Raw genomic sequence first — 288,358 nt, 5'->3', positions numbered from 1 at the left:
GTTATAGATATCAGAGCTTCTATCAGAAAGATAACCTTCATGTTTATCAGGATTCGGTCCATGTTTTGTATTATTCAAGTTATAGTATATCAGAGCTTCTATCAGAAAGATAACCTTCATGTTTATCAGGATTCGGTCCATGTTTTGTATTATTCAAGTTATAGTATATCAGAGCTTCTATCAGAAAGATAACCTTCTTGTTTATCAGGATTCGGTCCATGTTTTGTATCATTCAAATTATAGGATATCAGAGCTTCTATCAGAAAGATAACCTTCATGTTTATCAGGATTCGGTCCATGTTTTGTATTATTCAAGTTATAGGATATCAGAGCTTCTATCAGAAAGATAACCTTCATGTTTATCAGAATTCGGCCCATGTTTTGTATTATTCAAGTTATAGTATATCAGAGCTTCTATCAGAAAGACAACCTTCATGTTTATCAGGATTCGGTCCATGTTTTGTATTATTCAAGTTATAGGATATCAGAGCTTCTATTAAAAAGATAACCTTCTTGTTTATCAGGATTCGGTCCATGTTGTGTATCATTTAAATTATAGGATATCAGAGCTTCTGTTGGAAAGATAACCTTCATGTTTATCAGGATTCGGCCCATGTTTTGGGCCAGGGAGGGTCACGATGAACCTTTCCTCCCTCTCTGAAATTGTTATTTTGTTTGTACTGTAACTGAATCCTGAGTAATAACCCTTGTTACGTTGTTGTTACATTATTTACAGCATGTTAAATTTTGTCCATTGCCCGCAGTTTAATTAATATACCCTATTCGAGCCACGTCCAGTTCATGAGGTAATATTAACTCCTATATTTGTTATTAGCTTCAACTATGTTTGATTGCAGGATTAGCCCGTGTTCATAATACAGTCCCACTTATCAGTGATATACACACATGATTCTATTTTTACATACAAAACCTTTTAAAGTAGAGCTATGTTCATGTTTATGACTCAGTAAACCTACCATTGTTTGTTCTGTAAGGTTCTTATTTATTATATTCAGAGGAGAGGTATTTAGGGCTAAGTTCATCGTGTATTATATACCCTCTAGTTTGCTCATCACTTTATTTTTATCAATATTTTTCTTATAATATTGAAGGGAGTTATCCAGGAGTCTGTCTGTTAGAGTTAGTAAGTTAAAACAGTTGTGTACAAATACCCAGTTTGTCGATCGTGGCTCAAGGTTTTGTTAAAATATAGTTCTGTATTTACTCTAGTTTGTTGATGTGTGTTTGATACATTTATTCATAGTATACAGGTGTGTTGATGTGTGTTTTGATGTATTTATCTATATTACACAGGCGTATTCTACGACTGGTCTTGTGTATATTCTGTAAATTTTAATATGTTTTCTAGTGAAACTCATTGTTTATTACCAGTCAGATTCCCAAATTCTGCTTCTTATGCTATTAATGTGTGGTATACAGTTTAATTTTGAGTCAAATGTAATACCTAAGAGTTTTCCTGACGTTGTTACCTGTGATACAACTAGATTTAACTGTGGTATTAATTTTGAAGAATTTATGGCTTGTGATTTGTGCATGTTAACCTTAATTCCACACTTAATACAGGACAATTCTAGTTTGTTTAGTAGTGGTTACATATTTTATGTTGTTGTTGTTGGGTTTGGGGCACTCTTCCAAACTGCAACATCAGCTGCAAACTGTGAGCAGAAAGCGTGGTTTGGGTCTTTGAGACGAATGTCGTTGACGTACACGATAAACAGTGTAGGGCTAAGTAGCTCTCCTCTAGGGGCATTGTCCTCCAGAGTGCAGCACTCGCAGTAGGTACCCTCAACGTTCATTTTGATGCTCCTATCGTCCAGAAAGTTAGAGATCCAGTGAATAATTCCTATGGACAGTCCCAGTTTGAATAGCTTATATTTGAATCCATTATGCTGAAGTCTATCGAATGATTTTTGAACATCTAGGAAGCGTGCGACTGTATGTTGTGTTTTTTATTAAAGCCGTGTGTTATTCCTTCCGTTAATCTTATGAGCTGATCCGTTATATGTCTTATTTTTCGAAACCCATTTTGTATTTCCAGGAGGTTTTATTTATATTCAGGGTAATTTAGGAGTCTAATATTTGTGATTTTTTTCAAGTAGGTTTCCTAGGTTGCTTGTTAGGGTTATATATCTGTAATTTTCAGGGTTATTCGTCGAAATTCCTTCTTTCTGGAACATAAGAACATCGGCCTATTTAAAAGCGGTTATTGTGTATCCTGTTTTTACAGGTAAGATGTATGAAGATGCAAGATGTTCTAATGATCAAAGAGGGACTTTCTTGAATTATATATTTTGAATTTTTTTTCCTGGTGCTTTATAAATATAAAGTTTTATGTTTTCTTGTACTTCTGTTAATATGTTTATGTTTTCTTGTATTTCTGTTAATCTGTTTATATTTTCTTATACTTCTGTTAATATGTTTATGTTTTCTTCTACTTCTGTTAATCTGTTTATGTTTTTCTTTACTTCTGTTAATCTGATAAATTGTTTTGTTGTATAGTTGTTTTTCGCTTCTGTTGTTGTTATTGACTCTACGGTTGAAAGGGCAAGCATGTTTAGTGGGATAGGGGTTCGAACCCGCGACCCACAATATTGGGAGTGGAACGCCCTCATCACCATTCCATGCCAGATCCTAATAAAAGTACATTTGGGTTAGGACTGGATTTTCAGTATAGGTTTTTGTGCCTCTTTTTTAACCCTTTTTCAGACGTCGATGATTTGGAACGAAATTTGAAAACGATGTTGCGATATATTTATTTTTGTAATTTCTACAAACTTCTATAATGCTAAACCGTGTCATGTTCTTACAACATTAGAATTTTAGGTTCCTTAACATATCTTTATACTGAGCTATCGGAGCTAGCTTGTTTGTTTTAGCGCAATGCCTCATAATGGGCTGTCTGCGCTATGGCTACCAGTGAGAATCGAACCCAGGATTTTAACGTTGTAAGTCCTTTAACGTACCACTGAATCACCTCTGGACTCGAAGTTAATAATAGTAATACCTAACTTGATGTGATATTAAAATACCATTACCTTACTGATAGTCTTAAGTAGTTCTTCATACTCATATACGATGTATATTAACAATCTTGTGGTAAGGAAATGGAAGTAATCTTCACTATCGTACACAAAACACTCTAACACTTAAGTTGAATGATTATCGTGGGAAGCTGACATGAAATAAACCCCTGCTTTTTCAAATCGAAAAGCAAAAATTAAAAGAGAAACGTACAAAAGATACCTTTGAACACTCATGTCATGGAGCTCGGCATGGCCAAGCGTGTTAAGGCTTGCGACTCGTAATCTGAGGGTCGCGGCGCGGCAAACATGCTCGCCCTCCCAGCCGTGGGGGCGTTATAAAGTGACGGTCAATCCCACTTTTTTGTTGGTAAAAGAGTAGCTCAAGAGTTGGCGGTGGGTGGTGATGACTAGCTGCCTTCCCTCTAGTCTTACACTGCTAAATTAGGGACGGCTAGCACAGATAGCCCTCGAGTAGCTTTGTGCGAAATTCTAAAACAAACCAAACCGATGTCATGAGATTTCATTAGTATCGTTTTAATTGTAAAAGTTAAATTTTAATTTACACCGTGGGTTTCAAATATCTTTAGAAAAAAAATTAGTTCAATCTATTTGCTTGAATCTATTTTAAAAGTTTCTTGGATGTGTAATGACTGGTTCAAGGTTATCTGAAAATGTGGTGAAAAGAAATGTTAGGCTAAACCTGATCGATTCGAAGTTAACTGCAGGTTTAATGATCTTAAATGTTATTACGAGCAAAATGTTTGTACCGTGAGTTTAAATTTGAAAGCGTAAAAACAACATAAATGTTGTTAGTTGGTAGCTTATCTTCATTTTTATGGACGTATCTCAAGATTTTTGTGCTTTGTGCGCGTTTTTACCGTTTATTGTCTCGATGGGAAGCGATGAAAACGTTTCGCAGTTTTTTACTTTAAGTTAGTGTTTGCTATTTTCATTTTTTATCAGAATATTCTGCACTGCATTAGATCTTCACCATTCTAGTGATTTCAAAGTTTGTCTGGATATTTTTGTGTTATAAATACATCGATATGTTCCAACAATAACTTAGTAGTAGTTAACTTCTAATTTGTGATCTCTCTACCCAACTTCCATCTAGTTTCCAACACAGTGGTGTGTCTACTGTGAGATATCGGGTTTCGATACACGTAGCAGGCAGAGCAGAGATAGCCCTTTGTGGAGATTTGTGATTTATATTTTGTTTAAACCTGCTTTTCCTTTGTTTATTTATCTCTGATAAATTAATGTTTATATATAATAAAAAACTTATCCCATTCTTTCCTACGTGACTTGGTAAAGGGTTTCTTTCTGTGCCATTTCAGTCCTAAAATTAGAGTCTTGGTACAGTTTTATTTTTATGTTTTCTTCTTCTGTTTTGACTTAGAAAGTCACAGAGTTTCGATGAAACGTTTGGAGATCACAGCCAGTCAGTCTATAAAAAGAAAGCCAAAGTAAACAAGTGAATCATTAGCATACACATAGATTTTGTGATTTCATACACAAAATAATATATTACCGAAATAGTGACAAACATTAAACAAAAAGAAATTCAAGTGTATACCGTTGCTGTTCTTTCGGTGGAATACGATACAAGGGGCCATCTTCACTCTGCCCACTCTTGAAATCGAACCCCGGGTTTTAACGATCTAACTCCATAAAGTCATCGCTGACCCGCCGGAGGATATGTCAACTTATTTTTATAGCCTCCCCAGTGGTACATCGGTATGTTTGCAGACTAACACTGCTATAAATCGGGTTTCGATATCCGTGGTGAGCAGGGCACAGATAGCCAATTGTGTAGCTTTGTGCTTAATAACAAACAAAGTGCTTTATATTCAGTAATTTTGTTATTGCGAGTTTTGTTTGTTTTTAGTCGCAAAGCTACCGAATGGGCTATCTGCGCTGTGCTCACTATTGGTATCAAACCCCAATTATCAGCGCTATAAATCTTCATGCTTATCAGTGAGCCATCGAAGATTCTTTTGCCAGTTGCAATATTTAATATAAAGAGCTATCTAGTAGAACTGAATGAAACCACTCACTTTCTATGTAAAATATGTATAGGTAACTTCAGCAATAATTGTTTGTTTGTTTGTTTTGAATTTCGCGCAAAGCTACTCGAGGGCTATCTGCGCTAGCCGTTCCTAATTTAGCAGTGTAAGGCTAGAGGGAAGGCAGCTAGTCATCACAACCCACCGCCAACTCTTGGGCTACTCTTTTTCCAACGAATAGTGGGATTGACCGTCACATTATAACGCACCCACGGCTGAAAGGGCGAACATGTTTATTCGTCATAATAACAATTTTATTTTGCTCTTTTACAGGATGGTAGAGAGGGGTAAAAGAGAGCCATGAAGTTTGCTGTTCCAAGAATTTGGCGTGAATCCACTGACCACTCAAGCAATTGCAACTTCTGCATGGTGGACCCTTCCAAACGTCGGGTTGGCAAGAATGCATCTGCTATCATGTATCCAGACCTTCCATCATCCATCGCTCCAGTGCCACACTGCCTGAGCTTCCTGTACCCACTCCGCCAGAGAGAAGTAGCCATTTTCAGAAGAGAGCAGCAAATCAGAAGAAGAGGTAAACGTTGAAGATCCAGATTACAATTTCAGAAGTGCAGCTGGTGAGAGAAACCCATACTACCCCAACCAAAGAGACCTTAATGACCTGGTCAGAGATCTTGGTATAACAAAGTCGAATGTCGAGACTATATTTGGGGGCTGATACGTGAAAGTGATTTACATTACAGTCGTAAATCTCGAAAAACTACTCACTTCTAAACATTTTTATATAACTTTAGTATAAATACATGTAAATCTTGATTCATATGTTGTTTTATTCAGATCTTATGTAAATAAAAATGTGCCAATTTGCCCGTTTTTACATAGAAGATAGGTTAATATCTAAATTTCATTATTCAGGTCACAAAAACAAAGTATAAAGGGAATAATGTCCGTTTTATGTACTTTTATTGGCTTTTTGATGGATTAAATGCATAAAATATTGAAAATTGTCTTATGAACAAAACCGTAATTTTCAACATCACTAGTTTATAAACACTTACTTAGTTTTGCTTCCATTTCGTTAACTTATTGTTTTAATTTTTTTGTTTAAACCATTTTCATTTATGGTTTTCACTGACTTAGAAAACACTGGTTGAAGTGCATTACCTGTAGTTAATTTTTAACTGTTGTTTAAACGTCACAGTTGAAACGGTATTTCTTGTTCGTTAGGGATACGAATACCAATATTACCCCATTGATGATTCTAGAGTAAAATGTGCTAGAGACAGTTATCGTTCAAAGTTAATTTGTACTGAAACTTGGAGTTCGTAACTTATCAATGGAGCTTTTTTTCACAATAATTAAAAGTATTTTTATAACTTTATCATGGAGGTCCTGTACAGACGACGTTCGGTGAATTTTTGACCTATACTACACAGGTTAAAAGTTACAATGTCAAATTAAACAATTAAACGGTCATGCTGCGTTGTGGGAACGAAATTTCTCAAACTGCTCCCAACGAACTCAGAAACGTGTGACAAAAATGTCTACATCCGAACAGGTATAAAATCACGCCCTCTAAGTAAATTGTATCATTCACCGGAAGACGTACTACGGGAGTTCACGTGGATAGTTACTTACTTTGACGTCCTGTTTCCTATTCCCAGAGGGTCAGTGTTCGACGTCGGCGACTTTGTAATATTGCTTCGTGCATTAAAAAAACCGTAAAATATTTAAAATTATTATTGTCTTAAACATTTATGTACAGAGGGCGCGGCATGTTTGATGAAGGATATGTGAAATGCATTTCGTTAAAACGAAATACCGTGCTCAGCTCGTATTTCCGCAAAATACGTCGGATCTGAAATTATTTCAAAGAGTTTAGGTTTTTAAACAGTTTACAAAAAAACAAAAAAATTCAGTTTAAATGTGAGTTTGTTAACGTTACACTGGGGCGAGACAATTATTTATGTTATATATTTCAAAAACACTGCTTGTACCAAAGAAGTAAAGCATGTGCGTTTGTGATTTTCTTATAGCAAAGCCACATTGGGCTATCTGCTGAGTCCACCGAGGGGAATCGAACTCCTGATTTTAGGATTATAAGTCCGTAGACCAACAGTTACTGAAAGTTGTTGTTTCAGTGGAATAGAATAACCAAGCACATGGGTAGTTTTTAATCGATCCAATGTTGTGTATAAAGAAACCGTTTTCGTGGTCAATTTTGACGTAATTAGTACAATATGTTTCTTTATTAACCCACCTTCAGGGGTATAAAGAAAAGTATATCAGTCTTTCAAGACTTTTCATGATAATGACTGTGCTTATCTGGATTAAGATAAAGTGTTAATAAAAGATAATTACTTGCGATACTTACACAGAATATTAATAGTGACAAAGAAAACAAAATTTACAAACATTATAAACTATAAAATGAACTATAATAAACTGGAAATCATTAAAAAGCAAACAAAATTATCATTTTAAATCTCTGTATAGTGAATAACCTCGTAAACCCTCACTTAACAAATGTTCAAAGTTGCGATAAATGTTTTTTCTACAAATAATGTAACTGTTTTGACGAAATACTCATTGATTGTGATGAAGTATCAGAGCGCTAAGACTGACCACAGTACCAACGGAGGAAAAAGTAGTGCACAGCAAAGATTAAAAGATTGAAAACGGACGTACAAACGACAGGATTAGTCTACCCACGTGACCTTCCTAGAACACTCTTGACCTTACTAAAACAATAAACAAAGAAACTACTTTTATCCTATAACTAGTTTCATATTGTTTTTATCAGTTTCTAATTGTTGTGTGTTGTATTGGATTAAATACAAGAAAATCGAAACTAATGTGCCCAAAGGCAATTCAATATGAAATCTATATAATAACCAGTTCTTTGTGTATAATAACCAGTGGAGAACTAGAACTGTAACTAACGCTGGCTATGAGAGGATACTCCTATGTAAACTTGTATTAACTAATGGTTTAGACTACAAGCACTCGGTATTCCATATAGTTGCCATATGCGCTTTATTCGGATAATTACTACTAAAAACGTTCATATAAAAAGTTACAGACTTGTGTACTGAATGCTGTAAAAACTGTAACAGTAGTAATGTTGTCCCCTCAGTGACACATAGGTATGTATGCAGACTTACAACGCTAAGAAATTGGGTTTTGATTACCATGGTGGGCAGAGCATAGATAGCCCATTGCGTAGCTTTGTGCTTAACTACAAACAAAAGTGTGTGTGTTTTCTTATGGCAAAGCCACATCGTGCTATCTGCAGAGTCCACCGAGGGGAATCGAACCCCTGATTTTAGCGTTGTAAATCCGTAGACTTACCGCTGTATAATCGGGGGACGTAACTACAAACAAATGAAGTAAAGATGTTTTTACCATTAATCCGTTACGTTTTTTCGGACCACGTAACGGCTGTCTAACGGTGAAACTTGATACTTATAACAAGTTTAGGGTTTAATCATCGCGGTGGGCTATTTGACTTTAGGTTAACAGATTTCTGAACGACTATTTTGAATGAACAGTTTCGAATATTTAGCTTTAAAGATTTATATCGTTTTAACTCGACATTGATAGTGTGTGTTTTATAGCAAAGCCACATATAGAGCTATCTCCTGTGTTCACCGAGGTAAATATAGGACTTGGAGCAAAATGTGGGAAGGATGGTATAATTAGAAACTGATTAAGTTTGTTAGAAGTGCAGAAGGTAATCTGAAACTAGAAAAGTTCAAAGACGCGATTTCTCCGGATGTTTATACAGTTAGTAAAAATGTGTGCCTATTTTGACGCATTGAGTAGACATATGGTGGAAACAATGGTAAAGCATAATCGAAGTTTAACGGCCAATCCACGTAACCTTGTATCTTTAAGTTCCCTTGGTCTTACGGTTTTTCCATGTTTATTTACAACTTGTATAATGTTTTAGAATATTCTTCATTTATAGTATGAGTCGTTATTTTAGACGAAAAACATAATTTGGATTGGGGAAATCGTATATTTATCGATATTGTAGGAGAATAGAAGGCTTTTCCTCCACTGGAGATGTGGTCTCTAGCGTCCTTGACCTCTACTGTTTTTGAGTAAGGGTGCATATGACAAAAGCTGTACTGATACACAAGAATGAAGACATCAGGATGCTATTCATCTATTTCATTATGTCTGTAATACTCATTAATTTCATTAAAAAAATAATTATTTTGTCCACTTTAGTGGTATAGCTTAACCTCTGGATAGTCGGTTTCTTTGATTTGTTATCAGCCCTTCCTATATAAATATTTCATAACAGTATGAGTGTTTTTGATGACTGGAAAATATTATCTGATGTTCTAATTATACGAATTCAATAATATGTTAGCAAATGTCTATATTATTCATAATCAAGTTTTAAAAAAAAAGTTATAAGTGTCAACTGTTTTGTGATAACTATGTATCCAGTTAACTTTTTGATAATATTTGCAATGTACGTATATAATATAACTCAGTGTCAAATACATTGTTTATAAACACGTTAATGCAAATCAGTCGCCCAGAAACAAAATAATCTAGAACATTTAGTTCATACCGGCTGATCTTTTGTCATTCATTGTTCATGCACTTTGTTCATTAGTACATAACAGCTTCAAACACACGAAGGACATCAGTTGTAATTAGTAGTGCAATAGAAGGTAGAGTATTTCTACATTCCGTTTTGGTATACAGTAAAACTAAAGGCGAGCACCAGCATAACCCTCACATAGTAAATGACACCAATTCTAGTTTTCTTGCATACAACTTTTTATAAAGTGTTTTTTGTCACACTTCAATGACAACAGTGATAAACACTTCGAGTATTTGTAACACTAGCTTCAATAATTCACTGGTTATGTAGAACGGCTTAATCACGAATCAATGTTTGTTACAATCAGTTTCGTTTTCCTTTATTGAAGGATTGTTATAACGCCATCTATACCGTATGTTAATTAAATGATTTTGTAAAATATATGAATTTTACAGCAGAACTAGTTTTGAGCGCAATTACGCTTTTAACCTAACAATTTTGGTTTTTAATTTTTGGCGCAAAGCTACTCGAGGGCTATCTGCGCTAGCCGTCCCTAACTTAGCAGTGTAAGATTAGACGCTTGGCCATTCCGGGCCCAACCCAACAAATTCACAACTATAATTATTAGTAATTGTTGTTCGCAACTGCCTGGCTGAAAGACTGGTTTGAACTATCAACAATATACGCATGTAACTGGCACATTAATTCTAAAATACAATAATATTAACGATAACTTACGATGACTCGATAGTACAGGTCGAAACATTGTAAACATTATTAAAATCAGAACTAGCCTAACATAACAGTTGCTGTTATTGCATTATAAAATTAATTAACTTTCACACTGTTTGAGAGTTTTAATGAAATGTGCCGTTTAAAACTTCAAGATGTTTTCGTCTCTAGTTGATACATAATTCCGAAATGAAATTTCTAATTCATATCACGATATCTGAAAACTAATTGATTGTCGTACGCTTAACTACAGGACAGTTATGGAGATGTCTCTAACTTTCTGTATCTGCTATTAGGGGTTTTAAACTTTAACGATTTTCAAATGAAACAACGGTGTGGCTTGTGTGAAAATACAAGTGTGAAACGGATGGAGCCCGTTAAGATGATTATATGTCCACAGTACAGATGGTAAGGCAGAGAGAAGTATCTGTTGCATGTATATCTTTGTTTTGACATTTCTAACACTGCGGGGGGTAGGATAAATTAATGGGCCAGAGAGATGTCTTTTTTTTTTTTTGGCACGTATAATACACAGTTGAATTTATCTGTTACCAAAAATTGTCAACTGTCACGTTACAGAATGTATCAATTTTAGTTTGATCTAATTCAATATGCAATAGCCTCATTCCTTATCTATATTATAAATGTACCAGCTTAGTTTTGCAGATCACCAAATTCCAAACAAGCGGACATAAAATATAGTAACGTTCACAACATCTGTCACATAATGAGTTTTTTATCGTTGTTTTTTTACAAAAAGATATAGTGGCTTGTATAAAGCTGTAAAAACACCTGCTGTTCTAAATGTACGTATTATTATTTTTTATTAAAAACATAGCGTTTCAATATAATTGGTTGACGACAACACAAACACACACGGCGAGGAAGAAAAGACATTATGTTCCACTGTATTATCTATTTCTCATAAAATTTCTGCCACTCCGGGAATCCTGGGATCATTACAATAGCAGCTGCACTTATGGAAAACGGAAAGTTTGTTGTTTTAGTAATGAGAAAAAATAAACAGCAACAAGAGCTCGTATTTATATTATATCGAAACAATTCAACTAAACGACAAATATTTTTAGCCGCGGCATATCGGCTCACGGAATGGTTATGAGCTGTTTTTCCTTTCTTTTTTGTCGAACTTTTAGCTCGCAGCTCCGTCATCACTCGACGGATTTGAGATCTAATTACAGTTTTGGTTTCAGAAGGTCAAACCCTTTCGACTGACGTATTTGACTACGCCCAAGATACCATAATTTGATGTACTCTAATTCTGTCTAAAATAATTTCAGCTTGAGAATGAGTTTGGTAGAATAGAATCGGGTGTTAGCGCGCCCACCGCTAGGTTGCTGACGCACAAAAATGTAGCTAATGAAAAGGAAAATAAAGGTCACACAGATTAATTTACTCTAAAAGGGTTTCATATGGCGAGGCTATTGAAAATTATCTCTTGTTTTTAATTTCACTTTATCCAAATGAAGAGTACACACCTTTGAGGGGTAGAAGCGCTCATTTTGTTTCATCTCTTAAAGACAAAAAAATAAAACAAAAACGTCGTTGTTTTTGCATAATAATAATAAATTGCTTCGTTTTTTAACAGTTTTTTAGTTCCGTAATCTAGCTTTGCGTGAAATTCAAAAACAAACAATTCCGTAATTTTTTAGTATAACCATTGTTAAAAGAAGTTGTTTATAATTGAGCACAAAGTTATGTCTGTGTTCTTATCACGAGTATCGAAACTCGGTTTCTAGCAGTCTACGTCCGCAGACATTCCGCTGTGTTATAAAATCACGTTCTTATATTCATTATTTCTTTTGTATTCCAATGTACACTGTCGAATGGAATCTGATTACGTGTTGGATTACTTACTAATGTTAAATATAAAACAGTTCAGTGATTTTAATACATTCCCTTACACATACACAGGTGAAAGTTATTTATATTTTTATAATTAATCAACATACACTTTATTAATGTTGTATTTGGTTTCTATTAGTTTTATTTATTATTAACATAAAATTATAATAACTTACGAAACGTTATCGGTCTGTATTAAAACATTAATGTATTGTTCCAAAAATAATTAAATAGCCTTATCTTTGTCAAGAGAAATGAACACAACGTGGCTTCTGCTATGTCATGGTTTATTAATTGATAAGAGCTACTTGGTGAAAATAAATAAGAGTGCATAATATCAACTACGTCACACCATTACTTATTTCTAATACAACCTTATAAGAAAACATGTCACTAGCACTTCATCACAGAATACTTCACAGAGCCTTTAAAGTACCCGACAGAAGAGTTAGAAATGCTTTACATGTATAGCTGTTGAGAACGTGGTATAAATCAAAATAATATAATAAAATCAGAAATACTAAATCTTTACTTCCATCTTGTGGGCCCCGGCATGGCCAGGTAGTTAAGACACTCGACTCGCAATCCGAGATCGAATTCCCGTCACACGAAACACCGTCACCGATTTTATATGTCATAGAGGACGCTATCTAACACCAATAGGGCTCTGTAGCAAATAAAAGAAATGGCACAATGTAGCCCACAATTGTCGGCCCGGAACAGCTAGGTGGTTAAGGCACTTCACTCGTAATCCGAATGGTCGCGGATTTGAATCCCTGTCGCACCAAATATACACGCTCTCTCAGCCGTGGGGGCGTTATAATGTGACGGTCAATCCCACTATTCGTTGGTAAAAGAGTAGCCCAAAAGTTATCGTTGGTTAGTGATGACTAGTTGCTTTCTCTCTAATCTTCCACTGCTAAATTAGCGCAGATAGCTTTCATGTACCTCTGCAAGGAATTCAAAACAAACCAAAAACAATCCTTCTTCTGGACTCAATACTGACTTTTATTGACTTTCTACTAATCATTGCTACTTCCTTTTCCAAACTTTCTACTCGCGACAAAGTTAAACTTCTCATCCACACGAAGAAACTAGTTGTTTTAGGAAAAGTGACATTATTACTAAGTTTAAAATGTTTGTGTTATTTATCAAATCATTTTGTTTACTTTTATAACGTCAACAAAAGTAAACTTCTCATCCCCATAAAGAAATCAGTTACTTTGGGACCAGTGGGCCCTTAGTCTAAACAAATCCATTATTGCACAACCATCAGGGAGTTTACAAACCCGTTAATTTTCTGTATATATACACAATCTATGGAAATTCAACCATGAAATGTACCGAGGATATAATCCAGTTTAGTAGGATTTGCTTTTTTAGTTCATTTCAAAATTTCCTTGCAACATTTTAATATGAACTATCATCTCTTCCTCCCCACACACAGACACACGCATACAAAACAAATATGAGCGATGACCGCTTGTATGCAAGTTAAAGTGGACTAAATTAATAAAATCGATCATTTATCGTAACATAATTGAAACAAAGTCGTTTTGTTTTATTATTTATTCGTAAATTTTTTTAACAGTTCAACTGTTAGATTGAGCTAGAATTGTCGTTCTATTCCATGAAACGGTGTTTTGTTATTTCTACATGTCCTGCGTTAACCGAATTTTCCAATTCATTATGCCTTACATAACCATTATGTTCTTGTAATCTGTGTTATAAGTTTATTTAGTAACACTACGGTTTTAAATAGGATTTAAGATAAAATAAAAATTCAACAATAATTATAGCTAAACGTAACAATTTATTTACTAAAAACGACTGTAACTCTTTAAAGGTAATATAAATGTGTATAAAGTGCAAAAATCTGTCTGTCCGTTATCTATGTATTCCTAGGACCCTGGGCCAATCACAACCAAACTTTCTGGGATAATAGTTTGGGACAAGGAACATATTAAGGGAGGCTCACAACTCCTCCATCTCATTATTGATGTTATTGAGTATTTATTTCCTTGACGTAAGTTAACACTAACTACACTCAAAGAGGCGCCGCATTCTTATACCAAACAAAAAAAAAACATTATTAAAACTTCTATAACAACATACGCACAAGGGGAGAGAGAGAGCACACAAACGTTTTGTATATTTCAAAGAGTACGCGGGGAATGCAATGAAAAAAAAAGGCCGCTAATATAGCATTATTACATAAACTCAGATGAAATTTCAACTAGAACAGTTACAATAACGCTGATATAAAGAGCCGTTTCTTGAGTTATACCCACTTTCTACCTTGACCAGTGAACTTAGAACATTATCCCATACAGCCAATGACTGTCAATTAATTAATTACGTGAAACACTGTGGAAGGATATTAATAATTGGGTGTTGAAAGAGTATAGCAAAAAGCACCCCTACGGCCACTATTTGTTCCGCTACCTCTACGTACAAAGTCACTTTGGTCAAGTTTTACGCGTATACATTTAAGTTCTTGAAGCTTATAGAAGACTTTGGGTGAGGTGATAATGAATACTGTAGTGACATGTTATGTTATAAATAAAATATGTGAAACATAGGATTTTTGTGTTATTTACCATAGTATTCAGCACCAAATTTTGTTTAAATTTATAATCTGAACAAAGGATGCATACCTTAGTTTGTAAAATATAAATTATAGTATGCAGTATTATAAAACAAAGATAAGTGTCCGGCTATTCTTTGGATTAATACATAATATAAGTAATGCAGAATGTAACGTCACATGACCAGTTATAAATATATGAATATTATACTTTTGTCTTTGATATTAATTGTTAGGAAGACGAGATATTGACGACGTTGTATGTTGTTACTGTTTTTAAATCAAGCACAAAGCTACACAATGGGCTATCTGTGCTCAGCTCACCACGGTCATCTAATCGCGTTTTTTTTAATGTCTTAAGTCTGCAGACATACCGCTGTGCCAGTGGTGGACGCGTATTGTCGAAATTGGAAAATGGATCAAGGCTTCCAGAAAGCAGCCAATAATCAGAACAACAAACATTAACTATAAATAAGTATTTGTTGCCACAACTGTGCTCGTATTAAGGAAGCAACGTGGTTACGCCATCAGTCTTTTTTTGTTGTTGCTGTTTTATTTTGGTAATTTTCTGTCATACTTTCTTTGATATAATACCATGCTGGCGAGCGCTCTAGCCAAGTTTACTATGGCAATAAACCGATAATACTTGACAGTCGATTCGTTGGTAAAAGAATAGCTCAAGAGTTGGCGGTGGGTGGTGGTGACTAGCTGCCTTTCCTCTAGTATTATACTGCTAAATTGGGAATGGTTAGCGCATATAGTCCTCGTATAGTTCTGCGCGAAATTCAAACCAAACACAAAATCCAGTTTTGAGAGTCTATGTAACCTCTATGAATATAAATAATTAAAAGCTTCTTGTCAAACTAACCAACCATTTACAACGCTAAAATCAGGTGTTCGATTCCCTCGGTGGACTCAGCAGATAACCCTATGTGGCTTTGCTATAATAAAATAAACAAACAAACGCAGACAAAACCAACCTATCAACGTAGATCAGAACTAAATTCAATCGAGTACACATTGTATCTTATTTAATATTCTGGTTTAACTAGAAGTATATAGAGTATTTTGTTTCAATTTCGCGCAATGATACTCGACTTTAACTTTTCCCCATTTTGAAGTGATAGACCACAGGAAAAGCAGCTAGTTATCACTACCTCCCGTGAACATTTTAGCTACTCTTTACCAATGAAAAGTAGAATTGGCGTCACATTATAACGCCCTCATGGCTGAAAAAGTGAGCATGTTCAGTGAAGAGTCGCGAACTCACGACCCACTGATTGTCCTATAATAAGACACCTTACTCTTATTTAGCAATTAAAAGGAAAAAGTTAATTGTGTGTTTGAAATTAAAGCCACACGATGGTCCGTCAGTGCTATGTCCCCTACGGGTATCGAAAGCTGGTTTCTAGAGTTATAAGTCCTTAGGCATGCCGCTGTGCCACTGGGGAACAAACGTTGTTGAGGTATTATCTTAGAAAACAAAGGTAACATTAAATACATTTTCAACAGAAACCCCCTCGAGATATGTACCTCTTAACTGAATAAACGTTTCCAAAGTATAGTGCGAATAGACAATTTTAACATTCACTACATTTCTAGAAAGTAAAAATTTAAAAGATTAATTTTGAAGTTTAGAATGTTCCAAGAGGCGTTATTTTTAGAACGGTCACAGCTTTCACGTTCTGTAAGTAGCGACACTGGTCGGACAGAGAACGAATAAACCGGTCTCGTGAGAAGCTAAATTTATTTATATAAGTTACCTCACGGATTCTCTGTGTACGCAGATAATTAATGACGTCACAGGCTAAGCGTCTCTTGACTAACCAATCAAATAAAACAGGCATAATGACTTAAGCTTTCGATTTAAGTTTCCTTTATTTATTTGTTGAATCTCAGTCGAAAGGTTAAAAATAAGGAATCAATACTGGGCCTAAAACTTTGCTTCTAAATCAAGAAAAACAGCAGAAATACACAGAAAACTCTATTCATACAGTCTAAACCCACATCACAAAATTAAAATTTTGAATTTCTTTTTTATACATGATGTTGCGTCACAGCTATACATTTAAGTTATGAATTTTAAAGCGCAAAGTGTTTGTTCAAAGCGTATAAAATTAAGTTTGGTCTCAACAGCTTGTAAGCCAAACAATTAATCCTTGATTAGCACACAGTAAGGCAAACAAACAACCTTTAACTATTGAACCGTATACTTTGTAATAAGCACACAGTAAGGCAAACAAACAACGTTTAACTGTTGAACAGTATACTTTGTAATAAGCATACAGTAAGGCAAACAAACAACCTTTAACTGTTGAACCGTATACTTTGTAATTAGCACACAGTAAGGCAAACAAACAACGTTTAACTGTTGAACAGTATACTTTGTAATAAGCATACAGTAAGGCAAACAAACAACCGTTAACTGTTGAACCGTATACTTTGTAATAAGCACACAATAAGGCAAACAAACAACGTTTAACTGTTGAACCGTATACTTTGTAATAAGCACACAGTAAGGCAAACAAACAACGTTTAACTGTTGAACCGTATACTTTGTAATAAGCAAACAGTAAGGCAAACAAACAACCTTTAACTGTTGAACCGTATACTTTGTAATAAGCACACAGTAAGGCAAACAAACAACCTTTAACTGTTGAACCGTATACTTTGTAATAAGCATACAGTAAGGCAAACAAACAACCTTTAACTGTTGAACTGACTTTGTGATAAGCATACAGTAAGGCAAACAAACAGCCTTTAACTGTTGAACCGTATACTTTGTAATAAGCATACAGTAAGGCAAACAAACAACCTTTAACTGTTGAACTGACTTTGTGATAAGCATACAGTAAGGCAAACAAACAGCCTTTAACTTTTGAATTTTATACTTTGTGATAAGCATACAGTAAGACAAACAAACAATATTTTGACTGAAGACATAGGTTATACACTTTGATTTGTGTACTCAGTAGAACAGATAATCAACTCTTAATGAAGTGTTTTCATAAAGACAGTTAAGTCAACAAAACAATAGTTTAAGAGAAAAAAAACTTAATACATTTTGTGAAAACACAAACATTTGATAACTCCAGATACATTATTACGACATGAATTCTAATATAGAATGAGCTACTGTCTAAAATAGTATTTTCTTAACTACGTAAGAGCCGAGAAAGAGTGGTGTTCCAGTAAAGAATAAGCGGAAGTAAAAGGAACGTTTAAAGAAATGTTAACAAAAACTAATGATCGGTGACAGGAGTGTGTTCATAAGTCGTATTCATTACAAACAGTGTTATAAATAATAATATTTTGCGAGTAAGAAAACGTTTACTTTCAACAATAATAAACAGGAAGTTTCTGTGCGGGGAGGGGGGCAGATGAGGATAAAAAATAAATATAATGGTTAAAGCTGCTGTTTCGAATAAAACAAAACACACCAAAAGCAAGCTTTACTAACATTGTCAAATAGTCACGAGCATAGGTTCACCAGGTAGGAAAATTTACGTTTTGAATAAATTACTACAAGAAAAGTTTTTAACACTTAATACTGGTCATATCTTTGTATTGTCTTCCAAAAGTTGTGTGAACTGCTCCGAAAACACAACTGTTCTTTATTAATTTACTCTTGACGGCCGATAAGTAAAAGACAATAAAATAACTTATTTTTTTTTTGCGTGTTTTTAACCATCATTATTATGAAGAGATAATGAAAAAAGATCAAGTTAGTTACTACTGGTTTAGAATAAGTAGATTGGCCTTTCTATATGTACGTAAGTGGGTTTATAAGTAATGTCAAAAGTAGGTGTAATTTCAGAAAACATTACATTTTTTTGAATCATCACATAAGTTCGTGGTTACGCGAGATATGAATCAGTTAGTAAAACATGCATATAAGGTGTGTATTCTGTAATTTGTAGTTTTATAAATGATTCACGGTACAAAAAAAAAACACACGCCACATTGAATGATATTAGCGATTTTGCTTTTCTCTTTAAGGAAATATTAAAGCGAAAGTTTGGGTGTGGTTTATTATTTCGGATACTAGTTCTTCTGATGTATTAAAGTTCTATGTTCTACGCTCATAATCGCATGTTTGTGGTAGTAAATGTCTTTTTCATCATTAGTTTTTGTGTTAACTGTGAACAAAATTAACAAAGCGTTCTTTAGGTTTTTAGGTGCATTTAAATAAACTGCAACATTGGTTCGGAATATTATATTTTTACATTATTAAATAGTTTATTATTTAAACAAATGATCTGCTAACTTTTCTTAATTATAAAGAAATAATGGCCCGGCATGGCCAGGTTGGTTAAGGCGTTCGAGTCGTAATTAGAGGGTCGCTGGTTCGAATCCCCGTCACACCAAACATGCTCGCCCTTTCAGCCGTGGGGGCGTTATAATGTAACTGTCAATCCCATTATTCGTTGGTAAAAGAGAAGCCCAAGAGTTGGCGGTAGGTGGTGATGACTAGCTGCCTTCCCTATTGAAGAAAATAAAGGATAAATCCAGTTTGAAAGATGAAATTCGAGAAACAGTTATTCAAGACAGAGGTACAAATCGTAATGCATTTAGAGATGAAATTTATTTTAGTTTTATGCACTAGTTAAAACTGTTAATCCATCTCTATCTCGGCATGGCCAGGTGGTTAGGGCGTTCTGAGAATCGCGGGTTCCAATCACTGTCACACCAAACATGCTGTGTAGTGCGTTATAACGTGACGGTCAATCCTACTATTTGTTGGTAAAAGAGTAGCCCAAGAGTTGTAGGTGGTGATGACTAGCTGCTTTCCCTCTAGTCTTACACTGCTAAATTAGGGACGGCTAGCACAGATAGCCCTCGAGTAGCTTTGCGCGAAATTCAAAATCAAACAAAAGCAGTTCAATCTCTTATTGCCCCCCCCCCTTACCAGTGGCACAGCGGCATGTCTGCGAACATACAATGCTAGAAACTGGATTTCGATACGCGTGGGCAGAGCACAGATAGCCCATTGTGTAGTTCTGTGCTTAACTCTGAGCAAACAAAAACCATCTCTTATTATTTATTGAGGTGAACTGAGTAAACATCACCAATTTTCACACTTCCAAACCTTACACATTTTCTTGAGCTTTGGTCTGCTGTCATCTGACGATAAACAGGGTATGCATTTGTATAAACCACAAGATCATATACAGCAACTGAATAATTTGTTCTATTCAACACAACAACAACAACAAAGATAAGTTCTGGTTTTAGCTGTAAAAATCTGAATAATATGTTTGAACAATTATAATTTTCTTCGAAACCTTTCCAACCTGAAATAACAGGTTATACACGAATGGGAGTTATAACGACATTACAAGTTTAGGAACTTCAACTTTGGTTACTTTATTGTACTATTTCCTATATGTTAAGTTAATTATGAGCGAAACAATTCAGTTTCTAATCTAAACAATACTATCTTCTGTGAAAACAGTCCATCAGTGGATTAGCAGTAAGTTTACAGACTTACAAAACTAAATTCCGGAATGAATATTATAGGGATATGATAGAGAGCCCAGTATGGCTTTACGTTGACACCTAAAGTATCTCTGTCATCTTTGCCAAGACAGGCTAGTTAAAACAAAATAAGATAATAAACAGATATTGATGTTAAACAGTTAAAATGTTTATCACAATGTAACACCCCCAAAACGAATGTAAAAGTCGATTTTTGCACAGAATGAAAATGATAGTAAGATCATATATACCATCTTATATTAGATTGTCATAAAACTTTTTTAATGTTTTTATCTAATGATGCAAAAATTTGCATCATATTATTGCGCCCATTATATATATATATATATATATATGCACACAAAACATTTGTCTCTGTTATTTAACTACACTTAAGTCGCTGGCCCAATCTCAACCAAACTTTGTTGGACGATAGTTTGGGACAATGGACATGTTAAGGGGGCTCATATTCCCTCGACACCGTTATTGAGAATTTATTATTGCTGTCGTAGGTTAACGTTAACTACATTCATAGATGGCGACACGTCCTTGCATCAAAACTAAAGAGAAAAAATGTTCTGTAACGCAATATACGCAGAGGGTAGGGAATATATATATCTTATATATCTCAGATAGTGCACTAGCACTCTCCATGGGGGAATGCAATGAAAAAAATGGCCGATACTGTAGCAATAACACATAAACTCAGCTGATATTTCTACTCCCTTTATTAAAATATACCTATTTCTTACTTTGACCCATGTCCTTTAAACTTCGACCCGTAATATACTTCTGCAGTAAAAGACCTTCAATTAAATAATCACATGAAACACCATGAAAGAACAATAAGAGTTAGGTGCCGAAATCGGGTAAGAGAAATCACCTCTACCGCCACTGTTTTTGCCGCTTCCTCTTCCCACGAAGCTGTCCTGATAATCGTACAATGTATAACGAGTTTCAATATACATAGTTTTTAAAGCTTATACCAAACTTTTGGTGAGATAATAATGAATACTGTAATAGTAATATCTTGTGCTATGAATAAATTGTGTAAACGTTAGGATTTTTTTTTTTGTATTATTTATCATAGCACCCCCCCCACACACACACACACACATGGCTCTGAGTTTTGTTTTTCCTCAATTACAAAAATTCAGCTGTTAGCCCTATCTCATGATTGATTTGAGATCTAGTTACAGCTTCGGTTATTGAGGGTTCTTTTTCGTATTAAGTTCATTACCTGGACAAAGGGCGTTTATGTCAGATTGCTATATATAATGTAGAAAAACATGTGTGGTTACGCAGTTTTCAGCCATTTACATGCAAAATTACTGCTTCACAAAATTCATCTGCACACTGAACTTGTAGAACTACACAAAAACTATCCGAGCTACACGTTAGAATAACCCCTGATTATATAAACATTTCTATCCTGTTCTATTCCTCTCAAACCGATTAATACTCGATGCGTCAGCTATTAAGAAGAAGAAAACGTTGAATGTGTAAATTCAACCTGAATGTTTATTGATATTAGTTAGATCAATATAAACATAGTTTGGAAGAAGCAGATTTGGTAAACCTTCTCTTCAAAATTATGATTTTGGCAACATATACAACCAAAGATCAAAAACACTTAAAAACCAACTCTCGTGACTTGAGTGTAGTTGAAATTACTCTTAAAATAGCCGGTACGCTTGTATAAAATACAAATAATAAAAATAACGCGGAATATTATTTCGGTGAACAGCTGTCGCCACAGACCGAAAATACTTAGATAAGTTCAATCTAAAACAAAAACAAAAACTTAAGAACGAAAATTAATTAGGCCTACACTTATACTCGTGTAATAAACACATCAGAAACTGTGATATATTGAACGCGAGTTTTTGTTGTATTATCACGTTTATTCCATTATTAAACATTATGTCCTTTTACTTACGGTGAACAATTGTCGCCGCAGACCGAAAATACGTAAATAGTTTAAAACATAAAAAAACTTAAAATCCAAAATTAAATAAGCCTAAACTTATATCCGTGTAATAAACACATTGGAAAGCGTGATATTACACACGAGTTTCTGTTCATTATCACATTTATTCAGTATTAACTATTATGTTCTCTTACTTACAAAAAATACAAAAAAAATTAAGTTTTTTTGACCTGGAGAAAACTAAATACGAATTTGTTTTGTTTGGGCTGACGAATGTTATTTATAATTCAGGTTAAGAGTCAATGTTGTTTTGTCGTTACTTCTGTTATAAAATGAACTTTTTTATCCCCATCAATCGAACGATAGTTTTTTCTTATTTCCATTATTTATGCTAACTTTTAAATGATCCTCCATATTTTGGCCCCCATACTTGAGAGTTTAAAATGTGCGACTTTTTCTTTTTCAGTGTCGATCAATTTAAATGGTCGGAAGATTTTTCTAAGTAATTTTATGAAGATGGGGGGAAGAAACATTTTGAAAGCAACCCGTCCAGAAAACCTTAACTCTTCTTACTGATGAGAAATTATAACAAAAGCAAGCCAGTCAATTTTGAAATAAACATATTTTTGTGTGGCCCGTCATGGCCACATGGTTAGGGACGCTCTCCTCGCAACTAAAGGTTGCAAGTTCGAATCCCCTACACACCAAACATGCTCGTGGAAACGTTTTAAGGCAACAGTAAATTCCACTATTCATTGGTAAAATAATTGACGGAGGGTGAAGATGACGTCTTTATAGTCTTATACTGTTAAACTAGGGACGGCTAGCACAGATAATCCTCGTAAAACATTTCGCAAAACTGAAAAAAAAAGAAGATACATATCTTGATGTGCAGGAGCTGTATTACATATCTTGATGTGCAGGAGCTGTATTACGCAGTAATTAACAATAACACTTCGTGGTTTCCAACATTACTGAAAGTGTTCTTTGTTCTAGTTTTTCCTCTCTACAAAACGTATTTACTTTCTCTAAAACAGTGGTTTTCCTCTGAGGTCCGGCAGGACCAGGATGTTAAGGTACTCGAATCGTAATCTGAGGTTCGCAGGTTCGAATCCCCGTCACACCAAACATGCTTGCCCTCTCAGCCTTGGGGGCGTTATAATGTGACGGTCAATCACACTATTCATTGGTAAAAGAATATCCCAAGAGTTAGCGGTGGGTGGTGATGATTAGCTGCCTTCCCTCTAGTCTTACACTGCTAAATTAGGGACGGCTAGCGCAGATAGCCCTTGAGTAGCTTTGCGCGAAATTAAAAAAAAACAACAACAAACTCAACCAAATAACTCCAATTCGAGCAGCAGGAGAATTAGCTGATTGGTCCAAAATGCAAAATGGGGTCGTCAGACAGAAATGTATTCCCCTCCACGCTCTTTTCATATCTGTTTAAATGTCTTATTGAAGATGTTGTGAATATATTTTCAGAGAGTTTTCCACTGAGAAACAATATTGTGAGGAATCTGTGATACGTTGCTAGCACATTCTAGTTATGAATAAAAACAAACGGGTGATCATTTACTGTTTTTTTCGATATAAAGCTATCCTAAGTAATAAAAGTTGAGAAACAACATATAATTTCCCAAATAATTGTAGATAAAATTCGGAAGATTAGATGCAAAAATTTATTCCTTAATAGAAGCGAGCTTCATACTCACCTGTGTAAGGATAATAATTTAGTGAGCTTCATTCTCACCTGTTTAAGGATAATAATTCAGTGAGCTTCATACTCACCTGTGTAAGGATAATAATTCAGTGAGCTTCGTACTCACCTGTGTAAGGATAACAGTTCAATGAGCTTCATACTCACCAGTGTAAGGTTAATAAATTAGTGAGCTTCATACTAACCTGTGTAAGGATAATAATTCAGTGAGCTTCATACTCACCTGTGTAACAAAAATAATTCAGTAAGCTTTAGAATCATCCGTATAAACTGAATAACTCAGTAAAATGTTCTTAATGCTCTGAGGTGGTTTTTTATAACATATGCATCTGATACATGGTACTAAATCAGATGAATTATCAGAGAATGACAGATTTTGAGACGTGATGTTAAACTCAGCTCAGAGAAACTTCATACAGGCTTTACAAGATTAATGAGTTGTTTGTTTAGTAATTTTAAATTTGACGTCATCTTCAAGCACAAGAAAAGACCAAGCATATTATAAAGGAAGAAAACAATAAAAACTAAAGTCGTTGACAGATATTTCTAGGTTTGTTCGTTTGTTTCAACGCAAAGCTTCGTGTTAGGTTTTCTGCACTCTGTCTGCTACTGGGAATCAAATCTCCGGAGTTTAGCATTGTGAGTTCATACAACTTACTGTTAACCCACTGGTGGATCTGTTTTTCTTCCAGTAAAGTAGCATTATCTCCCGATGATAAAAAAAATAGCAACAAGAGTTTGCTTTGTCTGGAAATTTTCGTGAAAGAGCTTAAGAAGTTCGTGAAAGAGCTTAAGAAGTTCGTGAAGGAGCTTAAGAAGTTCGTGAAAGAGCTTAAGAAGTTCGTGAAAGAGCTTAAGAAGTTCGTGAAGGAGCTTAAGAAGTTCGTGAAAGAGCTTAAGAAGTTCGTGAAGGAGCTTAAGAAGTTCGTGAAGGAGCTTAAGAAGTTCGTGAAAGAGCTTAAGAAGTTCGTGAAGGAGCTTAAGAAGTTCGTGAAAGAGCTTAAGAAGTTCGTGAAGGAGCTTAAGAAGCAGACCAATGATAAGAATACAGTATCTGATTACCGCTGAGCCACTGGGGTGAAGGGGAATATGAAAAATGAGAGAAAGTGGGGAAAATAACAGATTAATTAATGAGAGGATATGACACAGTGAAAAAAGGCACGTGTGGGGAAAAAGATAATTTATTATTGGGAGAATGTGCAGACTGGTTGTTAGACAGATTAACAGATGGATCAACAAATGCATGGATAACACGTGGTTGAGAAACAAAAGAAACTGACTGACAGACAGGATGACGAACAAACAGATGAATTTTTATAAGTGAGTAGAAGAACAGGAAATAAAAGCACTGGTGGACATACTGGGAGATAAGATATTATCAGACCAATTAAAGTAACTCGTGAAAGAAACATAAAATAGAAAACAGACAGTTGTATAGGCTCACAAAACATATCTCAGGTAATAATGAAAGAGAAGGATAGAGAACTATATTGTAATTGATAGTTAAAGAAATTTAAAAAAATATTCAAATTAACAGGCAACTGTCAAACGCATTTTATTTACTCTGATACATGTTTGTCTCTTGTGTTCGAGTCTACAATACTTTGCGCACAAGGTATATAGAGGTAAAACCCAAGCCTCGTTGAGTAAATGTTAGAATAAAAACAGTTAGCATTAATTTATATTATTTGTTCATATCAGAATTAATTCACTTTTTTATCAAACAGTTTATATTTACAGTTAAATAAAGAAAAAGAATATTGGCAAGTTCGTGTAACTTGTTTGATTTTAGCTTCATTTTATCGGATATTTTTGCTTAAATGTTTAATTTGCGAGAAGACTAATCCGCCCCCTAGAGGAAGGAGCAAGACTGTAAAAATAAGTGAGAGTTCTACTAATAAGACTTTTAACACCTAAGGTTGGTGGAGAAAGTTCTCTAAATATGAACATTTTTATATAGCTTGGTCCCCATAGGTTCTGTACATACCATACTACTACCAAAACCAAGTACAGCAGATGGATTGGCAGCTAAAAACAAGATGACTTGAGTCATAAGCTTGGGAAAAATGAGCTGATAAGGGGACGGAATGGGGAGGGAGAGGAACAGGGGGAAGACTGAGACAGATGAGGAGCAAGGGAGTATAAGGAAGAATGGAGATGACTCCACTCGAGACTCCAATGACCAAGAGATGCCTCCAAAATAGACTGATGCACAAATGGAGCCATATGTAAATGTATAAAATATCTTGTAGGCGAGAAGATTGAATTATGCCCAACAACACCAGAGCTAAGGAAAACAAATGGACTAATTTAAACAACAACAGTGAATGACCACCTTCCAAAAAAACAAACCCTCAAAGGAATCATTGGGAATGATTGGGAGGTAACATAGAAGGGAGATTAAAGGTAAGCAAAAATGTGAATACTGGGCATGTGTAGTACCTAGACTTAAACACAAACTGGGATTAAATAACCCAACTGTGGAGAATACAAAGACGAATCGTGAAAGTTTCGAATCTGTTATTCACAGGGTCCATTGCCTATGATTGGAAACAGTTTGATCAGTTAGTTTTCATTAATATTTTCATTAATATTCTATAACAGTTATTAAATGATTATTTATTAGCATATCAGTTGTTTCTTTCTTCGATTATTTGATAAAGAAAAGGTAAAATAAGTTCTCTTTAATGGTTGTTATCCGACGTGTGTTGATACTGGTATGAAATATTATCTTTATCATAGAGGCCGAGGCTTGGCCCTGTTATTTGTTTGTTTTGAACTTCGCGCAAAGCTGCACGAGGGCTATCTGTGCTAGCCGTCCCTAATTTAGCAGTTTAAAACTAGAGGGAAGGCAGCTAGTCATCACCACCCACCACCAGCTCTTGCGTTTCTCTTTTACCAACGAATAGCGGGACTGGCTTACATTATAACGCCCCCGCGGCTGAAAAGGCGAAGATGTTTGGTGTGACGGAGATTCGAACCCGCGACCCTCAACTTATGAGTCGAGTACCTTAACAACCTGGCCATGCCACTCTGGCCCTATGGTAGAACTATGTTCTTGTTTGTAGCTGTTGTAGAAAGGTTAGTAAGTCTGTCTACTATCTTTCTTTATTTTGAACTTTGACCGGAGGGTAAATAGACAGTCAGCGCCATCATAAAGTATAAGCAATAACTTGTGGCATCACACGTATTCGAACCGTGCTTGTCAGTTTCAAGTTGGAGAACTCTATCGTTGGAGAGCTAAGAAGTAAATCCAATATTGAAAAACGATACATACGTGTTAGAATTAGTCATCTGTTCAGGCAACTTAAAGCTGGGATTAGCCTAACATTTTTAAACACAATACATGCGTATTAGAGTTAGTCATTTGTTCATGAAACTCAAACTTGGGATTAGCCTAACATTTTTAAACACATTTTATGGTTCCAAATTATTTTGCCCATTGATTGTTTTGTTTGTTTGTTTTGGAATTTCGCACAAAGCTACTCGAGGGCTATCTGTGCTAGCCGTCCCTAATTTAGCTAGTCATCACCACCCACCGCCAACTCTTGGGCTACTCTTTTACCAACGAATAGTGGGATTGATCGTCACATTATAACGCTCCCACAGCTGGGAGGGCGAGCATGTTTGGCGCGACTCGGGCGCGAACCCGCGACCCTCAGATTACGAAGTGCACGCCTTAACGCGCTAGGCCATGCCGGGCCCTTGCCCATTGATCTACGACCTTCGAATACATTAAAAACAGCGGCAGGTATACATACAAATACTTTATTATCTAAGACGGTTACTCGTTTTGTCATTTAACTTTGTTTCTTGTAAAACCAAGACTTTCGGATGCTTTGAATTGCGATACAAAACTAGAAGCTTGTATTTGCGTTAAGGCAATCAGGTATATCTCTGGCAGGACTAAAAGGAATAAAACTCATTCATCACGCCAGTTTTACGTAAACACAGCAATACCGTGAAAGGTAAGTTTAAAATATTCATCGCTACGTAGTTACACCTTAAATACCTCGAACACTTGTGCATGTGAGGGGAATTCCCTGTAAATAACAGAATAAAGGAACCTCCTTTGAAAAAACATGCTGTTTGTGACCTTCAGAGAACCTGAAAGATTGCTTGAAAACCTAGTACAAGGATACAGGATATTAAAAATATCAACTGGCCTTTGTTTCATATACACAAAAATATGTCTTGTTTAGCAGTGTTGATAAGTTTTGTTTTTTTATAGATTTATTTCTCTGTCTAAATCTGTATTTCACAGAAATACTGTGCTCGTCCTCGTGGTGGCTTCGTGATAAATATGATAGTTTATAACGTTAAAAATTGAGTTTCGATACCCGTGTTGCTGCGTAACAGACAAAACAATTTGCTCAAATATATTGATTCTCTCCCCACCAAAAAAGATATATTTTAAGTGTGTGTGTATTTTCTTATAGCAAAGCCACATCGGGTTATCTGCTGAGCCCATCGAGAGGAATCGAACCCCTGATTTTAGTGTTCTAAATCCGTAGACTTAGCGCTGTACTAGCGGTGGGCTATATTTTAAGTATCTCTATGTGTATATTTATACCACTACAATAATATAGTACATATCAGTATTAAATGTAAAGCAGGAATTTAATCGCAAATTTGGGTATATTGTCTACAAAATATTGCGGTCAGTCTCAGTACATTTGTTGAGTAAGCTGCCGTATTTTAAGTGTTAGGCACAAACCTATATATTTTAATTTACTCACATATATACGAATGAAGATATATAACACAAGCTAAAGCGAAATATTTTTTACATTACATTCCTATTAAAGTAAAAAAAAAAAGTAACACAAGTAATAAGAAAGTAAAGCGTCCACCCTCCCAGTTATCTTCCTGTGGTGATTTTCGCGATTAAAGAAAGATGTACGAGACATAATATACGCCTTTATTCAAATTACCCTCCTGTGGCGTCTTTAGGAACTAAAAATTAGTATAACACCAATTAGAGGGAAGTGAACTTTTATAAAAATATTTTCATATGATGTATTCAGAGGAAAACAGAATTCGGTATGTAATACAAATTATGAATTTTAAAACTGCCCTATGTCATCCTATCATAAGTATGTGTGTATTTACACACCTTTGTTGTCAGAGGGAGAGTCTGATATCGTGTCGTTGACTCATAAAGTATCTTACTGACATTAATTTTCTTCGTAGGGCGTTCTATTAACGCTAAATTTACTGGTGCAGTTCCCAAACGTTATTCAAACATTTTTCGAAACCATTTATATAAATTAGCTGTACGCCTATGATGGCTTCTGTTACAAGGTCCATAATAGGATCCAAGTCAGCCAAAGAAATGTAGATGGCTTCTGTTACAAGGTCCATAATAGGATCCAAGTCAGCCAAAGAAATGTAAAAATGAAAAAAAAATCCATCAGCAAGTAATTAATTAAATCCAAATAATTACTTTTGAGACCTCATGTGTTTTACATAGAAAATGGGGGATTTCACCAAATTTTATAGTCAGTTCTTTACACACGTACGCCATTTTACAGACAATAACAAAAGTACTTTAAATGATGGAACATGTGGACCTCACCGGTAGTGAGGGGTATGCAAAAAAGTCCACAATTTAAGGATTAACCGACACTAGCGATACTTGTCAACCATAGTGCTTTGATTCTCATCAGGCAGACTCCACGATGGCTCAGCGATAAGTGAAAAGGATCATAGCCCTAAAAATCGAGTTTTGTTAGGGGGGGGGGTTGCAACTGAATGATCAGACAGCTTACAAGATGCTTGGATCCAATAACAAGTTATGTTTTGAAACTTCAACCTGTGATAATGCAGTTCAGTTAGCAATTTAAAGTTGAAGTATTATGACCAATCGGGTCAGGACCTGACTGCCCCTTTTTTAATAAAACTTCTGTAAGGTACAGAGGTAGTGCACTTGCTGTGTTGCAAGTTAAGCATGTTAAAGGCACTTGTACCTAGACATATATTTTTTTTCTTGACAAGTACTAGTGAATGTGCAATCAGCATAGCTTCATACAGAGCAACGCATGCGCGGTTACCTTAATGAGACTCCTGATCGTGGCAGCTCATGTCAACAGTAAATGGTCAGTGAGCTTAGCTATCTGACGTGCAACTGAGTTCGTCCATTGCCTGCTTGGCGTAAAACTGAAAGTAATATCTTGCACTGATTGCTGCACTTAAAAAACTATTTTAGATGCGATGAATGACCAAAGTTTTTAACTCTGAAGGCTTGTAGCACAACTTCAACCTGCCTTCTGATACATTTAAAGGTAATCTGAATAAATAACTATAACCGCATTTGACTTTAAAAATAAATTAAGAGTTAAATTAGTGTAGTTCACACAAAAATTTCATCAAAACACTACAACTAAATCTAGTTAACACCAAGTTCGTTATTTACAGTTTCCTTGTTTATAAAGAATATCTAGGTAAAATATTCAATAATAAAGTTTCATAAATTATTCGATCATACTGTTGTAATGTGTTCCGTTGTTGAGCTGATTCTTTTTGATTATTTGATTGTTTGTTTGTTTTTTGGAATTTCGCACAAAGCTACTCGAGGGCTATCTGTGCTAGCCGTCCCTAATTTAGCAGTGTAAGACTAGAGGGAAGGCAGCTAGTCATCACCACCCACCGCCAACTCTTGGGCTACTCTTTTACCAACGAATAGTGGGATTGACCGTAACATTATAACGCCCCCACGGCTGGGAGGGCGAACATGTTTGGCGCGACGCGGGCGCGAACCTGCGACCCTCGGATTACAAGTTGCACGCCTTACGCGCTTGGCCATGCCAGGCCAAGACTAGAGGGAAGGCAGCTAGTCATCACTACCCACCGCCAATTCTTGGGCTACTCTTACCAACAAATAGTGGATTCACCGTCAGATTATAACGCCCCCACGGCTGAAAGGGCGAGCATGTTTGGTGCGACAGGGATTCGAACCCGAGACCCTCTGATTACGAGACTAACGCCTTAACCCACCTGGCCATGCCGGGCGATTATTTGATAAAAAAAAGTTAAGTACAGTCAACGTAACGATAATAAATTTATTTATTTATTAATAAACGTTTGCTAAAACGACATTCATTTACAGTCCTAATTTCAAATGCAAAACTTTTCCTTGCTAACTTCAAAACGAATATAGGCGTAGTTTAAACATAAACGTACTTGTAGAATTCCATGATTAATCGACAGTAAAACGTGATAACTCTTCCCCTTAACACTGAACAAAGTTTATGACTCTGAACTAACTGCTCACTATTCAGCTTGCTAACTGACATTGAACACAGAACTAATTCAATGATATCTTATATTTATATAATACTCTTATCTATATATCATCAAGGCAGATTTTTGATTCGCCAATGTCATGTATTTTCTATATCATGACGCCACCATACTGATAAGTTATTTCTAACATACAACTAAATTAAAGCATTGAGAATATAGTTCATAATACTGACATTTTTTGTATTGTGAAGCTCCTTGAATAATCCTAATTCATAAACAAAACAGTAGAGTAAAATGTCCATTCACCAAGTGTAGTTTGTCGGTTTTTTTCCAAAGGTTCACCTTGGAGATGGGTTCGCTTCTTGCTCCTTATTGAACTGTACTGTTTTTACACTGGAAGAATCCTAAGTAGTTAGATTGTAGAACAAATTCACTGAAAACTCCTTGAAGATACTGTGGAAGACGTCCTGCAGGAACTCTGGGCTTTTCAGTGGATTGACTTCCCAAAAGCAAATTCTTCCATGAAATTACCTAGTTTGACATTCTTACATTGAAGTCTTCCAAAGAGGATCAAGACAGATGACCCTTTGTTTGGACTTGTTCTTCTAGATTATGTAAACTATATCTATTATTTTTATTTTCAGTGCAAAATATAATCCGTCCAAAAACTTGCTCAACTTTAAAGTTCGTCCTGTTTTGGAGTAGAAGTTTTATAGCCACCCAGTGTCAGCTTGGTAGAATCCAGTCTTATCAGTATCAACATCACAGTGGTCTTTCATTTCTATCAGTAGCTGGTTTAAGTCTTTCCAGGTTGAAGTCATCTACGACATCGATGGTGTTCCGTCGTCTCTATGCGCGTTCTAGTGAATGGTTGTCTTCTGAACGTTAGTACAGGAAGCTCAATGGAAAGTTAAGTTCTCATTGAAACGTCAGTAACGATGATATATTGGCTGTAGTTTATTTACATCTAGTCGATAATTCTTAAGTAGTGGGGAAAGAAACATCTTCGTCTCATATTTTCTGATGTTCATCCACATAAGCGGCTTCTTGGTCTAAAAGTTCATGGTTGTACCTCTCCACTATGCTATGAAAAGATAGATGAAGAGCTGTTATCTTGTTTTCTTTTATTACAAATATATAAAACACTTTCGGAAAGAAGGTTGATTCATAGTTCCGCCACTAGGTGAAATTCCATAAGCACTACAATTTTTGAGACGAATCCATTGATAAGTTTCCTTACTAAAGACTTCCTGGTTAGAAAAAGCGTATCCTTCTGGCCATTTGGTGAACCAGTCTGTTACAAACATGATGCATTTATTACCATTGTTTCTCTATTGCAGATGATAAAAGACATTGACAATAACTCTCTCATCTGTAGCTGTCCACATTGTTTAATTTATGGACATGTTTAATAACAGCATAGTTCCCATGGTTTGCACTAATTCTCCGGGTATCCCTGACGTACAACCCAATAGAAGCACTCTCTTACTCCTTTCAGTGTCTTCTTAATACATAAGTGCCCAGCTAATAAAAGGCTGTGGAAATGACGAAGTGCTTTGGAATGCAAAGACATCTTTCTATTTGATATCTTCAATGATATCTTTCTATTTTCTACATAATAAATCCTCTTGTAGACATAGTAAATCTCACTATATGACTAATACGTTTTTATTTCTTGGTTGTATGTAAGCACTGTTTTCCATGAGGGATTTTCTGCACAGTTCTTCATCCGTTGAATAATTGGTTTCAGTCTTGTATCTTTTGCCTGAGCCAGGTCATTCAATTAAATGTTGGAGCACGTTGGTTCTTTATCATGTATATCTCATCTTTGATTATGCTCTATTGTAATTTAGATTGGTCAATTTTACTTTCTCGTGATTTTTCATCTTCCACACTGTTTACATTCCTTATTAACACACGGTATTTGAATTAATGCATTAGTATTTCCATGGTTTTATCCAGGTTGATATTAAAGTCGTATTCCTGATGTTTTGAAGGCATCTTTCTATCTGACCTTCCAGATGATAAACATTTACAGTTCAATACTGCATGAACTGTAAAGTTTGTCCTTATAATTAATAATGGAAGTAATTCGAAGGTCGAATAAAACTTATTATCTCTTTTAGAGTGGTACAATACTTTCTTTTTACCACGTTCAGTTGCCTATAGTAGGCAATCAGGTGTTCCTTTTCATGTTATCTTCGAGATAATATTGCTCCCATTGAAAAACCACTTGCATCTGTATGTAAAATGAGTAGATCTTAAAAACGTTGGGTATGTAAGTGCAAGAGTAGTAGTCATTGATTTGTTCAGTTTGTTGAATGCGTGTTTATAGTCAGTTGCCCAATAAAACTTATTTGGTTTTTTAAGTAAAATTATTTTCTGATATAACTCGTTATGTAACAATGTCAAAACTGGGCAGATTTAATCTTAGATTGGTCTGAAGACTCTCCATCTCTGCTGACTATGTGCCCTAGGAAACTTATTTGTTTACACTTTCCTGGTTTAAGCTTAAAATTTTCTTATCTCATTTGATCCAAAACTTTCGTCCCCCCCAGTAAGCATAGTCAAAGGTGTTATATATACAATTATGTCATCTATTGAAATATAGCAGGTGCATTAATTAATCCAAATGTTAGCAAACAAAGTGACATAATCCATTTTCTGCAATAAAAGTATTATCCTCCAAATTTGCTTCGTCGACTTGTACTTGCCAATGTTCACTCTTGAGAATTAATTCTTCAAATGATTTTGATGTAGTTAGAGCTTTCAAAGTAGAGTCAAAACTTGGCAGTGAGTAAACATTCTTCTTTGTTACTTCATTCACCTTCTGGTAATCTAGAGTAAAATTCTTTCTTCTCTTTCTTCACTCCTTGTACTTTATCATTTCTGTTTCTTTGAAAGCCGCAGTATGTTTAGAAAGTGGAAGTCGTTTAGTTTTCTGACATACTAGAGCTACGTTTCCAATACTGATTCTATAAAATATTTTAATTGGTTAGCCTAAGTCGTTAGGTCGAGTGGAGAATGTATCTTAATATTCTGTGATCTAGTCATGTAATCTATAGCCTTGATCATCTGTAAGCCCTCTACAGATCTAGTTAAACAGCTCTTGTAACTGACGTTGTAAATTAACCTTATGTAGGATTTGACGTCAGACTTCTTATATCTTGCCTTAAGAGTAATTACTTTTAATGTTCTTTGATATAAATATATTTCCTGTATTTATAGAATGCACCCCAACCTAGAATTCTTTGCAAACACATTTGATGTTTCATAGAGACCATTCCAGTCAAATATTTTGAAATGTTCAGGCTGCTCAGTGCCACCATGACCATTCTATGCTTCTGACTACAAAATGTGAGCATTAGAAAACGTGTTACAGCAAACTGCATTTCATCTAGCTGCCTATCAACCTTTCAGTTCTGAGGATGAATCGATATTGAAGTCATAACTCTCATAATTGTAGGTGAAAGCTCTGAGTCACAGAAAGTGCTTTTTGTACTCCTTGTTACATTCTCAGATCGGGTCCTTACCTCAAGTACAACTTCCTCCTCTCAACGCCTGGTCTTAAAATTACCCTCCGGATCTAAACTTATTCTTACGACCTGAGCGTACGAATATTTCACAACGCAGAGGATTGTTACATACTTTTTCTAAAATCTATCAGTTTTCGGTGACATCAAATTACCTACACAATGCTAAGAAATATCAAAATGTAGTTCTGATATATGCCGTTCCACCAAGACTTTATATCGGCCATGTCTGTCAAGCAACTGAGCTGACTTGCATACTATAACATAACATACTAAACTTTCAGTATTACCTACAAACTGTAATTAGTGTGTTTGCCCTGTCTATTGCTATGCTGATTTTACGTTCCTATTGTATACATTTGTAAATGTATATGCCTTCATATTTATGTAAAAATATGTAAGATAAAATAAGTTACTGGTAGATATGAATATAGATTTATCAGTAAGAAGTCCACAGTTGGTATTAAATATGCTAAAACGTTTTAAGTACGTTTCCAATGACTTATTACACCTAACAATTGCATTTCAAACTAACTTTCTTTGAACCTACGTGAAGTTAACGATTTTTTTCTACATCTCTTTGAAATATGTTATGTGTCTTAGTGAAATAGGGCCCGGCATGGCCAGGTGGATTAAGGCGTTCGACTCGTAATCTCAGGGTCGCAGGTTCGATTCCCCGTCACACCAAACATGCTTGCCCTTTCAACCGTGGGAGCGTTATAATGTGACGGTCAATCCCACTAATCGTTGGTAAAAGATTTGGTGGTAGAGAGTGATGACTAGCTGCCTTCCCTCTAGTCTTACACTGCTAAATTAGGGACGGCTAGCGCAGATATCCCTCGTGTAGCTTAGCGCGAAATTCAAAAATAAAACAAACTTAGTGAAATATTAATTTTGCAATGCTTCTTTAAAAATAAAAAAAATGACTTGATGAAATGCTGAAATCTAAATTCTTTATTTTAGGTTTCAGTTTCATATTCTGTATCTTATGTGCAATTGAAACTCTAAGCTGATATTCCAAATTATGTGCTTTATATTTCAAACTGCTATTACATTTCGCTTAGCTGCACATATTTCGAGACGATCAGCATAAGTTGCCAACACCACCGTCGTTCTAAAAACAACTCGTTTAGTTAAACATTTTCAGAAACAGGTTTGTAGTTTTCTTTGTTTCTAAACGTAATGTAAATACGTAACATGATTTTTATGCTTTTTTTCTCTCTCAAACATACTACATTTATGCGCAAGCTTCCATTAACTTTTTTTAACCACAAGCTCCATTAAAAGTATTATTCGACAATATTAATTAGATTATATTGAAATATAGAGCTGACGATGCAACGCGTTCATCTTGACCTCAAGACTTTGGTTGGTCCGTTGAGAAATAAATTGGAATTATTTGATTTCAACAGAAATATCTAGAAAAACGTTTCGTATTTGAATATACACAATTTCGAAATGTGCACCACTGAGTTGGTGACCTATGCACGAGTGTTCGAAATATTTCTCTTTGTGACGTCATTTTATAGTTTAGAGACAAAGTTTTGAATAATAGAACCAACAAAAATATCGATCTGATAGCATCTAGTTTCTAACGAGTTTGAAGTCATATGGCAACGACCTCATGCGACTCAGCTATCAGTTTGAGGCTTATAACGCTAAAAATCGGGGCTCAATCTATGCGATAACACAGTAAATGCTATGTAGCTTTGTTATTATCGATAAAACAAACTTATATCCATCAGAACCATTTATAAGTGTATGTATTTATATAATAGAAGATCCCTTAAAAGATGATGTTATGTAACAAGGATAAAAAACATGCGTACTCTTCTATTACAAAGTCACTGCCAATAGTTTTATATACAACAACATAAAAATATCTTTAAAGGTTACAATTACGTGTTTTTTAAAGTCCAGTCATTTTTTATAAACATTTACGTTTTGTCTCCAATTTTAAATAATATATAGAAATAAAACGCATCAGTTACTAATGAAAAATTGTACCGACTGAATATCTTTATCACTATTATTAATCTGTATGTCTAATACCTCCAGAGAGGCCAATATTGTTACTAGGAAGAGCAACCTCCGTCACCTAAAATTATCAGTTTTAAGCTTTTACAATGTGTAGATCCAGTCCCAAGCTACGTATTATTGCAAAGAGCTCTTGGTGTGTTAATGGACCTTCAACCTTTATGTTAGTATGTCCACTCCATCCATCCTCCCTGAAGGTTTCTAACGATGTTGCTGCTGATATTAATTCGTGTATTACTTTTTCAGTTATTAATCACTAGCAGTACTACTCTTCAACTTTCAATCCGGCCCAGCATGGATAGGTGGTTAGTGAACTTGTGTCATAATTTGAGGGTCGCTAGTTCGCGCCCGCGTCGCGCTAAACGTGATCCCACCTCCCAGTCGTGGGGGTGTATAATGTGACGGTCGATCCCCCTATTCGTTGGTAAAAGAGTAGCCCAAGAGTTGGCGGTGGGTGGTGATGACTAGCTGCCTTCCCTCTAGTCTTACACTGCTAAATTAGGGACGGCTAGCACAGATAGCCCTCGAGTAGCTTTGTGCGAAATTCCAAAAAAAAACACACGATATTACTTTGTTTTTTAATTATTAATTGTATACCCCAAATTTTGTTTATGTTTTCTTTCTTTTCAACAAAAAAGATGTGAAATGGTGACTTTCAATGTTAAATAATTCCGAACCACAACTGCCCTCTTATCTTCCGCTCATAAAGTTTAATTTCATATCTGTTGCCTTATTTCGTGGGCATTAAGTATTTGTATATGAGTGATAAAATCCTACAAAATACGTAAATTGTGAGTAAAATCCCTTTATTTACGTTTCAATATGTTGGAATCGCTAATATATTTTCCTAATGAAATGCCTCAGATTCTTGACGTTGTAGTATTATAAATATTTTTACAGTTCAAGATGGCAGATAATGAGGTTATGTCCTGCAGCCATTATCCGGGATGATATTTAGTTAATGTTCTGATATCAGAAGTAAATAAACGTCATTAAAAGAACAGTATCTGACACCTTACTGGTAAGTTACTATAAAGAAAACTTGAGCAGCTATAAAACAAGTCTAACTTCAGTCTTCCTTGCCTTAAATTTTGAATTTTTTGTCATAACATATATTTCCAATGGGCTTTAATTCTAACAAAAATTAAATGCACAAAAGCTTTCGGATTTGTAAAACCGTTTGAGGCATAAATGTTAAAACTATGAAAGATTAGTAATATTAGGGTTTCCTTGGTGAAAGAGCTATTACACGACATCAGCTCTCATAAGCTTTGCTTTCATGAATATCACAATAATCAGCCATGCTGTTGTGGATGTCAAAACATGTCTTCAAAGAAACGAGTTAATTTCGTATCACTTTTGTTTATGGGTGAAACTGTAATATATTCTAATACAGAAATATTTCATTGTTTCAGTTTTTTTAGTGGCCTTATTTACTTAGTTTCTCAATTTTCGTACTATTAGAATCGTTTGCATAATTCTGGGTATATTTCTAAAATTTATTCAGCCAAAATATTATTTAAAAAATAAACCCAAAACATAGTGGAAACTCCTTCGTAAAAATACACGAAATTTTTATTGTCGAGATAATCATCATAATAATTTTTATTAATACGGGAAAAAACGTAATTAAAGATGATTAAGTGACGTAGTTTGTTGAACAACGTTGTCATAAATGAGTATATGATAAAAGATATCTGGTATAATTACAATTAAAAATACACGAAATTTTTATTGTCGAGATAATCATTATAATAATTTTTATTAATACGGGAAAAAACGTAATTAAAGATGATTAAGTGACGTAGTTTGTTGAACAACGTTGTCATAAATCAGTATATGATAAAAGATATCTGGTATAATTATAATTAATAGGGTAAAAACTGATAAGATAATACACACAAACAAAAGAAAATATATATAATGTAGAGTATATTCCGAGAATAGTACTTGTTCCTTTTAGTAGAGAACTCGTGGCCTAAAATAACAAACCGGAAGCTATATTATCGTCAGGGGGCGCTCTAATATGGCCCGGTTAGATAACATGAGCATTATTTTCTCTCAGATTCGGTAATCAAACTACTAACGAAGGAGTGAAGTGATAAATAAGTGTAAGAATTGAAAAACTGGATTTTAAATAAAGAATTAATTAGTAAATGTGTAACTTAAGCATTTGTAACTGTGAAAAGAAATCGAAAAATATGTTGAAATAACACAATGGCTAGAACGTTTATAGCTTTTACAGGTAATGAATGATCAAGGTTCACTGAAAATAAGTGGGTAAAGTATAGTTACTTCAGAAAAAAGTGGGCTAGGTTGAAACTTATGATATAACTCGAAACGATATAGTGTGTCTCAACTTATGTGAAAATAAGTTAAAGGCTCTTAAAATGAGTTTGTCTGCATAAAGTTGGTTTAGAAATGTTTAGATTTTTATATATATATGTGTGTGTCAATATCTGTGTGTGTGCTTAGTCACATGTTAATTTGTATGTATGTGCGATGCATATATATAAATCATACGTTCATGTATTACACATATATATATATATATTCTCAATACCTTTAGCTTATCCCCAAAGAAACCAGTTGACCTAGAATCTGACATGTTCTTTGTACACACTTTCTCTTCCTGTACGATAGCTAATGCCTTTACTATTTTAGACTTTGAGGTCAAGTAGCTATGTGAAAGGAAAAAAAAAAAGTGTATCCCTCCATGACGGACCGGAATGGACTTCAAACTCGCTGACCCACTTATGAGAAGTGAAAACCTTATTGGTGGAGGAACTTCAGGTTCTGCAGACGTCATTACTTCGGAGGTCTTGTACCGCTCGTGAGTTTCTCATGCTCAGCTCAGCTGCGTTGAACCAGTCCCAACAAACTCTGTTTTAATGTTGCTCTGTTCAATCGTTCAACATATCAGCATATTTAGCCCAAAAGGTATGTAACTGATGAAAGAAGTTTTTGTTGTTTTCCGACAAAATACAGCTAGTTAGAAGATAAACTTTTGTCTCCATCAAATGTAGTAAAATTTCAAAATTAACTAATCCCCTTAAGGCTTAAGAAGAGTACGTGAAAAAAAAAAACAGGCAGGCTATTTTTAAAGGGCCGGTGGGAACTCAACATTTTTTTTTTATAAAAAAGTACAACACTTTAGAAAACGAAATGGTTTCTCTTGGTGGCACAGAGTTACTTTACAAAACCACCAAAAAAGCCTTTCACTACAAATAATTAATGTAGAATGTATTCCACAGAACTGTTAAAAATAATTAAGTGAAGTCTCGAAGTATCTCGATTTATAACTTATTTGTTACTCCTTTCAGAGGTTATGACAATCCTACAGACATCTATGTAGCTCTGTAGACATACCCCCTCTCACCATGGTACAGCAGCGTGACATTAGAATAAACTGGTAAGAACTGACATCTTAAAGACACTTTCATGTAAGTAAAATAAAGTTGCCAGTTTAGATGCGCATGTGTATGTATTGTTGCATATATAATTTATATCTATAAATGTTAATTTTAAAAAAATGCAAGTTTCATCAGTAAATAAATCCATACTTATATGCACTGAGTTTTGAACACACACCACACATATATATATATATTAAGTTGTGTTGATAAGAATATTTGCATATCAGAAAGCATTCAAAACTTTCGATAGATCTCCTACAAAAACGTCGATTATAAGTTATTACCTCTCTCCCTGTCTGCCTGTCAGTGCTAATATGTCATAACAATGAGTTGTTTATCTATTCTAGAACAATGGTTTGGCAAGCAACGATTTATAAGCGTAAAGAAGAATTTTTTTTATGGTGGAACATAAACATGTTTCCACAGAACATAAGTCCGTCTTATTCAGGTATTATTAGTACTAAGCTATACAAGGTTTATATATATATATATATATCCACCGTCAGTAAAATTATTTCTTGTGCTTATAAATCGTTGTTTGTCAATCCATTATTTTCTTACATATATATTACGAACCATGGTGTTTGTCCGAGTGTCTGTCTCTCGTTTGAAAAGCTCTACACGTAGGTAAAGACAGGAGATCAGACAAGAATAATGTTGATGTCAAATTTGATTCTCAACCAGGATATTCTACACTAAATTGTCATGAATTAATCACCCTATCGTCCTCATTTCAAAATGTAGATTTATTGTACCTTATTATTGACTTACTCTTAACATGACTAAAACGCTCAACAATTATTTTTTGAAGTGTAAAACAATTAATCGTTTTTCAAAGTACGTTTCAACTGATAGATTAATTTAAACCTTTCACTTCGCTGAGAACGGGTACTTTTGCTTGTATTAGTATAATATGCTTCCTTACTCAAGTATTTGTTGTATACTTAGGATTGCGTGTATCTGCAAGTCTTTCAGATGGAACGTGTAACTTGTTTCGTTTTTTTCGAGTATGTATAATCAGTTATAACTTGAAATATGTATATATTACTTCTGATGGCCTGTAAACTTCTTTTTTAAGTTTGTTTTGTAGATTTCGGACTGAATCTAGTATTTATAAGGTTGTGTACATCTTTGTGTGTGTGTGTGTTTGTGTACATCTTGTGTGTGTGTGTGTGTGTGTGTGTGTGTGTAATACAGCCTTTTACCAACTTGGGAGAGTTAGTCTAAGCTGTTCTTGGAGTTTGTTTTTTAGGGGAGATTTCTAATAATATACATATTTTTAAATTGTAACAATTATTATAGAAATATAATTACGTTGGCAGCTAAATTCAAATAACATGATTTCTACAATTTCTTCACTCTCAATTGAAAGGTTTTTTTGAGCGAAAACAAATAAGAGTTTGGTTGTTTGAAGTTAAGAATGAAGTTACATCACGGGTATCGAAACCCTATTTCTAGCAGTGTAATTTTGTAAATAAACCGCTGTGCCATCTGAGGGCAACAAACAATATATCAACGAGGCTTAAGCAAAGGTATTTTTAACAAGGGAATTTTTTTACTATTGCCTGTTGTTTGTAAATAAACTGTACCTAGAACAAAATTTCATCACTTCTATTTAAGTCAGTTTGTAATATACACATTCATACATTTAAAAGACTTATTATGCATATGGCACCGTTTCGAGATAGTTTCGCGAACGTTAGTGTGCATTACTGTAGTTGACACTTGTTCAGGTGGTTTTTTTCTTTGAACTCTTCTTCCCTCGCCGAAATTAATGCACGAAAACGTGACACTGCTTTTGAGAGTATAAATTAGGGCATTAGGCTTAACTTTCGTCACAGTTCTCGATTGCACTCACCTGTAATTTTTTGAGTCTCTGTGATGCTTTAAAACCAGTTATCTAGTTTTTATGTAATAAGCTAGTGATTCATCATTAACGCCAATAATTTGAAGGTTTGTGTTGCGTTGAAAAAGGTGGCGTAGGATATTTCGTAGAATTAAATAATACTGAAAGGTCCAGTTCATTATCAACTGGAAACTTTGCTATAAGTCTGAATTATAACTTAGATTCAAAGGTAGATTTAACTGTTTTCCTCTCCAAAGAGAGAACTCTAAAACTCTAAACACAAAAACTAGTGAAAATTACAAGATTTTAATGATGTTATGAAAACACTTCTATTTAAAAAATTAAAAACCCTATTACCCGAGTGCTTGAGAACACACTCAGATTTATCTTGATGTAATATATTGCTCAAGTTCTCATACATGTATACAGTAATGCAGTCAAATATATAAACAGTGAAGAGTTCCACTCTATTGTTTGAACATGAATTGTATCAAACGGCAAAGAACGGTTGATAATTGTCTGTTATTGGCTTTCAACCAACCAATCGGACAATGCCACATCAGTATAATGCATATAAAAGTACCAGTAGTCGGACTATTAGAAGCAGTAGTGTGGTGATTACAGTAATACATTCCAGGATAAAAATGCTACACTAAAATCGTGCAAAAATCAAGGTTTTGGCTGGTGAAGGTTACTTCTTGATACAATTTGAGATAAAATTTTATGTTTTAATAAGAGCTGTATTGAAACTCTGAAGATTGTCTTGAAGACAGTTAATACTAGAAGAGGTCAAACACGGGCTGTACTTAGTAACTTAGGAAGGATACGCTCTTTAAGTAATAAACAATTTTCAAGACTTTACTGTAAGTAAATGGTAGCTCTGAGCAGCAATTACTGGTAAGAAGAGGTTTGAAAAGGAAAAAAAAACATTTAAAAAGTTTAAAACTGAAAATTTAACTCGACTGAGCTGCAAAAAATAGAGACTAAACACTGTGCAAGATAGAATAAAATAAATGTTTATTTAAAATCAGCAAGAAAAATATATACAGAGAATATTAATGTAATCTCTCTTAAAATATAGGTGCTACCAACATTACTGTTTATCTTAAGTGAGCCAGTTCTAAAGGTAAACACTACAGTGTTATCAGATAACCGAAAATGTACTCCCATCCACAGTGCCCATGAAAAACATCCAAATACATTTTCAGTGAGAGTATAGCAAAACACAACATATCATCATTGCATAACAAAGCTGTTTAACAACAATAAAAAACACTACAACAATGAAATTCAAATATAAATAAAATTATGTAAAGATACATATAACAATTGTTGAAAAAAACAAACAAAATTTCGAAATACCACGTAAAGAAAATCAAATTATAATAACCTCTTTATAACAACACAACTAACTTGAATGAAAAGAGTCATACTTTAAAGACAAAATTTTAATATGAATAAAAATACAGCATAGGAAAACAAAAAAGAAAACCTTATTGTAATGATAAAATAAAAAAAAACTGTTAAATATAAAACAACTCTTTAAAGGAACAAGATAAAATTGCACAAAAAGGAAAAAGATAGAATTACTACAAGAATTGTACCATGTCAAAATAATGCGTTATGTTATAAACACTAATAAACATATATATATACAAATGATTTTGTTTGTTTGTTTGGAATTAAGCACATAGCTACTCAGTGGGCTATCTGTGCTCTGCCCACCATGGTATCAAAACACGGTTTCTAGTAGTGTGAGTCCGCAGACATCCCACTGTGTCACTGGAGGGTCAAATTATTACTATCAGAGAAAGAAAAGCAAAGTATTGTATATATATGTAAATATGATGAAATTATTTACATAAGTTGAGGTATTACAATAAAACATATATGTGGTTAAACCCTTGAAAAACTAGCTATACATATATCTACAGTACTCAGCAGGCAGTACACTTAGAAAAACGAGGAAAGAAATACATTTAATACATATACATTATTCATATACTCTGTATAGAATAAGGAAAATACTATATATAGGTACATACAAATCATGATTACAGAATAGAAATAAAACAAATGAATTCTTTAAATTCTAAGCCTTGACAAAAATACACTTAGTAATTAAATATATTATAGGTAATCATGTTGCCATCTATTAATGCAGAAATGAAACATAAATAAAAGGAAACTTGTAAGCACGTAATAAAATCAAATAATTTCAAATACGTAAAATTTAAAATAATGACTTAAATAGCTGTAGAATCAAAGAATGTTTCATAAAAGTGAAACATTATACAGCAATACATAAATAAAAGAAAGTTTATATAGATACATACACTCAGTACTAACCCAGAATATTGTACGTCAGGAAGTAGTAGCCTGTCTGAAGCAGCAGTGAATTCTCGATGGATGTAGATTGTCCTATGAAGCATCACTTTCATTTTAACCAGGTATATTTGAAGCTGTCTAACTCTCAGTGAATATGATGGAGTACTTATGGCAAGTTAGAACAATCCCTTCTGCTCTGGACTTTTCATCAGTCCTCCTTTACTGATTTGGTTCTAAGTTGTATATTGAGCCTGGCAGTGGTGTTTCAATGATATATATATATAATATAGTGGAACTGACGTTAGCAAAACTAGTGGAAATTTTGGGTTTTGCTATTGTCCAGAAAATTAGTTGGAGAGCTTTTTGGAGATAGGTGGTATGATGGAAGATGTGGATATCTCACGTTGATGTTGAAAGTGAGGTGAGATAGAGAGACTTTTCCACTTTTTTTTTTTTGCAGAATAGAACAATATGTTAATGTCAGCTGTTCCTACTGAGATTAAATTCTCGTCACTTGGCACCACATTAGTAATATTAAGACTTGTCTTGATTACTTTGAGGCATTCATTCCTAAAATCGTCAAAGTGGTTGTATCCTTCAGTTGTAATCAAACAAAAAGGATACGCTTGAAGAACAAACGAAAATTAAACTTTTTTTTTTCCACTGCAAGAATTGCCTAGTCAGAAGGGCTAAGAATTTCATCTTAAATATAAAAAGTGAAATTTTTAATTTCTTGGTCAACCTGGTTTCTCATTGGTCAGAATGTGAACTTTCCATAGCTTTAATGGCTTTATTCCAGCAGAATTATGCTCCAAAAATAGAATTTCAAAAAGTTTGTAAAATTATTTCCTTGGCCAAGCAACATTTCTACAGGCATATATGTATTCACTTGTGGTTTTGTTTATAGAAAATACTCTCTCTTCTTCACCTGTGAATGTTTCAACCCACCAAGTTTCATTTGGTTATCTCACCCTAGATCTGGGTCCTTTAACTGCACTTATTAATGATGTCCATCAACCAGTGAAATAATTTTATGTTGTATCGTTCAACTTCACATCTGATCCAATTTTTTCATACTCACATGGTGTTCAAGATTTGAGCATTCCATAAATGGACAAACTCTCAGAATTCCACAAGTCAATCTGTTATAGGGTCAAAGAATGAAATAGAATAGATTCAAACTCTTTCAACATTATTATTCAGTGTACACTTCTGTATTTTTGAAGTTCACAAGTCATTTCAGTGACGTACGGTCTACACTAGTTGTGAACTCACCATTTAAGGAGTGTTGGTAGCTTTGGACAAATATTAAAACTAATAAAACAATTACTTGGCGTAATCAGTATCCAACAGGAATAGACAATCTCGTATTATGAATACTAAAACACCATTGCTTCCACTAAAGCTCATTTTAGAAACTGAAATGTACGCCCACAACTCAGTCCATCTACAATGCACTTCAACTTGAGTAAGAGCAGATAAATATGCTAAAAGTTCAGAGAAATTGGCGACAATTCGTTGATAATATGGCGTAAAACCTATGAAACCATGTAATATCGTTCACTATGGGCTAAGACTATTCTAGTGTGCACGTATTAAATAGTCCAAATGATATTATTTATTTCCTACAAGTTTAGCCAATCACCATCCATAAATCAGACAAACCATCTTAAGTACTTAGAACAGTTTTGGACTGGCTCACGTCATCCAGCTTGACTTAGCAAAATTTGGAGGACATGTTCAAAGTATTGAACCAACTTGTACCTCAGTTTATCAAGAATTTTATCTATCTGAAGTAGTTTAAGAGTGTCAGTGTGAGTCACTTGATTAACTTGTCTAAAGTAAACAAACAACTTTAACATGCCTTCTTTATTTCTGGAAAGCACCAATAGTTATTGTCTTTATGAATAATGTGTAATTACATTATTCTATCTTAACATTTATGTGTCCCTATTGTTCCATGGAAGACTGCACAGTAATTGCTTTAATGAATGCACGACAACTATATCTGTATGGTGGCAAGTTCAAATCTAGTTGAACATTTGGATCTATAAACACCTTTACATATTCAACCAGAATAACACTCGGTTCCTGTCCCCCGTTAGTACAGCGGTAAGTATTCGGATTTACAACGCTAAAATCAGAGATTCGATTCCCCTCGGTGAACTCAGCAGATAGCCCAATGTGGCTTTGCTATAAGAAAACACAAACACACTCAGTTATTATCACTTTGTTGAGCCTACACATGATATCATTATCATCAACAACCAATGACTTCTTCTGTTCTGGAAACCAAGAATCTGTTTACAGACATGGTGGACAGAAACAATCTCATTTGAGTAGCTAGTTCTGCCTCACTTACCATGCTGGTAATCATCACATTAATAGATATACTAAATAGCTATTTGTTCATAATTACAGAGAAACATCAAGACAGACAGCATCGCTTCTCAAACATATAATTGATATAGTAAGTGCAACCAGCTTACTGGACACAAAATGGCACATTTCATAGATTAATTCAATTATCTAAGAAAACATTGACAATACATTAGACTTGGTTTATAATACAGCATGAAACATAATTTGTAAGTTTGGAGATACTGTAACTCCTTATTTAAGAAGCATTATTGCAGTACACTGTTCTTAGGCCCAAGTTAGCTAGCACTGGATGAGCTTTGGTTTGATAATACAGCTAAAATATAACTCAGGCAAAACCGATTGATAGCTTCTACAGTATAACCATCCCTAAGGTTCCAATACCTGAATCAAAATCAGAGACAACCAAATTTGAACTCTGGGTCACATTACCTAGATATAATTGGAGACAAGTTTTTTCATTCATGTTTAGCCATTCACCATTTTGTGTCACATTGAAATTAGTATCAATTAGTTAGAATGTTGGATTGAGTTGGAGTACATGATACACAGCAATACTAATCAAGTTTCTAGCGGTTTTGTTATCAATCAGAAACTCGAGCTCGCTTGTGTATACCTTTATTGACAGATACGAAACACCATACATATTTTCTAGCGCGTTTTTAAATCAACTAATGTGCATTTTTCTTCATGTAAGATGAAAATAAGCAAAGTATTGTTTTTATAATATGACTTTTACAGAGAACTAGGTATGATATATTAAAGTATTTTTAATAGGCAACCAACAAAACACGTGACAACCACAACAGATATAATCACGGTGGAACAGCATACACCAAACTTAAACTTTGACACTATTTAAGATTAATTAGGTAGTGTGCTTTATCGGTTTTAGAAAAAGTGCGTAACGGTCCTTCCCGATGTAAAACATTCGTACATTCAAATCATAATAGTGTTCATATCGAAGCTTTATAATTTCCAAGATGGAGATATTCCTTGTACTTAATGGTATTGGAAAGTTTGTTTGTTTGTTTTTGAATTTCGCACAAAGCTACTCGAGGGCTATTTGTGCTAGCCGTCCCTAATTTAGCAGTGTAAGACTAGACGGAAGGCAGCTAGTCATCACCACCCACCACCAACTCTTGGGCTACTCTTTTACCAACGAATAGTGGGATTGATTGTAACATTATAACGCCCTCACGGCTGAAAGGGCGAGCATGTTTGGCGCGACGGGGATGAGAACCCGCGACCCTCAGATTACGAGTTGCACGCCTTAACACGCTTGGTCATGCCAGGCCGGTATTGGAAAGCAGAGAAATATGGATAAACTTGGGGCAACACAACTATTCAAAAACAAACATTTAACAAGTATCACAGCCATAGTTAAACAAAGAGGGGCATCTTGTAATGTCAATGGTAAAGGTCGTCCATGTGCCCCAAAAACTTTATCGAGCAGGACATCTACCTGTAAAACTGACACAAGTCAGGTAAGAATGAAACGTGTATCCATACTCTTACTATATCAGATAAGTTGCCAGATGCAGTGCCTATGATTTATATGCATTGTTTTCATATACTGGGTGGGTTATGGAAAGACGCAGGGAGGAGTGGTGTTCCTTGGGCATGACAGTAGTAAGACAGCCTTTTGCAATAAAGCCACACCACAGATCTATTGCAAAAATGTGCTGTTGTCAGACAAACCATGACCGGATTAGTGACATGTTGTAATGATTTAGTGAGAGTTCAAAATATTTTTAGTATAATGTATTCAACCACAGTATTTGAATTTAACTAACATATTGTTTTTTTCTTTTAGAAAAATGTAAAACGTTATGTGTTTTTTTGTGTGCGTGTATGTTTAACTTAACTTTCATAATTTTCAACAAAATTCTGCTACTTTAAAAATAGCTTGGTTTGTGTTGAAGAGAAAAAGAACAACGTACGAAATTTTTTCTTGTTACTAAGATACAAAGAGGTGGATTCTATTATTGCTCAGAGAAGAGATCAAGTGAAAATGCACTATTGCTTGTCAATGGCTCTTACTCGAAGTGGCCCAGCATGGCCAGATGGTTAAGGCACTCGACTCGTAATCTGGGGATCACGAGTTCGAATCTTTATCAAACCAAACATACTCGCTCTTTCAGTCGTGAGGGCGTTATAATTTGTACGGTCAATCCAACTATTCGTTGGTAAAAGAGTAGTCCAAGAGTTGGCGGTGGGTGGTGATGACTAGCTGCCTTTCCTCTAGTCTTACACTGCAAAATTAGGGACGGCTAGCGCAGATAGCACTCGTGTAGTTTTGCGCGAAATTCAAAACAAAACAAACTTACTCAAAGAAATCCAGCTTAAAACTACCCTTGAGCCAAGTGGGTTTACTTTTACCATTCCAAAAGAAATCAAACCATCTTGTTCACATTCAAATCAAACCATCTTGTTCACATTCAAATCAAATCATCTTGTTCACTTTCAAAACCATGCATTAATTCACCTTACTCGTTTGATAGAGCGTCGATCTCTGAAAGATTTCCGGAATTTATGATAAATATAGTAGTAATAAGTGTAAATATTACAAAAGTTAACTTGACTTCACAAATTTTATTTATATTTTTCGTATTAAATATTTTGTATTAATATGTTTGTACTTAAAAGAAGACTCGGACAAAAAGAAATACAAAGAATGTGTGTATAATTCAAATACGCGTTTTAAGATGTCATGTCAGTATAATTCAGTAATTTGTACGTACAAACATATTAGACGCGTATGGTGTTATTCTAACAATATTTTATCTTACACTTAAACTTTATCGTTGGGAGTTCATAATGTTTTACATCTATCTTGGATTGAAACGTTCATTGCTGTAAATTTAATACCTTTAGCCAGTAATCACACCTGTCAGTTTCAGTTCCCTTAATAGTTTTGTTGGTTTAAAGGTCCAGATGGAGAGCTTGGCATGGTGTGGTGGTTGAACCATTTGATTCGCAATCTCCGGGTCTCAAAACCAAATTCCTTAGCTGAATGTGCTCTTTCAGTCGTGGGAGCCCTATAACGGGGCAGTCACGCTTACTATTCGTAGATAAATAAGTAGACCAAAAGTTGGTGATGGGTGGAGTTGAATAGCTGTCTTCTCTCTGGTCTATCAGAAGTTCTAATAAACAAATAATCAGGTCTAGATGGTATTAAGTCTGGGCAGGTCGCTGCTGTGAATGTGATTATAGGAGAGGTCTGTCTTGTACATTAAAAAAATCACACTTGAGCTGGATTTAGAGTAAAAGTTTCGTAACCTTGTTGGGTTGAGCTTTTGGCTTTCCGTTCTCATCGAATACGAAAGTGTTAATTTCTTCTTGTAAGGAACCATTTAACAGAAGTTCCTCTGAAACATTTTGAAGTGTCGACTCGTGTGAAACATTGTTGTTTTTTTAAATTGTATTTATTTTAAGAATTGTTTTGCAATATCCGAGCGTCGTGTTAATTATGAATTTACTGCTAACTAGACAAATTTATTTCTAGTTTAATCTCGTATTGTCCATTTTAGGCGCACCAAACTCTCGTACCAGTTTTGAACTGCGAATGAACGCCCTACTAACAACATTTAACCAGTTCAAATATACCCGTTGAGCAAGCTACTTTCGAGTTTCGTTTTGTGTTTTGTAATTTTACACTGATTACCATTGCTTACAGTAATACAGACAACCATAACTATAAATAAACGTAATTTATTACTTTCAAACCCATTATAACTATTCGTATGGTCTCGGACATTCGGTCTTCATAAGTTACTTGAGCTCCAGGTTCCCGTGGTTTGGTTTATTATATTTCGTTACTGATTAACTCAGTAACTGAAGAATCTCACAGTAGAATATTTTTTCCTGATTTTAAACCAGTATCGATGTTAATTCTAAAAATATATTTTAATCTAATCTTTGACTCTATTGTTTAAAATATATCGTTACAGTATTTATTGTAGATTCTTCCAGAGATTAAAAGTGCTTACTCTTATGTGAAAACATGTTATGTGTATGATACTATACATTAAAAGTGCTTACTCTTGTGTAAAAAAAATTGTTATATGTATGATACTACACATTAATGCATATATATATACAAGCAGTTTTGTGTAATAAAGCTTCCCATCTTGCTGATAAATCCAACTTATAATTCATGTTACATATGAAAAGTTATCCAAGATGAAAAACAGTGATACTTTCTACACAAAATATGTTTGAAATAATCCCTGCCCTCTTGTGGGACAGTATTATATTTATGAAAATAAGATTTACATGGTTTATTGCCTGCAAGATGTACTAGAAGATAATCATTGGTTATTCAGTAACGATACAATTTTATAAAGTATTAGAAATACTTTATGAAATTGTTTGTGGCTAGCATATCGACTCATTTACATAAATACTATAAATAACTAGCCTAATCATATGATGATTTCTATTTGGTTGTTCTAAATTTAGAAACAAGGAAAAGGAAAACATGTATCTTCATTGAGTTCAGCCTCCAGAGCTCTTGCCTCATACATTCTAAGAAGGTGATTTGGGATACTGATGCAGCGTTATAAGCAAAATAATAACATACTTATATTCTCATGGAGATTAGAGTACAAATGTATAGATCTAAGGTCATAGTAGATCGTATAGAAAACCTTTGGAATATAATTATAGTTTGAGAAACAATTATAAAGCTGCGATTTGATTTAAACCACGTGTTTACGAATTGTGTCTATTGTTTGAGTTATAAATTCAAATACTGCAGTGTAGATGATGTGATAAGTCTCTGTAAAAGTGATTTTTTACCTTTTTTTTAGGGGGGTGATAGAGGTAAGTGGAATACGTATCATGATGATTAGTTCTATCTATGGCAGTCCATCGTTCAAATTTATGAAATATAATTTAAACCCAAACCTCGACTTTCGGTTACATCTTTATTATGTTGCTCCGTTCATTATGTTTGTATAACATGTGCATTATGCGGACCAGAAATTATGAAGAAATAACTCTTTTTAAGATTACGAATTTTTCACTATGTTGACATTTAACACATCACGCCAAGACTTTAGAAAAACGTGATCTCCGCATTTGGAAATAAGAATCATTAAAGGGTATACAGCTTACAAATTAGGTTTTGAATACTGTGTTTACTGTTCCAGTATACGTTATATTGTCAGCTGTCGTTACCTGATGCAGCTTCAACTGTAGTTATTAATACTGGCACTTTAAAACTGTTATTTATTGTATGAGACATCGCATTCTTTAAATTTAACTCTATTAATTGTATTGTATACTGAGCAATGTATCTTTAATGGTCATTATTTACGTGGACATTGTATACAATGTATTCCTAACTGTACATATATGTTAAGGTATGAACATATTACGTGATATATTTTAAACTATCTCCATTTCGAGTTAATAAGAACTCCGAAGGGATAAGTAAAGGTTATATAATAATATATGAACCTCACTCTAGTCGCTATATCCAGTTTCGACGAGATCTTTCGTCCGATACTAGAGCTTTTCCGGCCTCCTAGGATATGGAGTTCAAAGTAGTGGATAAAATGCTATTTATATTATCACATTGCTTGAAAAATAACTGTTCGTATGCGGATCGTATTAAGTTGGTGCAGTGTAATTTTTCATAAGTTTTATTCATGTCACAACATACGAATATTTGGGTAATGATTTTAACACTGGTTTTATTGCCAAACATTATTTATAATATTTTGTTATTGAATTTTATTTTCATACCATAAGGTGCATTTTTACCGTCGCTATCTCTGTACACACGTTACACAATGTGTAATAAGTAAGGTAATCGGAATGGATATAATATTTCTCAGAAAAGGGCCAAAGGCCGCCTGAAGTGGTCACCTGTTTTAACGTCTCGCACCACTATATAGAAGTGTCTTGTCTGTCTGTCAGTCAGTCTATAGGTACTTAAATGACGTCAGGTAAAGAACGCTTAATGTGCAAGTGGTCTTTTCATAACATCAGTAAAACGTACGTGCGCAGGCAATGAATCACTAGAAGAATTATGTTCTTTGTAAGCTTCAACACAACATATGAATTTCAAAAGCAAAAAATACAAATATTTGTTACTCTTAATTTTGGTTTTATTTACTCTTGAAACAAAACACTTTCGGCGACCCTGCGGAAGAACATTTAGTATTAGATGTGTTAACTGTCACGACTTATGTGACATGACAACAAAATTATTTCTGTACAGACAGTACAAGTTATCTTAAGAATCACATTGTTCTATAACTTGTACGAATGAAGATTATCTTTCACATGACTAGGCAGAAACCGAAATTTGTTAAAACAAATTTTGAATGAATGTATGGAACACAACAAAACAATAAATATATAGTTATTGAATTATTCACGCTTCGTGTTAACCACAGATACTTTTATAGTCTTATAATGGTAAAATTCGGGGCTCGATTACTCACGGGGTATAGAACATATGTAGGCCACTGTGTAGCTTTGCATTACAAATCAACGACAACAACGTACTAAGAATGGCTGAATGTGGGTGGCCCAGTGGTTGGTGTGCCGGACAGTGAGTTACAAGAGTGATGATAAATCACACATTAGATCAGAGTAGCCCACGAGTTGACGACGAGAGATGCTCATTTGTTGCCCTTCACGTAGACTATAATTTCATAATTAGGAAGGGCTATCGTAGACAGCTCTCGAGTAGCTTTGGCCTAATAATAAATAAAAAAAATCATATTAAAAACACGTCTTTCATACGTACAAGTGGATTACGACAGTAAGTCTTTCTATACCTTCTGGTTGATGTAACCAAACTTACACTGTCTTATGTTAAACCATGCAGTAAGTTTTATATGCTAATTTTAGTGGACAGCTGTAGTTTTTATCTGGATTATTCAGAATGAGTTATACTGATAAGTTATATTTATATTCAAGAGAACAATAGGCAACTGGTTAGATTTAAGTTTTATTTAAAAGTAAGTTGCTCATCACACCAACCATAACTCTGAGTTGTTTTCACATTTTTCCTGTCGTGATGCTCATGGCTTTTATTGACAAAAGTCTGAAGGAGTAATTGCAACATTACACTTAATAAGACATCAATGATAGGACTGCTTGGTCTTCACAGATTTGTCTAGCTTGACTACCTGTACCAAATCTCTTACATAGTTGTTACGTAAAGCTTGCGAACGTGAAAAGATAAGTTTGCAAATGGAGTAGTTCTGTATGTGTAGATCTGGTGAAGTGCAGCGCCGCCCGTGTTGTTAAAAATAAACAGGGAAGTTAGAAAAACACGATGCGCAAAATCCAGCATATAGAATTAGAAACTCCAAGAATTTCATCTCGTCCTTGTTCCCAGCCGAGACGCATGCAATTCTTATTGAGTCATAAGACACATAACGTCTTCGTACATGTCAGTCAAGAAGAAGCAACAGGCTTCTGCTGTATGTAAACGGATAGAAGTAAAGTACCGGACGTAATCCGGGTTGAGTCGTTCTCCAGTCGGTGGTGGAACGCAGCTTAATGCCAAGGGGCTGACGTTTGCTATAAATAACCGCTTGCTTCAAGGGAGGTGTCAAGTGGAATAAGTAACAAGTAGACAGACCTGTTCACTGTCAACACACACGCGCACTAGGCTGAGACCACTGAAAGCAAGAGTTCTATTGATCCCACAGGCTAAACAAATACTGGTATGTATGATTTTACTTTTATAAATTTTCAACTTACAGGAACCACTAAAATAATGTCGTTCAAAAAAGTTACATTATTAGTTGTGTATTCGCGCACCTATTGGTACGCAGTAAAGCCGGAAGTACCCAATCCAGTATTTTCTATCTATACGCGCAACTCGAAGCAAGATCACTTGAACTCTACGTCATGTATCGAACGAACTAAGCGTTAGAAGAATCGGTCATACTCTTATATGGAACACCGTAGGACAAGACTACTCCAATTGCTAGTATTTTTTTATTATTATTATTCCCCTTTACTTTGGCTATTAAAGATAACTTACGATGTCATCAGTAACTGAGTTAAACATGTTTCAGTGAAAACAGTAAAAAATAAATAAAAAAAAATCGACCTGTCTCACATGTCGGACTTCTAATAAATTATTTGATAATGCGTTTCTGTATGACACTAATATATCCATACACAGAGATGTCTAACTTTGCCATAAAGCAAGGAATGAAAGAAACTTTATTTTAGATTACGGTTACGTAGCCCTGACAAACGAAGTAAACTGGTGTTAACTGACAAAGAACAGCAAGTACTGTTCTGAAATGTAAATATAAACAGACAAGATAGGATTAATGGTTTTATTGGCTCTAGGCTTTTCAACTTATGGAGGCCTCCTCGAGGCAAAAACCTCTACATTCAATACGTTTATAGTTAGAGCTTGAAGCCCCCTACTTATTGTGAAGCCCTGGGCTTCAGCCCCGAAAGCTCATGCCTTAATCCGGGAAGTTAACATAATGTAACGTGTGAAAAGCTTTGGTATCATTTTATTACCTTGTAATTGAATTATCTAATTATGGACTTAGTCATTTTGTCATGGTAATGAGTTTGTAATAGTAGCTTATTTATACTAAATGAAAGTGTTGGGGAGGGGGATTAAATATATAGTTTCCTCACAGTGTAGAAAAATGGGGCAACATACTACATGTATTTCTGCTTGGCGTGTTAGCTGTGTTTGCTTATATGTATCCGTTCATTTATTATATCATTTCGGATTGGTTCCAGTGAAAATTTCTAAATGAACTGTAACTTAGAGATGTAGCGTAATGTAGCCACGTCAACTAACCTCGTGTAATAAAAATTATAATTCAGTTATTGCTTAAGTTGGTTAACTATTTTGATTTGAAATCATGTTATGATAGTGGATGAAAATTAAAACTGAAAACATTAAAAGTAACAACATTACGATATTTGTTTCTGATTTAATAGTTTTTTCTGTTCCGAGACGAAACAAAAAGACACTATGCCAACAAATCTTTGCTCATTTTTACACTTAAGTTATTAAATTCTAAATTAATACAACTATATTTTGTTTCATGCTAATATTTTAAATGCGTAATTAAATCGTTAAAATTAAAAGATTCGAAATGAATACGGCCTGGCATGGCCAAGCGTGTTAAGGCGTGCGACTCGAATTCTGAGGGGCACATGTTCGCATCCCCGTCGCGCCAAGCATGCTCGCCCTTTCAGCCGTGGGGGCGTTATAATTTGACGGTCAATTCCACTATTCGTTGGTAAAAGAGTAGCCCAAGAGTTGGCGGTGGGTGGTGATGACTAGCTGCCTTCCCTCTAGTCTTACACTGCTAAATTAGGGACGGCTAGCACAGATAGTCCTCGAGTAGCTTTGTGCGAAATTCAAAACAAACAAACAATCGAAATGAATTTTGTTTAACTTCAGAGAACGCGTTGTCCCTCAGTAAGTCAGTTGTACGTTTGAAGACTTACAATACTAAAATTTGTGGCTCCATTCTCTGTGTGGATGGAACATAGATAACCTATTGTGTGGCTCTGAGCTACAGACAAAACAAGATAAATGGGATTAAAAGTGAGAGTTAAAATTCACACACTACACCACAAGAAAATGTTTATATATCACACGTGGAGACAATAGTTTTTGTGGTTTGTTTTTCTGAGAATAAACAAAACTTGCCGTAACTTTTATTAAAATCTTCATAAAGCCCAGGGATAGTTTTACTTCCGTTACTGAGAAGATACAAGTACGTGTAGGCAATTGCTTTTGGTACAGAACTGTTACAGTTAGGCCTACTTTTAACATCACGCTATACTCTCGTTGCTTGCAATGTTGGGAAAAGTGTGTCGTACTTCCCGATAAGAGAGAGAAAGAACCTGGTAATTATAAAAAGTCGTGACTAGGCCTCAAATTAAATGTGGCCTGATTTGCTGTTATAAATACATACGATAATTCGAACCCAGGTCTGCTTTCACTGGGAAAAACGAAACAACCGATATGTAGAAGAAATAAACGAATGAACAAACGCTTTCACTGGGGAGAAAAAAATTGGGAACAAAAATATTGAAGCTGAAAAATGAAAGAGGAAAGTTTATTATGTATCTGTGCCATATAAAGCAGAACACAACATAACCAATTAGGGTTACATTTCATCTTTAATATTTTAGTTCGATCAAAGTTAATCAATTTTTACATGAATCTCAGCAGTTTTAAATTTTTCTGTCTAAAAATATTTCAACGGACTTCTACTTCGATGGGGAGGCGTCACTTTGGACTCAAAATATTTAATTTTTTTTGTTCAGTGACGATAACAACAACAGCAAAAAAAAAAAGGAAAGAAATCGATGAAAAGGCTTAATTATTTAACAGTTGTTTTTGCTTTGCTTAACAGTTCTTAAAACTAAACTTCCATTTCGATGTTAACAATTTATCTCTGATTATCAATTTATTAAACAAAGTGTGAATCTAGTGTTAAATATTTTTATTTGTATCTTTGTTATTTAACACAAGTAGCTACAAACTCCTGTTTCGACGTCTTTTCTATTCAAGACACTTATTTCAATATTTTAGTAAAATGGTTTAATTTATTACAGTGTAAATGGAATTCCATAACTGTGTAAAGCATCTAAAAACTTAATACTTTTATTTCATGGTCTGGCACGGCCAGATTGTTAAGGCACTCGACTTCTACGCTGAGAGTCACGGGTTCGAATACCCGTCGCACCAAACATGTTCACCCTTTCAGCTGTGGGGGCGTCATAATGTTTCGGTCAATCCCCCATTCGTTTGTAAAAGAGTAGCCCAAGAGTTGGCGGTGGGTGGGGATGACTAGCTGCCTTCCCTCTAGTCTTACACTGCTAAATTAGGGACGGCTAGCACAGATAGACCTCGAGTAGCTTTGCGCGAAATTCAAAAAACAAGCTAACTTATTTTTATCATATTTTCTGTCAAGTTCAATTGGTAAAGACATCTATTTTTTTTTATAAGGCTTTGAATATGAAAATTTCGTCCCTAAGACAAAATATTATGTTTTGAAGTTATGGTAAGCGAGTTGGAAGTAATACAAGCGTAAAAATAAACTTCATGACTAAACCAAATTCCAATCATATAGCTTGCTGAATCATTTAGAATTTATCGTGTAGAGGTAAGCAGGTAACGACCTTTATCTTCCTCGAAGTTACTCCAAACTCATTAGCGATGTTTGAGCTACAGTTATATAAATAAAGCGTTGTAGTAAGAAACTCCTATGTCCAGGTGGTTAAAGCACTCGACTCATAATCTGAGAGTTACGAATTCGAATCCCCGTCACACCAAATATGCTCGCCCTTTCAACCGTGGGAGCGTTATAATGTGACATTAAACCCCACTATCCGTTGGTAAAAGAGAAGTCCAACAATTGGCGGTGAGCGGTGATGACTAGCTGCCTTCTCACTCGTCTTAAATTAGGAACAGATAACGCAGAAGGCGCTAGCGTATATTTGCGCGAAAATAAAAAAACAAAGAAATAAGAAACTTCTCTTATTGTTTGAAATGATTTTTATAGAAAAGAATGAATTTACATAAGCATAATAAAATATTTACTATATGACAAAAGTATAAAGCTTATTTACTGACGAGAAGTATGGTGTCACTCGCAGCTCGTTTATTTTTAGACGAGGATGAGCGACTACTTGAACGGCTCTGGTGTTGTTGCTTGTTTGTTGTTTTCAGGTACAAACTGTTAGCTTACATTTCCGTCATATCTTGATTGATTTAAGATCTAATTACAGTTTTCCACTCATGAGAGTGGAAACCCTTCTGATTGATTATTTTACTACGCCAGTGTCTCGTAGATTAATTTATTCTAATCCTGGGTAAAATAATCTCAATTTGAGGGTAGGCTCGTAGAGACGTGATGAGTAATAAAATACACTTGGTATTGCTGGCAAACAAAAAATATATCTAATAAAAAGGCAAACGAAACTCTCATATATTAATTTAATTGTAATCCTGTCTGAAAGAAGTTTAAGTGCCGTGGCTATTGAGGACTCTCTTCTGTTTCTTTTTAAAAGTGAACTTTCTGTATTTCAATATTAATATCAAATAAATTTACTCAGATATTTTAATGTATTTGATATCTTTCCTCTATCCACAGATGTTATTGTTTCTATAGAATACCAATATTAATAAGGAAGCGTGAATTATTGGAATCAAAGAATTAGACACAAGTTCTCATTATTGCGTCCTCTTAGCTTAGTTGTTTAAAATATCTCCGGATTTACAACGCTAAAATCAGGGGTTCGATTCCCCTCGGTGGGTTCAGCAGATAGCCCCATGTGGCTTTGCTCTAAGAAAACACACACACGTTTAAAATATCTTTAAAATGGTTAACATTATGTCTATAGTCTACTTTAACTAATCTACATAACTAAGTTATTTTAATTCAACCCTCTATACTCACTGTCTTACTAACTCTACGTCTAAAGTTATATTCTGAATAATACGATCAACGCTTGAGACTTGATTGGTTTGTTTTTGAATTTGGTGCACAGTTACACGAGGGCTATCTGGCTAGCTGTCCCTAATTTTGCAGTGTAAGACTAGGGGTAAAGCAGCTAGTCATCACCCCCACCCACCAACTCTTGGACTACTCTTTTACCAACGAATAGTGGGATTGACGGTTACATTATAACGCCTCCACGGCTGAAAAGGCGAGCACGTTTGGTGTGACGGGGATTCCAACCCGCGACCCTCAGATTACGCATCCACTGTCTTAACCACCTGGCCATGCCGGGCCTTGAGAGTTGTAGTTGTAGCATAGAAATAACTTCGAATGATATGTCTATCTGTAACGGCCCCCTGCTAGTACAACGATAAGTCTACCGATTAACAGCGCTAAAATCAGGGGTTAGATTCCACTCTGTGGGCTCAGCAGATAGCCTATGTGACTTTGCTATAAGAAAAACACGCAAACATACACATTATTTGTAATGGAGCCAAACAATACAATACTTAGCATGACGACAAGGGTTACAATATTGTAAATATGAACATTATGGCCTGCTACACGACATTGGATAGGTTACCTATTGCCATTGGTGTTCTCGCATTTATTACTTAATGAACTATTTTATCATCAATAATATTCATTGCTTCCTCAACACTTCTTGGATAATTTTACATTACAAATGATACTCTAGTGATTGCCATGCAAAAGTGAAGGCAGTGCGTATGGTAAAAAAAATAATTTATGTTATTTGATGCAATTAAAAACGTGTTTATTATGCTTTTAAGCTTACTTTGCTTAAACTGAAAATTATCATATATTATACTTCCTTAATTATTAGTTTGTTTTAGAATTTCGCACAAAGCTACTCGAGGGCTATCTGTGCTAGCCGTCCCTAATTTAGCAGTGTAAGACTAGAAGGAAGGTAGCTAGTCATCACCACCCACCGCCAACTCTTGGGCTACTCTTTTACCAACGAATAGCGGGATTGACCGTCACATTATACACCCCCACGGCTGGGAGGGCGAGCATGTTTAGCGCGACGCGGGCGCGAACCCGCGACCCTCGGATTACGAGTCGGACGCCTTACGCGCTTGGCCATGCCAGGCCTTCTTAATTATTAGATAAGAATTTCTTTGTTTCAAAATTTCAAGCAAAGCAACACAAGTGCTATTATCTGCTCGTAGCTGTTCCTAATGTTGAACTGATAGACTAGAGTTGACTGTCTTCAGTATAACGTACCTAAGTTCCTAAATTGAAGAACACAATTTTGCAGCTGTGGTTGCTTGTTGAATTTTGCGCACAGCTAATCAGGGGTTCTCTTCACTTCTTGCCCTTAGTTTTAAAGTCATCTACTAGAAAGGGCATCTAGTCAACACCGCCCACCACCTACTTGTGTGCTACTCTTATGGAGCAGTGTGAATTGATCGTCACTCTTATAACGCATCTACAGCTCCAAAATGCGAAGCGCAATTTTATTTTTCCTCAGCAACTACAGAGCGTGAACATCAGAATCTTTTATTCACATTTTGGTACATTAATTACTGGGCTGCTATCACCGACTGGTGAAGTACCTATACATTTATAAGAAGAAAAGGGGGGGCTGTTTACTGCAAGGTAAAGCAGGCGAGATCAGTTACGTTGCAGTTTCTTTTATGCGTGTGTAAGAAAATATGTGGACGTGTGTGTGATAGGAGGAAACATGATGAGCAGAGCAGTACAGGCAATAACTTCCTCCTGCAATTTTTAACGTGCAATTTTTTTTAATGCTAAACAGTATCCATGTACTAAAACGCTCTTTTAGTAATTAGGAACCCTAATTACTATACATTTATTATCTGGTAATTAATTCTTCATCACATGGATTTGTTTAAAATGATTAGATAAATAAGTTGTTTCTTTGTGTATAAATATTTTTTGTTTGATTTTACTGACAAAGTTCTTGTTACGTTAAATTGAGTCCCCCAGGGGCTCAGTGGTAAGCAAGTATGAAGACTTCCAGCGCTAAAAACTAAATTTCGATATCCTTAGTGGTATAGCACGGGCAATCAACGCCCTCTTTAACCTTGTGTTTAACTACAACCAAGGAAAACATTAAAATAAAACTATTCTTCCCATATACTTTTTGATGTAGTTTCCTCTGTTTGATTTACACTTTTATAATAAATAATAAGCCATTATTATTGAAGACAATAGGGGAAGGGGGTCAACTGTTAATTTGCTGCTTTTAAAGACGGTTTCATGTATAGTCCTTCATGTAACTTTGTACGAAAATGTGGGCTCGACACGACCAGGTAGTTAGGGCGCTTGACCACAACCTAAGGATCGCGGGTTCTAATCCCCGTCACACCAAACATGTTCGTCCTTTCAGCCATGGGAGCATTATAATGTGACGTTTAATTTCACTTTTTGTTGGTAAAAGAGTAGCCCAAGAGTTGGCAGTGGGTGGTAATGACTAGCTGCATTCTCTCTAGTCTTACAGTATTAAATTAGGGACGACTAGCGCAGATAGCTTTCGTATAGATTCGTGCAAAATTCAAAACAAACAATTCTACGAAAATTCTGAAACAAGCAAACTAGAACAAACAATAACTAATGAAGTTTTATTCTTATTTTCTCTAGATTTAACCCTCAAGCTGTCATGAGTAGGGGCAGATCCAAGAGCTTTAGATAGGGCAGTCGATCTTAAAATAAGTTTCTCGTCTTTGTATGTATCATTTTGCATACTCAAACTTTAACTTATAATATCTGTGAGTTGAGCGCCCTAACCACTCGGCCATGCCAAATCTCAATAACTCACAATCGATAATTTCATGTTTATTCATCACTATGGCCAATATAGTTTGTCTTTAATTATCGGAAAAACGCCGCTTAGGTTGGGATGCACATAAAGAAAACAGAGACCAAAAAAACTGAAGAGCATATTAATCAAACGGAAATAAAAAGAACAACAAAAACATGTGGGAGAACAAACAAAACGGAAACCAAAGAAACAATAGTATACTTATTCAACAGAAAAATTAAGTAGATAAAACAGCGAAAAACAAACCAGCAAGACAGGAAACGTTCTTAAATATTGTGATTTAGGCTCAAAATAATAAGACGTACTGTTTGCAGACTTTAAATTTATTACTACTTTTGAAATTGCGAGAAATTGCGGTTATCACTTGATGGTAAGCCAGCTGAGTTGTACCACTGTCAACAGGCTGTTTAATGAACACGTGTATACCTTGTTGACGTATTTTAATTTTAAGTCGAAAAGGTTTGTGTAGGAAATCTGAACAAATATCAAACAATAATATGCGCAGCTTTTAATTTTTCAGGCATACAATAGTTTCGAATACAGATTTTCAGTCAACTTTTTGTTAAATATCTTAAAAAATCCATATAATGAGTTCCAATTGATAAGTCTTGATGAAACAAAGTTATGTGACATATCTATGTATCACAAGTTCATGGCGGGGCGTAATGAATTACTTCGTTCTTAGGATCCTAAAAATGTTGTCATGGTGAGATTATAGGTTAATTGAGATGGAAGAAGTGTTTGAAGAATTAATACCTAGCATATAGTTCAGATTATAGGAAAGCTGGATATTGCGTCATTCGTAACGAAGCGCAAATACTGAAAAATGATGACAGGAAATACTGAACTCTGTTTTTGTTTGCGGATCTTCTTTCTTTCCGCACTTGGTTGCTTGCTGAGTGAGACACTCCCTTTTTGCAACCGGAAGTTTAACCGTATTCTTTCTCCATTTTTTTATGTGAAAAGAGACAATAGACAACATAGAGAGTTCGAAATAAAAGTTGGGTGTAGTTCGAATTTTAACGCTGATATTATTCTTGTTTGTTTCAAGGGTAATAGTTCTTTTTTGGGGTTGTTCACCTTCCCAGTGTATTGATATAGATACAAAAAACTTAAGATGGAATCGCTTTTAATAACAAAATTTTACACATCATTTTGTAGTAAATGATCTTAGTGTCTCAGGTAATCATCTTAGTGAACGTACTACTTAAGCCGTTTTGAATAAGAACCATGGTTCTCGTTCCGTCGACAAATAATATTTGTTTGTTTGTTTGTTTTTGAATTTCGCACAAAGCTACTCGAGGGCTATCTGTGCTAGCCGTCCCTAATTTAGCAGTGTAAGACTAGAGGGAAGGCAGCTAGTCATCACCACCCACCGCCAACTCTTGGGCTACTCTTTTACCAACGAATAGTGGGATTGACCGTCACTTTATAACGCCCTCACGGCTGAAAGGGCAAGCATGTTTAGTGCGACGAGGATTCAAATTCGCGACCCTCAAATTACGAGTCGAACGCCTTAACTCACCTTGCAATGCTGGACCCGTGAATATTAAAGAGGTTTTTACTCGAAATAACGTGATACAGAAAGTAGTATAAATAAATTAAATGCCAGGCATAGATAGCCCAGTGGTTATCATGTTCTGACTAAATCCGATAGTTCATAATTCGCGGTCCTTGACGCAAAAATATATTCCTCGTTTGGGGGCTTTTGGTGCACTATAAGAGTGATGGTTGAATTACACTAGTGGTTGACACAAGATAACCGTGCAGTCTGTTACCTCAAAATTAGCTTTGTACGAATATTCTGAAACCGCTCATCCTTATTTACTGTAAAGATACCGTCCACGATTTTCTCAGCAGCAATTATCTGTTGTCTCAGCAACACCACGGAATATTTTGACACATAAGTTTATTTAAAATGAGTACTTATTAGTCCCAGGGAACTTTGTTAAGGTCGAAGTATAGATGTGAAACTCACTGCATTACTGCTAGCTACCTCAATTTCAATTCGCGTGAAAAATAAAATTTGCTTTTATCATAGCCAACAACGATTCCCTCGAGTAGTCATGCTTCTGGCTTTATTCGAGCTATAGACTTGTTTGTTTGCGAGTTTGTTGACCATTGATGTTGACCGGCACGAAAGACATGAAATAATGATGAACATATATATTGATTCTTATTTTAATACCTATGCATGTTTCTTCTTTCTTATTTGATGTCCCTCACAGTTTTTTGACAAAGCGGTACAAAATCTACAACAGAATGTAAATGAATAAAAAAATCGGAAAAAAGATGTGAAGGCACCTAATACAATGAGGTCAAGGTTGTTTTTTTAGGAGCCTCTCAGATTGTATACATCGAAATACTTGAAAACAATGATAAGACGTAAGGGAAGTTTGAAAATAATAATTTAACTTTAGAATAAAGAATTTCTAAAATTAATTCAGCTATAAAGTGGTCTAAGGGGTTTTGTGGAATTCTCAGGACTAGATCCTGAACACATAAGGATTCGTTCTAAGTAATCACCAACATTGATAATTTCACATTTGTTTATAATGGAGGTTTTACAAGACCTTAGTATTAGCTGAATTAACTTAATTTTAAGATGATATAAGCTTGTGAGTGGACTTTAAAAAGAGAACATTTTGTATAGTTACTGTTTCTCTTTCACAATTAATTTACTAAAACATGTTCACAATCACTAATTCGTACCATTAAAGATAATTTGATTGGAAGGAGGGAAAATCTGAAAAGAAATAAATCTTACACGTAATTTTTAGATCGAAGAATTTTCGTGTTGCTTACCATGTGCCTATCATGTGGGTTTTATCCAACTAAGAACTGCGTGGGTTTTCCATATCTAAATATGTTCACAGCGTAGTGTAAAGTGTAGTGAGTTTGTAAAAAACTGAAGAAAACAGCCAACATTTAGAGAGAGAATGGGATACGTCTCTGAGACTGCAGGTTATTTAATTAATTGCGGGAAGTCTAGTGTAATGTAATTTGTACAAATCACTTAAAGATTTCTCATATAAAATAATACAAAGAACAAATTAGGAATCTAATCTAGCACAATAATGAAACTATTTTCAATTACATTAATCATAACTCAATCCACAAACAAAAACAAGTAACTTCAATAGTAATTCAATCCACAAACAATACAGCTAATAAGAAACAAGTTAGTTTAACATTTTAATGATAACTCAATCCACAAACATTTCAGAAAATGGAAAACAACACATTTTAACGCTTTAATCATAACACAATTCAGAAACACTTTAACAAGCACTTGACAAGTAATTTTTATGCCCTTCTGGAAAGTTCTTATTTTAAGGGTCAGAAAGCTAAAAACATACCTGTTTCACTGATGTTTTTCAAGACAGTAAAACAATTAGGAGATAGGACCTTAGTATTATGGTGGTTAATTTATTTAAACTTTCTTCAAAAGATAGAAGGCATATTCATCATTTTAATCAATGAGACTTGTTGTGTTTTTTTTTAAATGTATATTAACTGATGACATAAGAAAAGATCTATTCGTTGTTCTAAGACCTTTTGGTGTAGTCGTTATTAGTGACTTATGCGAATATTTGTGGTTACATATGACCTTTTACATCGTATAACAAAAGTCGTGGTAAACATTCTAAATTTCAAAAAGCAGAGCTGACTGTATATTATGCAAGAATATATCTTTTATAAATACGAAACAGATTAATTCACAAAAAAGCTATTGATGTACGCTTTACCTAAGAGTCAGTTTCACTCCTTTACTTACTAATAAATGAGTTGCAGAGATCGAAATCAAGCTTTGAATATTTCTTGCATAATAAATAAAATATTGTGACATCACTTCTAAAATATATTTGAAAACAACCGACCGAAATCGCGACGTTGAAACAATTGTTTCAATATACAGAGACTGACTTTTGTAAAAAAAATCTTTATTTGATAAATTCCAGTTTTGTACTGTAGACATACGTGTAGTCCTGCTACAGTTTTTGTTTTGTGCTGGCCTGGCATGGCCTAGCGCGTAAGGCGTGCGACTCGTAATCCAAGGGTCGCGGGTTCGCGCCCGCGTCGCGCCAAACATGCTCACTCTCCCAGCCGTGGGGGCGTTATAATGTTACGGTCAATCCCACTATTCGTTGGTAAAAGAGTAGCCCAAGAGTTGGCGGTGGGTGGTGATGACTAGCTGCCTTCCCTCTAGTCTTACACTGCTAAATTAGGGACGGCTAGCACAGATAGCCCTCGAGTAGCTTTGTGCGAAATTCCAAAACTAACTAACTAACTAACTGTTTTGTGCTTAGCAGAGTCAGGCATTCAATGAAATCATAAGCTTCTTAGTACACTGGTCATCGTTTTTGTTTTGTAAGAAGTTTCTATAAATGCCATCATCTGAGAATGTATGATGTATAAGGACCAACACAAGGTGATTTTATTCTCTGACATCATCGTCCATTCATGGTACGGCATCTTATGGTATCATGATTATTTGGCACGATTCCATTAAGTGTATAGTTTCAACAGAGTGTCAGGTTTATGGCCCACTTAGTTGGACAGAAAGGCCTGCTAGGCCCTGCGTTTACTCTCGTTTTTGTGCTTAGCGATTAATGGAAACTGTATCATTTTTGATAGTTTACATACAGCTTTTCATGAAGATTTAGAGCGCAGAGAGTAAGTCACTGTAAACTAAAAGTTAGAATTTATTACAATTTTATATAAGAAACAAATTAAGTCAAGATCAATGAGGAAAATAATTTGAAAGACATAAAATGTGTTTAAAGGATGTTAAGATAATCCTAGCTTTGAGTTTCATGAAGAGATGAATTTCTCTAATATGATTACATGTTTTTTCAGTATAGGATTTGTTTGATTTGTTGTGTGTTACACCCCTAGACACACTCGATATTTCGGAGCTTGTGAATCGGCTTAGAATTTGCGCGATATCACAGAATGTTTCTTACACCTAAATATGCGTCACAAAAGTATTTCTGACCAGCTAACTTCGCTGGTTTGCTTTGAATTTCGCGCAATATGCGCTATCCGTCCCTAATTTAGCAGTGTAAGAGTGGAGCGAAGGCAGCTAGTCATCACTACCCACCACCGACTCTTGGGCTACTCTTTTACCAACGAATAGTAGGATTGACCGTCACATTATAACGCCCTCGCGGCTAAAAGAGCGAGTAAGTTTGGTGTAAAAGAAATTCGAACCCGCGACCCTCGGATTACGAGTCGAACGCCTTAACCCACCTGGCCATGCAGGGCTCTAGGAAGTTTGTGTTTTCTTATAGCAAAGCCACATCGGACTATTTGCTGAGCCCACGGAGGGGAACCGAACCCCTGGTTTTAGCTTTGTAAATCCGTAGACGTACCGCTGTACTAGCGGGGGGCTAACTTCCCTGATTACTATTTCAAATACAAGGACGTTGGCAGATAGCCTCAGAAACTTTGTCATAAAATGTACAAAACAAATGTAATTTGTTTGTTTTAGCGTGTTGTATAATTGGTTATGAGCGTTTTGTCCACCCTTGGAACTAAACCACGAATTTTAATTTTATAAGCCTCCAATTTACCACTAAGTCACATGTGAAAAATATATCAAGTTAAGCATTAAGACAGTTATCTATGGCTGAAAAGAGCGTCATTTACATTGAAAACTTTGGCAGGAAACTTCGTCGAAATGTCTTCTGTAAATTGTAATATTAAACCAAAAGTAAGTAACTGGGTTTAGGATTACAATAGCGATTACTCTCACATTATGAACGCGTTTGGAGAAAGGGTTAATGTTTGAGTAGACCAATCTGTATGTTTAAGTATAAAGGTAAAATTTATGATTGGTGAATTTGATTGCAAGTAGAAAAGAGTCATGTCTGACACATGCTTATATATTTTAGAGGATAAATAGTGTTTTGTGGAAAAAAAATTATAAATGGGAAAAGTGTTTAGATATTTGGAATCAGAAATCAACTGAAGAAGATCAAATTATATGTTGGAATCAGAAATCAACTGAACAAGATCGAATTATATGTTCATTCTGTTTCTTCAGAGTTATCGAAGCACTTTGTTGAGATAAAAAACAAAACTGTAATGTTTTTAGTTCAATCAAGAGTTTTCCTCGAACGCGTAAAATTGTTCATTAAGTTTTGGACAACATCACATTGCATCCTAGTCATGTCAATTACAAAGAGTATGGTAATAAATCTTCTTAACGCAATCGTGCGTCGTACGTAAGTGTTATAATGCTTATTAGTAACGTAGTCGTGCCAAGAAGTAAAGTACTATAGTAATACAGTCATCCCAAGTACTTTAAGTATTTTGACAGCTATTAACAATGCAATCATGCTAAGCACATCAGTTACTGCAGAAACAAAGTCATGCCAAATACATGAAGTGTCATAGTAACTCTCAGTAACACAGTCACATCAAGTGCTTTAATGTTATAGCATTGTTACTAAGACGGTAAAATCAAGTGCTCTAGTGTTATGACACTGTTACTAACACAGTCGCATCAAGTGATGTAGCGTTATGACATTGTTACTAACACAATCACATCAAGTGCTTTAGGATTATGATATTTTTACTAACACAGTCACATCAAGTGCTTTAGCGTTATGACATTGTTATTGACACAGTCACATCAAGACTTCAAGGACTCTAATACTTCATCACACTAACGTATTTTCGTTTTAATCGAATAACATCTGGAACTCTTAATTAAAGTTAAAAACTGACAGGAAAGTGCCAGTCTAGGAATTGTTGCATTGTCTTTGTGTCATATGTGAGTTTTTAAATCAGAATTACTGTTGTTATCATACTAAAAACATGTCGACAAGACTTAACTGATCGTATGGCACTAAACTAATCGCGTGTAGTAACATAACATATCAGAAATCTGTGACACCGTTCGATGATTAGAAAACAAAACACATAGTTAAGATAACAGTATTCTAATAAACAATTCCATATATGGCAAGACTTCTATACAGTATTAGTTAAATACGTACTTACAGTTCTAATAATTATGTAACTGCTTAAAGATCTTTCCTTCTATATAGATTTTTAAGAACTAGCTGCAGCTCTTTCAACATATTTTTGGAATGAGTCCAATATATGTATATATGTATAATGAATAAGTCTCAAATACGTACATATGCAAACCGCCAAGGAGAGCAGTTTCGTATGTAAACAAATGACAAGGAGTTATTTATTTCAAGGGTATATTATTTAGTGCAGATGTGGTAAACGTTTGGCTTCAATGAGCTATTCCTGCCTCAATACATAAAAGCCGAAACGTCGTCCGTTTCTAGAGACATACAGGAGCAATTCATTAAATTCACAAATCCTATAATGATTTTTTTTAGCTTCATTACACTTATGCTGCTTGTATATTCTGTTATGCTTTTCAAGTAATAACAATCGGAAAATGTGGTTTTTACTTTTTACAATGAAGATACGACACTTTGAGTATACATGTAAGGTTAAAAAAAAAACTCCTAAAATCGAATTTTTTTTTTCTAAATGGAGAGAAACTTATTAATTAAGCCACCTACTGAATCTAAAAAAAAACTACACCTGGACTTTGTATGATGTGAAGACAAATAGACTCAACTTGCACAATGCACCATAAACATCTCAAAAAATGTCAAGTTTGGATCACACGCAGCTGTTGTTCATACATATTAACATAAGTTAGATTAGCTAACAGTATAAGACATACGTATTATCTTTGAAATAGTTACAAAGGACCTACAGCATACGTATTTATTATTGTCATTTTCACAACTAGAAATCTATAAATTAGGGTGGAAGCTCAGAATGAATCCATTCTGGACGTGGAGCACCTGTTAGGTGGTAATTTAGTGGTGTTTTCTTTGTTTGTTTTCTATTAATTATTTTAAGCGTTGTTGGTCGTTTTACATTAATTTTTTGTATGGTTCCTGTTTATCGTTTATTTGTTATTGTTTTTTTTAATAATACGTATGTATGTTTTCTTTTAGCAAAGCCACATCAGACTATCTGCTGAGCCCACCGAGGGGAAGGGGAATTGAACCCCTGATTTTAGCGTTGTAAATCCGTAGACTTACCGCTGTACTAGCGGGGGGGGGCTTTTATAATGCACTAAGTTAAGAAAACTGGAGAATTTTAGTCGGCGTCCAATCCTGAGCTAGAACGTCTAATTAGGGGTGAGTAACGTAATAAGAGATGATGTGTAGTGTGTTCAAAGTTCAAACAAACTAATTGTTGGTGAGAAACGTAAACAGATATAATATAGTCGTAACGTATCGTTTTCTCTTAATCATCACCAAATATTTGTTCAACAAAAATAAATACAATCTCTGCAGTATTACAGGAATCGTTGCGGGTTCGAATCCCGGTCGCACCAAACATGCTCGCCCTTTCAGCTGTGGGGCGTTATATGTGACGGTCAATCCCACTATTCGTTGGTAAAAGAGTAGACCAAGAGTTGGCGGTGGATGGTGGTGACTAGCTGCCTTCCCTCTAGTCTTACACTGCTAAATTAGGGATGGCTAGCACAGATAGCCCTCGAGTAGCTTTGCGCGAAATTAAAAAAAAAAAATACTAGAATCAGCAAAACTTTGATACAGATGATTTAGAAAGTTCACTCGTCCGAAACTAACATATCAGATATCTTTTTAAACTCAAGTCAGTTAAATGAAGAAACTGTATCTGTAAGAGACACCGAGTTACTTTACAGGTTCATTGTTTATACAATACGCTGAAAACAGCGAGCGTTGCAAGTCATTTTCCAGATCTTTTGCTACCAGTTTCTTGGCGAGCAGCTGTACAGCAATTAAATAAACATTTAGGTATTTCATAGATGCTCATATTTGTCCTGATTAGTTGCGTGAAATCTTCGAATTTGTTTTTTTAGCGCTGACGTTCTACTTACAAGAGGCGTGCCTTGAAAATCGTCATCCCTTCTCTGCTTCGCTACCCGGATCCGAGGAAGGAGAACAATATTCTACGCAGGCGTAAAATTGTTCTTGAAATATACGCCATGGTTCTTGGGTGGGATTTTGTCAGTTAGCTCTGTAATTAGTAACGCACACAATGTTATCTTTCTGTGTGGGAAAGTAATAACCCACCTTTGTGTAGAGATAATCTTGTATTTCTATGTTATTTTACTTCTGTGTATATCCTTTGTGAAAGTCTTCTGTCAAACGTTATGTGCAGAACCCTCCACGCACTTACGGTACATTTCAAGTATACATACATATAAATATATATGTTTGTATGAAATTCCCTGGTAGGACCACGGTAAGTCGTGGATTTACAATGCTACAATCAGGGTTTCAATTCCCCTTAGTGGGATAAATAGGTAGTCCAATGTGGCTTTGGTATATGAAAACACATACACACGCATTCAATTGTATTGCAAGTGCAAGTTTTATACTATATATAAATCAAAGATGGTTATCCATTGTGTTTAAAAACTACCGGATTTTTAATCACTGATACCTCAGTTACAAGTAGTTAACATACATCATTGTTTCTACGCGACAAAACCAGAAAAGTTTTGCCATTTTTACTATTTCGTGAATATTTCTGACAATCTTGTAACTCATTTTTTTTAAAATTATTTTCTCAGCCTTGGCTTTGAAACACAACACAGATAGTAATTAATTCGACTACTTAAAACTCACAGGATATCAGGCTCACTGTTCTGAAGCTTCTCTTGATGTGTCAGTCATTTGGTATCTGTTACACAAAAAACTAATGATATCAAACTAGGTGTTTAATATATTTATAAGTTTTTTGTTGCTGGTTAGCACGTACGAATTTCTAACGGCTCATGATTCAAAAATATTTAAAAATAAATATTAAATACATATGAATAGCGTATTTAGTCATTCTGGATGGATAGTTTGACGGATTTACTCTGATATATTTAACATCGACATATGTTAAGTTACATTTATGTTTAGAAATATATATAACTTTTAAATATGTATTGCGAAATTCCCGCCTATTCACTAGATATGCAGAAGATTCTCGAGTGTAAGAATCAACAATACATGCGTGTACGTAAACACCAGTGTATCATCAGTATTGTTGTGCAGGCTTAAATTTCTATAAGCTTTTCTCACGCCAGTTAATGTAACTAACTCGACACCAAGAAACAGTACATATTATTATTTTGCTATAGATAGTATAGTAGAAACTTCGGAACTTATATCTGATTAACGCTTATTAATCAGGAACTCAGATATTTAAAAAGGAACGTTTATAGATCCTGAAGATTACAAATTGTTTAACTTTAGTGGACGTACACCGGACATTAGTGTTTTTACGAATACATTATATAACTTTGGCGGTAAAAAAAAAAATTCGACGTGTGAACAGCAAAGAACGCAGGGCTAGCTAGCTTCCTCTTAAGTTAATTGTACAAACACGAACTCGAAATTAACTCGCTGATTGTGAACCCTCAATAAGACGTCAAAGAAATTCCAGACTAGAAAGAAAACTTGATATTATTTGTAAGTTTGTAAAACTTTTGTACATAGAAGACTACTTGTAGTAGTCGTTATTGTAAATTATATTAATGTTTGTTTACCAAAATATATTTGTATCAAAAATCAAAACCACGTGTATCAATCTTGTTGGTAAGTATCTTAACTTGATACATATCAACATTTATTTAGCTTCTAAATCTAAATTACAGTTTAACTCAGTTTTAGATATTTGAAATTGTAATACGAAATAATAGAGGCAGATAAATGAACAAACAGATACAGATAAACGGAAACGGATAAAGAATAGGCCTAGACAAAGAAATGGAAAAGACAAATTCGACAACTAAGCTGGGTGACAGAAAGCAAACAATCATGTCTTTTGAGTTTTTGCAAAAGTTTGTGTGAGTTCATTTTAATAAAGATATACTGTAAAAAAAACACAAAAAAACAACAATTAAAATTTATATAAATCTAATTATATCACATCAATGCAATGTTTATATTAGGAAAATTATTCAGAAATGGAGAAATATAAAAAAATAATTGTTAGTGACGTAGTAGGCCTATCCTATGACAGTATCAAAAATGTAAATTACAAAGGTGTAGAAAATAACAAATAAAACATTACTAAAATTGTTACATAACAATCAGAATAAAAGGAACAGATGCAAATGAAGTAAACATGTTAATGGCTATACGAAATGATAGAGAAAGACCATTAACTATGTTCAAAGTGCTGCCGAAATGTGACATATGACAGTATGACAAGTTGATAAATTACTTCATTAATGGTGGTTGTTCTTGGTTTGTCCTTACAGCATCGAAGTATTAATGGATTCATAGTACGCAGCCGCTAAAACGTTTTTTCATATCATTTCATGCAAAGAAACCGTTCAGCACATAATGTGGCAGTAACCTGGGTACATTGGTAACATAATCCATGAAGTACTATTCTTCAACTTAATGGTACAACAATACTTAGATGATGCTGAAACAGCTCCTTTATAATATGTATTATAAATACATATATAGTAACTAACTGTTTGGAATTACGCACAAAGCTACACAATGAATCATCTGTGCTTTACCCACCACGAGTATCGAAACTCGATTTCTAGCGATTTGAGTCCGCAGTTGTACTGCTGTGCCACAGGGCTGCTACATATATATTCACACACACACACACACACACACACACATATATATATATACACATTATAGTACTGTTATTTTCACGTATTAATTGTTTATTGGTGGAATATATAAATAATTTTTTTTAATATTAGATATTCTAGTTGATAATTATCGTTTGTTTCTCAGTTAGTCTGAGGGCTTATAACGCTAAAATTTGGGTGTCGAAAACAACAGTAAGCAAAGCCCGGATAGCCCACTGTATATCTTTGTACATAACAAACATTGTTTGTTAAAGACTTTGGACTTTTATATTTAATAGATGCTATACGATAGAGACGTCGCTAAATCGTGCCTTGAATCTTTAGCGACGCTTCTGTTGCAAGAAACACTAATTTTGATTTGTTCAGATGAGGTTCGGAGAAAATAAATACTAGAGAAAGGTCTATTTCCGCCAGTGTTTCAATTTAAAAGTTTTTTTTTTATTACGCTGAAATATCTTAGAATATTAATTACCAATATATATTTTCCTTTCCTTTTTTTCCGTAACAGTTTTGCCATTTGTATTCACCAAACATATTTATATTGTCTGTTTTTCCTCACCACTTTCCACAAAAGGTTTTTTTTTAATTCACATTGGCTAAGTTTCAGTTATTATAACTACATAAGTCTCCATGATGTGAATCTGTCATATCTGCTTCACATATTCTACTTTTCTTTTTTTAGAACTAATATTGCACGTGAAAGATACGTGGTGCGTATTTATATTTGAGAGTTGTATTAAATACGTCTGTAACTGACTAAATGTTGAAAACTTCCGTATAAAATTTTGTATCACAGTTTTACGTCCTATCCAATATTCTGTAAATGTAAATTGCTTAAAAAATAACAACTGCTTTTATTGCCAATTAATTACATTATCTCCCACCTACTCGTGCAAAAAAAAAACAAAAAAAAACTGGTGCTCAGGTCACGTCATTTTGTTAGGGCTGAGAACAGTTATTGACCAGTATGTTCACTGTGTATCTAAAATCTGTTTCCCTTGTATCAGTTAAGGCTGCTGATTGGTCGCCCTGACTCATAAGCTAAACACAAGCATCATAATAAGACTCATTCTCTACCAAAATGTTAGATGAACTTACGGAAATGTATTATATCAAAATGATAAACTTGTGATACGGTTAATGTTCTTTTATGGGGAGGTTTTTCAGTCGTGCAATAGCCTGTGAAGAGGTAAATGGATCACTGAGAAACTTGAAGAAAGCTTCACTCTACATTTTATGTAAAAGGCCCTCAACAGCGGCCTGACATGAATACTTGATGAAAACAAGCTGGAGAAACAGGTTTTTACACGCCTTGTACTTTCTAGAAATATTTTTGTGCTTCGTTGGGATTACTGTCTGTGGCCTTGAAATTAAATACTTTATTCCAGTTTATGATAATAAAGAAAGACTATCTATGCAGAAAAGTTAAGAAAGAAATTAGCTCGGGGCCTGATGTGGTTGTAAGAATTTGAAACTTGATCGGTATTTTTGTTTTTTATTTACTGTTAAAGTCATGCATTTTTGAAAGAATATGGAACTCGCGTGCCAGCTTTACTAATAATATGGATATATACATATATATATACATTTTAAGTTCTCATTCGCACGTAACGTATTTTCATAGGCACAACACGCGGCCCTGATTGTGAGCTTAGTCTAAGAAATATTGTCGATCGTACTACAACATCTGTTTGGTTTTCGTAAATCCGTCATATCAGTGCTTTGTATTATTACGTAGAAATTGTTATAACCATTGTTTATTTCTTGGTATTGTTTCTAATCAGTGAACTCCAACTGATCACGTACTGTGGTTATGCATCTATTGCTTGGCGTTCCAATTTATCCAACAGTTGTTAAGACACTGTCCTCTTTCTCGTCATGGTATGTCCCTTAAACTTCCCTTTGTAGTCACGGCACATTCTCTAATTCTCTTCTGTCGTCATGGTACAACCCAAACCAGAGCCAGGACCAAATCAAAGCGCGTGATACATATACGTTGTAGTTATCACGTGGTCATGGTGATGTCACAATCGGCAGGTGTCAAATCGTGTCGAATAGCATTGTTGAGATAAAACGCCAGTATAATCGAACAGAAGAGCACTTACAGCTCACAGCTGGTTCTATGACATTGGTGACAGTGCTCGTCTCTTCTGTTTCGTAATTTTCTCCTTTTTGTATTTTGGATATTGTGTGAATTATGTAAAAATAAGAAAATCGCCGTTTTGTTTGCAACTTCCGGTCTTCCTAAACCTGCCTTCTAGGAAAGTTAAGCTTGCGGTAAGTAACATGACATTTAAAATACAATATGTATTTAATTACTCAGATTTAATAATGGTTGTGTGACGTAAGCCATTGATTGTTTTTTTTTTATTTCAGTATGCGTCTTGTGTCGTACTGAGTTAAAGATTTATATATAATATTTAGTTTGGTTTTTGCCTTTTGTTTTTGTTATACTTGAGTACAATCAAGGTGTTAACAAGTTACGATATCTTTACAATGATGCAACTACCATCATGATATTTCAACGTGTTGGAGATTTGTGTAGCGGTTAAATTGATATTTTAATAATTCCACAACAATACAGCTACTGACAGTACGTCTTTCAACATCACAACTGAGTTTTAGGAATTTTTGTCAGTTATGTACATGCTAGTTGTATGCAATGCCAGACTTTTTTTTTATTAATCTGGCATGTCACCCAGAGTGAGCTGATTCGATTGCCATAATTTTTAATATGGTAACTAGAAACTGTCCGACGATGCACCTGGACTATTTAGGGTTTATAATTTTTGTTCTAGAAGGAGAGATAAAAACATAAAAAATACAAGTTAAATAAGTCAGTTATTATCTTCCACAAAGCAGGATCGCAATTAGCATCTAATGATGTGATTAAAGACCCAATAACAAAAGGAAGAGAACCATTGTCTAATATTGTTGTTTGTATAATTGCTGTTTTGTTTACGGGTACCCTCAACTAGTTTATATGAACGATATTTGATCATTTTGATATATCTTCATTTCACACCTCGTCCAATGTTATTTAAGAAGAATTTTGTTTGGTTTTCATCAAATGTTTTTGTATTTTTAAACAACAGGCACAAAATATGAGGGGTCTTTCTTAATTCAAAGAACATAATCTCTGTATATTTGAGTCGTTTGCTTTATTGGAACGTTCGCTCTATTTGACTAAGGATTGTTCAATGATTGCTTATCACACATATTAACCTCATCTGAGGTTTACAGTTTGTTTTGATGAACAGTTGGTTGAAATATTTCATGTTCTACCTCAGAGATAACCATGTAAAAGTTAAAAAGTTCATCACACATTTAACAGGGTATAATTATAGTTCTTTAGGATTAAGTAATCTTTTTCACAAATCTTCAAGTCTTAAGTAAACACTAGAAATAACAATGGCTAAGTTAATTGTTTAACACACCTTGTAACTCAATTAATTTTATAACTTCCATTGGTTCTGTAACTGTTTAACACATTTTAACTTTAGACAAGCCCTGTATCTGCTAATTTTTGTTCAAGTAACCTTTTAATTCGCAGCAACAATAATTCGATCTACTGAGCATATTAGATCGTAAATGGCTTAGCTGTTGATGAATGGTTTACTCTAGAATCTAAGTGAATAAGTAGAGAGCAGGTGACAAGAGTGTACAGAACATATGTATTGTTATAGGTGGCTCTACCTGTCAGAGTTTTAATGTGGACTCCCACCTTTAGCAGTGGTTGTGTACAGTCTAAGTAAAACTGTGTAAAGTGACTTTATTAAGAATCAACATCAGTGACTTTTCAGGAAACGTTCTGAGAAGGTATATCACAAACTACAGAGTAAAATGTAAAAGAAAACTTTACCTAAGTTATGCTAGAGTTTTACTGCATGCTAGAGTTTTACTGCAATTTCAATAAACTTCTCAGTAAAAGATACATATCAGTTGATTTATAACATTTCAATATTAAGAAAAAGAAAATTAAGACACAAAAGTTTTAATGTAATTTTCAAATTGTACTGAATCTAAGTAGGTTCATGAAAATAAGTTATAAGAATCGAATTATTGTAATGGTTTCTACTGTTAGGCGATTTCGTCTGAATTAGTCGGTAAAAAAGGATAATCATTGTATTAGTTTGAATACGAGCTTTATTAAGTTATATCAACTAACGATCACTGATATATTACGTTAACCGTAAACTCCAGAATGATGATTTTATAAAGTTGGTAATTTCACTCGTTTTGAAGAACGTATGACGTATTCCTTATTACTTTTTCAATAATAACTTCTTCCTATCACAAACTGAACAAATAAACGTAATGATGTAATAAGTTTCTTCTTCAAATTCAGTGTTAACTTATTAATATATCCAACCATCGGTAATTGTCTCAAGTCTAAATCGCGTTTTACACTGTTCAAACTAGTCCATGAAAGTTTTGAAACGGCTTGATTCAGAAATGGAAAAAAAAACTTTCTTATAACTGTACGACGTTCGACAAGATTTTTGTCATCGTCATCCAGAGTTTTGGATAAAATTTCAAACAACCCTTCCCTTGGTCGACCAGTAATATGAACTGTAGGGACTGTCTAGATTAAAAACATATACTATAACAATATTTTAGGGCCCGGCATAGCCAGATGAGTTAAGGCGTTCTACTCGTAATCTGAGGGTCGCGGGTTCGAATCCCCGTCGCACCAAACATGTTCGCCCTTTCAGCCGTGGGGGCGTTATAATGTAACGGTCAATCCCACTATTCGTTGGTAAAAAAAAGTAGACCAAGAAGTGGCGGTGGTAGGTGATGACTACTTGCCTTTCCTGTAGTCTTACACTGCTAAATTAGGGATGGCTTGTGCAGATAGTTCTCGAGTAGATTTGTGCGAAATTCAAAAACAAACCTAACAAACAATATTTTAGATAAGAAAAGGATATTAAATTGATATACGAATACAATTAAATATCTATCTTCTACTTTCTTTATAAAACGAAACACTGGGTATGTATCTCTAATAAATTATTAATAATAAAAAAACATTGGTTTCTCTTTTACAAGTTTAAATAATAGCCTCTATAAGATGAACCTCATCGGAAATTTTAGGGTTAACTCTACCTACATATTCATACTGTTTTAGAGTTAATATGTTTAGTCCTGTGTAACTTTTCAAAAGCCGTGTTCACCATAAAGTCTTGTTTCCTGACCTTAAACTTTGAAGTTATTGCTCATTCAGTGTATTAGTGTAAACTTTTTGATGACACCTTCTGGTGAAAATAAATACCAGAGTTCGGTTGGTTCATACTGAGTGACGTACTCAGTAAAACTTCATGCATGTGTTCCTAATAGCAAACCCTATATACGTATGTGAAACGAACAAAATCTCATTGATTTGTACTTAGCACGAACAATTCTCTTGTAAGTGTTACATACAGACACGCACCAAGGTGGCTTAGTAGCGTTAAAATTCAGGGTACGATCCCCCGTGATGTTATATGTCAAAGAGCCTATTGTGCAGTTAACCAAACATATGTGCTGATGTGTACAATAAATTTTGTATAAGATAGAGTTTCAGAGGATATCCCTGATACTCAGCTTTGCAATACAGTAAAAATATTTATCACGTAAAACGTGATAATTTTAAAGTAAATAATCGTGTAAACAGATTTCATGGGCAGAGTTTATATTATTCTTTCTTGTTTTGTAAGTCTTAGGAACATTTCGCTTTAACTAAAGGTTTATCATTTTGAGACATGTTTGTATGTATGTAGGCACAAAGCTACATAGTGGGCTATCTGTACTCTGTCCACCACAATTATCAAAACCAGGTTTCTAGCGTTACAATTCCTCAGACATACCGCTGTGTCCTTGGTAGCTTATCATTGTGAAATTATTTTTTGGGTGACTGTAGAAATATATAGGCTTAGCACGTGACTCTAATAATTTCCTATAGTTTGCATAGGAAAGTCTCGTGCGGCAGGTCACTATCGTTAAAATTAGTAAGTAGAGAATAAAATACCTTAAGGCTCTCTATAATTTTTCTCAGGATAATATCAATTAAAATACAAAACAGGTTACTATGGCCGCATTTGCTGATTATATAGCCGACTGACTATCTAAGAGAATGGGCTTTAAGGTGACCTAAATCTTAAAACTTGCACTGTGAATAGTTAATATATCCCGTGATTTTTATGATGTGGACAATAATTATTGTTGATATCTCTACATATAAGTCAAGAAACAAAGTGGTTTTCTTTGATGGTCATGGAAATAAATAAATATGAAGATAAGAACGAAAAGGTGCACTATCATAGAAATATCTTCTGAGAGATATTCTGCGGTAAAACGTGATTTACCTGCTAGACATGAAAAGCTTTTGCAACCTTTCGAAAACACGTGAATCGTGTTCATACAATAATTTTTCTAAGTGTTCTTTTGTTTACATTTTAAAATAGATTTTGGTTTGTTTGTTTCTTTCAGTACAACGTTACGAAACAGGCTATCTACGCTCTGTCAACTACGGGAAATCGAACTCCGGATTATAGCGTTGTAAGTCAGTAAACTTACCGCTGAACCTCTGCGGGGGTTAACACAATGAACGTTTATAACAATCAGTGATTATATATATTTTATGTTTTTATAACGTTATTTAATCCCTGAAGAGCGACTCGTTCTGAGTATTGTATTACATAGATCAGTGGTTCCTAAACTGTGGGCCACAGAAATGTATTGTGTAGGGGAAGAGGCGTAGCAACTACACGGTAATGTTAAGGTTATCGGTATGTAAGCATTAGATAGGCGAGGAGCATCAGTCAGAACACGGAATGTTCTGGAGGCACTAAGAAAAATTGGGAACCTCTAACAAAGGCCACATAAGACACATTGAACTGTTAGATATTTACATACTTTTTACTTGTTTCTTTCCAGACACATATGGAGAGAGAGGAGAGAAAAAAATATTAATACTAAACAATTGAGTGAAACAAAATCAAAAGGAAGGACTTAGTTAAAAAGAGTAAATCTAAATCTCTGACTATTTATAATTTGTTATTAAAAAAACAAGCCCAACATATATATATATATATGTTTGTGTTCAAAAGTGTTAATAGTAGAAAATCTATAAAGGAAAATGTTTCTGTGCTTTATATTTTATCATTTTGAAACAATCCAAATCTTTAGTTGGTAATAATGTTTGGATTCAGGTACTTTATATATAGTTTATAGGCCAGGTGGTCAGGGCGCTCGACTCGTAATCCGAGCATCGCGAGTTCGAGTCCACGTCATATCAAACGTGCTCGCCCTTTCAGCCCTGGAGCATTATAATGCGACAGTGAATCCCATTATTCGTTGGTAAAAGAGTAGCCCAAGAGTTGTCGGTGGGTGGTGATGACTAGCTGCCTTCTCTCTAGTCATACACTACAAAATCAGGGACGGCTAACGCAGATAGCCCTCGTGTAGCTTTGCGAAATTCAAACCAAACCAAATCAATCTTTATAAGTAAATGTACTTTTAAATCTGTTGAAAATTGTTTAACATTGTTAATAGTTTGTACGCATGGTCGATCTTCAATAATGTCCACAAAGTATTTTAACATACGTGTGAATGTTTTGTGCTCTTCCTTTTTCTACCTGTGATTCATGTTGTAAATCTTTACTCTTCTGAAATGTAACGACGTTATAGCTTGGAGCTGGCTTAAAGAAACCAAGTTAGTGTATGGAGGTTAAGTTGCAGGTTGAAACTTAATACTGTCATTGAAGAAATCATTTCTTTATATTACGAGGTGTTCGAAACGCCTGGAACCATAGCCACTTTAACGAATTTTAAAGAACGTGTTTCGCGGGTTGTCCTTGTAATTCGAAACAAGTACGGATCAACAGCAGGATTAACTCCACTTTACCATGCTTAAGCAGCGCCATAATCAGTTACGTATCTGAACTTAAGAAAACTTGTAAATCACCTATGGTTCCGGACTTTTCGGACACCACATATATTGGCATTTTACCTAGACTTTAAAATTTTCAAAGTTCAGAGTTTTGGGAAAGTTTCTTTATCTCAGTATTCAAAATTTGTCCACAGAGACAGCCTCGTTAGATATTGTACCAAACACACTTAGTTTTTTATGAACTTGCTTAAAATCTTTGTTGTAACGAGACGTTACTATATTGCAGTACTGGCCAGTGAGGTAATACTTTGAAGTTTCAATATCTTATATTATCAACAAAATTTCGTTTACAAAAGAAAGAAATAGTTTAAGATTGTGAAATGTAAATGAACCTGTGTTGTATTCAGGCCCGCTATTCAAGATTGTGAAATATCTATGAATTTGTGTTGTATTCAGGCCTGCTGATATCTAGCAGTAAGCTCCTGCACAACACACATGCAGGACTGTTAAATGAAGAAGAAATAAAACACGGACAGGAAACAAAAAGAAGCAAAACAAAAGTTTAGATTGAAACAATAAAAAAAATTATTTAAAAACTGTGATGCTTCTGTATCACGTGACTGTTGAGTTGAGGGGAATTGGCAGCCAGCTATAAGAGACAAAAATCAGGAGACAGAACTTTTTATTTCCTTGGCAGTATTTAGGCTCAGATAACTAAATGAAGGGTGATCAGAGGTCGATCGATTCTTTTTTCCCACTCGTTGTGTGGGTCAACATCGCGTCAAAGAAAAACTATAAAAATTACAAAACTCAATATTCACAAGTGTCACGTTCAACAGATTCCCGTTTATTACTCATTTATGTTGACATACAAAAGCTTTATGACAAACTTCCGAACAGATCGTAGTACATTTATTTCCAGAAAAAGCTACGTAAAAATGAGTAACCGCGCATACTGGATCGCTATATTATACATAATGGAAATGTGCGCAAATACCTCTCATATTTAAATATGTTTTATAAGTATAGCATTCAGCCACCTACAGCTAGACTTACCTACTATTTATGTAATAGATACATTATGTATTAAAGAGAACATATATATATTAATACATATAAAATATGCTATAAAATAAACTACACTCGAGTATATGGAACTAATACAACAAAGTGTATATCAATGCAAATAATGAACGTCGAACATGAATGGAGATGTCCCCGAAAAGGGTGTGTAGAATATTTAGTAACGTTTAAATGGTATCAACATGTGTGATGTTCACTATTTCATGAGTGCAACAAAACATCCGTTCAGATACGGATGAAGTCGCCATCGCTCAAGACGTCCATACAGACACATATAGTGTGCTCGCTACTTTGGGACTTAAGAACAAGTGTTACAGCATGTAATATTTGCTCCTGTTTACGACAGTTATACTTTCGGTTAACAAGAATGTTATATCGACACAGCTTTTTCTATAAACTTTTATTTTCGTGGATTCTCACCTGTCACAAAACGTTGCACTTTGGGTTACGAGCTTGTTGTAGGTCTTTTTCTGAACGGTCCTGGTTCCCAGTTGATTCATTTTCGTTAGTTTTTTAATACCATTAAGAATAAGGTATATCCTCGTTTTGGAAATTTTAAATCTCATATTTGAACACATTTTTATTATCTGAGTGCATGCATATCTTGCCTCGAAAGGCATTATAGTACTTACAACACACAAAAAATGTCAAAATGTAGTTATGATACATACTATATCGTCGCAATTTTATACCATGAGTGGCTGTCATGCGACATGCTGGAGTGTATATTCAAATGCAATTGCTCTCAACCATCTGTATTAATCTTGCTGTTTAATTTTCTTATTATTTGAGTAATTATTAAACTTGCTACGACAAATTTTGTTTTGTTTAACGGATCATGTTATTATTATGAAATAAGGTCAAACTACACTTTTAACTTTTCCAAATTATATATATATATATATCCTATCCACGATGAAAATTTTAATTTTTTTGTATCTTTCTTCTGTGTTAATGAAAGTAGAACTTTTGCACGTTTTTCACACAATATTGTTTTTGTATCACACATTGCAGCTTCTCGGTTTTGTCTCAGTAGTAAACAGCCCCGGCATGGCCGGGTGGTCAGGTCACTCGACTCGTAATCCGAGGGTCGCGGGTTCGAGTCCCCGTCACATTAAATATGGTCGCCCTTTCAGCCATGGCGGCGTTATACTGCGACAGTGAATCCCATTATCCGTTGGTAAAAGAGTAGCCCAAAAGTTGGCGATGGGTGGTGATGACTAGCTGCCTTCCCTCTTGTCTTACACTGCTAAATTAGAGACGGCTAGCGAAGATAGCCCTCATGTACCTTTGTGCGAAATTAAAAAACAAACAAGTAAGACTTAACACATAGACACCAAGTGACAAACCCCATAGACTAAAGTAAACAGATTTGGGAATTGGCCTTGCTCTTGATTTTATAGGAGGGCCTGGCATGGCCTAGCGCGTTAGGGCGTGCGTTTCGTAATCTGAGGGTCGCGGGTTCGCGCCCGAGTCGCACCCTCCAAGCCGTGGAGGCGTTATAATGTGACGGTCAATCCCACTATTCGTTGGTAAAAGAGTAGCCCAAGAGTTGGCGGTGGGTGGTGATGACTAGCTGCCTTCCCTCTAGTCTTACACTGCTAAATTAGGGACGGCTAGCACAGATAGCCCTCGAGTTGCTTTGTGCGAAATTAAAAAACAAACAAGTAAGACTTAACACATAGACACCAAGTGACAAACCCCATAGACTAAAGTAAACAGATTTGGGAATTGGCCTTGCTCTTGATTTTATAGGAGGGCCTGGCATGGCCTAGCGCGTTAGGGCGTGCGTTTCGTAATCTGAGGGTCGCGGGTTCGCGCCCGAGTCGCGCCAAACATGCTTGCCCTCCAAGCCGTGGAGGCGTTATAATGTGACGGTCAATCCCACTATTCGTTGGTAAAAGAGTAGCCCAAGAGTTGGCGGTGGGTGGTGATGACTAGCTGCCTTCCCTCTAGTCTTACACTGCTAAATTAGGGACGGCTAGCACAGATAGCCCTCGAGTTGCTTTGTGCGAAATTCCAAAACAAACAAACAAATTTTATAGGAGTTAATGGTAAAAAAACAAACAAACCAAAGTTAGGGGTTTTGACCTACTATTCTGCACTTAGACTAATCCAGGTAAGACTTTACAGAAAATAGAGTATAATGTATCAGCTTTCATAAACTGAAAAATATATAATTAAGTATGATACATTTCTTTTTATTTTAACAGGGCCAAAGTTAAAAATAATTTGTAATGTATGTAACAAGGAGCTCTGGACATAGAGACATTATTTACTTAGATAAACTTCACAATGGTTTGTTCGTTTTGATTTTCGTAAGATATGAAGTTCCATTTACTGTGTCAAAAAATAGATTTTCTGTGACTATAAAATTACTTTCAAAGTTTTTGTAACTGGGAATACATGTATTCGCGTATAAACTATCATATGTATCAAAAGGTTAGAATTTAGTACGCTCTAATACAACTTTCTCACAAAGAAGTCTCAAGTTGATACTGTGTTAAGTGACTGTACATCAGGAATACATGTGTTGCAGTTAAGACCCCCCCCCCCAACTGCCTGGAAGACAATTCTCTGTTGAATTCTACTGTATTTTTAGGATTTTTTTATCAAATGAAGTGGATAAGGGAGGGTGATATAATGCATGCCCTTTCAAATATTAGCCTTTCTATTTTAACTTGTATTTTATAGCCTCGTTCCAATAGTGGAATTAATCTTCAGTGTTAATCTTATTGTATAAAAGAGATAGGTTTTATTATTATGTAATAGCTTATATTTTGTCAGTCACTGTGGATTAATTTTTGCTCTCTATTGACAAAAAATGCTTATTTTTTCAACAGAAGGGTAACGTTTTTGGTTTTTTTCACGAAAAAATAAATTTGGTATTCTAAGTTCTCCTTACTTATCAGATACCCTTCATATTAAGTTTAGAATTCTGACATGCATTGTTTTGGCACTTTCGAAAATAACACCAAACTAACTCAAACGTGTGAAGCCATTTTCCGCCTTCTACCTCAATCTTTAAGCTCCTTTAAAGGTATGAACATTTTAAAATCCAACGAGTCTCGTAATCTGATTGCAATGGCGTTTTCCTCAGCTCCATATTTCTATCGGATTAAGGGTTACAAAAATGAACATTGTCAGTAGGCTGCGAAGCGGACCTGAATGTCAAGTTTCATTTCTTTGTTTTTTTTTTTGTGTGTGTTTACGAATTTTACTCGATAGAAATAAAAAAAATTATACATGAGAAAGTTTTACAAATCGAAAGTATTTCGAGATAAATCTCATTTCATAATTTTATGGATACCGTCCAAATTCCGCCCACGTCTAAATAAAACTTCGTTCCATTTCTACGTAGATTTCAAGATTGAAAGTTTCCCAATACTTATTCAAACATACGTACACCCAGCGATTGTAATGCACTTTAACCTACCTACGTAGATGTGATAACTATATAGGTACTTACGAGCAAGTAAGTACAAGTGTATGACTGTGTACTTAGTTATTTAACTATGTCAACATACTCTATACAGTGACCTCAAATAACTGGTGTGTAAGGTACAAACCATAATATAGTATTTATATCAGTCCTGTTTTATTATTATTCTATACTTCAGTTTTTAATACATTTGACATGGATGGCTACTTTTTTGATTTGTGACTTTAATAGTGCAACAATTCTCTGTGCTATTGCGAATGTTTTACTTCAACATTTTCAAATCGAATTTAACAAATTAGCGTGCAAATTATGACTCTTTTCGAATTTAAAAACTGTGGGTAATACCCAGCGAATGGGTGTTAATGTCTGATGCTTAAAAACACTTCCAATCAAACCTAGCCGTGATCCAAACAAATAATCTTAGTTGTTTAGCTGATTGTTATGTTTGTTATTTATTATCTTAGTAAAAAAAAACAGTTAAAATATAAATAAAAAAAAACGTTTTCGCATTTTATGAAACGACATCTAAACAATTTTCATATATTTTGTTGGAATCTGGTGTTTTTAATTTTTTTCGAATACGTAACAGTCACACAAAAACACGACTGAATGTTAAATTATTGCGTTGCTCAACGCAAAAGAAAAAAGAGTGTTCACACATGTGAAATAAAGAAATATTTATAAGATATTATGAATAACGATCGTTGTGGTTAAGGCTGCTTTATCAAATATTTTGACAGAAGACAAGTTACGTTCTTTTACAAGTATCTGTATAAATAATAATGGTGGACAATTTTGCAATTGTATGTATATAACTGTACTCAACAGGAAAACCACGGGTACACCTGAGTGATAACTAAGTTTTAGCTACGGCTGGGTCTTCCGGTGGAAACAGAAGAAACGGATACACACATCGGGTTAATTATAACTGTTATCCTTATTCAACGGTTATGTCGTGATAGGGGTTAACGTATAGGTTACATTGCATAATTTTGTGAATGTCTGAGACTTAAGTGTTTCACTGATTTGACGCTTAGTATTTACAGCGTTTCTTTTTTTTTTTTAAATGTATTTAATAGCGGATTTCAAAGGAAATATTCATCAGCTTCTTGTTTACGATAAGAACCTAACAGTTCCAATAATAGAGTCATTTTGGCACTGTTCTGAAAATTCAGATGTCTGATTTGCTTAATGCAATTCATTATTTTACATTTATCTTTATTTGAAAATCTGACAGAACAATGACCAATTTTCCCATTTATATATGTAATTATGGTGTCCTGAATCACTTTGATTTTTGTAATTGAGGTTTTCCTTGTATATTTTGACGAAAACAAGTTTTTGTTCCTCTTTAAGGGGCATTTTTAATAGCTGTTTTTTTCCTCCATTACAATCGTGTTATTTAAAAAATACTGAATGCAGCGTAGAGTCGTTGTTTTAAAATAATGTTTACACGCCACTCTAACTTTCCGGTGTTATGTCGTATGAAAGCAGTGCTTTTCCTACGTTATAATGCAGAATTCTACCATATTCTGCCAAGGAAAAAAATACATTCAATCGCATATGTTAAACAACCGATAAGAAACATGGATTTCTTTGTTTTTGTAGCATAACTACTCTAGGGCTATCTGCGCTAGGCGTTCCTAATTTAACAGTGTAAGACTGGAGGGATGGTTTTGAATTTCACACAAAACTACTCCAGGGCTATCTGCGCTAGCCATCCCTAATTTAGCAGTGTAAAACTAGAGGAAAGGCAGCTAGCTATTCATCACCACCCACCGCCAACTCTTGGGCTACTCTTTTACCAACGAATAGTGGGATTGATTGTAGCATTATAATGACTCTACGGCTGAAAGGGCGAGCATGTTTGGTGTGACGGGGATTTGAACCCGCGACCCTCGGATTACGAGTGGAGTGCCTTAACCACCTGGGCATACCGGGCCTGAGAAACATGGAATACGCGGTCAAGGTAAGGAATACTTCCGGTTGGACACAGTAAAACGTTGGTAAGAGTATGTTTAAAATAATATCACTGCTTATGATTACGTGCAACGGTTTTTTATAGTTATGAATCAGTTGCACTTCATATTATGCTCATTTCAACATAAGTTATTTAAAGTAAGAAACTTCAATTTCATGAAAGTCGTCGATACATCAGGAAGAAGTAATAGCAGTTTGTTTTACCTTTTAAACACATGTGTATAAATAAATTTGAATAATAAATAACCTGACAAGGAAATAAAGGGATGAATTATGTAACAGATTAACTTGGAATTCTGAAAAGCAAAAAAGTAATTTCTTATAATTTTTTTACACTACGGGTAATTATAATTTATTAATATTGTCTTATTGATGGCTTTAAAGTGGTTTTTCCCAAATTCTCAGGTGTGACAAACCAAATAGTTGCAGAAGTGAACTAAAAATAATAAAAGTTAATATATGTCCATTTTGTTGTTCTTAATTAGTTATATTACTTCTCATGTAAGCCTGTCATGGCCAAGTGGTTAAGGAACCTGACTCGAAGTCTGAGGATCGCTGGTTCGAATTCCTGTTACACCAAACAAACTCCACACTTTCAGTCAGGGGATTATATGTCATGGTCAATCCCACTATTCGTTTGATAAAAAAGTAGTCCAAGAGTTGGCGGTAATTAATGATGATTAGCTGCCTTCCCTCTAGTCTTATATTGCTAAATTAGGGACGACTAGAGCAGATAGCCCCCGTGTAGCGTTGTGTGAAATTAAACAAACATAAACAAACTTCGCAAGAAATGTTTTTAGTAAAGTTTTTATGTTTTTTTTTTTTTGGATTTCGCGCAAAGCTACACGAGGGCTATCTGCGCTAGTCGTCCCTAATTTAGCAGTGTAAGACTAGAGGGAAGGGAGCTAGTCATCACCACTCACCGCCAACTCTTGGGCTGCTCTATTACTAACGAATAGGGGGATTGACCGTCACATTATAACGCCCCCACGGCTGAAAGGGCGGGCATGTTTGGTGCGACGGGGATTCGAACTTGCGACCCTCAGAGTGTTTATTTAGATACAGTAGTGGAGTGGTTTATTTAGATATAGTAGTGGGTGGTTTTAGATAAATAGTGGAGTGGTTTATTTAGATACAGTAGTGGAGTGTTTTATTTAGATACAATAGTGGGTAGTTTTAGATACAATAGTGGAGCGTTTTATTTAGATACAGTAGTGGGTGGTTTTAGATACAATAGTGAAGTGATTTATTTAGATACAGTAGTGGGTGGTTTTAGATACAATAGTGGAGCGTTTTATTTAGATACAGTAGTGGGTGGTTTTAGATACAATAGTGGAGTGATTTATTTAGATACAGTAGTGGGTGGTTTTAGATAAATAGTGGAGTGGTTTATTTAGATATTGTAGTGGGTGGTTTTAGATAAATAGTGGAGTGGTATATTTAGATACAGTAGTGGAGTGTTTTATTTAGATACAATAGTGGAGCGTTTTATTTAGATACAGTAGTGGGTGGTTTTAGATACAGTAGTGGGTGGTTTTAGATACAATAGTGGAGTGGTTTTTTTTAGATACAATAGTGGAGCGTTTTGTTTAGATACAGTAGTGGGTGGTTTTAGATACAATAGTGGAGTGGTTTATTTAGATATAGTAGTGGAGTGTTTTATTTAGATACAGTATTTCACATGTGAACTCTATATTCTCATTTCTGGACCTTGCACTCTCGACTTCCCGCTTTTTCCCTTATTTTGTAACTAAGTCTGACGACTTTAGCCTCTGAAGCCACGTGGCAGCATATGGTACCAAAGTTTTACTAAATTTTTGGGAGCCAACGCACCAACCACAGCGTTGTAACCGATGATGTTATAATGTATGTGTTGAGTGTTTATGTTCTACTTCTCACGTTATAACGTATTGCAGAGTTTCGAGAAAAGTTAGCTCTTCTTTTATATTACGTTGAATCTTTCGTCTTGTTAACGTTTACGAACATTTTGATGCGCATGTTCAAAGCTTGTATCACGGTCGAGTACGCGTTTTTCTTGCTGTTTTCGCGTGTTTTAACAATAAAATCACACAACACTAGCGCAAAACAGTGCAAAGTAGCGATGAAAAAAGACAAAATTGGATGAAACCGGTGTTTGCTGTGGTGTAAATATTTTATTAACGACTTTTTAAAAAGCCTCTATGGTCGAAGCCTTTTTTTTGTCGTTTTTGTAATTTGCTCGTTTGCTATGGCTCACGTGACACATTAGAGATTTCTTAGTTCGTTTGCTATGGCTCACGTGACACTTTAGAGATTTCTTAGTTCGTTTGCTATGGCTCACGTGACACTTTAGAGATTTCTTAGTTCGTTTGCTATGGCTCACGTGACACTTTACAGATTTCTTTCTGTGTTGTATTTAATTTTATCGTCTGTCTCAATTTTCTTTGAAAAATAATTTGTGAAAGTTCTATTTGAGTCCTTTAAAACGAAAAAGCGAATCATCAAAAGCCCTTTTTATATTTTTAATAGAAAACGAAGTCCACTTTTTATACCAGGAAATGGTTACGCCCGATATTTCCCGTGTTATGCGTATCCCGGGCGAAGGTGTAATGAGGAAATATTGATGTATATAAAGATTGTTGCCTAATGTTAAGCGTCTTTTTTTATTTACTTATTTATTAAGGATAGCATGGAGCTTCGTCACTTAGTTCTAAAAGTAAAATTCAGCAGAGCACATTTGACGTATTTCCTTTTCCGGTCCAAGAACTGTAAAACAATAAGAATAATAATGAAATAAAATACAACTTGGTATAGGTTGTGGGTTACGCGTTTTTGGCTCTGTTTGTTCTAAAGCGTAATTTAGTTTGACCTAGCTCGATACGTTGGTTAAAAAAAACAAACGCTCATAACACTATGTAACACAAATTTTGCTCCTGGATAGTATGTGTTATTTGTTAATTGCTTATGTTGTAAAAGTACAGAAAATGGCCATTATTCCCTTCAAAGTTTGCTTTTGTGACCTGGATAATGAAATTTAGAAATTAACCTATTTTCTATGTAAAAACGGGCAAATTTGCATATTTTCATTTACATAAGGTCTGAATAAAACAACATATGAATCAAGGTTTACATGTATTTATACTAAAGTTATACAAAAATGAACATAAATGTTTAGAAGTCAGTAGTTTTCCGAGATTTGCGACTGTAACGTAAAACACTTTCACGTATCAGGCCCCAAATATAGTCTCCCATCATGTTTTCGTTATACGCTCCCAGGTCACAAAAGCAAAGTTTGAAGAGAAAAATGGATCTTTTCCATTTACTTTAGGCATAAGCAATTGGTAAATAACACTTTCTGCCCAGGAACAAGAAAAAGTAAACATTTTGTTACACAGTGTAATGGTTCACGTTTTCATTCAGGTGTCAAAGCAATTTTCTGTTGAATCGTTATATAACGTGGTGGATGTCATTCAAAATGTTAATACATTAGAACCTAAGGAAAGCATATTTGTGATCACGACGCTTACAGAAATTACCAGTTGTGGAAGAACATTGATACAGATAGAATGATTGTAAGCGGTTTCGAGCCGGCTGCTGTAAAAGTGGTTAACAAAACTCCTGTATTTGGTTACACAAGAATTAGCAATAAGCAATGTTTAATAGCTAGCAAACTTCCCCTGTAGTCTACCAGTTCAGATTTACAGGTAACGAGTTTTGGTTGAAAAATGTAAAACAAACACAAACGTTTCTACCACGTTTACGTTCAAGTACGAATCCACGTGTAATTGTAACTGTTAAAACTCATTTAATTACATAAACGAACAGTGACGTAGTCTTCTGTTCTGTAATGATGAAACGTAACGCCTAAACAACAAAACGTTCTGAGAAGCAGTGAATCAGTAAGTTTTCTTCCATTGCCAGTGCAAATATAACCATCAAAATCATATCAGCTCTGTTAACTATAATATTCTGCAACAAGCGATTTCACTTTAGAGTACATGTTTGGTTGTTTTCTTTTTAGTATCAAAACACTGACAGAAAAATATTATATCGATTAATCCTAAAAGAGGGTAGAGGTTCTACGGTATTACCCCTTTTTAACACGTTTGGTTTAAATTTCGCGCAAAGCTACACGAGGACACATATTAAGATTTTTCCTTCAATGTTTTTAAATAAAGTGTTGGGCTTGATTTGTTTTGTTTTGAATTTCACGAAAGCTGCTCGAGGACTGTCTGCGCTAGCCGTCCCTAATTTAGTAGTGTAAGACTAGAGGGAAGGCAACTAGTCATCACCACCCACCGCCAACACTTGTTCTACTCTTTTACCAGCGAACAGTGGGATTGGCCGCCACATTATAACGCCCCCACGGCTGAGGGGGCAAGCATGTTTGGTGTGACGGGAATTCGAACCCGCGACCCTCAGATTACGAGTCGAACACCTTAACCCACCTGACCATGCCGGGCGCTTCTTAATACGTGAAGCAGAAGTAAGCCTAATATGTACGTTATAAGTACGAATACAATATAATCATTAATTGTACTCATTCACTTCTTCGTGTTATTAAAAAATAAGAATATAAATAAATGCACTTGAAAAGAAACTGAGAAGTCAAAGAGAGGAGGGGAAGAAAAATGAATGGATAAATAGTTTTTCTCGTTAAAAAAACAAACCACACCGCACAATATGTAAATAATAAAGATGGTGGCTGCACATTGTTTTTATTTGTTTGTTTTTGTTGAATTCCGTGCAAAGTTACTCGAGGGCTATCGACACTAGCTCCTCCTAACTTTGAAGTGATAAACTAGAAGGAATGCGTCCAGTTTACACCAATCTTTCTCTTAACCAACAAATCAATTGACCATCAAGTTGTGACCTGCTAAAAGGGATGAGCTTCTTTAGGATACTATCAACACATTTTGTGTTCATCAAATGTGAAAGGAATAAAGCATAACGTTTTGACTAGGGCACAAACCCGAGATCTCCAAATGTACCTTTCCTTCCTCATTTGTTCTTCTGGTATCTACTCAAAAGTTTCAAAGGATATGTAAAGATTAGGAAGTAATATAATGAAACACTTTAACACTTTAATGCGATAAAACACTTTAACCCACGGTAAAAATTTCAAGGTCAAACAGTTTTTCTAACATCCATAACAACTGTAAATAAAAACAACAATTTAAAGTAAATATAAAAAGTAAAACAAAACTTGTAGATTATAACCATAATACCTGGTATTCATCATTCAGCAGACGATGATAAACAGTCTTGTTTTTACCTCTGTAGAAGAATACTGTAGCCTCATTTTTCTTTGCTTCATGTCGGGACGAGCAGATAGTTCTTATGTAGCTTCGCTCAAGATTTGAAACCTACCACACTTCGTTATGCTATACTCCCGAAACTCTTATAAATATTTTACGCGCAAAAGTATTTTTAAAGTATGACTGTTTTTGTTGTTGTTGTTGTTTTTTTGTAAAGTTGTGCCTTCCGCCAGAGAAGTTATCAAAAACAAAGAGCGTTTGCTAGTTGTCTCAGTTAGTTAAAATGCATCTCAGAAAGGCTGGTATGGGTATTAAAACTTTTATTAATAAAGCAGAGAACAACGTTTCAACCTTCTTAGGTCATCTTCAGGTTAAGAAAGAGAGAATTTGCGAACCGGCATACCAGACGTCCTGATATACATTTTTACTTCAAATTGGTTTCTCTTCATCACGAGTTAGTTAAAACATTTTCATAATGCTTATAAAATATATTTATGTAAATAATTTGTGTGAAACTGTTAGTTTGTGATAATTCTGCAAAACTCTGTTTTTAAATATTCGATAGAAATGAGTTGTTGGTCAGAAAACTTCCTAAAGAATGGCGAAAAATATTTTCCACCTCCCATAGTTAGTGAACTATATTAAAGCAACCAAGTTTCAAGGACTTTCAGATATAAGTAAACTCTTGTGTCTTGTGACGTTGCTGCACGTTCTTACTTCGCGCTCTCCCGGTAGTTAAAAAAACAACAACACACACACAAAAAAAAAAAACACGTTGTACAGGGACTGCTGGCCTAGTGCTGTTACAACAGTTGTCGGAGAAAGTCGGTGGTGCAGACTTCATGTAAGATTGCTTCTGTGGAATGGCTTTTCCGAGCTGTCAAAAAGAATAAGACGTTTCATTACATTCTTTTGCAGTCTACATCTATCTATCTATCACGCGCGCGCGCACGCACACCTCCTGCAAGTCTTCAAGAAAATTTCTTCTTTAAATTCTGTCTGTAACAACTGCTTACAGTAAATTGAAACAGAATTATTAAAGATGGAATTATACCATTAAAAAAGTGGAGAACACTAAAGTTGGTATTGAAACTGACAGAAATATATGTTTTTCTTTTGTCCATGAGATGTCAGAAGTCGCTGTTTCACTTTAATTTCTGCCATATATACTTTTTCACATATTTTGATATTAGTTTCTGATGGCAAATATTTCACGACTGTCTTACAGCATTTTGCAGTGAAATTAATTCTCCGAAACATGGTCTGATTCGAACGTTATTACAGACGCAAAAACAAAATGAAACGTTGAGTGTTTCCTTTAGGGATTTATTCAATAAAAAATCCATTAAAATTATGCCTGATTACATCCAAAACTGTCTCGTTTAAAATATAAAATATATCAAAAACTAACTTTGACATACATCTATTTGTCTATGTAATTAACTGTTTACAAAAAATATTTTCATCACCACATGAAGATACTTTGTTATATTTATATAGTAGAGTAACAGCTAATTAAAGTATCATGATACGGTTAACAGTTCATAGAAGGCTCAACGTTTAAAGTTATACCACCGATTCTAAATATAATTTAGATGTGTTTTCAGAGAATGGTAATTACTTTTAAGCTGTATATTTTTACATTATTTAAAAGTATACACTTTACAAAAGGCTTGGAAAAAAGCCTAAAGTACGAAAAACTTTAACGACGCCACATGTCAAAAACTATCGAATAATATACTGAGAATTCCCCCCTCTAAAAAAAACATATCTAAGCAATTATAGAGACCATGGTAGGTGAACCGTTTCTACTCTAAGGGTCCCCCGCTTGTAAAGCAGTAAAACTACGGATTTACAACACTAAAAGTATGGGCTCGATTCCCCTCAGCAGACTCAGCAGATAGCACCATGTGGCTTTGCTATGATAAAACACACACACACACACTTTTCTAAGGAAAATGGTAATACAAAGTCGACAAAACGTCCGTAGTTTCTCACTTGAACTGGAAACTGTTGTATTCGGTCAATTCTCGCTATATAACTGGGTTAGTCATTTGACAAGTAAATGGTAGTGTTAGTACAAGGTAATAAATCATAGTTTCTAGACAATTGCTACTCGTCGCTCGAGCACGCTTGATAATACGAATGAATTAGGAACGTGAATGTTAATAGCTGTATTAAAAACAACAGGCCAACTACTGGTATGTCAGTTAGTGTGGTATAAGTTCAAACTGGTGTAATAGAAGTGACATTTATTTCCTTAAAAAAGAAAAAAAAGTGATTTATTTTACGCCAGTTTATTTTGTTTAAGGACAAAGCTGTACAATGGTTTGCCTACTTCGTGCCACGTGCTGCACAGATCGAATCTTGGATTTTAGCTTACAAACCCGCAAGTTTAGCGCTATACTTTAAGGAGAGCCTTTTATTTATGCACAGATTTGTAAAACTGTACTTACTACTTGTGAACAACCGTTAAAAAAAATCCTAAAATATGACTTACAGATATTAGTTATTTGGTTTTAAGATTTTTTTTCCATTTGTTTCCAGGTGGGTTTGGTTTGTTTTGAATTTCGCGCAAAGCTACACGAGGGCTATCTGCGTTAAGCCGTCCCTAATTTTGTTGTGTTAGACTGGAGGGAACGCGGCTAGTCATCACCACCGACCGCTAACTCTTAGGCTACTCTTTTACCAACGAATAGTGGGGTTGACTGTCTCATATAACGCTCCCACGGCTGAATGGCGATCATGTTTTATATAATAGGGATTCGAACTCACGACCCTCGGATTAGGAGTCGAGTGCTTTAACCACCTGGTTATGTCGGACTGAACAAATAGTGGAATTTATCTTTTGCTCTTACCCATTGTCCGATAGCAATCTTTTATTTTCCATTTATCGTTGTTTTGGGACGCTCTTTCTTTGCTACATATGTAACACCCGTTCAACGTAGTCTCGGCTACGTTCATGTGTTTTTTTAACATGACTGTCGTCACATACTTAAACATTTCAGTATCGACTTTTCACATATGACTGACCCTGATACAGGGTGTCCAAGGTGTCTGTAACCTTAGGTGATTTAGTTTTTTTAACTTCTGAACTTGGTTGAATGACACTTTCCTAGGACCATTAGACAGGCAGACGTGTTTCTCACGAATGGTCCTCAAGACTTCACTATGATTGATTTAATTTTCTGGGGTCTGCTCAAGGTACGTGCGTACACAGAGAAGATTAAAAGACACCGAGCATCTGAAACAATTAATTTGCTACTAGTGTAGTACTAGTGACATGAATATGCTTTGCAGTGTTCAAAGATAATTTAAATAGAGTCTCCAAACTTGTTTTGAATTAGAAGAACAGCATGTGGAACACATTCTGTAAAATTAGATAAAGTGCCTATGGTTCCACACTTTCCTTTCACCTTTAGGTTGGAACTTGTGTGGTAATCCAACTTTTGCGTTTCTCGTGGCTGGATTAAATCCTGGACCTTTTGTACCCCAGACAAGGATAGTACCAAGTGAGCTAAAGGGTGACCCATAGCTATCGTTTTTAGGACTTTTCAAGAACTCGAACAGCCACACAGTCATTCGGGAGTGGGCTTTTAATATACACCAGGTTTTACTGCAAACGCCATATATTAGTTTTCAATTATTCATTCAGTATTTCCACACTTGTTGCTATATGTTGTGTTAAATCATTATACTGTGTATTGAACATATCTTCATAGCTATAAGTCACTCAACGTTTGAAATGAAGCCCATCCTGTTGTTAGAGTTGCATTACTAGTTGTTGATTAAAGCTAATTACAGCGAGTTTTATCAGCCCTACACGTTAAGTTATTGAAAAATGTTACAAAGGTTATATACATTCAGTTTGAACATAAAAAAGAAAAACAAAAACTACTGACTAATTATTATAATACTTGTATGCTATGGATTAACCCAAATAATAAAAAAAAAGTTATATGTTTTGTTAATTAAATATCCAACCTGATAGACATTCTGCAAACCAAGTGGTGCTTGCTTTTATAGGGATAGAGCATTTATATAAAATAGTTTATGATATTTTGATTGTAAAGTTTAGCATCATGACCAAGCGTAAGATCTAACGTTTAGTAATAAACAGTTGCTAATCTGTGTTTCATTACATCAAAATCTAAAAATAACACTAAAAATTCAGGCAAAGCTAATTTATAAAGTAAGTTGAATGTTTTAAGAAAGGCAAGTCAGTGTTCAGAGGTCTTTCAAAGTTTAGGTTTCATTTCGCCGAAATCTCTTCATCTACAGAAGACCTTTAAATCAACATATTTATAATTTTTGTTCTTAAAAAACAACAACAAATTGTTTAAAAACAAATGCTTTAGTTTGTTTGTTTTTAATTTGGTTCCAGGAATAGTACAAATGTTATTGAATAAAAGTGTCGCCTTCGTTACGACTCATTGTTTGTTTTTTTTTCATTTCCATAGGGTTGCTTTTGAATGCATAGGTTTGCCAGTGGAGAGATAAAAAGTTGCAGTCATGGTAACTACTCGTTTTGCATTTGGAAAGGTGTTAGAAGTGTGTAACTCTACCTAGCGCATTCCACTTCTTGCTCTCCGCAGAATATCCGTTCAGTGACAACCTTGAAAAGTTCGCTGGCAGGACAAAAAAAAAAAAAAAAAAGAAATTGTTAATCGCTTCAGGTTTCAAGTTCAATAAAATAACTCGAGGTAAGGCGGGAATCTCTACGATTTGTGCATTTTGGTGAAACAAAACAAACAACAAATCATGTGCCTGTTATACCATCACTAACTTAGTCAGATTTATAAAAATCTGGAAAAACTATCGAAGCTGTAATAATATTATTTCTGTTTTTCGTTTAAAATGCTTGAGAGTTCTCCCAAACAACATAGCAGACGTGAAACAGGGTCTCTTTTAACCACAACAACAAGCGTTGAACATGTAGCAAAAGAAAAACTGTTGGAAAATGATGCACCCATTGATCTTAGTAAGAAGTCCGCTTCTCCTACATGGAAGAACAAAGACACGCAAGGATCTTCAGAAAAAACCAACTGCCAAAAAAGTATTGAAAATGACTGGATCGAAAAATGGCAGAAAATTGCAGGTGGTGTGATTCCTCCGATGTTTTCCTCCTATCTTCGTTTTGCCGAAGATTCACCAAGAACCCACTGTACAACATTAAATAATTCTGATAAATTATCCCATGATTCTAGAAGTGCTTCATTTCTTTTTCCCGTGGGGACACTAAATTCCTGTCCCTTGGTTTGTGATCCTTTTGGAAATACTTTTGTTTTGGCAGTTCATCCAGATGAAGAACATATTGTTCCTGTGCCCATTGGTAGTCCTTTAAGTAATGGAATAAAACTTCCTCAAACCAATCTCAGTGATGCAATACCTGTAAGTGACAAAGTTTTGTCAAAATACTTAGAAAATACTTCTGATGAAAAGGTTGATCAAAGCAGCAAGAGGAGTAAACTTAAAAGGTTTTCCAGATCATCTAATGATGATGATGATGATGAATCAGAACAGGAAGAAAACACATGTCCTGAGAAAAATGACCAAAGAGAGAAACTAAAAGGTAAAGACATTCAATTGGGATGTAACGAATCTAAGGATAAGAGTTTTTTATATTCTAAAGAGAAGTGTTATGCAACGAGAGAAGTGTCTCAAGAATGCTGTGATGTGGTCGAAGATTTACGAGTGTCTAAGGATACGAACCGTCTCGAATACCTTGCAGGAGTAAAACCGCAGTTAAAAAATTCTCATTTCTTTGGGAATTTGAAGAATTCTGTCAGCTGCTCTGTTCTCTCTGAGAAAAGTCCTGGAGTTGATCATTTTTGGCGTGAACGCTCCAGAACCAACTCTGAAAGTACTGCATTTCGTAAGCATCCTTTCAGAAGTGTTGTTGAAGATGTAGAAGACAAGAATGTAAATAGTAACCAAACGTTAAAAAGAAAAGCATCTAAATCGGAAAGCGAGTTTGATCACTTAAATCTAAAGAGGCATAAAATAACCCTAAAAAAATCCAAATCGGTGGATATGAATTCAATAGACTCAAAGAGAAATGATCAAAATTTGTTTGCAATAGACTTAGAACATTACAAATCAAAAGCTTATTTTCCACTAATGCGTTCATTTTCTTCCGCTCAAAGCTTGGCTACTGTTAGTATTGACGCGTCTGAATCTCGAAACCAAGAGAAAACGTTCTTTCAGCAACTTCGTCACATTTATCCTCTCTCTTTTCCATGGAACATCTATGAGTACTATAGTAAACTCATACAAACGTGTCAAGACTCGGATGTATTTACACAGCTGGCAGCTAGAAATATCAGAACGTCAGATGTCGCTGTTAAGACACCTTCCCCTAAATCCTCTCCAAGCTTTGACAAAACTGCTTCTCATGAAAACAACAGAATCGTAAATGACAGCCAAAGCGACACTTTGAGTGTAAATGTAAAAAAGCGAGTACCTCGAACACTAACTGGTAAGCACGTGCGATATGGAACTGGTGCAAGTCTTTCCACCTTACAAACTCTCCGTGAAAAAATCCATGAGCGACAAAAAGCCAAAGAACATACGGTGCTGAATGAGAAATTGTTTTCCTCTGAAAGTAACAAGAAGAAATCAAACACCAAGCAGCCAATAAAGAGTGACCGTAGTTCTAAAACTAAGACCAAAAAACTGGAAAATATGAACCTTATATAAGTTTTTTTAATATTTTGATACCCCTTTGCATTCCATTTCAACATCAAACTAACGAACAATTTCTAAAGGGCTGGACAAAAAAATGTGTCGATTTTCCGTTTTTTACAAGTAGTGTGTCATAGATTTTATATAATTATAAGGAATTTTATAGATTGTTAGTATTGTGTCACCTAACGTCTATAACGTAATAGATATTTTTTATAGATGTGTTATTTCTACTCTAAATATAAACACTGGGCTTCCGTGATGGCGTTATCTAATGGGTATTTCATATGATGCTTCTGTAAAATAAGCTTTATTATTGGTTTACAGATAACACATGAAATTCTACCAACTTATATAAGCTATCCACAGTCTCAAGTTCCGAGTTAAAGTAATATGTAATGTTAACAGCTTTTGATAAATATTTATATAACTTGTCTAAGATTTCAGTAGTGTAACCATTGGACTTTAACTCGTTTTTGCGAATAAATCAAAATTACTCCAATGTTAAGGTAGAATCACCCAACGTTTGTGGGTAGGTAATAGTCACCCAATTTTGAGATTGTTCGACTCAATGGTGAATAGAGGCAAAAAGATGCCCCATGTTGAGATGAATCACCCAGTGATGAGGTTAATCAACCCTACGTTTGAGTGGAGCTAGCATTCACCCAGTGATAAGGTTAATCAACCCTACGTTTGGGTGAAGTTAGCACTCACCAAGTGATGAGGTTAATCAACCCTACGTTTGAGTGGAGCTAGCACTCACCCAATGATAAGGTTAATCAACCCTACGTTTGGGTGAAGTTAGCACTCACCGAGTGATGAGGTTAATCAACCCTACGTTTGAGTGGAGCTAGCATTCACCCAATGATGAGGTTAATCAACCCTACGTTTGAGTGGAGCTAGCACTCGCCCAGTGATGAGGTTAATTACTCTAACGTCAACAACAACACCCGAGTGACTTCCGTATAAATTTACTTTTAGAATTAATATACATATATATATATAATATACGCATCACAGTAATTATTTTTAAGAGTGTCAATTGTTCAAACTTTGGTAGGTCTTTAGAAAACTTATTACATTTATAAAGTTTAGTTCATTTTATAAACTGTATTATTTGTAGCCAGTGGTTAAGTTGTGGTCTTAAGGTAGAACTACTTTTTTTGATCCACTTTGACATTCCAAACAGAAGACTAGAAACGCTATTGGCTTGAATCCTCAAAAACGAAAAATTCCGTTCTGACCCGTACCGACTTAATTTAACGTGTTTAATACGTAATTGTTTTGTTCTTGTTGTTGTTTTTTTCCGGTAGGGGGAAACTTAAAAACTACGATGAAAGCTGAAATTTTGATGCGCTTGGACTCTTCAAACAAAGAGTGACAATAATTCATGCAAATTATAAGATTACGTCAATAATGGATTGTTTTATTATAATTTATCTCTGGATAAACGTTAGTTTTAGTCCTAACTTATTAATAGAAAAATTATGTGAAATACATTCATACTTTTTGGCTTTTAAATAAAATACGTCAAATGTTTTAACGGTGCTCAAGATAATTAGAGAATTATAATTTTTTAAACGAATTATCGTTTTCTACAGGTTGTAACAAATTCCTTTTCTTCACTGTTTACTTTATTTAAAATATAAATGTGAAAAAAAATCAGTTTTTAGTCTATCAGGATAACTTTTCATCGTGTTTTACTTTCCACTATTTCTTTCCGAGGTTTATTGCATTTCAATATCAGTAAATCACTTTGAATGAATATCCTGGTCTGTATTCATTTAATGAACTTCACTGTATTTATACTGTTGCTGATTAAGCACGTTATCATAAATTACTAACTCATCCGAAACATTCCAAGACGGGACTCGAACCTATGATTTAACAGCACCACTTTACGAACACGGATCTGAGCTACACTTTATGGGTTTAAGCATGTGGGGTTTCTTGCCTTATTTTATGGTTCGTGTTTTCGTTTTATGTTGTTTTACACGAGTCCCCTCATGTTGTTGTTTTCTTCTACGCAAACTAATTTTCATTGTATACTGTAAGTGGAAATGTCTCAGCAACATAATTTTCCACAAGGTATTTTTTACTAGCTGAATATTTCTGATTTCCAGACGCATAGATTATTTCAAAATTCTTGATTTGGGTTCTAACTTTCTTCACCGATTTCTGAAATTAATGAAATGAAAAGATTTTGTTTGTTGTTAAGCACAAAGCTACACAATGGGTATCGAACCTTCGTTTTTAGCCTTAGACTTAACCCTGAGAAGACTTAAGGGTGGGTTAACTTTAACATTGTCCTATTATTGAATATCAACAGGCACTACATATTACATAGGTACATGTGTTTGTTTGTTTATTTTTTATTTGTCCAAGAAATACCTTAAATATCGTTATTGTCACTTTGGGTGAAATTGTTTAAGGACAAGCTAGGAGCGCAATCTGAGGGTCGCAAGTTCGAATCCCCGTCGCATCCCTTTAAACCGTGGGAGAGTTATAATGTGATAGTCCATCCCACTATTCGTTGGTAAAAGAGTAGACCAAAAGTTGGCATTGGGTGCTGACGAGTAGCTGCTTTTCCTCTTGTTTTTCACTGCTAAATTAGGGACGTTTAGCGCAGATAGCCTTTGTGTAGCTTTGCGCAAAATTCAGAACAAACTTTTTATTTTAAAGTCTGTTTTAATTCGTCATATTAGTCACGAAAGTTCCCTTAAGAGATATTAAAATTATATTGATTTAAGAACTGCTGATGTAAAGTGGTAGTTTTAACTTTCTGTACGTGTTTTCCTTCTTTTTTTTTGGGGGGGGTATTTTTGCGATTTTTCAGTGTGTATTTCTTTTTAAAGGTATCTGCCATTGTCATCGTAACGTATTTAAAATTCCATTTCATTTATTCGTTATTTTTAATACTTAAATTGTATTTAAGGTTTTTACCTTTTGGTCATTCCACCTGTATTTGAATGTACATCGAATCATGTTAAGGATACTTTGCCTTGACCTTATGGTTTTGTTTATATATACAAACATACATGCCTTGTGTCATTTATACTTGAATAAAAATTACAGAGTTATTCGGTAACCAATGTGTTTAACTCGCTTATTTTTCATTATTATATTTATGTTGTAATTTTTCTTACCTGTGGGAACCACAGATGAAAATATAATATACAACCTTAACCGCCAAGACCAGCTTGTTGGTTTTCCAGTCCTGAATGATGGCTAAGAATAATCTAAGTGAAAATAAATAATAATGGTAATAATAAATAATATTGTTCCATTTTTCTTTATCTTAATTATGACTTTCTAATGAATCGTGTATACATTGCTAAAAATTATATTTCGCTAACTTAATCTAGTTCACACCATAACAATTGTTTTTGTGCATTTTTATGGTATAAATAGTATCTGAACCATAACTACCTACCTAGTAACGCAGCTAACTTACAATCCTTTCTTGTTGGTAGATGTGATAAAACTGATATATAATTATCACTTTTCATACTTGTTTCAAATTATCAGAAGTTACAAACTTCCCTCCTACAACTAACAAAAGCATATATTCTTAGCACCGAATATTATAAAACATCCAACACTTTACTAACATAACTAGTGAAAAATTAAAGACATCTTATAATAGAGCGAATAAGCATTGCTTATCAATAGCAGTTCAGTAACTGCGTTGTTAAAGACATTGCACAAAGAGGGAGAAAAAAGAAAAGAAAACATGATTGGTTGGTTCTAAACAAGCGAAAGTTAATATATCAGCATTAATAGAAATAAGTGATAACATACTAAGCATACCTTTACGTATCAGATTTTTATTGAGTATTATTTTACATTGCTATTTTTAAGTTTAGGGCATGGACAAAATATTATATCATCTCTCTGTTGTTTTTTTTTACGTGCCAACTAATGACCTATATGTTGCCTCTTCTATATTGATATCATAAAGAAACATCTTATTTCATAACCTATATCTTTCACCTTCAAAACACTTTTTCCATTAGAAATTATTCGATGGTGATCCATATTGGCTTACAAGTTTAGTAAGAACAAATATTTATCACCAAAGAATGACACGTTTCCACTGTATAGCTTACACGTTTCAAAGCAATTATAACTTGTAAACTAAGCTTAATTGTAACGAAAGTATTAGTTCACAATTAATAGCTTGTACCAACATGCTCGTTAACGTTTGAGACATTGGCCGAGGAACATGTTTTAAGTAAGGAGTGCTCACACTGATCCTCTGAAAGTTTTAAACGCAAAGCTGAACAATGGAATGTTCGAGCTGTGTCCTCCGCAGGGATCGAACACCGAATTTAAGTAATATAAGCTCGAAAGGTTTTACTGTGGCTAAGAAAATTTTATGAAGTTTAAATTCGCAGGCTTGTGTAGTCTGAGAAAAACCAAAAAACAATATTTATACCGTTGTGAATGTTAGTCCTGGATACAGTGAGGCCAGTAGTTAACCATTTACAGTAATTGTGTGAAGCGTTACGAATATTTCGGCTTATTAGTCATTTTCACACATTTATTGTTGTTGTTATAAAAATAAATATGAAACCAAATTTATTGTCTTTGTTTTATTTATTTATTACGTCACAATAGTCACGCTTCTTGTTGTTGTTTTGAATTAAGCACAAAGCTACACTATGGGTTATCTGTGCTCTGCCCACCACGGGTATCGAAACACGGTTTTTAGGGTTGTAAGTCCGTAGACTTATTGCCTGGTTCTAAACATCCATCATCACGTTTATAAAAGTTAAATCAGAGATCTGATGTTTTGTCTTTGTTTACTAAATCTTGTCTGTAAAATGTGATTTTTCAAAGTTAACTCAGGTGACTTAATATCATTCAGGCTATGTTTATTTATTTAACATTCAAATCGTAACTCAGATAAAGTTGTCTGAACGAGTGCTACTATGAGAATACTTGTAAGTTCCTCAGTATGAGATAAAGCTGTCTGAGCGAGTGCTACTATGAAAATACTTGTAAGTTCCTCAGTATGAGATAAAGCTGTCTGAGCGAGTGCTACTATGAGAATACTTGTCAGTTCCTCAGTATGAGATAAAGCTGTCTGAGCGAGTGCTACTATGAGAATACTTGTAAGTTCCTCAGTATGAGATAAAGCTGTCTGAGCGAGTGCTACTATGAGAATACTTGTCAGTTCCTCAGTATGAGATGTATCTAATTTCTCTCAGTATGAGATAAAGCTAATACTACTGCTACTATGAGAATACTTGTCAGTCCTCATATCTTCTGGGTCGAACGTCAGTTCCCCAATGTGAGATGTATCTAATTTCTCTCTTTTTCTAATACTACTGTAGTAACCTATTCTTCTGGGTCGAACGTGGCCTTACGGTCAGCGTTCGGGAAGTGAATCCGAGTTTCTGTGGTTTAAGTCCCGTTACCGCCAAGAAAATGATCTCGCTATGAGTGTGTTATAAGAGTGACGGTTAAATCTCGCTATTCGAACAGAGTAGCCCACGAGTTGGCAATGGTCGGTATTGACTGGCTGTCTACCCTTTAATTTGTCAATTCAAAATCAGGAAGCAACAATTATTTCTGTGTAAGAACGTTTGGCTGTCTGTAAACTTATTGAGTTAAGTCTGTTACAAATGCTTAGTTTGTGCTTCTTTGAATGTTATATTAATTTTGAATCGAGTATCGTCCAATGGCGATAACTTGAAGACGTTTCCAATCCCTGGTGCAAATATTCATCAGGCGCGTGAAGACCTGCGTTAGAAAAACAGTGGATGAGCCTTGTTGCGTTCTCCAAAATGAAATGTTTTTGATAATGTTTGTTAACCCTGAAATAGGAGGAAGTGATATTATATTTTTCCAGTAACGTCTCTCTGTAAAAATGATTTTACCGACTGAAGATCAATCCCCGAGAGTTGTCACATTTAAGGTAGATCAAACATCACGTCACACTAGATCGTATCCGTTATCCTCGATAAGAAAAACACGTTGAAATATTTCTTTATAAGCCTAAGATATCCCACTGCTTATCATTATTATCAACATTTCAGCACTCTCCACCTGCTGCACGAGACAGCCCAGCATCTTTTAGTACTGATGTACAATAGTTGATGTCGTCACAGGAACCGAACGATCAACGAATAAAACATAGTTTTTTATTAATAAGGCTTAGCGCGTGTCTTAAAGCTAATATAACGAATTACTTACGCCTCTGCAAATGTGTCGATTTCTCATCGAGATCGAATCAAATTTCTGATGGCATACAATACACTTGTTACTGTCTGAGCTATTGAGTCTGTTGGTGTTTGATTGGTTTCAACGTTTTCTTGTTTATCCATTCTTTCTTTTTCCTTACTGGGTTTAATGTTCAAGTGACTGCTACAGAAACTACAGTGTGTACTTTTTCCAATAATTTATCCGTTCGCACCTGTAGATGTGATTAAATAACCGTCATTGGTCTCATCCAATACGACGTTGTCTGATTCGTCCATTTCATCATCGGAACCAACATCTTCTTCACCATTGCTGTTACTTTCTTCCTCATACCTTTTGTATTCCTCACGACGGACATAAGCAGTAGGATCTTTGTTAATATCAGTTGGGCTAAAATCTAGTATATTGTAGTTGATACATTTGTTGGCGGATGAAGTCTGAGAGTGAATAGTAAAGCCACGGCTTTGTAAACATCTTTACAGTTGTTTTCGTGGCTCTGTTGTTTACAATCCAGAATAAGTTTAAATTTGAATTTGTTCATCCTGAAAATTAACTTCATTGTACCTTGATATTTGTCGAAAAAAAAAAAGACGAATAAAACCTGATGAGAACTTTTTTTTTCATACTTTCTCCATTGAACATGAAAAGAGTCACCACGTTGTTGTTGAAGCCATCGTTCGATCAAAGTGCTACAATAATCTCTTTGGAAGCGATCCATTTGAATAGCATTTAGCATTGTCTTACTGCTCATGAACAATTGTAACTGATGAAAGTTCCAGTTTCGCCCGTAACAACAAGTATTAAAACTGCTATCCGATCTTGTTTTGGGTCCCTCGATGAAATGTGATTACAATATGTTCTGTTTAGAGCATCATTTGAATGGTTATCTCCGCTGTTTTGTTTGTTACCGATAGCTCGTGCGTATATCACAGCACACCCTTCTCTTTCCATAGTGTACAGTCGGTTTCTCTCTAATATATATCTAGGGCCAAACTCCATTTTATAGCTCATGACAACGAAAGCTTCGAACTATCGTGTATTTCTTGTCGTAGTTGATGATCCATAAATTATACGAGTTTCTGTTTACATCGTTTGTTTGTTTTGAGTTTCGCACAAAGCTACTCGAGGGCTATCTGTGCTAGCCGTCCCTAATTTTGCAGTGTAAGACTAGAGGGAAGGCAACTAGTCATCACCACTCACCGCCAACTCTTGGGCTACTCTTTTACCAACGAATAGTGGGATTGACCGTTACATTATAACGCCCCCACGGCTGAAAGGGCGAGCATGTTTGGCGCGACGGGGATGCGAACCCGCGACCCTCAGATTACGAGTCGCAAGCCTTAACACGCTTGGCCATGCCGGGCCCTATTCTGTTTACAATCATTCCGCAGAGGCCTGGCATGGCCAGGTGGTTAAGGCGCTGAACTTGTAATCTGAGGGTCACTGGTCCGAATCCTTGTCACGCCAAACATGCTCGCCCTTTCAGCCGTGTGGGCGTTATAATGTAACGGTCAATCCTTCTTCGTTAGTAAAAGAGTAGCCCAAAAGTTGGTGGTGGGTGGTGATGACTAGCACTGTTAATTAGGGATGCAGATAGCTTTGCGCGAAATTTAAAACAAACAAACAACATCATCATGCAGGAGAATAATGAAACAATTACTTTGTTGGAACAGAAGATGACATTGTAAGTATTGTATGTTGTAACATGCTAGAGTTCACAAATTACATAAGAGTTATGCTTCTTCTTCGGGAAATCTTCGATGTTCCCTATATGTTTTGTGTATTGTCTTACTGTAATCTCAACTGGGAAAGATGATACAATTCTTTAACCATAGACACATTATCGAACATGAATACAGAAGATACATAGCCCACTGCTTTTGTAGCTTTCAAACAATCTCAAACTCTAAACATGCTCATGACGAACATGGCATAACGTTATCAAAGGTTTTTTTTTAGATTTTTACACATTTCGCACAAAGCTACAAATAACTCCCTACACATCTGTAATTTTAAACTGATACACTAAGTCTAAAGAATTAATAGATAATCAATAGTATCCACATCTAATTCCTGAAGTAATTTTGACTGATTGAATAATGAAACAGAGTTTTCACTCTTATAGTACAACCACGGTATCAGAGATGGACGTTCAAACGGAATAATGAAACAGAATTTTCACTCTTATAGTACAACCACGGTATCAGAGATGGAAGTTCAAACGGAATAATGAAACAGAATTTTCACTCTTATAGTACAACCACGGTATCAGAGATGGAAGTTCAAACGGAATAATGAAACAGAGTTTTCACTCTTATAGTACAACCACGGTATCAGAGATGGAAGTTCAAACGGAACCTTTGGGTTCACAGTCCGACACAATGGATACTAAGCCACGCTAGCTGAAAATAAAATATCTGGAAGTCAGTTACGCAAACATTTTGTTTGTGTGCAAATGCAAAGCTATCTGCGCTGTGCCCACCACGGATATCGAACACCGTTTTTTTTATTGTATAAGTGTTTGCCATCAAGGTTCTAGGAACGTTACTCTTACTGCTTGTTAACTAACCTTAGTGAGCTTTTCACCTTCAACTTAGTAGTGAATCATAACGAAAAATATTTTTAACTTCCTTCAGGACAGATCTAACAAATAAACCAGAATACTGAAACTGATATCACTAATCTTTACGTGCACATAACCTTAACCTAAATAAATCCTTTTTCATTACAATTCATTATTTTCACACAACTAAGTTTAAACATATTTCATCGCCAAACATAGCGTAAAATAAACAACTTTCCTTTGCCAGCTAATTTGTTTCAGAGAAGTAATTACGAAATATTAAAGTCCAATATAAAAATGTTAAGCAACTTCGTCCAAAGTTCAAGGAAAAAAAAATCCAAACACGTTTTAGAAGTTCACAAGCATAAGCTTATTTTATTTCTAAGGTAAACAGATTAAAGTTTAACGTACTGCGGAAAACAACTCTTACAAGATTTCTTACAAAATAAAATCATAAAAATGTTTTTTCTTTACTAGCGACATCTGTACACACAAATGTGTATTAATAATGGAAAGTCAAGGTTCTACAAATTGGTTCGAAAAACAATATTATGTCTGTCATGAGCTATGTAATTAGCCTGAATTTCAAACTGGCTTTTCTTTTACATTATAATGATATAACTCTACATCCCATCACAAAACCTTGATTCTTAACCAATGATTAGAATACTATAAAAAAAAATATTCTTCGTTCTAATGGTCTGCTTGCTTATGAGGAACTGGTTATGTTAGTTAATCAGCGTTAATTAATGTTTGATACATTTGCTTTATGTTTAAACGTGAACAGTGAAAATATTCAAGATTTATATAGCATCAATTTGATCAATAAATCCAGTGTTTTATGTTTAAAACAAAATATGAAACCGTTTTTACTTTTTTAAAGCTACAGAAACCTTAAAATTAATCACTTGTATCACGAATTTATTGTTTGCCTACTGACAGTAATCACTATGATAATTTACGTGTATTATTGAAAAATACGTCGTTTCACAAACACCATTATCTATTTAAAGAAACAAGAACCAGAAAAAAATAAAATTACAAAGTTTCAACAATATCTTCTTCAGTTTTGATTACAAAACCTGCTTATTTATTTGAGACTTGTCTTGAAGTACAAAACACGCTCTAATACTTACTGCAAGCAAGCCCGGCATGGCCAGGTGAGATAAGGGTCGCGGGTTCGAATTCCCCCTTTCAGCCGTGGGAACGTTATAAAGTGACGGTCAATCCCACTAGTGGTTGGTAAAAGAGTAGCCCGACAGTTAGCGATGGGTGGTGATCACTAGCTGCCTTCCCTCTAGTCTTACATGCTAAATTAGGGACGGCTAGCGAAGATAGCCTTCGTGTAGCTTTACGCGAAATTCAAAAACAAACAAACAAACAAACAGCTAGTGTAGATAGTCCTTGTGTTGCTTTGCGTGAGATTCAAACAAACAATTTACTGCAAATTGTAATGCGTAAAATACATGGAAAAAATAATTACTAGGTGTTTTTTCTTTATAAAAAAAAAGTGGTTTGATTATCTAAAAACTAATTTATTTAAATCTGTTTCTTGGTGCCAAAAGTGCGTTTGGGAGTTCCAAAACAACCACTGAAGTGTCTTATTTTACTGATATTTATGCTTGCTTTACATGTTTTTACAACCTAAGATATCTTATATCAACCAAATATGAATTTGCTGAGAAAAATAATTTATTCTTTGTAATTTTAAATCGCTTTTGTTTAAAAGCAAAGCTTCACCACAGGGATTGAATTTCAAATTTTAAATTTGTGAACTCACAAGCTTACTTGTGAGCCGCCAGGAGGCCAAACAGTAACAAACCTTAGGGATGATTAACAAAAATCAATTGAAAAAAAAATCAGTTATTATTTGTAGTAACAGAGCAATTTTATGAGTACAGTAAAAGTTGTTTTTAGCATGTAAATAAGAGTGAGCCGAACATGATCTAATGATCAGTGTTTGAACTGAGGACCCAAGAAATTCGGATTCCAGAGATGATAGTTTCAATCGCACTTTGTATTGAAGGTAGTTAGTGTCAGTCAGTCCAGGTTTTCGATTAAGAGAAATAGGTACTGCAGTCTGGTTGCCTTTTTTTTTTGATTCACAGTTCATACTTAAGACAACTGTGTTTGAATTATATGAGTATCAGACCTCAATTTACAAAAAATCCTCCACTCTCACCAACGAATATTTGTCATTTAATTATAGTATTAGACAATAGATGGCACAACCATCGGAAGCATGTGATCGTTTTCACAGTCAATTTCTTCTTTGAAATTTTTACAGACAAAACTCACTTTGTATTTTTATTTGGAATGTTTCTGTCTTAAAACGAAAATTATTGGTGATGCTGCTAAATAGAATCTGCATTTTCAGTTGTGAGTGCGTTTTAAAAGTGGTAGTCAATACTATTATTCTGACACCAGGAGCCAAGCAAAGCGCTGGTGGCGGCGGTACTGCTGGCCGCTTGCCATCAGCAGTTACAGGATGGGTGTACTTTTACCCGAACGTTTTAGCTTACATACGCATCAAGTGCTATCCAGATCGAAAATTCGAGTTCGTATATTGTAGGAACATATTTATATTGGAATGGAGTTTGCAGCACAGCATAAGATACCTTAAAAAGTTTCAAAAAATAAAAGTTTCAGACAAATATTTATATATTTCTTAGTACTTGTGTACTTAAAAACGTCTAAGACTAAAATAGTGCTGGTCACGTGTCTTATAAGTGTTTTATGGTCTGAGCAGAATTTTTGCAACTTTTGTAAGAATTGTTCTTCATTTTTAACATACTCAAATCCAGTAGGAATACATTACATTGAGCACAATCAATTTTAATTATTGTCCAGTTCCCTTAATTGCTTGTCTGTGAGCACATAGCTGTTTCACGAATATACTTTCGTTTTGGTAACCGGCCCAGTGGTTAAGGCATTCTACTCATAATCCGAGGGTTGTGGGTTCGAAACCCTGTCACACCAAATATGCTCACCATTTCAGACGTGGGGGCGTTATAATGTGACATTCAATCCCACTATTCGTTGGTAAAAGAGTAGCCCAGGAGTTGGCGGTGGGTGGTGATGACTAGCTGCCTTCCCTCTAGTCTTACACTGCTAAATTAGGAACGGCTAGCCCTCGTGTAGCTTTGCGCGAATTTAAAAACAAACAAACCTTTTGGTACTCCGTGAAGTGTAAGTTGTTTCCACACACTAGTGTAGAAGTGACCCAGTAAGCTAGAAGAAATTAATTGGAATCTGGCTTATCAAAAAAGTTACACTTTCAAACCCGTTAAACCAGATCAAACACAAATAACTCTTTATTCAACAAAACATGACTTAAAAATTTATTAGCAACCAGTCCTTGACTCTATTTACAAGAAATGAAAAACTCACGATCCTCAAACATTAATTTAAACATTATTTTTGAAAAATAAGTCAAAATGAAGTATTTGAATATTTAGTTATTATCTAATTTTATGAAACAAATAAAATTATGAACTGTTATATGAGCTCATACTCCATTTAAAAAAAAAGAAACAAAAATCATTCTCTTGTTCGACTATCTTCAAATAATTATACGAACTTACAGTAAAACAATCTATCCAATTTCAAGATATTTTAAAACCGTCTATGAATTTTAAATAGTGAGATGTTTTTTTATGAAAATCAGTTACTGGATATTTTGTTTGTTTGTTTGTTTTGGAATTTCGCACAAAGATACTCGAGGGCTATCTGTGCTATCTGTCCCTAATTTAGCGGTGTAAGACTAGAGGGAAGGCAGCTAGTCATCACCACCCACCGCCAACTCTTGGGCTACTCCTTTACTAACGAAAAGTGGGATTGACCGTCACATTATAACGCCCCCACGGCTTAAAGGGCGAGCATGTTTAGCACGACGCGGGCGCGAACCCGCGACCCTCGGATTACGCGCTTGGCCATGCCAGGCCCTACTGGATATTAAAAACAAATAAAACAATCTATTATAAGGAACTCGAGCTTAAAGTTATAATAAGACTCGAAGAACAGAATTAAAAATGAAAAGTTATATTCCAACCAAAACATGTTGGGCTTATGTAAAGGATAAAATCAAGGGTTCGATTCCCCTCGGTGGGCTCAGCGGATAGCCCGACGTGACTTTGCTATAAGAAAACACGCACACTTTTTCATCAGGAATAAATGAAATAAACCAATATTTCCTGCAAACTGAAATTTTTGTTGCCAGTGTTGAAGAAATATTTGAGGACAAGATCTCCATTTGTCCTCCAAGCTCCTCTATTATAATTTTTGTAAGATATATTGATACGTTATAAGTAGGAATTTAGTTTCGTAGTCAGAGACTCAAAAATAAACGTCTCGGATGTACAAAGAATGTCATGTTTTCCCCTCTTCACTATCGAGAAGAAGAAATTAAGAACAGGAAGACTGAAAAGAGAAACAGGATCCCTAAAGAAAGGACCCTGAGATGATAGAAAACACAACAACTCTTAAGATTAGGTTTCGAGTGTTGATGCCAGTGGAAACCTTAAATTATCCAAGACTGAAAGCATGATGTGTTCTTATGAGTCGCATTTAATCACTTTGTGACAAACACAGAGTTATTTGATTAAATTATAAGCACGACTAATACACAAGGCATGTTTCAGCGATTTTGCTGTTTCCACCACTGTTTCCCTACTGGCAAAGACTCGATTAAGACAATAACACCTCGAGCCATTGGGCTTATTAAGTTCGAAAAGTTACTTCAGTTGAAACCATAAGAATAACCAAATGTCATTCTCATGTTATCTACATAAAAGACCTCGGTTTTCTCTCTCCATCCATCAGACATCTGCCAAGTTGTTCTGTCAAAAAATACCAACAATCTCTAAAATTACTACCAATTCCCCGATCTTATAAAACATTTAACATCTACACGAACAAAACAAAGGGGATGATATATTCCTGAATAACAAGATATATCCCTGAACAACAACCTAGAGATGAATGTGCAAGTGGGATTTTCTAATTTTATTACAATGTCAAAACCTGTGAATCACTTGCAAGTCATGCTCTTCAACTAGGCTGTAATCGAACAAGACACCTTTTAGCATCTTATAGTCTCAGGAATACATATCTTCAACTAGGCTTTAATCGAACAAGACACCTTTTAGCATCTTATAGTCTCAGGAATACATATCTTCAACTAGGCTTTAATCGAACAAGACACCTTTTAGCATCTTATAGTCTCAGGAATACATATCTTCAACTAGGCTGTAATCGAACAAGACACCTTTTAGCATCTTATAGTCTCAGGAATACATATCTTCAACTAGGCTGTAATCGAACAAGACACCTTTTAGCATCTTATAGTCTCAGGAATACATATCTTCAACTAGGCTGTAATCGAACAAGACACCTTTTAGCATCTTATAGTCTCAGGAATACATATCTTCAACTAGGCTGTAATCGAACAAGACACCTTTTAGCATCTTATAGTCTCAGGAATACATATCTTCAACTAGGCTGTAATCGAACAAGACACCTTTTAGCATCTTATAGTCTCAGGAATACATATCTTCAACTAGGCTGTAATCGAACAAGACACCTTTTAGCATCTTATAGTCTCAGGAATACATATCTTCAACTAGGCTATAATCGAACAAGACACCTTTTAGCATCTTATAGTCTCAGGAATACATATCTTCCTGGAATTTTTTTTCCTGGTTGTTCTAGAATAAACTACAAGTACCTGTTTCATAAAATAATCAGATTATGCAAGAAACATTCATCTTTTTTTTTTATATGCAAAAACGGCTCGTTTGGGCTGAAAAATATTTTACATAGAAGAGCGAACAAGTGGGTTTCTCGACATCACTGATTCACCTTTTTTAAATAAAATTATAAATGAAAATAAATATAATAAAAAAACACTTTGTAATTACGAAAGAACTGTTATAAGAAAATTATCCTACCAATGAAACTTCAATTTCTTGCTCACATAACGTTCTAGTGGTTCTACGTACCATGTGTATAGAACAGAATAGAAGGTCACCAATCAGATAAAGTTACTCCATCAGTGAGTAAAGTCCATTGCAAGCTGTAGGCAAACACTTTCCATATTGTTCTAGCACTTGAATCCATTTAACAAAATATTATCTTGATGACGAGATATCCACTTGAAATACAAATGTATCTCAGAACGACTGGTATGGGTATTAACACTTTTATTGAAGATGACCTAGGAAGGTCGAAACGTTGTTCTTTACTTATGAATAAAAGTGTTAATACCCGTACCAGCAGTCCTGAGATACAGAATATTATCTTGCTGTACTACCAGGGCCACCTGCGATTCGAATCCCTCTTCAAATCTGGTGGGTGGTGATTTCGAGTGTCAGTTGTCTTCCAGTAACGTTCTTTTTCAGGTCTTCTCGTTGTACTTTTGGTTTTGTCACAACTATCAACTACATCTGCAGTATCCTGGTAGAACAACCCAGGTTTAGTGGCCTTGAGTTATTGCTAATTATTGGCGGGTACTACGTTACTGTTTCTGGCGTCAATCTCACTAAAGGAGATTTTCTATCATACTCTTAACATCATACAGTAAATAATGTCTTTCTTAACTTAATAGTTCGCCACTTGATTTGAATGAACGCTGAAGTTAATTCAAGTAAAAATAAATAATAGTCATTAACAATGGGTATTAAAGTAAACAACTAGCATTGTGTCATCAACCCTAAACTAATTCTAGTTTGTATATATAAATAATGTTTCACCCACTGTATCTGTATTCCGTATCTTAGACGTGTTGATGTGCTCTGGTATTAGACGAAAATCCTCGTCAGGCACTGGATATAACAGATATAATGTGGTTGACATATCACTAAATATTCTTCTTTACTTTCACTCATAAGTTCTTTGGAATTAACTATCACTTTAAACTTTGTAGTCTTCATTCTACAATGCGCAAATTAGGGTTAACTTGCTAGCACTAAAAAATCTGTCAGTAAAAGTCCAGATTAACTAAATGAGTTACTGCAGTTACTTTTTACACGTTAAATTTTGATATCGCGTATTATTTGACCGATAATAAAAACATTATAGTAATGAAATTACAAGTGAGTTAAATCATAATCTGCTGTTTATTTCTCTTTGACAGATTTTCACTCGGGCTCTCGTCTTATTAATTAATCTAAACCGCAATTTCAATTATGTTGTCTCTTAAACAAGTTCAAATACCGTATTCACACAAGTGTTTTATTTCACCAGTTGTTTCTGATCGCTGTTTTTACATGTTTACGATTAAAATGCTGTAACATGTTACTCTTCCTTTCATAATATTTCAAAACGGTTTTCAACACTAATTTGAAATGAAATATCTATAAGCCCGGCATGGCCAGGTGGGTTAAGGCGTTCGATTCGTAATCTGACGGTCGCGGGTTCGAATCCCCGTTGCACCAAAGATGCTCGCCCTTTCAGCCGTGAGAGTCGTTATAATGTTCAGTCAATCCCACTATTCGTTGGTAAAAGAGTAGCCCAAGAGTTGGCGGTGGGTGGTGATGATTAGTCACCTTCCCTCTAGTCTTACACTACTAAATTAGGGACAAATTAGGGACAGCTAGCACAGATATCCCTCGTGTAGCTTTGCACGAATGTCCAAAAAGAAACAAATCCTCAACATTTATTCACCTTTCTTCTTAAACGTTTCTCATATCCCCACGTATTACAACTATATTCTAATAAAACATTTCTGTTAATCTAGGTCCTCTATGGAAGAGCAGTAATTTTATAAACTTAAAATATTATTATCCAAATGGCTTAATCGGGCTTTGTCCTAAAACAAATAACCTTTAAACTGAAAATAACCTGAAGTGAACGTTTTTCAGCACTAGAAGCAAAACATTTGTTATAAAGAGAAACCTTTAACACGATATTCCGTATTTTTAAGGGTGTTCTAACCTCTTTCTCTTATTTAAGATTAAACAGACTTGATTGGACTAACCAACATTTCCATTTTATCTGAACACATCTCTGAAAACGAAATTTAGGTCAAATGTAAAAGTTTCTTATTTCATTTAGATAGTTTTATAAATATATAAATACATGTTGTTTGTTTATGAAAATAAACATTTCTTCCTTATTTCATATATATATTAAATAAGCTAAGACGTGACATTCCGTTTCATGTTATGGAGACAATTTTTAAGCTAATTATATATCATTGGTAAACATTGCCTTGTTTGTTAAGTCACCTGACAGCTCTGACCAGCAGTCAAGTGTCATGTCTCGACCTATTTCATTGGTTGACTTAACTAGTTTTAGGCCGACTCACTAAAGGTACTTTTTTTCCACAACATTCACGTTATATTGTACAACTCGAGTATCATCGTGGATGGTTTAAAACATGTATTTGTGGCTGCTGTTTTACGTAACACTCCACCTACGTGCTGTTTTAGGCGCTTTCGCATTTAACCGAAGAGATATGAGAAATTGATATAAGTGACATACAACCAATGCTGCGACTCTATCGGTTGTCAAATTGTTTTCCTTGCGTCTCAAGAAGTTGACCATATTTCTTTAAGTTTTTATCTCTGATCAACTTAATATAACTGATGAGTGCACATCACATATCGATTAAGCATCAGTGATGTACCTGATTCTTTTTAAGTCTGCTTCATTTCAACACTATACTGTACCAATTGTTCAATACTTTCCTTAGTTCAACGGCCCGGTATGGCTAGGTGGTTAAGGCACTCGAGTCGTAATCCGAAGATAGCGAGTTCGAATCCCCGTCACACTAAACATGCTCGCCCTTTCAGCTGTGGAGGCGTTATAATGTGACGGTCCATTCCACTATTCGTTTATAAAAGAGTAGCCCAAGAGTTGGCTGTGGGTGGTGATTACTAGCTACCTTCCTTCTAGTCATACACTGCTAAATTAGGGACAGCTAGTGCAGATAGCCCTCGTGCAGCTTTGAACGAAATTCAAAAACAAACAAACAATCCTCAGTTCAGACCTTCGAAACGTTTTCCCACATCACCTGAGACTGACTGTGCATCGTTAGCTGCTCCACGAGCTTCCAAAGGTGTGTTCTTATAAGCCAATCCATCTTGGTTGTTGTAACTATTTTTAACTTCAGGAAAGTACTACAATTCAGGTTCTAAGTTAAGGATGTAACCGTATGTTTGCACACGAATAACATCCGTTCCGAACTTCCAAAGTGAACGATGAAATAGGCTAAAGGCTATTTCGGTCAAGATATTCCTGCTTTGGATGCAAAACAGTTATCTTAGTAGGGTTAGCCACGTTTTGGCCGTATTCTAAGCACAATATCAACACCTCATCAACAACTATCATACCCAGCAGTCATTCCACTGGTTATGATGGAAGTTGGGCATTCATACGTAAAATTGAGAAAGTCCTTTATCAACAAGGAGCCTTGGGGTGAACAACCATTTTTCTCATCTTCACTTCTTATTCAGTATTGTTATCGTTATTTTATTGATAATACTGTCTCTACTACTCTACTTCAACCTCTTCTGCATAACTGAGAACTTGTCTACCACTCGTCTCCACTTTCTATTTCAATATTGGCGCTTTATTTACCACCCAACGTTCTTTCCTTTTCACAACTGAGAATGTTTTTACCTCTGGTCTCCACCCTCTTCTTCAATACTGAAAATGTCTCTACTGCTTAACTTCATCTCTTCTTCAATACAGAAAATGTCTCTACTGTTTATCTTCATCTCTTCTTCAATACTGAAAATGTCTCTACTACTTATCTTCATCCCTTCTTCAATACTGAAAATATCTCTACTACTTATCTTCATCCCTTCTTCAATACTGAAAATGTCTCTACTACTTATCTTCATCTCTTCTTCAATACTGAAAATGTCTATACTACTTATCTTCATCCCTTCTTTAATACTGAAAATGTCTATACTACTTATCTTCATCCCTTATTCAATACTGAAAATGTCTCTACTACTTATCTTCATCCCTTCTTCAATACTGAAAATATCTCTACTACTTATCTTCATCCCTTCTTCAATACTGAAAATGTCTCTACTTATCTTCATCTCTTTCTTCATCTTGTCTCTACTACTTATCTTCATCCCTTCTTAATACTGAAAATGTCTCTACTACTTATCTTCATCCCTTCTTTAATACTGAAAATGTCTCTACTACTTATCTTCATCTCTTTCTTCAATACTGAAAATGTCTCTACTACTTATCTTCATCCCTTCTTCAATACTGAAAATGTCTCTACTACTTATCTTCATCCCTTATTCAATACTGAAAATGTCTCTACTACTTATCTTCATCCCTTCTTCAATACTGAAAATGTCTCTACTGCTTATCTTCATCCCTTCTTTAATACTGAAAATATCTCTACTACTTATCTTCATCCCTTCTTCAATACAGAAAATGTCTCTACTACTTATCTTCATCCCTTCTTCAATACTGAAAATGTCTCTACTACTTATCTTCATCCCTTCTTTAATACTGAAAATGTCTCTACTACTTATCTTCATCCCTTCTTCAATACAGAAATGTCTCTACTGCTTATCTCTTCATCCCTTCTTCAATACTGAAAATATCTCTACTGCTTATCTTCATCTCTTCTTTAATACTGAAAATATCTCTACTACTTATCTTCATCCCTTCTTCAATACTGAAAATGTCTCTACTACTTATCTTCATCCCTTCTTTAATACTGAAAATATCTATACCACTTATCTTCATCCCTTCTTCAATACTGAAAATGTCTCTACTACTTATCTTCATCCCTTCTTTAATACTGAAAATGTCTCTACTACTTATCTTCATCCCTTCTTTAATACTGAAAATATCTATACCATTTATCTTCATCCCTTCTTCAATACTGAAAAAGTCTCTACTACTTATCTTCATCCCTTCTTTAATACTGAAAATATCTCTACCACTTATCTTCATCCCTTCTTCAATACTGAAAATATCTCTACTACTTATCTTCATCCCTTCTTTAATACTGAAAATATCTCTACTACTTATCTTCATACCTTCTTCAATACTGAAAATGTCTCTACTACATATCTTCATCTCTTCTTCAATACAGAAAATGTCTCTACTACTTATCTTCATCCCTTCTTTAATACTGAAAATATCTATACCACTTATCTTCATCCCTTCTTCAATACTGAAAATGTCTCTACTACTTATCTTCATCCCTTCTTTAATACTGAAAATGTCTCTACTACTTATCTTCATCCTTTCTTTAATACTGAAAATATCTATACCACTTATCTTCATCCCTTCTTCAATACTGAAAATGTCTCTACTACTTATCTTCATCCTTTCTTTAATACTGAAAATATCTATACCACTTATCTTCATCCCTTCTTCAATACTGAAAATATCTCTACTACTTATCTTCATCCCTTTTTTAATACTGAAAATATCTCTACTACTTATCTTCATCCTTTCTTCAATACTGAAAATATCTCTACTACTTATCTTCATCCCTTTTTTAATACTGAAAATATCTCTACTACTTATCTTCATCCTTTCTTCAATACTGAAAATGTCTCTACTACTTATCTTCATCTCTTCTTCAATACAGAAAATGTCTCTACTACTTATCTTCATCCCTTCTTCAATACTGAAAATGTCTCTACTGCTTATCTTCATCACTTCTTCAATACTGAAAATATCTCTACTACTTATCTTCATCCCTTCTTTAATACTGAAAATATCTCTACTACTTATCTTCATCCCTTCTTTAATACTGAAAATATCTCTACTACTTATCTTCATCCCTTCTTCAATACTGAAAATGTCTCTACTACTTATCTTCATCTCTTCTTCAATACAAAATGTCTCTACTACTTATCTTCATCCCTTCTTTAATACTGAAAATGTCTCTACTACTTATCTTCATCCCTTCTTCAATACTGAAAATGTCTCTACTACTTATCTTCATCCCTTCTTCAATACAGAAAATGTCTCTACTGCTTATCTTCATCCCTTCTTCAATACTGAAAATATCTCTACTACTTATCTTCATCCCTTCTTCAATACTGAAAATGTCTCTAGTGTTTATCTTCATCCCCTCTTCAATACTGAAAATGTCTCTACTACTTATCTTCATCTCTTCTTCAATACAGAAAATGTCTCTACTACTTATCTTCATCCCTTCTTTAATACTGAAAATATCTCTACTACTTATCTTCATCCCTTCTTCAATACTGAAAATGTCTCTACTACTTATCTTCATCCCTTCTTCAATACAGAAAATGTCTCTACTGCTTATCTTCATCCCTTCTTTAATACTGAAAATGTCTCTACTACTTATCTTCATTCCTTCTTCAATCCTGAAAATGTCTCTACTGTTTATCTTCATCCCTTCTTCAATACTGAAAATGTCTCTACTACTTATCTTCATTCCTTCTTCAATCCTGAAAATGTCTCTACTACTTATCTTCATTCCTTCTTCAATCCTGAAAATGTCTCTACTACTTATCTTCATTCCTTCTTCAATCCTGAAAATGTCTCTACCATTTCTCGTTTTTGTTTTTGCTATTATGTGGTCCCCGATGTATCAGGGGTAAGTTTACGGACACATAACGTTACAATCTGGGTTTTGAGTCCCCCTAATAGCTCACTGCATAGCTTTGCACTGAATATAAATGAACAAACAAAGGTTTTCCAGGATACAACATTAATTAGTATAGTTTAAATTAATCTCTTTTTTAAACAAGTTATTTGCACATTTTATGTCCTATTAAGTATTTAAATCTTTTGTTTGCTTTTTGAATTTTGCGCATAGCTACACGAGTGTTATCTGCGCTAACCGTTTCCAAAACAGTAGTGGAAGACTAGAAGGAAGGAAGCTAGTCCTCTCCACTTACCGCCAACTCTTGGGCTACTCTTTTATCAACGAATAGGAATTGATTGTCACATTATAACGCTCCCACGGCTGATAGGTAAACAAACCTAGATACACGTGTGACAGAGATTCGAACCTGCGACACTCAGATTACGAGTCGAAAGCCCTAACCACCTGGCCATGCCGCGGCTATTTAAATGTTTTAATAATTATTAAGATACATTCACTGCCCATAACCGTCATGAGAAAGTTCTGTAGGCTTGCACTATATATTAATAATTAAAGACAAGATACTGATTTTAAAAGGTGTTTACAAGACGTATAAAACGTTGTTTGTCTTATCTTTACCTTTTCATGTAGGTTCAGGAAACTCAAAGAGTTTCTGAATAATGCACGCACCAAATTAGAGTTGGTTTTGGTTTCTATTAAGTTCTATGAGCGATTGTTAAGTACTTATTATAATAACACAGAATTCAAAATCAATTTGGCATTTCATGTATTTTAGGCACCATGAATTGTCATATAAAAATTGTAGGCTACGGTAGGGTATAATATTTTCTGTATAACAACCATGCATACATGTAATTGAAGATAGGTTCCACTACATACTATGTTGTGCACCTTTATTTAAGGACTATAAGCTCTATTGTCATTAGGCCAACTTGTTTCTTTTCGGATTTCCATTATTTTCCACCTAATATACATGCTATATGAACAAAGTTTAGCTTCCAGTTCTGGGTTATATATACAGGGAATTATGGGAATTTTCTCTTCTTGCTTACTCGATTCGAACTCTAATCCCTACAATAACGATCACACTGAGCTTAGATGGAAAATGTATTAGTTACCATAGTATTGTGTGACTTAACTAACTGCTTCATCCATCTATCCTGTTGGGATAAGAGAACTTTATTTTTATTATCATCACGTGATTTTTTTCTCTTGATGACGAGAAACGCACTTGAAATAAAAATGTATCTCAGAAAGGCTGGTATGGGTATTAACACTTTTATTGATAAGGAGAGAACAACGTTTCGACCTTCCTAGGTCATCTTCAGATTAACAAAGAGAGTTTGCAAGTGACCTTTGCCCGACATGTCTTAGATTTTTTTATTTATTTTTAGCAGAACAAGAAGTTGTTTACTGACTTCGTTGTAAGCGAGGGAACAACTGTCTTGTCTCTACTAGTGGGTCCTCTGCTAGTACAGCGATAAGTCTACGGATTTACTACGCTAAAAATCAGGGGTTCGATTCCTCTCGGTGGACTCAGCAGATAGCCTGAGGTTGGTTTGCTAAATGAAAACACACACGCACTCTATCAGTGGTGTCACTGACAGAAAAAAAAAAGATATTTTATTTTTTGTCTTTGAGTGGTATTGATTCTAGCTAATTTGAACAAATAATATGTTAAGATGTACCGGTTTTTATCTTAATATACAGGCGGAAAATGTAAAAGAGTATTTATTGTTCCTCATACAAAGAAGGACAGACGTCTATAAGAAACTGGTATTTGAAGTACCAATATGCTTTTGACACTGCGGGAAGATACTGGTATTTGAAGTACCAATGTGCTTTTGACACTGCGGGAAGATACTGGTATTTGAAGTACCAATGTGCTTTTGACACTGCGGGAAGATACTGGTATTTGAAGTACCAATGTGCTTTTGACACTGCGGGAAGGTTTTCTGTGTTGAAAGGAAATGTAAGATTCACACGTTGACCAATATAGTATTTTTAATTAAAAATTAATTTTCATTCAAAAAAAGGTTAACAAACTAAGATACAGGTGTGCCAATAAGAACAGGATTTCGAACCTGATAACAAACTGCGGGTTTAATTAACTTGTGGGTTGGATAAAAGCACAAAAAGAAATGTTCTTAACGTTTAGAAAGTAGATCTTTAAGCACTGAAGGCATCAGTAATTACTGATACGAGTTCTTTACATTAAACATGGGATCATGTGATTATTATGGTAAGACACACATGTTAGAAGGTTGGCACAAATTAAACACAACTGCCATCCGTGCCACAGTGGTAATCTTTACAACTTATATGGATAAAGGTCTGTGTTCGATCCCTGTGGTGGGCACAGTTTTGCGCTTAAAAAACGAAACTGTTTATTTATACTATAATATTTTCGATGGGAATAAAGTTGTCATGGCCACCACGAGAGACCACTTTGTTTATGCGATATATTTTGATGCAAGCTGTGGTTTATTTTCATACCTTTTAGTAGCCCTGATAGGGTTTTTCGTTTATTAGATGAAAAAGTTCTATAGCTATTTTCTTAGACAATATAGTTTGTAATTGTTCTTTGCTATAAAATTCATATTTAGTCTTACTTCAATATAGCGAGGCGTTACGACATCAAAAATGAAATTGAAAAACATTTATTAGAAACAAATACAATCGTCAAAGGTTACACGGCATACTCGTGGATTACAACAACAGTCTTCGAAATGTTTCTCAGACATTAGCAATAACATAAACAATTATTTCGTGAAATATCACTGGATACTATAAAAGTGCTTATAAAATTAAATGTCGCAATACTTCCGATATCACAGGAAACTTTGTAAACACTACGTGTGGTGCAAAAAAATATACAGTAGAATGTTACTGAATCCTTGAACCTTATTCAAAAATATTCATCTTTAAAATATCAACACTTTGCCAGTGTTAATGTTGCAATATTCAAGTATGCCTCGAATTCTTACCAAGCGATCCTGGCTTCAATAAAAATTACAAGAATTTAAATGTATCCTTATTCATAACCTAAACCAGATAAAAACAATAATTATAATATTTCTTGCTTGAAATGTTTCCCATTTCTTAATAATAATTGATGATTGATCTCCAACATTGAAAGTTTTAGATTTTAGAAACAATATATAATCAGTCTATTTCATACAGTCAAAAATAGATACAGATAAGTCGAATTTATTCTTATCCTTAGAGCGTTGCAACTCTGATTACAATTTTACTGCTTGGATTATTAGTTTTGCATCATTTAATAATTTACCAGAGGCCTGGCATAGCCTTCGGCGTTAAGGCGTGCGCTTCGTAATCTTAGGGTCGCGGGTTTGCGCCCGAATCGCGCCAAACATGCTCGCCCTCCCAGCCGTGGGGCGTTATAATGTGACGGTCAATCCCACTTTTCGTTGGTAAAAGAGTAGCCCAAGAGTTGGCGGTGGGTGGTGATGACTAGCTGCCTTCCCTCTAGTCTTACACTGCTAAATTAGGGACGACTAGCACAGATAGCCCTCGAGCAGCTTTGTGCGAAATTCCAAAACAAACAAACAATAATAATTTACTATACGACTATTGTTTCGCTCGAACCTGTTAGAAAATCGAGAAAGAATTGCATTATATTGAAGACATGTTTAATCGTTATTATTTATAAAACATATTATACAATTTGAAATTACTCTGTTTGATAACTGTGTAAATCTATTAATTTTTAGTTATTTATTATTAATTGGTCATTACTCGTTATCAAAATAAAGCATTCGTCTTAATCGCTCAATAGCATGTGCGCCCGAGGATATGTTTTATTCAGGAGTGGTGCTGCCATCTAGTGGTTAAACTATCATTAATAATAGTAACAGTAATAGTTGTGGTAGGGTTTTGTGATAGTAGAACAAACATGCTTAGAAATTAAATAATTTCCCTTTGCCTTGCTTGTGATATATAAAGTACACAAAGTCGCGAAAAATGTTGGGGCTGTTAAATATAATACGAAATAAAACCTCCAATTTGATTGGCCGAACACTTGAAATTCTACCCGACAGTATTAAAAATGTGAAACCTAAACTGGAAGAGAAACAACCTGATCAGAACTTATATTTATTTTATTTGTGGATTTTCGTGCAAAGCTACACAAAAGATATCACTTGGTATTGCCCGCAGTAACACAGCGGCATGTCTACGGACTCTAAGCCGCTAGAAACTGAGTTTCGATACCCGTGGTGGGCAGAGCACAGATAGCCCATTGTGTAGCTTTGTGCTTAATTCGAAATAGACAATCAGTTGATAGTTCCATTAACAGTGGTGATTCTTTTTGAAGGCCTTCCTTAAGCTGACGATCTTAAAATTCATTTCTTCTTCTTACAATGTGTTAAAATTAAAGCTCCATGAACACATAGATTAGGAATGTTCTTGTTACATAGAAAAGAAAGAATTATTTACTTAGTTACTCTTACACATTCATGAGACGAAAAATTCAAGCTCTTCTTTTTCTAACAACAACTTATTTTACACTGCTACCAAACTGAATTCATTATCAATCACTTAATGATGTTCAGAATGACTTCGTAGTTTTTACAATAACTACATGTGGAGGAAAGCTTATTTTACATTCGAAAGACCTTTGGCTGAAGTCCTCAAAGATATCTTATTAATTTACCAAGTAAAGCTATATGTTGTTGACATTATCCTGTGTACCAATTAATTTTATAAGCTGATGAAAGTAAAATGTATATATATGAAAACCCCTTAAGTCAAAACTAACTTGATAAATGTATCACGAGAAAGCGGACTAAAACTAAGTAAAGACGGTATTTCAAGGAAGGATGGAACAAAAAACAAATCAAGGAAAAGATACAACTAATGAGACAGTCAATGTATGAAAATAATAAAAAAGTGCTCAATTGTTCTTCTCAGTTTAAAGTTATTTGTATTGTACAACGATAAATATGCAGGACAGTTTACGCACAGAATTTCCTCGCAATTTCCAAAAATAAAATATTTTGTTTTTTAATTTCGAGCAAAGCTACACGAGCGAGGGCTATTTGTGCTAGCTATTCCTAATTTAGCAGTGTAAGACTAGAGGGAAGGCAGCTAGTTATCACTACCCACTGCCAACTCCTGGGCTACTCTTTTTTTACAACGGATAGTGGGATTGACCATCACTTTATAATGCTCCAACGACTGAAAAGGCGAGCATGTTTGATGAGACGGGTATCCACATCCGCAACCCCCAGATTGCGAATCAAACACATTAACCACCTGGCCATGTGGTCCAGTAAATAAAATATTATACGAAATGAAATACTTATATCGATATTCTGTGTGGAAGGCTGTATTTCAAGGAATTTTAACGTTCACTCTGCCAAAAATAGCCCCTCCCCATCTCCGAATATTCTATTCAGTTTATAAAACACCATATCTTATAAACTAACGTGAATAGTATCCTTTGGTGTAAACAATAGAAAAAAGAATTTCAAAATGTTTACCTTAAAATTACTTAAATTAACCTCGTGTAGTCAATATGCTGTGTCTTGTAGATAATTGATGACACGTTTTTGGTTTGTTTCACTTTTTAGAGTTCCATTTTCACAACTGATACGGTTACAATTTTTATTAGAGAATTTCTCAGAGTATCCATATGTATATGTCCGTAACCTTGACATCTAGTAAAGAATGTCCTTTAAAGAGATGTACATAAGAATCCCAGAAAATAACATGAACCTTCCTAGAAACGAGAGATTCACCAGAATGCCTTCAGGTATGTTGTATGATGTTTTCTCTACATGAACAACTTTCTTCTATCTTCTCCACATGCCGAAGATTCAAATGACAAAGAGCGCTACTGTTTGAGACCACTTAACTTTATCATGCTAGTAACAGAAGACAACTGTCTGTAAGAATAACTGATACTTTAACGTTTTCTATTTCAAGCAAGATGCTAAAGGTTTGGTCCACTTGTCTTCAAAACCCTATAATTCCAGAGGAACTCGTTGAAACAAAAGTTGTAGCTCTTTTTCTTTCTCACAAGAACTTGGCCAAAAATCGTGATTAAAACACCTACTGTAAAACAAGTATACGTATTTGATGATGCCTGTGGGAAGCACATAAACTTTTCATGAATAACCTTAGGTAAGTAAAATTAGCTGACAACAACTTATATAAGCAACTCAAATACAACTAACCTCTAGGAAAAGCCTACGATTCTTGTCAATATATCTTATATACAATTTTTAATCACAGCAAAAAAAAAAAGACAGAGGGCCACATATCACAAGCGACGTAATATACATTTCACATTACACCTTTGCCAAACTAAGGTAGAGGACATCCAAAGTTTTATACGTGTGTGTATTCTTTGATATTCTTATAAGTTTGGAAACTTCACAGTGCTATATAAATTCTTTTGTGTGTAGCGCAGAAGTAAAAATACAATGCTAATATCTTAAAACGTCCAATAGATGACAACACGATCAGCAGTTATGCAATCTATTAAAGAAGAGAGAAAGAGATGATATTTAATTGGTCTCTTTGTTAGATGTCAACATTCTTCATCTTATTCTGGTTAAACAACTTAAGGCTCGACATCTCCGTCTGTAGTACTCTTCATGTTAAAAGATGAACTAATGATGTTAATCGCTGTAATAACACCCACAGCTGCTGTTATAATATTGTTTAATATATTTGCTTTTTCTTGACTCTTTTCTTCATTCACGTTCAATCGGGCTATAATTATGAACAAAACTCCAACAAAGACCTGAAATAGAAAATGAAATAAAAACCAACAATAGCGTTTAGTGCTGAATTATAATTTTCGATTCACTTATGAATTATTCACAGAACAAAAAATAATATTTCACATATTAACACATGAATACCACTAGGCCCGGCATGGCCAAGCGTGTTAAGGCGTTCTACTCGTCATCCGAGGGTCGCGGGTTAGAATCTCCGTCGCACCAAACATACTCTCCCTTTCAGCCGTGACGGTCAATCCCACTATTACGCCGGTAAAAGAGTAGCCCTAAGAGTTGGCGGTGGGTGGTGATGACTAGCTGCCTTCTCTCTATAGTCTTACACTGCTACATTAGGGACGGCTAGCGCAGATAGCCCTCGAATAGCTTTACGCGAAGTTAAAAAAAAAAAGAACTGGTTTTAAAATTGTACTAATTTCTGTAAAAGGTCATTTTTCATTTCACTGATGGTTCGTTATGATTCGCTGCTTTGCATTATCGGATTTTGGATAATTTGTCCATTTGATTTATCATACATTTCCTGTGTTCGGTTTAACAAAAGGGAAATCAGACCGGGAATGACCAATTAACTTAAAACGGTAAAGTGAAACACACTTTGTGTTGGGCTACTCTTCTGCCAACGAATAGTGGAATTGACCGTCAAATTATAACGCTCCCACGGCTGAAAGGGCGAGAATATTAGGTATTCGAACTCGCGATCCTTATACGAGAAGTCGAGGGCCTTAACCACCTGCCGGGCCACCCGTTTTATTAGAATTTACTAACTTCCGTAACTAGTTGTATACAGTCAATCGTATTTTGAGATTTGTTTTTAGTTTGTAAATCATGTTTATTAGTTTATCATACGTGCGGCTTGCCAATAGAAAATAGATCTGATTCAATGCATTTCTTGACGTTGTGCGGGTCCCACATACATAGATACCTTTATTAACAAGATTATATTTGCTTTTCACCTATTTGTTGGTAATTAAATATATACAATGCATACGACTTAACATAGTTATGTTGATATGTCCTTCTACACCAAACCATTTTGTTAGAAGACAATGAGATTGTTAGCAATGCGTTTTAGTTAATATCACGCTCTAATTAGTTCACCAATAACTAATTTATTTAAGAACGAGTTTTATCATGTATATGTTGTCTATTCATGTCTTGGTCTCTAAACAAAGTTACTCAAAAGAGAATTACTAGAATTGTCCGAACTAAATCATATTATGTTCTTTCGTACAGCTGGTTATTTATTACGTACTTAAAACATGAAAAATATTTTAGTTTATTAAGAACAAACAAGAGTTAACGATTTAAGTAGAATAACAAGAAGTTGGGTTTGAATTTCACGGAATGCTACACGAAGGCTATCTGCACCCGAATTCAGCAGTGTAAGAAGGCAGCTAGTCATCACCACCCATCAGCTAATCTTTTTTACCAACGAATAGTGGGATTGACCGTCACATTATAACTCCCCAGGGCTGATAAGGCGAACATGTTTGGTGTGACGGGGATTCGAACCCGAGACCCTCACATTACGAGTCGAGTGACTTAACCACCTGGTCATGCCGGACCCCTATCGTGTAGATCTGCGCTTAGAAACAAAACAACAACAACAACCAAAGCAACAGCAGGTTATGAAAGCTACCATAACTGGGAACCTGTAAAAGGTAATGTATTTTTATTTACAATCTTGCACTTTGAACTCAAATTGTTGACATATTTTCGTCCTGTACCCTCTTTCTGGGATAAATATAAAAAGTTGGCTCAAACAGATTTGGATGAAATCAGTTATTGATTACAATATTAATAGTATTTTCGATTAACTTACATGTGTGTAACTCATATGTTAAAGTAATAGGAAAAATTTATCTATGAATAATATAGCTATGCAGGGCTGGCTAATTAACTTGGAAAAGGAACCAAACAAGAAGGGGGCATAAACAGTAAAAGATAGTAAATACTGTTTTTCTCTATTAAATGAAACTAAAATTATAGTTACTGCTAGAAACAGGTTGGCACTGGTTTTGATGAAGAAAGATGATGATTAAATGAAAATAACAATGGTCAGTTTTGGCTGTTCGCCGATTTTCGAGTTTTGGACGATCTAGATAGCTGAAAAGCGGCATATACACCGGCGATAGAATGACTATGCCAGGTAGCTCTTCATACCCAGCTTCGGATGACATACAGAGAAGAAAATATAGATAACTTTTTGTATTGCTTTAATATGGGCGTACGTGCCATCCCCATATAGAGTCCTAACGCACTTTCCGATTAGAGACTCTGTAACCAACGCTAAAACTAGTACTTAAACCTGAGGCTGGAGCCTACCATAGCCAAGTGATTAGAGTGCTCGAGAAGCAATTTGTAAGTTATGGGTTCGAATCCCATACCCCCAAAGATGTTTGCCCTTTCAGTAAGAGCTTTATAATGTTACGGTCAATTCCACTATTCGTTGGTAAAAAGAGCATTTCACGAGTTGGCAGTGGGTGGTAATGACTAGTTGCCTTCCCTCTAGTACTTTACTGCTAAATTCGGGACAGCTAGCGCAGATAACCCTCACGTAGCCTTGCGCGAAATTCATTGAAACGTTAAAACTCTCTTGAACTTCTCATATCTGTCTCTGGCATATTCATTGGTAAAAACATAGCCTAATTGAGTTGAGATAGTGGGTGGTATTGACTAGCTGCCTTCTCTCTATTGTATCATTGTTTAATTATAGACAGCTAATTATAGTAGCTCTCATAGGTTTGCGCGAAATTCCAAACAAGCCAAATAAAAACAAAACACGTGCTAGTGCACGATATCTTTTTGTTTAAAAAGCATTTGGAAAAAAATATTATATATACAGCATCGAACAAAATATTTGTTATTAATAGTTGAAAAATACGAAATGACGAGTCTTACCTGAAGTAAAATTGAAACGCTCACCAAAGTTATCAGTAGGTAATAGAACTCGTGTCGTTTCCCAACTTGGAGCAAATACTTCAGCTGTGACACATTAGTGGTCAGTAGAGCTATGTCAAGCATTCCCTGACCCACTGTTTTTTTCGTGGCATAAGCATTGTGATCCAACAACCGTCTGGACTTTTGACTTTCAACCTAAAGGTATAAATTTTTATTAATGTACTTGTATTACAAAATGCTCGTACTGTTACTGGCATATGTTATCTCTGGAATACACTTAACTCCTAAAACATTAATGTTGATGTCAGTACTTTAATTTTAGTTTGTTAGTTTCTTTTGTTTTTAAGCGCAAATCCACTTAGCCACTGTGTTCAATGCGAGAAATCGATGAGTTTGGTTTGTTTTGAATTTCGCACAAAACTACACGAGGGTTATCTGCGCTAGCCGTCCATAATTTAGCAATGTCAAACCAGAGGGAAGGCAGCTAGTCATCACCACCCATCACCAACTCTTGAGCTACTCTTTTACCAACGAATAGTGTGATTAAATGTGACATTATAACGCCCCCACGGCTAAAAGGGCGAGCATGTTTGGTGTGGTGTGACAGTGATTCGAACCCGAGACCCTCAGATGACGAGTCGAGTGCCTTGACCTTCTGGCCATGCCGGACCACGCGAGAAATCGAACCCTGATTTTTAACATTTGAAGCCTTTAAGCCTACCGATGTGCCATTGAGGGAGCAGAATTTTAGAGTTAAACATTTTTGGAACAAATTTAATTTCATACATTCGTTTGCCTTTCGTACAGTTAAGTGTTTTGATTGATACAATAATAAGACAAGAATTTTGAGAAAAATATTTTTTGTAAAGTGTATTTTTACGGGTTTATATTCCAAAATTATATGACGTAGCAGAGTTTTCACCGCCATGTTAATACTCATTCGTATCTGTGCATTCATCCCTTTACACATCGAATATCATCAGAAAATTAAAACTACCACACACAACAAGTGGGTGAGTGTCCGTTGAAGTCACAACAGGAATTGGTTCGAGAGGTGTTGTACATACTGATTCTTTACAAAAGCTAGCAATGATCTAAGTTCTAGCCTTTAGTTTTTTTTTATATCCATTGTATACGTATAGAACGTAACTTAAAAACTTTATACCATTAAAAAGAATTATACCTAGCTGAATGTGGTATTTTACACTCAGTTAACCAAGCATTTGAAACATGTAGCCACAAGATTTTCCTGCAGTATAGATATTAGGATAATTTACGAAATGTCTAAAGTTATCTTAAACTACAAACAAGTAAGATAGCATGTCACGTTGAAAATCAGCTAATCACGTCACAGCTGACCAGGCACGGCCAGCTGGTTAAGGCACTCGACTCGTAATTCAATGGTGGCGGGTTCGAATCCCCGTCACACCAAACATACTCGCTCCTTTCAGCCATGGGGGTGTTATAATATGACGGTCAATCCCATTATTCGTTGGTAAAAGAGTAGCCCAAGAGTTGGCGGTGGGCGGCAATGACTAGCTGCCTTCCCTCTAGTCTTACACTGCTAAATTTCACAACCATAAATTTTCTATTAACACCAAAAACGATCTCCCTGTTGCTCAACACTTTCATCAACCTGGTCATGTCATTAACAATGTCACTCTCATCAGCATTGATTTGTATTGTATTAAGCACAAAGCTACACAATGGGCTACCTGTGCTCTGCCCACCATGATTATTGAAACCCGGTTTTTAGTGGCATAAGTTTTCATATATACCACTGTGCCAGTGGGGGGACATTAGCATTGAAATAAGATTCAAAACTAAAGTGGCCTGGTGGTTAAGGTGCTTAACTCGTAACCTTAGGGTTGTGGGTTCAAATACCCGTCACGCCAAACGTGCTCGCCCTTTCAGCCATGGGACGTTATAATGTAACGGTCAATCCCACTATTCGTTGGTAAAATAGTAGCTCAAGAGTTGGCGGTAGGTAGTGATGACTAGTTGCCTTCCCTCTAGTCTTACGCTGCTAAATTAGGGACGGCTAGCGGAGATAGTCCTCGTGTAGTTTTGCGCGAAATTCAAAACAAACCAAACCACGTGAGAGCCACGGTAAATATAGAATCGTGGTGAGATGGAATTTACCAGAACTACATTTTGACATTGTTTGGGATGTCGTAGGTAATTCGATGCAACCAAAAAATGCACCTTTTGGAGGAAATTTCTGTGACAGCTCTTTCCGACGCAAAATATTCATACACTGAGATCATATAAATGTATTCAGGTCAGACATTTAGATATTATACGAAGGATATATCCTTGTAACTAATGGCATAGGAAAACAAAGGAATATGAATCAACACAGGACACCAGAACTCTCCAGAAAGAAACCCGCAACAAATCGTACCCACCGTGGCAAACAAAACGCAGTGTCTTGTAATAGGTGAAAATTCATGAACGCAAAGATCAGTAGCCAAAGCCGTTTACCTGTCCCAGGCAACAGAATTCAATATAGTAAAAAATGATCTTTGTCTGAAAACAAACCCAACAAGGTATGAGCTCACCAAAATAATTTCCCGGTCATACCTCCAGCTCAAGTGTTGTATACCTAAAGTAACTGAAAAATTAAATGGGTATTCACGCTACTCCATATAAAGACATACTGGTCAAGTGGTCAGATACAGTTTATATAGATTTTTGTGGGATCAGTTTACTCAAAAAACTGATATTAAATCATCATTTTCATACACTAAAAGGGTTATGGTCAAATAAGTCTTTTACAACGAGAAATATGCTGCAAGATTACTATCAAGTTACATCGCCATCAGATAGGAGAATGACTGGACGTAATAACGTTGTTAGTTTTAAATGACCGTACATAATTTCTGTATTGTAAGTGAAAACATAATAAATAAACTCGGCTCACGAGTTTAGCCAGTATATATAAAAAAAAAGTTTATTCTCGTTTCAGAAAATAATGTTCATCCTACATAAAATCTTTACGTTAGAATTACACAATAATTCTTTTAAAATTATTGTTAACAATGTTTAAAACAAGAAGAATTAGGTGCTATGGTAACTATGGTAACTCTCGAGTTACTTTTCTCAAAACTTAACATACACTTGTCTCTAGGTGAGCCTCACCATCACATCTGATCCAGTTCATCGTATATATTTTTCGAAACCGTGAATGCTGTAAGAACGATAGATGAAACCACACCATTACGTGTGGTCAGCTCCATAAGTACTACAAGTTGTGTGGAATACAACAGAAATATATCACAGTCACAACTTACACACGAACAGTAAATATATCGGATGGAATTGGAAGTTCATGTTCGACATTAACTAAATTTTGAATCTAAAGGCGTTTGATTGCAGAATATAGAGCTGAAATCACTAAAATTTCGAATATGATTTAAGAACAAACTGTTCATAATAACCCAACATTGGCTTTTCCTTGTGTTCACATACACTTGGTTTAAAAAGTACTTCAGATATAATTTGTTGTTGTTTTTTTCAAAGTATAACGAGTTATGTATTTCATACTTTTTTTATTAATCTATCCTTGATTTTGTTCGTTGGTTCCGTTCGCTTTTTTATCTCTAGCTCATTGTATGGATAAAATATAATGGGGTTAGTACCGTAGAGCAGTCATATGACCTCAATATAAGCAAGCTTCAAATGGCTGGCCGCCATTAAAAACAAACTTCAATCATTGAGATTTTTGGATAGAATATATAGATTATTATAACAAAAAAATAAACGTAGTTTTCTAAGAAATAACTTTCCAGTTCTAAATATATATGTCTGTGTGTTTAGTTGATTATATCCTGCGCATGTGAACAGCAAAGTTGATTGCCTTGGCTTTTGTGGGCAAGTTTTATTTATTTGTTTGCTGACTGGCCCAGTTTACTAAATAACGTTACCTTTACAATACAAAATAAAATTTTGTTAAAAATTTTCAGTGCGTTCTAATTCTCAAGGACTTCGAGAACTTATAGATACGAGAAACTTGGTCACCTTATGATAGGTAGTGAGTTAACTAGAGTTAACTTTAAGTAATAGAAACAGAGCAGATGAACTCTTTCAAATGTTGACTGCAACAACCAACATGGCGTCAAACCTAATTATTAACACAGTGAAACTATTCCGTGAACGTAGCTTAACCTCTTTAATTACAGATCCGTATTTGTTTGTTTATGAACAAGACTTCATTCAGTAGAAGGCAGATAATTACTAATACCTTTCTACAAGCGTAAAAGCTTTGTACTTAGAGCGAAACTAAAAATTAACATAGCCATCAGTATAGTTAAGTAAATACATTTTTCTTGCGTATCTATTACACAGATTAGAATGTATTGTCATCGGTTGAATTCCTTCGATGTTAACGACAATGGTTAACGTAAACTATAGTTTCTCACACAGTTCGGGCAACTTAAGGTGATTTAGATTAGTCCCAAAAACAGATTCTAACCTAACAATGATAGGTGTAAAAAGCAAACAAATAGCAGTGCATAACAAGCTTTCGTCAATGAAAATTCCTCTTTTTTTGCGTTATGACATATATATATATAAATAGAAACAAAAAAAAACTCGTAAGGTTATAAACTTTATATTTCTAAGTTGAATTAAATACCTTTATAACCGAATGTGTTCAGAACTAACCACACTCCCATGACTAAAAAAATTCGTCTATGTTTGATTGACTTTGGTGTATTTAAAGCGGATAGTGTTCTTCTGAGGATGTTTACATCCATTATTAATTTGTGAAAAAAATGTATATACATATATTTGCCAGGCATATGGTTTCTTTTGCCCTGAGTTCCATTCAGTTACGCCTGATGCAGGCTTAAGACCGAAACGTAACATACGTTTTTTTTTTTTTTCTTGCTTTTTTTGGTGTGACGTGTTTCAAGAGACAGAATTTCGCGCAAAGTTACACGAGGGCTATCTGCGCTAGTCGTCCCTAATTTAGCAATGTAAGACTAGAGGGAAGGCGGCTAGTCATCACCACCCATCACCAACTCTTGGGCTACTCTTTTACCAACCAATAGTGGAATTCACCGTTACATTATAACGCCCTCACGGCTGAAAGGGTGAGAATGTTTGGTGCGACGGGGATTCGAACCCGCGACCTTCGGATTTCGAGTGAAGTGCCTTAACCACCTGGCTGTGCCGGGCCGACAGTTGTGGGCTACATTGTGTCATTTCTTTTATTCGCTACAGAGCCCTATTGGTGTCAGATAGCGTCCTCTATGACATATAAAATCGGTGCTTCCCAAAAAATCTTATTATTCTAAATATTTATAATACGTTATATAAACTATTATAATAATTACAAAGTATAATTTCGAAAAGAAAAAAAATGCATACACCAGTTTCACTGTTCAGCACAGTTTGAATTTTGAATTTAACCAACCAGTGAATTTCATTTAATAAGCTAAAGCTTAATAGTTAACTGGTTGCGAGCACACATCTGCAAGACCTGCTCTAAATACGTTCAAGCAGGCGGTAAATTGATTGCTTGGTTAGTCAATCAGGTAATCGGCGCCCCCTATGAGTTGTTACTTTGTACAAACTACCCCAGTACGAAACCTGCTCTACTACGTGTTTGTGTGATAGGCAAATGGAAAACAATTATGCTACTAACTTAACTATTATTCTTCCTATACGTAATGGCAAAAACAAATATTATATATTTTTGTATTACTATTGATGGTGTAGTTTTACAGTTACAGCAATAGATATAGTGCAACACCAGAAGTGACAATAAATATAATCTGAACGAAATTTCTGGGTCGTGATTTTAGTCGGTTTCAGTAGCTGAAATGTTCTACCTAATTTATAGAGCTCTTCCTATCTATACCAAACAAGCTCGCCCTTTCAGCCGTGGGGGCGTTATAATGTGACGGTCAATCCAACTATTCGTTGGTAAAAAGAGTAGCTCAAGAGTTGGCGATGGGTGGTGATAGCGTAGATAAACCTCGTGTAGCTTTGAGCGAAATTCAAAAAACAAACAAAGAGATCTTCCTCCCTACCAGAGAGTTGATATACAACTATAATTGTATTATTTTGTTTTCACTGATTAACGAGATTCCCACTGTCCCTATCTACTATCTAGCGACACCACAGCCAAGGGAACGGGCTTGGAGAAATCAGCCGGTGGGTGGTAATGACTAGCTGCATTCCCTCTAATCGTACACTGCTAAATTAGGTACGGCTAGCACAGATAGCCCTCAAGTAGCTTTGTGCGAAATTAAAAAACAAACTTGTAATCTTCCTAAATAAATCGCTTCAACACTACCAGAAAAATATGGGTAAAATGTATTGATAAGCAACTATATCTACACCATAAATTTAGTCCTAAGTACTTCTCTTCTAAATAACATTACGAGGTCTGTTCAAAAAATACGCGGACTGTTTGAATTGCGCGGCTCCAGTTGGTTCCAGGGGAATCCGCTTGGCGTCGCTAGGTTCGCACAGATCAGCTGATTACGACGCCATTTCCCAATTGCAGATATCTTCATTTGTGTATTAGCTACGCGGTTTTAAGTGAAGTGCGATTTTTTCGTTTGGCGGATTTCAGAATGAATGATCTGAAGGAGCAACGACTTGCTGTGAAATTTTGTGTTAAACTTGGAAAATTTGCGACTGAAACTTTTGCTATGCTTAACACGGCTTACGGTGATGTTGCTATAAAGCGTACGGCATGTTTCAAGTGGCATGAACGTTTTAAGGATGGTCGACAGTCCATTGAAGATGATGAGCGTCCTGGACGTCCTTCCACGTCAACTGACGACCCACACGTCGACAAAATCAACACCCTGGTGCGGGCAAATCGACGTCTGACTGTCAGGGAGCTTGCTGAAGAGTGTGGGATATCAGTTGGATCTTGTTACGGGATTTTGACCGAAAAATTGAAGATGCACGGCGTTGCTGCGAAATTTGTGCCTCAGAACTCGTGAGTTTTTGGCCAAACACTCGATCACTGTTCTTCCCCCCCCCTACTCACTTGACCTTGCTCCTTGCGATTTTTTCTTATTCCCCAAACTCAAAAGACCCTTGAAAGGAAGATGTGAGACGATTCCCGAGATTAAGGCAAATGCGACGAAGGAGCTGGAGGACATTACAAATGAAGCGTACCAGGACTGTTTCAACAAGTGGAAACACCGTTGGGATAAGTGTGTGCGTTGGGGAGGAGAGTACTTTGAAGGGGTCCCAGACCTGTAACTTCTAAATAAAGTACATTTTGTTTTATGACGTCAGTCCGCGTATTTTTTGAACAGCCCTCGTAATAAGATACTTAACGAGCCACACGGTGCTAGGCAAACCGATTCTTAAATAGAGACAGAATTTTATTTTAAAAGTGTTTTCTTGTTAATAATAAAACAGAATTATATGTGTGTATGTGAATGCTGGCACACTGTGGGACTGTATTAGTATTAGTGCACACAAGACTGACAGTGTAATCATACATAAGAGAAGCTTAATGAAAATATATAAGTTAATATTACCCCACGAAATTTACGTGACCTGAAAATGGGTATATCACACTAAATTAATTACGACAGTCGTCAATATATTAATACACCGTGAGTAATGCAACAAAGTAAAGAGATGCTACCTAACAGCGTTGAATTCAGGGGCGTACGTGGCGAATTCCCTCTGTACAAACAAATACCCCATATTTGGACATTATTGGTCGTAATGTACAATCTGGTTTATGAGGTTTGGGGATGCCGTTTTACATATATATTTCTCTACAAGTGGGTTTTCTCGACATCAATGAAATACCCCATTTTGTCCAATTTTAATTCACTACCCCAGCTTCACATCTTCGGAGACCACGATGAAAAGGTTTGGATACAACTTTTCTAACTAATTTCACACAAAGTTGCTCGAGGGCTATCTGTGCTAGTCAATAAGTGATAGACTATAAACAGCGCAGCTTGTCAACTCCATCCCCTGGAAACTCTTGGATAACATTTTATCAACTGAAAGTGGTATTGTCAAATTCTAACGCTCTGCGACTCAAAGAACGATCATGTTCAAAGACAGGATTCGAACCCGCGGCCCAGTAATATACAGGGAATATTGAAAAGGCAGTGGCTCGTTTGCCAACGGGAAATTTTTTAAGCATTTTATGGTAAGAGTTTTATTTTGTGTACGTTGGGGTGGAAGTGGTGGGTGATAAGTGAGGAAAAGTGGGGACTGTAAGTACACGTATAATAAAAACTATAAAAGCATACAAATACTTCGTTTTATAAACATTTTTACGATTTAAAGTTAAACAGGCCTATTAACATCTAACAGCGTATCAGAATTATTTTTTACTATAAACACCTGCAAGTCTCTGTGTATTTTAGTGCTGAAACAGTTTTGGTTTAATAACTCGCAACCAACGAGGTATGAAATCAGGTGCATTGTTCACAAGTTTTATGACAGAAAATGGCGCTTTTGGGGTATAAGGCCAAGAAGGTAGAGGTTTAAACCCGCACAACCACCCCCTGTAGACGTCACTCCCACGACCCCCAAACTGCGAGTAGTACTTCCCTGACATGTATAAAGTGTATAAATAGTGTAATGTTTTGTTTTCAGACGTTTGTGTTTGTTTAGATGAAGTTTCTGACGTCGCATGAAGATATCAGTGACTATTTTTCATAAAAAGATTAGGATTCTTAACAAATATTAAAGATTATTGAGACAGCTCGTTACCGTAAACGTTGAATTTGTGTTTTCAGTAAACAACTAGAGACATAAAAAGTAGTGGCCCGACATGGCCAAGCGTGTTAAGGCGTGCGACTCGTAATCTGAGGGTCGCAGGTTCGCATCCCCGTCGCGCCAAACATGCTCGCCCTTTCAGCTGTGCAGGCGTTATAATGTGACGGTCAATCCCACTATTCGTTGATAAAAGAGTAAGCCCAAGAGTTGGCGGTGGGTGGTGATGACTAGCTGCATTCCCTCTAGTCTTACACTGCTAAATTAGGTACGGCTAGCACAGATAGCCCTCGAGTAGCTTTGTGCGAAATTCAAAAACAAACAAACAAACAAAAAAAAAACACAATAAGTATCGCACGTACGAGAAAATTAGCAACTGGAATTTATAGCAAGACGTTATCTACTTATAAAAGTTAGACCTATCATCAGTCGTGAAACATGCTAATTTTGTTACAAGTTGTAGAACTTCTAATAGAAGAATAAAAACGCTGTTTGACTTAAATTACACTTTATTTTTCTTGCGTTCAACGTTCGCTAGGCACCAGCGCTCATCTGTCCCAATTGTTTAAAACATACAATATCTCAGCTGAATTGTACTTGTATCAGTGATTACAAGATACGCCGCTTAAGGCGCTTAATGCTCTAGTCTAGTTTGTTTGTTTGGAATTTTGCGCAAAGCTACTTGAGGACTATCTGCGCTAGCCGTCCCTAATTTAGCAGTGTAAGACTAGAGGGAAGGCAGCTAATCATCACCACCCACCGCCAACTCTTGGGCTACTCTTTTATCAACGAATAGTGGGATTGACAGTTACATTATAACGCCCCCACGGCTGAAAGGGCGAGCATGTTTGGTGCGACCGGGATTCGAACCCGCGACCCTCGGATTACGAGTCGAACGCCTTAACCATTTGGCCATGCCGGGGCCCTGATTGTCTAGTGCGATGTTTCCTAAAGTGCAAAGCACTCTTGGAATTACTAAAAGTACAAAAGACAAATGGCGGGAAACCACTAATAACAATATTCACAGGAATAGAGCCACACAACAAGCGCCCTAAAGGCAAAATATTGTAAATAAAATTAACTACGGTTACATTTTCAATCAGTCATCACTTTAAAGTTTATTTGCTTTTTTAAACAGCTATAGAAAATTGAAATATTTTGTGGCACGCTCTCCCGTCATTTTACTTGCAATGCACGAGTATGTGCCGCGTTGCGCCTTTTAGGAAATATAGGCTTAACGGTTAATGAGTGCTGAAACGGCACAATAAGACGAATAAGGACTTCGTTGCATTTGTCCCTCACTGAACCTACACGAATTTTCATGGATCTGTTTGTTTTTGAATTTCGCGTGAAGCTACATGAGGGTTATCTTCGCAAGCCGTCTGTAATTTAGCACTTTAAAGCTTGTGGGAAGGCAACTAGTCATCACCAACCATCGTCAACTCTTGGGCTACTCTTTTGCCAATGAATAGTGGAATTCACCGTAACATTATAACGTCCCCACGGCTGAAAGGGCCAGCATGTTTGGTGCGACGGGGATTCGAACCCTCGACCTTCAGGTTACGAGTCGAGTGCCTTAACCACCTGGCCATGCTGGGCCCAAAGTTCTATTTCGCCATCTTAGATATCAGACACGTTAAGAATGACGAAACGACGGTGATCATCTTACGATATATTATTTTACTTCTAGTTATCAGGCTCGTGTGAAAAAACACAAAACGAAACTTTCTTGAGATTTAAAGAAAGGCTTATTTCAAATCTAATCAACAATCCCTGCTTCAATGCTGTAGTCTATGAATCTCCTTTACGATTTCTCTTCTACACCGTTTAAAGCCAGCAGAAATTACACGTGCATACATTTCGTATATCTAAAAAAAAAAACTATAAATTATTTTTCAAAAATGTGCAAGCTTCTCAGCCTAGAAAAGTCGGTACATACGTTTTTTTACCAGTTTCACTAATTACTTTTTAATTTTATTAGTTTTAGATATTTACCTGGACTTTATTTCCATTATCTTCAGTCGCTTCAGGATCACTATTAGAAGAAAACGCCTCCTTTGGACCTTCTGCAGGAGGGTTATTTGAATTCTGTCGTCCAGCATAGCTTACGTGTACCTCATCTAATGGAATATCCATCATTTCATTAGTGTAGGCCATTTGATTGGTGTCACCTGTTTTCATCAAAGGACGGAATCTAATATTGTGCTCAGAGGTTTCACGTTAGGCCTAACACTCAGTGCGATGAATTCAAGACGTCAGTTTTGAAACGTAAACACAACTTAAAATGGAAAGTTAGCAAACAGAAAGGAAACTTTGTTTCCAGAAAGTAGATGATTTCGTTTATCATCAGTGCTAAAACTAGACGAAACGCTCTTCAACAGCAACAGAAACGTACCTATTAACGGAGCATTTCAAATAACAAACACTTGAATTTAACAGTATTCTACATTAGGTTGTAGCGAGTGAAACCTCCTCAAGTGTATTAAGTTCCAAAGCTTTACAACTAAAGCTTTTTAGAAAATCAACAAACCATCGTTGTGTTCACATTCTGTACCAATTAGCATTGCGCGTTTGCTTATGACTCAGAGATATTCGCTGATAACTGGAAGATTGGGTCTTCTGAATAACATAATCCTATTGTGCTTCAGTGAGTTAGAATCAGCGACACGTACGGATAGTAACAACTCTCTATGCTACTAAGTCATTGTGTCATTAGTTTCAATTATTGTTTCAAGCTGTTGCAAGATTTGGTGTGAAAAAACGAGTTTCGCTAATAAGAACCCATCGAGCTTGCAAAGCTACAGGTGTCTGCAACCAATCAGGAGCCGATTTAGGTCAAACTCCACCAGCATGACGCTGTCGCAAACTGTTAAATTACTTCTACATTTTTGCTTGCCAGCTGTTTGAAGTACTGACAATATAACTCCATTTTCTACCAATGCATGTATATATTGAAACTTTTTTACATATATGAAAATCTATATTAATGCCACTTTTGCACGATATCTTATCTTTAAAATGTTCATTATTTTTTTCTAATTAATACTAAGTCCTGAAAAAAATCAGTCGAAAACGCTCCATTAAAAAGAGTGTATGTTTTCTTATACCAAGGCCACATCAGGATATTTGCTTAGTCCACCGAAGGGAATCGAACCCCTGATTTTAGCGTTGTAAATCCGTAGACTTATCGCTGTACCAGCAGGGGACCGACTAGGAAGAAAAGCTCGGAAAGAAAACCTGAAGTTTCAAATGATATCCTGGTACGGTTTGTCTATTAAAAATATATATATTATGTACATATTTCTTATATCGAACAGTATCGATATTCATCAAAAAGTTTTTGAAAGTTAATGAATATTTAATAAATATGCTGTAAAAAATGGACCAAAAAATTAAATCGCTGTTAGATCTGACCTTGCCACAGCAACACACATCGGGAAGTCAAAGTCGTGCTCGCAAACAATAAACACCAACATAATACGCATGATATTTGTAAGAAAACGAGCGTGGTCTAGTTTTATCAGGTGCAGTTAGAGGCCTGTTTTAAGTCTTTTTCAGGGACAATTGGTATTCGACGCATGTGAAAAAAAAATAAGTAAAACAAAGAGCTAGATTTAAATGATCATCAACCCATTTCCACATATCACATAAAAACAAACTCAGGTTAAATACTGAACTATCCAAATGCACGGGTTCGAGATCTCATCAAACCAAACATGCTCGCCCTCTCAGCCATGGGGACGTTATAATGTTACGATCAATCCCACTATTCGTTGGTAAAAGAGTAGCCTAAGAGTTCACGGTGGGTGGTGATGACTATCTGCCTTCCCTCTAGTCTTACACTGCTAAATAAGGAACGGCTAGCGCAGATAGCCCTCGTGTAGCTTTGCGCGAAATTTAAAAACAAACAAAAAATACATCACCAAGCGTACTTACACAGCACATCTATGAAAATGTGTTGGTTATATCGCTATTCATCTTACAAAACATCTTCATGTGTGATGAGATTTTCATATTCACACATTCTGCCCTTCGGAAATGGTTCTAGAACATCCCAGGGTCTTGTCTATGGGTATCAAATCTAAGCTATGAGTTAGCAGAAATAGATTATAAACATTATTTGTTTCAAATCACTCTTTGATGAAATATGCAGGATGCGACTGTACATTATGATGGGAAAGAGACTTATGGACTTCTATCACTCCAAGCAGAGCAGGTCAAGATCGTCACACTAAGACAAAACATTCATGGTTCCAAGGATCAAAACAGAAAAAACACCATGATATTAATGATATTATATTTGCCACTCTCCGTGGTTGAATTTACATAATTATAGCAAAAGCATTTTGTAAAATTCCGTTAAAATGAGACGTGTCCACCCAAAGCAAGCAACAAATAGCAAAATTCATTTCTTCGTGTAATAATTTTGATACTTAACGCAAAATCAGATCTGATTCCTTGAATCAAAAGCTTGGATGAGTGACTAATAAAGGTTTTACACATATTGGTTGTGCTAACATTCAATCCTACTTTCATATTCAAGCTCTAGGCAATGATTTTCATGTCATATGTAAGATTTAGTTGTACAACATATTCCAAAATTTCGAACTAGAATAACTGATTTAGGCTGATATGTCCATATTTTCATATTAACGTTTACAGGGAAATCTCGAACACGGACACCACTAAATATTTATCTAATAGTCAGTCTTCTATGAATGCTTGTGAGCTTCCTGTCTTGTGGTATCTTAGTTTCAGCTAGTTGCCTGTTGAAGTATCTAAACGTTAATAATATATAAGTAGCAATGTATCATAGAACCAGCGTGCAAATTGAGGTGGACTTATCCATTACTAGATAGAGATAGTTTGTTGCAGTAGTTTTGGTAACATAGTGTATTTATGAATACATGAGGTTTGGGTTTCTTTTTCGATGATAGTGGTTCATAATAGGGATCGCAAGAGACTGCACAAAACCTTAATAGAACGTTATTTTAAACAGCAAAGATTCAGTTCAAACAACACTTTAAAACATTTACTTTTGGCTGTTAACACTGTACACGTATAAAAATGCACAAAGAAGCATGCATATTAGACTTACAAGGAAAACAAAATTCGCTCAAAATGGTCCATTTGTAATTCTTATTGTTATTTTCTTGCTTGCATACACGAACGGCTTGGTATATTGCACCCAAACCTTTTGAGGAATACTAAATAAGGTACTTCAAAAATCGTAGGGATATTAAAAATATATTTGTTTGTTCTATATTTTACACGAGCTAAAAGTCGAAATTCTACTATACACGATGTTATCATTACCCTTTGAAGCTAGCTCTTGAAAATATATTTGGGTTTCCTTTAAAAAGCTTAAATACAGTATGAAACAGAAGTTATTAGTAATAGATGAACATTAAATGACTGTAACATATAGAAATTCAATGCTTTGTGAACTATACAATCAGTGTCTTTAGAGAGCCAACCCTTTTATTATGTATGAAGTGAATTAGTAAAAAAAAAATCAATACACATAATATTAAATTTTATTACATACATTCGTAGAATAACTGCTTTAAAAGACACAAATGTTTACTTAAAGCGATGTTTTAGATGCATATGTTTTATTTGAAAAGTCTACTTTTCTACTGGTAATATTTTATACGTGCTTACTGGGTGCCGTGCCTTGGTCTAGGCATATATTTGTTCATTGCTATGCATTATACATAAATAACTTAGTTACACAGAAACTATAATTACTCACTATATTCTCAAACAAAACTCCATGACAATCTTCAGCTACAGCTTAACATTTACATCTCAAACTAATGCGATCAAATCGTCAATAGCTACATTAAATCATCATGAACCGTTCAGCTAGCTACTAGTTATGTTTATTATCATTCCAATGTATAAAGTTAGCTACCATATCGAGTAATCCTTTGCTTATAGTTGAGCCAGAAAACAAGATAAGTAAAAAAATTAGGAATTTAAAAACTCGCAAATAGGGGCAGTAAAAAGATTACGTAAACAAGTCTGAAGATACTGTAGACGTTATTTACTCAACATAAAAATCCTGTAAAATGTGAGTTTAGGTAACTGCATAGAACCAAAATAGGAGTTTCTAGTTTGAATAAATAATATTTACAGTATCGCCAGCCTTGTGTGTATGTGTGTGTATTTTGCTTATAGCAAAGCCACATCGGGCTATCTGCTGAGTTCGTCGAGGGAAATCAAACCCTTGCTTTTAGTTTTGTAAATCCGTATATACCGCTGTACTAACGGGATCTCGTTTCTTTACTGTTTATGATCTATATTTTCAAGTTCATAAATTTCCAACTTTTTCATTTATTATTGTATTATTATGTATTATTAACTTGTTCCATTCATTTCAAACCTGATCAATGAATTAAGTTATACACAGCGCTATCAAAAATATCTTAGAAATACAAACATTGGCAAGAATTAGCTCTGTTTGGTCTGCGTGTAAAATGTTTTAGCATATTTCTTGTTTATTTACATAAGATGTATCTTTTAGTCATAAATATATTCGTCATTAAACAGTTTTGTATCAAAACCTTCTTTGCAAGTTGGAACAGTCATAAACAAACATATTTGACGATAGGATGATTTGGACAATACTGAACACAAAGTAACCTGCTATTATATGGTTTTGTATACAAAGATTAGCATTTTTTATGTGCTCATCTAATATGGTTCTGAAGGTCGTGGGTTCGAATCCCTGTCGTACCAAATATGCTCGCCCTTTCAGCCGTGGGAGCATTATAAAGTGACGATGAATCTCACTATTTTTGGTAAAAAAGTAGCCCAAGAATTGGCTGTGGGTGGTTTAGTAGCTGACTTCCCTCTGGTCTTACACTACTAAATTAGGGACGGCTAGCGCAGATAGCCCTCGTGTAGCTTTGCGCGAAATTCAAAAACAAACAAACATATACATCTTATATGGTACCTTTCCTGTCTTAAAATTAGTAGGCATTGTTCTATTGAACAACTTAGTTTTTGAATATTCTGAAAATAAACATTGATCACATGTTATGAAAAGCTGTCTTTAATTAATATGTACGGAGCATATAAACTAAAATGTGGTAATGTTACAGCGTTTGTAGTTTCACCTATTAACTTACAAATTTGTAAAATACTACTGTTATTTGCATATTCAAAATGGACTGATCATGAGCCGTGGTAATATTAAGATTAAACTTCATGATATTTGCAGAACAACGATTAAAAGCTAGGTTCTCTATGACTTTTAGAGCTGGTTAAGGCACTTGACCCGCTAATCTGCCGGTTCGAATCCCCATCCAATCGTAATGCTCACTCTTTCAGCCGTGGGGGCGTTATAATGTGACGCTCAATCCCACTATTCGTTGGTAAACAAGTAGCCCAAGAGCTGGCAGTGGGTGATGCTGACTACCTGCCTTCTCTCTTGTCTTTCACTGCTAAATTAGGGACCGCTAACGCAGATAGCCTTCTTGTAGATTTTCATTAACTACCAAACTATTTCACTTTTAAGGGCAAATCTTTGTTTGTTTGTTTTGTATTTAAGCAAAAACTACACAAAGGGCTATCTCTGCTCTGCCCATCACGGATACCGAAAACAGGTTTCTAACGTTGTATGTTCGCAGACATTCCGCTAAGCCACTGGGGGGCTAAAGACGAATGATAATGGGTGTCGTGTCACAAGAAAATCGTTATCGAACACTGCTTCTTTGACTAGATGTTCAGATGCATCTGTTATAAGATTATATTTGTATTAGGAATCGCTGTAAATTTGATCTAAGTAAGAAATTTTTAATTCTCGATTTATATAAAAGAATCTTTACGTGGTAGCAAAAAATGAATCATATTTTCGGAATCTTCGTAGCTGAATTATGGAAAATCCATTATTAAAACCAAGACAACTTTTATGAAGTTTAAATTCGCAGGCCTGTGTGATTTCTGAAAGATGTGCGTGTGTTTTCTTATAGCAAAGCCACATCGGGCTATCTGCTGAGTTCACCGATGGGAATCGAACTCCTGATTTTGGTGTTGCAAGTCCGTAAACTTAGCACTATACCAGCGAGGGACTTTTGAAAGATGAATGGCCACCACAAGGGGAAAAGTGTTTTGGAAAAACCAGAGAAAATGTAGATTCACAATTATATATACATATATGAAAATTAAGAAATGCAATAATATAGTTAGTACTTTAACACACAAATGGTTAGGACTTATAAGTAAAAGTAGAGAAAATATATAAGAAATTGGAGTTAACAGGGTTTAATATACCATTCATTGTGCCAATAATAACATATATTGTAGATATGTATGTATGGTTGTATAACTTGGAAGAATTATTGATGTTATATCGTTGCCGAGCAACCACATGAGACACTCCTCATGAGAGCACAAAATACTAATACGAAATCCTGTTATAAAAGTTTTTGTTTTTATTTTCAAGGTATTTAGAAAATAGTATTTTGTAGAGTAATATAGTGGCGCAACCTAGCTAACAAACCACCTCTTACATACCGAACGCAATACGACAGTAATACTCAAAGCCATAAAAACACCTGTTCTTGGGCAAGGCCATAAATTTTCAAACACAGAACTGACTAGTCTTAGTGTCATGGCGACGTGTATGTTATCTCTAACACTCTCTAATGGAGAACGAGATATAACTGTTCAGGTTTCTCCAGAGGTCCACGAAAAAATCTTAAATGGTGAGGTTTAGGTTTTAATGCTTTATATTACATTAATTTGTGGTATAATTGTTAATGTGATAAAACATAAACTATAAATTGTATATAATTGATGAAAATATGGAACTTATAACTACAATAGTAGAAGTTATAAAAACTTGCGTTTTTGCTGTACTTTGTACCTGTACTTAGTGTTACATAAGTTTAAATTATTACTTGTGTTGAACTCATTTAAAGTCAGCGAAATCAATGCTATTTGTTTATTTTAGTATAAAGCTACACAATGGGCTGTCTGTGCTCCGCTTTCCATGAGGAATCATACTTTTGAGTTTTAATCAGTGTTGTAATTTGAAACCCTGTAATTTTAGTAAATTTTCTGCCAACGCAATAGTGAAACCTTGGTCTAGCTCTCAGAAAGTCAAACCTGATTGGATTTAACTCTAAACGACAGAAAATCAAAAATTTAGTTTGAATATTAATGTATGAACTTCAGAATGTTAAATGCTACAAACATTTGAAACTTCCAATACATTTCCTTATTTAACAGATTACAAGAGTGCTTATTAGAAAAGGCAAAATCATGCCCCCATCAAGTTGAAGTCACCTGAAAGTCTTAAAAGTGTAAAAATGATTGTTTTCATAAGTTAATATAATCTAGCTGGACAAACCTTTGCTCATTTGGGGATGTGTAATAAGCCGTATCATTCATTTTCTATGTGAAACGTAAATGCATCACATTTACAAAATTAATTTCACTTGATTGTGATCTTTCTAGTTCTTTTAAATCTTATATCATAGTGTTGTTGAGAGCTGTACACTATCAGCAAAACAGTTTTGTATATTAATTCTGCAATTTGAGTAATATGAAACATTCACAAATGGTGGGATTATTTAGGTGATATTCTGGGGGTTAAGAAAACACAGAGTGAACTGTCTGGTGTTTCGTGTATGAAGTATGACACAACTGAAGATTTAAGATGATTCAGTGGCAATGTTGGGAAGTATAGAGATTATAGAAGTAGTAGACTTGCCTAATACATGGAACAGGAAAGGTTGGACTTGCTAATAGTTTATTTATGTTTATTGGTTAAGGTTGTGAAATAGGGATATTAACTTGTCAAATATTATGGAAATTTATTTATTTGTAACTATGTATCACAAATGTCAATATAGGATCATAAATTTATAAATTTAGAAAAAAGTATTATCTGTTTAAGTATTGTAGAGGTTGCTAGATCAAAGTAATTTTTTTGTAATTCTGAGATTTAAGTATTGTAATGCTGAGATCAATTTGAACAAGTAAATGAGATCAGTTTGAGTTTATTGTTTGAGATCAGAATTATTGTCAGTGTTTAGTAATCACTATTGGGAAAGTTTGAACTGTAATGCTGAGATTTTATACAAAGTTTGAAAAGGTAATGCTGAGATCAGTTTGAACAAGAAATTATTGTAATGCTGAGATCAGTTTGAACAAGTAATTATTGTTGCTGAGATAACTTATTGAATGCTGAGATCAGCAGTTGTAACAGGTCAAACTTGAATATACACATGTATATGTGTATTAGTACTTTGATCAGATATTACAGTCCTCTATATTGTAGAGGATATGTTTTCAAGAGCATTGTCTATGTAGCATTACACTGTGATATTCTATGAAATTAATAACATTGTATATCAAAATATAGTCTTAACAAAAACCACTAGTCAGCAGCAGTGTCATAATTACTCTAAGATCAAAGAATGAAAAAACATAACTACGTGTTGTGGGTTGTTACATTATTACATTGAAGACTGGTAAAATATCTTATCAGTCTGGATACCACTATCACAAATAGTACATTTTGTTGAATTGAACAAACATTACAAATATACAATAAAGATTCATAGCATCACATTTCTGGTGTATGCTGTGCACTTCAGTTATTCCTTAAAAATATTAAACTCATATTAATGGACAGATTTCTTGTTCCATATGAAAATAGAAACAGGCATTTTCCTATTATCCATTGAAAATTGAATGTTTATTTCTTATGTCAAAAGAAATCATGTTTCTTTGATATAAGTGTTTGTTGATTAAACCACATGTAGCCTTTCTTATCATCTTCTACATAAACAAATGACAAAACTGAACAAAAATGAGTTTATTTATTAGTTAGTTTTAAAGCTTTGTTATTTCACAATTTTTTCTAGAATAAGAAGTGCCAAAGCCACTTCAAAGTCTGGCTTTAAGACTTTAAGAATGTCTTATGCTGATTTGGTGAGACTAACATCTTGATAACTGGGCTTGTCGGGCATGTAGCTAAAGGTTATATCATGTTCGCCAAACCAATATGCAATGTTTCTTGCTATGTTATTAGGTGAAGTGCACCGTTACCAATAATAAAATAACAAAATTATTCTCGTGATTTGCTGTTATAAATTATTATTTTGCTATTCAAAGCAACATTTCAAGCTCATACCAACGAAGTACAAAGCATTCCATAATAAGACTGTTAATATTAACTTCTGATTAGAGCAAGTTTTGTACTTAAAGTGTATTAAAAATTAACTTGTTGATCAGTATGGCTACTTAAATATACATTTTGTATGTTTCTGCTTATAAAGATTGGAATGCATTGTTTTATCAGTTGGGTATCCTTGCTTTTTTAATAGTATTTTTAGCAATAATCTCAAGAGTATCTTGTGAGGTTTATCATGCTTAGGAGATTAAAGTTAGTCCTAAATACATGTATATAGCCAACAAGGCAATAATTTCTGTAATAAAATTGTAATAATAACCAATAAACCAAAATAAAAAATTTATATGCCCTTTACTGTTGGCTTTACATTTAATAGGTAAAGAGTGAATGTTGGCTCATTTAAGGAAATAACCATTTTCTATTGTACATGTCCATTGCTTTTAATTATATAAATTACATCTTTGTATTTTCAGAGGTGTTTCTTTTGGGAGTTATGAGTAATTTGTATAGCTTCTGTAATGGTATTTTAGTTTTCTCTTGTGATGATTGGTAACATCAAATGTTGAACTGTCATAGTGTTTCTAATAATTTTATGTTTCTGTTTTCTTTCACAACCTAAGTGTTGCAGTCATGAGTTATGATCCACCTACCAGTCTCTGTATTTGACATTTTTACCAACCACATTTCATGTTTGCATGTGTTACTGTTTGGTCTATATAATGCTGTGTTATCAAAGTGCTTCTTTCAAACTCTTGTTAGATTCTTCTTGGAAAATATAGTGTCTGGATCTGCAGTATAGGAATAATTATCCTTTATATACAGACCTCTTAAAGAGCAACAGAGTTGCTGGTTTAATTCAGAAGGATGTTTGTATGCCTGTTGAAGTTAAATGGTGTGTCCATTTCCATTTTTTTTACAATCTAACCCTTGCATTTGTTTTAAAATCTTACTTTTAAATTTACTAATCTGTGTTCTTCACCTTTTTATGTTTCACTCAAAAACAGATGTAGCACAAATTTCACAATATGAAATTAACATATTTAAAATATCTTTGATATTTTACTACAGTAGATTGTTTGTTCATGCAGTTAATACTGATAATAAAATTTACTTTTTAACTATACAGGTTGTAATTTCTGTTATAATTTATTAAAATCTGAACAAATATTGTTGTAATAAATTTTTGACATATTCAGTGAGGTTCCAGGACTTCAGTCAGTATATGTGTAAGTTTATATCTCAAATGTGTACATTAATAACAGAAAATCTACACTAAAGATATGCAGTTTTCTTTTTTCCACAGTAAAATCTATAAATGTGTTCACAATTTTTTATTGGTTGATAGTAAAGTTAATTCAAATGATAATAATAAACTATGATGAATAAAATAAATAATGCTGTTTTAATAATTCTTACCCTAAATGTCTTACTTATGAATAATAATGACCACAATTTACTTACTTAACCTGTGATCCACAACATCAAAGCTATCTCGACCCTGATCTGCCCTATAAGTACTTCTAAAACAAAATTTTGCTACAGAGCACTACACTTTATATCCTATCAGTTTTGCACATTTTTTAACATGCTGATCATATGACTACTTCCCATTAATCATACTGGCATACCTAGCTCCCTCTACTATTTTAGAACAATATTCACTTTCTTGATTAGCATTCTAGTGTGTAGATGTATGTTTTAACTTACTCTCCATGTGACTACAAAACTTTGATTGTGCTTGATCACAAATTTGTATCAGTTTCAGCTTTTTGTATTTGATTTCCATTGTTTCTACTTGTTTACTGAGATGTTATGTGACTCATACTACCTCGTTTCATGTTATTGTTCCCATTTATTTATTCTAAGAATTCCCTTTGTGTCTCATGGACTGTCCCTTATTGCACTCACTGGTTAGGTTTGTCTACTTTTATGACTGATGTATCCTGACTCGTCCATGGAAGATTGCTGTCTCACAATGTTTCTTCATAATCTATGTCTTTAACTGCTTTTCTTTGCCAGCTTTTCAAGGAAATTGTTCAGGCTGGAATGTGGATAACTCCCAATATATTCATTGCATATTATGTGTACAATATGGCTGTCTTCCTTGGGCAGGTACTGTCTTCCTCCTGTGGCAATTCTATACATCTGTCTGCTTTGAATTAAGTTGATACATATCATTTTGTAGGATATCTGATGGCAGGTGTTGCCTAGTCAGGTATGCCTCTTATTATTTTCAATAAATAATAATAATAAATATATCCATGACTGTTGAAATGGGATGTTTCTGCAGCACCACTAGCAGATTCTCCAGTGGGGTCTGTATACTCATGGACCTCCTGAGTAAAGTAGATGGAGATTTCTACCCATCGTTACAGACTTGTGAATCCTACAGTCAGGATCTATCTACTTTTCAAAATAGGGAATCACAGACACCCTTGCACTGTTTCTGGTTCGTCATCCCCTGAACTCCCCAATGAGTATCCCCACTTCTCTCCTAGTGGAGCACATTAGTCTTTACCACTTCTGGTTCCCAGTCACTAGAAAATTAGACCATGAAGGTTTCTTCTTTAGTACACATGGCCTATTCAAATATATTTCATGGGCCTTACACCCTAGCTACATACTGTTATTTTTTTTTTCTTTATAGTTCATTTACTAGCAAAATACAGTGACTAACTATGGCTTGTTACAACAGGAATGTGGACAGAGGGCTAGTTACGATGACTCTCACAGTTGCACTCACAACAGTAATTTATATCTTTCATAATCCATTGTATTCAAGGTGCTTCCACTGGATGTTTTTGCATAGGTGGACCACATTTGTTGATTAATGTATCTTATACAGTGTTTCCACTGAGGTGCTAGTGTTTATGGTTTGTGCCTGCCAATTCTTTATAGTGAGGATTGTTCTAGAATAGTAGAGGGAACTAGCCACATCAGTATAGATGGTGTAATATAATTGGTGGAGAGCTGACACATGATCAGCACATTTTCTAAAATGCTGCAAAACTAGTGGGGTATAAAGACTGGTTCACTGTAGTGAAATTTTTTTTTAGCAATACTTAGAAAGTATACCAGGATTGAGATAGCTTTTGGTGAGAGTTGAAGTACCTATTGGAAATAAATTTTCAGGGCAGTAAAATGTAAACTTTATTTTAAAAAAGTTATTCTCTTCTTGAAAGGGTGTGAGGGACATGTTGCCCATAAACCCCTAAAAACTATACCTGAACTGTTACTATAATTACACTTACTTTGTATGACAATGAAGTATTTCAGTATGTCTGGAGAGGGTATGGTATACATTTTAGATGAGTCAAAGAAAGTTTTGGTTAGTTATATTGAAAGGAAAAGTTAGTTGTAATGGTGGATGGAAGTCAAAATAATAAATACAATACTTGTTCTAATTGAAAGATTATTATAGTAACAATCTTTTAGTTTAATATTTATAAGTTATACTCCTTAACAAAATTATTAAGAGATGCTTTAGTTGTTTTATGTCACAAACTGACTGGAAGAATGCATGTAGCTTATGGTGTGTTTGTGTATTTTATGACCAAGTTATGTGTTTTAATAAATACATAAAAAAAACTTGAAAAAAGCTCAGTCAGGAGTAAGTCTACGAGCAAAACATATCAAAGCCATTAAATTTTAATATGGCAATATGTGGTAAATGGTAATATCAACACATGTTTGCATGCTATTATAGTATATATTGTAAATGTACAAATTTCTTAAATTTGTAGTATTAGTTACATGGTAGGAAGTTTAATAATATGTGGGTGTGACTGTAAAATTTGGAAATCCCTCGGAAACTTAGGAAACAATTTGAGTTATACAAGTGAGCCAGGCTATAATTAGTTATTGTAGAGTAAGTGATTGAGTTGATGAGTCTGTTATTCTTTTAATGAATAGTCAGTGTATTAGGTAGTAATTTATATTTTTTTCAACCAGATATTCAGTTAGTTTGGTTAGTGTTGTGAATATTGAGTTTGTATTTCAACAAAGAAATACAAGACATAAAATTAGCAAGTGGTACTGGTGTTAGATATAGTTTATGTGAAATTTGATCTGTTGGTAACCATTGGATATGCTAATCTTGGAATTTGAAGTTGAAGAAAGAATTTTTGCTATTGTTAAGTAGGTTGAACTTTCCATTATTTTACCAATTAATCTAAAAGAAGTGGCCAGCAATATAAATTATTACCACAGTACTATGGCATACAAAGCATTAGAATCAAAACTAAATTTAGTCCTTTGCATGTATATACTTATCCAACTTTGTTCTTTTAATTTAAGCAGCATTCATTATGTTAACTTGTAAGCTTTTCCACAAGCTTGCCACAAATGCTTGCAAAGAAGTATATGCAACATAATACTTCTATACCATTCATTTACAAGTTCAATTCTATTTGGCCATAAAGTCTCTGTATAAACTTGCATTTACTTGAACTGTGTCTTCCACTATACATTTGTATCACAGAAGCAGATCACATCTTTTGATGATGCTAACATTTTGAGAAGGTTATTACTGTTAACTGTTCCTTTTTTGGAAGTTCAGTTATCCAATAAACACCTATTTTAGTTTGATCTTGACAACAGTAATTCTTTGTATTTAAGCCTGTGAGCAAATACTGAATTTTCTGGTCATCCAGAAATGGAGTGGCTAAATGATTAATACATTGTTCCTCAAACCACGGTATGTACAACAAAAAGGTTGGTGACAGGTTTTATAGTTTACCATGTGTAGGTTTGTGCTGAACAACAAACATCACAGTAATAATCAGAAATCCTAATTTCAATCATCAATTGATTATTTTCATGACAGTAATTGAGGTAACTGATTGTCTAAATTAATTAGCATTCTCCAGAAACCTGTTATTTACCTTCATAGTTAATGATGTTGTTATAGTTTGAAATGACCCGTACTTGCAGTTGTAAACAAACTTTTTCTTTTGGAGGCAGAAGGATTGTTTGTCTTGGGCATAAAATATGACTTTTCATCCTATGAACAGTTGTGTGAAAGATCAGTTTAAGAAAAATGAATTCATGAAATTATTATTCTTCAGTTACAATTTTACTGTGATATGATTTGTTTAAAATGTGTATGTAATTAAAAATATTTTTCTAGATTCAAGTTATGCTGAAGAAGTTTTTAATGCTTATGAAAGACTGAAAGCCAGAAGCAAAACATGTACTAATTCAGGTGCAACAATGTGTCTACAGTATTCTCACTTGTTTCCTATGAAATCAGTAGACTCTCTGGAAATTCCCTCTAACTTTGGCTCTGAAGAGGAAGGTAGGTTCAGTTTTAGTTATCACAAGATTATCAACAGAACTAGCTCCAGATTGGATCTGTCTGAAGGAGTGAGCACAAGCTTGAGAAAAGTACTGTTCAACTTTGACATTATAGAATGTTTTTAATCTATTATTTGGATGTACTGGATTACATCTTATTCTTATGATAAATGTTCATTTTTGGAGTGAAAGGTGATAATTACCTGCTGTATGAGATTATAATAATAGGACTTTTGAACTCTATTTTCAAGAACCTTGTCTTTAGATTGAGAGAAAGTTTTTCACCAGCCGTAAAATCCACCAATGACTCATCAACTGGTTGTTAAAATCTTGAAAATATGGTTTCATTTGCAACTTTATTTTGTTAACAGAAAACATAACTGTAAACTTTTAGTTCTGGATACTGTAGCAATGAGAAGTTATTGATTCTTTGTGGTGATTAGGTTTCCTAGTGTTATGTATAGGTCTTGGGTATTTACAGCTCATTGTCTTACACCTCTGTCCAGTATGCTACATAGTAACCTTGGATTCAAGTCCTAAAAAGAGCAAGTTCTTTGTTTGACTGTGTTGTAGCACCCAGCTTATAAACGTGTTACCAACTTAGTGAATGTCATAATTCATAAGTATTTTAACACAGCATATTAGACCGATATGATATTAGTGTTAGATAACTTTATAAATTGACACTGACTTGGCAAAAGAAGTGTTCCTTTAAAATAACTGCTAAGTAGCACAGCAGTATGTATACAGATAGATATATAATGTTAGAAACTCAGTGATGACGAGAAACCCACTTGTTGAGAAATTTATATGCAAAAACGGCTCGTTTGGGCTGAGAAAACACTTTACATAGAAGAGCGAACAACGTTTCGACCTTCTTCGGTCATCGTCAGGTTCACAAAGTGTTTTTATACCCATAGTGAACAGAGCAAAGTAAACTCTTTGTGTAGTTTTGTGCTTAGTAACGAACAACAACTATTAAAACAATTGTGTGACTTGTTATTTTATTATGGAACAAGAAAATGATGAAAGAATTAAATGACTGTCCTGCAGAAAATAGCCAGTATTAAGATTCCAGTTGGGTCTAGTTTGAAAGTGCTGAATTATTGTTGATGCTGTTGCTATTTTAAAGTGTTGTTTAGTGAAGGTTCTGGAAATTGCAAATCTTTTTTATTTTAGTTGTTACAGAATGATGTCATGGAGTATGAAAAAGACTTTGGTTTGAACATTTCTATGATATTATAGCTTCCTGCTGAATCTTTTTCTGTGTTAGAAATAAAAAGCCAACAACATAGTGGATGCATATATAGAAATTTTTATGTTAAGAGTGAAAATCTGATTACTCATGTGTATTAGGCCCAGCATGGCCAGGTGGGTTAAGGCGTTTGACTTGTAATCTGAGGGTCGTGGGTTCGAATTACCGTTGCACCAAACACACTCGTCCTTTCAGCCATGGGGGCATTATATGTGACAGTCAATCCCACTATTCATTGGTAAACGAGTAGCCCAAGAGTTGGCAGTGGGTGGTGATGACTAGCTGCCTTCCCTCTAGTCTTATATTACTAAATTATGGATGGCTAGTGTAAGTAGCCCTAGAGTAGCTTTGGACAAAATAAAAAAAAAAAAAATCATTTGTATTCAACCACTGATTGAGAGAGTTTAAAAGGGGGCTTATTTAAAATTGTTCTTGGCTGAAAAGAAAATCAGTTGATGCATTTGAAGTTACTCCTTTAAAACATGTGGAGATAATTGAGATGGCTATGGGTTGGACAGTACTTGTATTTATAGCCTCTTTGATTGTCATAATCGTACAATATTTGTAGGCCTAAATGCAAACTTTTTCAACAGATTTCTTTCTTTTTTTTGTTGATTTATGTAATCATTTATTAGAAAAAAAAATTAAATCAGTACATTTAATCTTTAGTGTGCAAGCTTGTAACTTGGTTATATTATATGTAAGTCTTAACACTTTTTGACTGAGTGATGGGTCAGTTGACCTTTTGTCATCCAACCATTTCAGGATTTTGTGTTAACACACGTTAACTCCAATTGTGATAATTTTTATGTATGAGATAATTTTATTAATTTTTTCCCACTAGTAAATAAACTTGATACACTATATGGATAACTGAAATTTAACCTGACAAAATGTACAATAAATAGGAACAACTTATATTGGGAATGTAAGTTTTAGGAAATGTTTCAAATGATAAAACCAGATTATTCCCTAATAAACTGTAGCTGTTATCCTAATACTGTTTCTCATAGCTGTATATTTTGGCAAGTATAAAGATGGTTAGTGATGAAATACTTTTGGATTTTATAGCTAAATAATGAAGATAAATAAGTAGTTCATATTCTGCAGTAAGTGTTGCATTATGAAGGGAAGTTATGTGAAAATATACTTCAAGTAACTGCTGAACATGAAATACACTTAATTTAGATCTCTTATAGTTAAAGAAACATCTACTGTTGCTTTGAGGGCATTAAGATTTTTTTTTGACACATAATTGGTCTTTTTTTTAACCTGCCAATTTAATATATTTACATAGTCTGAGAATGTTAATCAGTATCTATTTTTTACTGCTCAGATGGAAATTGTTTTCTAATTGAACAACAACAAAAATATTACTTATGGATGAGTACATTATATTAAAACAATATTGGATCCTCACTGCATCATTATAGTCCATATTTCTATGAACAGTCATACTCTGCATGATGAATGTGCATCCTGACAATAGCCCTACAGTGTAGTTTCCATAAAAATTGCTAAGTAATAAAGAGATCATATCCAAAGCATACCAATAATTTATGCAGCTTTTCATAAACAGCCCAGTGTTTGAATATAATAGATTTCCAGAACCCATTTTAGTAGTTTAAATGCACAGAAATCCATTGGTGCTACATCAGGTGTCTTGACCAGCATGTCTTTGTATAGCACAGCATGAATATCTATTTCATTTTCTAGCTGCTTGAAACCATATCCTGTTAATCTTGTTTACATACAAATCTAGCATTTTTTGTGTGGAATAAAGGGTTCAGAACATTTGTCTGATGGTAAGAAGTTAACCTTGTTACAGTATCCAGCAATCATCATGAATCCCTTTGTGAAATTTTTTCCAACATGCTATATAAACTTTAGAAATTTTTATTCTCTGTTGACTAACAGAGGATGGTATTTTGCTAGCAAGGTGCTGTTTATACAGTTTTGGTCTTTCTTGAATATGTCATAGAAGCAACTTGTATACATGACTTGTCATTTTCCAAAAAAAAAAAAACTTTTTCGGTATTATGTTGCCTGAGGTATTTGTATGGCCTTTGTTACTGACTTTTGTATCTTACCTAAGATGCCAAATATCCCAATGTTGAAAATTATAATTTTACAATTTGAACATGTATTCAACCCGAGCTTATGAATATTTTGTTTTTGAAAGGGCTCTTACTTACCCTTCCCAGAATTAATAATCTTTGGTTTTTATCATACTACCTACAAAATGTCAAAGATTGTAAAAAATGTGGTTCTGATACATTCTGTTCTACTGTGAACTTATATCAACTTAAATGTAAATGTCTTGTGACTTGATGATTTGCTTGTTTAATTGCTTTTTAACATAACCTATTCAGTTTTTCCTATTCTCAAACAACTAAGAATTTTGTAAATTATCTTTATATTTTTGCTGCAAAAACATTTGTCTATTTGCATGCTTTAAATGCTATGCTAAATATATTTAAATTCCATGATGGTGCTCATTTTGTCACCCAGAGCTATCTTGATCCTGGTCTGTCCTTTAAACATTGTTAAAAACATTTAGTACAGTAGTCCTTATGTCCCATCAGTTTTGCACCATTTTAGAATGTGGTGATCATGTGAATATCCACCAGTTATATTGCTCCATTTATACTAGTGAAGATAGCTCCCTCTACTGTTTTAAAACAATTCTCACTTTCTCGATTGGCATTATGTTGTTTTAATGTGTTTTAACTTACTCTTCATATTACAAAGTTTTGAATATTCTTGATCACAAATTTATATTGTTTCAACTTCACGTTTCTCCTTGTGTTTGATTTCCATTGTTTCTACATGTTTGTTTTAGAAATTTTTTTCTTCTGAATTCTGATCTGTTTAAATGAATTTGAGGTTTATTATAGTGGATGATGAAATTTCTGTGATGGTTGACAATGGTTATGATATGAATCCCCCAGGTCTAGGGATTGGGTGTGTGTTTTACATTTGACCAACTATTTATTCCTTTCACATTATGATTTTTTCTGAGGAAGGAACTAACTACTTGGTGAAAATTTCTTTCTCCAGTACCTTTCATCCACAGCGTGCTAGTTTAATTTATAAATGACTGTCACTTGTGGAACTTGTGTGCAAAGCAGATGGGGATTTTACATATCCTTACTGATTTCTGATTCCTACAATCAGGGTCTATCTTCTTTTCAAAACAGGGAATCACAGACACCCATTAGTACGTCTGCTTTGTTGTTCCTCCCAACTCCCCAGTGACTTCTGAGTGAGTTTTGAAAATCAAATAAACCTCTTCAGCCCATGTGTAGCCACTTGATGAGAATATAGCTACAGTTTTTACAATTATTACAGTGCTAAATAGTGAACTATATAATAACATTTAGTATCCAAGGGGCTTCTCCCACATTTTTGCCCAGACAGACTGCACTTGTTTATCATATATTTGTTGTGCAAGGTACTTCCACTGAATGTTTTGTTTTTTGCCCAGATGAACTGCACTTGGTATGATCTGACATAATCCATGGTGTTTCTCCTGGATTATTTTTGTCCAGGAAGACTGCATTTGGCATAATTCTATGAATCCAAAGTGCTTCCCTTGGATTGTTTTTCCCTCGGTGGATCATTCTTGTTGATTTCAAATTCTTATGTTTCGTGCATCTCCAGTTTGTTTTTTGCTTGGACCAGACTTGGTCTATTCAACTAAATTTCATAGTTTTTATGACCTAGCTGTATATTGTTTTCATTTTTCTCTCTAGTTCCTTTACTTGCACCTTACTCTGGCTCACTATCATTATGTTTGGTATTATGTCTTGTTTCATACAATGGCTCATTCTAACATCAATTTGGATAGAGGGCTCATTATGATGACCCTCAGGAGCACACTCGTAACAGTATTTCATATCTTTCATAATCCTACACATCCAAGGTGCTTTCCATAAATGTTTGCCTCATTGGACCACACTTGTTGATATCTGTGTGTTATACAATGCATTTCCATTGATTGTTTTGCCCAGATGGGACCACTCTTGGTATAATCTAGTGTAACCCATGAACTTCTGTTGGAACAAACATACAGATGAAGGAAAGTGGTTGCAGGTGCCTTTCCATATGAATCAACACCATACTGATTTATGTCATAGTTATCCAGCACTTCCTACACTGATTCAGTGCTGTGCATCTATTTATTGACCAATGGTACCTGTCAATTCAGTTCCACCTCAGTTGTATTACTGTACTGATTGCTAGGTGGAGAAGTGTTATATCCCACTTTTCATATTCTAGCACATTCATTCTTTCAGTGTGGTCTCTTTCCACTTGACTTAAGATTCATGAGCCTTCACCAGATCCTACACCTTGGCAGTTTGGGATTCTAGCTTTGGATAAGTGGAGGTAGTACCATTTCTTAAGTTAACATTTTCTTCCTCAGAAAATGTATTTCTAATAGTGTCAATGTTTTGGTACAAGTGGGCTGGGATTCTTTTACAGAAAGTGCCTGCAACTTGTTGGTGATGAATTCGAACAAGAAACAGACAGCACTCAATCCACATGTTATAAAATAATATATTCAAAGCAAGTTGCACGTATATACAAAAAATTCTTTACACTATAAAATATCAAAGTTGTATGTAAAATTCTAAATAATTCTCTTCTTGTTAAGTCCACACAGACTAATTTAGTTACTTTAGAATCAAACTGACAAAACAAATTTATGTTTCTTACTATACAATCTGAGATAAGTTCACTTACATTACCCTGTGGGTTGCCACAGTTGTATCCAAAGCTTTAAATAATTATCTCATTTTTGTCAAAGTCCACACAGGCACTTTGAGAATACATATAACTCTCCTTATCTCTGTTAAACTGTGAAACTCATTTTAAAATATTTCCCATTACAGCTAAATAAATAATCATGCAGTCTGACTTCACTTCCACTAACTTGATTTTTACATCACTAAACTTGGTTACTGCAGTTGTATTGAGAGCTTTAAATAATTATCTATTTTTTCATCACAAGCCCACACAAGTTAGTTTGGTTAATTTAGAACCCAACTGACAAGACAAATTATTACTTTTTTATCTCTGTTGTTGAAATATAGCTGTGAAACACACTATAGAAATTACCTCTTAAAGCTAATCACATGCACACACGCTTCTAACTTTACATTTTCTTTCACTAACTAACTTTTTCTATCTTTTTAACTTACCGTATCTGCATGTATTTATAACATGTGACAAAAGAATTCAGAACTAACACCAATAAAATTATACAGAACTAGAAAAACTTGGAAGCTTCAAGTAAGATGCTGTCAACAATATTACTTAAACCTAGTATAACAATCAAACTATATATGACTCGCACAGAGTTATACAACAAACTTGTCATAACTATTACTTTTAAAAGAATCAACTTTTAACACTTGTTATGAAAACTAAATCATTAAATAACTATTAACCTGAACAGTCTCGCATATCCGACAGAAAGGAATTTATCTTCTCATACCAACTTTCCACCCTTCCTCCCCACCGAGATGCTGGTGTTTATGGTTTGTGCCTGCCAATTCTTGATAGTGAGGTTTGTTCTAGGATAGTGGAGGGAGTTAGCTACACCAGTATTGGTGGCACAGTACAGTCGGTGTAGAGTGATCATATGATCAGCATATTTTCTTGAATGGCCCAAAACTAATGGGGTATAAAGATTATTTGTACTGTACAAAAATTTGTTTTAGCAATACATATAAGGCAGACTGGAATTGAGATAGCTTCAGGTGAGAGGAAGTAACTACCTATTGGAAATGCATTTTTTAGAGTAAGAAAATTTTAACATACTGTTGTTTGGCTAAGTCAAATTTAATGATAGTAAAGAGGTCTTCATAAACTTGTGTTTATGTATGTTCTTTCATTGTGCAAATAACATTTGTGTGTAGTATTAAAAATTCTTTCATGTTGAAATTATATTTTCTAGAAGTATACAATGAATATGAAAAACTAAAGAGTGCAACTGAGGCAATTGCTGACTTTTGTGAAGTACCAATATGTACAACACCCTTAGAAACAGCTCCTATTGTGACCCTAACAGAGACCTCTGTTTCTACATCTGGAGAAATGGTGTGTGCAAAACCTTTCACAACAATTCCCTTCATGCCCACAACATGTGAAATACCTAACAGTAGCTCTGAAGAGATGATTTTCAAAACAGCTTTGCCTTCAGCTCCCCTGATAATAACAACAGTTGAAACAATTGCTTCTTCTGAAAAGCTAAACTATACAAGATGTTTACCATCAAATACAGCAGAGGGAGTTTCTAATCCATCAAGAGATCCAGCACAAGTACAAACTAAATATTCATCTGCATCTCCATTGAAGTTACAGGATATATCCTCAAACTCTCTTCGATATGAGGATGAAGGTAATCTCTTAATCATTAATGCTAACATATTTTATGGTTTGTTTTCTACCTACTTATAATAAAGATCAATTTTGTATCTATGAAAATTTCAATTAGAATCTTATAATTCTTATATATTATTATGTACAACAAGACTCACTTAAGTTTGTAATTATTTCTTCAGATGGTCGTAATTAACACTTCAACCTCTTACCTTTCTTTTGTTTTAGGCTTAACAAATTGATTTTAAATTCTAATGCTACTCAGTTTTTATCAAAGTAATTGTTATTAAAACGTATAAGTATATTTTATTTCTAGTATAATAAAAGAAATATTATAGCAAGAGTTAATCAATGGTGCTATATAATCATAAATTTGTATTATAAACATATTTACCTTGTATACTTCAGTACACAAACAATAATAACATGTTAACAATAACTTAAAATTTTCTTTTCATGAATGATGACAGTTTAATTTTATTATGTTCAACTAGCTCTCAATCTCTCTTAATTTAAGACTTTAAAATTTTAAATAATTTTTATTTTGAAATGAGAATTAAGTAACTTGGGAAATAAGGGAAAAATAGATTCTTGTTTTACTATTAAGTATTTAAATCTTCCCCATGTATAGAGTATTAAATCTAGAATTTGATATAACTGAATGTAAACATGTTGTTGATACTTATGAATCAGGCCCGGCATGGCCAAGCGTGTTAAGGCGTGTGACTCGTAATCTGAGGGTCGCGGGTTCACATCCCCGTTGCGCCAAACATGCTTGCCTTTTCAGCCGTGGGGGCATTATAATGTGATGATCAATCCCACTATTCATTGGTAAAAGAGTAGCCCAAGAGTTGGTGGTGGGTGGTGATGACTAGCTACCTTCCTTCTAGTCTTACACTGCTAAATTAGGGAAGGCTAGCATGGATAGCCCTCGAGTAGCCTTGTGCGAAATTCAAAAAACAAACAAACAAACTTATGAATCAAGAATTTATTTCAGATGCATTTTATGGATAACTGTTGTTTTCTTACATGAATATAAAGTTTGTATTTTACTAAAAATCTTAATTAATGAAACTGTATATAGTTTTTTTGTATTTATGTGCTTAAACCAAAGTATAACATTTTAACAACTGTTATATGGGCAAATTGGGTCACATTTTTCCTAAAGTTAGGGTAAATGGAAATCAATTTTAAAATTTCATTGTGGAAATTATACTGAATGAAAGTATTGATGATGAGGATTTAATTCTTTCAGAGCAAAATATCAAGTATAGATGAGGGTGTTGCCACATATATGTCAAGTGTAGATGAGGGTGTTGCCACATAGCTAATACCCATTAATACGTCAAACTCTATGTATTAGGAATATCAGACATCTAGCAAGCAGTGTATTTCTTAACAGCTTTATTTGAAATGTGTTTATAAGTTATTGTATTTAGCTAAAACTTTCAGTAGTTTTGGGTATCAATGTCAATTTTACACGAATAGAAAATTTTGTGATATTGTAGTGAAGAACACAATGGAGCTAATAAAACCCTTCCCTAGATAGAATGCAACAGGAGTTTTGAATGTACTTTAATAATAATATTTAACTTGTGACAGGATATGAGTTCTTTGGTTACTTTGTTATCATTTACAATTTATTTTCCTATGTTAAGCAATAACTGGTATGTATCGTTGTGTAAGTAACGGAATACATTTTCTTTAGTACTGAAATACTGAATATAATTATAACTTACTTTATCAATATAATTAAAGGATTCACTTTCACAGAATCTTTGACTTGATAAATTTCTTGTCAAAATCTTTTCTCATATCATATATATTTCTGCATTCTTTCATCACTTATTCATCTTTGTCATAATCATTTCAACTTCACTTCCCCCACTTAAGGTGAAAATGTCATTATCCTTAACATCCATACAACCATTTTCATCATGTACAACTTCATTAATATTCACAATATTCTCATGGTTGTTTTCTTGTAACATTTGTTGCATTTTTAGTACTTCCCAGTACACTTTTTGGCTGACTTCCCCCATGTCATCAACTCAACAGAAATTGATGATCCATTACATTCACAACTGCAAAGAGAGCATTTTGAACATCTAGAGTTTTTACGTTCACAATACAATAGTTCCATTTTGAACTAAAATTGCAATTCTTTGACAATCATTGAAAGATTTGTTAGCAATTTTGACACATCAATTTGGAGAAGCTGCTGGTCCACTGAAGCTAAATGTGAGATAAATTGTTGTCTTTTTTTTGTCCAATTATAGTGCTCAAAAAAAAGGAAACAAAAAAACAAACCTATTTCCACAGTGGGTTGTTTTCTGTAGTCAATATTAGCTTATGTAATTTGCAAATACTGGCAACCTTAAAATTCAGTGTTTACCAATAAATGTTCTGTTCAGTTCTTAAATGATAGGTGGTTTGGATTTTACGTTATGAGGGTGTAAATGTACGTTAGCTTATACTTTATTATGTCATAATAATAACTACAATTGATTTTACTTTCAGAAAGGTTTACTTGGACATATGCGACAACCCTTTTGTTAATTAACGAGTACAGACGACGCCAGCAAAGGTTTGAAGATAAAACAACTTTGAAAAAGAGTGTTTGGAAGGAAGTTGTGGCAGTTTTCAAAAAACATGGTTATGCAATTTCTGTGAAGCTTTTGAGGAAAAAATGGTCTAATATGATCAGCACCTACAAAAAAATCAAAGATCGCACCATAGGGACAGGTGAAGGAGTCACTGGAAATATTTTTGTGTATGTAATACCCATTCTTAAAACTAAAATTACAGTCATTCTACTGAAATGGATCACAAGTGGTAGTACATAACAAAAATACATACAGTTACCAAACACTGTGAAGTATGTCTTAGAGATGCACCACACAACATAACTGCTAATTGTTTCTAGGACTTAATTAGCCCCAGAAGAATCCTAGCATTAAGAATTCTATAATATCTTTTGAAACTATCTGATCATAAGACCACTTATAATAGGGTTTCAACTAAAAATTCTATTTTCAAGACCCCAATCAGTTTCGAATTCAAGTAAACATAAAATATGTTCAAGTTTCTCCAAATTTAGCCATTTATTTTAACTAGCATAAAAGTATTTCATTCCACTGTAATTTTCAAAGCCACTCATTTCTGATCCTACTGGAGCAGTCAAGTTCTTCAATTAAACCCACTTTCTTCTGAAGTTACCTTAAGTGAGTGGGGAATACTTAAAAAAAAAAAAAAAATCCATTACAATATCTACCAGTGACATTTGAGTACAGTTTAGTCCTGCTAGCTTCTGATTTGAGGGTATGGAGACAATTTTTACAAATGGTGTCCAGGAACACAAAATTTGATGCTTTAATTGAGTTCTGCAAGCCTATCATACCAGATTGACCTTCAAGGTGTGTTTTAATTCCCATTGGAAAAAGAAGGTTTAACTTATAACTTATTGATGCTAGCTTGCTACAGTTTGATTTGTTTTCAGTTTACAGATTCAAGGTTGCTACCATCAAGTTCATGTCAACCAGCTAAGGGAATTAATGTATTGCACTCATAGCTTAGGTAGAAAGCTAGTTAAGTTGTGATAGTCACAAAACATTGTGTGTTATGTTATCATATTGTGTTTTAATCTGAACATTTGAAATGAATAAATATTTAGTACACTAACAACAACTGTAGGAAAAGTTAAGACTAACTCTTATTGACATTTCTAGTCTTCAACCACAGTAAAGTACAAGATCTATAATGTAAATATGAGAAAAATAATTATATAAAAAACATAGGCAAAAATTAAATAAAAAAATAATTTATTTGTGACATATGATTTAAATAAAAATGCCATGAAGACATACATGCAAGAAGCCTGTGCATTCTGTAATTCAAAATTTTTTTTTAAATTCAAGAGGTTCTGGAGGTTAGCTTGTTACATTATGAAGATAAACTTACTACATTATAAGTTTATAGGATTTCATAGTTATATGGTAGTTACAATATTGATCAAAATGACCATGCCAGTGTAGTGAGGGTTAAACATTTTGTGCAATAGATGATTTCGTGTGATAGCTTGGTTATTCTGTGGGTTATTTTCTTAACCTACTATGCATTTAAATTAAAGTCCAAATGATGGTACATTGTTCTGATAAGCTTGTGTAATATTAAATAATACTTTGCCATGTTGTGAACTTTAAAAATAACTTTTGGTAAACCACAGTAAAAAAATGTATAATTGCAGTAGACTAAGGTTACTAGTTTTGGATGTGTTTACTGTAAGTTAAATCTATGTTTTTACAAAACATTCAGGTGAATTCAATTCATCATCTATTACAGAAATGAAAAAAGTAAGTTTATTGTGTCATTTAGTTGGCCTGTTATATAACTAATACCTGTTTTTATCGGAACACACATCCATTCAGTTTTTAATTAAGAACTAATACCTGAAAGATACTAAAGATGAATTGATAGATGAATGGTTACATGGATATATTGACAGGTGGATTGATGGATAAATATAGGAAAAGCAAATTTATGATGATTTGATTGTACCAGGATTTACCTATTTTTGCAATGTAAGTAAAATATAGTAATATGGTAAAGTACAAGTTTGTAGAAACATGAAACTCAAGTACGTCATAATAAATAGAATGTGTATTACAAAATGAATAATCCATAGGTTTTACATGTGTATTTTGTACAAATAGTAGTTTCTTCATGTTAATATTTTAATTTTGTAATAATAATAACTTAACTCTTGTATTGAATTTTAGTGTTTCAATATTATCTCAGATGCTGGATTTTCTAATTTGCTTTTTTTTTTTTTTCACAGATGTTAAATGAACTTTTTGATAAGAACACATCTGATCCACAAATAACTCGCCTGCAACTTCCACTCAGTTCTGAGGCCCCTTCGCTCGATGCATCTACTAGCATTCCACTAGATACCACTCTGCAGTCACCTCCTCAGTCAACAACACTCCCCTCGCAGTCCTGCTCCCCACTAAGAAAAAGACGAAAACGACGGCGTGATGAACAGACACCAAGATGGTTTGTTGAGTTTAGAAAAAAGTGGCGAGAACATGGAAAAAGAACTCTCATGGTTCAGGAAGCCCAACATAAAGAACGAATGAAAAAATTATCGATGCTTACTCAGTCTATAGAAGAATTGTGCAGAGTCATAAAGGAGAAAAAATACTCCATGTAAAAATTTATAGCACTGAAATCAAAGCTAAATATCATGTTATTGAAACTGTATATGTTTATTTTCGTATATTGTTAGTCATAAAATATATATTTCAATTAAAAGGTATGCTCCACCTTTTTACCTTTTTTTTAAATTATTTTTCCAAAGAGAAGAATCACCATCAAATGAATATACATATTGTTAACCCTGAAAATTGCAATTGTTAGCTCAATTTACAAAAAAAAAAAAATTTTTCAAAGTTTATCTAAAAAAGCTATTAATATTTTAAACCTGAATCTTTAGGCTATTTTGAACATGTAAATTAATATTTTTGTTTAAACTCTGGAAATAACCACAAACTTGTGAACCCATCCACAAACTTTCAAGCATTCTCTGAAAAGAAGTTTAGTATTTAAATGGTACTTTATTCTCTGCTATGAATTTCAAAACAAAATTACATCAGTTGTTGAGCAAGTTTTTAATTCTCAGAACACAAATGATTCACATTACACTATGTAACATAAATTTTGTTCCTGGAGAGTATGTGTTATTTCTTAATTACTTGTGTTGTAAAAGTACAGAAAATGGCCATTATTCCCTTCAAACTCTGTTTTTGTGACCTGGGTAATGCAATTTAGATATTAACCTATTTTCTGTGTAAAAACAGGCAAATTTGCACATTTTCATTTACATAAGGTCTGAATAAAACAACATATGAATCAAGATGTACATGTATTTATACTAAAGCTATATAAAAGTATTTAGAAGTGAATAGTTTTTCGAGATTTGCGACTGTAATGTAAATCACTTTCACGTATCAGCCCCCAAATATAGTCTCCCATCATGTTTTTGTTATGTGCCCCCAGGTCACAAAAGGAAAGTCTGAAGAGAAAAATAGGTCTTTTTCCATTTATGTTAGGCATAAGCAATTGGAAAAATAACATTTTCTGTCCAGGACAAGAAGTAAAAATTTTGTTACATAGTGGTATAGAGAAGAATGGTAAAGTTTATCCAGGGGTTTCTGAATATATGATGAGGGTAAAGTAATTTTTGGTTGTTTTTCACTTCTAATTATTATTATAATTATCACAATTGTAAATTCTACTTGGTAATGCTTATGTATCATGAAGTACAAAGTCTGCAATTTAGAAACTGGTGAAAAATTATAATGACATCTGAAGGGTAATTGTCACTAGGGTGGCTACGTCATATATGGTAAGTTTGAAAGCTTATAATGCTAAAACCATTTTTGTTGATGGTCATATTTAAGAGCTGAGAAAGAATTTCTCTTATTGTATACATTTTTTGTGAAAGTTTAGAAAGTTTCTTGCTGGTACAGCTACATAATCTAATCAGTTTCCTCAGCAATAATTATGACCATTTTGTTCTACAAAATTTGAGGAATAAATTGTGCAGTCACAAAAGTCAAAACTATTAATTTTTTATCAACATCATGTGTTTATTCATTTCATTCTTTTTTTAAATTTGGAATCAAGCTCAGTTTTGGTGATGATGGGCTGAGCATGACCTAGTAGTAAGAATACCTGCCATGTGGCCTATTGTCTCAAACTCTCTACACTTCAAGGATGTGGATGCATTATAAGAGTAGCGATGAAAGTCCATTACTAAATCAGACAAAAGTTGTCCAAGAGTTTTTTTTTAAAAAAAAAAAAGAACATATTACAAAATTGGATGTAGTATTATTTGTAATGTTTTGTGATTAATTTTGACAAACTGTTTGCAATCTTTCGAACAACAGCCAAGCAGGGATGACAACTCTATTTTTAACAGGTCATAGTAATTACTATAAGTGTTAATAGAATTTATTCCAGGTGGAAACAAGCCAGTGCAGAGTGCAGACCATTTCCTTTGAAGTTTGAATATGGTGCTCTGGTTCATTGTGGCTTATTTATGTAAAGTTAATTTTGTCACTTATATTTAAGTAGTATCTCTTTCTACTTCTTCCTTGGACAGGGATACTTGTTATATTTTCTGCCAAGAAATGTAACTACAGGAAGTAGAACATATTCGTAAGAATAATTATTGAATTTGTAAATGTACTGGCAGAGCAATCTCTTCAGAGAATTTATGATTACCAAAGAGAATGTAAGATGTCATAAAAACATTAAGTAACTAAATCTATGTCATTACCTGTTGAGAAGGGTAAAACTATCATAACTAGACAAAAAAAAAAGTGCTTGTATATACAGTTTCCACCCACATCACATCTCTGAAACCTTCGTTATCTGGCTAAGGAATGTGATGACCTTAATGATATTTGATTGATACTTATTGATGGGATGTCAATCATTTCTAAACTTGATTTTTCCTTTTTCCAGTGCAAGAAAATTTTCGTATGCCTTCAGAAACAATACCAAACTTCAAATTGAAATGTTTCTTTCAAATTACAATGTCAAGTGTTAGCTCCAACTGAAGTTCTCACATTAATTATTATTTTAGGGACAGATTTCACCATTTAGCAGGTTACTTAATACCTTGAACTGTATCAAGACAAGAACTCAGAATGTTTATTCCTTCTTTTTCTCAAAGAATGGAATACAATGCCAGAATCAGAAGGCATCACATTGCTTTATCCACCAGTGATGCCAGACTACGAACATCTGAAGTTCGTGCCTTATTACTGCAAAACAAACAACAAAACTCGTTCCACACTTTGGGGTAATGGATGAATTATGACATAAGAGTAACTGTCAAATCCTATCATTTGGTCTGACAATACTTGGAAGTTGACTATTAAATAGCTGCCTTTTCTGTAATCTACCACTTCAAAATTAGAGATGATTAGTGCTGGTATAACCCTTGAATAGCTTTATGCAAAACTCAACAATTAAACAAACGTTGGAAGTCCGAGAAAATGTTTTCAAAATAGGTAATAGCACGTGTATATATATATTAGATGCACAGTAGAAACTATGCAGATGGGCAAGATTTTTTAGGTTCACCTTATTGTTCTTATAGAAATCTGTATTTCATGATGACCCTTATCGTGTTAGTTATTTTAGTTTCGAAAATGTTCATGTGTTACCGTTACATAAATGTGCTGTTACTGCATGCTATAAGCTTTTTAATATTCAATAATTAGGTTTTGTGGTTACCAGGAAAAAAACGTGATACGTACTATGCTCTTTTCCTGCTTAGCTGGAAATAGTAATTTTAACCCAATAAATGTTGGGTGAATCGACCTTTCCTCTGTGGTGGCATTATAAAGTAACAGTCAATCCAACTGGTCATTGGGAAAAAAGTTGGCAATGGGTGGTGTTGGCTAGCTGCTTTCCCTCTTGTCTATCACTGCTAAATTAGGACCGACTAGTATAGATAGCCCTTGACTAGCTTTGAGCAAAGATCAAAACAAACTAATGTACTCTTCTTATACGTGGCAGCTGAAATGTAGGAATTTTCCTGTTTACCGAACTGAAAATATAGTCACAATGATACTGTGAATCTAATACAAAAAATTAATACAGGATATTACTTTTGAAATGCATTATTAATCAGCAATTATGTGTCGGTTACATGTGTTATGATGTTGCTGTCATCTTCAATGACCAGGTTATTAATAACTAGAAATGATTTCAGAACCATTTATCTTATACAAATGCAATCACTAATATGTAGGACATACACAAACAACTCTTAGAGAACATTTCACAACCATAAATTTTCTATTAACACCAAAAATGATCTCCCTGTTGCTCAACACTTTCATCAACCTGGTCATGTCATTAACAATGTCACTCTCATCAGCATTGATTTGTATTGTATTAAGCACAAAGCTACACAATGGGCTACCTGTGCTCTGCCCACCATGATTATTGAAACCCGGTTTTTAGTGGCATAAGTTTTCATATATACCACTGTGCCAGTGGGGGGACATCAGCATTGAAATAAGATTCAAAACTAAAGTGGCCTGGTGGTTAAGGTGCTTAACTCGTAACCTTAGGGTTGTGGGTTCGAATACCCGTCACGCCAAACGTGCTCGCCCTTTCAGCCATGGGACGTTATAATGTAACGGTCAATCCCACTATTCGTTGCTAAAATAGTAGCTCAAGAGTTGGCGGTGGGTAGTGATGACTAGTTGCCTTCCCTCTAGTCTTACACTGCTAAATTAGGGATGGCTAGCGCAGATAGTGCTCGAGTAGCTTTGCGCGAAATTCTAAAACAAACAAACTAAAGCAGATAAAAGAAATTAATTGGATTGCTTATCTAAATACTGTTCAACCTTTCAGAATTAATCAATATCCTATAATCAGTGATCTCCATTTATTATTTTCATTCCTATCAGAAAAATAACTTTTATTCTTTGCTAATTTTTCATGAAATGTAAAAACTGAGTTTCCCAACACTTACTATTTGTTTAGGATAATTTCTCATACCTGTTTTATACATTTATTAGCATAACGCACCTTTTTCAATCAGTCTCTAGGTGTCACCTTTATTTTACTGAAACATTTAAGTACAGTTTTAAATGTATATATATATTTATCCATTTCTGAAGTAAAATGTCCCTAACACCCTTTCAAATACACTTTTACCATCAGCTACATTGTATTGGAAATGAGACGTTTACAACATATCCTGGAAAACCGAATGACCATGATGTCACTAGACTCTCTTCATATGTTAGCACGCTTTCGGTCACATCACTATTTCTAGTTTGCCCCTGAATTATGTTTTCGTTTGTTTTGGAATTTCGCACAAAGTTACTCGAGGGCTATCTGTGCTAGCCGTCCTTAATTTAGCAGTGTAAGACTAGAGGGAAGGCAGCTAGTCATCACCACCCACCGCCAACTCTTGGGCTACTCTTTTACCAACGAATAGTGGGATTGACCGTCACATTATAACGCTCCCACGGCTGAAAGGGCGAGCATGTTTGGCGCGACTCGGGCGCGAACCTGCGACCCTCAGATTACGAAGCGCACGCCTTAACACGCTAGGCCATGCCAGGCCCTTGCCCCTGAAGAAGAAACGTTCACCTTTCGAAAGCGCTTGGGTTATTGGGCTTTTCATTTAATTTCATCATGATTTTTCGAACCAACGTGTTTTTCTAACATCATGAATACAAAGGATTTCAGAAGTTTTATTTACTACTATGTTTAGGTTACAAAAAGTGTGTGCGAGGAACAACTACAAAATATTGTGTTGTTTTTTTTATGGACAAATGTAAAACCTGATAATTCGCCAAAGAAACTCTAAAATTAGCTGATTTATGTCATGTGTCAGATAAATAATCCGGTAGTGTTGTGAGTTGAAGAGATGATTATAATAACAGTTAATTGTTATTGTTTTAACTAAATAACATTCACAAAACACGCATTATCCCCATGAGGTATATAACACAAGCAAAAGGAATAGATCAAAATAAGTTGGTTGATAAACTGTTTATCGTAAATTCTATTTGTGCTTAGGTTGTTGCCTGAATTTAGGGTATTATTCAAAAGTCAATGGTTTGTTTAGAATTGCCAAGTGTGAATACAAAATGACTCCCTATGGAACAGCGATAAAATTACGAAATTACAACGTTAAAATTCGAGCATCGATTACCCGCGATGGACGCAGTCAATAGCTTATGGTTTGTTATAAAATAAAGAAAGAAACGTAATAGTAAGTCATATTTAAAATTTAGTCATAAGTTGAATATTTAGCTGTTTAATATGGGGTAACGAATTTTTCGCCAGGTGCGGCCCAATGTGCCACACTGAGAATTTGAGTTTCGGCGGTTAGTGACTCGTTTCCACCAAAAACTGAAGAGAAATCACGCTCCACACTTGGGTCATGAAGGTCAACTCCCAATATTCGTTACTGTAACCCACGAGTTTGCGGTGAATGATATTGATTAGTTGCCTTCCCTCTATTCCCTTACTTTAAAATAAGGTATGGCTAGATTAGAGTTGTGAAATTAGACAAACAAACACAATTTCGTCAGATGGCTGCACTTTTAATCATATTTACGGCAATTAATAATACTTTCCTTCTTATACAAATTTCATTTTCTTCGATTGTTTGTTCCACAACCTTTAATGCGTCTTACATTTTGTCATCCTTAATATCTACTACTTACATCCTTAGCCACAACCACGAAAGATTAATCGTTTAAGACACATGAGTAAATTGTCTGTGAGTTACTAAGTAACCTTGGCAACCAAAACAAAACATCGACGTCATAAATCAATAAAAACTTTGAAACATTCTTACTCTATTATTGAGTGTAAAATGTCAAACAAAGTTCATTGTGAGAAAAATAATATAAATATTACAAACATCTGAAGTAAACACATACAGGTGTCAAAAAGTAAAATGAACATTTTTTTATGGAACTTCTTTTCACTTTTATTTCACCCATTGTTAGCATCCAACAAGACAATGATATTGAACACATAAACATAGAGAAATTTTCAATGCCTAACTCAGTGAAGATTAATTTTCTAATGGCATAGCTTAATGGCTAGTAAATGTTTAGGCACAGCGGTGATAAGAACTCTATACATTAGTAAAAGTACGTGAATCATTGTTCTCACGCGTACACATTAACTGGGAATCAAAATTAGACATTTTACTTGAAGCTTACCTGACGACGCTACGCCAACTCGGTGAATAGTCTGCAGGCTTTCCACACTAAAAATCCAGTTGCGATACCCATGATGGGCAAAGCACAGTTAGATCATTGTGTAGCTTTGTGCATAATAAAATCAAACTTACCTGGTTGATTACCTGTAGTTTTTCTTCCTGTCCTGATGATAGAGTTTTAATTGATCTTTGCTCTACACATATTTCTTCATATTTAGAAGCGACTGGTTCAACCTCAGGCATTTTCAACTTTTCCGTTTTTGTTTTTTATGGTTCACTTGTAAAAGTATTTGTTGTGAGCGATTCTTCTGTATTACCGCCTAACTATGACTATTTAGTTTCAAACGTATATGGTAAGTTTGCCTTCTCTTCTTTTGTAACTCACATGCACCGTTATTTAGTTTACAGAGAAGCCGACACAAGAAATGTTAGGCCCTCTATGGATTATTTTTGGCTAATATATTACAGGCGTCATATTTATTTTGTGTTTATTAATTAAATAAGTAAATTAAAATTTTACAAAGAGTTATAACATGCTATTTGTTTTATTTATGTCTCAGAATTTCCATCGCATTTTTGTAGTAACACTGAAAACACTGTTTTCAACATTAATCGTATCTGTAAGCCTTATTAACCATTTAACAACTACAAGTTTTTCTTGATGTCTTATAAACAGCTACGATGAAGAGTTTTTCAATTAAATCTTTGTAAGCTACAATTCAGCTAACCTGATGAAGTCTAGTATTGAGTGAAACACCTAGTCAGCAGTGGCTTGTTTGTTTGTTTTGAATTTAGCGCAAAGCCACTCGAGGGCTATTTGCTCTAGTCGTCTCTAATTTAGCAGTGTAAGACTAGAGGGAAGGCAGCTAGTCATCACCACCCACCGCCAACTCTTGGGCTACTCTTTTACCAACTAATATTGGGGTTGACCGTAGCATTATAACGACCCCACGTCTTAACCCACCTGACCATGACGGGCCCAGCAGTGGCGTATGAAAAACTAAATATAATTAATATACCAGCATACATTGTTCTTACTATAAATCTGTATTGGATTAAAGAAAATGTGAATGCAATACGACTCGTTATCAGTTTTACTATGGTGTAATATTACACATTTTACCAGTTTACTCACTCATGGTAAGTATCTTTTGTAACAACATTGCTTGCTCTTCACTTTTATTTCACCATAAAAAGATATACCGCAGTGTTGTATTGTTTGTAAGAAAACCATACCTTTTTTCTCCTTTAGCTTAGAAAAGTGAGGAGATTTAGTTCACAAAATGTTTTGCGCTTATACAAGTTTGAACGCATGTGCCGTATTCGAGATGCAGTTATATCAACTATGAACAAACTATGGGATGTCTTGACTTTATTCTTGCGCAAGTCATAAATTGTTAAAGATCATTTATTTCCTTGTAGCGTTAGCGAATTTTCCCTCGTTAGGAGTCACTGTAAAATTTGCTTATTTTATATATGTTTTCTTGAGGAATCAACAGTGAACAGTTTAAGCAACAGCTAAAGGTTATATCTTTCCCAATTTTTGCTTAGCTACTCCAGAAAGCATATAGCTATTAGTTCTTTCAATTTTGATCGTGATTTGATACAGTATTTATCTCGATGTTCTGCAAGAGAGTGCTGCTGTAAGTTTACCTATGCATTTACGTATAATTTGTGTTAGATTGTTCATAGGTAAAAAGTGGTTACACTTTACTGCCAAATATAGAACTTTCACTTCCATATTTCGTGTATAATAACTCTAGCATCAACTTGCACATAAATAAGAAAAAACATATTTTACACAATTTGTTTATAGACTGTTTATTTCTCAAACTCTATCGTTTTAGAAACTCTTATTTAGTTCTGTAAAATAACGTTTACCCTATCTTTAGTTGTTGCGATTTAATTCTTACAAGTAAGGAATCAATGCAGTACTACAGTAAGGCTATTTATACTTTTAAACACTTTGTTTTTTACTGACCTAGTGTTAATTTTTTGCAAACAAAAACATCACAAGCATTTCAATACAATTTGCGCGTTAAATTGTTACACAGTAAGTTGTTGTTGTTTTGAATTAAGCACGAATCTACTCAATGGGCTATCTGCGTTCTGCCCACCACGGGTATCGAAACCCGCTTTTTAGCGTTGTAGTCCCCAGACATACCGCTGAGCCACTGGGGGGCTACACAGTAAGACTATATTTAATGGTTGTTTGCTAATTCTTCTGGTTGTCTGTTTTGAAGATTCTCGACATTTAGTATTTTAAGGGGTATAATATCAAAATCGTCCTTTTATTTTACTTTGGTCTTTTAATTCCGGCCCGGCATGGCCAGGTGGTTAAGCCATTCGACTCATAAGCTGAGGGTTGCGTGTTCGAATCCCCGTCATGCCAAACGTGCTCGCCCTATCAGCCGTGGGGCATTATGATGTTACGGTCAATCCCACTATTCGTTGGTAAAAGAGTAGTCCAAGAGTTGGCGGTGGGTGGTGATAACTAGCTGTCTTCCCTCTAGCCTTACGCTGCTAAATTAGGGACTGCTAGCGCAGACAGCCGTTGTGTAGCTTTGCGCGAAATTAAAAAAAACAAACAAACTGAATCGTAACTTCAAACATCTCACTTTTCGAACAAAGTGAACGCAACAACTTCTAAAAAGGAACACCCTGTACTTGTAGAACAGAGATACTGATAAAGATTGGAAAGCAAATAATTAAGCCCGGGCTGATTTTTTGCAGTATGGTAAATTGTTGGATGTAATAGAGCATGTGCTCACTTTACAGGCGATTGGCTTTAAAGGAATAAAACAAGAAATGGGGTAAAAACGGATGAAGACCAACTCCATAATCAGTTAATTCTGTCACATTTATTGGCTTATAGTTGGCACAGATATTGAAAACATAGTAATTACAGTCGTTTGAATCGAAGACATTTGTATGACGATACATTAACCCATTTGACACCAGTGGCATGCAAGAGAGGACCAAACTATAGCAACTTCCTACCCACGCTGGAACTATGTACAGATATGGAAACCATTTCTGGAAGGTTACAAAAGTCAGTCTTGTGAAATTAGTGTTAAAGTGTTAGTTTCAATTGATAATGGGTAATATATTTAAAATATTAACTAATTCTTTTATCAAGTATGTATTTAACTCAATTAAATCATCATATCACAAAACACCATTTGCAAGGTCCCGGGAAACGCTTGCCTATCAGACTGAATCACTGCCCTTATCATCATTAGGTGTTTATTGCAGTGGAAGAGAAGCCTGGATCAACTTCGCTGAATTTGCAGTTAACAGATGGAAATCATTTTAAGTTGTCCAGAACACCTGGGCAGTAATTTTAGATCTGGAAGATGTTTTCAACAGAGTCCAGTTGTCCATTCTTGCTGACAAAATGTTCAGAATAGGCATCTGTGAACCACTATGTGTAAGAGGAGTTGCAGCTGCATTAACTACCAGTTGATGTATTATTTATGGAATCTGACAATCAGACTATTGTCAGACCTCTTCAAGATTTACACCATGGATCTAGCAGCTTTGACAGTCCAAACAAATAATGTGTGCTTACCTTTGTTGAGAACATTCTGTTATATGGCAGTAGCTTTAGCAAAAACTGGAAGAAGGAACAACAAACTATTAGGAGTTTTATTTGATTGTTGGATCTTGTCTTAAGATCTGCGACGTTTATCTGTTTTAGACGCTTTGAAGTGATAAATTAAAGGGAAGGCAGCTAGTCAACACCACCAACCTCGAATTGCTGGACTATTTTTCTCAGTGAAAGTACTGGAACTTGACCACCACTCTCATAATGTACCCCCCTGCCCAAGAGTATGTAATGTAATTGTTAATGGTAATGGGACACGAACCACAGAATCTCAACTCAGTATTCCAGTATTTTTTGGCCTTATGTTAACAGGATAAGTAAATGGTGCAATGACACAAAATAATAATCAATTCTTACCAAAGTCATGTTTCGTGCACTCAAAAATAGATATTCTAATGAGGACAAATCTTTACCTTTTTTTTGTGGATACAGCTATTCCTACAAAATAAATATTGAGGTATTTGGGGTAATCTGTCATAGGCAACACAACTTCACCAACATATTAACACCATTATAATAAGAGCTATCAAGAGATATTAGTGCATTGAAAGCTATAACAGAAAATAAAGTTGAAGAACATCAAAAACATTATTTGCTCCATCCTGGATTATACACTACTACTGATCAGTATGAGTGCTATGCAGCTAGGTAAAACTAAAAAACATATACAGGGTGTTCGGAAAGTCACTGTGCAGTTTTGTTTGTTAATAAATATATTAGTGACACAGTGCACAGTGACTTTCCGAATACCCTGTACAAAACACGTCTTTAATAGTGATCAAAGGATGTATTTTAGCCACCCTATCAAGGTCCTATTAACCTGCGGTAGGATATCTACTTTTTTTGCAACATGAAGGGAAAAGGAGTAAACATGTAAGATTTTTATTAAAATCACGAAAAAAACGAGATTGTTGGAAAACGCATACTTATGGTGTAACTAGGAAATCAAATAATGGAGAATCATTAGAATAGTATAAAGCTAATAACAACAGTAAAGAAATATTCTTATATTTCCTATAAGTCTTCCAACCAGTCTCCACAGTGAGTTAACTTCTTGCTGAAACATTCTCTGTCACTGTCACCTATATTAATATCAGTTCAGTCTAGTTATTGCGCTAATGACCTTTATTAGAATGAAGATGTTTCTCACATGAATATGGTGCCGCTTCATATCCACTGGCAGTCTTTCTATAAAATTGTCAATGAGAAAATCTTTGAAACTTGTCAGTATGATAATGGAATGCGCCTTCCCATGTATATAGCTCATATTGTCGATATAAATGGTCAAGTTCTTTGTGGGATCATTTTTGAACCTTGAACTCAACCTGATGAATAGATCAGTTGTCCATCATGTTGAAGTGTAAGTATAATTTTTCCATCATTTTATCCCAGTCATTAAGTAACTCCGTGATAAAATGAATGATTGAATTAAGCAACAACTCATCCATATTCAATGTCTATGCAGTTACCTGTTTGAGAACCTTCAAGAAACAGTCTGTTTCGTGTTTTCTTTACTGCACCCTTGAAAATCAGGGATCTGTGATGGTGAAAGCATTCTATCACTTGCAAAGCCTCAGCCAATATCAGGTTGAGATTTTTTATCTATTTGGAGTAGAGGTATTGAGTGGCCTGTGTGCTTAAATTAACTTTTATTTTTGGTTCCTGAGCAGAAGAACTGAAAAACAGTCAACCCGTGTACTCTGTTAATTATTTTGTGATTCGTGGTTCCACTGGCACAAACCTCCTATTATATAGAGATTTATAACTATACCATGGGTCATTATCTTTAGTAGCATTCATCAATATATCTGCTGTTATACCAGTCAGTGAAACAGATCTGGCTATTAGACATAATCTACCATTATCAACCATATTCTATTTTGAATGGTTTTAGGTTATATTCCACATAGTTATTTTGGGTCCTCTCGTTGAAAACAGCTAGAAATCTAATAGAGATCTCCTCGCTTGGTTTCAGACTCAACAAATCAAAAGTCACCACATCATTCCCCAGTCAATGATGCTTCAAATGCATTAAGTTTAATTATTAGGGAAAGAACTAGATTAGGAGGTCTTAATCTGTGGTTCCCGATCCTGAGTCTGTAGAAACAATAGGATCTTTGGCATAGACCTTCACAACATCAATAAAAAAATCGAATATCCAGAAAAGGACTTTTTTGATAACTGACTTTTCTCTCAGTCAGATATTTACCCTAGTGATTAGCTCTTTCTCTTTGTTACTTTTTAAATGTGAAATCCAGTTTCTTTCACATGGAATATTTGAATTTAAGTTTCACAAAAATTAAAATACCACAATAAAATGTATTTTTTGAGAAAAACAGAAAATTCTATAATAAAAACCCTTGTGGTCACAACAACAAACTTTTTTCTTGCTACTTAACGACAATTAACTTGAGATTCAACAGAAAATGTTATGCAGAAATAAATTAATTTTTTTAAATCTGACTGCGTTTTAAGCAAGAAGGATAGTAAACATAATTTAAGCAGAATAAAGATCAATCTTTTGGTTTGTTTTGAATTCCGCACAAAGCTACACGAGGGTTATCTGCTTTAGTCGTCCCTAATTTAGCAGTGTAAGACCAGAGGGAAGGCAGCTAGTAATCATTACCCACCGCCAACTCTTGGGCTACTCTCTTTATCAACGAATAGTAGGATTGATCGTCACATTATAATGCCCTCACGACTGAAAGGTCGAGCTTGTTTTGTGCGACGGGGAATCAAACCCGCAACCCTCAGATTACGACACGAACGCCTTAATCCCCCCTGGTCATGACGGGTATAAGATCACTACCAACCTTCTACATAGTGTATTTCTGTGCAGGTAACCACAGTTATCTTTCTCACTTAAAAAGCTCAGAAGAAACAATAGAGAATTATTTAAGAACAATAGGTAACTAGAGCTAAAGTGGTTCGTGTTGCGTGGAAAAAACTACACACACGGCTAGAAATACGTATATAGAATGCATTTCAGAACTATTGGAGAAACGTGAACTGAACATGGTTATAGAAAAAAAAAACATAAACATGAAATTCTGATTGCCCATTACATACTATAATATCAACTGTAAAAATCTTAATTTAGAAAATAAATATAATGTATAAGCTTCAAAACAGTTAGAAAATTGTCATTATTTATTTATTTGGTTTAGCTAGTCTAGGGAAAACATACTTTCAAGCATTACCAGTACAACATAAACGTTACTGGTAATAAACTACATTTATTTGTCTTGATATTTTCTTTGTGAATGCGCATAGAATAATTTTAGATAGTGATTTATTCTCCAAATCTTTCATATTAAACTATTCCAGAAAAATAAATACTTTAATAAAGATAGAGGAAATAGTATAATTATAACTATAAGTAGTTACTTCTTGATCGATATTGTAAAGAACGGATGCGATCATCATCACTGCTGATGAAAGTTATGTTTTACTTTTAAATCTATGTGTAGTTGCAGTAGGTTTAATATTTACTTGGGTGTAAGATTTAGGATATGCGGTTTTATTTCCCTCCAGCACCACAATGGGTTAGCGTTAAGCTAAAAATTAGGTTTTCCCTATCCGTTGTAGGCCCAATTTAGATAGCCCATTGTGTGTCTTTGCACTTAAAAGTAATTAAAAACATACTTCCTCTTACATTACATGTCCCACACTGGAACAGCGGTAAGTCTTCGATTCCTTTCGGAGGACACAGCAGATAGCCTGATGTGGCTTTGCTATAAGAAAACGCGCAAACACACACATACGTTATATATATTTACACTAATTTGTTTTTTTATTGTGCAGTACTTCGATACGAGATGGCGCTAAATCGTAGTTTTCAATTATCCAATAGCTCTAAACCGCATACGTAAGGCGCGAAATTGTTATTTGTGGCCAGTTGATATCAGATTTATACGGAAAGTAAAACGTGGATAAAAGTTCAGGTTTCAAAGGTTACGCTTGAAATTGGGCATTAAAGCGAAAGCTTATTGTTTGCGTGTTTACGTTGTAGGTAATTATTACTATATATACGTTTTGATGTTTAAAGTAATAAAATATTCTACAATTACTAAATAGTTTTACTTTTATCAGGTAATGACTGCCAGAAGCTAACTCTGGTCAGGTTAACGTATTATAATTACTTGAGTATAGAACTTTGTGGTCTTTAGTTGTATAACTTAATTACAAGAATATTAATTCTGTAAAGTAATGAATTTCAGCTTTTTACATGCATATTATCTTTGCTTTCACTTTTCACATGATGTATTTTATAAAATATATAATTATTAATACTAGTACCACATTACTAGTAGTTTTCTTTTTGAAGTAATAATTTTTTTTCTTTGCTCATTAGGCATATAGCATATAGTTTCAGATTATGTTCAGAAAAAGTCCTTCTTGTAGAAAGTAACTGCTTTAATTATAATAAATAAAATAGATTAATATGTATTTATACTTACAAAGCTGGCTCCAAACAACAACAATGCCTAGTATACAGACCACGGTGAATTTCCCAGTTCGGAAGACAAGATCTGTAACAAAGAATGCTGCTGCTGTTAAGAACCAAGATCATCATGTAATTTCTAAACATTCTGTATCAACTAAAAAAAATTACTTAAGAAAATTTGACAGAGAGTGCAAGGTAGATGGAGATGAAAATAGGGAAAATAGAGGAGAACAAAATTCTGAATTAAATAAATTTACAGCTGGCAAAAGAAATAGTCCACGAGCTTTTTGTACTCCTAGAACACCAAAGAAAAGCCCAAGTATTGGTAAGTTTCTTTATAATTTATGTAGCTTTCTTTTTGATAACAAAACTGTTTGTGGCAAATGTAGCATTAGAAGTAATGGACCTGTTACAGTAAAAAATCATCAAAATTAGAAAATTATTCCAAGGTAGAGGAGGAAATTCTAAAGTTTAATCCAATACCCTTAGGTGAGCCATAGTAGGTGCACATTGCATTCCATTGCTTGGCACAGTTAAATAAACATTTTGTCTCCCCACTTTTTAATTTGCCTCCTATACCTCTGGGTAACATGTTTATTCTTTAAATATTACGAAGTATATGTTCTATTATGTTTATCGTGAGGGTTGAGTATAGCATTGACTTTTACAATTTTCTATTCTATATATGGTTTTTCTTACCTTTTGTGACTTTTTAGTATGAGTGTTGATGGTTGAAAACCTAAAATTAAATTGAGACATAAGATAATAAAGTATAAGTAACCTTCAAAATATTGGTTATGATTAATTAATAGAATTTTAATGTTTAAAATAATTTTAACAAATATTTGTTTATTTTTGTTATAAAGGGGGTAAAATGTTTCACAGTTTCTTGTGGTTTGTATGAGGACTATATATTTAGTTTGAATTTATTTTATTTAAAAATAATTTGCATTTCATACTTTTTATAATTTTTTTTCCAAAAAATACTAGAATTACAGTGAAGATTTTAAGCAAGAGAAAATTTAATTTTTAATTTCCATATCTTAACACATTTAAAACATTTGCCACAAGAAACTTAATATTTTTATTGGAAGAAACTGAGTTTTTACTTTTTGTGTTTAGAATACACTTTATTTTAGATGTATTGTAAAATGTTTGAAACTTCAATTAATTTATTGTGGAGCACAAACTTTTGATATAAGCATTTTGCAGTGGTTAAGGTTTAATGAATGTACCTTCATTGAAGTTCTAATATTCTATTGTGTTAGTATTATATTTGAGAATATATTCATTTGATTGTAACAATTAACTCAATACTCTTGAAAACTAATTAATTTTTTCCTAGTTTGGGAATGGAAATGCACAGTTTTTCCTGGGAGTAAAAGTACAACTTAATGGGATTAACCAAAGGTTTGATAAAATGGCTGCAATAAAAATTTGTAAGAAATACAAATAAAACCATCTTAATGTGCATATTATTCCCTTGCTATTATGAGACAGTAAGATGGTCAGTATTATGTAATTGAAAACATACACTGTCTTTGCTACAGGGTCATCTTGATTGTGAGGGTCCAGATGGAGAAATTGTACAACTTTGTATACCAAAACATTAAGACTATAAAAAAGATTCTGATAAACATAATAGCCAGTTAAAATAATTAACATTTATACTCTATAAATTTATAGTTACTTCAGATCTTTTACTTTTTTTAGTTGCACTTTTGATAAGTATTTTCTTTAACCTTTCCTTGTTCTTCTAAATTACAACAATGTACAAACAGGTTAATATTAACTAAGTATTGAAGAAAGGCATAAATAGTTGTAAATTTTTGTCTGGATACTGTGTAGCATCATTTGTTGCTTGCTTAACTATAAATGCAAGTTTCTTACTGTTTATAATTTTAAGTAAAAGACTCAAGTTAATATTTACAGTTCATTTTAGTTGAGTTTACTCTTGCTCAAGGTACTTGCTCTTGAGTTCTGATTTGATGCTATATTGTAACCTTTTGGCACTACTTGAAAAACTGAGAGCATTTCAGTTGAGTTTTTCTTTTACTTTACCCTCTAAAATTAATTATTAATGTTGGATTTTACTGTCATTTTTCCAAACATTTTGTGATCTATCAGTCAATTTTTGCTATCTTTTTTACCTGTCTGACCCTAATACAAAAACGTATAAAGTTTGTAGAATGGTTTGCATGAGTGGTGTTTATTATTTTAAAATTGTTTTCTTAGAAATAAAGATGTAAATGTAAAAGGTTGCATTTAGCTTGGATGTTGTGATTGGAAAGGTGATCTGAATGACCCAAATCATCTCTTGTCAACTTGATCATTCTTAAATTTATATATATATTTATATAATTGTTTTCTACATTTTTCAAGATACTCATCTTGGGGAATTTTGTTCACCATCAAAACGTGCAAAAGAAGGTTCTGAGGATTATGCACCAAATATTCTTCAAACTCCAGAAACAGGCTAGTCTTTTTAGTTGTATATTTTTCATAGCTGTAGAGGAAAAAATGATTATTGTTAAAACTAGTTCCATATGCAAATCAAACTGTTAACTTAACCCACATAATGCTTACAAATGGGATTTTTAGTAGATTAATTTTGTTGAAGGTTTATAAGATGGACTTTTAAAAGAAGTGATGGCAGTTTTGTTAAGGGATTGAGCCTAGGACTAGTGTGGTTGTAATAGCCATTTAGTTTGGAACATATGAAAAAATTAAATTTATGACAATACTGTACAATTTCTGTTTTATTTCTCTATCTTATTTTTCCTTTTTTAAAGTTAAAATCAAAGTTAATTAGATCTGGAATTATCATGATGTTTAAAAATGTATATTTTTGGGAAAATGTTTCAGAGATTGAAAGTTAAAATGTAATCTGTTTGGGAAATGGGTTGAGTACAAGTATATAATGAAACTGAATTTAATATGTTTATAGACATTTTTATTTACTGTACCTTATTCTGTTAATAGGAAAGATATCTCCTTTAAGGACAAAGAACATATCTCAGAGTGAACCAGCTTGTGCACCAGTGCAGAAATATATTTGGATCTAAGTCATTTGCCAAAGTTCAGCTTTCTAAACGTGATGGTATGTTTGGATTGGTTAAAGAAAGGGAGTTTTTATACAATTATCGGTCTAATGTGGATTTTACCACTTTGGACACAAAAGTGTTAATTATAAATAGTAGCGTGTGACATTATTAAGAAAGACACTCGTAAGATCCTTTCCACAGAATCAGTCAGTCTGATTTGAGTAATATCTTTTATTTATGTATTGAAATGTTCACACAAAACCTATAGAATTGCTAAGATCACAACATTTTTAGTTATGACTTAAAGTCTCAAGCACAACATTCACATCCATTTTGGCTGTTTTAAGTGTTGTACAGATTAGTTGACAAATATTTTAATATATTTACTTAATATCCATAAAATGGTTTATATTATTGTGTGTATTATGTCTAAGAATTGAAATGTTAAACTAAACTTTTGTTTCTAGTTTCCTGCTACCAGTATGCTCGTCAAGTCCTACACACATCAGTTCCTTCTAGGATTCTTTGTCGTGAGAAAGAAATATTGGAAATAGCAGATTTTTTAGACAGCCATTTAGCTCATTGCACATCTGGTTCAATGTACATTTCAGGAGCTCCTGGTACAGGAAAAACTTGTTGTTTGACTCAAATCTTAGAAGCAAAGAAGGTAAAGTTTCTATGCTATAGTTGAGTAGTTCTTAGACTATTTTTAAATGATTTTATGAGTTATTGATATGCAGTTAAAAGTAATTAAATTAATTGAAATTAAAATCTTTCTCTTTAGATTGTGTTATATTGCTTCTTATTGATAATTTATCTTGGGTAATAAAATAATTCATAAAACAGCCAAGTACTGTTAATTATTTGGCATTGATCTGATAAATTGGAGAAATGTGGTTTGTGGTTTTATGTAAATACAAATGATATTGGTGGGTCTGACCTATTAAATAATGACAACATGCAACCAAACTGTTTTTGTTTATATATGCTCATGGTGAGGAAAGTTTTTCTTGTACTTCCATAATTGATCAGGATCTATAATTATAGCTAATTTGTTTTTTGGATTATATATATATAGTATAAATTCTCTGAATATACTTGTATACTGCTGTGAAGTTTCAAGTTCAAGAAAATAATGTAATTTTCTGCAGTTAAAACAAAATTTCAAGTCCATCTTTGTCAACTGCATGAGTTTTAGAAGTTCTACAGCCATCTACAACAAGATTTCTTCCGAGTTAGGTTGTATGCCAAATTCTAGTTCCCAGCGAGATGTCTTGAAAAGCATTGAAAAGAAATTGACAGATGCAGGAAGTATGGTGTAAGTCAATGTTAACTAATGTTCTTTGTTTTGTTTTTAATTATATATCTCTCTACGTTAATTTCCAAAAATAGAAATAAAAAAATCAGTAATAACTTAGATGTCTCAAACAGTTTGTATTATTAGTATCATGATAAAAATTAAAATTAATTTATTTTAGTTTTATTATTATAACCTAAATTAATGGACCAAACTAATTCTTTCCCATTTTAAGTTGCTTTAACATATACCAGAATACAATATTTAAAGCAGTTGGATTAACTTTAAACACTTATTTAATATATATATTTGAAACTACAAAACTTGCTTTCTCAGTTTTTATTCATGAATGTGCATTTACCCTAAACATGTATTTTTTTAAAAAAAAGTAATAGATTAAATTGTTTTGCAGTGTCCTGGTACTGGATGAAATAGATAATCTAGACAGTAAAAACCAGGAAGTTCTTTACACACTATTTGACTGGCCAAGACAGAAGAATTCCAGGCTTCTTTTAATAGGTATTTGACAAGACTTAATTCAAGTTATAATGTTTGAAGCAGATAATGCAGGATTCATTCATTGATAATATAAAGTATTTAATGGATATTTAATGCTGAAAGGTTTTGATTTAGGAATATGTTTGTTATTTTTAAGAGAAAACAGTTTGTTAGATGTTTGGTTGATTTGTTTTTAGTGTTTTTGTGTGATACAAGCCTTTACCAACAACCTGGAAATTAGATAAGCCAGACTAGTTTTAGTTTAGATAATGTCAGTTATACGTCAGCTTAAACCATCTTTCTTTTCTTAGGAATAGCTAATGCCTTGGACCTAACAGAGCGTGTTCTTCCACGACTTCAGGCTTTGGGTTGCCAACCACCAGTTCTTCACTTTAAACCTTACACTAGACAACAGATTGTTACCATTCTTGATGATAGACTTAAAGAGGTACTAGTGATTGTCTCTGCTAAACTGAGATTTAGAGAACTAGTTTTGTATATGTACATATATACAAGTTAATGACATTGGTAATATGGTTTATTATGTGAACCTAAGAGTGAACATAGTGTACAAATATTCAAATTCATTGATAGCTTATTGTGGTTAGTTGGAAAATGTTTACATATTAAAAGATAAAACATTTCAACCACTGGTGTAACCATTTTCAAATACAAATGCAAAACAAATTACACTGGAATAATATTAAGACACCTGTAAGAGAGAATAAAATTAAAAATTAAAAATGATATTTTAAATGATTTGAGAAACAGTATATATTAAGATGATAATAGTAAACTTAATGCAGAGAATGTAGTTATTTATATAAAAATGTGTATAAGTTCTTAGTCTCATAGCTTACAAAAGTAATAAAAGATAAAGGTGTTTATTAATATTGGAATTAGGTATTTTAATTGGTAATGTTCTGTTTTTTTTTCCTTTTGTATATATTAGTTCCATGTTTTAATATGAAAAATTGTGTTCTGAAAATATGTGGTGATTGGGACTACATGTGATAATTTGAGTAAAGGTTGTTTTGTTTTTGTTAGTGTTATAATGAAATTCGAATTTTATTTCTCCTGTCTTTGTACTTGAATATGACCACACTAGTGTTCAAAATGTTGTACATTTTCAAATATAAAATAATTTTCCAACTGCTTACTGTGAGCTATCAAATTTGAATATTACTCTTTGATGGTGGAAAAATTCATTCTTGTATGGAGTATAGATGTTTATTAAGAGTTAAATTAAAAATGAATGACTTTAACTTGGTACCTGTAATAGTTTAAATAACATGACCTATTTCAATTTTAGGTATTTCATAAATGTTCAAATTTTAGTCATTTTGAAACAAGCTTTGGCTACCATGGGACTCGTTTATTGTGATACTGTTAAGACAAATTTTTGGAAATGACTTAATTTTGAATAGTCATTAATACTCTTTTCCTTCCTAATTCAAAGCATATTTTATATTTATCACAGAATGGTATGTATTTTTCTAGTTACAACTAATGTTTTGTCCTACATACTTTAACACTGGTAGTGAGTGTAGCTCAAAATTCCAATAACAATCTATTTAAAAACAGATCCAGAGTACTGGTACCCATGTGATCCACCCTATGGCTCTGCAGCTTTGTGCTAGGAAAGTTGCAGCTTGTGCTGGAGATATTAGGAAAGCTTTGGATGTTTGCAGGTAAGGAAAACAAGTGAAAATGGATATTTGATTTTTGTACTCTAAAATTTAAGGTAATATTTGGAACAGAAATTCCTAAAAATAGTGCAGAAAATCTGTGTGTAGCATAATTTATTGATTTCCTTCTAAATTTGTAAACCCGGTAGTTATTTCGAAAAGCATATTTCATTCATTTTCAAGATAATACTTTCTCATTTTCTATTTCTAAAATAACTGCAGGTTTGTTAATAATTTAACCCAAATACTTTTGTTTAGCTAAATAGCAAAATTTTCAACTAATTTGTTTACGTTATTAAACTGTTTTATATTTAAACTATACTTTTATCACAATGGTAGTGCTGTGTTTAAAACGTGTTCACGTGAGACAGTAGTAAATCTGTTGACTTACAATGCTAAAATCTGATGTATGATTCCCCATGGTGGGCACAGCAGATAGCTCAGTGTGGCTTTGTTTTAACACTGTTTTATAGGAAAGAAAGAAAAAAAGGTTAAAGATACAAATTGCTCAGTGACAATGGGCTGTATTTCATGTAAAAATCTAAATTACTGTTAATACACAATTCTCAATATACACATTTTATGTGATTGATATCAGAACTTTATAAAATAGTGTAGTGTTTTGTCTATATGTTTGTTTTTTTCATTTTTTGCCCCAGGAGATCTGTAGAAATGGTAGAGAATCATGTGAAACACCAACAGATCTTAAAGCCTACTGCAGATGATGGTACTCTATTTTTGTTCTTTAAACTGTATTTCTTTACATAGTATATATATTGTATGGAAGTGGTTTAATTTTATACAAATTAATTTTTCAAATTTCAGTGGTGTTATATCAAAAACTGAATACTTTAAATATTGAATAAACTTTAGATGTTAAATATTTTTCTGAGCTCTGATTTATTAAAAGACTGTGAATTATTCATATCTTTAGTTGTTATGAAGTTTGCATTATGCCCATATTTAGAGCATTTTTACTTATGAAGCAGTTTATTTATGTACATTCATTTTCTCTAAGTAGGAGAGACAACAGTACAAAAATTACTAAAACTTTTTAGAATTGATTTTGCATCAATGTCATCAATGTAAAATAATGGTCAGTATAAGTATCTTCATACAGACCAATACCATATTTCACATTGTTTTAAATTTCTATGCAATGGAATTATTTCAAATTATAAATTGTTTTAAACTAGTATTTTAGCTTCCCCATAACTGCTTTAGAATCATTGTACTTTAAAATTGAGCTACAGAACTTGTATTATTGCAGGGTTTAAAACTACTCATGTCATTATATCAAGTTTAATGCATTCATTTTATGATATATTGAGATAATGAGTCATTTGATAGGGATGTTAATTTACTTAAGTAATATTTTTAACTTGTCAGGTTGCAATCCTGGAAGTCCAAGAAAATCTTTAACTAGTTCATCTTTCCCAGTTACACCAGTTAGCATGCAACACATTTCAACAGTTCTTCATGAAGTTTATGGTTCTCGTGTCCTATCTTCAGGTTCTGATAATAGTGCTGGATTTTCTGCAATGCCATTGCAACATAAAATTTTATTGTGTTCTTTACTTTTGGTATTGAGAAATGTCAAAGTTAAAGAAGTTCCAGTAGGAAAGGTATGTAGTCATGTGAGATATAGTTTTATGTGCAAATTGTGTGATTATCACAAATTAATAATTTACATTGTAATTTCTTTATCTGCTTCTTATCAAATTTATCTTGCTAGTCTGTCACTAGTAAGTACTAATGGCAGCAAAAGAAATACTTATTTTATTAAACTTCATTAAGGAAGATTTTTTAATAATCACTAATTCAAATTGGACTTTTCATTCCAAATGTTTAATGTAACTGTTGTAGTAACATAATACCAAAGTAAACAAACTTATAAAACAGCTATATATAGTGGTTTTTAAAGTGAGCCAGTCATAAAGCAGTCGAAGTATTGGTGATTAGATATAGTGAGCAATCAAGAGATTTGTTTATAGAGGGTTTTTAATTTTTTATCACTTCTAAACTTATATTTCAAGTGTAATTCTTTAATTTGTATATTACACCTGATAATGGCAAGTAAACTTGTAAAAATGTAATTTGTCTTTTTCTTTCTTTTTTTTAAGCAGGTGGTTATAGTTGATCCATGATACATTACTTCTTTGTTCATTATTTTTTTGATTCACATTGAGTAGCAGACTGTTTCTTTTGTTTTGAATTTCAGTATCAGTTGTTTGAAAAGGAAATGTTGACATGAGAAATAAGTAGCAGAATAGTGAACTTGAATATAATACACCAAGAATTGGTTACACTCACCTACTTAACCTGAATAACAATAATAATAATAATATTAATGCAGAAACTGAAACCAACCTATATTTTTGTTATTTTTAATCTTTCCATACAGCCACTTTATAATTTTTATTTGCACACTAATTTTGAATTTTTTATTTGATTTATCAGAAGGCATTTTGAAAGCATTTCAGTATAATTTTTCTCACTTTTAAAGTTTAATAGTTTTTTTTTAATATTTACTGGAAGTATGAAATATTGAATCAAAAAATAGTTTGACTAATTGTCAATCAAATTTCATAACAGTAGAAATAGTGTGCAAATGGGAAAACAAAAACAAAAATCACTTAAGTATTTTCATAAAATTCATGAAAGTGCTGAAACATTGGTATACATTTTATTGTGGCACCATAAACTTGAGATAAAAAGCCAAAATTTTGTAGAACTTAAAAAGTTCAGAATGAGATTAGTTTAGAAGTTTGTGAATGAATTAATGTATCCCTAGTGCTATTTTGTGGTATATTAAATTACTTAAGATTTTTATTTAAAGAACAGAATATTAATATGAATTTTTTTTTCAGGAAAGGTATTTTAGTTATGTTTTACTAAAACTGGATGTATGATTTTTCTCATCCTGTTGTTAATATTTATGTCAGCATGTAGAAAAATCATGTTATTCTTTTGTGTTTTGATATCAGCTGCAAGAAATTTGGACAAGACTGTGCAAAAAACATCACGTTAGTGAATTTGACCAATCTGAGTTTATGGGTATTTGTACCCTGGTGGAATCTCAGGGTATTATTGGTCTAAAGAAGCACAAAGAATCAAGATTGACCAAGGTATATTACTGGAGTATATAGATAAATAAAAAAATGCACATTAACAAATTTGTCTAAAAACTGTTAGGTTTACATGCTTATTTTTAGCAAATTTGAATTTCATAATATCTAGAAGCTTGGTTTAAGAAATCCCATTCATTTAATAAAGTTAGAACATTTAGAGTTCAAAGCTTTATTGATTAAGATGATTTTTTACGAACGTTTCAATTCGTATGTTACGTGTTTTATTTTTAATTTTTTAGATCACTTTGAAGATAGATGAAAAAGAAGTTGAATATGTAATCCAAGATAAAATGTTGTTAGCTTCAGTGCTAAGTGACAAAACAGTCCTGAAAAAATGAAGCTAACTGGACCAGTTTTAAAATATGTAGTTTTAAGAATAATGTAAATAGTAAAAGGTTGTTTTTAAAATACTGAAAAGTTTTAAACTTTCTTTCACTGATTTTAGTAGTTTTGGTATAAATATTTAGATAAACTTGATAGAAAAATATACAGTAGGACAAAACCTTTTTTTATTTATTTAAACTTGCAAATTTGAATAGTTTTAGAGTGTGTTCATGAATAAACAATATAATTATGAGATTGTTTTGATCTATTATAAAAAGTTGTGTGTTGGAATATTGTGTTTAATTGAAGCTACTATTGAAGAATGTAATTTGGATTGTGTATTTCAATTATTTATAGTTCAATGACGAAAATAATATTTAAATGTGAAAGTATGAGGTGTAAACGTTTTTCTAATATTGTGGTTTTGCCATTCAATGGCTGGAATATTCTAGCTGTGTGTGTTTTTTGGTTTCATGTAATTGAACTTTACCCCAAATTTTGTTTTCTAAGTTGTTAAAAAAAAACTTTTGGATATAAGCAAGTTACAGGTCTTTTACGTGCTATTTTAAATTGCATTTTCAATGTTCAATTGGAACAAATTGAATTTGTTGTGTATTGGTTTTAGTTTCATCTTAAAAAGCCTGTAATGTAGTTTTAGATTGACAGAGATACTAAAGTGGTAACTTGTTTCACAGATAATTTGTCTTCTAACTGTTGTAAATCATTAAATAGAAGCATTTTTACAACTCCTATTTACAGTAGAAATTTCATTAATTTTTTTAAATTATTTGTCTTTTTTTAAAACTTGTTAAAATCATCATTTAAATTTCTTAAACAATCATTTACCTATTTTCCTTCAGATAAAGTTAAAAAAGGACAGAAAAGAGAGATTTAATGTTCATATTTTACTTTAAATATTGTAAGACTAAATTTTGAGATAAACTTTTTCGTTCATTGAATTGTGTTCAGTAGTTGTTAAATATCCATCTCGTCAATTAATACTTAAAATTATAAATTACTAATTAGTAGTTGATATGATGTATATTTTTATCCAAAATGTGCCTTGTAAATGACAAAATGTAGACGTGTTTTTAAATAAAATTGTTTTCTTCAATGTATTAATTTTTTTCCATTAGTGTAGATGGTTATGAGCACTGTCATAAATCAATACCTGAAAAAAAAAAAAAAAGCATATGATTCCTTGTTTCTTGTTATGAAAGAGAGAAACTTGAACTGGAGTTCTCCAGCTAAAAAACATTTTTACTAAATCAAATGTCTTTCAGTGGAATAGTAAAGACAACCCATTATACATCTTTGTACATAAGAGCTAATAAATCTCAGGCTGATGATATCTTCATATAATACATAATGGTTATCTCTGTATATTTTTAATGATTAAATATGATCTGGGTAAGAACGTTTGGCATCCTTCTCCCCTTAATACTGGAAAAAACAGAGTATGTATTTTTCACTGTTTCACTTGTGCATGTACGCGCACGCACGCACGCACAGTACCACTTTACTTCCACCCATTATTATCAAACTATTTTCTTAAGAATAGTTTCTTGCCTTCAAATAGTTATATTTGGCAAGTAATTATTCATTTATAAACTAAGATTTAATCTATGAAATGCAACAAAAGTAAATAGTACAAAACCAGAAAATGATATTACTGTGCCCTTTCTACTTGTAAAAACTATTATAATCTAGCAGAACTTGAAATAAATATTTGTATGTCTCTATGATTATATGCAAAGTGTAAATATTTTCATCTGTTTTATTTTATCAAAGCTTTATGTTGTCATTGGTTAGTAATATGAAAGTTGCCATTAAAAGTTCATCATTAAATATATTTTCCTTTCCATAATTTTAATAAACATCTATAAAGCAGGAACGTCACTAAGTTTCCATTTTCATGACGTAAAATATTTTCAAACCATAATAAATACTTTTGACAAATACAATTAGTATTTTAAAGGTTTATTTAAAGTCACAAGAGGGCTACATTTTCTTTTTTTTACAGCAAAATCGAATCAGTGCAAACAGTTTCATCACAATACTTTTATCTTACAGAATACATCTTTAACCTTAAACGTAGTTTACATAAATATTTATTGCACAAAAATATACTCAAATCTTTTCTACAATACCAGTATGTTAAAAGAACTTTCACAGTCATTTATCTTCTAGCATTCTGTTTTTAAATTCATCTACTTAAACTGCCCATACTTTTATCTAACACATCAGTGAACCAAGGTATTTCTTTAATAAACTGCAAAAATATTTTGTAAAGTACGGTTTCTTGATCCTAGTGTACAATACTCTATTTGTGAAGTGTATTTAAATATTTATTTTGAGTTTTAACAACTGTATTTTACCTTCATTTTATCTGGAAGAAAATTTAAATACCAGTATGTATACATGAATTAACGACAAGCAAAAGAAAATAAGGTTGTTGCTATGACAGTTTTGGATATGTGTTAAATGTTTATACAGATATTTGATGAATATACGTTGATGTGGAAAGGTCTGATATGTCAGGTAGCGTATCGACTTATACCTAAACGATTTAACAATATTTTGCTATACATGTATTTTGTTACAATGTAACCTACTTTTACGTAACTGCTGAACAGGTTTAAAATAAATGATGGGGTAAAATATGAAGACAAGTTTTTATCAATATCAAGTAGTTTATGTTAAGCGGGTTACTTTAACTAGGCCTACTGTGCGTAATATACTATAAACTACTAAGGCACAACTCTTGAGAGAATAAACTATATCCAAGAATTTAAGCAGTGTATATTTATTGAACCTGAATAATAGAATCCTAAATTAATTATGTTAAATTTGATTTAATTTTGCTGGTTTCACTTCAGCATGCTAGCTTCAGGAAAACGCCTATCAAAATATATATTTAAGTGTTAGTGATTAAAAGCAACAAGTGCAAAAATACCAACACACTTAATGGTACAAGTGCTCGTATTCGAAAGCTGTCATAAATACTTTAGAAACGTAAAAGTGAAACGTGTTTGTCAAACACACTCTTTTGTCTAAAAAAACAAGGTTTTCCCATTAAATTACAAAAAAAAACTTATTTGGTTCTGGAAATAGTTGAGAAAAATAAGCTAATAAATTAGAGTTTTACTATTAAAGAAATAATTTTGTTTGGTTTGATGACACTTTACCCTGACAATAACATTCCTTCTTCGATTATCCGTACCAACCACGTAGTATTTCAAACAGTGAAGTGACACGTCTTCGGTATCAGGATAGTAATGGGAATTTATAATATTATGAATAGTTTTCTATGATCAACAGTGTAGATTTTAGATAATTTTAAACGCAACAATTTATATACAAACACGCAGACAAACACAACAGTCTCTGTACAAACATGATGACAAGCGCTGTTGCTGTAACTTTTTAAATAACAGTAAAAATATTTATCTAAATCGAATTATCGAGATCATAGCATTGTTTCAATGAATAACCTCGGCAAACGAACTTTTCCTCAAAATGATTAGTTTTCTAATTAAAAACAGTAATTCTTATATATATATATATATATACACGCATACATAGATACATTTATTTAAAGCTTTAGATTTATAGCAAAGATAACTCTGAAGATCTTGTAAATAGACGTTAAGCCTTACACGTTGAAATCATTTATTTGGTGTTTCAGTTCTATTGAAGCTACGTTTATGATAAACTTACAAAATATTTTAACATTTTGCGTCACGGTGTTAGATATTCTTCAACCATAACATTGAAAAAAAGATAAAGTAGAAGCGACAGATAGTTGGAGAAAAGTGTTAGAGCATAACCTGTTCAGATGAAAACAGAATTATGTAGAAATTACGATTTTATGTATTAAAACAAGGTTCACTTGTTTAATATTTAAAATAAGACAATCTTTACCGCTATTGAGAAGTTCGATCAACTGTATATTTCGTTTTATTACACCAGTGTAGCCTAGCCCACATTCTTCTGTTTCTATGCTTTGAATTTTGTATTCTGCCACGTCCCATCACTTCAAAAATCAATAGGCTCCATTTCTACTCAATTTATAAATCTTAATCTTGGTCAAGCTAAATGTAGAAAGGAGAGATTAATAAGAGAGTAAAATTTGTCTTCTAAATAGGAATATACTTGATAACAGTAAAATTTGTGTTCATGATATACAAGCTGATTATCACATTTAAAAGCTTATTGTACATTTAAGAATTGGCCTAATTATCAGACATTATAAAGTTACCGTCTTCTAGCTTTAAACAAATGCCTCAAAAATCTCAGGAGTCTACTTTTAACGAATTTCACCAAAACAGTTTAAACGACTGTAACGAACGGCACGTTTGGAACGAGATAGTTGTCAGCATCAAGCAGTTCCTGATCCGGTTGAGGATCTAAGGAGGCTCCAGGTTGATGATCCGGGCATTTGTCTACCAGGTGTTGAAATATTTCTTCGAAGCTCAAGCGATCTCGTGGTTCTGTTTTCCAACAGCCAGCCATGATGCTGTAAATGAATGAAGGACAGTCTTCTGGTGGACTCAACAAGATTCCCTGGAGAATGAGCTTAACCACCTATAAGTGAAAATTGTGAACTTGGCTTCACTGTCTCACTCTTAACAATTATTACAAAAGAAAGAATAGACTGTACTATAACATAAATATACACAATGTAAAGATTTCCAGCGTTTTCTACACTAACAGTAATTATTAATCACTAGTAATGTTATTATTTAGCATAATATGAGGCTTGTTTAAAAATGCGGAAAGATTTATGATATTTTCAAAGAAACTGCTACGAGCTTAAAAATAAACTGAAAAGCTCTCACCTTATTTTGCTTAAATTCTTCCCTAATGTTTAGCCTTAAGCTAGCTTCTACTAGATTTACACTGACCACATATTTTATTGTGACCCCTACCTTAGATATATATTTTGAATAGCTTATTTATTTGCATAAACATATTAAAAATTATGTGAGCGTTCAGATGATTGCTTCAACTTTATAAGTGCAAAAAATAATCAGATCACGTTTAGTCTACAAAACAACGTTTAAGACTAGCGAGCCTTCACTTTCAGAATTGCGTAGTAAATCATGTATTATAAATTTAAAAAAATATTAATGTGATCGAGGTTAAGTGCTAATTAAACACTAGGTGTTACTTTCCATAGATTAGTTAATCAAGAAAAATATCCACTTTATTGCCTTGCGTGATTGGCGAGCTACTGGGAGAGCGTGAATTGTGAAAACAGTTTTGGCCCATTCAATAGCCTCTTTACAACAGAGCACACTGCGATGTCTTTCTTGTCATTACTAAAAGAATGTTTTATATAAAAGTCATTGGGTGTTTTATTTTATTTTCGAAAAAAACACGTGTCAGGCGCTAAAGAAGGTAATGCTATCAACATATAAGTTTATTTGGAAAGATGGACATTTTTAGCACTTATTGGTGTAAATTGTTTTCGACGAGTAGAAGAAGGATATCAATGGTTAAATTTAAAGGTTTATTTGAAGTTTGACTTTCTAATTCTACTTGATCTTCAACTTTAGGTACGCTGTTATATGGTAGAATGCAGATAACCAAACGTTAGCATTTTGGATGTACTAGCGTGAACGGCTGATACTTTTCACATGGGGTTCTTCAGTGATATACGACCTTAATTATCTTTTGAATTTACGTATTCAATATAACAAAGATATGTATAGATACACATAAGTAACGTCACAATTTCTCTAGTTTCAAATATGAAGCAAGTAAAAGATCAGTTGATACTAAGAACTAAACAAAGTTGCAGTTGCTTTTCCATATTTAAACGGCAGTAACTTATAATCTCTGATACTACATCTCTTCGGGATTCAGGTTCATGAAACTGACTAAATTTGTGATAGATTCATAACTTGTTTTAGAGAGTTAACAATTGAAAAAACTCGGTAAAACTAAATGATTAGCTCAGAACTACTTTTTATTCCGCTTATGTGAGTGTTGTATGTCTAGGTGTGTTGTTGTTTTTTTAAACAAAAAATACAGGCCTGCGATGTTTTTATTGTCTTGAAGTTTTATATGTTCTATGGTAATTCCTATACACTGAATCCAAAAACGATATCTATTTTATTCCATTACGTACAGATTTTTTTCGCAAAACGTACTTTTACCTAAGTGAATCGTTTTCACTGAAATCGGATCATATTTTTTATGCTTAAAATATTTATAAAAAATCCTTACGTGATAGAAAAAAATGAATATTATTTTCTAAATCTGCGTTATTGATTTATGGAAAATATGTTATTAAAATCAAAACAACTTTTATAAAGTTTCATTTCACAGACCTGTGTGATTTTTTGGAAGACGAATGGTCATACGAGAAAAAGTGTCTTAAAAAAAACAGAGAAAATGTATATTCGCGATTTAAAAAGAAGAGAGAATACATATATTAAGGATTTGTGTGAAATTTTAATAGTTTTGTGAGTAATAGAACTAAGATCCTTTTTTAATGTTAAGTTTAGGTTACAATGGAAATTAAAACTTTTAATTGTACAGGTGCGGCTATTTTGATATGTTTTTATATGTATCGACTGTAACCAGTTTTTCCCTTTGAATTCTCGTTTCAAGCATCATCTTAAAGAATCATGATAAAGTGGGCATAATAAATAAGTTTATTATACCCAGTATTTAATTAAACTCGCAGTCTAGATTCAAGAGGTAAGAAAGAAGTCAGGTAGTAATATGTTTTTATATCGTTAATTCAAAAAATTAAATATTTTGCATACATTCTTGGAGGTTTTACCTCCTAACCTACAGATGGCACTGCAATGCGAAGATAGCAAAGACGCTACAACTGGAAAGCTATATTTAATCGAAAGACGGCGCAGGACTGAAATCTCACTTCGTACTCTTTTCAGTTGTGCCGTTATTCCGTGTATCACAGTGAAACCAATAGTTCAATTACAGGATAAAAATGACGATTCGATAAGCTATTTTTAGCCACGGCATAGCGGCTTAAATAATTACTCCATTTTTTTTTATTTTTTTTTTCAAGTACAAACTGTTAGCTCAAAGCTCCGTCATCTCTTCACCGATTTAAGGTCTAATTACAGTTTCGGACTCAGAAGGACAAACTCTTTCGATTTATTTGTTTGACAACGCCCAAGGTCTCATAAATTATTATAATCCAGTCTTGCCTAAAATAATTTCAATTTGAAAGTAATCTGGTAGAGATCCCGATGAGCAATGAAATCGAATCGGGAATACGCTTGGTATTACTGTGGTTCAAAGTTATAAATAATAAATGCCTCAATGATTAATTTACTTTAATTTTGCCTAAAAGAATTTCAAATGCCGTGGCTATTGAAGATTTCCCTTTGTTTTAACCTTACACCTTACACTCCGAATCCCGTCATCAAACATTCTCGCTCTCTGAGTATTAGACGTTGTCTGCGGACTCACACCGCTATAAACCGGATTTCGATACCTGTGGTGGGCAGAGCACAGATAGCCCATTGTGTAACTTTGTGCTTAATTCTAAAAAAAAAAAAAAAGCAGTTGTAAAGGTGTTAAAATTCGATGGTCAGTCGTAATATTCGTTGATAAATAGTTGCCCTAAGAGTAGGCTGTGAATCGTGTTGACTAGCTGTCTTTTCTCTAGTCTATCACTCGCAACTTAAAGACGACCTAGCTCAGGCAGTTCTTGAGTGGATTTGCGTGAAATCCAGCAAAGAGACAAACTCTCCTAGAAGTAAATAAAGTGAAAATTCTGATTATTCCATTAGATGTACGATCATACCTCTTCATTGGAGTGACCGTAGTAAGGTTGTTTCCCGTAGGTAAATATCTCCCACAACACGACACCATAAGACCACACGTCAGACTCAAGTGTAAACTTGCCGTGCATAATGCTCTCGGGTGCCATCCACCGAACTGGAAGCATCCGGGAACCACCAATCTGAAAAGCACAAAAGGGTAGTGTTATTGTACATTCACGGTAAATGTTCGTACATTCATTATATATTCACCTAATTATAATATGTTGTTCAACAACAGTATGTTTCCATGGTTATGTTGTTTTATAACAATAATGTGTTCACATGGTAATTTCTTTGTATCACAATATGTTCGTGTTGGTTTGCGATCTTGTTGAATCTTGTGTGTTGTTGTGTGTCTATTATACGTTAATATTTTTTTTTATATCTATCACGTTTGCATTTTCTTGTTTTCGTATAACTATCATATGCTTACGTGTTTATGTTGTACAGTTATCACATGTTCACATTTTAATGCTATTGTGCAATCATCAGATGAACATATGTTTATCAGAGTTATTGTAACGTTTTTCAGATTTTGATATGCTATTGTCCGTAGAAAATATGTGATTGTAAGTTTAAGCTGTATTCATCTACCACACGTGTTCATGTTGTTTTATAACTCTCAAGGTGTTCACATTTTTATGTCGCTGTATATCCGCCATATATTTATATTATTGTTCGACCACGGCATGCATGTATGTGTTTATGTTGTCGAACAACCATTATATATTATTATGGGTTTTTACTATAATTTTTCTTTTCAATTTTTAGAGCGTACAGTCTCATGCGTTAACTAGAGGGGCACTTAGTGGAGAGCATATCTTCGCCATACAGCACTAATTATATTCGGCCTTAAAAACAAAAACTGTCTGTGTGTCCTCCATTTTCAAAGGACACGGTGCATTTTTGGCAGGACACTGAAGACTATTGTTTCTCATATTATGTTTATTATTATTTTGGCTAAATTATACAGCAAAAATAGTGTGCAAAATCACTCCCAATGTTACCAGATAGAGATTTATTTGGATTCTCGTAACCTTGACTCACTCTCCAAAAAAGTTGGGTCATGAATCCAAAAACATGATAACCTTCGCCCTAATCCATTTATTTGTTTTGGAGAAATCTTGCTGACAAACACACACACAGACAGGGGTGGAAGCATAACTTTTGTCCACCTTCGATGGCGGATGTAGTATTGGCCAATTCTAATAAAATTTAATTTTATTATTTAATATAATTCTAGCAGTATCACCCAACATTTTGCCATCAACATCGTTCTAAAAGCTCAATAAATTCAAAATTATTAACTTAACCTACAAAATCGAAAATAATAAACGAACAAAGATTCTTCAAAAAAACCTTGCAGTGTGCTTACGTTAACAAGAACCATAGTTAGCGTGTGTAAGTTGTTAGCTTCTTTCCGGTATTTTATGGACATAAGTTTAGATTGAAGTCTACAAAAGTCTTAGACAGGGCTATCGTTAACTGCATTATTTACATCGAAGGAGTAATTTGATTGACTCTCAGGAGAACAGGTATTACATTGTAAACATTACAAATCCTATCATATTGAAAATATCTTCCTCATTAATGAGAACCAGAAGATTTAACTTATTCGTTGCTTCAGAAAGAATCTGGTCCCGTTTTTATATTTCTCATAGAAAAAGGAAGTTAGTAGAGTCACTAATCTGACATCATTTCGGGGAATTAGTGGAGATTAGACCCAATTGTAAGAATTCCCCTTCTTCTTCAAAGCTGAACATAGCTCTGTTGCAAGAGAAGCATGGGTATTGGTTGTTTATTGAATATTTATATAAGAAAAGCAGAAATAAAAATATGTACTCTTCCAAAATATGCTTTGAGTGTTTGACTAATAATCGTTTCCCATTGATTTTTTGTTTTAATCGTAATAATATGAAGAAAGAAGGTGCTTTCATCTGCGTATCTGGAGAATCACGTATTTTTAAGGATTAGATTATTTTGAAATTTAGGTAGCACTAATAAACTGATATATCTCAAAACATTACAAACAATTAATTATCTACAACTTATACCTATTCCACAATCACCTTTCTATACTAAATCTCACGCAACAAATAATTTTGCCTGGCAGATAGAGTCAAGTAAGTAGTTGACAAAAAGGCCCGGCATGGCCAAGTGTGTTAAGGCGTTAGACTCGTAATCCGAGGGGCGCGGGTTCGAATCCCAGTCGCATCAAACATGCTCGCCCCTTTTAGCCGTGGGGGCGTTATAATGTGACGGTCAATCCCACTATTCGTTGGAAAAAGAGTAGTCCAAGAGTTGGCGGTGGGTGGTGATGACTAGCTGCTTTCTCTCTAGTCTTACACTGCTAAATTATGGACGGCTAGCGCAGATAGCCCTCGAGTAGCTTTGTGCGAAACTCAAAATAAAAAAAAAATGTTGAAAAAGAGGTCCCTAAGAGCAACGACTTTTCTCTGGGAGACAGAGTCGGATAAACATATTAAAAAACAGGTCGCTAAGATAAATTTGATTCGTCCTAATAACAACTATACAGGAAAATTTGCTCTGTCATACCTTGTAGTAGTCGCACGTATATATGTCACGTGACATTCCAAAGTCGGAGATTTTGACAATTAGGTTTTCTCCAACCAAACAGTTCCTTGTGGCCAAATCCCTGTGTACGAAGTGTTGCGATGATAGGTATACCATTCCATTCGATATCTGAGTGGCTATCCAGACGAGATCAGGCTAAAACAGGAGAAATCATATTGGCACTTTGGATTACCAGGAAAGGGGGGGATTCATTAAACCATATCATTTAATTGTTTACAAATTTTATTTTAAAACCATATTTATGTTTAAGTAAATAAATATTCCACAATACGATGGCTGTTCAAAAAATACGCGGACTCACGTCATAAAACAAAATGTACTTTATTTAGAAGTTACAGGTCTGGGCCCCCATCAAAATAATCAAAGTACTCTCCTCCCCAACGCACACACTTATCCCAACGGTGTTTCCACTTGTTGAAACAGTCCTGGTACGCTTCTTTTGTAATGTCCTCCAGCTCCTTCGTCGCATTTGCCTTAATCTCGGGAATCGTCTCAAATCTTCTTCCTTTCAAGGGTCTTTTGAGTTTGGGGAACAAGAAAAAATCGCAAGGAGCAAGGTCAAGTGAGTAGGGGGGGTGGGGAAGAACAGTGATCGAGTGTTTGGCCAAAAACTCACGAGTTCTGAGGCACAAATTTCGCAGCAACGCAGTGCATCTTCAATTTTTCGGTCAAAATCTCGTAACAAGATCCAACTGATATCCCACACTCTTCAGCAAGCTCCCTGACAGTCAGACGTCGATTTGCCCGCACCAGGGTGTTGATTTTGTCGACGTGTGGGTCGTCAGTTGACGTGGAAGGACGTCCAAGACGCTCATCATCTTCAATGGACTGTCGACCATCCTTAAAACGTTCATGCCACTTGAAACATGCCGTACGATTCATAACAACATCACCGTAAGCGGTGTTAAGCATAGCAAAAGTTTCAGTCGCAGATTTTCCAAGTTTAACACAAACTTTCACAGCAAGTCGTTGCTCCTTCAGGTCATTCATTCTGAAATCTGCCAAACGAAAAAAACGCACTTCACTTAAAACCGCGTAACTAATACACAAATGAAGATATCTGCAATCGGGAAATGGCTTCGTAATCAGCTGATCTGTGCGAACCTAGCGACACCAAGCGGATTCCCCTGGAACCAACTGGAGCCGCGCAATTCAAACAGTCCGCGTATTTTTTGAACAGACCTCGTATTTTCTCGTACTGCTCTTGAAATGACTGTAATTCTGTACTTTGTTAACAATAGAGTTTTAATAACTACTTTCTCTAAAAACATAAAGGAAACATAAATGTCCAGTAGTATTTATAAAAGATGAAAACTGGACTGACTTTTGTTTGCGGCTGCAACCACATTATATAATAGAATGAAGTATAATCCCATTTTACTCAATCTATTTGTATAGCATAAGAAATATAACATAATCTATATTATATTACCTGTTCCAGCTAATGTGATCTAGTTTTTCAGGATTTATGGACTGTAGCTTTACAAGTAACATGACTTTAAAACATAAACTAGCCAATTTCAGCTCATATCTACCTATTTTATTTGTATGATACACTAACCACGTGACTTTCTGACATTAAATATCCAGTCTTACTTATATCTACCTGTTTTATTTGTATGGTACACCAACCTAAAACTTTAGAAAACGAACTAATTATTCTCAGCTTACTTGATTTAGCTGATAAGCTACATATTCTGGGGGTATTCGTAAACATGGACTGTTACTCCTGAGCAGCTCAGCCAAGTCTCCATACTGCATGTACTCAAAAACCATCCAGGGTGTGCTGCCAGTGTCTGAAGGAAAACATGTCGTCTATGACTTATCAAAATAATTCATCATTAAACATTTTCGTAAAGAGCTTAGAATACACTTGACCATTACTATGATTACTACTCATACTAGGCTCAAAGATGTTGTCAAAGGTGTTTTAAGATCCAAATAATATCTATTAAAAATCTCTCAGAGAGAATTCTACTACGAAGATATTTTAAAAGTTTATTGACCCTTGACAGTTAGACGTGTTTTGTATGTGGATTGTACATGTGAATGATTGTACATTTTCTATTCGTCTTCTTAACACGCTAAATTTACTTTTCTTCACATATGTAGAAAACATAGATACGGTTATGTTTTATTTTAGTTCCATAATAACATTCGTGTTTAAGAATAAACCTGAAAATTAAAAGAGCACACACATACAGAATAAATTCGAGATACAAAAACTGAGACATAATTTTGATAAATGTCGAATCGTATGTAACATTACCTTAAAAGGATTCGCCAGTTTGTAATTGTTTGTGAAATTCCATTATTTGAGAATATAACCTTTTGTTTCACAATTCTTCAGTAGAAAATCATGAACTTTGTTAATGTGCAGCAAAGTTTTGAACATTAGCTTAATATAACAAGAATGTTAAATTATTCTGTTATTACAATGAAGCTAACAGGTTGTTAATCTTGTATTAATACATATTCTTCAATAAACACATATATATGTTTATAGATACATTCTTTTATTTATATCATATGTCATTTATATGATATGTCATATTACATCACTGCATTTTAATACACACAAGGGAGCCATAAAGCTTGATATTATATATATGGTTGGTTGTTATTCAAGTGTTGCTTGTTTCACGTCATTGTTTGTTTGTTTTGAATTTCGCGCAAAGCTATACGAAGGCCATCTGGGCTAGCCGTCCCTAATTTAGCAGTGTAAGACTGGAGGGAAGGCAGCTAGTCATCAAAACCAACCGCCTACTCTTGGGCTACTTACCAACGAATAGTGGAATTGACCGCACATTATAACGCCCCCACAACTGAAAGGGCGAGCATGTTTGGTGTGACAAGGATTTGATCCCGCGACCCTCTGATTACGAGTCGAGTACCTTAACCACTTGGCTATGCCGGGCCCGTTTCACATCATTTCGCAAAGTTTGTAATATTGTTAGACGCATAGAATCAGTGTACTAAAACAGAGTTAGTCTGTGGGAATGTAACGTGAAAAGTAACAGTAACAACACCTACAGGGGCCCGACACGGCCTAGCGCGTTAGGCGTGCGACTCGTAATCCGAGGGTCGCGGGTTCGCGCCCGCGTCGCGCTGAACATGCTCGCCCTCCCAGCCGTGGGGGCGTATAATATGACGGTCAATCCCACTTTTCGTTGGTAAAAGAGTAGCCCAAGAGTTGGCGGTGGGTGGTGATGACTAGCTGCCTTCCCTCTAGTCTTACACTGCTAAATTAGGGACGGCTAGCACAGATAGCCCTCGAGTAGCTTTGTGCGAAATTTCAAAACAAACAAACAAACACCTACAGATAAATACAAAAGTTCTATTGTGAAATGATAAGTAAGACCACGTGTAGGTTACGTGCACCGACTGGTAAAGCTGGAGGTAAGGTACAGTTGTGCTTTTCGCAAAGCGGTTAGAAATCTACAGTAAAATATACTTTAGTTCGTCGCATGTATCGAACTTAGTAGGCTAGCCCGATAACGTTTTAACCTTTGAAAATCAGAATTTTAAAAGCATCGAAGTTGCCATCTTGGAATACATAGTCACCCCCACCCAAAAAAAAAAGAAGCTAATGAAATGAAGTTTAGTAATACGTGTTTGAGCTATGAAACGTTTGTTTTTAGTACAGTTAAAAACAATAATGTGCATAAATATAATATATGCATGTAGTTGTGTACACTGTTCGTTTGTAGGTAAGCACAAAGCTACACAATGGGCTATCTTTCCTCTGCTCATTACGGGTATCGAAACCCGGTTTCTAGAGTCGTAAGTCCGCAGACATAGCGCTGTGCTTTTGTGGAAAAGCTGTGCACACACACATATATAGTTACCATGTTGAATTACCTACATGTAGGCAAATCGTGTTTCCAATAAAAAGAGAAACCTTTTCTAAATGTAAGTATTTGATTTCACAGACCTTGTGCTGTTTAAATGCATTAGGAAAGTCTAAATAATTGCCGACGCTCCAAACATTTCAAACTTTTACATTGCTCTTTGGCAGTTGTTTTAATTTTAAAAAAAATAGAAGTCGTGTTTCAAACTCGAGTCTTAATGAAAAACAACAACAAATTTTGAAGGATATGTAGCCTTTGTTGACACGCAGTGTATTAGTGGACTGTGAATTTTATTACCCTACTAACTATGACCTGACCTTTGATAAGGCAAGCATTCACTGGCCCAAAGATATAGTTTTCTAGAGTAGGGCGTTGCATGGAACGTTTCTGTTACACAAATAATTTAAATGCTTTATATGAGAAAAGCGTTTATTTAAAAACCGTCAGAAGATTGTAGCGGTTTCACACCTTTTATAATATTGATTTGGTTGTTCAACCTTATCACACCCCCTAATTACACCACTGTGTTAATAAATAGTGCTGATTTGGTTGTTCAACCTTATCACACCCCCTGATTACACTACTGTGTTAATAAATAGTGCTGATTTGGTTGTTCAACCTTATCACACCTCCTGATTACACCACTGTGTTAATAAATAGTGCTGATTTGGTTGTTCAACCTTATCACACCCCTGATTACACCACTGTGTTAATAAATAGTGCTTTTTATAAAAAAAAAATATAGTTTTACATTCCATTAGCACACGTTATGAAAAGAGCAGACAAAGAAGCAGTTCTTTTGTAATACCAGACCTACCTTTCATCACCACGCCCACAAGCGTAATGATGTTCTCATGGTTGAAGGTCGACATAATTTCAACTTCACGTTCAAAATCATTCTGAGCTTCTGAGGTAGCGCCATCTTTGAGGATCTTGATAGCTACTGGTACAATGTCTCCAGTTGGTTGGGTGTAAAATCCTACCATCAACAAATGGATTCATATTAAGTCTAGTTCGGAAAGTTTGAAAATAAAGTAAAATGCTTTGATGCATTTCAACTAATGTAAACAAATAAGTCCACCCACTTGAAGTTTCACTCATCTAACGAAATTTCAGTCATAATTCTGAACACTTAAAGAGGAATATTAAACATCCAAAGATAAAGAGAGTTTGTTTGTTTTACATTTCGCGCGAAACTACACGAGAGTTATCTGTTCTAGCCGTCCTTAATTTAGCATAGAAAGACTAGATTGAAGGCAACTAGTCATCATCACCCACCACTAACTCTTGGATTAATCTTTTATCGACGAATTGTAGGACTGACCAGCAAATTATAACGCCTCCATAGCTGAAAGGGCGAGCATGTTTAGTGTGACGGGGATTCGAACCTGTGACCCTCAGACTGCGAGTTCAGTGCCCTAGCCTGGCCATCCCATGCCGATAAAGAGATAGGAGGATTTACCACAGTCAGCATGAATAATTGTTAGATATTCGTATTCAGAAATAGGTGTACCTTAATCAAAAGCTTATGCATTTCTAGATTCTTAACTAAAACACGTGATCAAATCAATTACATAGCTAACAATATCACTAATAATAATAAGGCTTAATCTTTTATCCACAATTTTCATAACAAAATTAACTGAAATTTATAATTAAATTCAAACAAAATTAGAAGACGATAAAGAATAACGTATTCATTCATTATAATTTCAGGCGATTAACAATTACGATTAACAATAAAAAAAAAACTTTAACATTTCATATGATTTATGAGTTTTGCGTTTTATGTTCTTTTATTAGACAGTGCGCCAAGGGTGGAAAAACAACAGTTTCTAAATGGCGCCTTATCATACAAGACAACAGCACCAAAGAAATTCCATCAGATATTGCATCCTCTATAAAATATATAATTTTTCAAACCACTTATCTTGAATTAGAAAATTATACAGTTTAGAAACACAAGTTAAATCACATACCTTTATGAACCTTGCCAAAGCATCCTTCACCAATTTCCTCTAGGAATGACAGATTATCTCGGGATATTTCAATATCTCGCATCATTTTTAGTAGAGGGGCATCTGGAGAGTTAGAATAGTAGTTAGGGTTAGTCACATACTGCTGCATGATCTTGCTTAGAGAGCCGGCAGATGGAGCCTGTGAGGGCTTTCTTCCCAAACAGATCAGTGGCCATCTTGCAGCATGACGTTTCTTCCAGATGCATACAACTAGACTAGAAATTACCATTACGGCGAGGACAACTAGACAACCGAAGAGGACGGTTGGATGAGAAGTAATAATAGGGGAAGGATGAAGATGGCTAGATGAACTATTGGTAGTAAACGTGTTCTGTAAGAATGATAAGAAAAGACTTCATATTTACTTCAGGTTTTTAACGTTTCTTGCTTACAGTGATAAGAAAAAGAAAACATCTGTGCTGTATATAAAATGACTTAGTCCAGAATTTGGAAAAGTTACAAGTCACTTGCTTGACGACTTCTTTTAATTATGCATATGATTTTTTACGCTAACTCCAGAAATTTAGATATGATGTTAGAATTTTCAGATATAGTATTCACCCCAATGTTTCCATCATATTGATATAGAGTAAGATATATCCATTCCTTTAGTGAACAATTTATCATGACATACATATCTGAATGTGACTATTTAGATCTGTAAATACTATTCTAAGTGTGAAAACGTACATAACTAAAAGGCATATATTTATATTATGTATAGCGTTTAGTGTCGAATCATTAAGTATTAACCATGAAATTGCTTAAATGCATCTTTGAGAGCTACTCTTTATTAATTTGCACTCTTATAATCTTAATTACTATCAGTTTTCAAATTTATACTTTCAGCTAAATTTTGTGTATTTTGAATTTAATAATCTTGATTTCTCCTTCCTGTGTAATTTATTTACAAATTTCTTAAATGACGATTAGTCCTAACAAATTGTTTCAGCTCCAGGTTCAAAGATGTTGTCGATAATATTCAGCTTCACTGTTCATTAAAATGGATATGAAAACTAAAATCTGTAGGTTTTGTTTCGTTGTCTAAATGTTTCTCTCATACAAGGGTACAGGTTTCACCCGTGGCCAAGTTCTTGATTTCGGAGATGACCAGTTTGGTTCGATTCCGTACGATATCACAAAATGTTTCCCAAACTTTGAGCTGAGATTTTCTAAAAAGTGACAGTCAGCTCCTTAGCATAGCAAAAATAGGGTACTGATTATTTGCAGCCCTTCATATAGTCAGTAGGATAAAATTATGGATGGAGATATGTAGTCTTAGTAGCTTTGCTTAAACCAGATACAAATATACTCTCACTGATCGTTTTATTTAATTTCGCGTAAGGCTACACAAAGGCTGCCTGAAATTTCTACTCCTATCTGCGCGCATCTTGTTAATAAAATAGGATAGCGAAAAACCACATATAAAATAAGTGGTTCCTAATATTATAAATTATAGATATAAATCACAGACAGACACGTACATGTGTGCGTGCGCATCTTTTTAATCAACCATTCTAGTGAAAAGAACACACAGAAAAGAAGTAGTTCCTTGTATAACAACTTTTAATATATATATTATACGTTCCAACAATGGCTTTTATATCATGTATTTTAGCAATAAAAGTATAACCTAATGTTGTTAAGAGGCTATGTGCTGAAAATATAAACTTAAATGTTTAAACTACAAAATTGAAAAAAAAATCGTTGTTTTCTGATTTATAGGCTACCTTAATTAAGAGGTTTATTGTTTATTATCCGTGTTTTTTATTTAAGTTTAAAATCGGACGACAAGTCTGATCCCATCCTGTAAAGAGGTTATACTTTTATGCTAAGATAGGTTCGGAATACACACATTGACACAGTCATGTAGAATATAATCAATGTAATAACCTGAGCGAAGCCGGGTATTTCCGCTTGTAGTACATATGTGGTTTGTTTGTTTGTTTGTTTGTAATTAAGCACGGAGCTACATAATGGGCTAGGTGTGTTCTCCCACCCGGGGTATCTAAACCCGGCTTCTAGAGTTGTAAGTCCACAGACGTGCCGCTGTGACACTGCGGGGTAGTAAATATATACTTTGTTTGTTTGCTTTTGGTTTTTAGTTTGTTTTGAATTTCGCGCGAAGCTACACGAGGACTGTCTGCGCTAGCCGACCCTAATTTAGCAGTGTAAGACTAGAGGGAAGGCAGCAAGTCATCACCACCAACCATCAACTCTTGGGCTACGCATTTATCAAAGAATTGTTGGATTGACCGTAACATTATAACGCTCCCACGGATAAAAGGGCGAGCATGTTTGGTGTGACGGGAATTCGAACTTGCGATCTTCAGATTACAAGTCAAGCGCCCTAACCACATGGCCATGACGGGCCGTAAATATATGGAAAAGAAAACAATGTAGCATACAAAATAGTGGGCCCGGCATGGCCTAGCGCGTAAGGCGTGCGACTCGTATTCCGAGGGTCGCGGGTCCGCGCCCGCGTCGCGCCAAACATGCTCGCCCTCCCAGCCGTGGGGGCATTATAATGTTACGGTCAATCCCACTATTCTTTGGTAAAAGAGTAGCCCAAAAGTTGGCGGTGGGTGGTGATGACTAGCTGCCTTCCCTCTAGTCTTACACTGCTAAATTAGGGACGGCTCGGTGCAATGGGCTAACAACCTACTCACTTAACTACTTGTTGAAGAATTCGCAAGCGATTGTGGCCCTAAGTTCCTAGATGGAATCTAATGGTGATAACATAACAACAACAATACAAAATAGTGTTTCTTTTCTGTCTATTGCTGTGTAAACAGGTGTTAGTACTAGTTTAAATTTGCCAAACACTCTTAATTAAACTACCTGCAGAAGATATTTATTAGCGCCTGTGAGAAATAATTGTGACGTCAGCAAACATATATAAAAAGTGAAAAAACACTGAAACATGGATTATTTTTCGTTCACGGCCTTATGTGACACTGAAAAAACATTAAACATAAAATTAATAAGATGTCATTACAACAGGCTGACTCTCCTCGGTGAACTGATCAGATAGTCCGATGTTGCTTTGCTATAAGAAAACACAGACATACAACAGGCTCTCCGGTTTACTGACAAACATGTGTCTCATACATATGTGGTACGTTTTATGGAATGGAAAAAAAAAAACTGTCACTCGAAATGACGTATAAAGAAAGTAAATAATGTTTTCAACATGATTTTTCTTTAATGTTATGTGAAAATGTGTTAGGAGTAGTCTGAAGTGTCAAACCCCCATTAAAAAAAATCATTGAAAAATACATATTGAAAATCAGTTTGAAAAAAAATGACGTCATAAAATTTAGATAAAGGGTTAATGAAAATGGAAAAATGCGTTTTTTATTCCTCAGACCATCAAAATAGTAAAGAATCAATAAATAATAAGTTAACAAGTAATACTCCCGGAATTATATAAGAAGCTTAACTATTTATCGCGAGTTGGATTCGAACTCAGGATCTATGGTGCATTATCGAATTCTCTAATAATTGGGTTTGTAAGTATTAAATAATTAAATTATAAATAATTGGCACTTTGTATAGTACCACAGACTAGTTAAAAGAAAGAGGATTATTTTTGCTTAACATAGCACATGTAGGTTACCGTAACATTTTCAGTACACATAAGCAAATAATACATATCTTTGTTAGTTTAACGTACCTTAAAACACACATTTCCTGAACGTACGACACTGTACCTGAGTATTTTATTAAAAGACGGTTTAAGTAATAACCTCTACGAAAACATTTTTCGAATTATTTTTTCACACTTTCCACAAGCAAGATGAGCACAAACTATTCAAGTCAATAAGTTTATATTCGATAATTGAAAAATATTGAAGATATATTTTATTTAAAAGGTCGCCCTAAATCAGCTTTAACGTCTTTCCTCTAGCACAGATACAGCTTATAAAATATTACTGTGAATTGTTTCTTTGTTTTTATTATTATTTTATTTAATTATTAAAGATATTAAAGTTAAGTATTAGGCTTAACAATAATCGACCTTAACACTGTTGTTCCATTTTGTCGTCTTCCCAGACGTTAAGGATTAACCCTCCTACTGTGATTTAGCATTTTATGTATTTGTTCGACATTAGACAATAGGTCTAACCTATTAAATATTTCACACTATAAATTGTTTGTTTTTGCATTTCGCGCAAGACTACACGAGGGTCAGCCGTCCATGATTTAGCAGTGTAAAATTAAAGGGAAGGCAGCTAAATCCACACACTGTCAAACTATTTAAGAAATGAATAGTGGGATTTATCACATTATAACGCCCTCCTGGATGAAAGGGCGAGCATGTTTGGTGAGACATTGATTTAAACCCGTGACTCTTAAACTGCAAGTCAAACGCCCTAAGCACCTGACCATACAAACTATCTTTCTAAAAAAGGGCACTCCGAAATTGTTTGACCACCTAAAATCACTTTTTAACCTATCTCTATCCTCAGGATACATCCCAATTTCTTGGAAGCTTGCTCATATATTAATGTTCCATAAGGAAGGAAAGCCAGCAAATAAACCTAATAACCTAATAGCTACCGACCAATCAGCCTGACCAGCTGTGTAGGCAAAATACTCGAAAGAATAATCAGTAATTGACTCTCCACATTCTTGGAGATAACATCAAAATTACCAAAGGAACAAAATGGATTCAGGAAATTTAGACAAACAACAGACCACCTAATCAGATTAACCGAAACCATAATAGATAGCTTCAATAAAAAAGAATGTACTATCGCTTGCTTCCTTGATATCGAGAAAGCATTCGACACTGTATGGCACGATGGTCTAAGGTTCCAAATGAATGAAATGGAACTACCGCGAGGAATTATTCGCTGGTTATCTAACTTTTTGGAAAACAGAAAATGTGGAGTAAATGTTGAAGGAACATTTTCTGAATACTTTACTCCTGAAGCTGGTGTCACTCAGGGAGTGGTGGTTATCCCTATACTCTTCATCATGTATGTAAACAATATGCCACTGAAGGATCTGAATCATGGATTCTCTTCACAGTTCGCAGATGATGTGGTAGTCTGGAAAAGTGACGCAACACCCATGATAGCAGCCACTAACATACAACCGCAACTAAATAGAATAAGTGAATACTGTCAAAATTATAGAATAAAAATAAACACAGCAAAAACACAACTCGTAGTATTTACGAAATTGACAAAACACAAAAAACAACAGCCAAAATTATATATGAATGGCACACTACTTCAGACTGCCCCATCGGCAAAATGTTTAGGTCTGACCTATGATTCAAAACTAACTTGGATCAATCATGTTAACGAAATTAAAAATAAAGTCTGGCGAAGAACTAACTATGCTAAGAGTCTAATTGGTAAAAACAGTGGAACATCTACAGATAACATAGTAAAAATCTATAAAACATATGTTAGACCTGTAATAAATTATGCAGCTCCAGCATGGATAACTGTAAGCAATAAAATAATTAAAACCAAACTACAAACAATCCAAAACACACTCCTCACAACTGCATACAGAGTTCCAAGAACTATATCATCTCAGTTCATTCACAAATATTCGAACATACCAACCATACCAGATAGACTCCTACATAGTACAATAATGTACTTTAATAAGAATTGGATGAAAAACGAATTACTATGCGAACTAGACAGGTATCTCATACATGATGAAGATAGTCCTAAATATCTCTCCCCAGTTAATTTATATTTTAAGCATAAAAATAAATAAATACATAAATAATAATGATAAATAATAAAAATATTAAATAATAATAATAAAAATGCCACCAACAAACTTGACATTCTGCTGATAGAATAAAATAATAACTATATATGAGCCACAATACATGGATCAAAATAATATTCAGTTCTACAATTACAAATACCAATCCGGCAAGACTATAAGTACGGGGAAGAGGAAGAGGTCATAGAGAACCTGACCCTCCAGGTTATGAACTTTTCTTACCCAAACACCGAGAGAAAGAGAGCACCTGACCATGCCGGGCAAATTATTGTTGAAAAGTAACACTTAATGATTCGAAAAAGAATGATATTCTAGTAGTTTGGTATTTTCAACAGATATTTTAACTAAATTAAAACTTGTCTGTTGTTTTTTTTTATAATTAATAAATTTTCCATTACCCAGTCAGTGAACCACAACGAACAATATTAATTTATGTAAACAGAACAACTCAGCCCAAGTCGATGAACTTTTTTTCCCGTCTTTACAAGCTGGTGCCATCTGGTGACCAAACAGTCATAACCCGTACAACACAAGTAACAGCTGTATCTTTTATAGTAGTGAGTAAGCATAATATATTTATATGAAGTATATTTGCCTCTAGGACGTTGAACAGGAATGTTGGTAATTACAAATTTTTAAACAAAACCAAACCTGAAGTGAAAACACACGATGTGTAGTATGAATAACTGGTTTGATAGAAATAACCAGACGTTTGTTGATATCATTCAGAAAAATAAAAATGTTTTCAAGGTCGAATGTTAAGTGTTTTCTTTCATTTTGTATGTTACCAAATTCAGTACATAGTTTAGTTGAACAAAGTTTCAGATGGTGATGAATTCCAATCAAACTTACCCCTTCAGATCCTTGATTAGTAGATGAGTTATGGTTGTCCAACATGGCACGAAGTTGAGGATAATGGAACGTTCCCTCTGTTGGGTGAGGAAGATAGACGTCGGTAATAACAACATCAAGGTTGGTTGTGTTAGTATCTGGAACTGAAAAATAAATTCGTGTTAATTATAAAGTTAGAGAATGAAGTTCGTCTTTAAACCTAAATAATTTAGGCTTTAATAGCGTTTCAACTGACTAACCAGGAAATTAGTCAAATCGATTAAAACCGAATCAAAATGGTAGAATAAATATGATTATTTTAAGGGTATACCTTAAAGCGATAATTATCCATGCAGGTGGCGTGATTTAATCAGAATTTAATGATAGCCGTTTGTATTAAGCAGTAGAAACTGCAAAAGTAATATTTTCCAAATGCGTAGATCGTGTACAAAATGCCAAGGAGAACTCTATAAAGATTGATAAATTCGTCTTTAATCAGAGTTGTTTAGACGAACGTGTTTACAAAGCTGTATTTTGTAATTTATGAAAGTAAATAGAATAATTTTTAAGTTTTATTTGAATTTCGCGCTAAGCTATACGAGGGCTATCTGAGCTAGCCGTCCCTAATTTAGCAGTGTAAGACTAGAGGGAAGGCAGCTAGTCATCATCACCCACCGCCAACTCTTGTGCTACAGTTTACCAACGAATAGTGGGATTGGCCGTCACATTATAACGCCCCCACAGCTGAAATGACATGTCTGGTGTGACGGTTATTCGAACCTGCGACCCTCAGATTATGAGTCAAGTGCCTTAACCACCCGGCCATGCTGGGCCTAGTTACCATTAAGACGAAACAGTAAATATTCTTAAGTAGTTTTGGAGACTTACTAAACATATAAAAAAAAAAAAAATACTAAACACTGGGCTGATATCCTCAATAAATCAGTTTTAGGTACCAGCAATGAAGTATTTAAAAGGTGGGATTGTCTTTGCTTCAGATAGACGTTTCCGGTTGAGTTATTTACCTTCAAATAAAAAGAGAGTGGAAGAACATAAAAACAATCAGGGTTAAGGTATATTAAAATATTAATGGCATTATTAAGTAAGACGTCAGAGAAATTAATCGTAACAAAATAAGCTTAAGCTTTGTTCATATATCTTTAAACGAATGGCAGAACTGAATTAAGCGGATTTCTTTGCCTATGACATATTTTTAAATCTCTACTAGTATGATTAATAGTACCGCGTCTGAGATATCATGGAAGCTTCCAGAAAATAAAGAAAAGCTTGACGGAAAGAAGACTATATTTTGTAACAAAAGAAACAAGTTTTAGATACACGGCTGACCTATACTCTTGCTTCCTTTATTTCTGGTTTTGAAAGTAATCCTTGGAACGTAGAATAATACTTAAAAGTTGTTTTTTTCTGATCGATTTTAGTCATGACTGACTTGATCGCAAGTTTATATATCGAAACATTCTTACTTTAAACAAATCAAGTATAACAATGTATAAACGTTTGATTATCGCTTTTGCGTATTGAGTTGCTACACACAAAAGTTATTATTAAATCAGGAATAAATATGTTTCTTTTTTACGTACTTATTTAAGTTCCAACAGCGTTTATTCTACGTTTTTTTTTTTAATTGCTGATATGTTCAAAGCGATAAACACTATTTTATTTGTTTGTTTTATTCGCTTTCGTTCAAAGATACGCTATGACTCTCTACATTAGTCGCCCCTAATTTTAAAGTGTTTGACCAGAGGGAAGACAATCATCAGTCAACACCGCTCACGCGCTACTCTTGGGATGCTTTTGTATAACCGAAAAATGTGACTTGACTGTCGCTCTGATATCGTACATACGATTCCAAAGTGCTAACAGTTACTGCTTGATTTAGTGGTAATGGAAAGGGCAAATAACAGAATCTCAGATCCATAGTTTGAAAAGCTAGCCAGCTGGTTACGTTCAGCCCAATTTATTTATGTTACAACAGTTCTAAAGAACACATTATAAAATAATCAAAACGCTAACTACAGTTTGTGCAAGTTATTGGAAAGAAAATGATTAACTTAATCAAAATATGTAAACATGTTCTGTGAATAAAAAAGTATGTAAACATCTTCTGTGGATAAAAAAATATGTAAACATGTTCTGTGGAGAAAAAAAATATGTAAACATGTTCTGTGGAGAAAAAATATGTAAACATGTTCTGTGGAGAAAAAAATATGTAAACATGTTCTGTGGAGAAAAAATATGTAAACATGTTCTGTGGAGAAAAAAATATGTAAACATGTTCTGTGGAGAAAAAATATGTAAACATGTTCTGTGGAGAAAAAAATATGTAAACATGTTCTGTGGAGAAAAAATATGTAAACATGCTCTGTGGAGAAAAAAATATGTAAATATGCTCTGTGGAGAAAAAAATATGTAAACATGCTCTGTGGAGAAAGAAATGTTTGAAATATATGTTCTAAAAGAAAAAAATAAGTAAAAAATCCAAACATTCTAGGGGAATCCTGTTCATTCATTCCTGCAATCAATATGTATTCAATATGAAATTATAAGCAGTGTTTGTTGTGTTTAGTTTAACATGGCGGCAGTAAGTAATGAAACTTCTTTAATTACCTTTCATGAGATAATATTACTTTAAATACCATGTGAATTATTATATCCCCATAATTAATTCAAATTTTACCTTAAAGTCCACAGTTATATAGAAGCTTAACTTCCGAACACGAACCAGTCAGAACAAGGTGAAAAACACTAAGATGTCTAGCAATGGTTGCGCCTGTTTCTGACAGCACTGACGACAGTTCTGACTGTCTTTATTATTTTATTACTAGTTATTCCGTAAGAACAATAGAACAATACATTACTGTTTTTTTTTTAAACAAGTTCAGTTTACTCCGCCTTTATTAATTCAATCATATATATATATTACATTTGAGTGTATCAAAGCCTGAAACTATTGTTCTATGTGAATAAGAATTATATATTATGAAATGTAACCACGATGATCCTTCAGCCTAGTTTGTTTTGAATTTCGCGCAAAGCAACACAAGGGCTATCTGCTCTAGCCGTCCCTAATTTTGTAGTGTAAGATCAGAGGGAAGGCAGCTAGTCATCACCACCCACCACCAACTCTGGGCTGCTCTTTTACCAACGAATAGTTGGATTGACCGTAACATTATAACACCCCCACAGCTAAAAGGGCAAGCATGTTTGATATGACGAGGATTCGAACCCGTCACCATCAGATTACGAGTCGAGTGCCTTAACTACCTGGCCATGCTGGGCGGTGATCCTTCAGATTTATAACGCTACAATCTGTGATTCGATCCCAGTGAAAGTATCCCACTGTCCAGTTTTGTGTTAAAATTGGGACAAACAAACCTATATCTTAAATTTTATTTCTCGTTATCCAAATGTTGTGTTTGATCAATTCTGATTACAAAATCCCCCAAATCGCATTATGTTATGACTTGAAAACAATATTAAAATATTTCTATCTTTTCTGGTTTAATAACTTAAGTTGATTTGTTTCAGCATTTCGAGGTAAGACTTCTACAAGAGGAGTACTTGACATACTTGTCATATTTGACATTTATTAAAAACTGCTGTCGCTAGAAGGTAATTAGATCTGATATCCTCAGTCTGTGACTTCAAAAGTTACATAAAAGGGAACAAAGTTCTTAACTTACACTAAAAACACAACTTATATGAAATATTTTGCCCTAAGATAACATTGTATCTAACCAAAATCCCTGGCAATGGCTGAACATAAGTTATTATGGGGAAGAAAACCAAAACATTTTGGGTGTAAATTAATTAACATCCATTTACTGTATAGATATATGGAAGAATGCTGTATCTGAGTGTGAAGCACGTATACACGCGTACATCTGTTAGTATCGCACATAAATTTGAATGAGACAACCAATCTTTGCAGAGAATTATTCATTCACAGATCATGCATTGCCTCAGAAGTAATTCATTCTAAATAAAATCTTAGACTCCAGAACAGTAAGTTTAGAGACGTGTTTCTTACAGAAGCAGTTTTAAGAACGTTTATAGTTTTGAAAGATTCGAAGTTTTCAATTAAATTTAAGATTTATTTTACCTCCCCCCGCTAGTACAGCGGTAAGTCTACGGGTTTACAACGCTAAAGTCAGGGGTTCGATTCCCCTTGGTGGACTCAGCAGATAGCCCAATGTGGCTTTGCTGTAAGAAAACACACATTTATTTTATTTCCAGAAAGTTCCGTGTCTCTGTCAAAATGGCTTATATATATATATATATATATATATCACACGCGTGTGATAACTGTTAAAGAAAAAGTATTTGTAGTATTAAATCAACGATAGTAACCATATAAATAAATTACATTTACTAAGTGTTATAACAGACACAGATGTTACTTGTATTATACAGGTTTAGACGCCAGATGGCACCAGCTTTTAAAGGCGGCGAAAAAAATTAGTTCATCGACTTGGGCTGAAATTTTCAGCTTCGTTTCGTAGAAATTAATATTGTCTGTTGTGATTCACCGACTGGGTAATTAAAGGTTTACTGAATTAAAAAAAAAAAAAGATAAGAACTGAGGTCAGGCTCCAGACAAGTTTTAATTTAGTTAAAACATCTGTTGAAAATAATTAACTACTGCTATTTCATTCTTTTTAGAATCATGAAATGCTACTTTTCAACAGTAATAACAAGTAATATTTTATAAGTTTTGAATCAGATACCGAACATACACTGGTAATTTCCTGGTTATTATACTCTTATTTCTATTGATCTATTTGTGACCTATGGTAATCGTTATGTGTAATTCCATGAGACCCCACTTTTCCCTCTCCTGTTAAATGTGACAGTTGTTCAAAACTTACCCTAAATGTCAAGACGGTAAAACGACTTTTATATTTTGTGTTTTTAATAAGTGACATCAATGTATGGAGTTAATAAGTTAAGTCGTACGTATCCTTTAATTAAATTATACAACAACTATCTGGTTATTTAATTAAAAGTGTAACATGCCACATCCTACCGCCCGGCCCTATATACAAATAAACAGAACTTCTACTGGAAAGTAAATTTGTTGCTGTTGTTCACTGAAAGTCTGCGGTTCGAAATAAAGATGACACAAACTGAAAACTTTATTTGCTTTTGCAAGGGATAAGAAATCTGAATAACGAAGTTCAAACTGGTTACTTCTGTTATAACATTTCTTACATAAGGTCTCTAGCCCTATCTACTATCTACTTAACTTTCAGATCACGTAGAAATCCTCACTATTAGAATTGGATTATATGTTCAGCTAATTCACGTTAGTACAGTTTTATTCTTTTAAAATAAAGATCTATGCGTAATGGTTTTCTAGAAAGAAGCAGACCAAATAATGAGATAAAAGATTCTCTGTGACCATTTAGTCTACGTATTATAAATATTTAAATACGCTTATATATCGCATTTTACGCATTTTATACGTATTTGGGCGAGAAGAAAGCAAACAATAACATTTTTTTTATTACTTATTATAAAACCCTAGACCACAAGTTATCTATAGCACAAGACATGCGTTTCAATTTGTTATTCAAAGAGATCAAATGCTTAAAAGATAGGATCTTTTGTTTGGAAGGCAAGAACTCAACATTTATGAGTGCACCCTGCTAGTACAGCGGTATGTCTCCGGATTTACAACGCTAAAATGAGCGGTTCGATTCCCCTCGCTGGGCTCAGCAGATAGCTTGCTGTGGCATTGCTATAAGAAAATACACAAATACACATTTATGAGCACTCGCTATTCATATTCAAGCACTTTGAAAAAGCCCATGTTTATAAGATGTTTTTGTTTTACGGTTGTTGTTAAGAACAAAAATATTTGTTGCTTTGTCCATTATGAGTATCCAGGTCCGATTTTTATTTGGCAAAACTGGGATGGTTGAAAGGATAGAAAACGTTGACAACGCTTAGCAAGTTTTAATCTTTAACATAATCGTTGCTATTTATGTCGATAATTCCAGTTTTTAGTCAAATAAGTTTTAAAAAACACATGTACACTCTTATTACTTATTTCAAGAGTTGTTAACCGCGAAATGAATATCAACTGATGTGAAGATATTTTTATAATATTAAATACAATTGATAAAAACTATACATTTTTTATTTATCTAAATGAGTACACATGTGAAATCAAACACCAAAAGAACTACATAATAAGGACTGGCGCGGGTTCGCATCCCCATCGCGCCAAACACGCTCGCCCTTTCAGCTGTGGGGACGTTATAATGTGACGGTCAATCCTACTATTCGTTGGTAAAAGAGTAGCCCAAGAGTTGGCGGTGGGTAGTGATGACTAGTTGCCTTCCCTTTAGTCTTACACTGCTAAATTAGGAACGTCTAGCGCAGATAGCCCTCGAGTAGCTTTGTGCGAAATTCAAAAAACAAACAAACAAACAATAAGGACTACTCTAACGCCCTCTTTTGTTTCAATGTGTTTCCTCTCTGGAATGAGTAAATTATAGAAACATATTATTTGACCTTAGGTACGGGCACGATGAAAGGGCTTAGTTTTAAATACAAAGTTCATTTCTGTGTAACCTTTATAGTTGGATAGCTGTAGTTTCCACAAGTTTCAAACCTGGAAGAGATGGCAGGAATGTTTACCGCAAACCGAAGCATTTTTGACAGTAGAAAAATAACACCACTTTATAAGAAAACAAAAAGGCATGAGATAGTGTCACCATTCATGACACATGTCAATAGCAAAATTTTGATTTTCTGTTGGTAAACGAGGCTAAAGTCATTAGTTCCCTTTTTCATACGTCAAATAAATATTATTTAATAATCAAATGGCAAACTCGTATTTATATAGTTGACTACTTGCTAGGATGGCACATATTCAGCATTTTTACATTTTTGCCTATTACAGCATTCACTATAACTACCACACATAAACATTGGGTAAAATCACTAATTTTATATGTAAGGTAGATGGACAGAGGTCATCGGCAGTGGCTAGTGGGATTAATTATGGTTTTCATTGTATTTGTTCTTTGGTGCGTGTAGTAAAGTCATGGGGCTACAAAGAAGTGGATACTTAACAGCTTAAAATAATTTGTTCTATAAACAACTACATTTCATATGGGTCTATCGATAATCGAAAATACATAGTCTCTTTAAGTAGATTTCTATTTGGATGATTAAGTTATTACAACGAGTGCTAATTGGCTGACTGGTTCTTGCTGATAAATACATATTAAGGTATACATATTGTAGATTCTGTGTGCAAAGTTGATGCTTGTGATAATCCCGTTGAGTTTTATACTATTCATTACAGTATTCTCACTTCTGATAAGAAATACAATCAATTAGATGTTAATGTAATAATGCTCCCTGGTGACATTAAATGAATTAATATATTTATACCCAAAGTCCACTAAACTGGAGTTAAAGTGCATTGCATGTAACTTATTCATAATACTGTTTTCACCACGAACACGCAGCTTCTACGTGTGGTCACGCAACATTGGTGTTATGATGGTTGGATGCAACAAATGGATTCCAACTTGATGTGCTATTGGTAATTTACATAGCGTGTATACAATCACAATGACCAAGTCACTCGTTTTGAAGTGTTTCAGATTATGTTAACTGACCAGTCTTTATCGTAATATTTACCATTATAACGTTACGAGGTCAATGTCCTTTTCTGTTTTATAGAGACGATTCTAATTTGATTATTTTATTATTAAAGCTTGTGAGCTTAATTTTATCCAACCCAGCAGGTTGATGCTATAATTTATAAAAGTTATAAGTTACAATAGATTTAATTACTTCCCTGCTAGTACTTCATTGTTTAATTAAATAAGATACGTTATATCGTGACTAACAAATAAATGCCACCAAAAAAACAATTTGTTGTACGAGGTTAAATTTAGACTTAGTTTCATTTTTGCCTCATATTTCTTTATTGACCAAATAAATGCGTCACTAGATGGTTATTATTAAGATCCATTAATGTTTAGCTGAAAGTACGGTGTCAGATTTTGACTTATCTGTTTTCTGAAGCATAATAAAGACTAGTATAAAACCCTGATAAAGATCTAAGTGGATGAAAATAAATATAGTCTAATAGCATCCCAAGAGTTTCAGCGCTAACAGCAAAATCCATTAGGAACTTAGCCTCTCGCAAGAGCTTAAATCGTGACAAGATTAGTAATAATGTTAGGAATCTCATATTTAATAATGTAGCAATAACAACAAATAACTTTAAAAGGTGTTTTAGTGTTAAAAAGGAAAGTCTGAATCATGCAATTATTTATTGTTTTAGATAAATGAATTCGCTAGTTTATAGCGAAGAAAAAACAAAAACAATTTGACATTTTATATCTGAATTTTATATTGTACAACTGGCGAGCAAATTTCACAAAATATTACAAATGTGTTTAGCAAATACGTGATATAATTTTTGAGTACACCAACTCAAAATGTTCAGATCCATTTTTATGGCATTACTAATTTTATTGAAAATATGTGCATACTATACGAGTTCAAATTTTCCTCTAATATTTAATGTTTTGTGAGATCAAAGACATTTTCTAAACCTTCTGTGCTAACTTTAGTTTATAGAAAAATTTACTCTCTTTTGATTAGCAAGACTTTATTCTTATATATACTATTTGTTAAAGTTCTATTAAAACGAAACATGTAGAGAACTAAAAACATGTTGAAGAATATCTGTAGAGGTGGATTCCACTGAGATGCACACATCACCTTCTTTAAGTTCTTAGAAATACGATTCACAGTATTGTAAAACTGTAAAAGTGGATCTTATGGAGATGGGAAAACATACAGTTTTATGCTCTGCATTTATATTCTCTTAAAGTTTAGTTCTATCCACATTCTGAGGTGAGTAATTGGTTAGAAACTATTTTGACTAAAGTTGAAGTAAATTTCAGCCTATATGAGGCTGATGAATGACAAAAACAGCATCAAAACAAAATATTCCGTTCATAAGGAAATACACAGATTGAAGAAATAAGTCGAAGCATTGAAGAAAGACTAAATACATAAAGACTTAACTAGACTGACACATCAGACAAATTCGTCATTTACAGAACATTAACTAAATCCAACATCAACTTCCCGACACGTCTCACCAATGGAAGATTAAGGAATTCCTTAACGTCAAATTACACTAACCTAACCCAACCGAATTCAGGTCTGGACAATCTCACCAAACTACACAGAGTGAACGATGACGTCTCATATTCACAAAGAGACACGATAAGATGATGAATTTCTTTTTTTTTTTCTTTGAGATTTAGGTTCACCTTCACCAAAAACATGAATTATATCGAATTTTAATAAATCAGGTGGAGTTAACTAATATTTTGCTTATTTTTTTACTTTATTTATTATTATTTTAAATATATATATTCTAAGCGACACAGAACTATTTAAAAAGTAAACGAAATGAATAATTTATATTTTATTATTTTTATAATTTCTTTGAAATAAATTACATTTAAATTATTTTAAAAATTAAGACATGTATTAGGTTGTTCCAAAAATAATGGTCGCGGGTTCGAACCCCCGCCACACCAAACATGCTCGCCCTTTTGGCTGTGGGGACGCTATAATGTGACGACCAATCCCACTATTCGTTGGTAAAAGGGTAGCTCAAGAGTTGGCGGTGGGTGGTGATAACTAGCTGACTTCCCTCTTGTCCTACAATGCAAGATTAGGGACGGCTTACGCAGATAGTCCTTGGGTAGCTTTGCGCGAAATTCAAAACAAACCAAACCAAAAATAAGGGCGGAGTTTTATATAAAAATTTTAGTTACTTATAGGGAGAAGAAACCTGTCTTTTTATAACTTCATATATTCTATTGAAAAACTAAAACTTTATTCTATTCGTTAGTGTGTTTATTCTTTTCTAAAACTTTATTTCCAACATTACAGACCCTTACAATTAATGAAGGAAAAAGTTGCAAATCACATTTTGCATGAATTCAAACTTGATCATAATGCATCGCACACAGCTAACAATATCAACCAAACATGGGACGAAAGAACCATCTCCGAAAGCACAGTACAGCGTTTGTTCCAAAAGTTTCGTAATGAAGATGTGAGTCTAGATAACAAGCAAAGAGACGTCCTTCTCTTGTTGAAAACGACCAATTGACAGCATTAGTGGAAAAAAAAAAAAACCGCGCCAAACTGTTAGAGAAATGGCACAAGAACTGGGTGTTGACATTTTCAGAATATACGGACCATCTCGAGTAAACTGATAAAGTGAGAAAGTTCTTCAAGTGGGTTCCACACTAATTTAGTAAGAATCAGAAAAATAGCCGTTTTAAACTGTGCTCTATACTGATTTTGCGCAAAGAAATGACCCATTTCTTGATCGAACTGTCACCTGCAACAAAAAGTGGACCCTTTACGACAACAGAAAGCGATCTGTGCAATCTCTTAATTATGACGAGGCTCAAAAACACTTCCCAAATCCAAAGTTCACCAACAGAAGATTATGGTCGGTGTATGGTGGTTTGCAGCCGGTATTATCCATTACAGCTTTCAGAACCATGATCAGAATATAACCTACGGAGGTTTACTATCAATAATTGGAAATGATGCGCAGAAAGTTGTGTGAAAAAAATGCCAGTATTAGCCTATCAAAGAGCACCAATCTTTCTTCATGGTAATACTCGGCCATACGTTGCTCAAATGACATTCCAGAAGGTTATCCTTCTTACTCCCTAGACCTGTCACCCACCGACTCCCACCTTTTTCAAGCATTTGAACAACTTTTTACAGGACAAAATATTCAGCAACAGAGAATGGCTTTAAAGAATTTTTGAGTTCCAGGATTTCAGAGTTTTATCGTAATGGCATAAGTAATCTTCTTTCTCGTTGGCAAAAGTGTGTAGATTCGCTATGTTTGTATTTTAACCTGCTCAGTGCCGTAGACGAGATAACTCGTCCAAGCCGATTGGTAACACAGTGTCACGGACGAGTTAATTCGTTCTCAATAATACCTAACTTCAACGCTAAATGTCAGCACCATACATGCATTTGATCTACTTACATATTGTTTCACTTTCGATCCAAAATGTCATCACGAAAAAAGTTACAAAATGAAGAAGCATTAGAGTTGTATTTTGAACTTGGTTCGGAGTTGCCGTAGCAGCTGAAATACTTGGCAGGTCAACAGGTTAATTAAGAAATTTACGCTTGAATTTTTTATTGCTTATTAAAGTTAAAATTTAAAAAATCGCAATTATTTTTTCGAACAACCTAATATATATATTGATATTAAATTTTAAAATTATTTGATTACAATGACATTTAAAATTCAATTGCTATGCTACAATATAATGTAATACGATTAACAAAGGATCGAGCTAACCGACAGAAAAGGGAACTCCTTAAACTCCTAGCAATCACTGCGAGTTCTCAAACCCAAATCCCTATTATGCCAAGAAAATCAGCATTATCATTACAACACGTCACTTAGTAGCACGTAAGAACAGGAGTAAATATATTATTATTTCAACATCTTTTCAATGATAATTAGACACAAAATGTGACACTTTAATAAATTGCTATTTTCTTCGGTTTAAGTTTAAACTGAGGAATTGGTAAGGTAAAGGTTTTGGCATTTATCCAGTGTAAGCGGAATTTGTTCGAGTCATTCCAGGTTTCCATTCACAGGAAATTCTTTAACATTAGATCTATCGATCTTCGCCACAAACGATTTATCATTGGATGTACGGATCCACATATATATATATAAATATATTTCTCCCCCACGAAGTGGTACTTTCCGTATATCTATTATATCACTAGTACCAGGGCGAAGGTTTGTTTCCTTTCTTATTTTCGCGCAAAGCTACACGAGGGCTATCTGCGCTAGCCGTCCCTAATTTAGCAGTGTAAAACTATAGGGAAAGCAGCTAGTCATCACAACCCACCGCCAACTCTTGGGCTACTCTTTTAACAACGAATTGTGGGATTGACCGTCACATTATAACGCCCCCACTGCTGAAAGGACAAGGATGTTGGTTGTGACGGGGATTCGAACCCACGGCCTTCAGATTACGAGTCAAGTGTCTTAATCACCTGACTATGCGGGGCCGGCAGGGCTGAGGAATGTTATTTAATTTTTCGAACTCTAGTTCGTTCGTTTTATTGTTAAGCACAAAGCTAAACAATGGGCTGTCTGTGATGTGTCCATCACGAGTATCGAAACCCGAGTTTTATTGTTATAAACCCCTATAGGTACCTCTGAGCCAATGAGGAGGCCATTTTTCGAGCATCCTCGGTCTTTACGTCTAACTCCTGACTACAAATGCAGTAACTTGTACCTTGATATGAAAGCAAAACCTCGTGTCACGGAAGCAACACGCAGAAGCTGCTCATTTGACCAAAATCTTAGCTATACGCAAGCATAGTGTCGATCCAATTAGACGGGTATTTTTAACAAGGCCTAATTATAAACTCAGTACATTCTTGAGCTCACTTCATTAGAATGTGCAACTCTATAAATGCTGAGTATACTCCATTAGATAAGGTTAAAACTTCGGAAACTCTAAGTCAAGATATGAACTTGAAAAGTTCCGACTTTCACATTTAACTTTCGTTATAAAAGAGCCACAATAAAAAAAAACAGAAGAGAAAAATCATACTTTTTTGTTTTATAATGTTACTCTTTACATCTCCTCGAAACTCCATCATAAATGTACAAAACAATTATTTATAGTAAATTTCCACTCGCTTCAAAACACTAGTTAATTAGAAATGACATTGTCTGAATTTTTTTTTAGTTTAGGACAAAAAATAAGTTAAGAACTATTGGCTTATTTTAAAAAATTCACCCGCGAGCATCTGATGTGCATGAAGTGTATTTAACACGACTTAAGTTAAAATCTTGGTTGATTCATACAATGATTACATTTATCGTATAAAACTAGCGAGGTAGAGAAGGAAGTTTTATGTTATATAAAAATAAAATTACTTTCTCGTTTCATAAGGGCACGGGTTCGAATCCCCGTCACACCAAAAATGCTCGCTCTTTCAGCCGTGGGGACCTTATAACGTGACGGTCAATCCCACTATTAGCTGGTAAAAGAGTCGCCCAAGAGTTGACGGTGGGTGGTGATGACTAGCTGCCTTTCCTCTAGTCTTACACTGCTAAATTAGGGACGGCTAGCACAGATAGCCCTCGTGCAGCTTTGCGCGAAATTCGAAACAAGGAAACAAACTAGGGCATCTACTTTGCTTGAGGTTTTTCTTTATTTGTACTGCTTCTGGTGTTAAGGGTTTGTAACGCTAAAAATTAGGTTTCGATGTCCACGGTTAGCAGACCACAGATAGCCTATTTGTAGTTTTGTGTTTAACAACAATTAACTTATTTTTACTTTTGATGAAAAACAACAATTTTTTTTTTTGCTTGCTTATAGATAAATTTTCTCTTATAAAGCTAAATATAGCGAACTGATATTGTAAATTAGATGTTACTGAAAGTATCAAACCGCTTAACGACAACATCTACGTTACTTGAATCGAGCTCAGAATTCTCTCATTATAAGCAAACGTTTAGATTTCTTTGTTAACATACCGAATTCTATAGCAGTGCTCTCGTCTGTAGTTACTATTTTGAGATGTTATGCAGTTTACACATTTAAAGTCTTAGTGTTACGTTACAGAATCTTGTTGATCAAACATTAATTTATTTGTTTTTTCAAGAAAATGGCTGGATGAGCAAAATTAATTTTCACTGCTCTTTCAGAAAATAGTATCCCAAAAATGAGTACTGGATAAAACTGCTTTCTCTTGTCGTCCAGTTCAAATTAGGGAAAGCGCAGCTAGCTCATGTATAGCTTTTCACAAAAACGAACAGAAAACAAAGAAACAATCAAGTAAATAACTTCAAAACAATTTATTATGAGTTTATTATATTACATTTATTATCGAATTTTATTGAATAATAGTAGAACTTTTTTAAAACTGTGATCGTTAAATGTCATGTTAAAGTCACATCCTTTATTTAGCCCTCGTATTGGAGTTAATATTAATTTAAAATAGATTAGTGTTATAGCTTATATATATATAGTATGTTGATAAAAAAGGCCAGGTTAAAGAAATGTTTGACCAAGCATACTTACTTAACAATTTTTCTAATTTGCCTGTGACAGATCCCGAGTCAAAGAAACCTAACGGAAGACACCTATATTCTAGTTTAATTTATTTACTTTCTTAATTAGAAGAAGCTTTTGATTTGTTATTTTCGGCGTTTCTCTCACACCATCGATTTTCTTGTGTTGTATACAACCAGTAGGATACATAAGACAGGTCATTCGTTGCATTACGTCCACCCTAAACAATGAGTTATAGCACTGAACAAATGAGCTTCTTGTTTTACAGTGAGTTGTTGGTTGTAGATAAAAGATCTGAAATGATATACTTACACTCTTCTGGTATGACATCTGGAACGGAGAAACTGAGAAGAACGTGATATCAAACAACAATGTCTATAGTGAAGTGGAATTTATATCATAAATATTAGGCCTAATGAGACGTGTATAATATTTTTTCCTCGTGTTTCACTGATTTATATGAAAGCTTCGTTACATCAATTATTTTAACATTTGAATCTAAACCTACCCGCATTCCTGAAACAGCCATAGATTGGATCCATTACTTCCAGGTCAGAGCACAAACACTTGTAAGAGCCGGGAGTGTTGTAACAGCCTGCTTCCACCCCACATATGTAAGAATTTTGAGCACATTCATCGATATCTGTAATTACATATAAAATAAGCAGTTTGTTAAAGCTCAGGTCAAGCATGTAGAAGACGAAAGTTGCGAATGTAAAGTGTCTGTTTTATAAAAGTAGAGCCAAGCCTTGAAAGAGCTTAAATTACAACTACGATGAAAATTTGTTTTCCTCTTATTAACTTATGTTTCACTTCAAGGTTTTTAATAAGCCTCTCTAAGAGTTATGACAAAAATACAATAATCACAACAATAACATCTTATTTCTAGCTATTTTACCTGTTTCTGATGGTCAGCTATCTAAAGAAAAAGGTTTTTGTAGAATTGAAGGCCACGACGAAAATAAACTCAATATATCAGACGAGTCCTTGGAGATTTATCCAATAAAGTTCAACAAGGATTATATATACCTGTTTGTGTATTTCATTTTTGTTATAAACAATTTAATATTATACAAAAAATAACGAACAAAATTTCTTATTTTTTATTTCTTCAGGCATTTTTTTTATTAAACTAAATATTTTATTTTCAATTAAAGTTTTAATACCAATACCAGCCGTCTTTAGAAAATATAATTCAATTTATATACTTTTGTTTTACAGGTTTTGTTGAAATTCACCCTCTTTCACATATAACAGAGTTAAGTTTGATCATTAGAGTCTGAATAGAAACAAGTTATAGCAAAGCCTGTTAAGGCGTGCGACTCGTATTCTGAGGGGCGCGGGTTCGCATCCCAGTCGCGTCAAACATGCTCACCCTTTCAGCCGTGGGGGCGTTATAATGTTCCGATCAATCCCACTATTCGTTGGTAAAAGAGTAGCCCAAGAGGTGGCGGTGGGTGGTGATGACTAGCTGCCTTCCCTCTAGTCTTACACTGTTAAATTAGGGACGGCTAGCGCAGATAGCCCTCGAGTAGCTTTGTGCGAAATTCAAAAACAAACAAAGAAACAAGTTAATTAAAAACAAACTTTACATCATTTATTTTCTGTTCCTGGTGTTCTATTTTCAGCTGTAATTTTGCAAATCTCAAGAGTCGAGGTTCTATAACACTTACTTTGAAACGAGCATGGTTTCAGTATTTGAACTCGACTTGACATGTCCGGGTTTCTATAGAAGTGTTTTACTTTACCCTCTCCCCCTAATTAGGAACAACAAAAAACGTTGACTCCTCTCTAAAGTAAAACATCAATCCTACTTTTCTATAATAATTCCGATGTATTATATTTATCCTTTGAAAGTGAGTGCCCTAAATTTTACTTGAAGTTGATGGTTTTGGTTTTTAAAAAACAAGAACAAAAAACAAAACGATGCAGAGTTGAGTTTCATGATTTAATGGAATACTCTTGTACATCAGTGTGAATTCGCAGGGAGGTCTGACAGTACTTTACAATTAATATTACGTCTTATTCCATTTCACTTCAGGGTACCGCAGAAGAATATTTGGTTTCAATGCAAGTCAGTTACGTATAACACTTCTTACTCTATTTTTTTTAGCTACTTAAGTGTTTATTGGAAAGTAAAATTAACAAAATCTTACAGAATGTGAAAAAGTACGTAGTTAGCAACGTCGTAAACGATCATCATTTGTTTTTTTGTAATGACGTTATGTGAATAATTTGTTAACTTAGAGTGACTTTACGTTATAATTGTCTCTCAATTGTTTTTGCTTATATTCATCTCATATTAATGTTCCGGTTTCACACGAGTATCGAAACCCATTTTTAAGTGTTGCTGGTCAAGAAACTTACTGCTCAACTATTGGAAGGCTAAAATTTCCGATCCCCTCTCTTTATCGTTCTGGACAAATCATATTTCCATTTCACACTATTTTCACTCAGTTGAATAACTTTGTTTATAATGGTGTTTCTCGACATTTCGATGCATAAAATACACTTTTTTATTGTATGTTTTATACTGTTAAAAACAAAAATAACTATATTGTAATTTTTAATCGACACCGCAGGTAATATATAGCCCCTCGCTTATAAATACCAAACTTTTGTAATTAAATAATTTCATGATTTTTTATGTTTGGAAAAAAAAATAATTTTGAAAGCGCGAAGTAATTACTAGGTATTAAGAGCCCTACCGGCAGACTTACACTGCTGATAACCGGGTATCGATCCCGTAGTGTGCAGAGTACAGATAGCCCATGGTGTAGTTTTGTGCTTCATCACGAACATACTTTCGACATTGGAAAATATTATATTAATTATCTCCAGATCTGTTTTACACGAACTTTTCAGTTATTGCAAAATATCATAAACATTATTGCCATTTCATTTAAATACAAATTTATTAGCCTAATATTAATAACCTTTCAAGTTGCTCTGGGGCCTATTAGGCCCCACTTTTTGTAGGAGTGTTAATAAAGAGACCTGAAGCCATTGATAACCCATAACTGTTGGAACAGTTAATGGGTGTCCAATTAGTTTTAACTATTCACAAGCTTCTTGTTGGTTAACGTGTGTTTTTATACCAATGAAAACAACATTATTTAGACACAATAATGCTATGTATGTCATAAGACTAATAACATTTAATGTTGTATTCATATTGCGCGAATGGCAAACACTGTTTCACTCATTGTTCACTGAAAGAATTAAGCAAGAGATAGAATGTAAATAAAAAAGTGAATAAAAATAAAGTTTCTCAAACTAAATTATGTCTAAATAAACAACATATCGAAAACTAACCACCAGTTATTAGACGGGATTCGTTAGTGAGGTGGTCAGGGAATTCTACTCGTCATCTGAGGATCGCGGGTTTGAATCCCGGTCACGCCGAACATGCGCGCCCTTTCAGCCGTGAGGGCGTTATAATGTGACGGTCAATCCCACTATTCTTTGGTAAAAGAGTAGCGCGGGAGTTGATGGTAAGTGGAGAGGACTAAACTCCTTCCTTCTAGTCTTACACTGCTACTTTAGGGAGAGCTAGCGCAGATAGCCCTCGTGTATTTTTGCGTGAAAGTCAAAACAAAGTTACATGGGACTCCTTTCCTGACGATCCAGTTATCTATATTCAGCCTTCTGTTAGATTCACTTTCTCATGCTCCGATCAAGGCCTAGTTCTCGAGCCTTCCGTTATGTATGTAGTTGTTTTCATACTTCATAAACTGATGTTGTTCTACAATAAATTAAAATCTTGTGAAAATGAAAATATATATATTGTAGAGTATGTATTTTTTCTTTATTTAATGTCTATTTGTACTAGTTTCTCATGATTTCTAACACCAACGTCTACTTATTTTGCCAGTGATGATTTAAAACTGAAAGCAAGCTGGTGTAACGAAGACGTTAGTACCACACTTGTTTCCTGAATTACAACTTGCGCAGGTTATATTGAATATTACCTTAGAAACACTGTGTTTAATTATTTAGGCTAAGAAACACACAAACGTATTCATTCGCAAATACAACGATAAGCCTTTTTTCCCTTTTTCTTTTTTACTATAAGCACGTATTACAACTTTCTAACAGTGGTAACACTATTTGCAGAAAAGCTAATCTTATGTTGCTTCAAAGGATATTTAAATTAAGTGAAATTAGCTGATAAATAGTATTTCCCATCTTAAACAAGTAGTGAATTTAATAGACTTAACAGAATTATGCCGCCATGTAGATTCTTTTTGTAACTTTAAAAAATCTGACTAAAAGGTAATTTGACACCAGTTTCTTTATGATCGCGATGTATTATGACATTATTCACGTTGCTTTATTATAAACAAAAATCTTTGAAACTGAAACATAAAAGCCTATATGTTACTCGATAAGTTTGATTGGAAGAACATAGAAGAGGATCGGTTTCAGTGCCTGAGCTCCAGATTTGAGACTCGTCTGTCTTTTAGTATTATCTTTTTTATGAAGTATAATTTTATGGCACAAGCTGCTTCTCTGAAGACCATGTAGCAGAAAGCATATATCCAGGTTTTTTCTTCTCCCATTTTTAGCGAGATAAAACACATTTTGAGGATACGACTAGTCCTTTTTTTTGTTTGTTTCCGGGAATCTCAAGTTTCACAAGAAAATGTTGGGATAAATGAATTGAAAAGTTCGGGAAATCCTTATTGCTAACGATATTGGAAACATTTTGATGTAAATGTGAGAGAAAACGCTTAATTGTTGTTTAAATACAACGCACAGATTTTATGTTTTATTTAAAAAGTAACTGAAAAACCGTAGAAAATCCATAAACGTGAAAGAAGATACTGAGAAAAGAGTTAGAGTTGATCAACGAATCCCATTTCTCACTACATAGAGTATTTAGTTCCCAATGTATCATTGAGCATGCAACACGTTTTCAGCTACAAGTGTGTTATAAAAGGGAGAGCCAGTGCTTTATTCAGTTAATAATAACTGGATAAGCAGCGAACGCTACTTGGCAGCTCTTAGCAAATAAGATTATTCTTCAACTTTGAGTCTAAGATCTGATCGTTTAGTTCATGTATCATATAAGGTACCGCTCAGTTTAGTGATATAAAAGTACTAATGTATGAGACGCGGTAAGGTTGATTAGTCATATTTGTTATAAACTCTTAGAATTTCTTTGGAATATTTAGAAAACTGATAACAGAACTTGGCTTATTTATATACGTTTTTAACCCTAAAGCAGCATTCGGGTCGTGGCTCATTTTTTTTCCTGGAATTATCTTTCTCTGGAAACGTTATAGGAGCATGACATTGTTTTGGGATAATCGAAAATTGTTATTCTAGTTGTTGCTAATTTCGAAATCAAAGATCAGGACTGATACGAAGTTTTAATCTAAGTATTTATTTTTATCTGTAGCTAAATATAAAATAATAGAAAGTAACAAAAATAAAACGTTTTTATTATAGCTTGAACTTTTAAGAATTCAAAATGCCTCTAATGTTGATGTAGAAAATAGTGTGTTTAAAAAACGTTAAGATACAAAGACCACAAAAAAAAACATTTATTTTCACAAGAATGTCCTGTGAAGCTGTCCAGGAGGACACAAAAAGATGATTCCAAAGTATCTCAAAGATTGTATTGGAGAGATTAATAACCCTTAATGTTAAAAAAAATTCTGAGATGAATTTCCACTGAAGAGTTATGACATGTTTCAGGTACGTAAACAAACATTCAAGTCAATTTCTCAGATTAAAAAAAATCATATTAAAAATAGTATTTAGATACGGATGATGTAAATATTAGCAAAGTGACCATTAGGTGTGGCTGTAACTTGAAGTTATGCGTTCAATTTACAGTACAAAGCATTATATGTGTATTTCGCCACATTTTCTTCATGATGTCTATACTGGTATGGGGAAAATAAAAATAAAATATTTGATAAATTATTATTAGGATTTTTATTTAACTTGAAATAAAAAATACTAGTTTCATGTTTTTTATTCGCTAACGACAACTAGAACGTGTGTTTTATTACTATCGTTTGGAGTATTTAGAACGGTCGGCTGATTTTTCTGCTACACCAAAACTAATGAATTTGACCAAAGTTCCCTCATTGGCTCAGAGGTAACGTTACGCGCTTAAAACGTGATCGATTCTCTTCAATGTGCCTAGTGCATATAGACTACTGTGTGGCCTTGAGCTAAGATAACCAATGGAATAAATAAACAGTTTGGCCGAAAAAAACAAAACCTGTAAAATGGTCGTTGTAAGTTTAATAAATAAATAACTTGTTGAGTTATCTATGTCACATATTTATATACACAGTACGAGCGAATGTAATAGATACACCATGTACTATTATGGGATATAAAGTGTTTCATAATGATGTCAGTTTCTGAAGTATATAAATATTTCGTTTTTGTTTTGCTTTGTTTTTTCAATTTCGAAATAAAGACCACATCACACGATGTTTTAATCCAGATATATCTTTTCTACCTTTAGCTGAGGATAAAATAACAGCTAGAACATCAACAAAAACCTTGTTATTACAGCAGATCCGTGAATATTACGATACGTTATCTTCGTAAAGCCTTTGTTGTGAAATGACTTGTAATAAGGTAAGAAACTGAACAACAGTAGGATGGCTACTTGAATTTTGGGATTTAACGTATAGCTTCAAGTTGTAGCCACTATCCAATGGTTACTTTACTTATATTTGCCTTTTCCTTATCTAGATATTAAGTTTTAATGTGATTTTTTATATCTGAGAAATTAGTTTGAATGTTCATTTACGTATTTTGCATTCCAACCATGTCACAAATCTTCAATAGATATTCAACTTAGATTTTTTTTCATTTTTAGCATTCACAACTAAATCGATTCATAAGTTGCTTGAAGTAATGGATGAGCAAATTAAATGAGAGAAAAACAGCTTGTTTATAAGAATAATAGTATTCTGTCATAGTGATTTATAATCAGTACAGCACACAAAAAAGCACGGTTAGTATACTATATTCTAGTTGTTGTCTTTTGTTGAAACTCGCGCAAAGCCACGTAAGGATTATCTGTACAATCCGTTCCTAAAGTTGAAGTGATAGACTTTAGTGGCTCAGTGTAAATATGGAACCTTGTGATGATAAAAATCGTGTTTCAATACCTCTGTTGCGAAAAGCAGAGATAGCCCTTTGTCATATATAGATAGACATCATTTGTCATATGTATTTGGGAATCGCTAGTACATATTAACTTTAAATAATTTTATATAAATAAATTTATTGATTAAAATTGTGAAAGCAATAACAACAAAAACATCTGCGTACAAGATTTTGTTATTTTGAAATTAAGTGTATATTTTGATTATAATCATGTACAACAAAATAAATATTAAATTATTTTACCCAGGACAGTCTTATGTAACAAAAAATAATCCAATAAAAGTCGAATCTATACCAATATAATAGTACTGTTTGTTGTCTATTGTATATACTACTTTGCAGGGTGCGGATGGATCTTCAACAAAGGTGGTATTGAAGTTCATTAGGTCCGTGTGGGGCACATACAAATTTTCATTTTTGCAGTTTTTATGCACATGTTTTACAATTATTTATTTTCCTGTTGATGGATCTTCACCAAGTTTGACCTGAATGTTTATTTGGTCTATGCGGAAGTACATGTAAATTTGTGGTTTCATATTTTGTGTTTTGCAGTTTTTGTCAGTTTTTTTATTTTTTACAATTACATGCAAGGGAATCAACTTTTCTTTCTGAAGACAAATTTTCATTAATCATGAATTTACATAACTTCCGTCCAGGAGGCGGTTACTCAAGCTAGTATTAAATACGTTTAGGTTATGTTTATGGTCCAATAACAGATAAAAACTACAGATAAACATCAGAGATACGATAAAAAATGTCAGATGGTCATTAGCAGTGATTAGTCTAGTTAATCTTGATCATCATTTCCTGTTGTAGTGGATTTTAAGGGATTTAAATCAGTAACAAATCTGAAAGTACAAACTGTTATGTATTATGTTAACTCAAGTTCCATTACGGATCATCGGTACGGCTTTGGAGATCTTAACTGTGACTGGGATAAATACGTTTGCTTCTTTGTTTTAAGCGCACAGATATTATGGGTTATTTATGCTATGTCTATTGCGGCAAACCGAGCCTCAAATTTCAGGCTTACACTTAAGCTAACCACTGAGCTAACAAGGACTAGAAGAGAAAATAACTACATATTTGTAAGGTGTAACAAACTGTAAAACGTCTTTAAGATAATTGACAGTCGATTCTGTTGAAAACACTGTAAAACTCTGTGGTTACACCCAATAATGCGTTTTATAACAGATGAGTTTTCCAGTCCATTTTAAGGTAATATTAAGTTACTGCGTTGAAACTATACTTTATCCAATCATAGTTTGAGGTTGGTGTTAAATTTTGTACCAGAAATATGCGTTACCTAATCACAGTTTGAGGTTGGTAATAAATTGCTATATTGGAAATATGCCTTGCCTAGTCAAATTTAAGGATGCTGTTAATATATTATACGACAAATACGCATTATCCAATCACAGTTGGAGGTTGGTATTAAATTGTTATACTGGAAATAAGCGTTACACAATCACAGTTTAATATTAGTATGAAATAACTCTTACAAAATAACACATAACTTACTTTTAGTTTGTACTCTATTTCACAGTATTCCTTGAACAACTAGTACATATATACTAAAAACACAACACTTTTGTTACAACGATAAAGTTTCTAGATATTGAACGCAGTCTTCCAGGTTACGATACGAAATCACTGGTGCGTAAAATGAATAGTTGAATTACTCCACGTTCGTGCTTCGCGAAGAATTCCCACAACTTTAAACATTTTTTGTATGCAAAGAAACTTGTGATTTTTTAAAATAAAAAATAAAAACCACAAAACTGATGCTACACAACATTAGTTAAAAAACATCAGTACCCATTATTGGTTGTTTTATACAATACAAGATTATCTGCTGTGACAAGTATTAAAAACTATCATTAAGCTAAAGACACTAAATCTGTTAATTGGTTTGGTTTGTTTTGAATTTTGCGCAAAGCTACGCGAGGACTATCTGCGCTAGCTGTCCCTAATTTAGCAGTGTAGAACTAGAGGGAAGGCAGCCACTCATCATCATCCACCGCCAACTTTTAGGCTACTCTTTTACGAACGAATAGTGGGATTGACCGTCACATTATAACGCCCCCACGGCTGAAAGGGCGAGCATATTTGGTGTGACGAGGATTCGAACTCGCGACCCTCGGATTACGAGTCGAGTGCCTTAACCACCTGACCATGCCAGGCCAAATCTATTAATAAGCATATGAATTTGCAAATCTGTACGATTTACGTATAAGTAAGTACTTCTTTTTACTTTCAGGCCCGGCATGGCCAGGTGGTTAAAGCACTCGACTCGTAATTTGAGGGGCGCGAGTTCGAATCCCCGTCACACCAAACCATGCTCGCCCTTTCAGCCGTGGGGGCGTTGTAAAGTGACTATCAATCCCACTATACTCTGGTAAAAGACAAGCCCAAGATCTGGCAGTGGGTGGTGATAACTAACTGCCTTATCTCTAGCCTTACACTATTAAATTATGGACGGCTAGCGCAAATAGCCCTCGCGTGGTTTTGCGCGAAATTCAAACCTTTTTACTTACAGATGTATTGAATATTCACAATTAAACAAGGGCCGTAGGAGGTAGCCGTGGCCTGGCCACTTTTTCATGGCATGAACGTATGTATTAAAACTTGTTGTTTTTTTTTATTTAATGCATTAACTTGTGTGCATTCAGTATATTCTGGTTAAAATGGCTCAAGATTCAATCTCACGGCGTTAAATTTGCAAACCTTTTCTGGGGAGCATGCCTCAGACGCACCTAGAAAGGTCATGTTTTGCATACTAATAGTATGTTGCGTTACATTGTTTAACTGTGGCAATGGTCTGACCACTTTGGAATTGCTTCCTGCAGCAAGGTAAGCTGTCAAGCACAAATCTACTAAAAAAAAAAAAACTGCCTGTTCTCTTCACATCGCGTGTATCGAAACCCAGTTTTTCTTGTTATAAGCTCTCAGGCTTACCACTGTGCCACAACTGATAAGAAACACAATTGGAAAGTCATTTTTCTTGGGATAAGCTTAATGTTTATGAAAAAGATAGGCTAATGAAAGGCTGGAATGAAAGTTTAAGCAAGAATGTTAAATTTATTTGTCATAAGTTAGCAACTGTTATTTCAGTTGATGACTAGTTGTCTTCCCTCTAGTCTTATACTGTGAATTTAGGGACGGCTAACGCAGATAGCTCTCGTGTAGTTTTGCGCGAAATTAAAAAACAAATAATTCCAAATATAATTCAAACTTAATGTTTTCGTTCTATTTGCAGTTGAAGTGAACATATACATATATAGCATTGACCTTTTTGTTGCGTTCTATTAGCATAAATAATTATATGTGCCTATTTAATGTGGCTGGTTATACGGTCAACCTCAAAATTTGGCAAGGAGGGAAATTTTAAACTTATTAACCGTTTGTAATATCAGGTTTCCTCCTTAGGTCATAAACTGAGTTGACAGCAGTAAACTCAGCTATACCCTTAGTAACGTGAGAATAGTTTATACAGTGCTTGCAACTTGCCAGTCTTTAAGAAATGACGCTTATTAGTATCAATGATGCCCGAAATATAATACAACAGACAACCACAGAATGCATTAGGATGACTGACATCTGAGTAGTCTTGGTTATTTTAAAACTAATATATTGTGTCGTGTTCAACAGTGTTGTTGGAGAGAAATCTGTACTATTATTAGATTGGTGTATCTAATACATATATGTGAGATAATGGACTTCCATCTACCACTCAATTAGTATATACGGATCAAAGCTGTTGTGAAAGCGAATCATTACATATCTCTATCTTCTAAAAGTATTTACAAAAAACATTTTATATGATAAACATCGACTTTATTGAATATCGTTACACGCCATCTATAACTGTTTCAAAATTAAATTATAATGTTTACCGAAGATTCATTTTCAGCTTGGGTTAGTTTATAATACAAATCAATTATCAAATGGGTAATTTGATAGTAATGAAAGTAATTTATATACATATATGTGAAACAAAACAAAAATATCAATATTTCGAATCGGGTTTAATATTACAATTTGATTTTTCATTAAATTCGAATAATTAAAAATAATACTCCATTGCGGCGTTGAAGGTTTATGCAACTGTACTCCTGTTCGTTCATTAACGAACATGATAAATTGAGAATGACCTAGAGTCTCACCAAACTGACATTTATTATTGTAAGTTTTTGAGGCTGAATTTTTGATTTAAAACAGTCAGAAACTGTTTCTTTATCAATTACGTATGTGTTCGAATAACATTAAAAATAAAAATTAGAAGTAATGATTAAATTACTGAGAATCTTGTTGAAAGTTTCAGCGTTACACAAAAGCAAAAATTGCTCTACAAATTATCATTGATAATTCTAGTTTTTATAGACGTGTCAGTTCTCGTACACCACTCACGCTATTTATTCTCTTGAACCTTAAATCCAAAATTTATGTTTGAAATTTTAAAACTTAACAAATTATTTAATGGTATGTTATTTTATTTTTGTCGTGTCTTAAAGCGAACATATATTTTATAATTTTATGTATTGAATAATAAACTTAGCTTATCATACTTAGATGGCGCCATAGAGCAAACTTAACATAGAAAACTTAATTTAGGTAATTTAATACCATGCATTTGCTTGTGACACTTTATATAAAATGTTTAGACTTAATAACTAACGTGCTGATAAAAGTAAAACGTTATTAATTCTGTTTCCATTTGATGATGATACACAGAGACATGCACGCAGACGTGTATCGTTGTTTACTAATAATTGTATAAAGGGATTGTTGTTTTTTTGGAATTTCGCGCTAGCTGTCCCTAATTTGCCAGTGTTAGACTAGAGGGAAGGCAGTTAGTCATCACCACCCACCGCCAAATCTTGGGGTATTCTTTTACCAACGAAGAGTGGGATTCACCGTCGCATTATAACGCTTCCACGGCGAAAGGGCGAGCATGTTTGATGTGACGGGGATTCGAACCCGTAACCCTCGGATTACGAGTCGATTGCCTTAACATATCTATGATATGCATCAAAAAGTTCAGATACTTAAACGATCGGCACCATCACTGGGTCTTGAAAACAAAACCAAAGAAAAACAATAATACACTAAACGTTTTCCTTCTTTGATAGAAACATTCCTAATGAGAGGTAGATTGAAAAATATACTATTTTTTAATGTACAAAGATTTCACTTCAGAATAAATTCTTTTATATACGGTTACAATCAAAATTTTGAATTGCTAAGGAGACCATCAGTGGTCGAATCTGTTTTTCTCACATTGGCTTAACAGTAGAAGGAAGTTGGTTTGCGTGTTCGTTTCATTTTTTTCTTTTATTTTTCACAGTATAAGACTACGAAAAGAAGAGGATCTATTGTATATATTTTATATATCCAAAAGATTAGTAGACTTACCTTTGCGAACTTTACAATTCATGCATTCTTTATAAAGGTCACTCTATCTTCACTGGAGCATCGGAGAACTCAGTTATTCATTACTACTTTAGTCTATATTAAAGATATTCCTGTCTAAGACTGTGTTCCATTTCAAATTACCAGTAGAAAAAGTGGGTATGTTGTGAGACTCGATTGCCCCAATGTATTAAGACTCTGATGTACCGTATAACGTATTAAAATATAAACTGTTATTTTAATTAACTGCTGCTAACGTCAACGAAGTTAAGAGTTTATTTGTTTGTGAGAAAGTTTATTGTTTTGTCCATTTGTTTTTTAATTGAGTGATATTTCTTTTCTCACCTAGCTAGCTCTAAAAATAACAAACTACAAGTTTTAAGAAAATATAACAAATGTCAAATCACAGACACGCTTATATTGCAATATGTCAAATTTCCTTCAATCAATTGTTTGATTTAGTGTGGTTCTCAGTGTTTAAATGTCAACTTATTTCCAAAACTAGATTTCGTTTAACTTTATACACAAATGTCGGACAGAGTAGCCAGATAATCAAAGGACTTTTTTATGTTCAAATAAACTTAGTTCCCTTTTAATTTTCAATTAAATCAAAATATTAATGAACATTCTGTATTTTGAGCATTTTATTATAAATATTAGTTTTATAAAAAACTCTAAAAATTAAATTTAATAAATATGTATATAAGTAACTTTGAAAATTGTTTACCTCTTTAAAAAAATAACAATGCGTAAATTCTTAAGAGAACAAGATAACCTAATTAGTAACCAAATAACATTTCATTACTTCTCCGCGAAAAGAAACAGTGCTTCTGTAAACGTCATTGCATACTAAAATTATTGATCAATAACCGTTCGCTGTTTTATACAGTTTTCAAAAAGTCAGATATTTTCTACGAGTACGTAGCTGTCTTTTTAAATTGCATTTTTACTTGAAAATGTTTCGTATATGTATTATTTCTGGAATATGTGTCGATAATATATTGCTCTGGTGATTATTTGGGTGCAATATGCTAAATAGTTCGAAGGGTCTCAGTTGTGATGGACATTATGCCCAAGTATTGACCAGTTTTTGTCGTACTTAACAACATTATTTTTTTTTGTATATTTGCATGTGAAGAAATATTTATACATTTCTTACGTTATAAGTAGACTTTAAGGTCTGTTGTTTGGTTTGTTTTTCAATAACTGGCAAAGTAAATGATTCCAAGCAATTATAAGGATTTACGTTTGCTTGCACATAATTAACGTTGCAATAGCCAGGTTAAAAGTTAAGCCTTCCCTCTTTAGTTAAACCAGTGTTAAAAGCTAATAGTAAAACGCATGACGATTATAAAACCATAATTTCAGCTGGTATAAAAAATAATAAAGTTTGATAACACCTGGCAAACAGCAAGTAAAATTATATAAATATTTTCTTTTTCAAGACAGTTTAAATAAGTTTCCATTTTTAATAGTTCCACCTTCACTCGTTATTCTTAAAAAAATGTCTGATTCTTTGGTCAAAATTCAAACTAATAACTGACTTTTTTATAAATAACTATTTCCCATATCTTTTGAAATTGGTCAATTATAAATGACGTCATGACAAAATTTCTTACATATTACGTAAAAAATATTAATCCTCTATCATAAGTAAATTAATTAATTTTCTTACAGCTTTTATTCGAGAATTGTTCATAACATAATTTAATCTTTTATTGAGGCAGAGCTACTACCATAAAACTAAAACATCGTTAAATTTTTAACTCCGTATAATTTAGGGTCTGCTTAGAACTGTCGCAGTATTTGTTTTGTCATCTGATAAGACCGGTACAAAACAAGATGACTCGCAAAAACCACTTTTTTATGTTGTCTTTTTTTCTAGTAATGATTTTCGCTAGTGTTCAATAAAGTTTGAACTGAAGCTATAACTAAGTTAATGTTAACCTTATAAATAATATATTTGACGCACAGAACTGCGAGGTAAAAACATATTTCCTGAGATAACACATGCTCATTTACGTACTTGTGTGAAAGATGATGAAAAGAGAAAACACGATTCCTAGCGGTAAACAATTCAATACGTTTCGTTTAAAAAGTTGAAGAGTGAAAACATTATTTCTAAAGATAAAGAACTCGCCAGTTTTGATGCTGTTGAAAACACGTTATCATGAAAGTTAATGAGTTTTATAACTACTGGTGTTATTTTAGTTATTGTGAAGTGTGAAACTTCTCGTTCACTGTAAAATGTCTTCGTTTTCATTTCGTTTAAATCTTTCCTTGTCCCTTGTAATCGACTATTCAGTTTGAAATTCGCTATAATAATGTTAAAAATAGAATCAGTAACTCTTTAAATCAGGTGGCATTCAAATGTCATTCAGTTTATACAGTTTGATCACTGGGAAAAGACACTTACTGCTCTCGCACTTGAAATTTTAAGAAACACAAATTTACACATTAAAAGGTCGGGCATGGTCAGGTGGTTAAGGCACTTGACTCGTAATCTGAGTGTCCCTAGGTTCGAATACCTGTCACACCAAACATGCTCGCCCTTTCAGCCGTGGGAGCGTTATAATGTTACAGTTAATCCCACTATTCATTGGTAAAAGAGTAGCCCAAGAGTTGGCGATGATGACTAACTGGCTGCCTTCCTTCTAGTCTTACAGTGCTAATTTAGTGACGGCGAGTGCAGATTGTCCTTGTGCAGCTTTGCGCGAAATTCGAAAACAAACAAACAATATACATAAAAAAAAGAAAAATCCAGTCATGCGCTTTATAAATCAAGGGGAATTGTACCAAATACTGGGTGGAAAGAACCGGTGTACATTCAAAAATATTCTATCACAAATAACTCTCATATGTAAAATGTGTATGTGCCAATAGTATGAACCTTTATAAAAAAACACAAGAAAGAAGAGTGGCTATAAGAAGCAATTAATTAGAATGTTCTGTTTGTTTGTTTGTTTTTAATTTCACACAAAGCTACACGAGGGCTATCTGCGCTAGCCGTGCCTAATTTAGCAGCGTAAGATTAGAGGGAAGGCAGCTAGTCATGACTACCCACAACCAACTCTTGGGCTACTCTTTTACCAACGAATAGTGGGATTGATCGTCACATTATAACGCCCCCAGGGCTGAAAGGACGAGCATGTTTGGTGCAACCAGGATTCGAACCCGCGACCTTCGCATTGCGAGTCGAACGCCTTAACCCACGTGGCCATCTCAGGCCAAGAGTAAATAGGAAAAAGTTACAATGGATCTAGTGGATGATTATAGTAATCATGTGCCTAACGCTGTAGAAGGCTCGAGTTTGAAAAGCTTAGAATCTTTTTATTTATGATGTCTCTACAAAATAAGTATACAACCAGTTTTGTTTATATGTTTTTTATTGTTGCGCACAAAGCTACGCGGATCGGGTCTTAGTCCAAACTTTCCTTCACTTCGCTTATATTTCATCTTAACATTTATTAACACAATAGTTACTTCTTTCTTATACTTTTAGTCTAACCAAGATCACACTTTTTTATTTTTATTTTTAAGTTCTCTGGATTTCTGAAATGTTCCTGCCATGGAAATACACAGTATAACTTTAAACAATTATCGTGGGCGTGGTTATGTTCTTCCAGTGTGCTTAAAAGTCAAATGCCAAACGACTTCTTATTCCGAATTAAATACTATTTCTCAGTCTGCTCACTCATACATAATATGAATAGAATTAGTATTATGAGAAAAATTACACAGAATTTAAAACTTTAAAAGTTGACTTCTGAGAATAAGCAAGCATCACGTTTATTAAGCGTATAATTTATTCTAAAGAACACTGGATCAGACCTAAAAAAATTCGTATAAACACTTAACACTAAGCGTGTTACCTCTTTCAGCAAACATTCATCGATCATAACACTTACAACATTGGCATAGAGAAAGGTTATAAAGTGTTCAGCGAAAAAGTGCTATTTCTCTCGTTTATTTGGTGAATACGTTGATTACTTTTTTTTTTTTAATTTCGCGCAAGGCTACTCGAGGGTTATCTGCACTAGCCGTCCCTAATTTAGCAGTGTAAGACTAGAGAGAAGGCAGCTGGTCATCACCGCCCACCGCCAACTCTTGGGCTACTCTTTTACCAACGAATAGTGGGATTGACCGTAACATTATAACGCCCCCACGGCTGAAAGGGTGAGCATGTTTGGTGCGACCGGGATTCGAACCCGTAACCCTCGGATTAGGAGTCGAACGCCTTAACACACTTGGCCATGCCGGGCCCCTAATTGATTACTACTCAATATGAAATTTAGTCGAGTATTGTCGACTGTGGGTTAAAATGAAGACCTCCTGTGTCTTTAGAACTGTTAAAAAAGAGCCGTGTGCTCCAGATGTTGTCTGCTCTCAGTACTTGTCAATTGTTTTGGTAAGAGACAAGTACCCTTCTAAAGATCGACTAAATTAGGAAAATTAAAAACGTTATTAAATGACGTTAATAGCGGCAGTGTACAATATATGTTCTTTAACGTCTCATTTGTTCTCAGTGTACAGGCTTTCTCGCGAATAGTCAATCCAATAATTGAGTATGTACACTCGCGTGCGTGTGTGTATACGTGTAAGTATGAATAACCATTTGCCAGGGGCGTCAAACTTTTAATAAACGTGTCGACGGAGGGTAAAAAATAAACAAAAACACACTCGCTGAGCACTTTGTACAAAAATGAAAAACTAATTTTGTAGTTTTTCTATATAACAATAAAAGTAGAGGAATATGTCCCATCTGAGACTTGATCTTATAACATTAACATAAAGATTTACCCGTAAAACTATTCAAACTATCATTTATCAGATTAATTTTTTTTTTGAGGAGTCTAGAATTATTCACAGCTTATTTCTATGGGAACAACAAAGTGGTATTAGTTTTAAAACGAATGAGAAGGTCTATATTTTAACTATTGTATCAATGAAGTGTTAAAGTTTATACTGGTGACTCGAGCCCTGCCTTACTTATACGGAGGGGCGCAGGTTCGATCCCTGGCAGGCACAGTTGTATCTTTCAAATCTTTTGTTTGCCCCCCCACTAGTACAGCGGTATGTCTACGGATTTACAACGCTAAAATCAGGGGTTCGATTTCCCTCAGTAGTCTTAGCAGATAGCTCGATGTGGCTTTGCTATAAAAAAAACACACACACACATCCTTACTTATATCTTGAATATACACGCATTTTTTACATTCACATCCGATTTACGGACAACGTGTAATAAATTGTTTTGCGTACAACTAACGAAAAAAAATGCTTAGATGGTTTTAGCCGACCTTCGATAATGATGTTCCAAACTTAGAAACCATACTGTGTCCAGCGGCTAGCGAGTTCCGCCCTCCGTTCGTGCAGCGGAAAAATGGACGAACACGCACTGCATGCCAAATTTTAGTGGGTTTTTTTCATAACATAACAACACTGCTTTCTATCAAAGTAAGACTTGGTGCACAGTCCATATGAATTGCTCATCGGTCTCAACGTACAGCTGGAAATAACAAGTTTTAAATAATACGTGTTTCACGAACAAGCTTAATGCATACGTAATAACAACTTAATTGTCGTAGGTCATTTATAAATAGCAGCAGGGCAATGCGATATTTCGTATTAGCTGACACGTTACAATTCGCTATAATTGAACAGTGAACTATTAATTTCAGCCAATTAAAAATATTCCGTTCAGTTGCTTCTTACCAATCCCCTGTGCCCAGCATGGCCAGGTGGGTTATGGCGTTCGACTCGTAATATGCGGGTCGCGGGTTCGAATCCCCGTCGCACCAAACATGCTCACCCTTTCAGCCGTGGGGCGTTATATTGTTACAGTCAATCCCACTATTCGTTGGTAACAGAGTTGCCCAAGAGTTGGCGGTGGGTGGTGATGACTAGCTGCCTTCCTTCTAATCTTACACTGTTAAATTAGGGACGGCTAGCGCAAATAGCCCTCGAGTAACTTTGCGCGAAATTCAAAACAAACAAACAAACAAACAATTTAGAGTTATTACTATTGTTATAGGAAGATTTGTGTACGAAATATAATGTTGTTTGTAATTAAGCACAGAGCTACACAATGGGCTATCTGTGCTCTGTCCAACACGGGTATCAAAACCCGTATTCTAGCGTTTTAAGTCCGCAAACATACCGCTGTGCCACTGGGGGACCACGTACTAAAGAATCTTCGAAACAAAATGTCGACACTGAATAATTAATCTTTGAGAAGTCTCACGAACTTGTTTCATCACTTGAAATACTTATTTGTACCGTGTGATACGGAGAACTCTCCAGTTCGTGAATGTTATAACCCTCCAGCTAGGCATTATTATTCATTTCGGCGGTAACGTCCAGTAATTACCGAACGAATCATTGTAACAACTTCTTCTACATTATTCTCAAAGCTGCCTAAAAATTTGTCTAAGACAGTTTAGAAGAAAGAAAACAGAACTCCTCTGGTGAAATAAACAGTGAAAACATTGGAGACGAAGGTATATTTAATTCTCAATAAAACTTATCTGTGGTAGTATCTCCTACTTACGTAGCTTCTGTACTCTTGAACCCAGATGCTTAGACTTGCCAACATAAAATAAAGCTTTCTTCTTAACCACGAAATGATCAAAACAAAAACAAAATTATTTTCTAGTTAATTATATGTTCTAAAACTCGGAAATACTTTCGTAATTTCGTAGCTGTTCCTCGGTCTGTGTGGTATTATAGTTCGAAGTATCATAAACTAATAAATTTTCTTAAAGGTCGTACAATTTATATATTTTTTTACTAAATATTAAGATCTGCCGAGGTCAAAGGTAATAATGAGAGCCTTAAGCTTAATATGTTTTCGTATTTATTTTTATAGCGTTTCACTTTTAGAGTGGTAGATAACACCGTTTTAAGACTTCAAACGCACAGAATATAAATATATGTTAGCAGCATTTGGTTATGGTGGGCTCAGTATTAATCGCATATTGAATACGACTAATAAAATGATTCCAAAAAGTATTGATACCAAACTTAACCGATCATATTCAGATACAGGTGCAAGTTTTGTTTGTTTAGAACTGGGCACAAAGCTACGTAATGGGTTATCTATGCTCTGCCCACCATGGGTATCGAAATACGGTTTCTAGCGATGTGAGTCTGCAGACAAACTGCTGTGCCACTAGGGGGCATGTAGGTGTAAGAGCTGCGGAATTTTAACCTCCACCTCTAAAATTTTCAGTATGATCTTTGGAACTCAAAATATCTTGCTGCTGTAAAGTTTGGAAAAAAGAACATATATATATATATATCTATTGATTTGAACTTTTTATCTCTTCTTTTATTTTATTTCACTTATGCTTTTATAATAGCCTTGGTTCCTGCAAAAGGCTTAGACTTCGTACCTACTACGCACACGCAAAAAAAAAAAAAAAAAAAAAGATGTATTCCTCAGAATTCGAGTTTTTCTCTTAAGTTAAAAATGAGTTATGAAAATGATTGGATATTTATATCACACTGTAAATGTACTATATCATTCAATCTCCTCTCAATCGTGCAGTTTGCGTCTTTTTCATTCATGAAAATATATATTGATTGTGACGTCACGGATTCATGCATCACGCGATTGTTCTTTGTCGTGCCGTATCCATCGAGACAACGTAAACAAGGATACACACAGTGCCAGAAGAGACAGAGGGTCTGATCGTTGGTATTAATAAATGTAACATGTTATACACGTGGGTTTATTGACTGTGTAACACGTTAAATAAAATTACAAAAGTTTCGTAAGCCGAACTTAACGATTTTTTTAGTAAAAATAATTATACCAAAAATCCTTTGGTTAGCACGAGACAAATTAATAATAAAGAAAAAGCGCTCGCATGTTATAATTTTAACTGAGTAATTAAATAGGTAATTGTGTATGAAGTGTTTAAAGAAACACAGTTGTGTGACCTGAATCAAAATGAAGATAAAAGAACTTTGCTATTTAAATTATATGTAACGTCATGATCTTGAGGAATAAAACAAAAAACTAATATAACACGATAGAGTTGGTAATTAAAAGTACATTTATAAAAACTATAAACAAGTAAGCTGTCTATAAAATGAAAAAAATAATTATACTTTAATGTTATAATGCCCAACCACCACCAACTCCACTCTCAGTGCATCAGCTGTAAGTCTGTAGGCCACAGCAGAGATGCCTCATTTGTAGCTTTACGTTTAACAACGAACAAAGAACTAAAATTTAAACTACAAACCGTAGTGTTTTTTAAGCTGTCGACTTAAAAATAATGCGAGGAATAATGTAGTAGCTAGCCAAGAATATTGTTTCAGAACGTTTTTGAATCTAAATTTTAAAGCAACTTACATAGTGAATCTGACGTATTTATTAACTGCCATCTGAAAGCCCATAAAATACGTTTTAAAATGAAACAGATGTCTGCTTTTACTGGTTAACAGTAATATTTTCTTCCTTCTAACACGAGAACCATTTATACCTGGAAACTAAAATTTTTTTTTGATCTTCGCTCATATATTTTGATCACTGTTACCTAATATAAAATTTGTTAAGTATTTAAACCTTAGAAGGTATTGGCATAGTAAGTGGTATGCGTTTCTAGAGATGTGGTATTTTTGTGGAAAAAATATCGTCTAGACTTTTCTCACTATGTGCAGCTTTGAGGAGTGTATATAGCGGAAAGTGTAATTTTAATGATAAAAATATATTTATTTGAGGTGTTAATGCCATAATCTGGTATTTTAGGGAGCAGGGAGTATCTTTGTTACCTGTATATGTGTGTGTGTTATGTAGTTACCATAGCAACCAACTGCACTCATTTCTACGCGTTCAGTTGTTAAAAGCTTGCATTTACAAACACATGCATACAATATTAAGAGGAAAAAAAAAAGATTGAATCGACTGTAAGTTTTGTGATGTGTAAGTTTTTATTTAAAGTTAAAGGCATGAACTTGATTTTTAATAGTTTTAAATTAATAATGCTACTGTTCTTCTCCAAAGTTCAAAATACATAATTTCTAATGGTTTGCTTATTAATTTTATTTTAAATTTTGTGCAAAGCTATTAGAGGGCTATCTACGCTACCCGTTTCTAATTTTGAAGTGACAGACGAAGGGGAAAGTAGTTAATGAACGTCACTCACCGCCAACTTTTAGGTTGCTCTGCACCAATGAATAGTAAGATTATAACGTCCCAATAAATATAAGGGTGAGCATGTTAGGTGACGGGATTCGATCTCGCTACTTACAGATTGGGAGTCGAGTATCCTAGCCCCCAGCCCATACTAGAACTTGTTCAGACCCCATAAAATAGATGAATTAAGTTTAATATTAGAATCAAAAGAAGTTGAATAACATGACTTCAATGTCATAACTTGTTTTTATCTCTTATATTCTCTAAGTAAATAAACGAATGTTAACGAAATTATTTTCCAACAAAATGCTGCAGAAAGATATGTTCAGGCAATAGATTATAGATAATAAAATATACTAAAGAAAGTTACTACACTTTCACTTAATAACTTTAAACAGTAATTTGTTAATTGTGATATGTATTATCTACTCACCATCGATTTCATCATCAGCCATACCAGAGCCAGAGTCTGTCTCTAAAGGATCAAATGAGTCTGTTTTCAGAAACCCGAACTGACCATAAACATTTTTGTTCATCTTTGTGCGCTGAACAAATTAACAGTGTTTTTTTTTCAAATAAATTTATTTGCCTATCTTAGAGTATCAATAATTTTGCTACTCAACTTTGCTGGATATCTTTCCAGATAAACCTAACAGTCAAAGTAATTATTTCACAGCTGAAATTAGGTTACGATCTCGGCTGTAGAATGCAGTGGTCTTTGGACATCATCATAAGCTATTTGACTGTTTGTAGAGAAAGTTAGTAACAGTTGTGTGGTCGCAGGACGTTATTCTGAATGAATCGCTCCTCAGCGTGGTTGTATTGTGAATTTCTGGCAAGTACTCTGGCGCCCTCACGCGGATAAACTATTGATCTAACTACTTTACGCCGTATCACAACTTGGTTTGCAGATGTTAATTTGATTTTTCCTGCAGCATGGACAAATAGAATTCTTCAACTTTAGGGAAAAACACGTATGGCTAATGTGAGTCGCGCAGCTTATAGTGTGTTACGTATCGTGTGTCAGTTTGTTTGTTTGTTCGATAACTATAAAAGGGATAAGAGTCAATAAACACAGCACTCGATTGGTTAACTGAAGTTATAACTGTTTAAGAATGACCAAAAATAAGTTTAAAATCATAGTGTTTTGCGAATGAAGTCACATTTTGTCTAGCTCTGGAATATTATATCAACAGTATACATATGTATATAACAGTATACAAGGAATGTGAAATACGACAAGTAAAATTAATATCAATTAACTTCTCCGGTATAAATTTATTTACCTCGCTTAATGAAATAAAATGTGATTTAATATTCTCACATGGAAATAACGTATTCTTAGACGTTGCATAAGATCTGAAATATTCAAAATAACACTCATTTTGAGCTGATAGACCAGAGAAAAGGCAATTAGAGAGTCAATGCATCCATCACCAACAGCTAGGCCACTCTCATCTTACTGAATACTTGTATTTGACTGTCAATATTAACAAACAGCAAATTCTCAGAAAATCGTGTAGCAGAACACAGGGTCACTAACTGGAGGAAACAGAGTTAATAGAAGGACTTTTACGTTGAGATTTATTTGATATCAGTTTATCGAGAAGCAGCGTTACAGAACAGTTTTTTGAAGTTAAACACAAAGCCACACAACGGGTTGGATACCAGAGCTCTGCTCATCACGGGTACTGAAACCCGGTTTCTAGCATTGTAAGTCCGCAGACCTGTGCTACTAGGGGGCATTATAGGAAAGATATACTACACTGATAATATGCTCCAATAAATACATAATAAGCTATTTGAGTTGGGTCCACAGCAGAAAACGAGCGTCGAATTTTAATGTTATATGTCCTTAAGTTTAACGTTGAGCCACCAGGGGCTAACTCTTAAGAAAGATATTTTGCATTTCTGCATGGGCAGACTTCTAATAGGCATGGACTAACTTAATTAGGGCGCTCGACTTGGAATCTGTGGTTCGCGGTTTTGAATCCCCATTCTATCAAACACGTTCGCCCTTTCAGTCGTGGGGGCGTTATAATGTATAACCAATCCCACTATTCGTTGGTAAAAAGATAGCTCAAGAGTTAGTGATATATGGTGCTGACTAGCTACTTTTCCTCTAATCCTTCACTGCTAAGTTAGGGACTTCTAATGCAGATGGCCCGGCATAGCCAAGCGTGTTAAGGCGTGCGACTCGTAAGCTAAGGGTCGCGGGTTCGCATCCCCGTCGCGCCAAACATGCTCGCTCTTTCAGCCGTGGGGGCGTTACAAAGTTACGGTCAATCCCATTATTCGTTGGGAAAAGAGTAGCCCAAGAGTTGGCGGTGGGTGGTGATGACTAGCTGCCTTCTCTCTAGTCTTACACTGCAAAATTAGGGACGGCTAGCACAGATAGCCCTCGAGTAGCTTTGTGCGAAATTTAAAAAAATAAACAAACACCACCTAACAAAACAAACAAATCTAATGCAGATAGCTCTAGTGTAGTTTTGCACAAACTTTCAAACAAATAAAAAACAAACAACAAAATAAGTGTATATTTATAATAAAAACTGAGAGCGCAGCAACACTGTCCCTTTAAAAACAGTTTATGTCCATTAAAGTTCATGAGATAGCTCTTTCCTAGTGGCTACAGGAAGCTCCTTATGTGCCAGTAAGTGTAAGATAACTCTAGGTGAATAAGTAGGGACGGTTTGCGTCATATAACCATGAAAACTACGACACAGAAAAGACATTATGAACTTATAAACAATGCAATCCAAATTTCCATAAACGAAGCCACCTGGAACAAGTAATGAGATAAGAATGGAAAAAATATATTTAACTGGAAACATTGTCGTATATTCACATCTCGCCTTTCTATCATATTTCCGGACAACGAGGCGAAGGCGTGACAGATATACAAATATATCAACCAGTAATATGCTAGGTTTTCTTTACACTAATGTGGGACTATCACTGCATTCCTACATCTTGTGTTTTCAGATTATTTATACTGATTGTCAGATTTTCTGACGAAGGGTTACGAAAAAAGGATCCTACTAAGGCAATGGATAATATTATGATTTTTTTTTTTGTACATATATGCTTGTTTGTTTTGTGTTTTGAATTTCGCGCAAAGCTACTCGAGGGCTATCTGCGCTAGCCGTCCTCAATATTGCAGTGTAAATCTAGAGGGAAGGCAGCTAGTCATCACGACCCACCGCCAACTCTTGGGCTACTTTTTTAACTACGAATAGTAGGATTGACTGTCACATTATAACGATCCTATGGCTGAAAGGGCGGGTATATTTGGTGCGACAGGGATTCAAATCCGCGACCCTCGGATTATGACTTGAACGCCTTATCCCACCAGGTCATGCCGGGCCTCATATATATGCATATAATAAACAAAAATAGAGAAGTTTAAAGTAAAAATAAAATATTCCTAGAGAAATTTCTTTAAAAAGACTTCTGTTTACATTACACCAATGGCATAGCTGGAAATTTTTGCAGGGAGATAAACTTATTGAAAATTTCCAGATACAAGGTACATGAAATATGAGTCACTAAACTTCTGTTAAAAACAATTGTGCAAACATTAGTAACACTTTTACTGGCACAAGAGAGCGAATTTTTATCATCGTATTTAAACTGTTTTTCTTCACAACTCTCCAAGGTCTCGTGAGTGCTTTTGGCTGAGACAATTAACCTTGAATTTATGACAAGAAATATAAATATATTTACGTATTGTTGCTGAAAATGTAATCTATTGTCAATGAGTTTTTGGCTAATATATTTCTTATAGTGAGAAGTTTGACGTACGATCTGTAATTTTATTGTCTTTCCTTATACTTTTAAAGTATAAGTGGCCATACAGAAATATGTAATGGGATTACAAAAGTGTGCCGTTATTTGTGCAATATTTATTTATTCTTTAGACAACAAGACTGGTATTCGTAACGTTTGTACTTTAAAGGTGTTTCCAAAACACCAATAAATCATTTGTGGATTTTTATGAAATTTTTTCATTGATGTTTTAACTACATACTAAGTAGTATTCTTTCGATCCACTATGTCAATATATTCATTAATGAATCGTCTGTTTTGAACTTCTCGCAAAGTCACACGAGGTCTATCCGCGTTAGCTGTCCCTAATTTAGCAGTGTAAGACTAGTGGGAAAGCAGCTAGTCATCACCACCCACTGCCAACTTTTGGGCTACTCTTTTAACAACAAATAGTGGGATTGATCTTGACAGAATATCGCTCCCTCGGTTGAAAGGGCGAGCATGTTTGGTGTGACAGGGACACAAACCAACGATCCTCACATTACAGACCAAGCGCCCTAACCACTTCGCCATGTGGAGCCATTCTTTACTTAGAGAGGAAACGTTATTTTCAGGTTTTCGTGATTGAAGTTCCATATCAAAAGTGTTCCACCACGAACATTACACTTGCCGATCGTATTAGGCCCGGCATGATCAGGTGGTTAAAGCACTCGACTCGTAATCCGAGGGTCAATGTTTTGAAGGTCATACCAAACATGTTCGCCCTTTCAGTCGTGGGGGCGTTATAATAGGACAGTCAGTCCCTCTATTCGTTGGTCAAAGAGTAGCTCAAGAGTTGGTAATGGGTGGTGATGACTAGTTGTCTTCCCCCTAGTCTTTTACTGCTAAATTAGGGACGGCTAGCGCAGATAGCCCTCGTGTAGCTTTGCGCGAAATTCAAAACAAACCAAAACCTATCGCATGTTGTGAATATAGGTTTTGCAGTAAACTGAAATGATCGAAAATAGAACACAACTATTGTAGAGAAAATACAGAAACGCGTAAAATTATTCTTACAATTTTAAAACATGTTTTGACTGTACCATTAGTATTTTACAAACTGTAACAGTGTCAACTCACTAACTGGAAATAAAAAATATTGTCGTGAATATGTACAAATTTTTATTATATTACCCTAATGATACGTATAAATATCAACGTTTTTAAAATATGAAAACCAATCTATAACTTACAATTCTCATAAATCATTTCTAAAGACGGATTTGTTTCAATCAGCCCACGGACAATTCTAAGAAAAACGAATTATTCTCATCAGAAGGCGAAACTGAAGTAAACATGTTATTTCCTGTAATTCAAAGCTAACCTAGCAAATGATAAGGATTTATTTAACAAAGGTATAACTTACTGTAACTATTCTGTCTATTGGAAATACATAGATACAGATGTTTTGTTATTTCAAAATTATATCATGTTTTTATATTTTTTTTATTTTGGAAAGAATCTTCTGATAAAAGCAAGCCTTTGACATAACTTAGAAAGAAAAAAATGATATTTGTAGCGAAAGGAGCTAATATACTGTCCTTACTTTTTTACTTATAAGGATTGGAATATATTGCACCATCACTTGGATACAGTACCGTCGCTGTCTTATCCTTGTTCGTAATATCAGCAATATCTCAGGAAATAATATGGAAGAAAAGGTTCCAGTCTTATTTAAGTCGTCTAAATATCTAAATCTTGATTTGATTTGTATCATTCATTTCGATCTGGGCTGATATACATAATGTAGAATTTCCTATAAATATGTGAAATTTTATGTAGATATGTGTATTAGGAAATATCTTTTGCAAATCTCAGAGGTCCACCTTACACCCTGTTTTCACAAAACCGTGTTCGACTCTTTGGGGTCGTATTGAAATTGCACTATTCGATTAGAATAGCTCAAAAGTTGATACTTGGTGCTATTGACAATAGATGCCTTCCTTCTAGTCTGGCCCGGCATGGCCATGTGGTTCAGACACTTAACTCGTAATCCGATGGTCATGGATTTGACTCCCCATCACACCAAACATGCTCGCCCTTTCAGTTGTGAGGGCATTATAATATTATGGTCAAAGTCACTATTCATTGGTAAAAGAGTAGGCCAAAAATTGGCGATGGGTGGTGATGACTAGCTGCCTTCCCTTTAGTCTTACACTGCTAAATTAGGGTCTGCAAGCGCAGATAGTCCTCGCGTATCTTTGCGCGAAATTTAAAACAAACAATCCTTCTAGTCTATTGCTTTTTCAGCATTATGGCTAATACAAGTAGTTTCGCATAGCTTTGTGCGAATATCCTGAACAAATAACTGTTTTGGTTAAATGTATAACGATTTTAATTTTGCAATTTTTTGCGAGACAAACAACAAAAACTATTTTGCTGAAGTGACCAAGATTATTAGTCACAACTGCTGCTGTTAAGTAACTTGAAATTTGTTGAATATTCGTGCAGGATCATGAGAAAAGAAACAAATTAACCTTAAGAATTTGGGCCAACACTTAGCGGTCGGAAAAGGAGCATCAACCGAGTCCAAATGTAAACCGTTACGGGCACGACAAGCTGTTTGTTTTACGAGAGACGGGGGTGCGTCGGAAAGAGAAGAAGCGACCTTAGTGATTGAGCCTTATCACCTGTCGCTGTTATTTTAGTTTTGCGGACGGAAGTCCTAGCAGCGTTAAGCATGTTAAATACGGTTGTTCCAAAAAAACGTAGTTAATAATATTTACCATAGTAAGAAAGAGAGAAAAAAATCAAACCTTTTGTGTTATCTAGCCAGTCATTACGTCTAATAGAATATGGAAAACTGATTTTAAAATCTTTCGTTATCTAGCCAGTCATCTCATCTAACAGAATATGGAAAACTGATTTTAAAATATTTCGTTATCTAACCAGTCACCTCATCTAACAGAATATGGAAAACTGATTTTAAAATCTTTTGTGTTATCTAGCCAGTCACCTCATTTAATAGAATATGGAAAACTGATTTTAAAATCTTTTGTGTTATCAAGCCAGTCATCTCATCTAAGAGAATATGGAAAACTGATTTTAAAATATTTTGTGTTAACTGGTTAGATATCTCATCTAGCTTCTCGATGGATTCGTGGTAAGTGTAAAGGCTAATAAGGCCAAAGATCGGGTTTCGATACTTACAGTAGACGTAACACAAATATCTCAATAAGAAGCTTAAGAACAAACTAATATTGCTTAAGCTATGTGAGAGTTGAACACACACGTCATGAAAGAAATTTATCTGCATGTTTTGTTTGAGTTTTCCATACAGAGATCCTTCTTGATTACCTCTGGTATTATTATTACTTGGGACATATAGGCGGCTTTTGCCACCAATTTTTCTTTTCATAGATTCCCACGTTTCTTATCAAGTTTAGGGTATGGCTTCTTTCAGGCTATTTCTTAACAGTCCAGAATTCCCAATATGATCCATGTTCATTTGTCATTTAATGACGTTACATACAAGGAATATAACTGTCTTGGAAATTATAATCCCGTATCTGAACACATCTTTACGACGTCGTGCATGAATATTTGACTTCGGAAAGGGCTGCTGCATACCCTTTTCGGAGCATCACATTACGTACGTAGCACCAAACAAAGTGAAAATTTTGTCATGATACAGTCTTTTTTATCACAACCTTATAACATTTTCATATTCAAAATCATTTTAGCATTACTTACTGTATTAGATTTTTAGCAGTGTAAGACTAGAGGGAAGGCAGCTTGTCATCACCACTCACCGTCGACTCTTGGGCTACTCTTTTACCAACATATAGTGGGATTGACCGTAAAATTATGACGTCCCCACGGCTGAAAGGGCGAACATGTTTGGTACGACGTAGATTCGAACCCGCGACCCTCAGATTACGAGTCGAACGCCTTAACTCACCTGGCCATGCCGGGCAGATAGGTGGTGATGACCAGCTACTTTTCCTCTAGTCTTACACTGCTAATTTAGGTAAATGGTGTTTAATAGGTGTCTTCCCTACAGTATTTCACTTGAAAGTTCGTGGAGACCAGCCCAGTTAGCCCTCGAGTAGCTAGCTTTACTCGGAATACAATAAAAAACAGCAAAATGCAAGCAAGCGTTGAATATAATTTATTGAATCTCGCGGTACACAGAGATACCACTAAGAGTGAAAGTAATATACGTTGGGCAAAGAATTCTCAATTTTTACCGTTTGTTTATAAGAAACGCACATAAATTTGGTCCATTTACCTCTTGTTTATGATGCTAATTAACCACCTAATAACTCTTTTAGTCTGACACAGGATAAATGATTAGCTTTTGATTGAAGTAACAATTTCTTCAAAATATTACAAGAAAAACACCATTGATGTTGTTAAAACCTGAAGGACAACCTTTATCTCTGACAAAATAGGGTTAATCTCTCTTAATAAGAAAGACTTTGATGGACTTGCAGATGGAAGAAGTAGTTACAAGCTCAGTTTGGACTCTGGAACATCGTTTTTATAAAGTGCTCAGTAATAAATCTATAGAATTAGCTTCACTACTAAAAGCACTGTGCAACCTAGTAACTACTTTCACTTGGTTTGGTAACTTAAAATAATAATAATAAACAAACCGTTAAATTAATGTTATTATTACTTCCGCTAATCTTAATTTCTCTAAAACAGGATTCCCTATCTTTTTTCGGGAGTGTAAAATTTTATAAACGATGCAGCTGATTAAAATTTAGTTACGAGTACGCGTTTTCCACAAAAATAAACCTCTGCTAAAGTTTACTAGAATATTAAAACATGGAAGTGATTTAACTGGACGATAAAATAAATTGATAAAAAAGTCACTTGGATCTAAATTAGAGCAGTAACACATCTCTTCGGGGGTAATGAAAAGTGCATAGCTGAATGGTCCGTGTGCCTGATTGTGCACATCGAGAATCATTAATTTGCGTCTCATTGCTACAAAACAGTTAAAAGTTACAATACACACTTTGGGGTTGTGAATGCCTTAACGAGTATTTAGATTTGAATTTCTCACAAAGCTACACGAGGGCTGTCTGTGCTTAATTTAGCAGTAAAAGACTAGAGGAAAAGCAGCTAGTTATCACCACCTATCGCCACCTCTTTTACCTAAAAATGGTGGGATTGACCCTCACATTGTAATGCCCCCACGGCTGAAAGGACTGGTATGTTTGGTGTGATGGAGATTGGAAGCTGTGATCTTCAGATTGCGAGTCGAGTGCCGTATCCACCTTGCCATGGCGGGCCATTACTTACTTTGTAGTCAGTACATATTAGTGTCAGGTCTATTGGTTGAAAGTTCCTTCATAATTAGTATATACTAGTGGCAGGTCTATTGGTTGAAAGTTACTTCCTAATTAGTATATACTGGTGGAAGGTATGAGTGATTGAAAGTATTAGAGTAAATTATCTATGAGACATTTTTATCTCTTGGTTTGGTTTGTTTTCAATTTCTCGCAAAGCTACTCGAGGGCTACCTGCGCTAGCCGTCCCTAATTTAGAATTATAAGACTAGAGGGAAGGCAGCTAGTCATCACCACCCACCGCCAACTCTTGGGCTACTCTTTTACCAACGAATAGTGGGATTGATCGTACATTATAACGCCCCCACGGCTGAAAGGGTGAGCATGTTTAGTTCGGCCGGGATTCGAACCCGCGACCCTCACATTACGAGTCACGTGCCTTAACCACAGATGAACACATCAATTAACGGTCCGTGTCCGATCCCTACCTACAAATGTGTTATATGTTCACGCCATTCTGTATACAGATGTTTAGGCACAATTTTCATGACCTATATAATTTGATATGTACACTTATGCATCTACATGAGTGATATTTTGAGGGTTGAGGAATAGGTATTGGGCTATTAACTAAGTAAATCCCAAAAGCACAAGGAAAATCTTAGTGAATTGTTTCTTGTCATATCGAATTTCTCTTAATGTATCATAGAACGGCTGGTATGGGTATTAACACCTTTATTGATAAGGAGAGAACAATGTTTTGACCTTCCAAGGTCATCTTCAGTTAACCTGAAGGAAGATCGAAACGTTGTTCTCTCCTTATTAATAAGAGGCCCGGCATGTCCAGGTGGATTAAGGCGTTCGACTTGGGGTTGCGGGTTTGAATCACCATCGCACCAAACATACTCGCTCTTTCAGCCGTGGGGGCGTTATAATGTGACGGTCAATCCCATTATTCGTTGGTAAAAGAGTAGCCCAACAGTTGACGGTGGGTGGTGATGACTAGCTGCCTTCTATAGTCTTACACTGCTAAATTAGGGACGGCTAGCGCAGATAGCCATCGAGTAGCTTTGCGCGAAATTAAAAAAAACAAACAAACACCACCTAACGCCAACTCTTGGGTTACTCTTTTACCAAAGAAAGTAGAATTGATCGAACTTTATAACACCCCTATGACTGAAAGGGTAAACGTGTTTGACGACGAGTTTCGATCCATGAATTCCAATAAGCATCAGTTCATTCCCAAACAACAGCGAAAGAGTGATTTTGGAAATAGACTGACAACCCAGCCACACAGTATAGCAGGATTCAACACTGAATCATGTTCCATTCGATTAGGTGTTGTTTAGTAAGAGCGACAGCTCTTAACGTTGATTAATAATAACTTGTTTTATTATTATTATAGCACATAAAACAAATTTCAGTAAAAGGCTAATGTAAATAATTAAGAACATATAAATGTTTTAGTAATAATAACATTAAGAGATATGAAGGAGGAGCAGCTGTAACGCACTAGTTCTCTCGCTTTCTCTTGCCGTGTTTATTTGTAGTTTAGTAGCTTTAGTTCTATGGCAAACAGTTACTGAATAACGCAATATTCACGGGACAGATGTTTATTGCATCTTGCAAACTGATATGATGTTTCACATCTTAACACATAAAAGTAATGTAATAGATCAAAATTCGTTGATACTGTATGAGCAATAATTAATCACTAAATCTGAAAATACTTTTTTTAAAACACAAATCATGATGATCACTCTAAACAAGTGTAGTTTTTTAAGACATCAATGTCTGCATGAAGTAACGTTTTATAACATCGTTGTAAGTTTGGATGTTCATATATTCCTGTCCCCGCTAGTACAGCGGTATGTCTACGGATTTACAATCCTAAAAACAGCGGTTCGATTTTCCTCGGTGGGCTCAGCAGATAGTCCGATGTGGTTTTGCTATAAGAAAACACACACTCATATGTTCCACTTGACTCTAATCAGATCGAGGCCGTTGGAATTTTCAATTTTTTGAAAATATTTCTTTATCAAGCTGATGAAACAAACATTATTTCATCCGAACGGATTCCTCAGTTCGTCTACGGATTTACGATGTTCAAATCCAGGATTCGATTCCTCATGGTAGACAGAGCACGGATATTATATTATGTGAATTTGCATTAAAACAAACAAATTAAAAACCACCCTAAAAGCAAAACTAATCAAAATATTATTGTTCTTAAGGTGGTTATTGCCAACGATGCAAAAGATAAAATCCATATTTCATTTACATTGTTATCCATCCACTGTTTTGATTTCCTTTAAAATGAAATATCAGCGAAAAACACAATTAAAATGACTCAAATTATAAGCGACCTTACAACATTTCATTTCATTTGAAAGTCAAATGTACTTCTGTGTTGATGTTGTTTTAAGGGAGAGACATCTTGCAGATCAATGATAATTTGAGTGTTAATTTGCAGGTCTGGAAATCGCTTAAATCGGCTTTGTCTTGGTTCGTTAATGAGCTTTATGCTAATCCTTCCCTTTGATTATGCTTCGATTCTGAAATAATTGTATTTTTGTAAGTTTTTTCCCGATTCGGGAAATACAGAATTAGTCAGTAACTTTATGTATATTTTTTCCCGATCTAGGAAATACAGAATTAGTCAGTAACTTTGTGTATATTTTTTTCCCGATCTAGGAAATACAGAATTAGTCAGTAACTTTGTGTATATTTTTTTCCCGATCTAGGAAATACAGAATTAGTCAGTAACTTTGTGTATATTTCTTTCTCGATCTAGGAAATACAGAATTAGTCAGTAACTTTATGTATATTTCTTTCTCGATCTGGGAAGTACAGAATTAGTCAGTAACTTTATGTATATTTCTTTCTCGATCTGGGAAGTATAGAATTAGTCAGTAACTTTGTGTATATTTCTTTCTCGATCTATAAAATACAGAATTAGTCAGTAACTTTGTGTATATTTTTTCCGATCTAGGAAATACAGAATTAGTCAGTAACTTTGTGTATATTTCTTTCTCGATCTATAAAATACAGAATTAGTCAGTAACTTTGTGTATATTTCTTTCTCGATCTGGGAAGTACAGAATTAGTCAGTAACTTTGTGTATATTTTTTTCAGAAAGAGATACGTTTATTTATTTTTGCTCATCACGACCTGTTGGTGAAATCCTTAAAAATTAAATATTCATACAAACAGAGATATAAGAAATTCCAGCTTTGTGCATGCGCTTTTAAAATACAAAATATTTTTTTTACTACTAATAACAACCATCATCACTTTTTACGTAACATTCTATTAGTTGTTTCAAAGTGAGAGTGAAAACAGTTAAAACTTTTAAGTTTTAGAATTAACTTCAAGCTTTAGAATTGCATGATTGTGGAGCATTTCTTAGTGTGGCTTGGCTTTGAAGGAAAACATGATGGAAGACAGTTCTAAACATCTGTAGATTACGTAAGAAATAACTCGATACACAATTGTTAATGTCCTATTTAAAATTGAGCATTATTTGTTTATTGTTTTTTAATATAATCAACAAAACAATATTGACTTTTTTCAAGCAACAAAAAGGCACCTTGTCTTAAAGCTCTAAAAAGTCTGATATTTTATTTTTGAAGAGGTTAAATAGAAGTGAGTTTTATACAACTGATTACATTCGTTTTTCGTATACTTACGAACCTCTAAGTGAAACATAACCCCATTACATCTGGGTCACACTCTCGGAATCACTTTTACGTGACAAAGAGTGCAAGTCATGATAACATAAATTCGTATTCTATAGATACCTACGGTTTGCTTTATTATAGTTTATTGGCGTAGTTTGTTTTCTAGCATGGTTTCTCTGTAAGCCAGTAAGGTGCTGGTTAGTAAACACATCAAGGTCTAAGACTAATAAGGGCTATACTCCTTTGATCCTGACCTTGCAAACAAGTTACTTCCTTGAATCAGACTTTTTTGCACGAGCTATCAGATTAATATGTAATTTCAGTTCCTATAATCTACGTATTTTGTTTAAAAATGTATTTAGATTGTGTTACTAATAAAAACATGCGTAGACAAGGAAATTACAAATTCAAGATAAAATAAAATTACAGTAGTGGTGAAAAACTCGAGAAATTAAAATATTTGGCAGGATTTTACACTATGCTTATAACATAAAATACGAAGAAAAACCATTTGTCAAAGTCTTAGAGGAAAACATTGAGCTATCAGTCAGCTTGTATGTGGCAAGCGGTTCTCTTATGAAACCTGTACTCAATACGTTTCGACTGAAATGACCTCTAATCTTCTGTATCAGTCTCGGTATCACAGAAGTTGTGAGTTTTTATCTAGCTAATCTTTTATTTATCTGTGGAACAGCACTGTTTCGAAAATGCTCTCAGTTCTTCAGCCTCCTGGTAAATGATGTTTTACAATCTCACTTTCATAGGTACGTTCCATCAGAAATCGGTGATGAAAACTAGTAAATCAAATGATCCATATTTGTGCTGTTACTCCGATTATGAAAACTAGTTTTAATCTGTCAGAGTTCTTACAAGATGTTATTAGGCTGCAATATGTAATTAATTCAATAACAAGTATTGCAGGTTCCTTCTATTCCATACTTGCTCGAGAATAAGCACTTCAAAATTTAATGTGTTTTTTTATTATTTGTATATGTGTTTGAATTGTTGCTAGATTATATAGCCAGTCGTCTCCGCCAAGCATACCAAAATTATTGTTTGTTTTTTAATTTCTAGCAAAGCTACTCGAGGGCTATCTGCGATTGCCATCCCTCATTTAGCAGGGTAAGACTAGATGGAAGGCAGCTAGTCATCACCACCCACCGCCAACTCTTGGGCTACTCTTTTACCAACGAATAGTAGGATTGACCATCACATAATAACACCACCACAGCTGAATGGGAGAGCATGTTTGGTGCGACCGGGATTGGAAACCGCGACCCTCAGATTACGAGTCGCACGCCTTAACACGCTTGGCTATGACGGGCCACCAAAATTATTCAGACCTATTACTAGACATGCGGATTACCGTCACACAGTGTTTGTGTTGTTTACCAACTCAACAGTCTTGCAGTCTTGTGACATGTGACAAACGATTAGGCATTTCGCTCGTTTTTCAACGAAAGTCACAAGTTTGAGATGAAAAAAGGGTTGTACACGGATTTTCAGTACATTGTAAAACATTAAAATTATTATTATTCAATAAAGAAATTAATCAAATATTATTAGTAATTTTTAAAAACGAATCAGCCAATAATAATAACAAGAAAATATAATTGACTAAAGATGTTCAATACATTAAAATATTATCTAATAATAATCACTAGAAAATACGAAGGTCACCAAAGATTCTTATGGTGCAATGATATAATAACTTATGGATGTGTTTAGTACGTCAGAAAAGAAAAAAAAAAAACACACATCGTTTTCATGAACTGTAATTTCCGTGGTTACCTAAGTCCAATTATTAAGTAGTAACTTTGTTTAATAATTACATATTCAACAGTTTATCACACCCCCACGGCTGGGAGGGCGAGCATGTTTAGCGCGACGCGGGCGCGAACCCTTACGCCCTAGCGCGTAAGGCGTGCGACTCGTAATCCGAGGGTCGCGGGTTCGCGCCCGCGTCGCGCTAAACATGCTCGCCCTCCCAGCCGTGGGGGTGTATAATGTGACGGTCAATCCCACTATTCGTTGGTAAAAGAGTAGCCCAAGAGTTGGCGGTGGGTGGTGATGACTAGCTGCTTTCCCTCTAGTCTTACACTGCTAAATTAGGGACGGCTAGCACAGATAGCCCTCGAGTAGCTTTGTGCGAAATTTCCAAACAAAACAAAAAATTATCCAACCTCTCAGTTACCAAACTGCTGCAGTCTTCATATAAGTACACAGAATGTCTACTTTTGTATTAAAAGTAGCCGATATTCGATTCTGATTCTTCTCAATTAAAGATTGGTTTATTTTGTAGTGTTACACCTTTGTGTATTAGTGAAGATGTTGAATATATCAAAACTGATTGGCCCGGCATGGCCAGGTGGGTTAAAGCGTTCGACTCATAAACTGAGGGTCGCGGGATCGCACCAAACATGCTCGCCCTTTCAGCCGTGGGGGCGTTATAATGTTTTGATCAATCCCATTATTCGTTGATAAAAGAGTAGCCCAAGAGTTGGCGGTGGGTGGTGATGAATAGCTGCCTTCCCTCTAGTCTTACACTGCTAAATTAGGGACGGCTAGCACAAATAGCCCTCGAGTAGCTTTGTGCAAAATTCAAAACTGATTATTGGTCTATAAAGTATTTCATGATTAATTTTATAATATATCTACAGAGTGGACTAAATTATAGCACATGATGTTTTACTTGTTAACAGTGTTACTGTATCTGCCTAAAAGGCAGAATAGCTTTGTTCGTGACATTTCAGAAAACCTGCGGAGTGGTCTGTTTTATACTGCTAATTGCTTAACTGTTTTTGTTTGAAGTTATTGAAGATCTGATGATGTTAGCGGTATGATTAAATTTTATCTTTATTTAGTGCCTTACGTAGAATTGTTATGTCATGTTTCTCCAAGTTTCGGAGGGCAATTTTTTTCATTGGAATAAATGTCGCAACTTTTTGGTTTGTTTGTTTTTTGAATTTCGCGCAAAGCTACTCGAGGGCTATCTGCGCTAGCCGTCCCTAATTTAGCAGTGTAAGACTAGAGGAAAGGCAGCTAGTCATCACCACCCACCGCCAACTCATGAGCTACTCTTTTACCAACGAATAGTGGAATTGACCGTCACGATATAACGTCTCCACGGCTGAAAGGGCGAGCATATTTGGTACAACCGGGATTCGAACCCGCGACCCTCGTATTATGAGTCCAACGCCTTAACACGCTTGTCCATGCCGGGCCCAAAATATGTGTGTGTTTTCTTATAGCATAGCCACATCGGACTATCTGCTGAGCCCACCGAGGGGAATCGAACCCCTGATTTTAGCGTTGTAAATCCGTAGACTTACCGCTGTACTATCGGGGGGCACAACTTTTTGGACTGCTGATTTTTAATTCTTTTTTCTGATAGGCTGATAATTATGTTTTCTGCGTTTTTTCATTTACTTAGTATACTTTCTTTTTATTCTGTTTCGGGTCTTTTACATAAATTTATTACGTTATGTTTAGGTGTATCTATAGTGTCGTTGACTTTATTTTTTGAAAATCTGTTGGTGAATTATTTAATTTATTTTTTATGTGTGTTGGTAATTTGTTCAAGTAGCTGCGTTTATTTTGATAAAGCCTATGTTCCTTGTTATATTATCTGTCTTTTTTTGTATAGATCGTCCAGGTTATTATGTTTACGGTGTTTATTTATATAGTGACGTTTGATCCTATTTTGGAACATGGTTTCATTAAGTTTCTGTGTTAATCTTTCGTTTTGTGGGGTAATGAGAGGTAAATTAATTTCACGAAGAAAGACGAGGTGGTTCTTTAATATAATTTACCCACAGCTGTAGATATTCGAGACCCCAGTCGAGTAGACAACACATCAGACTTTCATAAGTTAGATCCAGGTCTGAATCTTGGTCATTATCAACACAGAAACACATTAGAATAAAACTACATAGCAGTTAGTATCTAATTATAAAACACAATTGCTAAATAATAGTTAAACTTAAGTGTTTCTGTAGACTACAAAAGAAGATAACGTTAAAGATAAATTACAATATACGCAAGTCCATAAAAGATAATTATTTTATTATAATTAATGACGCCTTTGCAAACTAATAACTTTCAACTTATAACTGTATAAAAACTTATCACATGATTAATGCCTTAATGACTATTTTGACACTATCTAACTCTGTTGTGGGACCATTTCTGTCGCTTTATTAGAAGTATCTTTCTGTAGAAACGTGTTGATCAGACATTCAAACATGTTTCCTATGAAGAAATATTACTAAGAACTTGAAAGAGCATTTTCTATTCAGCGTTTATTTTTTTTAAATAATTTTTACACATAAAGTTTTATCTGGATTATTACTAAGAAGGGAGCATCGCCATTGATTCCTTCAAAATTTCCGTCCTCTTCCTCCAGGGTATAGGGATGGAAAAAAAAATCCAATATAAATTGATCCCACATGGAGACTCTAATCTGATTACCAAGAAACACTAACACACAATTCCTGCCAAATATCTGACATATCAACCAAAGGTGAACTTCATTTTAATTCTTTTAGCCTGGAGCATATTTTTATGTTTTTCTTGGAACTGGAATTCCTTGGAAGACCTAACTGCAGAAAATTGTTTCTTTTTTATGTTCCCTAGAAACTCCTATTAATTCTCTGATCTTTGTTAAAACTAATAACCTAATGATTATATATTTCAAAGAGACCAAGGCAAAGTCAATTCATAATTTTAATTGCCATCCTAGTAAACAAAAAATCAAAATATGCGAACACGATTCTCCATAATTTTCTTTCTCTTCGGCCCGGCATGGCCAGGTGGTTAAGGCACTCGACTCGTAATCTAAGGGTCACGGATTCGAATTTCCGTCACATCAAACATGCTCGCCCTTTCAGCCTTGAGTGCTTTATAATGTGACGGTCAATCCCACTATTTGTTGGTAAAAAAGTAGTCCAAGAGTTGGCGATGGGTGGTGATGGCCAGCTGCTTTCCCTCTAGTCTCACACTGCAAAATTAGGGACGGCTAGCGTAGATAACCCTCGAATAGCTTTGCGCGAAATTCAAAACCAACAAGCAAACAATCCTTTCTATTCAAAACGTCAGAAGTTATTGCTACAGGCTCTGATTTATCTATGTCAACACAACTATCTTCGTTTAACTCTTTATTTGCATACTTTCTGATATTATTGTTTAAAGTACTAGCTTCTTTATAATAATTAACATTAACCTTGCGTTTACTGCTATAACTCTCTTTCCATTCATAGTAATTAAGACTATATCTGCAGATTCTTATTTGTTTATGATAGCTCAGATGATTTCTGTTTCATTCCTATAACTCCCTTTCTATTCGTTATCTAAGACTAAGTTATTTGTGCAGCTCCTGTTTTGTGTATGATAACATAGATGAGGATTACCTAGTACGAAAAAAAAGGAAGAAAGAACTGTTTTGATGTGTCCAAAAGCAAGTGAGTGGATGAGATAACAAGTAAAGGCCAAGGTTTGAATGAGCAAAAGAGAATTCAGAAATGTGGTTAGTTAAAGGAAAGTAAACTCGTGGGAAAAGTGAGTAAAGTTGATTGGTTTCGTTGTTTTGTTCTGTTTGTTTGTTTGTTTTTAATTTCGCACAAAGCTACATGAGGGCGCTAGCCGTCCCTAATTTAGTAGTGTAAGACTAGAGGGAAGTCAGCTAGTCATCACCACCCACCGCCAACTCTTGGGCTACTCTTTTACCAAAAAATAGTAAGAATGACCGTAACATTATAACGCCTCCAGAGCTGAAAGGGCGAGCATGTTTGATGTGATTGGGATTCGAACCAGCAACCCTTAAATTACGAGTCGAGCGTCTTAACAATCTGGCCATGCCGGGCTTGTTTTGTTCTGAATTTCGCGCAAAGCCACACGAGGATTATCTGCGCTAGCCGTCCATAATTTAGCAGTGTAAGACTAGTGGGAAAGCAGCTGGTCATTACTACCTACTGCTAACTCTTGGGCTACTTTTTATCGACATATAGTGGGACTGATCGTCACATTTAAACTCTCTTCTCACACAGCTAAAAGGGCGAGCATATTTGGTGTGAATGAGATTCGGACCCGCGACCTCCAAATCGCATGTTGAGCGCCCTGACCACCTGGTTATGCCGGACTGATCTACGCTAGTTGTTCATAATTTTGAAATGACAGACACAATAAATAAAATATTTAAGATAATCAGTGGTGTAAGGAAATGATGAGAGACAGATACCTAAACAATGTCATTGTTTAGATCCACTGAGAACTATATTTACTAAATGCAATATATCAGTTAGTAACTGGAATGGTTATAAGAAGGCTTGATGAATGATTGGAAAAAACGAAAAAACAAAGCAAGATTTCAGAAAGAATATGGCTCTAAAGCTATAGAGAAGTTATAAATATAACTAGAAGAAAGCAAAAGTCAGTAAGTTTTTAGACAGTAAATGAGTTAGACAAGGATGCTCGTTAACTTCCAATACTGTTATAATTATATTTAAGTGATTTAGAAGATGAACGGGTGAACCAAATAATGTAGAAAATATGATAGGAAAATATCTGCGAATGGTGAAAACGTAAATGAAGAGAGTTTGCTTGTTTGAATTTCGTGCAAAGCTACTCAAGGGCTATCTGCGCTAGCCGTCCTTAATTTAGCAGTGTAAGAATAGAGGGAATGCTATTTGTCATCACCATCCACCGCCAACTCTTGGGCTACTCTTTTACCAACGAATAGTGGGATTGACCGTCACATTATAAAGCACTCATGGCTGAAAGGGCGAGCATGTTTGATGTGACGGGGAATCGAACCCGTGGCTCTGAGTACCTTAACCACCTGGCCATGCTGGCCCGTATATATAAAAAGTAGAAACTAATGTCAGATTTGGATCAATTAGAGATGTTGATATTTAGAAAGAGAGAAAGAATAGCAAAGAATGAAATAGGGCAATGGAAAGATCAACAGATGGAGAGAGCTGCAAAGCATAAATATTTAAGATATTGGTTGAAGAACCGAAATATTGAAACAAAACAAATAATTATGTTGAAGCGGAATCACAACGAGCACTAAATACAACCTGTAGCGCAGACCAAATATAGGCATCATCCGGGACTTAAAAAATCGTGTTAAATTATATTATTAATAATGAAGTAAAAACCTGGGGATGGAAAAAAGGAGGAAAAAAATAGAAGCAGATTATATGAAATAGGTGTTGGATTTAGGCGAAAAACACACTATATTAGATTTGACAGGTCGAAGCAGCAAAAACCAATATGTCTATCGTTAGAAAGGAAAATCAATTGTGTATGTTTTGGATATATTGAAGGAATAAAAAAATAATGAACTGTTTGAACGTAATTGCAAAATGAATATGAAGCAATAAAAGAAATAGGTGAGGATGAGAGATGAGGGAAACATTCAAAAGAGAGAAAATCCTGAAATGTGTAGATGATAGCTGAAAACAAAACAAGTTGAAATGATAAAAAAATGTTAAGACGATAGTGAAGAAAAAATTCAGCAAAGCTTGAAATAAAACTGATAGAATAAAACTATGTAATACATCTATTATGGAATGAGTGTAGAATGAAGTACACTTTCTAAAGAAGATTGGGAGAAGCTTCAAAAATAAATTGTGATGATGTACCACATGAGAAAAAAGTGGATTGAGGAGGACCAGAGAAACTGTAGAATTTGTAAAGTGAGAGATATATACATAGATCTGTCGGTAAGTAAAACAAAACTTGCAAGTGAAGTTGAATGAATAAAAAAACGTCAGAAAATCGTGAGATGATTTATATAATATGGATTATGTATAGATTTTTTTCAAATATTAATTACTCATGTTAATGTAATTGTTCAAAAACAGCAAAACATAATCTATTGTAAAGGGCAACAATTCTTCTGAAAGGCTGGATGCCATCTGAAGAACAAATATGAATGAATTATTGATTCAGCGATCAATAATTATTCTCTCTCTTTGCAATATATCGTAAGTTATTTGTTCATGTTATGAATTTCCCAAGATAAGGTATGCGACTTCTTTATTCATTCTATCTGCCTTCCATTCGTGTTTAGAATACGTCAGATTTTTACTGAGACTCTTGACTTGTCCGTAATTACGTATGTCCAGTTTCATTCACTGTCGCTCTAAATATGCTTCGTACATCTCAAATACGATCGATATTCATTCACGTAACTACCGATATGTACTCTCCTAGCCGGTGTCAGGCATATCAGATTAGCATTATTATCAGTTTCTGTGTGTGTCCTTACAATTGGAAGTATATCTAACTACACTCTCATCGTGATATTTCCTATGTTCAAATCCAGTGGTTTTATAGCCTTATTTGTTTTGGAATTTCGCACAAAGCTACTCGATGGCTATCTGTACTAGCCGTCCCTAATTTAGCAGTGTAAGACTAGAGGGAAGGCAGCTAGTCATCACCACCCACCGCCAACTCTTGGGCTACTCTTTTACCAACGAATATTGGGATTTCCCGTCACATTATAACGCCCCCACGGCTGGGAGGGCGAGCATGTTTGGCGCGACCCTCAGATTACGAAGCGCACGCCTTAACGCGCTAGGCCATGCCAGGCCCTTATAGCCTTAATTCGGTGTGTTTAACCGGAATATCAGTGGAACAGCTGAGCTTCTTTGGTCAAATACAGTTTTGGATGAGATACAAAAATGCTTTTGGTTATTTTGATTTTGTCCTTCACGAAGATTTTATAAACATATGGAATACAGTATTAATATTAATACACTAGTTTCACGTGACCAGTTGTGTAGCATGTGCGTTTGCAACTTTCTACTCAAACTGTTTTAAACATAGATTTGAAAACGTTTGTGTGTTGTGAACGAATGCATATTTAATTCGGAATTTCAGTTCTTGAAAGTAACAATGTGACGCAGTATTTGAGAAACATCTTTGGTTTCTTTTGATTTATACAACGACGATAACTGATAAATTGTAGCGAATAAATCAGTAAATAACAGTCCCGAAAAATCACTAAAAACGTTTTGTCTTTTGATGACTCCTTCGTGTGCACTGAAGAATTAATCTGTTCACTCGCAAACGCAAACGAACTTGTCAGTGGTTTAGTTTATATAGAGAGAAGTTTCAAGAATTCCCTCCCAAACTGGGGTGTTCAGGAACGTTCTCTTCGTCCCCTCACGTGAGAGATTATTTAACTGTACTTGAAACTTTGCCTGTATTTAATTTTTACTTGTTTAAGGTGATGAAGTGCGATGGAACATTATAAAATTCACCGGTGAGAAAGAGCGAAACAAAGGCGACGACACCGAAGAAGTGAGCCAGGCCAGAGCCAGACAAGCAGATGTCAAATTAAACATCAACACAAAACGGCCCGATTCAGGGCCAGATAATAGTTTTGCCTTGGCTGGGATCTAAAGATTCAATGCCTGAGATTTGAATGGGGGGGGGGAACGAGAGTGCCCCAAGAAAACCCACTTTCACAGGAGAGGCGCCGAGAGTTTTACCTGTTCTGTTCTGTGCCCGAAACTGAAAAAGAAATAAATATAAACATTAATTTACCTTGTCTGTGATTATGTTTTTTGTTGAGTGATTTGTGATTGTTGAAATATGTTACACGGTGGGATGTATTTCGTAGGTGCACTGGCTAATTTACATAATGATACAGTTAGTTGATTTCTGTGTTCTGCTTTTAAATAATATTTGCATGATATTTCTGTGAGCCTGTTTCTAAGGGTTGGTAGGTTACTGATTTGGTGTACATAGCTGACATCCATATTCTGTTAACGGACGGATGTAAGTCTTGTATATTTGGATGATAATCTCTGGTGAGCAGTTTACCGGATATGGTCATTAAATGCGAAATGCGTTTTTTGATGGATTGGTGTATGTTGCTAACATGTTTTTTTCCATGTTACTCTTGAGTCGAAAGTGAAGCTATACCGTACTATATCTCCAAGATTTTTATAAAATACTAAATAATAATTGAATTATATCTTATTTGCTCCAGCTCCGTTGCTCATCGGTAATTTTGGGAACTTGTTGTTTTGTTGTTGTTTTGAATTAAGTACAAAGCTACACAATGCGCTATCTGTGCTCTGCCCAACACGGGTATCGAAAGCCGGTTTTTAGCGTTGTAAGTCCGCAGACAAAACCGCTGAGTCACATTTGGGAACTTCTAACACTAAAAATGAGTTTCACTAACTGCATTGGACAGCGCTCAGAGAGACCATTACGTAAGTTTGTGCTGAACGTCAGACAAACAAAGAAAAGCGCAGAAAAGTGTAGCTTTGCGCGAAATTCAGAAACAAACAAACAAAGAACTGTCTTGTTTACTTTTATCACGATGTTACACAGAAATGTTTTTCAAGGTTGTTCACATTTAAATCCATGTGATATTTGTTAACAACGTAATTTCTATCATTCTCTAGTTGTTCAGAAAGTGCACGGGTCTTCGGTTCCTGTTCTCTAACCACATAATGTAACAAACGTTATTGAAGACGAAACGAGGAATTTGTACAAGGTCTGCAACAGAGCACTAATAACCAACATTTATATAGTTGCAAGCATCATGGGAACATCTGGAGTTACTCAAGGAAACACAATAAAACATATAACCTTAACTATTGGATGAATGCTCGTTGCTTTCTATCTTATCAGGCCTGCTACAAAGATCTATATTTTCTAATTACTCGGGTCCATTTTTCTTCAGATTCTTTCATAAACGATAACAACCGATAACATTTTTATCCGAGTAAAAAAATAGTCGGTTAATAAATCCCACCGGAATTAGAAACCAGAAATGCCTTTAAGAAAGCCAAATATACTTTAGCATTTTCTCACCCGACTGGGTCTTTAAAGGATACAATCACCGTCACGTGTCTTTATTCGCTTATCGATAACTGCTAGTATTCATGATTAGAAACTTTTATCAGTCAACGAATAAAAAAAAAATTGGTACCTGGTACAAACGAAGAATTGTCTGTTTGTTTTTTGAATTTCGCGCAAAGCTATTTGCGCTAGCCGTCCCTAATTTAGCAGCGTAAGACTAGAGGGAAGGCAGCTAGTCATCACCACCCACTGCCAACTCTTGAGCTACTCTTTTACCAACGAATAGTGAGATTGACCGTAACATTATAACGCCCCTACGGCTGAAAGGGCGAGTATGTTTGGTGCGATGAAAATTCGAACCCGCGACCCTCAGATTACGAGTCGAGTGTCTTATCCACTTGGCCATGCTGGGTCCAAACACAATATATAACGATATATTTACGTATATAGGATGATTATGCTACATTAAATATATATTGAAGATGCAAGTTTGCAAATAATTTGACAAACACAGTCAGTACGAAGTCGCGTAGAATCAGAACTAAATGTTAATAATGTGTGATGTTTTGTAGACAACACAATGCAAACAATGATGCTTTTGTAAAGGGCGGGCTTGTTTGTTTTTTGTTAAATTTCACACAATATTGCTCGACGGCTAATCTGCTAGCCGACAGTAGTTTAGAAGTGATAGACGAGAGGGAAGGCGGATAATCAACCTCTCACCGCCGACGCTTTGGCTATTTTTTACTAACGAATTGTGGGATTAATCGTCATATCATAACATCTCCACTGTCAAAAGTGGGTATATTCGGTGACAGGTTTCGAACTCGCAACCAGCAAGTTGCGAGTCGAAACTCTTACCACAAGACCATGCCAGGCTTTAGAAATGATATGTAGCAACCATTTCCAATTTTAAATATTCATACACCTAAATTATAAAGATGTATTTAGATCATGTGTATATAATTTGCAAAACGAAAGTATCTCTCGCACTGATGGAAATGAAAAACAAGGATCTATGGATCAACTTTGTACACAAGGACCATTCAGAAATGGACCTGCAAAAATTCGTACCCTAGCCGTAGTAAACAGAGTGTGGCGTCTTGTAACTAAGGAATATCGACGAATTAATGACAAAAGCCATCCACACCTTCGAAACAACAGTACACAATAAAATCGAAAACGATCTTCTTCTGGAAAAGCGATATAAGTCACACGTACACAATTTACTTTCGGGACACATACGCTCAACCATTGCATACTTCAGACAACTTTAGAGCGAAACGGATATTTATGCTATTCAATACGAAGAAATAGCGTTCAAATTACTCGGAGGCAGCGTCATCGGATGTTAATGTAGTTGCGCTGTTAAAATTGAAGCTGGGAACCACTATCTTCGTAAAACAAAGAGAAGACGTGTGCTTTAGACATGAAAGACTTTACTGGAACTTTTTATAATAGAAAATGCGTTGCAGGATTATTGTCAATATGCACGATCGTCAGGTAAAGCATGGCCATATGTGGCAAAATGGAGTGTGACGATTTAATAAGGCTCCTAAACTTTATAACATAATATACACAGTAGTTTAATGAACAATGTATTGTAGTTTCACCAGAAGAGGGATTACATATGACAACAATACCTAGGCAGTCAGGCCTTTGTTGTCTCAAAACACTACATTGCAGTCTTTCCAAAAAGAGAAATTTTGGTCAGTATCAGCTATCATAAATGAACTAATTCTGACGGACATTAAAGTTTTAATTACTAGATTATTTTATTCATTTGGAAGTGTGTGTGTATTTTCTGCAGCAAAACCACATTGAGCTATCTGCTGTGTTCACCATGGGTAGTCAACCTCCGAATACTAGCATTGCAAGTCAGTACACTTACCACTGTCCCATCGAGAGATTTTTGAAGGGGAACTTCAGTTGGGAAAATATTGAAAACCCCGTATTTTCGTGTTGAGTGTAAATGTTATTAACACTGTAATATTGATTTAGTCAAAACATAGAAATCCCATTTTACGAAAAGAGATGCTTTGTTTGTTGCTTAGTACAAATTTGCACAATTGGATATCTGTGTTGTTTCCATTATCAAATACCAAATTTTCAACGTTATAAGCCATCTGAGTTACCGTCGAGTCACGGGGGTGGTGGGGAGTGGGAAGGGAACCAACTAAAGAATTAATCACAGTATGACTGTGTTACAATACGTTTCAACACTCTGACTTACTCTATATAAACAGGTATGAGTTATACTTAAGTACTAGTTCTTATAAATCCAGACTTAGTACTGTTCCACTGGAAGACGAAAGTCAGTAGAAGCAGAATTAGGGGATATTAGGATATCCCTAGAAAGAATTGAAGAGACTGACCCCAAACCAAGTCTGTTGGAAAAGATTTTTGGATGACCTACACTCTCCAAGGAGTATAAGGTTTTAAGCAAGTATGTAATATTATTTTGTGCAAAGAAACTAAGTTATTACCATCTTGAATCTATATTTACTATTACTTTGCTGAAGTTTCATTGTTTTTGTGACAACAGTTGGTTTACACAGCACTATATGATAAACTGTACTGAAAAAATGTAATGTAAATGCAGAGTTACAGCTAACTTAATTAATGATTAGCGTATCTCGTTAGGGTATTTTTTGTGGATTTGTATATGTAGGATTTAGCTTCCCCTTTTAAGAAGTTCAGATAACAAATATAAATTTAGTTCAAAAATGTAATCTGCTTAAATAGATCATTTACTTTCAATTTCATGGCCTGTTATTCAGTTACTTAATGAAATTAAACCTATAGACAACATTAACCTGTTCAGTGCTGTAGACGAGATAACTCGTCCAAGCCGATCGGTAACACAGTGACACAGACTAGTAAATTCGTTCTCAATAATACCTAACTTCAATGCTAGATGTCAGCACCATACATGCATTTGACCTACTTACAAATTGTTTCACTTTCGATCCAAAATGGCGTCACGAAAAAGTTACAAAATGAACAAGCATTAAAGTTGTACTGAAGCAGCTGAAATACTTGGCAGTCAACAGGTTAATATATTATACGTTTATTTCTCAGTTATTTTAGATAAAATAATAGATAATCTAGTTACAATAAGATGTCACTTTAAATTAAAATTTCAAAGTCTTACTATTTACATCCGGGCCACGTTCAATGCTAACTGGTCCCAACACTTGTTGGTTTCAAAACTTTTCCACAAAACTACACAAGGCTATTTGTAGACTTCTATTCTTAATTTTGAACTGATAGAAAAGAGGCACCCAGTGTCAACTGTAGCACTACTATCGTCTGATTAAATAGTGCGATTTGACTGTCATTCTTAAAGTACATCCATAAATAATAAGTGCGTAAGCTCTTAGATTCATAATTCGAACGCGCTAACCACTAGACTACACGTATTACTTGAGAACTACCATATTGAATAATAATAACTAATTCCACTATTTCTCCTAGATCAGTAATGTAGTAATAAGAAATAATGTTAAATGTCAAATGTTTTTCTTGGTTAAAAAAACACTACTCGAATTAAGAAGAAAGAAAACACTGTTTCCATACTTAAAATAAATATAAGTTTTTAAACAAAATCGAGAATATGGGCTAAGGTTTAGAGAGTGCGAATCACTGACTGACGGATTGGTTTGTTTTGAATTTCGCGCAAAGCTACTCGAGGGCTATCTGCGCTAGCCGTCCCTAATTTAGCAGTGTAAGACTAGAGGGGAGGAAGCTAATTCTCACCACCCACCGCCAACTCTTGGGCTACTCTTTTACCAACGAATAGTGGGATTGACCGTCGCGTTATAACGACCTCACGGCTGAAAGGGCGAATGTGTTTGGTTCGACGGGAATTCGAACCAGCGACCCTCAGATTATGAGTCGAGTGCCTTAACCACCTGGCCATGTCGGGCCTTAGCCTCAACGGAATCACTTGCGTACAGCTAGAGTTGTACTAGAGTTATCTCCCTTTGAGTTAAATATCACCTCCATCAGCAATTAGTAAAGTAGGTTTTTAGTTTACTCACACCGCTTGTTTAATCACGTCATTGTGAACTTTTATTTTTGATCATTGTTAAGAAAATAACTTAAGGACAGATATTTTATTTTCTAGACTCCTCTTAACGTTTGCTTTGCGGTCCGAAGTAAGAGGCGTCTAAAAAATAACATTTCAGACATATCTTTTTGTTACCACTAGTCACTGCACAATAAGTTTTCCCTTTCAAGCCATAACTCATCAGTTGGGATGGATGATGACAGACAAAAAAATTCCATTAAACGCTATTTATATAATAAACATTACGGTTTCGACGTCGAAAGATGACGAAATATTGGAAAACCGAGAGGTCAGATAATTATTATAAAAGTGCAGTTAGTTGTTGATATGTTTGTTGCTTGGCTTCACATTCTCTCTATTTATCTATCGTGGAACAAAACCAGGAAGGTGTGCGTAAATAAAATAGCATTACAGTTTTATATTTTGTCTTCCACTTTGTGTGTTTTGTTGAGTTTCGGCATTGAAATCGTTACTTTTAACGTAGTTAGCGACAAGTCAATGAGTTAATGAAGTGAACGATATATTCATACGTGTACACGATCACCGCTAGAGAACTTCCTGTAGATTAATGAATTTTTCCTTGATAACTACTTACAGTTCGTGCACTGTTTTAAAGTTCTCAGTCGTTATCTTATTTTTATATTGAAATAATAGCTATAAATGTGTAAGTGACTAGGTAGTTCATACAGGTCTAAGTGACTAGGTAGTTCGTACAAGTCTAAGTGACCAGGTAATTGGTATACAGATATCTCTATGTTTGCCTGTAAACTTTGTTTTGATTTTTAATTATTATCAGCGAATATAAAGAAGGTAAATGATTTAAGAAATTCTAACTGCCTTTAGTAAACATGGTATATCTATAACAAACAAAACTGTCTCAGTTAATTCTAATCTAATACCTTTAAAAAAACATGTGACTAGGGCAGGTTTTCAGCTAATTCTCTTATTCGCTTTTTAACTGTTTTAGACAATTATTAGTTTATGATTTAATAATAACTATGTTTGTAAATGCTTATAACTAACGTATGTGATAAGCAAGGAATGAAATTAGTTTTTATTTTGATACGTTAACGTGTAGCTGAAAATGAAAACTTCACGAGTCTTATTTCCAAAATACGTTTATGTAGCAAAATAATAATGTCAGTCATACATATCAACTCTCAGAAACTTAAATCTTAGTACAAAAGCACCTAAGTTGCATTACTACATGGTTGGAGAAATAAAAATGTCCATGTTAGTGAACAGCTAGATTGATAATTAGTTTCAATAAATATCTTTTAGAAGTTTGTGACGTAAATAACGAAATACAGTTGATTCACTTTTAAGAAAAGAAAAAAATATTTTCCTGAAGCCTGAAACTAATTTTCTAAAACACTTAAAACTGTAACATCGCAGCTGTTTAAACTGTTTCATTAACCTACTTAAGTCCCACCTACTTACTGGAACAAGCTGTTGTGTATCTATATGTAAGGTCGGAAGAGAAGATATTTATTTTATCAAAATAAAATAGAAACACGAAGAGCATTTATAATTAATAAAATTTACACAACTTGTGTAATGCTAGTAACTATTATGAAGAACTGATCCAAGTAAATTCGACGTCATTTTAAAGAGAAATTTGAGTGGGTCCCTCCGAAAAATTGACTTTGTTTTTGTTTTTTGAATTTCGCGCAAAGCTACTCGAGGGCTATCTGTGCTAGCCGTCCCTAATTTAGCACTGTAAGACTAGAGGGGAGGAAGCTAATTCTCACCACCCACCGCCAACTCTTGGGCTACTCTTTTACCAACGAATAGTGGGATTGACCGTAACATTATAACGCCCCCACGGCCGAAAGAGCGAGCATTTTTGGTGCGACCTGGATTCAAACCCGCGACCCTCGGATTACGAGTCGAACGCCTTAACACACTTGGCCATGCCAGGCCCAAAATTGACATTAAATACATAAATAGTCGGACAGACGGTTCGAGTTTGGCAGTCATTTTAAATTTGCTATCAAATTTATACCAATGAGCAAAATACGTGAAGCCGATGCCAAACGAAAGTGACGTGTAACGTTGAGCGTAGTACAGCTATTTTTACATGAAGCGAACGATTCATGTGCTATAACTCAAAATGGTGGAAGAGATGACCCACTCTCATATTTATGACATTACTTTTTATAACTACCATTAATTGTTAGTAGCATGTGTAATGTTACATCAAAATAAGGGAAGTAAGAACTTTACTGTGAGTACAGGATGATATAAATATTTACTGGCACTTTAATTACTCATGGCTGAATTAATTTACGCATATTGTAAGAAGTAAATTTATTGTTGCCTCAAAGTACAAGAAACTGTAAGAAATAAACTTATTGTTGTCTCAAAGTGTAATAAATTGTAAGAAATAAATCTATTGTTGTAAAAAATAAATCTTTTGTTGCCTCAAACTGCCCACCACCTCCCTCGGTGAGTCAGCCGTAATATATTCGAGTGAGTTGTTGTTGTTTTGAATTAAGCACAAAGCTACACAATAGGCTATCTGAGTATCGAAACCCGGATTTTAGCGTGTAAGTCCGCAGACATACCGCTGTGCCACTGGGGGGCTATTCGAGTGAGAGAGTGGGACTTATCAATCCGGATCCAGTTTTTATATTCTGTGTTTAGTTAGAAGATGTTTCGAATGATTTTTTCGACATTTTTTTTTCTTTATCAACTGTGGAAAATTATACTCATGAAAACAAAGCCATATTTGTTACATTTCAGCCTGTCTTTCGTCCTTCGTTGAGTCTGTTTAGGTTTTGGATGGGTAAAAATCCATACTTACTTGCTCACAGGACAAACGGGTCTCAATTGTTTTTTCTTTCGAGTCCTGATATCTTGGATACTTAGGACTAATTCTAGAGACACCGCCAGTCTTTAAGGTTTAAAAAAATAATTAAGTCATTGACAGGCTTACAAAAGTCTAGTTTCTATACATCACGTTTTATTTTTCATATTGTGAAATTAGAGCACCTGATCTCCATGGTTACACAATAATATTGATATTTCGTCACAAACATGATTTCCCAAGGCCACTGAATCTCTCTGTATGTGAACTATAACGTACGGTATGATTACAAGTAACGCAGTGCATTTTGAGCCGTTGCTACGTGAACCATCATTGCTTTGTTTCTTTGTAGGAAGAAACTTTACAACGCAACGTTAGCCACACGCAAATGCCAGAGGTTAAAATTAAGAAGTGAGGGGTTGGGGGTGAAGAACCCACAACTGCAACCTCAATTAGATTTTCCCTCACACTTTATTAAGAGGTGTCACGCACTCCAAGTAAAAACACCTACATTTGAAACGTAAGTTCAAAACATAAACCAATATCCTTTTACTTATTTCTAATCTTATTGTTATGTCCTTTAAATAAATCTGACTCTCGGTAGAGGCGCTAACTCTCAGATGAACCACTGCTTTCTTAACACAAACTTCTCTTTATGTACCTATGTTCTTTAACTGCTTGTTTCAATCATAGTTAATACGGCGGTAAACAATGAGCTGTCAAAATAGAAATTGTGACCTACGACTCTCCGTACTGAGTTACGATACGGTAAAGAGTTAGTAACTGAGAGGAGTGCGGAAAATAATTTTGTAAGTGTATTTTAATTGGATCCATTGCACCATTAATATATATCTGTGTTAACTGTTACCATATAAATTAGGCCCCGACATGGCCAGGTGGTTAAGACACTCGACTCGTAATCCGAGGGTCGCGGGTTCGAATTCCAGTCACATCAAACATGCTCGCCCCTTTCAGCTGTGGAGACGTTATAATGTTACGGTCAGTCCCATTATTCGATGGTAAAAGAGTAGCCCAAGAGTTGGCGGTGGGTGGTGATGACTAGTTGCCTTCCCTCTAGTCTTACACTACTAAATTAGGTATGGCTAGCTCAGATAGCTTTGCGAGAAGTTCAGAATAAACCAAACCACATAAATTGTAGATCAATGCAATGGCTTGTGTTCACCTCGGGTCATTGGACCTTAGTTAAAAACATTTATAAATATGTTATTAATACAGGTTTTGACTGTTAGTAAGTACAATACTACCAATTTGATAGGATTAGTTCTTCAACTGTCTTTTTTAAAACCATATCAAAAGTTTATTTCTTCTCTGTTCATGTTTCTGTTGGGATTAAATGCCTCTCAAATGCAGGTAGTGAAAGGCAGTTTAATTGGGAAGATATTTGAATGAAACTTCCGTATCCGATTCTACTTTAAGATTTGAATTTACCACTCGTGGATCTTGGGAATATTTATTAAATCTAATACACAGTGCTTTTGTATCGCTGTCGCACTGTTTGTTTGTTTGTTTGGGAATTTCGCACAAAGCTACTCGAGGGCTATCTGTGCTAGCCGTCCCTAATTTAGCAGTGTAAGACTAGAGGGAAGGCAGCTAGTCATCACCACCCACCGCCAACTCTTGGGCTACTCTTTTACCAACGAATAGTGGGATTGACCGTCACATTATACACCCCCACGGCTGGGAGGGCGAGCATGTTTAGCGCGACGCGGGCGCGAACCCGCGACCCTCGGATTACGAGTCGCACGCCTTACGCGCTAGGCCATGCCGGGCCAATCGCACTGTTAAAACGGGTGCTCTGTCTTTATTTGTTTGCCATGTGTGTGTGTTACGCTCGTTCTCGTTTTAACTTATGCATATCTGTGTTAGTACGCGTGTGTATCACGTACATGTTTAAAAAACGGTTTTGAAACTTTTGGCGTCAATCGTTAGGACTGCTTCCGTGCTTATAAAACTTCCTCTATTAAAATAAGTTTTATTTCAAAAACGAAGAAAAATGAAACCACTAAAATCGATTACTACCGTGCATGCTTTCTACTACTCGTTTTAAATTTTTGAAAATCTTAATTTTTGGTTTTTGTTATGCTGATTGTGAACGTACTGTGCGAAATCGAGAGAAAACGTTATATATTAAACGTTCTAAGTGGTTATAATTATTACAATATGATAAAGAAGGCCATCACATATATAAAACTGAACAAGGGAATTACAGTGTAATGTATCTAGCGCTAGTTGTTTCCAGCAGGTGCACGAGCTCTTCTGGTTTCTCTACAGAAAGCCATCATTTAGTTTTCACTATATTTCAAAGATAATACAGAAATACGCAGATTTCTTCCACCTAAGTTGATGATAATGCATTTTTACGTTCATCTTCTTGTGTAAACGTTTATTAAAATGCTTTGATGGTATGTTACATAGAACTTATTCGTTTTTTTTTTATTTACCATCAACACCACCGGAATCATAAAGATTGGGATATCACAAAATTGTAGTGCTCACCTCATGTGAACTTTTAATGTTTCACTAAATAAACTAAGATAACACACTATACTCCCCACAGTATTGTTAAGTTGTCAAATCGAATTTTCTTTAATTTTCATAATAAATCATAAATGTTTGTTTTTTGTTGTTGTTTTTTTTAATTTCGCGCAAAGCTACACGAGGACTATCTGCGTTAGCCGTCCCTAATTTTGCAGTATAAGACCACCCACTGCAAACTCTTGGGCTACTCTTTTACCAACGAATATTGGAATTGACCTTAACCACCTAGCCATGCCAGGGCCCATACAGCAACAACAGATGGAGCAAAGAATAAATCAGTCGCTATCTGCTTCACGCTCTTAATGTGCAGTTATAAAACCTGTAGCTGAAGAGACTACATTAATATGTATAGCCATGGCTGCGAGAGGCGAGGAAAAGCAGGAGTTAGTTATTATTAACTTCACGACCTTAATGTGCAATTATCAAACCTGTAGCTGAAGAAACTACGTTAATCTTTGTAGTCATGGCTACGAGAGGTGAGGAAAAGCAGGAATTAGTTATTATTCCCTTCATAACCTTAACGTGCAAACCAGTAGCTAAAGAGACTACATTAATCTTTATAGCCATGGTACCGAAAGAAGGACCAAAGCAGAAGTTCAAAAGTCAATCAGTTTGTATAATTTGTCACTCTTAACGCAAATATATCAAAGCATTAGAAAAAGAGACTTCATTAAGCTTTGTAGTTATGACAACAGGAGATCGATCAAGCAAGGTCAGTTTCGTATCTGTTTCGTTTTTATTTTTCTACTCAGTTTAGTAGCGTTTTGCATCAAACTTCAGGGAGGAATGAACAGCCGTGTTTTTGTTGTTGTTGTGTTTTTTGTAACTGTGGAGGCCAGCTTTAAGTTTCCATGTTTGGTATGCATGCGGATTGGAACAACGATGATGCGCAGGCGAAAGAATATACCATGACAAGCACGAGCCTAGTGTAAAAAAAAAAAAAAAACGTCTAGCGGCCAAATGTTGTGTGTCAACTGCTGCTTGTATTCTTCAGGCAAAAACATATTATCCTAACAGCTACTGCAACATTCAGTGAAGTTAACGGCCGTCTGAAGGGGGAAGGGGTGGCAGGACGAGCAAACAAACATGGTTGACAGGATCCACATTAGGATGTAGTACTCATAAGAACCGTCCCAGAGCTGCGTATTTATCAAAGTGCTAAAACAAGTAAAGAATCTAGATGCATGTGCTTCAAGTTTAGTATTAAAATAAAAGGGCAAAAAAAACCAACTACTTGAGAAATCAAATAAGTGCTACTGAATATTCCATGGACACTACAATTTCAATTGTTTAAGTGTTTTATTGCACAGTTTGATACTCTGAAGCAAGTTTATGGATTAACAAAAAAAATGTTTGAATCGTATTGGTATGTATATACCCATATATGAACATACACTGTGATGATCGTGTTCTTGTAATTAGTGCTATACCATGTGCACCAATTTTATCCGTATTAATATAATATACAACTGAGTTCCCTGCAAATAACTTAAGTAATTAACGAAAACACATAAAAATTTATCCCCGTCACACCAAACATGCCCGCCCTTTCAGCAGTGGGGGCGTTATAATGTGATAGTCAATCCCACTATTCGTTGGTAAAAAAGAAGCCCAAGAGATGGCGGTTGGTGGTGATGACTAGCTGCCTTCCCTCTAGTCTTACACTGCTAAATTAGGGATGGCTAGCGCAGATAACCCTCGAGTAGCTTTGCGCGAAATTCAAAAAAAAAATTGTATTAAACCACTGATTGACAGAGTTTAATAGAGGGCGTGTTTACAATTATTCTTGGCTGAAAAGAAAATCAGTTGGTACATTTGAAGTCACTCCTTTTAAAGATTTGGAGATAATCGAGATGGCTATAGGTTGGGCAGTACTTGTATTTATAGCCTCTTTCATTGTCATAATCGTACAATATTTGTAGGCCTAAATGCAAACTTTTTTTTAGGCCCGGCATGGCCAGGTGTGTTAAGGCGTTCGACTCGAATTCTGAGGGTCGCGGGTTCGAATCCCGGTTGCACCAAACATGCTTGCCCTTTCAGCCGTGCAGTCGTTATAATGTGACAGTTAATTCCACTATTCGTTGGTAAAAGAGTAGCCTAAGAGTTGGCGGTGGGTGATGATGACTAGTTGCCTTCCCTCTAGTCCTATACTTCTAAATTAGGGACGTCTTGCATAGATAGCCCTCGAGTAGCTTTGTGCGAAATTCAAAAACAAACAAGCAAACTTTTTCAACAGATTTACTTTTTTGTTGATTTATGTAATCATTTATAAGAAAAAAATATATGTATTAAATTAGTGCATTTAATCTCACATAGTCCTCTGGTAGCTTTGCGCGAAATTCAAAAAACAAACAAACAAATGGTTAATAAATTTTAAGAGCGCCTTTAAGTCGATTAAAATGACATTATACAAACAGGCTTATGTTGCAAATGGGTCGAAAATGTTAATATAATTTAGAAGAAAATTGGTCTTTGCGACATGAAAAACGTTTTATGCTCTTTTGTTTTCGAGATTATTTTGCCTAATTTTATTTCAAACATGTCTGATCGTTAGAGAAATTAAAGAAACCAGGAAAACTCAGAACGATGACTGCAGACTTAAAGTTTAGTGACAAATGGGAAAAAAAAAACAGATGGAAAATCAGGTTGAATAAAAAAACAAACCATTAAGCTCTTTGAAGATTGTGTTGCAGATTTCAATAATTTTAAGCAACATTTACTGAGAAATAAAAACCTTACTTTCTGCATCTCGTTTCTTTGAAGTTCGGACAAAGCTACTCGAGGGCTATCTACACTACCTGTCACTAATTTAGCAGTGTAAGACTTGTGGGAAGGCAGCTAGTCATCACCGTTCACCGCCAACTCTTGGGCTACTCTTTTACCAACGAATAGTGGGATTGACAGTCACTTATAACGCGCCTACGGCTGAAAGGACGAGCATGTTTGGTGTGGCGGGGATTCGAACCCGCGATCTTCAAATTACGAATCGAGTGCCTTAACCACATGACCATGCCGGGTCTTTTGCTTCTAGATAAGCTATATAGAAATATGATTTATTTT

General features: G+C 34.5%; 5 protein-coding genes and 1 long non-coding RNA gene across 13 annotated transcripts; 3 read left to right on the top strand and 3 right to left on the bottom strand.

Annotated features, from left to right (window-relative positions):
* The first annotated feature begins 39,543 nt into the window (after positions 1-39,543).
* Positions 39,544-103,039, top strand: LOC143226404 (uncharacterized). 5 transcript variants are annotated; one of them, XM_076457332.1, is made up of 3 exons: positions 39,544-39,694; positions 40,078-40,166; positions 97,728-103,039. In XM_076457332.1, exon 3 carries the CDS (start codon positions 98,125-98,127, stop codon positions 99,964-99,966), a length of 1,842 nt encoding a protein of 613 aa, XP_076313447.1. In that variant the 5' UTR covers positions 39,544-39,694; positions 40,078-40,166; positions 97,728-98,124; the 3' UTR covers positions 99,967-103,039. The 5 variants fall into 5 exon arrangements, with proteins under 5 accessions (XP_076313447.1, XP_076313445.1, XP_076313446.1 ...); XM_076457330.1 differs by having other exon boundaries at positions 40,078-40,197; XM_076457331.1 differs by lacking the exons at positions 39,544-39,694; positions 40,078-40,166 and adding an exon at positions 54,009-54,417.
* LOC143226403 (uncharacterized) lies at positions 43,012-46,069 on the bottom strand. Its single transcript, XR_013014595.1, has 2 exons — positions 44,353-46,069; positions 43,012-43,817 (listed from the first exon to the last, which is right to left on the bottom strand). It is a non-coding gene; the product is annotated as an uncharacterized LOC143226403 (long non-coding RNA).
* A 20,896-nt stretch (positions 103,040-123,935) lies between the features above and the next one.
* Positions 123,936-175,955, bottom strand: LOC143226406 (ninjurin-2-like). 2 transcript variants are annotated; one of them, XM_076457337.1, is made up of 3 exons: positions 175,676-175,955; positions 130,961-131,155; positions 123,936-128,064 (listed from the first exon to the last, which is right to left on the bottom strand). In XM_076457337.1, the coding sequence occupies exons 1-3, from the start codon at positions 175,784-175,786 to the stop codon at positions 127,882-127,884; spliced, it is 489 nt and encodes a 162-aa protein (XP_076313452.1). In that variant the 5' UTR covers positions 175,787-175,955; the 3' UTR covers positions 123,936-127,881. The 2 variants fall into 2 exon arrangements, with proteins under 2 accessions (XP_076313452.1, XP_076313451.1); XM_076457336.1 differs by lacking the exon at positions 175,676-175,955 and adding an exon at positions 141,674-142,487.
* Positions 148,103-169,095, top strand: LOC143226405 (uncharacterized). 3 transcript variants are annotated; one of them, XR_013014598.1, is made up of 7 exons: positions 148,103-148,392; positions 149,267-149,423; positions 155,959-156,126; positions 163,343-163,786; positions 166,288-166,540; positions 168,272-168,347; positions 168,605-169,095. XR_013014598.1 is itself a non-coding variant. In XM_076457335.1 (5 exons), exons 1-5 carry the CDS (start codon positions 148,299-148,301, stop codon positions 168,609-168,611), a joined length of 966 nt encoding a protein of 321 aa, XP_076313450.1. In that variant the 5' UTR covers positions 148,119-148,298; the 3' UTR covers positions 168,612-169,095. The 3 variants fall into 3 exon arrangements, 1 of the variants encoding a protein (XP_076313450.1); XR_013014597.1 differs by lacking the exon at positions 149,267-149,423 and having other exon boundaries at positions 148,106-148,392; XM_076457335.1 differs by lacking the exons at positions 149,267-149,423; positions 168,272-168,347 and having other exon boundaries at positions 148,119-148,392.
* A 7,069-nt stretch (positions 175,956-183,024) lies between the features above and the next one.
* On the top strand, positions 183,025-194,675 carry Cdc6 (Cell division cycle 6). The gene is made up of 13 exons (XM_076458931.1): positions 183,025-183,162; positions 183,615-183,922; positions 185,980-186,072; positions 186,580-186,630; positions 187,109-187,308; positions 187,793-187,959; positions 188,351-188,457; positions 188,748-188,884; positions 190,021-190,127; positions 190,784-190,851; positions 191,514-191,749; positions 193,112-193,252; positions 193,495-194,675. The coding sequence occupies exons 2-13, from the start codon at positions 183,634-183,636 to the stop codon at positions 193,591-193,593; spliced, it is 1,695 nt and encodes a 564-aa protein (XP_076315046.1). The 5' UTR covers positions 183,025-183,162; positions 183,615-183,633; the 3' UTR covers positions 193,594-194,675.
* An 893-nt stretch (positions 194,676-195,568) lies between these two features.
* Positions 195,569-253,141, bottom strand: LOC143226402 (tyrosine-protein kinase transmembrane receptor Ror-like). Its single transcript, XM_076457329.1, has 9 exons — positions 252,741-253,141; positions 231,116-231,250; positions 216,467-216,609; positions 209,816-210,185; positions 208,654-208,815; positions 205,657-205,781; positions 203,947-204,120; positions 201,372-201,530; positions 195,569-198,166 (listed from the first exon to the last, which is right to left on the bottom strand). The coding sequence occupies exons 1-9, from the start codon at positions 252,841-252,843 to the stop codon at positions 197,912-197,914; spliced, it is 1,626 nt and encodes a 541-aa protein (XP_076313444.1). The 5' UTR covers positions 252,844-253,141; the 3' UTR covers positions 195,569-197,911.
* Between the last annotated feature and the right edge of the window lie 35,217 nt (positions 253,142-288,358).

The sequence above is a fragment of the Tachypleus tridentatus genome, chromosome 9 (assembly GCF_004210375.1).
Source record: "Tachypleus tridentatus isolate NWPU-2018 chromosome 9, ASM421037v1, whole genome shotgun sequence".
Taxonomy (NCBI): Eukaryota; Metazoa; Arthropoda; class Merostomata; order Xiphosura; family Limulidae; genus Tachypleus; species Tachypleus tridentatus.
The sequence above is the reverse complement of the archived record's forward strand: the minus strand, read 5'-3'. Positions and strand labels throughout refer to the sequence as shown.

Coding starts and splice junctions, on each gene's coding strand:
- LOC143226404 (XM_076457332.1), top strand. CDS start 98,125: ATGCTTGAGAGTTCTCCCAAACAACATAGCAGACGTGAAACAGGGTCT.
- LOC143226406 (XM_076457336.1), bottom strand. CDS start 141,859: ATGAAAACAGGTGACACCAATCAAATGGCCTACACTAATGAAATGATG. Junction 131,156..141,673: donor ATAATGGAAATAAAGTCCAG/GTAAATATCTAA, acceptor TTATACCTTTAG/GTTGAAAGTCAAAAGTCCAG. Junction 128,065..130,960: donor GCGTTTCAATTTTACTTCAG/GTAAGACTCGTC, acceptor TTTCTATTTCAG/GTCTTTGTTGGAGTTTTGTT.
- LOC143226405 (XM_076457335.1), top strand. CDS start 148,299: ATGGCGACGTGTATGTTATCTCTAACACTCTCTAATGGAGAACGAGAT. Junction 148,393..155,958: donor CCACGAAAAAATCTTAAATG/GTGAGGTTTAGG, acceptor ATATTTTTCTAG/ATTCAAGTTATGCTGAAGAA. Junction 156,127..163,342: donor CTTTGGCTCTGAAGAGGAAG/GTAGGTTCAGTT, acceptor TATATTTTCTAG/AAGTATACAATGAATATGAA.
- Cdc6 (XM_076458931.1), top strand. CDS start 183,634: ATGCCTAGTATACAGACCACGGTGAATTTCCCAGTTCGGAAGACAAGA. Junction 187,960..188,350: donor ACAGATGCAGGAAGTATGGT/GTAAGTCAATGT, acceptor ATTGTTTTGCAG/TGTCCTGGTACTGGATGAAA. Junction 191,750..193,111: donor AAGAAGTTCCAGTAGGAAAG/GTATGTAGTCAT, acceptor TTTTGATATCAG/CTGCAAGAAATTTGGACAAG.
- LOC143226402 (XM_076457329.1), bottom strand. CDS start 252,843: ATGAACAAAAATGTTTATGGTCAGTTCGGGTTTCTGAAAACAGACTCA. Junction 216,610..231,115: donor TGGCTGTTTCAGGAATGCGG/GTAGGTTTAGAT, acceptor TTTATTTTTCAG/TTCCAGATACTAACACAACC. Junction 198,167..201,371: donor ACGGTCACTCCAATGAAGAG/GTATGATCGTAC, acceptor TTTCACTTATAG/GTGGTTAAGCTCATTCTCCA.